Consider the following 283,077-nt stretch of genomic DNA (forward strand, 5'->3'; position numbering starts at 1 on the left):
TTAAAGAATTCACAAGATCCAAACATTATAAACAAGTTAAGCAATTTTAAATATTATGGTCATATAGGCATGTTCAATAATCACAAATCAATATGTATGAAAATCACAAAATCATTTCAATCATGCCAAAATCATCAAGAATAGGTAACTAAATTCAAATTCTTTTCAAATAAAGTTTAGAGGTTACCCATCTCTCCATTGTGTGTCTAGAGTTTCAATCTTCAATCTCACATTGTAGCTTCTTGTTCTAGCACACGTACAAGAGACAATCTCATTTGATTTTTTATACCCAAATTGCTTTGGGTCTTTTAGAGTTAGTGACCAAGTCTGTTGTTCCTCCTGAAACCCATACTTGCCTAATTCTAAATGGGACTTTTCTTCTAATAGGACAAATATGTATAGTATGACCATAAAAATTATAAAAATTGCATTTAATCATTTTAGCACTTAAACTTTTATCTAAAAGCTCTTGTTTTTCATTCATCAAAGCATCAAATTTCTTTTTCAAATCAAAATTTTCTTTTTCTAAAATTTCATACCTAATTTGAAAGGTTTTTAAATATATTTTCAACTTCTCATTTTGTTTTTCCAAATCACTCTTTGTACTCATTAAAAATTCATTTTCAACTTTTAATTTTGAAATCATTTTCTTATGTTTCAAATGTATATTTTTAAATTCAATTACTAAATCATTGTAAGCATCTTGTAACTCATCAAAAGTATAAGAATTTGAATCACAAGAGTTAGAGGCTACTTTTGATTCCTCAATGGCCATGAGACATGATGGATGTTGGTTGAAAATTTATCATTCATGTAGCTCATCCAACTTTCTCCATATCTTATTTGAGGTTGAGCATTTTGAGACCAAGTTAAAGTTGTAATCATCTAAAGCTCCATAGAAAATGCACTTGGCCTTTGCATCATCTATTATTTATCTCATGTAATTTGCATCATTTGAAAGAATTTCAAGCCCTTTTTCAACCATATTACAAGGTAAACTTACCATGAACTTATTCAATAAAAAGAATTAGTGAAAAAATTCTAAATTTAAATAAAACAATAATGTTATTATATAAAAAAAATTATCTCATATATTATTAGGGGGTTGTTTAAATTCCATGTTTTATGGTTTTAAAAGTATAACAGCATATTAGTAAATCAATGATAAGTTCATAAAAAAATGATAATTTATTAGTTAATTATTAATAACTTAATAAAAAATCAATTTTAACTTAATAATAAATTAGTGATAACTTAATAATAAGTAAATTTCAATTTAGTAGTAATTAATTGATAAAGTTAGTAGTAAATTATAAATAATTTAATAGCAAATCAATGATAATTTAGTAGTTTATTATGAAAATTTAAAAGTAAATCAATATGACTTATTAGTAATTAATCATCAGTAACTTAATAGTTAAATAACTTAATAGTAAATTATGAATAATTTAATATAAATTAGTGATAACGTAATAATAAATCATAGCTAATTTTGTAATAAACCTATGATTATTTTGTAGTAAATAATCTAAAACTAAATAATAAATTAATGATAACAAAATAATAAATGCATAATAACATAATAGTAAATCATTGATAATTTAATAGTAAATTAGTGATAATTTAATTGTAAATTAATTAATTATTGATATCTTTCTAGTAAATTAATTATAACTTTATTACACATTATCCATAATTTAGTAATAAATCATTAACAATTTAATAGTAAATTATTCATAACTTAGTAATAAATCATTCATAAGTTAATAGTAAATCAATGTTAATTTAGTAGTAAATCATTGATAATTTAATAATATATCATGAATAGCTTAGTGGTAAATTACTGATAATATAATAATAAATTAATAATAAATTAATTGTCAATCATTAATAAATATTTTGAACTTAAAGTGGTTAGAAATTGAATCTTGATTATTAGTGGAAATGAAGCTTGAAATTTTCTCTCGGGAAACTTGAATAAACCTACCATGAACCTATGCAATAAAAAATTTAGTGAAAAAAATTTTAAATTTGAATGAAACAATATTGTTATTATATAAATAATTATCATATACTAAAATTGAATCTAAGCTTTCTTACAGGAATCCATTATTGAATATATGATAACTCAAATTTTATCAATGATCACTAAAAGTATATCATAAATTACTAGAAGGTTAATTATTAAAATTACATCAAGAGGTTACTAAAATTTTATCAATAATTACCAAAATTTTATTAAAAGTTATCAAAATCAAAATTATATCAAAAGTTATCAAATTTTACTTATATTATGTCAAAATCAAAATTAAATTAATATTATTTATCATTGTTATCATAATATCAAAAAAAAAATTATTGATATGAATTTTTAAAAATAAAAATTACACGTGCGTCATGCTAGTATTAAAAACTAGTGTGTGTATATATATATTGCATTTAGGATGATAACCATTTATTAGCAGTTGCAATCTAGATGCACACATGAATCAATAAGACTGTAAACGAACAAATATAAATGAATATATATATATATAATTTGTTCATTTACTTTTAAAGGTGTTAGAGTTCAGTTCATATTTTATATGAAAATTATTTTGTTAATTCAAACTCAATTCGTTTAAATGATAGAATATTCACGTTCGATTTATATTCGATTTAATTAAATTAAATGAATTAGTTCAAGAATATATTAAGTGGATATATTCACAAACGCATATAAACGAATATATTCATAAATAATAAATTAAATATAATTAAATAAATTTAAATAAATCAAACATAAATAAATATAAACGAATCAAATAAATTTTTACTTATATTCAATTCATTTAATAAACAAACATAAAAATATTATTCAAAATTATTTGTTAAACAAATAAAAATTAAATATATTTTCAAACAATTCATCAAAATCTCTGTTCGCTTACACTCTTCTACATACTAACTTATCTCGACTAAATACTATTATTATGATGTGACTACTTGTACATAGCATGGTTTTTGAAACTAAAAAAAAAAACATATTTTCTACGCAAAATTCAAGTTACATGCCTTGAGATTAGAACATAACAAATATTACAGTGAGAATTTTTTTTCTTATTATTAAAGCAAAGGAAGCAATAAAAAATGGGATTTAAAAAAAAAAAAAAAAACTAGGAATACGGTGGGAAAATGAAAGGACTTTTCTTGGATCCAGAGAGAGACATTTGCTACTGTTGGAGAAAATTATGAAATTGTTAGCCAAAGATAAAGGATACAAGGAATGATGAAAAGTGGCAGCAAAAGAAAAGAAAAAGAAATCCAAGAAAACCCAAAGTATAGATGGATAGCAGACAAAGCAAAAATACTGAAAAAGAAAGAGAAAGAGATTGCAAATAAAGAGGAATAGCAGTAGCAGGGTCAGAGGATTATACAAGGAAGTTGTATAGTAGTTAGTTTCTTTCTCTTTCTTTCCCGTTAGCCTTTACCCACCAAGAAAAGAAAAGAAAAAAAAAAAAACCACTGAAACAAAAAATAAGCTTAATGATGAAACACCCTCTGAACCCAGCACTCTCAAGAAGCATCTCTCTCCAGCAAACCCTCCCTTCCCTTAAATTTACCTCTGTAAAGACCAAGCTTCTCTCAACCGGATTCCCCACTTCCCCATAACCATGAAACCTCCTTTTCTTCTCTTTCTCGCATTCTCCTTCTATCTACTAAAATCATCTGTCTTAGTCTTCTCTGCTTCTGCAGCTTCGCTCTCTCTGATCTCTCTTCTTTCCTTAAAATCCTCCCTCAAAGACCCTCTTTCCACATTCAAAGATTGGGAACCTACTCCAACGTTTTCCAAGCCTAAAGACGCGGTTTGGTGTGCATGGTCAGGTATCAAATGCAATCGTAAAACAGCTCAGGTCACATCTCTTGATCTCTCTCGTCACAATCTCTCTGGTATTATTCCAGCGGAAATTAGATATTTGACACACTTAGTCAACTTGAATTTGAGTGGAAATTACTTTGATGGGCCTCTCCAACCAACCATTTTTGAACTAAGACAGCTTAGAATTCTTGATATAAGCCACAACTCCTTCAATTCAACATTCCCGCCGGGGGTTTCCAAGCTCAAGTTTTTGAAAATCTTTAATGCATACAGCAACAATTTCAGGGGGCCATTACCGCAAGAGTTTATACGCTTACGGTTCTTGGAGCAGCTCAATCTTGGGGGAAGTTACTTTGAAGGTGAAATACCAGTTGGTTATGGAAGCTTTACCAGATTAAAGTTGCTTGACTTGGCAGGTAATGAACTGGAAGGCGCTTTACCACCTCAACTAGGATTCTTGACCCAGCTTGAGCGCATAGAGATTGGCTACAATGCTTTCTCAGGCACAGTACCAGTAGAATTTGCACTGTTATCCAATCTCAAGTACTTGGACATCTCAAATTGTACTCTTTCAGGTCTACTTCCGGAAGAACTTGGCAACTTAACCAAGCTAGAAGCTTTGTACTTTTTCAAGAACAGCTTTACAGGTGAAATCCCGGTCACTTACTCAAAGTTGAAAGCTCTCAAGGTTCTTGATTTATCCGATAACCTACTCAGTGGCACAATCCCAGAAGGGTTAACTTCATTAACAGAGCTAACTTGGTTGAGCTTAATTGGCAACAACCTTTCTGGTACAATCCCAGAAGGCATCGGTGAGTTGCCAAATCTCAGCACTTTACTTCTCTGGAACAACAACCTTAGCGGCATTCTCCCACAGAAACTAGGTTCAAATGGGAAGTTACTGTCTCTTGATGTCTCATCAAACTCTCTCACTGGTCCAATCCCTCCAAATCTTTGCGATGGAAACAGGCTTTTCAAACTCATCCTTTTTAACAACATGTTCACGCATGAGCTTCCAGGAAGCCTTGTAAACTGCACATCTCTTTCAAGATTCCGAATCCAAAACAATCTTCTAAATGGTACCATCCCAAGTGGCTTCGGACTTCTAACAAACTTAACATTTGTGGACGTGAGTAGGAACAATTTCACAGGCGAGATTCCTCACGATCTTGGCTATGGACCAACCTTACAGTTCCTTAACATCTCGGAGAACTCTTTCAACACCGCATTGCCAAGCAATATTTGGGGCGCACCAAGGCTGCAAATTTTCTCAGCGAGTTCGGCCAAGCTCAATGGCAAAATCCCAGATTTCATCGGCTGTAAAAACGTGTACAAAATCGAACTCCAAGGTAATTTTCTAAACGGAAGCATCCCTTGGGACATTGATCATTGTGAAAAGCTCTTGTCTTTGAATTTAAGCAGCAATTTGTTTACTGGAATAATTCCATGGGAAATATCGACGCTTCCTTCAATAACTGCCGTTGATCTTTCCCATAATATGCTCACTGGAACCATACCTTCAAACTTCGAAAATTGTAGCACTTTGGAAAATTTCAATGTTTCCTACAATTTACTAACCGGGCCAATCCCATCGTCCGGTCCAATGTTTCCTAATTTACATCCTTCCTCATTTTCTGGAAACGACGGACTTTGCAGCAGAATTTTAGGGAAACCGTGCCCGGCTGAGGCGTTAGCTACAGGTGACATGGAAGTTGGTAAGCAGCAGCAGCCAAACAAAACGCCTGGGGCTATCGTTTGGATTATGGCAGCTGCTTTTGGTATTGGTTTGTTTGTTCTCGTGGCTGGGACCCGTTGTTTCCACGCGAATTACAGCCGTAGGTTCAGTGATGATCGTGCGATCGGACCGTGGAAATTGACAGCCTTCCAGCGGTTGAATTTCACGGCTGATGATGTGCTAGAATGCCTGTCGATGACGGATAAGATTATAGGGATGGGGTCCGCGGGGACAGTGTACAAAGCTGAGATGCCAGGTGGCGAGATCATAGCGGTGAAGAAGTTGTGGGGTAAGCATAAAGAGAACATCAGACGGAGAAGAGGGGTGTTGGCGGAGGTGGACGTGTTGGGGAACGTCAGGCATCGTAACATAGTGAGATTGTTAGGATGTTGCTGCAACAGGGAGTGCACGATGCTGCTTTACGAGTACATGCCAAACGGGAACTTGGATGACTTGTTGCATGGCAAGAACAAGGGGGAGAATTTGGTGGCTGATTGGGTGACTAGATACAAAATTGCTCTTGGCGTGGCTCAAGGCATTTGTTATCTTCACCATGACTGTGATCCAGTTATCGTCCACCGTGACCTCAAGCCCAGTAATATTCTATTGGATGGTGAGATGGAGGCCAGAGTGGCGGATTTTGGGGTAGCAAAGTTGATCCAGAGTGATGAGTCCATGTCGGTCATTGCTGGGTCCTATGGCTACATTGCTCCAGGTGCGTTTTCCAAACCAAACTAACGTTAGCAAGGTTTATAATCCCACTGGTTGGTATATATGAATTTTGTTTGTTAGTTTGGTAAACTTTTGATTGTGTGTGCATTAAAAATCTGGAACAAATTTGATTTGTTTAAGCCTCCTCAAGGACAATGCCAACTTTTTAGCTAGGCTGGTGAATCTATTATATTCTTCCCTTTTGTCTATTTACCACAAAAATGGGTCCATCCATCACAAATAACAATGTATAATTTACTTCTTGATCAACCATAATCAAAGTTTTAATCTAAAGAAGATTAATTAAGATCTGTTAATGCCTTTAAAAGATTATGAATTTATCATTGACCTCTGGATGATTTGACAACTTATAGTTTAGTGATTCCATTAGTCACATGACTAGGGTTAAAATTGACATTGACACACTTGTCATGTTAGCACTTAGTACTATTTTATTTTCGGTCCTAAAGGGCAGGATTAATCTCACTTTTCTTTCTCTGATATCTTCAGTGCATCTCCCCTTTGATTTGCTTTCCTTTTTTTCTTTTTTTTTTGTGAACACTCGACAACACACTTTTGCCGTCCAAGAACAAACACAGATGTTTTATGCTTTCCTGGAAAAATGATTGATTGCTAGTTTTCCATTTAAGACGTAAATTTACATTAGGTTTAGATTTCATTGTAATTTTTAATACGATATTATTGAATTTATCGTATCATTAATTGAATTTAAATATCAATTTAAATAAAATTTATGCATAATAAAATTTTATTATTTTTTATTATAATTTTTTTTTTTCAATCATTACTACAATAATTTTTTTTCTGTTTTTAATTGCTCTTAAACCAATTTCAAGCCTTAATTAATAGTAGACTCCACTGGCACATCTGTGGTTCGCGGTGCGCACAGCAACCAACCCAAAGTCCTTTTCGGTTTTGCTTCTTTTGGCAACGCGCGGTTTTTTGTAACTGTTGAACGGCTGGTGGCGCACTATTGCGCGTGACGAGTCTTTGCTTTTTCTGCAGTTCACCTTTTTCGTTTTTTTTTTTTCCAAACAGTTTCTCTTTGATTTTAAATCCTTGTAATTTATATAATAATGGGTCCCAGAGCGAATTTTGTCAAAGCCTTTGATTGCATCACATGTTTGACTTTTAGTGCTCAGTTATGGCCATGTTTGTTTATGGGTTGCAGTAATCATTTTAACGCTATGTATTTGGTTTTTGCAGAATATGCATATACTCTACAAGTTGATGAAAAGAGTGATATCTATAGCTTTGGGGTAGTTTTAATGGAGATTTTAAGTGGAAAAAGATCCGTGGATTCGGAATTTGGTGATGGGAACAGCATTGTGGATTGGGTAAGGTCTAAAATTAAGAGTAAAGACGGTATTATTGACATTTTGGATAAAAATGCCGGGGCATCATGTGCACCAGTGAGGGAAGAAATGATGCAAATGCTTAGAATCGCATTGTTATGCACCAGCAGGAACCCGGCGGACCGGCCGTCGATGAGGGATGTTGTGTTGATGCTGCAAGAAGCCAAGCCCAAGAGGAAATTAGCCGAGAGTGTTGTGAACGAAGGCAATGGGGTTCGTGTTGGTGTTGATGGTACTTTCGATGATATGGCACAAAAGGCTACAGTGGAATGTTAATATATATGATTAATTTTACGAGTTTGTTTTTTGTTATATTTAAAACGGTGGGGGGGATTGGTATAGGAGAAGTGATTTTCTTCCTTTTTTTACCTTTCAATGGAATTTTCAAGTGTTCTTGCTCTAATTTCTTTGATGTTATATTTGAATTATTATATGACATTGATATTGCTACTTATGTTTGAAGAGTGTTAATGATATCAAGGACCCATACATAAAATGAATTCAAAATGAACTCAAAATTTGGCCCATGCTTATGATTCCAGGATATTAGATTGGAAAACGGCAAATTCCAACGTCAAAATGTGAAACAAGTAAGCGTCTACGTCTTTGCCTTTCGATTATTTTCTTTTACAAAAACGACAATTTCAGTCAGTTTGACCTCTCCATGACTCCTTAGCTGCTTGTATGAGATGTGCACGTAGACTCTGCTCAGACACCTGATTAGGAAAGATTTGCAAATACATAAATCAAATGTTAGGAATGAATCAATATATATATTCAATGATAAGAATCAAAGTTGCACAAGTTTGGATCTCAATTTTTTTATTTTCAAACTTTCCAGGGCTTAATCCTTTCTCCTTAGCAATTTGAATGGACTGCCAGACTTGGGTTATGCGTTATTAATCTGGTGCCTCCAACTCCAACAAGGCCCATTATATGTCGGCTACCTAGTTCAAAATTGATACAGACATGGGTTGAGGCCCATTTGTTTGCAACCATTAAGCTAACGTGCATATAGTCCAACTTCCTATTAGCAACTAAGGGCTGAAATTGAAAAGCTCTTCTAACTTGTCAAACTCTATTTTCTCTTTTGAATAGGGATCACCACATAACACCGTAGCTATGATAATTAGTATATTTATATTATATAAAATATAAAAAATTTGTATATTTAGATTATATTTTATATGAAAATTATGTATTATTGTTTTTATCAACATGAAAATATAAATTTTATTTTTTATTTTATTAAATATATTTATAATTTTTATTAAAATTTTAAATTATATTATTTTCATGTTTTTTATTTGTATATATTTTTTATCATATCACTATATCTTGTTTGAAATTATCAAATCTAATCATAGGTCTAAACCTCTCTCCAAATGCATCATAAAAATAAATATATTTGTTTCTATATTTTTATCTACTTTTGCTTTAATCATCATTTGGTAATTTTGAATGTAAATAATTATCAAATCGAGGGTAATGAGTTGGTAATTTATTAGCTCACCAGTACTTGTGAAGGAACCAAAGCGATAACTTTCTCCATTTCTTCCAAACACTCCTTTTCTTGTTCCACCATGCTTATGAGTTTAGTAACCAGACAAAGCATTTTCTCCGCCGGCTACTGACATAAGTACAACAGAACAAATTAAAGATGGAAATGTAAATACATAAAACTGCCAATTAGTACCCTACAGTTTTATAAGCGAACCTGTGAGAAGATCTTTATAATTGTCGCTTCTATGCCATCCATTACTGCAATGGCTGCACCTATGGCTTCATAGATAGACTCCACATCTGCCTGTCAAGTGTTGTAAAACCATTTTCCTTCTCATCATTAAGCTTGCAATCCAATTTTTCCATAAATCGAAATTTTGTTTATTAGAGTTGTATGGCTATATATTAGATAGGTGAGAATGGATAATTAATTAAGGAATAATTTCTTATTGTTGGCTAAAGTTAAATGATTGAAAAAGGAACAATGGCATCTAATTAATAAGATGTATGTATATATATACCTTAGCATCATGGATCAAAGGGACTCTAACCAGTATTGCTGAGAGTTTTCTAATCACCCTGCTAACTGCTTCATAATTTTTCCCCTCCAACTTCACCCATTCATTGAGTAGACAAAATTGTGGGCCTACAATTTGATGTAGTTTGATCTCATGTATGAGCTTTTGAAGTAGTATTTTCTTTTCTACAGTGGAGTTTCTTATTTTTAAGATTCTTAGCCACACACCAAACAATTTATCCTGAAAAGCAAATAGTGGAAACAATTAACATTTAAGAACATATATAGTCAATAATTGTTAGCATATAAAGCAAATCCTTAAGAATTTGCTCTAAGCCAGCCTAGCCGGGGTGAATTGTACAGTTCATACCTGCGCATCTATCTTCACAGCGGCCATGGCAATCTCAGCTCTAGCGTTCACAAACCTCCACTGCAACATTCTATTATAAAAAAGTCTAAATCGATGATATTCTTCTTCTTGAACAGGTGACACCTTCTTCTGCCTAAAATACTTTAAAACCCTACTTACACCACCATCTTTGGACTTAGACCTCACCCCAGTCCCAAATGATCCTTGTGGCTCCGGTGCCACCATTAACGGAGAAGACCTACCCGGAGACAATGCCCATGCTGATGGAGAACTCGTGATGGGTTTAGACCCCTTTGTTGCACTAGAATTGCTTGGACTGCCACGCTGCAAGAACCTAACAAACTCATCTCTACTCTCTTGATGATTAGGCTTCTTTTGCATGCTTGCAATGAAGGTTGCGGGGTTGACATTCTCTTCATTTCTTAGGGTTCTTGACCTCGTGGTCGACTTTGACCTTTTAGCCAATCTTTGGCTCGAGTTGATCACCGACGATGCCCTGTTCTCTGGTAGAGTAAGGGCTGAGGTTCCACTTCTACTCCGAAGTAGCTGTGGCGATGGGGTTCTTGCCTCAAAGTGATGCCGGCTTGTCAAAGGGGTTTCCATGTTATTTTTCTGTTAAACTCTTATCCAGATGAGATGACATTGGAGATCAAGAATAGGGTTTTATAAAGAAAATGGAAACGCAAGGTTTAAAGGATCAGTTTACGTGTAGTTAGAAGCATAAGTTGAGAGCACGTTGATGAGGAATAAACAAAAGTATAAATAATATTGATGAAGTGCATGTCAGTAGTGCAGTAAGGTAGGTGAAGAGCATGACTATTTTCCATCACGTCAAGGCTTCCACGAAGAAGGAATGTTTATGACCTTTTCCCATTGAACTTATTATCTATAATATTCAATAATCAACCTACTAATAATATAATAATATAATTAATATTTTTAAGAAAATAATATAATTAATGTTAAACAAAAATAACAAGCTTATTGAATCGAACTCCGAAAATAAAGATTTTGAGTTTAAATTTTAATTGTAACTCATAAAACAAAAAAATATTATTGAATTGAATTAAATAATACTAGCTACTTGGCTATTTGAATCAATTTTATTAGCATTATGTATACAATCCAATTTTTTTAATTTTTTATTACACATACTTCAAATTTGATTGAAGCCTGGAGAATTGTTTTCAACGTCCAATTTTTGAATGAATTTAATGAGATTAATTAATTTCTTTAATTTGAAGGAGGAATAAATATGAATGAGGGTTACAAGTTAATTCAAATTAAACGCATCGCATGGTGAAGAAACACTAATTTTGAAGAAACCCAATTCTGGCCATATCCATTGTACATCGTGTTTAATGTTCTTTCTTCATAGCCTTTCACTACAAAACAAAATTTAATATCTAGTGAAAAACCAGAGGTTTTTTACTTACAAGTTTTGGATTATCTTCAATGCACTCAGTTTGGCAAGTTTTAGATTATATATCTACGAGCTATTTAATAAAACTCTCTAAGGGTTAAAAATGAGTTAAACTTTTATATATACATATACATACATACATACATACATACATACATATATATATATATATATTCAACCATTAGCAATGGAGAAGAATCCTTCATTTTTAGACAAGTTTGGCAAGAAATCTTATAGTCATTAATGTAAGATTTGAAGGTAAAAGAGAGAAATATCGATCATGTTTGATGTATAAGATTATTGATAAAATAAGATGATAATCAATTTATATTATAGTTAGTTTGTATCTAAAAAAGTGGATAAGATTGTAAAGAGAAGTAATCATCCTTTTGGCATAAGATGATTCAATCATCTCAAAATAAAAAGAATTATTTTTAATCCTTGAGATTGAACTTACATGTCCTACTATACCATTAAAAGTTACATTAATAATTTAAATTATATAAACTTTAAGAAAAATTTTAATCAATAAATAAATTATTTTATCATAATCTTTGCATATATCAAATACGAGATAGTATAATATTATTTAATCTAATGCTAATCATAATATCATCTTATCATATCTTATCATAATTTTATACACCAAATACACCCATAACATCTAGGAAAATACATATTCAATGACTTTATGTGTTTTTATTGACCAATCAATTTTAGTTTAGAGTTTGGATGATATTAAGGTTATAAAAAGGTTTTTGACATAAAAAATTTGCTTTTAGCTCAATTGTTTCATATGATCATTTTTTAATTCTTTCTTTAAGGCTAAAAAGGTTTTTAACGTTTTCAAATTTAATATTGTTTTTGAAACCAACATTTTTTTGGCTAAATTAATAAAAAAAATTTGAACTTTATCACTTTATTTAGATAAAATTTTATTTCTTTATTACACTAAAGTAAATTTTTAATTTTTAATTTATATTTAAATAAGTTTTTAATCTTTAATTTATATCTAAATAAGCCCTTAACATAAATCAATTTTTTCTTTGAACTAAGGATTTACTTGAATATTATTCAAAAGATAAGAACTTATTTAGGTATAATAAAAATATAAAAAATTATTTTTAAAAAATAAAATAATTCAGATACTTCTTTTAATATTTTAGCCACATTTTTATAAAATGGTGGACAGTATGTGGTGCGTACTTGAACTATCAAGAATATTCAAACTAAGGTAACCAAAGGAACATGTATAATTAGTAAGAATTGAAGAGTTGATTTTTGCATGATGATAAAAAATTTTGGTTTAACTTTGAAAAATAAGGTAGTCAATTAGAATTTTTTTTATTTAACATTATCAATATTTGAACGATATTCATTGAAATTAAGAATCTACCACTTACTAATAATCCACATGATAAAATTCTTTTATTTTTCAAAATGACTTTAAATTTAAGAAAAAAAAATTTTTATCCACACACACACATATATATAATCAAGGGGCACTTACAAAAATTTATATTCTTACTTTAAAATCAACAAATTCCCTTGGAATCAAACTTAGATGTAAAATCTAGAATTATGTTTTGAATCCCGAAATAAGAATATTGAGAGTAAAAGCGTGAAGCTTATGATTAAGCAATACGCATTGTCCTTAGCACGCAGAAGATGAATCAAGCTGATGAAAATATAAAGACTACAAAAAAATTATTCAAGTGTCAAACTCACATCCTCAATTAGCGAACATAACCCAAAATTTTTTGATTAAGTAGCTGAATTATAGCATAGTACACACACACACACACATATATATATACACATATTTATATGTATTTATATTTTAACTTTAAATTACTTGAAATTGGTAGATTTAAATTACGCAACTTTGAACGAACCTATAAATTGGTGGATTTAATTTTGATCCAAATATTCAAAAGAAATGAAATAAACTAATGTAAATAAATCGATACTCTACATAAGTAAAATTCCACTTATATCAATGTAAATGTTAATTTTTTTTTTTACCCTTAAATCAAAATTAAATATATAACACTTACGTTTAGTTTTCTTTATCCAAATGTTAAAAAATATATATATGATAAACCTGTAAACATTTTTTTTCTTACTAGAATTAAGTGGTCCTAATAACATTACAAATTCATGAATGTCATTCACTTTCAACCACACTAACAAGAAAAATAAAGAAAAACACTGTAGAAATTAAATAAAGTTACCTAAAGGACTTCAAATAAATTATCCACTGTTTCTTAAAAAGATTTTTAAGTACCCAAACAGCATTAGTATTTATAAAAAAAAAATTTATATTTGATATATTATCAACATATAAATTTTATACATTATCAATTAATCATATGATATTACTTTATTTATGAACAAATATTAACCTTAAAATAAATATATAAAAAATTAATATTTTTTAAAAAAATTTATTTAAGTGACATTATCAAATTCACTAATAGTGTATAGATTTCATTAATAATATATAAAATTTATATACCGATAATTATAAAAAAGTATTAAAAAATTCACTTACGAACAATATTTTCATAACTTTTGATCTTAACTATTCTTAATTAATTGCTGGTTCAAAAAACAAAAATATTTTTAATTACCATATATCCATCAGAGCATACTTGGAAGAGATCACATTTCTCCATTGTTCGATGCTGTCGAATTCTCAACCAGCCTAACTTCATCATCATCATCATCATCACCTTCTCCAGAAGCTGGTAAATTAAGATCGACCAATTGAATAGTAAACGACGTTGTCTTACTATGAGCGACAGGTAAGTTAGAAAAATGAACTTTTTGATGCCCACCCAGTGCTTGACCCGACTGAAACATCTTGTCACAAAACGGGCACTTAAATATTCTTTTTTGATGAATCTGATGATAACCACCAGCACTCACTTCTCTTTCATCAGCCTTAGCTCTTATAACTTGCTTGTTTTTGTGACTAGCTCTATGCCCACCCAAAGCTTGATGAGATTTAAAACTTTTGTTACATGTTTGACACTTATACTTTGGGTGAGTTGAGTGAGATTTGATATTAGTGACGCAAAACAACTCATCATTCTTCTCTTCTTCATCCAAATTCTCACCATCATTATCATCACCATAATATTCATAATCCAATTCTTTTTTGTATTGTTTTGAAGTTCTCTTATCTCTAGAAAGCATTAAAAGACACATTGCAGCATCTTCGTCGGATAAAGTTTCATCAGGAAGTGCAGAGAGGATAATGGAACTTGATGAACCCGCCTTGTTCAAGAACCGTTTGGATCTTCTCCCAAATGGATTTCTGGAAAATTCAACTTCGCTAAAAACTTCGTGGTTTACAGATCTATAGGAGTGATTAATCTCGCTGGAAGGACAACTAAGTGCAGAAGAAGAATTGGATTCTGGTGGATTTGAGAAAGAAAATGGGAGAGTGAGTTTAGGAGGAATTGGGTGTTTAGCAAAGTGAGATCTCATGTGACCACCCAGGGCTTTGCCATTGGCGAACCTTCTGTTGCAGATCTTACATATTGTATGCCTTTTTTCCATGACCAACAGCAGCCGAGACGACGACTAACAACGACAAAATAGTAAGCGAAAGAAGGAGAAACTCTCACAAGAAGAAACAGGGAAGGGTCAATGTATAATAGGGGAACCGCGGAGAGAGTAAGTCAGTGAGGGCACTTAAAAAAAGGGGAGTAGGTAACAAGCCTTCCTTTGGCAAATGTGAACAAAAGCATAAGGTCCACAGCGACTTTGATCTCGCCCAACTTGTAAGTTATCTCGACATATTTTTCCAATTTATATTTAATTTTTTAAATACTAATTGTTATCGTATATAATGTTATAGTGTGGCAATTATGAGAAACGTAAAAAGTTTCTTTGAACATAAAAAGAAAGGGAAAAAAAATTTATAATTGAATACAACCAAACAACGAACATTTGTTATTTAGAAATTTACATAAAAGAAAATTAATTATAAAAAATAAATATGTGAATTAACTAACTAAAAGAAATTAATTCACTAACTTTTGGATGATATGAATATGTCAATGGTTAATTTCTTATTGAAGACCTTATAAAACAGCGTGAGATTGATTGACCATCAAAGTCTTGAGCTAGCTTCGTCTGAATCAAACCAACAGGGACTGTGCGATTCTTTTGTTTTATTGCTCGATCTCACATGAAAGCAATGATGATGCATGTTCTTGTTTTCTCTCTGAACATTTGTTGAGTCTAAAAATCTTGTTTTCTCTATGATTTCGATCGCTTCATATACCCTCTAGAATCAACGTGAATGAAGAATATGCAATTGTACCTTCAGATTGAAAGCATGTAGGAGGATATCATAAACAAATCGATTTGAGTTGAGTTATACAATTACATATTCATCCAAATATTAAAACCCTCTCTACTCTTGTCTACATGTATAGCAACTAAAATTTCCAAAATCTCAAATAAAAACAAAAAGCGATAACCAAAGCGCCACAAAAAGAAATATAAAATGAAGGAAAAAAAAAGGTTAATTTCTGTTGCAATGACGAGAGTCTGGCTATTAATTTTGAAATGAAAAAAGCTAACATGATTGTGAAGTTGTTGTAGTACTACGTTAAATGCAAAGTGCAGGTGTGCAAATAGATACAGATTGGCTTGTTTGGCTGGAATGGATACAAGCAATTATGAGTTCTATCTACTTTAATTTGCCTTTTTTTTATTATTTATTAATGATTATGAATTTCCACCTACTAAATCATGTACCTCGGGTAAATATGCTGTTTATACTCACAATTTTGCAGGCTAACTAATTATTGAAATGTGTTGGTCAGATTCTTGTCAGAAGTGTGTTATCATAATGTTTGCTAGGTAGCAATATTATGAGCATCTATTAATTTACAATCGCGTGGAAAAATATAATTAATGTCAACTAACCAATATATCGTTTTTGATTGAAAATGATCTAACAGTCATTTATTTTCTCACAGGAGAAGGGTGAAGTTCTTATTTATCTTTAGGAGGATGGTCAAGGTTCTTGAAAATCTTATAGCGGTATATATCACAGCTACGAAATAGGAATGCTTGATTGCATGATGTCGACTGTAATGCAAATCTTTTGAAATATTTGTCTAAGTACGAATTTAACTTTGACATGTTAGTTTACCTTCCCTGTATAATTTATAAAAAAATAAAAAAAAAATAAAAAAACTTGACTTTTTTGTAAAGAAAATAAAATTTTCTTGAAAAGTTGCTAGTGTTACGTAAATACTAAATGTCATTACGTTCAAAATTCAAAGATTTTTAAAACAGTTTTTCTACACTAATTTCAATGGGGATCGAAACTAATGCACGTTCTCAGTTATCACAAGAAACTAGTAGACAGGATTCTGAATCCACTTGCTTAGATTGAAATTGTTTTGACCATTTTCTCTATCTCTGGCGAACACTTGATGAAAGCATGACTCCAAAAGTTGTACTGAGGATTCTGCAAGAATCAAAATGAGCACCTATCCAATAAAATAAATGTGCACTGCATATTCCAATTCATTATATCAATTTTTCCATATATATATATATATATATATATGTATATATATCTACATGCTTGACGAGAATAGGGTGGAAAGGTAGGCAGTGGCTCTCAAATACCTTGATGAGCTCAAGAAACGTGATCTTAACACCCCAAGGATGAGGTTTATTAACCATCAAGCGTTCAACCAACACTCTTGTTATCTGCTCCTTAATGGTTTCCTGCATGCAACAATATTATATTATATATCATCAAAGTTAGAGGCAACAGAGCTTGTGTTCATTGAAGCGAATATTCGTGGGCTTTTTGGGCAAATATTTCTTGGATGCTATTAAAACTTGTGTTACAACCAATACCTTGCAATCAAAGACTGAAAATTAATCTTCAAAGTACCTGTTTTGCTTCATTGAATAAGTATAGCATGGCATAGGAATATAGATGAGTGTGGCTGCTTGGGTGGCGTAGCTGATTTGCGATCGCATTAAGGACAAGATAGCAGCCCTCAGCATCCAGCTCCACAATTAACGTTTGGAAAAGGGCTAACAGAGGACCCATTATATATGATTCCATGGGACCATTACAAGTCATCTGCTGCGCAAGGGCAGGAGTGTTCTTTTTCAGTAATTGCTGGATGGTCTGTAAATAAACACAAATCTTGAATGAAATTATAGGTAACAAAAGATTTAGAAAAAAGAGAAGGAAATTCAATCACATAATGTATGCTACCAAAAGAACTAAGACACATAAAATGGTCCCACATAACTCCAACCAATCTATCCATAATAAACCTTCAGTTGAAAGGCCACAATCTACATCACCTGCATTCCAACATACAGGATGAGGGAGTTTATTAACGGCACATTGTATCGGGTTCCAGCTTGTGCTGCAGCCTCATTTTGGGGCAGTAGTAATTTCTTCTTCAGCTCAGATAAGAATGGAAATGCCTGCCGTGTTGTCTGTAGAATAATCAAAACGCTTGATTGTTTTAGAAATAAAAAAGGAATGCAAAATTTCAAGAGAACCTGTCAAGCAGCATGGAGGAGGGTGGGTGGGCAAAGGGGTACAAGAAAGCAAAAGAATAAGAAAAGACATTTTAAATTTCAGGGTAAATTTCTCTCGTAACAGTAAATGGAATTTCCCTCAAAATTCAATCCAGGGAAAGTGAAAGGAAATGGTTTTACTCTCCTATTATATTAATTAAACAGGATTTTCGAAATAAAGGTAGAATGAACACTCTCCACATCCACATCACCTTAAGATACTCATCTACATCATATTTCATCTGCTTAGCTCCTAGAGCAGCATCAACCTCAGAGAATACATGTGGTGCTATGTGCACATCTGGCAATAAATCAATCTGCAAAGAGATATAGCCAAGTTTATCAAGTCAATGTAATGAGGAATCTAATTATTAAGCAAGAAAATAGACAAACAAATACCTTTAAGTTTGGTGTAGAAGGGTCAGGCAGCTGCATGTTACTTGGATGGGCACTAAGGATAATATTTCGCATCTGAATGCAGCTGGATGGAATTACATCACAGAAGCTGAAGTGATAATTACACAGAAACTCTGGGAAATCATGCATTAACACAAGCAGCAACCTCAAAGTGCCTTTATATAGAAGACGAATCTGCATGGATCACACAAAACATGAAGCAAGAAGACAGAAACTAAAGTGTAAAATCTCCCGAATTGAGAATTGCACAAAGTTAAAAGAAGCAAACCGGCACTTCAAGTTTAGCATTCCTCAAATAAGGTTCCATGAATTTGAGCAAATCAACCAGTAGAAGCTGAGCACAAACCCAACCGCTTGGAGCATTGACTGTGAGCAATTTTGGCATGAAGCTCTTATGACTGATCAACTCAAGCCAAGCGAAGCTGTAATAGCTTCATATTGTTAGCTATAAAAGTAGAATAATAGTATACTTTGAAATGAAATTATGGGGAAAATTGGAATATTTTAGTTAAAAATTCAGTACAAAAATATACTTTCCATCTTTTGGTGGAATGATAATACTCTTTCTAGGTAATCTCTACTCTTTCACAATTCTCGGTACCTAACTATGAATGATGTCTCTTCATAAAAATATAACAAAATAAAAATTGAAATGATATAGCTGCTTGATGCAGTATACCGATAAATTAGTTTTCCCTAATATTTCAGGACAAAGGGAAACCCATTATTTACAATGCACAAAATCCAGATAAATATGAACAGTTCAGATAAAACTATCCTCATCACTGCTAAAAGTAAAGGTGATTCAGAGGTGAAACCATGTATTCCCATCTTAATCTATAAGGAACAAAAATTTCGCTTTTTTGCACCACAAATGTAACGGAACACAATGCTTGGCATGCTAACCTGAAAGCAGGAACTTTAAGAGGCTGCAATGCATGGAAAGTGTCTGCAAAAGCAATCAAAACCTAAAAGTATCTTATGTCAGTCTGTGTAAAGAAGCAAGAATAGATCACTAAGACAAATAAAGAAAAACATTAGACCTGAAATTTGGCACCATCTAAGACAGCATGTGGTGAAACAAGGTCCAATAGCCAGTTAACAAACAGCCTGAAATATGGCCTTGGGTTAAAAGATGCTTTCTTCTCCTCAGCTTTCCTCTGAATCACTCTAACAGTCAATTGAAAAATCTGCCACATTGTCATAAAACAATTCATTTAATAGCTGCCCCCACAAAACAGAACAAAAAACACAGGAAAATCCAAGGCAAACCTTTGATAAAAGATGATCTGTTGCAAGATACTGCTGTAGGAAAACAAACACTTAGAATAGGTTGGTGGATGGATGACACAAAGTAACAAGATAAACCACAAAAAAAAAATTTCTTAAAAGATGACTATACCTTCAGAATCACAACAACAAGCTTTGCATACACATCAACCAATAGAAATGAGAGGTCCTGTGCAGTCTGAGGTGACTGGAATGTCAAACTAGAACCAATTCTCTCAGAAGAAAGGCAATGGGCAACTGAGTGTTCCTGAAGATAGAAAGAAACTAATTAATACATAACCTCCATTAACAATTTCTAAAATTCTGTTTTTTTTTTTTTTTGGTATAAGGCTTCCACAGATAAAGAGATATTACCATGAGAAAACGAAAAAATTTATCTGATGTATCATCACCATTCAGAAATCCACTTTGCTGCAATTTTGAGACAAAATATGCACAAGGTGCATCATTTGCACCATGAAGTATGTATGTGTGGTACCATTCAGAGAACAACACAGAAACCTGTCGCATATTAACATAAGAGAATAAGCACAAAGATTTTACCTTCTGTTTTTTCTGGGGTGGCCAACTTACAACACGGACATAGTGCTGCCCATTTGTGGCACACCCTCAGAATGGCATTGATTTCTCTAGACATGTCCCAAACAGGGACTGGGGTAAATGAGGTTTGATGGATGTTGAGTTCAGATATTACAGAAAAGATCAAGCACAGAATGTAACACTAACAAAAACAATCTAAAATATAAAGATAGCTAAAGAATGAAGAGCAAAATAAATGGGTATAGCAGGTATTATAAAAATTTCTGAAGATCCAGTCTACAGGACTCTTTGCACAAAATGGAGAACTTAAGTGAACAGATTTGTGAATGTCAATCATTGTATTTGTTTTCTGTGTTGCTCCTATTGCAGCCTGTTGAGCTTAAAACAGGTTTTCCTATTTTTCCTTTGGTAAAAAAATTTCAATTATCCAAAAAAAGACTAAAATAAATAATGTTAAATATATTATGTGAGTTTTCAAGGTCATCTTCATATCAGTCTCACATTTCAGGATTATCATCCCAACAATATTTAGATGCATTGACAAATAAATTATAGGATTTTTCACTGTGGTCTTTGAAATTATTTAGTCTATTGCATCCTCTTTGTCATTCTCCTATATTTATTAACTCTAAGATGTACTTTGCAAAGGTCCTACTTGCTAAGCTTGCAATCAATTCAGTAAACTTGAAAGGGGGTTTCGTGCCCCGTGGGGGGGGGGGGGGGGGGTGAAGGATGCAGTGAAGATTAGAGGTCAAGCAGTTTTCAAGAGTGGTTTTCTTTTCAGTATTTATGATTGATTATTCATAAAGATGAGGAAACTAAGAGGATGAAATTTACAGGATTTAAGCATCTTGAATGAGATGGCGAATTAAAAGTGGGGTTATGTAATTGAATGCCAATAGACATGAAAATGCTCAATTGGAGTAAAGAGAAGACAATGGAAGGAACACATAAAAAAAGAGGTATATCCATCTAAAATAACATAAAACAACATTAGAAAGATAGTAAGTCTACAATAGCATAAAAGTAAGCAAAAAGAAAAGAATATCAGGTAAATATATCTCAAGGCAAGTACCTAGTAGATTACAGCTACACTAACATATAAAATCACTAGCTGAGGTGGTGAAAACACTTAGCTACATATTTACAAAAAAACTAGAATTAATTAAAAAAAGGAAAGGAATTTATTAAATTATCAACATATCAGTTGAACTCATAATCATAATCCTCAACTCTTGCTTCTACTTTTTTTGTATTAAAAAATAAAGAAAATGCAACTTTCCAATCACTTCTAAATTTATCTTCTTATTCTTAGATACTCTTAAAAAGTGTGCAGGGTGCTGAAGTTCATGACTTTATGGAGGTAAATGAAGCAGATAGGCAGTTAATAAGACATTATAGAATAAAAGATTGAATCTTCAGATACTTCCGAATTTCTTTCATATGACCAGAACAGAAAAAGACACAAGCAGGAAAACTCTGCATCAGGCAAAAAAATTTATCCATGGTTCACATATAAATTTATACCAAATTCATATACCTGGTCATAGAATCCAGCAAGGTCTACTCCTGTAGATTCAGCATTGACATTGCCATCCATAATTGTCACAGAATGATCAGAGCTCTGTTTTACAGTATATTCATTAATTAAAAGGTGGGAATATCCCAAAAGAAAGCTCATGACTCTTTCAATGAATAAACTGCCAATATCTCCAGCTACCTTTTTATCTCTAGCATTCTTGCCAACAATATTACCAGAAGGACTTGCAGCATTTTCTGGAGGATTCTTGGCAATCTCAACCAACTTTTGTAATGATTCAGGAGCTCCAGGTCTTGCTGCAAGCTACAGTTTGGTATGAATGCTTACTGACATGCATGATAAAAAACAGAAAAAAAAAAAAAAAAAAAAAACCAAATTCAAACCTTTGCCAAGGAATCAATAAGATTGGGAAGTTCTGACAAAGTTAGACTTGATTCCTGAACCAATAAGGTTTCAAGGAGCGATATTGCAAATTCTGTTGCAGTTTCTGCGGTTCATTTGCAATTAGTAAGATTAATCAAAGAATGACAAGGAACCAGGACACAACTTTGTTCAAAGACCAATATCTCTAACACATACTATTCTTTCCAGAATCAATAAGCTTTGCCATATGCTTGTTGTATTCAGCAAGATTAAGCAAACCCTTGCGCATAAGGCCAAAAGTTATATTTGTATTGAACTTCCTATCCTCATCCGAATAAATCACCTTTAAAAAAATAATCATGAAAAGATAGAAATTAGATAAAAGTTCAAAACACAATTGAGTTTCATTAGATAGCAATAATAGCTCAGCAAAATATCATAAGCCTTTCAACCGACAGGCAAACCATACTGAAAGTACGATATGCTTCTGTATTAAGATATATATATATATATGAGAAATTTTTAACCCTTGATTTTAATAGATCTAAGGGATGAGATTATACCATTTTTTCCCTTTTTCACTTATCTCTCTCATCCTTAGGATCCATTGAAATCAATGGATAAAAAAGATGTAAAATTTTTTAGTTTTACACTAGAGTAAGTTGATTTCCCTCCATATATATATATATATATATATATATATATATATATGTATATCCCTTTCCCACAACCTTGTCGGGATAGGCATGGATCTTATACATATCACATCACAGTAAGCACAACACAACGATATAGAACCTTTCCCAGGTGTTAGACATTGAATGTGTCATAGCAAAAACATGTACACAGTATTTTCATGGATATAATCAATAATACAACTCCTCTGTTGTTACCTTTTTGACTAAGCAGACTTTTCACTTTTATGGGAAAAAGAAAGAAAAGGGTACAGCAAGGGTACACAAGAAGTAAATATTCCAAAAGAAGCAAGAAAAGAACAGCTGTGAAAAGATCAAAAGAAAATAACGGGAGAGGTCAACACTGTAATGTATTATTGAGGACCCAAACAGTCTTAAGAACTGCAACAGGAAATCAACTCATTTAAACATTGGAAGAAACAATCTGGCCAAAAAATAAAAATAGAAGAAGTAGTTCTCCATCCAAAAAAGTACCATAACTTGCTTAATGAAATCTCAATATCCAGAAGATCTTTCTCATAGTGAAAGTGCTACATAAGAAATCTTAGTTGAGACCATAGCTGCTAAACAGTCTTCAGCAGAAAGTTTGCACTGCAAGTCATAAGATTTATTGCAATCATTCATCCTTCCATCAGAACAAGTCTCACAGAGCATTGCTCGCAAACATATAATGGAGGCAAGTTCCACATCCCAAAGAGCTCATCATAACCAAATCTTAAAACAAGTTCCCTGTTTAACCCACCATATTAAGTTACTTTGACTGTCTACCATCAAGAAAAAGATCAGAGCCATAATAACATCCCAAAAGAGAACTCTGATTTTGTACCCTGAATACTTAATTTGTTGTCAAATCATCCCAGATAACACTTCATACGGCATCGATAAACTAACTCCATACTGTTCAGCTATTAAAGATCGATCATCCATCAACCAGGACACTTGTAAATTTTACTACCATTAAATTCCAGCCGGAGCACTCTTTTCAAGTGCAGACCTACATAACTGCTTACCTAAAAACCCCAAATCAAGAGTCCCTTCCTTTGATGCCCTTAACTTTAACATGAAGAAGTAATCTATTTTCAATAAAGAAAGGCCAAAACTATGAATCATAAGAAGAAGTGCATCATTTATGGTAGAAACTAAGTCAAAGCAATCAAGCAAAAACAAGAACAACAAAATAGTACATAATATATCAATACCAGGCATGATACATGGAAATCTGAACAATGACCTGGGAAAATATTCTATAGCAACATACCCAACTTGTAACCTCCTTGACAACAAGCTTGCAAACATCGCGAATAGCAGCAATAATTGAAATATGTGAACCAACATGTGAACTGTTTGAAGCATTCTCGTATAAGCTTTTGAAAACCTGTCACAAGAATATATCATGGAATGAGACAGGACGAGTAACTAAAAATTTTCCAAAATACAAATACACACCTTCTGAGCAATTGCAAGGGCAGCCTCATCTTGGCTAACACATTTAAGTATGATCTTTGGAATCTGAAAAACAACTCTCTGAACATGCATATCCATCCAGATTAGATGAAATAGGAAACAATCCTATAAAGGTTATTCTTTTGCAACACGTTCAAATAAAAGTGGGAAGATTAGAAAAACTAACATGAATCTCTGCCTCCCCAGACTCTTTACTCACCAACATATCCAACTGAAACACACAAGCATCATATAATTATTTAAATTCTTACCGAATAAAGAACCAAGCAAGAAGAAATAAAGGAACCATCAAATGAAGCCCAAAAAAAACAGCGTGAAGAGGCAAAATAATGCATGTTAAGAATAAGAAGCAAGTCAGTATCGATGAATAAAACTTCAAACTTTAGATGGAAGATAAATTACTCAAAAATGCAGATGCTTAGTTTGATGCAATACATTGGGGCTCATACAATATTGAAGAGTAACAATGGAGGTAAATGTAATTTGTAAAGACATTAATTACCTTCTGGGAAATAATTTGATACTTTTCCAGTACATCTGACATAGATAATAAGGGTTCCGAGATTCCACTTCCCAGTTGATCAATGGGAGCTGTAGGCAATGATTCTGCAGTAGGTCTCAATTCCTTTAACAACCAAGAATATATATCACTGTTAACAGTCATTAGTAAAAAGGGCTAGTACATATCTAAGTAATAACAAATAGTTCTAACTTTTCTGGCATAAGGCACCTCCTCAGAATGCACTTCTGGGGCAGCAGCAATTGGACACAAAGAACTGACAGAACTTTGATTAGCAGCAAGCAGATTGATGTCATCAGTTGCTCCAATACTAGTGGAAGAACTGCTGTGACATAAAATAGATAAGAAAGTGAATCTTCAAAAACAACATAAGAGGCAGAAGAAATGACAGAAAAGACATGATAACTATGTTTAGGCTCCATTTGATTGGTGCTTTTGCTATTAGATTTTTTTCAATAGAAAGTGTAAAGAAAAAAATAAAATATTAACTGAAAATGAAGGAAAAATAGCTAAACGTAAAAGCGACAACCAAACAAAGCCTTAGCAATCACCTAAGAAATTGGTTAGAGTCAATCTCCACAGAAATGAGATCCAAAGGATAATTAACACCGTCCAAGCCAGCAGGTTCATTCCCAGATAAGTATGGTCCATGGTTAAGCTGCCCTGCAGAGGGAAATTGAGGACAAGATAATGTAGAACTGACAGAAGCACCAGATGAAGCAGGCAGACTGGCAGGGACAACATTTGAGTTCTGACCAACTTGATTTCTCCAGGAAAAATGAACAAAATCCTACAGGAATAGAAAGAATAAAATAATGCAAATCAGAGATGATTTAACATAATCCAAACCGCTCATCATCCACAAATCCAGAAATTATTACCTCATATACTTGCTGTTGTGAGTGAGAACTCTGCCCGGGTCTGGGGAGTTGGGACTCTGATATAACAGTCTTAGGACCTTGAGCATTAATGTTTGCATCGTAATATGAACGATCAATACCCTCTCTATTTTTCCTTCTTAGAGAAAGTTGCCGAGTAATTTCACAGTCGATGGATTGTACTGCCTGATTTGGCACCATATACAGAATAAGAAATCAGCAATGCTATATGCTATTTATTTCCTTTTGCAATGCCCATCCAAATGAAACATCAATATTTCCCCAACCTGTTGCTTAGCAACATATTCAGAAAAGAACCATTATACTTATTTTTGGGTGGAAGTGAAAATCAAGGAGGTACAAAAATTAAATTGAAAGTAAAGAGCCAAACCAAGAATAATCCCTAGGTGCATACGAAGCATATGGAGAAACCTAAAAACAGAAGTGTAGGAACAATGCAATAATGACAATATTTAAGAAGAGCTTGAAAAACTAAATACTCAAGAAGCTGCAGGAATAACACCTTCAAAACTTCAAGAATCCCCTTCTAATAATTTCCGCCAAAGGGCTTGTTGTCACTCATCACCCACTACAAGAGGCAAAAAAAGAACGAAATCGAGATTCTTCACTTTCTCATAATCTAATCTACAATCAATTTGTAGAGTTCCCCCCATATATTTTGCTACTTGCTTAATACTTCAAGCAGACATTCCATGTCTTTCATACTCCACAATCTTTGATTTCTCATCAAGGAAATCCATAATAATAATAAATCAAACATACCTTCACAGATGCAGCATGTTGAATTACTGCACACCCAAAATCAAGGTTATCATTGATAACAAGAGCAACAGCTTGTTCAAGATGTTCATTGGGAACATTCAACCCCTGAAATGAATTCCTTAGTTGACATGATAGTGAGGTATGAAGAGTTTCCTGGCAAAAAGAACCACAGTTAGATCATTAAGGCTTGGGCATTCAAATAAACTACAACAAATTTGCTTATTAACAGCAAGATAGTAATGCATAAAGTGCATGCTAAAGAAGCCAAGAAATTTGATAATCAAATATGAAACCTTGCATGTGACGTGAGCTAGACTTCCAGCCAAACTAGCTACCATTGAATGGGCAGCATCATATATGAGGGTTTCATCTGACTCTGTAGCATAGTCCTTAGGTTTATAGCATAAAAAGAGCAAAAAATTACTATAAAATAGTAGCCAGATGATAAGCCACTCCATAAAAAGAAAAAAAAATAACAATCCTAACCTTTAGAACAAGTTCCTTTGTTGTCTGGATTGCTATGGGAACACAGCGTTGAACAACTGGAGAGAGGAGCTTTTTGATAGCCCTCTCCACAATGATGGAGACAACTCTAAAAATAAATATATGGAGTTAAGCAAACTGGATACTTTGATTAGAATATAGATAAGAAAATGTTGACAGACATGAACCTTTTCAAATGATGTAAGCCCAAACTGCTGAGTTTGTTATTGAAAATAAATTGAGTTTCAATCTTAGAAATTCCTGAAACCAACTGCACAAACCATTGTTTGTTCTTAGTAAAGCAAGCTGAGCATAAAGTTTTCAAATATATTATATTGAGTGCAACAATATAAAATCGGGAGACTGAGATGAAACAACTTGGGAAAGGTCTAGGCTAGAAGGAAGCTGATCACAGTAGTAATGCCAAAAAACAAGTACAATATCAAATGCTAAAGCCACCTTTTTTCTTCTGCTAATTGACCAAATGGAAAATGAAAGCCCAGAAGGATACTAACGTCAAAAGACAAGTGCAATATCAAACACTAGAGAAGAACATTACAAATCATGAGTAATCAGAAAATAATAAAGTGTTAAACCTTAGAAAAGGGGCAATACCTTTAACTGGCCATCAGAATGAGATGTATTGATTATTTCAGGCTCTAAATCAACTTTGTTCAGTATAGACTTGATCCCAGAGTTAATTTGGGTAACCACTGGTGGCTGAGATGCCCCAACATCTCTGTTGGAAAAATCAGGATTTCCTTCTATTTTGCGGAGACAGTTTTTTAGAAGAGATGTTGGGTTAACTTTCTTCATATCTACACCAAGGTTCTTAAATAAAACCTAAAAATGGGAGGATACGATGAGAAAGAGTTAAAAAAAATCAAATTTACAAGTTCAGACTCAGTAAATATATCAAGGAGCATCAAAGTAGACCTCAATGTCAAATTTGAGATTCATTTTAAGATTTGGCAATGCATAGATCTCTGCAAGTAAACCAAGAATTGCCATAGTCCAAGGATTTGGAGGCTTGTAAGCAAGACTATATTGGCATGGTTCCAAAATCTGCAGCAAAACCAAGCTATTAAAACATCAAAGTAGCAAAGAAAGATAGTAGAAATCACATTACATAACTGAAATTTTAATACCTTTGAGGTAAATGGTATCACAGCTATCATCAGGCCCCTCTCATATGCCTGGACAAAGCAAAGCAAGATAATGATGAAATTGAAGGGGAAAAAGGGATTCATTAGAATGGTTACCTCTATGATTAAAGATTTGGGATCTATTTCTCGGGCCCTTAGCACTTGATTTCTGCCAATAGTAAACTTCCCAAGCCAACTACCTAAATTTTTCAGCAAGGAACGTTCTTCTGAGCTTGACTTTATAAGCTCAGATCTCAAAATAACCTGAAATATACTACTTTGTATTACTATTAGAACTACTCAAGATCACAACTAAATCAAAAAATAAAGATTTCTAGCACATAAACCTTGCAATTCTCATAAGCATCCTTGACAATCTCTTCATTCAGTCTTTTTGAATTGACTTTCTTCAGAAAAGTCAAGTACAAGTCATGAAAATTTGGCTCAATGCTTGCTCTGACAAGTGTTTTATGACAGGAAGTTAATAAATCATTAATTATTTAGTGAAAACTCATCATGAGTTGATCATCCACACAGATAGCTACATAGAATATAGATAAATTATAACGTTCCAGGAGCTCTCAAGCAGAACTCAGTCTTACCTTTTCATCACCATGTATTGTGCAAACCATGAATAATGTTCCTCATTAAGAATCTCAGTAAATTCCTTCACTTTAGCATCAACATTTGATGATGAAATATTATTAATCAAGAAAAATATCTTATCCTGAACATCGGATGCAGGAGTCTGTCAAAAACAAAATAAATAAAATATTAAAGCTTTCAAAATCCATGGAACCTATAGATTGATTTGTAAGAGGAAAACTAATAAAAGTGGCATTTTCTTATTTCACATGAAAATGACACCAGTAAAGCAAGAGGGTAGATCAAAATATCCAATAATGTAAAATTTAAAATATACAAAATAATTTTTTTAAAAGAGTGCCATAGTTTGCAATCTGATAAAAAGGTCCCTTTTAGTTCCTTATGGTACCAGTAAACAAAAATCATTCTCTTGTTGCCCCTCAAAAGAAAAAAAAAGATCATGTATGCATAGATGGAGATGTACATTGACATTCACTGTGAATGTAGGTGTAAATGAACATTTACATGTATAAAGAGAATAAGATACCTCAACAAGAGTATTCCTCTTCTCGGCTGCTGCAACAAGTGTTCCAATATTTAGAGCCGAACCAAACCCTGCATCATATGAATTTTGTTTAAAGAAACCCAACAGATATGTAATGGTTTGAAAAGATAAAGTGGCTTAAGGGATTTTGGATTCATCCAGGAACTACATGCAATCAGATGTTAGAAAAGGCATATAAATACTTACTAGTTGAAGTAACTCCCCTAGAATGAGGAAAATCAGGAGCAGTGGATGGAACTGCCATTATTGTATTTTGTGACAGGACAGTCTGCATGGACTAAAAGATATCAGCCACAGCAAAGAACAATTATAAGGTAATTTGAATATTGATGCAAGAGACGGAAATTATATCAATATACAAACTAGTAGATTGATTTTGGAAAAGCAAATACCTTCTGACTGCTAGCAACGTCATTCAGGAAGCCATTTGAAGGGTGGGCAGACTGAGGTAAAAGTGGTTTCATGCATATGCTTGAAGTCATAGATGCCTTGATTCTATCACCAATAACTTCTTCAAGTCTCTGTTCCATCTGCTGTGAAGGGGAGAGTTGATGGCTTGGCTGTCTGGTCATAACTCCAGGTAACTGCTATGGGGAATCAGGCCATTAGGGTAACTTACTTGACAAGTTATAGTAATCTAAACACCAGAAATAAATAGAAAATATCATCATGTTCTCAATACCTTCAAAAGAAAACTATATAAATAAAAAATTCCATTCAAAATAGGAACTATTGATTCAAATATACCATTAGAACCTAAAAGGCTAAAACCATAATTCAATGGCCACAGACATACTGAAGCAAGCATACATTATAGTTATGGTAAACTAATCCAACAAGACAAATAATGAGAAATCCTAAAGAATTTAGTTCTCTAACCTAGTTTTCTATTACTTTACTGATGGAATTGGTCAATTAACACATATGTTTCCATTAATAGGCTATAGTAACCCATACTTTTGAGCAATTTCAAAAACAAATTAATAATATCAACGGTACAACGAGAGATCTAATGTGATAAAAAGATATCAAGACATGTAGATGATAATTTGGTTGTTTATCAAAATTCATATATGTTAACATCAACTAACTTTGGGGTTTGTCATGTACTTAACGTTCACAAGTTAGGCCTTTCTATCTCTACCTAAAGCCAATTGGTGTTTCTCCACCTAGTTCCAATTCGTTTTAGCCTGGATACTTAATGATTTACACTCAAGAGATTAATATAATCACCATCAACAAAATGCATGAGGATACCTTGTTCAGAAGACTAGAAAGAAAGCCCGGCCTCCTTCAAAAAGTGAATAACAGGAAAATGTGATTTTTTTAAATTTTCTAGAAAGGTATACCTAATAATAAGGATAGTTTGAATCGGGCAGTTATTTTACAACTTTGATTTTGCACTCATAACCAACCCTCTTGATAACATGGAGAAGGGAGGCAGGGTTGGTGGTGGTTGTTAACCTCAGTAAATAAATTAATCCAGCAATGCAATAACTTGAGTTGCACTAAGGACAAAAATAAATGGTTTCAAGTCCAAAAGTGTTTCTCTGAAAGAAGCAAAACGTATTGAGACATGTGCATGCCACTTAACATAGTATCTTCATATTATTCCTATATTTGATTGAACATGTTATAAGGTTTAGTTTTAGGAGTGCATTGAAGCAAATCATCCCAAAATGGGGAAAAACACACATACACAAAAACAAAGACAATAACTTTGTGTGAATTTGGAAAGCTCACATTCTTTAAGGTAAATGGTATAAAGTGCAGCTAGTGTTTGACAAAACTGAAAGATAAAACAAGTTACAAAAAGAAAAACTTAATAGAACCAAACTCACCTTCAAATTTTTTGAAGCAGCTGCAGTAGAATCATCCTGGGGATAAATAACGTAGGTGTTATCTTCATCTTTTTCCAAGCAACTTGATGAAATCCAAGCAAGCGCACTTTCAGCAAAATCAACAAGCTCTGGATGCATTCCACGCAAATGGGATATTTGCAAAATAAGACTGCAATATTGTGGCAACTCAACCAAACGGTCCACAAACTGCTCTAAAGCTTTGGTTCCAAACACAAATAGCTACAAGCCAAATCCAATTATGATGTCAAACCACAGAAAAACTACATTGCAGATGAAACACAATAGAAGAAAATACTACTAACCTTTGAGTCTGTGGGCTTACGCAATGCATCTAGCACACTACGCAAAGCAATACCAAGATTCAGATTGTTTACAAGCCGATGTTTGATTAGAGAGCCTGCAACAAAGTAGATAAGCTCTTAATATATGAAACTAAACTACAAGCTTTTGTGAACAAACTGAATGTTCCTGCCTGTAGGATGATATTCAAGAGTCTGCTTAAAGACACAAAGGGGTAAAGGAGCCAGAGACACAAATTTGTCAGAATTTAAGCACTCTGCAGTGTGTCTATTGGCAGGATAATTCCGTGGAATAATTCCATGGTAATAAAAATTTCAAAAATCCTAACCAACTGATATGTTCTATGATTGTGTCTTCACATGCAAACATGTTATTTCCTAGTGTCAACAATTGTGCAGCAAATGTAAACACTGAGGCAACATTCAACCTATTCCACTATGTTACTTAATACAGCAACAGCCTCTTACCATTTGACCTTTAGGCTCTTGCCAAGAAGTGCACCATGTGTCTAATAGCAAAAGGAACCGACTTTACTGATAACCAACTACTTCCCTGCCAATCTAAAATTTCTAAAGGGAAAGAGACCATATTATATGCTCAAAAAGACACTTCCAGATACAACAACCATTTATAATTTGTTTCAGGCTGTCAATATCACCCTAAAGAGCTCATAACATAGATATGTTAAACCAACTTATATCTGGCCATATTTACAAGGCAGCTCAGGCTACACTATGAAGTTCAATTATATCAACGAATCAAATTGGCCTCAACTTTATAAGAACACAACATTTTGCATAGAAACAAAAAGGCAATGGAGTTAGATACCCTTTTGAGGAATTAGCACAAATATCCAAGCTACCCACGATAAGCAGCTTAGAAGAGGTAATAGGGCATAAAACCCCAAAGACTGTAAAATTGAAATGAGAAAAAAATGTAGGCTTACCAAACAGGATAGCAACAATCTTGAGCTGCTTTTCTGGATACCTAGGGAAGAACCTGTACTCATCCAACAAATTCTGTATCACATGATCAAAAATTAATTGTTCCCTGTTAAATGAAACAAGAGCTAGTCAGAATATTATTTTCAAATTAAAAAGTAATCTTAAAAATAATGCAAAATGCACAATAACATAACTAAGGTCATTATCTTTCCCATTTAGGTATATGAAATGAACAATAACATAATTACCTATATGAAATTCCCCGTAGAATCATGCCAAGTTAGGCACACCTAGCACTAATACTGAAACAGCTCAGACTAGCATAATGCAACAAGAGACAACTTTTTAGTCCGTTCTTGAAACACTTTTATATCAGCAAAGCAAAAGCATAAGTTTTAACATTAAATAGATTCATTAGTTCAAATTTGCTGGGATATCCAGACAAGGAATATAAAGCACATTGCAAGAAGTTCTAGAAAACATTAAATTCGACTGAATAACTCCAAGAATCTGGCATTAAACCGTGCAAAAGCAGATTTAGATGCTCGACAAATAATGAGAAAGCAGACTCTCAAAACCATTTCCAAACAATCCAGCAACTATGAGACATAACAGATGCTAAATGTCAAAAAGGAGTACTGAATAATGGCATTATGAAAAAAAAAAAATGCTAAAACACATATCCACTCATACAGAAAGGGAAAAAGATGAACAAACCATTGCAAACACATCAGGATAAGCTATAGACCACTATTGCAGCCAATGTAAACTATCAGCACCGACAACAAGTACACAGAAAGCTAAAACATACTCAATATGACAGTACCATTCAGTTTCTAGTGCTTAAGTTAATAATCAACCTTTTCTCTGAAGATTCCTTTAATTTTGAAAGCATGTGAATCATAACATTAATAGGCATCTGACTGTAAAATATCTGAGACAAATAAGAATCTGCTTCAGCCTCTATATCATCAGCATATCCATATAAATTTGACGAATCTGAAGTGCCAACATTCTGAAGTCGAGGCTTGACATGCATAGAAGCCCTATTCATTCTTTCCAATTCTTCAGCAATGTGGTCAGAAGTGATGTGTTCAGTGTTAGCTCGAAAAACCTGCAACATAGAGAACATTACAAGGTGAAGTAAACAAACATAATAGAGGAATATTATTTTGAGGCAGTAGAACCTTTATAAATGTTGAACTTGTCTTGAAATATATATTCTCAACAACGCCAGGAGATTGAAACAAATCATGGGACATATCTTCTGCTGCATCTAAAGAAATCTCCTTAAAAAATTTTAGACATTCCTGAAATAAGCAATATGAAAATTAGGAGCATTTTGTTCTTTGCATTTCAATTGAATCGGCAGAGATGGTTTTCACTTTCATCATCACCATGAAGAAAAAGAAAGGAAGAAAACTAACCTCAGCAAAGATGTCTTTATAATCATTCAGATTATCATTCAACCACTTCTCCAGACATAAGTATTCTTCTTGGGAAGCCAATACAGCTAGTCGAATACTACAAGAAAATGGAATTTGCTCCAAGAAACTGGATAAAATCTGCATTGCATAACAACAAAATCACTAGAAATTGATAAACCATATAATAGCAAAGCAGACTGAGCACCAGTACCATAAAGAAGAAATACAACTATAATTTTGATCCTAATGAAAATAAGATTTGCTCCAAGAAACCAGATAAAATCTGCATTGCATAACAACAAATTCACTAGAAATTGATAAACCATATAATAGCAAAGCAGACTGAGTGCCAGTACCATAAAGAAGAAATACAACTATAATTTTGATCCTAATGAAAATAAGATTTCACATCCTAAAATCACACAGACAAGTCATGGATTCTTTAAAAGCAGTGAAATTTCTCTTGTTTTAGCAACTTAGCTAATAAACAATTAGTAAGCTTAAAATTGAAAAGAGAAATTAAATGAAAAGCTATAGAAGTTAATTCTCCATCTTAAAGCTTAAACAAAACCAGTTTTTAATCTACCCTGTTGGACTTTCCTTTTATTATGGCTGAACCTTTTACAAAGTACTCATTGTTTTATCTTTAGTTCTGAGGTTTCAATGCCCTTCGCATCCCCGTGGATAAGAGGATTTGTCCCTTCGCTTTAATTTAATAGGTTGTTGCAGACCACAATGAAGAAAGGCTCCTTCTGAGAGATTCAAAAAATCCTTCGATGCATACAACTTTGTGCACACAAAGACTTATTGCATGATCACCCCGTGGATTTTAATAAAACAGTAATCAAAACTATTCACAAAAGAGAAATGATATTACAAGAAAATAAAAGTACATACTAAGAGACTAGAAAGAGAAAACAATGAAGAAGATAGTAAAAGCTCCATAAAAGAGAGGACATACAAACATATTAATTCTATACCATAGATGAAACAAAAAGTACAGCAAAAGTTGCATTACTGACAGCAATTGATCCCTCAACAGATTGAGTTTTTATTACCTTCTGTTCATAACAAATGCCTAACATTCTAATTATGCTGCTTTGGTCAGCTTTAATCATGTGCACTAAACCATGTGCCACAAACTTGGAATTAGAATGCCAAAGATAAAGAATCAAGCTTCCCACGGAATTTTCAACAACCATGGGGAAAATGGCAGAAGAGACATCATGTTGGAGAAGGTTATAAGCAGTCTACAAGAATAACATAAAGTATAAAATCAGCACTATGGTCAGAAATTGCTACTCTGAAAAAAAATTTTGTGTAACTTTAGTTCGATAAGTACAAGAACCATACACAAATTTGAGAAATTCCAAGCAGCAATAGTTCAGGGCAGTGTTTGAGAGGGTAGTCAAGCATTGCTCGTACAGAATTGGCATAGCCCCTCTCAGCTAATTGACACAACACATCAATAAGGTCAAGGGATAACCAAGCGTGATTTCCTTGTATGGACAAAAGCTCATGGCGATTACACGCTTCAACATATGCCTTTAGGTAAAAGAATATACATTTAAGGCAAATTGGAAAAAGAAAAAGTAAGAGGGACAAGAGAAAGAAAAAAGATTAGACATTAATGAGCAATGTGCCATACTAGCTTCCTGACAGAATGTTCAAAGGTAAATATCTCAACCGGGGCTGATACAGCGTATCTTAGAAAAGATAATTGACCATCAACATTCTTCCAAACAGAGTTGCATACAGCATGAAGAGGGAAAGGATCCTGAAATTTTATTTGCAATGATTAAGTGTAACTTTAAAACATTATATAAACTTAAATTGAACATCTGTGCTAAACTATAGTACCTGACATGCACGGGCATAAATTGACATGAAAAAGGAAAATGCCTGGCTGTTAGGAATGTAAAATCCCTCATGATCCAGATATTCCATGACAATTTTCCAATGAATTCCAGGAGCCTGAAGATCAAAATATTACTCTCCAAATCAATAATATTTTCACTTTTTAATCAATTTTGGAACAAGGTAAAGAAAATGAATCAAGATTAATGGGGCCTACAAGTTGGTACTCTCCAAATCAATAATAATTTCACTTTTTAATCAATTTTGGAACAAGGTAGAGAAGATGAATCAAGATTAATGGGACTTACAAGCTGGTTAACTGAATCCACCAAAATGTCCACATTCCAAGAGCCTGGGCATGATATATCAAATGCTGCACTGCTACCAATTGCAGAGCAGAATAATGAATGTGAAAGTTGACTGTCCTCAAGGCCAGAATAGCTTTGGGCAACAGTGCTAAGTATTCTAGACAGAGTAACTTCATTCAAAGGTAAGAAATTTGACAACACCTCTTTGCAATGTGTAGAATTAACTGTACATCTATATCCCACTTCTCTCATAATATCAGACACGCTAGTCTCACTCTCCATCTCCACCAGAAGGGAGTCAAATTCATTTTCATTGAAATTGTGGAACATATCCAAATTCCTTCAAAGAAAAAACAAGAAAGAAAGTAGGACAAGGAAATTGATTCCTTAATTTTATATTAGCGGGCATAAAATCAGTTACATTATAAAAACTAAAGCAAAACTCAAGGAGTTACAAACACCTTAGAAATCTAGCCTCCTTTACATCATCTTTGAGCAGTGGAGCTAATATAAGAGACGTCCTCTCTTTTGGTTCCATCAAAGCCAACATTTGCATAAAGGAGTCCACATACTTTGTTAGACCCTCAGACTGATAGAAAAACAAAATTATATTCTGAATCTCCTCAACAGAATCAACAGAGGCTGGATTTCTACATAACTCCTGTATCAAACCTATGTTAAAGTCCTGACCTGAAAAAAAAATAAATGAATCATGTACTAAAAGCGCCATTCTTGGAAGAATATTTTGAGCAGATATTTAGAAAAGGGATGAACTTACCAATTGTTCTGAACTCATCATTCTCCGAGTCTGCCAAAGCAAGACCAAGGGCAACTTTTTCAGAGACTGACAATTGCAATTCATTGGAAAACTCCTGAAGGAACTTTTTGCTGATAATTACGTTTCTGAATGCTTCACAACACACAGTACCAAAATTTGGTTGGTCTAATAGATAACTGAAAACTTCAGAAAATAGGCCTGACATATATTGCTTTCTTTGCATATCTTCCCCCAGAAGATTCATGTGATACAAAATTGTCTGTAGAAGCAAGATGCTTCCCTCGATCCCATATTCAAGAGTCTTCCCAGAAGATAAAGTCCATTTAAGTAACCAATAAAGAAATGCAATAAACACGTAATAAAATTCTAAACAACTATAAATTATTGATAAAAAATTCCATCATTCTGCAAATAGAAAATAGGGATCACATAATTGACAGAATCAACAGTACAATTATAAAGATATAAAACCTGGTATTCATAACTTAAAGTAGCAGAGTGCAGACACATACAATCACCACCCCACCACCCACCCCTCCCAAGCTAAGAAAATTAAGTAATTATTTTTTCCCTCTTTTCAGATGCTAATCTTGTACTACAAATGCAAATATTTTTTTTCTCTTTTTCATTTGTTTTTTGTAGGATGCTTGGATATTTTACGGAAACTAGATATAAACCAATTAGCTTTGTTTTAAATTTAAAAAAAAAAAAAGACCTCTAATAGATTGCATTTGGAAACCAATAAAGATCTATATGACACTGCATGCACATATGAAATTTCACGATCAATCCTTTTCTCTCCTTTCTTGCTCAATCTCTCTTCAAGCCTTACATTTTCTATGCCATCCAAATCTTCATTCTAACCAGTCAACAATTAGTCACCCTTTTGGCAGTATTTAAGAGAATTCATATAGAGAATCAGAAAAAGGATAAAAGCTATTTAGATAAAGATCAATGACTTAAAAGATGACGCACTGTCTCACCATTGCATTCGCACACCAACTGGCAACATTGTTGCATAAGAGACAAAACTATCCAGATGTTTAAATTTCTTTCATTGCTCTTTACTTTCTTTCATTTTCTCAACCAAACAGAGGCACATGCATGTAAACAAAAGGAAACTTAGGATTAATCACTAGATCAAAATCTTAGGACAAATCATATTTGTATCAACCCCTAACTAAAACCCTAAATGAAACCCGAAAAGGAAAGAAACATAAAATTATAGCGAGAAAAAACACGATCTGAACGAAACCTGGTTTTATGTAGAACATAACATGTATAATACATTGACTCTACACCTCATTTTTTTTACATTCTCTCATCAACCAAATAAAGCCGGTAACAACATAAGTATACGATAAAAAAGAAACGAAAACAAAGCATTCATCATGAGACCAAAAACTTTTACGATTTCAGACTCAAACATTGTCACATTCGAATCAAGCCAAAACAAATCGCTCAAGAAGAAACGCGAAAAAAGGAAAAAAAAAAAAAAGAAAAAGAAAAAGAAAAGAGAATTGTAGAAGAATTTTTTGAGTACCTGACAAAGATCACGAAGAACAGAAACGAAATTGGAGTCGGTGAGACTCTGTAGCAAGAATCGAATATGGCTAGAAAGCAGCGATGAGAACTGTAACATTTTCCTTTTGAAAACTCTTCTCTGCTGAAAAACACAGGAACTAGGCTTTTTTTTTTTTGAAGAATTGGAAAGTAAGGTGGTGAGTGGTTTAGGAGAAGAAGAATTGCAGGAGGGAGTAGAACGAGAGTGGGGTTGTTGAATCGCGCTGGGTTTCTTGGGACTCAAGAGTCGAGAGCTATACATAGAATGGGACTCCAAGACTCAATCGGATTGGTTAGGTTGCTTGATATTGACGGAATCAAAGTACGTTCGGTTTAACTTTTTTTTATGACCGTCAGGCATTTTAGTGCGTATTGGTTCTATTTTTTTTTTTATATTATTAGGCTTTATGAAATTATTAATTGTTAATAAAAAGTTATAATCAAAATATTATTTATATTAAAAATTAAAAAATTAATATCAATATATAATTAAATAAATCTAAAACTAAATTAAATCAATCTAAGAAATTATTGAATTTATAAGACATCAAAACAACTTAAAAAAAAACATTAAGATTAGAATTCAAACCCCAATAAAGCTCTACCCCTTGAATAACAAAAAAAAAAAAACTCAAAAAAATATTTCCTATAATAAAAAATAAATAGTGTTAAACAACATTTAATCATGTATGTAATAAAATTTTTACTATTATCTATTTGTTGCTCAGGATATTAATAAAGATAATCTTAGCATTTTACCAACATTAAACTATAATAATGAATTTTACATTCGGTATTATTAATATGTAATTTTACGTAATGTAAGATAAAACAATATTGATTATCTTTAAATCAATTGACATATCATTGGAATTGACATTTAAAAATTATGAAATTGAAAAAACATAAATTGTAACTCTCAAATATCAATTCTAATAACATATCAATAAATTTAATTTAATACCACTCTTGTCACTTTTTAATTATAGCCGTATTTATTTTCAACAATAAAACATAAATTCTTATATTAGATGGAGTTGGGTTGTTGGAATTAACTTTTAATTCAAAATTTTAAGTTCTTTACACTTTTTTTTTACTTATTTTACGTGATAGATGATAATGATAATTGTATATCTTAACTGGACAGACTTATCTCATGCGGATGACAATGGAGAAAAGCTGTGGTTTTTTTTTTTTTTCGGAAGCAAGAAATAAAAAACTGCTTGAGGATTGAAAAATATTGTTGCTGGCTCTGTAAATAAAGACTATATTGTAATGCCTGGGACTAAACACTTTCATGTTTAGTTATTAGATGCTTGCAAACAGAAGCGGCCATTGATGGCCATTTACCTTTGCAGCAATGAGCTAACCGGACCTTGATGATATCCACAAGATCAAAATCCTTTAAAACAATATTTTCGTTGCGGTGAAACCATTTATACCATAAAAAACAGTAAAGAAAAATATGTAACAAACACCTTCCTTTTGTATAATTATTAGGAATCAAAGGCCGGCAAGATAGAAAAACAATGAGGCTTCATTTGGTGATAACTATCCAAACTCTCCAAGAGAAAAATAAAAAAGTTGAAACAAAATGATTAATAGTTTCAATTTCCTTGTTACAATGAGGATCCAAAATCCCCCCTTTCAACAGCCCAACTTTAAAGGTCACCTTACCATTAATAGCTTGCCAAAAGACCAGACCAGATTACCAGACTGCTTCCCAATATTTGGGGAGTGAGCAGAAAGACGGTAATAAGAACCACAGAAAGACTTGGCAGAGTAACTACCGCTGGAGCAACACTTCCAAATAAATTCGTCAAGATCAAAGAAATGAGGGCAAAAGGACAGAAACTCTTCCTATTGCAATTCCCAGAGACTCCTATGAAGACAAATATTCCAGGACCATTCTTATTAATGGCAAAAGCAGTAATGTACGAAAAATGAGTAGAAACTAAAAAGTATTACACCTTCATTCCATTCTTCAGACCAGACTTTAATGTTGGATCTACAACCAAGAGAAAAACCAATATTTGCAGAAACAAGAGACTGAAACAGATTAGAAATATGAGACCAAATCAAAGATAATTTGTTTGAACAACGATGAGGTAGTAAGGAGGTGGGTTGAATTCATTTTTTTCCAGAAATAACTTTGTGCCATTGCCAAATCCATTTTTTAAGGGGTGACCTGTTTTTGAGTTTGAGATCAATGATAACAAGACCCCCAAAATCCTTGCCAATACATAACAGCATCCCACTTGATCACTTGAAGTTTATTCTTTTCAGTGCAACATGACCAAAGAAAGTTCCATTTGTATTTTATCAATTTCATTCTTTTAACTAGCAGGAATCTGAAGCAGAGACATATAGTATAGAGGAAGACTTTCAACGACAGATTTTATGAGGGTGAGCCTGCCACCAATTGAAAAATACAAATTCTTACCATGAAGCTAACCTGTTTCTGCACTTGTCAATGACAGATTGCCAAGTAGCTAAAGAGTTGGGTTTAGCTAGCTCCAAGAGGAAGACCAAGGTACTTGAAAAGGAGTTACTATGCCCGACACTTTGACAGATGCAGCAACATCTCAATATTTACTTCCATCCATAATTATCGGAGTCGGACTGAATTTTAAATTAATAAAGGTTTTAGATAATTGGATTAATAGTTCAATTGGATTTAATCAAAAATATTATAAAAAAATAAATATTTTAAAAATTTATAATTCAAACTTTTAACTTAAGTTATAGTTTAATAATTTAATCATAAACCTATAAATTTTAAAGTATATCATAAATTACAAATTTAAAATACAAAATTCATAGAACAATTAATTACTAATTAGAAACGAAATTATTTAACATTTTATTAAAGTCATATTTTATATTTTAATAGTTATAAATATTATTTATATTTTAATAAATAATAACTAATAAATTATTATTTATATTTATTAAAATATAAATATTATTTATTAATATATAATAATTAACCTGTATGTAATAAAAAGGAAATATCTATATATAAAATTAATAAAAAGGAAATATTTATATTTACATAAAAATTAGTACAAAGGAAATTGAAATCATTTTTATATTTTTTATATGAATGTAGATTTTTTTTTATTAATTTTACATATATGCATTTTTTATTAATTATTTTCAATCATAGTCAAATAATTAATCATTTTTATTAATTTTATATATTATAATATTTTTAATTTTTTTAATTATGGTATTAATTAATAAAAATTTTTATTAGATCATTTTTTTTAAAATGTTTATTTTTAGATATGTATAATTTTTTTGCAATATCATTATCCACATATCTTAAAATATGCCAACATATCATTAATATAAGAATATAAAAACTTTGATAGTAAAAAATAATAGTTAAACAGCTTATTTAGATGAAATAGTAATATAAAGGCTTAATTAGATTATTTTGAATATTTGAAAGGTTTTTTTTATGTTTTGTCTAAATTTATTAGTTGATAAAAAATCATTTAATTTATTGATTGATTTAAAGCAATTTAATTATAAAATTATTTAATTAATCAATTTCAAAACTAATTCAGTTGATCTAATCAGTGGTTCAATTCTATTTTATTAACTATACTTTCATCAAACAATTTGTAAACAAATCTTAAGATCATGATATGAAAACCCTTCAAAATTCTCTTGAAAATATCAAATTTATAGAGCAAGATTGTATCCTTTACGAATTGAAGATGAGATATATTTTCCAAAACAAGTGGACTGTACATACCAACCCATTTTCGTTAAATTATTTTTTTCATTTTCTTCTTTATTTTCTTGTTATAAAATGGAGTGTAACTATTATAAAAAAATAAAATAAAATAAAGTAAAGTGCTTTTTTAAAAGAATTTAAATATTTATTTTTTATCAAACAGTTTAAGTTCCTTTTAGATTTTTTATTCAAAAGATAATTATAATATCTGATATTCAAGTCTTTGTTTACATTTCTCATCTCTTTTTTTTTTTTCTCTATTTAAGAGGAGTCAATTTCACTAATGTTTCAATCATAATTTATATTTGATTTTATCATAACATATAATTTTATGTATATTATATTTTATATAAATTACAAAAATTTTATTAAGTAAAATAACATATGATAAATTGATTAGGGTGTATAAAATACCTTCCCACCAAGATTTATACACCTCTAATTTAGAACATGATCACAACATCTAATAGTACACAACAAATTTTAACAACAAAAACTTCTGATGAGCTTGATTATTGGAGGTGTATATCTAATTTCTACAATGCCACACGCAACTGAACCAACAAGGTAGATGTTGAAGCAGAGGGGTCCGGAAATGTAGAAAGGAAGCGGAAGCTCCCCATATTTTCTTCACTCCATACTACAGATTTTATTTAACCAACACAAAATGACACCTTAATTCATATGAATTCAGCAGCAAGAAGGTTATGTGTGCGGGGGAGGCACAGAATAACCGTGGTTCCAAGGAATATCATTATTAATGAGCTCCCTTGCAGCTTTCTCATCTGTAAGATCAGCAACAATGATTAATAAAATGTCAATTAATTCTATATATATATATATATATATAACCTAATTTTAGTTTACAACTCCTTATATATTTCTTTTTACGTAAGAGATCGAAAGGTTTTAAAAAATTTAGAAAAATGTTAGAGTTCGAATTTCAACCTTGTTAAAAATTATTTTGTGAAAAAATGGGAGAATTGTTTGAGTTAAATCTCAAATTTTACAATTTTATATACTTATAGATTAATTTTTGAAATTTTTTTTTAAAAATAAAAGGCTAAAATAATCAAAACTCTATTTTGGATCCAGAGGTGAAAAAAAAATCGAATTGAATTATATTTTTTAATTTTTATATATATTATAAATTTTTAATTTTATATCAAAATTTATTTAAATATATTAAAATAATAAAAAAATTAAAAATTAATAAATCAAACTAATAAAATCCAATTCGATTCAATTTAATTTTAAATTAAATTTTAAATTTTTATAATATTATATAATATTTAAAAAATCAAATCAAATTTGATTCAAATCAAATTTTACCAACTTAACTTAGTACATGCAATCAAACACCTGCCATTAACAAAACTATAGGCCTAAAATGAACTAATGAAAAAGCTAGGCCAGTATGCTTACGAGTCTTGGCAGTCCTTACAACGTTCCTTGACGCCGTTGCAGAGCCTAGAAGGAGAATACTAAGAATCAAGAGAACCTGGAAGAGTAATAAAATCTTCTTCGGAGCCATTTTCTTGGTAGAGGAATGAATGATTAACCGCAATATATGTAGGCGCAAACATCCACCCCATCCCGAGCAAGCTTTTCTCTCATTTTCCTACCAAATTTAATGAGGGGGCCTGCACAAGAAGACTTGGAAAGCTAATTAAACTAGACGACAATTCACAAGTCCAAAATATAATTAGGTGACTTGCAAATTGCAATGCCTCTTCTGATGGGTTAGAATAATGAAAATCAACTTGCTTTCTAGTTTATCTGTATTTACCTATTAAAAAATATTTTTAATTATTTCATTTTTTTTAAAAAAATTTATATATTTTTATTATATCTAAATAAATCATTATCTTCTATTTGTATCCAAATGTACCTATGTAAATGGTTTTAACCACTCAAAAAAAAAAAAGCCATTATTTCAAGGAAAATTAGTTTATGTTAAAAATTTATTTAGGTATAAATTAAAAATTAAATACTTATTTTGGTGCAAATTAAAGATTAATAAAAGTACATAAATAATAAAGTTCAAAATTTTTTTATTATTTTAAATTAATTTTTTATATTTGACATCTACTATTCAATAATATTTGAAATTAGCGTAGAATTTAAAAAAAAATACCGATATAATATCAATTCTATATAAAATAATTATTTTATATATAAGTAGGATCATAAATTTTGTCATCATTTACCTTTTAATTTAATGGCTAATTGGCAAAATGGGATTAACACCTTACTATGATCAAATTATAACATTAATTTTCTAATATATACATAATGCATAGTTACAATACTCAAATCATTGTAAGTTATAACCAAATTTCATGGGGTTGTCAATAAATATTTTCTAACCTTGAAAAGAATTCTTCATCACAAATCAACCTCTTTGAAATGTAAAAGTAAAGTTATTTCTATCATTTTCCTTCTCTTTTCCCTCTCTACCCTTTAATTTTTCCACAACGTTTCTTTTAAATGGAACATTGCGGTTGTGGTATTTCACTGAGTCACATCCAACCTTATAGATAAACACTTGCCCACTATTATTATACTTTCCAGCCTTCCAACAAAATGCAACAAAAGAAAATACGCCCACCAACTTGGAATTTTTCCTTCTTTTTTTTTTTTTTTTTCTCTTCCCTTTCAATTTAGTAAAGCAATTTGGTGAGGCTTAATTTATGTTTTATGTGCAAATTAGATTTTTTTTTATAAAATCGAAGATGCCGCTGTCAGTCACGTTATCACTGGATTTATTGTTTACCAATATCATCTAGCAGTGGCTAGCTAACTGGAGAAGTCAGTGAGAGGCTGGGAGCCATGTGCCATTATCTTCAATTGCTAAATTTTTCTCCCTCGTTAACAAAAATCAGAAATCAAGACCGCTAAAACTCACTGCAGATGGAGACGGTCGAACAATTTGAACTTTTGGCACGTTGCCATTAATATTTTATATTAATAAATTTAATATTTACATTTAATTTTAATCCGATCTAATATCGAAATAATATTTTTTATCCAACTCATATATTTATAAATTACATTCAAAATTAATTTAATATAATATTTAAAAAATATTATTTTTTAATATAAATTATATTTTAATTACAAATATAATATTTGTACTAAATTAATATTTTAAATTAAAATATTAAATAATAATTTTATTAATATAATATATAAAATTAAATAAATAATAAAATATATTTTTTATATATACTTAGATTATAATCGTATCAATAAAATGTCATTCAAAACTCAACTCCAACCCAAACTCAACCCACCTTCGATCCAACTTTCAACCTAAAAAAAAAAAAAATCTAATTTTATTGGATCCAAACAATCAAAACCTACCAAATGCAAATTATTTTGCTATTCTTAAATAAGACTAAACCGATGAAAGCTTGATGCAAGCCACCCTTAACAGTTTGCACCCACTCCAAGACAATGGCTCAGTTGAGAATCACACTCGAATATGATCAGTTTCGCACTAGCAATTTACCATACAATAATATATCAATCAAACGTGAATTGAGAAGCATGTGGTCTACAAAGCTACAAATTGCACTAGATACAAAGTACTGCATCTTAAATATAAGAAACTATCCTGGTCAAGGATTTCTAGCCCCTCACCTGCACACTAACTCCATAATTTACACAACTAAGGCATAGCATACGAACACTACGGAACAGGGTTTCTAGTTCATAGAATTTTCGTTGTTAGCTTCAGTTGTCGTAATTGGTTGAAGAGTTAACTGGAATGTGCTCACCACTACCATCTGGAAAGTGGTTTCACTTGTTCTATTTGTGGATGGACATATTGGCAATCACCTGCTAGGCTTAGACGCGACAGTCCTCTGGACCGTGGAAACACCATCCACGAATTTTGTCCGGAAAAGAACATTAGCATTGTTAAACATGCCCTCTTTCAGTGAAACAACAATAAACTGCAAGATGCAAACACAAACACAAAATTCAAGATGAGATCATAGCAAATTAGGCCACAATAGATGATAATTGGTGCGAGATTTATATATTTTGAACTTCTCTATAACTCAATGCAAACTAAGCACATAATATACATCCACAAAATCATGCATTGCAGAGCTGTATTGCAACTCTCTACTGACTTATGAAGTTTATGTATCCAATGGTCCCTAATGAAAACCTCTAAGCATCTTTCATCAGGCACCCATGTTGATATAGTTTGATAAATAAATTAAAATCTAATTACTATCGGCTACTAGATTTATTATGCAGGTTTCTGCAGTCAAGGCTACACTACATCAGGGAAACATAGTAACTCTCAGCCAATGCCTTGAACAATGATTGCCTTTCAGAGAGAAAGTTAATTATCAATGAAACATACTGTTAAAACATAAATATATCCCATGTTTTAATGGAACTTTTTCAGAGTTAATACCAAATAAAACCAACTGTTGATATATTTGAAGGCACCAGATGTGTTGACATGCTGTGTTAATTCCTTGGCTAAGCAACCATAACGTTTTCATTGCGGTTTTAAATGTGGTAGTTATTCCAATATTATCTGCAATATTCCTGAGACCATTCCTTGAAAATATTGATATTCTTTTGGTGCAACGTATGATTCCACAAACTGGAATTTTCAGGGAGGGATGGGGAAATAACAAAGAATCATCAAACCTGAGAGTGTGGAAAGTGAGCTTTAATCATTCTCCCTATATTCTGAGTGTGGCTTAGGTCGAGAGCTGCATCAACCTGTTGCAATCATCTCATAAGAAGTTAATTACTTTGACTGTCACTTCATGAAAATAATTTACTCAAAACAATAAAAGTACAACATGAAAAAGTAAAACCACAAGTATAATTTCGAAGAAAACTCAGGCCTGGAAGAATACCATGATTGTGCATGCAAGTTTGCATATTTGCAAGTGTCTTTAGATTTATAAACATTCAATAATTAAGATCCTTTGATCAAACATAAAATATTTAGAAATTACTTTGAAATCCAGATTTTTGTCTAAACAATCTTTCAATATCAGGCCACGATTGCCTATTCTCTTGCTTCACGCTATTACCATGCTATTTGTAAGTATCTAAAGTATAGCATAATGACCAAAAACCTTCTACAGATTTATAGAGGGTTAATTATGTAGATGCCACTTCGAAATCTCAGCAAGATCAATTAAAAGTAGGAACAGAAAAATTATAACTTTTAAACTATATATATAAGAAGCAATCAAATTCAAGTACGTCAATGGATTCACTTTCATCAAACAATGAACCTTTCTGGCCTGAAAAGAAAATCAAACAAGGAAATCTACTGATTTGGGATGCAGGCAGATGGTTGTATGGGCAGTTGAGCCAATTGGGAAGAAAGAAACAAGCATACCTCATCAAGTATATAAAGAGGAGCAGGCTTAAACAGCAGCAGAGCCAAGATTAGAGAAAGTGCAAGTAGAGACCTTTGACCTCCACTTAGTTCAGACAGGGACTGTTTCCATACACCTCCAAATGCAACACGGACCTCAAGACCATCTAAGAAGCTGCAACCTTCTGGTGGTTCTAGCTTTGCCATGGTTCCCGGCAACAGGGTAGAAAAGATGGACCCAAAGTCACTGAAGAAAAGTGCATGACGAAGACCCAGCAAAATCAACTTTAGAAACCTCAAAACCAAAAATACGATTGTAGAGATGGAACTAACATCTAAAAAATGAGATTGAAATACCAAGTAAAATGCAGAAAAACCAAAGAACATAACGTAAAGCAATGCTTACTTGTTAACTTTGACCCAAGTGACCTTCAGTGTTTCTTTTTTCTTCTCATCTAGCTCTTCAATTGTCTTCTTAATTTTAGACTTGTCATTCTAGGCAGAGAAACTACAGGATAAGGAAGAGTCAAACGCAAAAAAAAATGTTAAGACAGATTGAGAGTAGCCAACCTCCACAGTGTTTTTCTTGGACATCAAATCATTATACTCATCTTCTGCTTTCTCGAACATTGCCATCACTTTCTTATTCACCCTTTTTTCAAGGCTTCAGGAGAAGAGGAGCCCAAAAAAGAAAATCAAATCAAACCAAGTGAGCAATCACCTCTCATGTTAATCGATGATAAGCATGACAATGTTCTTGACCATATGAATGTGAAATATTTGCGAAAAGAATTTATTTAACTCTGCATACCTTGATTGTTCAGCTTGAAGCTTGTCAAGTTCTTCCCTTGCTTTACGAGGATTACGGGATGTAAAATCATAATCTGTCCCACCTCTGCCAAAAAGTTGCCTTTCAGTAGCAATCCAGGCATGCTTCTCAATCAGTTTGTCTACTTTTGTGGAGCAATCTTTCTGCTCCATCTCCATTTGCTTGACCTAAAAAGACAAAATTAAAAGTTATATTTCACTGCCTCAAGTTATAGGATGTCCTACACAGCTGAATAAATAAAATTACCTCATTTTCCAACTTTTTCCTCTCAAGCTTTATGTCACTAAGCTTATTCTGAAGTTTTTGCTGCTCCTTAAGAATGGTGCTAATTTGGGAATCACACTTCTTCATCTTTAAACGAAAAGAATCTAACTCAGATTGCAATTTGTCACGATTTATTTTTAGGGAATCAACCTGCGCCACGGAGCATGAGGAAATGAATCTTATACCGTAGAATTAAACAAGACAGGAAATCCGCCTTTACCTTGGCCACTTGTTCATCTACTTCGAAATTGAGATTGGTAATTTGTGTTCTCAAAGTAGCCAATTGGCTCTCTAAAGATGATTGTTCTTGTATGACTGCTTCCCTTTCCATAACAAGTCTCTCTCTTTCATTTTCATGGCCCTAAAATTATGCAATTGCAAGTCCCAAGAAATGAATGAGCCAAATAAATTTTTTCTACCTCTCGATACAAAAGTAAACCAAAAAATTGAAGCCTTACAGAGGAAAAACATTTATCAATCACAAAAAGTACACTAAGGTGTACTTTGGGCCTTCAAAATCCACACACAACCAAAAAAAAGGGGGGGGGGGGGGAGATTTCGGGTACTAGAAATAAATGATCACTGGAAATTGAGAAAAGAAAGTTGGTAGTGTCAATAACTGTAACCACATTAACTAGAATCCAAAAATATCTACAAACACAATTCACCATACCTCTTTCTATCTCAGATACGAAGCTAAAATATAGCAACATTGCATAATAAGTTCAAATAACTTTACTCTTTGTTTCCTCAAAATCGTTAAAGGCATTACCAAAAACAATATCAGAATTTACCTTGAGATCCTTTAAAGCTGACTTCATTTGACCTTTTGTATCCTTAATCTTTCTCTCCAAGTCCTTAAGTCTGCCCTCTCTATTATTATCATGATCCTTAATTGATTTCTCAAGTTCCGAAACTTTACTAACATGCTTTTCATACAAAATCTGCTTTTCTTTAACAGCTGATTTTGCTAGTTCAAGTTCTTGCTCAATGCTCTTTACCATTTCTGCAAGCTAGTTGCATCCAAAAATAAGAAAAATGGGAAATCAAACAGAATATTTTAGTGCCAAAAGAGGCAGCATGATAACTTAAATGAGCTAAATTGATTGGTTAAATACAAAATCAAAAAGTAAGTGCAAAACCTTATGATGCTCATTTTTCTCTGCCCTGTTCTGAAACAAGGAAAGGTCATGCATTTTAAGTTCTAACTGTGCTTTAAGGTCCATGAAGTTTTTCTGAAGAGGCAGAAGGTCCGCAATCTACAAGACCAGAAGAGTGAAGACAAATAAAAAATGGAAAACAGTGGAAAATTGATTTATTGCATGCGCCTGGCTTTTCACAAAATAATGCAAAAACAAAAATTATTGCTCACATAATAGAATTATTATGTATGCAAACACAAAAATGAAATATTTTCTTATTAAAATTAAAATCAGATTTAACTGAGATAGCAGTGACTATATCCATACATCAAGAACAATTTAGATAACTCATGCTTGAATCTGACGGACACATAATGCACCATTAATGTACCAGAAACAAAAAATATTTCATTCAATAAACAAATTTTCTCATTTAGCCCTCACAATCATATTTGGGAAAGAGAAGAGGATGCTAAATGATTACCTTGGCTTCAATTTCACATAACCTTTTCTGATGCACTGCAAGTTTTGATTCAGCCTCTGCCAAATCATGAAGTTGCCTTAGCAGATCACCACCACCCCTGTGGAAAAAGATAGCAATTTTCAAACATCTCTAAAAAAAAAAAAAAAAGCTACTCGAGAACCATTTGTTTGAGAAAGATACAAGTTATAAGGAGAAAAATAATCACTCTGTTAAATTTGTTTAAGAGACCAAGAGCAAAAAAAAATTGCTTCCCACCAACCCCATCCCAAAGCTAAATAAAACCTAATGTTCGAAGAAGAAGAAGGAAGGATAAAACAAATACAATCTATGAGAATGAACATCTGTGGAATGCCAATAGCATAGTGATTTACCAGCGGCTTCCACCGGTCAAACAACCACTAGATTGAAATATATCACCTAGAATCTGTGAGAATAAACAACTGTGGAATGCTAATAGCATAGTGGTTTACCTGCGGCTTCCACCAGTCAAAAGACCACTAGGTTGAAATATATCACCTTCAAGGGTGACACTAGGAGTGCGAATTTCCCGATTAAAAGCAACCTATAAAACATTTGTCAAGTTGAAAAGAAAGTAAACCATACATGAATTTATGGTACATGCAGTTTGCAGGTGGCAGAAGATAAAGGCAAATTTTTGGCATGAGCTGCAGCCAAAAGAAGAAAAAGAAGAGAACAGTGAAGTGTTTCACATTTGTCAAAGAACGCACAGATGAATGCATTCAGATGGACATACCTCCTTTGCAGCATCAGTAGTTTTACAAACAAAAGTAGCACCAAATACATATTCCATAGCCCTCTGCAATCATTCAAAACTTTTAGAAAAAGACAGCAGCAAATAAATAAAAATTACCAATATTTGAATTCTGACTGCCTCAAGAGGTTCAAAGGTATATAGCTGAACTCATATCTAACTTCTATGACTATAATCTCCCCAAACAGATAGCAAATAGGCATACACCTGACATCGCCAACAGGCATCATGCTGCATGAGGTTTAAGATAATAGAATAGCCTAATAAAAGCATACCTCTAATTCCTCATCATAACCAACCAATGAAATTGCTAGCTTTGCATTCTCCTTGCCAAACTATAAGTATAATGATGAAATCAAAACTCAGAAAAGGACAGGGATTCAACAAAATAAACAACAATAATAATAGATTTAAAAAAAAAAAAAGAATAAAAGCAAATGCAACAACTAACCAATCTGATAGCAGCCTGCTGAGCCCTTGGGGGAACAGTATTAGGTTGGATTTTGTTTAAAGGTATAATTGTTACTCTTCTTCGTAGATCACTATTTTGAAGTAGTTGCTTTCCAGTATTTTCACTGTCAACAACCACATTAAATAGCTTTCCACCTGCAGTAACCTGCAAATTGATTTAAAGCGTTACCATATAAATATGACGGTGGGCTACAAATAACATCCTTTAGATCTTGCCAACCTCTAAGGCTGTCATTGTCGAGCTATCCTTCACTTTTATTAGTTTTGCAACCACTCCTTTCACCTTTGACCTATCAAAGTTTTTCACAGGATCACGATAAGTGAACTGAACATTTGCTAACTGTGCTGAAAGATCCCGTACTCCATCTTTCAACTTTTGGATTAGTTCCAACTCGGATGCACGACCCTAGAAAAGTTTGTCTGTTAAAAATGATTTAGCAAAAGAAAATTCGTAGAGTCCACATTGGACAAGAAACATAGAAGGGAGAGAACTGGAACCTTTTGCAATGCTTCCATCTGGCCTTCTTTGTACGGGAGAGATTCCAATTCGATTTTAACTTTTTCCACACCTTTTTTCCTAGAATTAAGCTCATTCTCCACATCAACTGCTTCTTCACGCTTTGACATTAATTGACGTGTTTTCTCTCCCAGCTCCTTTTTGCAATGGCTAATTTTTGTTTTCAGCTGTTTCAATTCTGTTTCAGCAGCCCCAACAGCAACCTTTGCATCACCTAGTTGATCCTCTAGGCATTTCTCCTCATTGCCACTGCTCTTGCCAGCTAGGACAGCCTGCCACGTTAATCACTGAAACTTCCTCAAAACACTTGGTTTACAAATGAATGCAAGAAATATAATGTTTACGATTAACAGAATGAAATATGCCAGTGTTTACCTGGTATTCCTTTTCTTGCTCTTCCAAACTCTTAGAAAGATCCTCAGCTCTCTTCTTCAGCTCGGTTGCTCCTTCTTCAGACTTTTGCACTGCAATCGCCTTCTCTTCTATAGACTGCCTCAAATCTTCAATATTATGAATAATCTGGAATACCAAATGTGAAATCTAAATCTTCTACATGACAATAGGAAGAGCAAAAGACTAGAAAGCAGAGGAGGATAAATATGAAAAAAACCAAAGAGAAGATAAGCATATTCTGTGTAGCATATAAATAAAATGCTTGAGCTGATGCTAAAGAAATAGCAGAGCTTGAGGCAATAAACCAATAACCTTCTCAGCATTCTCTTTCTCGCCCTTGAGAGTATCCTCTTTACTATTCAGCACAGACACTTCCTGCACAAGATTTTTAGATAGTGAATCTACTTCATCTGACAAAGTCTTGACTTCCCCACCCATAGTAGCTTCTTTTTCAGCAGTCAACTTCGATATGTTTGTCTCCATATCCTGAATTTCCACCTTTGTCTTTTCTGCATCATTGTCAATTTCGGTAATCTTTGCCTTCACTCTTTCTACTTCACCAACAGCACTATCTCTAATCCTCTCTGCTTGAACATACTCGTAAGCAACACAAAACCTTTTAAGTTTATCCAGCTCAGCATTCCCATTAGCCCATTGCATATACTGTGTTCGTTCTTTTCTTAACTTATCCAAAGCAGGCAGTATTTCCTGATCAAGAAGCTTATTAATCTCGTCAACCTTACTCTGTTTCTTCTCAAGTGTTTTCAATGCAAACTCTTTCTTTGTTTCGTACATTCTTGTCCCGGCAGCCTCTTCAAGCATAGATAAAATCTCGGGTGGTTTCATGTTTAAAACCTTGGTAATCCGACCTTGCATTATGAGGAAATGAGGATTGTTAACATTAAGTTGAACCGAATGGAAAAGGTTCTGTACTTGACTCGGCTGTGCGAGTTTTCCATTGATCAAATATTTGTTCCTTCCACCAACCACAATCTGCAGAGGTTTCAAATACATTTTCAATTTAAAAAGATAGTGTTCCAAGAAAGAACATAAATTAAAATTAAACAAAACATGACATTTTGCAACAATAATTCAAATTGAAACAAAATCATAACTGAAATAAAGAAAAAAGACAATTATTTATCACATACTTGTCGAGTTACAGTGATCTCTGAGTGGTCCTCGTAACCGAGTGGACTCCGGGATCTATCAGAATTATCGAAGATAATGGACACTGTGGCCTTGGTAATTCCAGCTTGGCCTTGCTTGTAAACGAGCTCTTGGAGGTTGGCAGCGCGAACTTGTTGCAAATTGGTGATTCCTAAAACAAAGCAAATCGAGTCCAGAATGTTCGATTTGCCCGACCCGTTTAAACCCGTTATGGCATTGAAGAAGGGATCGAAACCAGGGACCACCGTCCTCGTGGCATAGGATTTAAACCCTTCCAAACATATCTCCTTGATGTACATCGCGCTTTAATAGCAGAACTCAGAGAAGAAAAATCTTAGAATTTGAAAGAACCAACGGTACAATTAGCTTTACCTTAATTGCCGAATAGAGAAAACCCTAGAAATGGAGAGAAATCGCACGGAATTGTGGAAAAAAAGTAACTTTAGAGAGTGCAATTAGCTTTACCTTGGCTTCCAAATAGAGTTTCGTTTGGAGCTATTGAGGCGTTGGGTGAGAGATTAGAAGCTAGCAATTTAGAGGAAAAGCGAGTGAGTGAATTAAAAGGAGGGTTTGGTGAGTTTGGAGTCACCGGACTCAGATAACAGGAAACGGTGTCGGAGGTCGAAACCGTGGATCCCAAAAATGTAAGAATTTTGGAGGTTTTTCTGTTTTTTGGAAGTCTGAAAATCAGAGCGTTTTGAGAGACGCTACTGGCGGTGATGATGAAAAAGGAAAAACCCAAGAGCGGGAAATGGATGTTCGAATTATTTTTGAAATCTTGGGGGCTAGGAACTCATAGGTCCTTCTGGTCAATGCTTTGGGCCCAAAACATGTCCCATCCTAAGGCCTAAGCATTGGGCCTAGTTATTAGTTTGTGTTTACAATTTACAGTCCAACAGTAAGGCGTAAGCGTTGGGCAGTTGAGTCTAATGGCGATGCCGCGATGGAGGAGTCGTGGGTCGTATTAAATGCTGGCACAAATCTGATAGTAAATTTGGTTCTTTATGTATTTTTATTATATAAAATATTAATTATTTATATATTTATATTTTATTTTATATAAAAATTATATATCATAATTTTTATTAATATAAAAATATAAAATATTTATTTATTTAATTTTATTAAATTTATTTATAATTTTTATTAAAATTTTAAATTATATTATTTTTATATATCGTGTTCATATTATTTTTATATTTTATTATATCATATTTAAAATTAACAAATCTTACTCGGTAGATTCCATCCCACCACACATTTACAGGACCTTTCTTGACAAATTTCAAAATGAGGTCCATTACGTCCGTACAACCAGCAAAATAAAGGTGTCGGCATTACTAATTCAAAAACACGTTGAAAAAAAAAAAAGAACAATGTGAATCTGTTAATCTGTCAACATAATACTAAATTAATTAGTTAGTAGCAATCGGAAGTCCTGTTAGTCTCCCTACTACTAAATCTTAAAACGAATTACACGTGCTAACGTAGAAACAACAAAACAAATTTAGTACAGGAGCAAAACAGTTAAACACCAGTTCCCTCTGAATTCCCTCTTCCTGACGCTTGACCGGCGAACACAACATTGTCATAGAGAAGTCCAGCAACTCCAGCACCAATCAGGGGTCCAACCCAGTAAACTGCTTGGTTCTTTAAGCGACCAGCAATGACAGCAGACCCAAAGGCCAATGCAGGGTTCATTGACCCTCCTGAGAATGGCCCTGCGGCTAGGACCATTGCTCCTGCCATCAATCCAATAACCAAGGGTCCAATGGTCCCCAGTGGACCGGTTCTAGGATCACCAGCAGCATAAACAGTGTACACCAAAGCGAATACAAGCACACCTTCCAACATGGATGCTCCGAATCCAGTCATTTCATTTGCAATTGTATAAGTTGGGACATGCTGCAAAAATTACAGGCAACATTACATAAAATTTTCTTTCTCTCATAGTCAGAAGTATCTGACCTGCCAAAAACCTTTAGCACTAACCTTTGAATTTGATTTATTTATCTGTACCAAATATCATAAAAAACTTCCCTATATATATTCATTCCCTTTCTCTCCCACCAAACATAGTGTTAAATAAATTAAACAAAATTGTACATTTGTATTGCAGTTTTCTTACTGCAAATGGGTAATGAAAAACAGAACAAGAGAATAACCTGTGCTCGTAAATGAAGTTATGATCATGATAAAAATGCATAAATGTTAGTAGTAACTAGAAACACTTTCTTTAACCTTCATAAATTGAAGTATATCTGCAACAGATGAAACAAAGTCGTTTCTTACCTGCGAAACAGTAGTGACCTTCAAGAAAAGGCAAGCCATGACAGAGGCCAACATTTGAGAAACCCAGTAAAACAATGCCGTTGTGACACTAATATGGCCTCCAACTGCCAAGCCAAAGGTGACGGCAGGGTTCACATGCCCACCAGAGACATTTGCTGCAATGTAAACAGACGAGGACAGCGCAAAGGTATTTGCAATGGCAACTAACACCAGGCTAGACGGATCTGTTGCCGAGTCTGACATCAATTTCCCTGGTAAAAAACAAGTTGGCAATCATGTTTTATAACGTTTTGGAAAAACCCCAGAAAAGTAAAAGAAACAATTAAAAGCACCAACGTGAAGCCATGGCAGAACCAACAACGGCAAACACATAGAAGAATGTGGAAATGAACTCAGCAAGATATGCTCTGAGGGAATTGGGAGTAACAGATTGGTGGAAACGGGCAGTGAACGATGCAGGAGCCATTTTTGTGGTGGAAAAGATAGTTTATGAGTAGAAATTAGACTTTTGGATTGGTTTGCTTTTGAATCTTTACAAAGAAGAGAACAAGAAAGGCAAGGGAAGTTTATAACAAGCAAAAAAGGTCGCAACTTTTCGTGGTGCTTGAAGTTCAAAAATTAACCGCCCACTAGCCACGTGGAGGCGCTGGGTTGCGATTTTCTGGGTATATGGCGGTTTATACCGTTACGTCGAATCTAATTTGATGTACGTCTGAAAAACATCCGTGGAAATAACCCGTTGTACATTTGATGTCCATAACGACAGTTTTTTAGTAATACGGGTTGGGTTACCTGTTAGGTTTGTGGGCTTTTGTCTTGGTTTAGGCCCGGTTCGGTCCAAGATATTATTATAAAAGTAAATAACTATTTTTTTAATTATAATTTTAAAATATTTTTATTTTAATGATAATATAATTTAAATAAGTGTATCTAGGTTAAATTTAAATGAGTACATTTCACCCATAATATTTTTTTTTATAATACTATAATTGTCCAATGTTATAAAAAAATTAGTATATAAAATTTATATAATTATAATCGTGATTAATTAGTTATAATACAATAATTATAGGTGACTTAAACAGCCTAACTAAATTTTAAAAGTATTTTTATTAAAAATGAAACAATTAAAAATTTAATCTTTAAAGTAAGAGATAGAATCATCGAATCAAAATGCTTGAAATGCTGTAGTAAAATGCTGAATAAGACAAAATTCTTGAGGAGTTGGGGAAGCCACATAAAGTAAAACATCCTTTTTTTTTTTTTCTTTTTACAATGAAATCAAAGATCAAACTGGAAGAAAATTTGAATTTTCTTTCTCTACCGAAAACATTAGGCATTACTGATTTTTAATCTAAGCGATGTATGAGGTTTAACAACCGGATGTACCTCCGTCTTGAAGAGAAGAAAACAGAGCTTGTCAACTGAGAAATACAAGAATCCTCCACTCGCGTGCGTTACAAACGACCCAAAACTCTTCCCCACAATGCAATGCCATGCCGGTCCATACAATGTATCGAATTCCTGTGTCATATTTTTTCAAACCTCCATGGTAAACAGAAAAAACAAAAGCTTTAAGAACCAAAGAGGCAACGTTTTGGGTACCTTCTTAAGGCACATAGCGAGCTGCGTAGGATTAGGTCGTATGTTTTTATCTGGGTTGGCGTCAATTAGAGCTCTGGCTCGCCGGATAGCTCGCTCTTGCATTGCCGATGGCATGTCAGCAGATCTCAGCTGAACTTTCAAATCGATAGCTATTGCTGCTAGTTTCAGCTCATCTGCAGGAGGAGCTGGAGCTCTTGCAACCGGAGGCAGAGATGAAGCACGCTGGAGTCTGCATTGCGAAAAATTTTTGGCTCTTTCCTCTCTATTTCTTCTTCCATTATATGAACGTTGTCTCTCCATTCACTGAACTAAAATTTGAGGGAAAAAGCACACAAACAAAAAGAAATTGCTTTTTCTGTAATAAGAGAGTGGGAAGTTGGTAGCAGAAAAGGCTTTGAACTTTGAGCTAACTTTGACTGGCACTGTTTACCTTTGCTTCATTTGACTTAAAAAGAGACAATTTTTTAATTTTTATTTGAATTTTGAAGCAAAATTATTGGAAAACCAGAGAATAATAGAAAGATTGAAATGGTGGGGAAAAGATACGCGCAGACTACGGATATAGTAATAATAATAATAATAGGGAGTAGGCCCGTAGGTATCATAAGTTTCAGGCTTTTGGTACTTTGAGAAGAAAGACAGACCATTATTGGAACAATTATTTTTTCTTGGTGCCCTTTTGCACGAAGAATGGCGGATCATACAAAGGCTGCATCTCCAGGTTGGCGCTACTTTCAGAGCCAGAGAGTGATGTTGAATCCTGGTTTTCACTTGCAAAGCTCATCTCTTGAACAGGTGGAGGGTTGACAATAGCCATTGGCATGACGAAGTTATCTGATATACGTCCCTTCATCTATATATGCACCTGGCATAAGGCACACCAGTGCATGCAGCAGTGCACCATGCACGGAAACGGGTCCGGCTGTCGTTCGTTGGTCTTGACTAGGGGTCGAGACGGGAGGGCTTGGTTGGGGGGCGGAGGACGGTAGCGGCTTCTGAGTTTTGGAGGTTGGGGGTAGGGTTTGAGGGAGAAATAAAGAAGAAATAAGAAGAAAAAAAAGTCTGCGGCTGCCACATGATTAAAAAATGACGTGTCAGCAGTTTGACGTGGATTAAAAAAATCACATTAGTAATTTAATGTAGATTATGTAACATGTTAGATTTTAGATTTATATTTTACAATCCGAAAAAAAAAACAAAACTAATTTTTGAATAAATAATAAATTCTCATTCTTGCAAACATTAGCTAATTCATCTCTTAGGAAGCTCAAACAATCTGATCATAATTTCATCATTTGTGTTTGATGTATAAGTAACTATCACATTATAGTTTCATTTTTATATTAAAGAAGGTTTCAATTCAAGTTTTCATCGTTGATTTACTTATATTTTTACTAATAAAGGAAACATACGAGTTTGGAGGGAAGTAAATGATGGATAAAGTCTTGTTCACCCCTTTGAAGATATTCACTAGGCAATTTGAGAGAAAATTTTCTCTAAATCCCTATGTTGGTTGGCAAATATCACTGAAGATATCATTCATACTTAGCCCTTTTGTTCTTATTCCTTGCTTCATTAATTTCACGTGAAACTATGCAGGAAATACAGCAAGGAAATTGGAGCAAAGAAAAAGGAATAGCTAAAAACTCTTGTTCTCTCCTATCCTAGTATAGAACAAAACAAACATATTTGCAAAATCGATACCTCAGCGTGAAATCCTCACTATTTTGGAGATAGTTACTGCAAGATTTGGAAAGAGTGTCCATCGAATATTGAATAAGACTTTGTTCATCAATTTTCCTTATAAATATTCTTTTATGAGGGCCAATTTCTGTACCAACCAGCCCATGCAGAGACCAGGCCACTGATTCCAAGAGTCACAGCATGGTTGCAGAATGGGTTGGGTTCGATATCTGCAATTGCAATAATTAAATCAGCAATATTTGCTGCCACTGCCATCAACCTCATCACCCTATCAGCTATTATCTTCCGTATCTTCTCTTTTGCATCTTTTGAATCTTCTTCTGTTAAAGCAATGAGCTTCTTCTCTGCCTCTAGCCCCTCTTTCATGATAATGAAATCTGAAACAATGAAGAAAATATAACCAAAAGACTCACCAAATGCGGATATGAAGCTCATCCTCCTTGCCAACTTCGCATCTAAAGTCCCAATTCTTGATAGCCATAGAAAGTGGTCAAAAAAGAAATAGACCATCTCTCCTGCATTAGCAAGAACAGCTAGGAACTTGAAAGTTGGACTGGAACCAGGGTTTCTTCTCAAAGCATTGAAACCAGTAAGGAACCTGCCAGTTCTAAAGGCTTTTCTGCTAAGACCCGAGGCAACCTCCCATTGCTTGAACCTCTTTGCAATTTCTGGGTGAGTGGTTTCCACTTGCCAGTGAACAAGCTTGGTGATATATTGGAAAGTCTTGACAAGCTTGTCAATGCCATCTCTCTTTGCTAGAAAGATGACCAGCTTGTCTACTCTGTCATTCATTGTTGAAGTAAGGTTAAAGATTTGGTTGTTGTTGATTATGAACTTACGGGAGAGCTCATTTGATTTCTTGACATGTTTTGGATATCCATTAAAAATTAAAGGAGAGCCACAGAAATCTGGTTTTGGGGATAATTCTGTGAGGGAGTGCTTTGTGGTTTAGCTCCTTACAGCCAGTAGTTTTTTCTGTCTTATTATATATTTTCCAACATGAGTTTTCAAGGGAAGCCTTCATCATCAGCAATTGGACTGCCATGTGGACAAATTTCTTCTTCATATATGACCACTTCTTATCTATCAGTACTTTATCATTAATGATAATATGTGCATACTTACATACATACATACATATATATATATATATGTAGATAAGCTATTTGTATTACCCAAAGAAAGCTGTCAAATACTGCTACAATGTACAATAAACTGCCAGCAGCGATCAGACTATACCAACATTAGATTGTTTAGGCCCCAAGCAGTAAATAAATCTCTATTTACAAGATCATTAGAAATGCTTTGCAAACCTTGAAGACGCAGTCTGACAGCATATCCTTAATGTAACATAGAATCAGTGAGTTCGGAGCTGAAGCTTGCTGATAATTAAAATCTCCTGTTCCAATCCCTCCAACCTGATAGATGAAAACACTCCAAGCAATGCACAAAATGATTGAAATCAAGGCAGCACAACTCAGCATTCCAATCCAACTTCCCTTGTCAGTATTTTACAAAAGCAGGACATGTTTCCAAATGTGATTAGAATAATCACTCACAAATGAAAAACAAATGATCCCTGGTCTGATCTAACTCATGTTGGCAGAGCATCCCCTTCAATAGAAATTTCCCAAGAAATCAAACTGTCTTTAGTTGGGAGCTAATTAATTGAGAAGAGCCATCCAAACAATTAATGCATGTTTGGGAACATGAAATGGTTTCATATGCTTACTCCTTATTTCATTCCAAACATAGGCAGTAGAGTAGCTTCCATCCAAGGCTTGTGTATCCTCAAGCTTCTCTGGTCTGTTTTTCAACAATCATGGACACAGGCATATGTGCATAATGGGAGAAGTTTTGTGGCAGATATTCCTATTCTTCAAGGGTGTAGCTGCAGTTGGAGAATTTTGCTTAAGCATGTCATCAATAGGGAAAAAAATTAACATGGTTTGACCTATATATTGAGCATAACCTAATTTAAGCAAGACATTCATAAAAAAATAAAAAAATAAATAAATTATGAGAAGAAATGACTGATATATAATTACATAAGAAAAGAAGAAAATCTCCTTCACAGTTCAAAGTATGCTCAACTTTTATACGCACAAAAAACTATTTTTATAAATAATAAAATGAAGACACAATGCTTATATAATTTAGTTTCCGATTTAATGGGTTATATTACATGAAACTATAAAAAGGCTTTTATAATTTTATAAAAGTTAAAAAAACATTTTAACTTTTGCCAATTTCCCATCTCATTTATCAAGCTCTTATTCACTTTATCTATGTCCATCCCAATGTCGTTTTATGGAAGAGGTGACGCCGTTTTACTCTCCCTCTTCATTTTTCCCAACTATAAACACCAAACCGCGGATAGCAGTCCTCACAGTTGCCTTAAAAATTAAAAACAACTGCACCTCTCCTTCCTTCCTCAAGAACCCTAAACCTCTTTCCCATTGATTTATTTCAACTAATTTTCGATTTTTATTTTTTATTAAAAAATTAGGATTTCAATTTACGGAAAGATCCTCAAAATTCTTTAATCTCTCTCGCTATTTCAAATCTAAGCCATGGATGCACAACGAGCTCTGCTTGACGAACTCATGGGAACAGGTATTTGGAAATACCTTATTTATTTATCGTTGAGACTAGTTTAATTTTGATTTTTTTTTTGACGATTTTTGAAAATTTATAGCTCGTAATTTGACGGAGGAACAGAAAAAGGGATACAGGGAAATTCGTTGGGATGATAAAGAGGTTTGTGCATTCTATATGGTTCGCTTTTGTCCTCACGACCTCTTTGTCAACACTCGTAGTGATCTCGGTGCGTTTTCAAATTTTCTATTTATTTTTCGCTGTCTGTTTGGTTGCTGAGAAAATTAAGCGAAAGAAAATTTTTTAGGTTTGAGAAAATTGATTGCTGAAGTCGATTTAAGTTTATTTTATTTCTCATAGTAGCTGAGATGGTTAGGTTTTTCTAGTTTTTTTGGTTATGAACATTAATTCTCTTTAGCTACATTATTTCTCAGCACAAACTAAAACATCAAGATGCTTCTAGAGAATGTGGAAGTTTAATAACTGTTTTTTGTGCATCAGGACCATGCCCTAGAGTTCATGATCAAAAGTTGAAAGACAGGTGTGATTGAATAGGCATTCTTTTTGGAGTTTTATGCTATGGGATTTTCTTTTTGTACCATTGCATCACATTGAGCTGTTCAAATGCCTTTGCTTATATTCTGTTGGTTTTTTTAACCTTGATTAGCCATTGTGGTTAATAGTAAACTTTTAATCAAAATGATCTTTTTTCACAAGAATATTATTGATTTTGTATTTACCTTATTAAGTTAGCTGCTTCATATGTCCGTGTAGGATGGAACTTAAATATGCATTACAAGAGGTATGCTAAGGTGTCGCTGGTTTTTCTTTTTGAGGTAACTGATCTAAACATTTTGATCAGATCCTTGCAAGGGGTAGGGAGAGATAATTGAACCCTGATCAACATAGAATGTTTACTAGGGAGCTAAATTTATTGACTCTTGCCCGATGCATGTGGCATCTGGGACATTTTATGTCATGTCCTTTCTAGACCTATGACATTTCTTACAAAGAAATGCTTAAGAAATCAACTTTATTGTACAAGGGGGAACGGGAAAAAAATACTATATGATCTATGTAATTTGGAGTGGTAATAGCCATGAAAAATTCTAATTGTATAAGTTGATATAATAGTAGTTGAGTGTTTTTCATACCATTGATGCTTAGTCCTTGACACCTTGTTATTGGATTTTCCTCGTACTAGTATCCCCTCTCAAAGACATTCCCATCATGATAGGCACCATCGGAGATAATTGGGGCTTGTTTACTTGCAATAAAATTTTCTGTCTGTTTTTTTATCTTTATGAACATAAGGATATTGGCGATATCCTGGATCTAACTATGTAACTTTATGTCTCTTCCTGTTTTATTAATGGTATCGTTCCTGGATAATGTAACTGCATGGTTGATGCACATAGAAGAGTAACTTCTCCTTTTTGTCGACTCTGGTATCTTTTCCTGTTTGACCTGTCTCAAACGTTGTCCATTTTGAAACATTTGTTGGGTATATTTGACCTTCTGAGTTAATTGTCCTTACCTTATCTGATATGTTAAAAGCTGAGATGGTATTATTGTAAGAATGAAGCTAATACTAGGCAAACACATTGGTTAAAATTGCCATAAAGTTTTGATGTTTCCATAGGGGATAATCTTTGGGGAGACAAGAAACCCTATGGTAATCTGGGGTAATCTCAGTTCAGTTGAGAAGAAATTATGGTAATTCATTTTTCTGTAATTATATTTTAGATGCAATATAGCTTTTAAAACTCGTAACAACTGCCTCACACTTATAAGCTATAACTTACCATGTTTAGAGAAATAATGTTCCTCGTTGTGGTAAATTCACGGAAGGAATTTTTAAATTAGTGCTTATGGCTATGAGTTGCCAAAAGATTAGATTGAATAATATGGATGGTAATTGGTAAATCATTTTAATTAATTAGTCTGCAGTTCTTTGTAATAAATTGGTGAGATGATCCTTTCTTTCATAGGTTTTGAAGACAATAGCTTTTCTTTAATTTTAATTATGTGCTACGTTTAATACTTGTAGTTTGCTAAGATTATAGGCATTCGAACAATGAGCAAAGTGGGTAAAATATAACTTTAAGGTTTTCAGATATTGTCTGTCTGTTTTGTCTTCAATAGGTTTTGTGGTTGATTTTTCTTACTTCTATTGTCATGAAGGTGTAAACACTTGTGACTCTAAAAGGCCCCGTGGTTTAGGTTATATTCTTTCTGTTGCTTTGGCATCCAATACCGCTGCATTTGTTTATCCCATTTGCTTTCTTGCTACTTATTATTTTCCCATGTAAATTGCAGACTGTATCTTGCCTCGTTTACAAAAATAGCTTACCTGAGTTATTTTGCAACCTCTGATTTGTCGATTGAGTTGTCAGAACCTTTTATGCTTTTCCTGGTCAACATATATTTTTCATGATTGTGCTGTGGGATTCATATTTTAAGCTGCTGTTTGAAATTTGTGACTTTAGTTTTGAGAAGTCCCCAAGACACGATGCTTATGTGCCCAAATTTGAAGCTGAACTGGCTCAGTTTTGTGAGAAATTGGTGGGTGCCATTGCCCTTTCTTTTTAGCCGAATATCCCTTTTAATTTCTTGTGACAACAATTGTAATTTTCATGTGTTACATAACATGCCTATTCTGCTTTAGGTGATGGACCTTGACAGAAGGGTTAGGCGTGGACAAGAACGCCTTGCCCAAGAGGTGGAAACAGCACCACTTACTCCACTATCTGCTGAAAAGTCTGAACAGCTATTTGTCTTGGAGGAAAAAATAAAAAACCTGCTGGAACAAGTTGAGACCCTTGGTGAAGCTGGAAAGGTGGATGAAGCTGAGGCGCTTATGAGAAAGGTGGTATTAAGAGTTTCCATTCTCTATTAGTAATTGATCCAAAAAATTTTGTGAGATATTGGTCATTCAATGTTGCCTCATCCTGGACAGACAGCATCTGACCACCTTGGAAATTAGGTTTCTGTTGATTGCCTCTTCAATTATTATTGTTTAATTCATTTCGTTCCTGATTTGTAAATTTGTCTCAATGGGCAGTTCAGATTTTGACGTTTGACCGTCTGTGACATTTGTTTATAGGTGGAGACGCTCAGTGCTGAGAAGACAGCTTTGACTCAACAACCTCAAAATGATAAATTATTGATGCTTGTGCAGGAGAAAAAAATGGCTTTATGTGAGGTTTGTGGATCTTTTCTAGCAGCTAATGATGCTGCTGAGAGGACACAATCCCATGTTACAGGAAAGCAACATATTGGTTATGGCATGGTTCGGGATTTCTTCTCTGAGTTCAAGGTAAGTGTTTCTGCCTAGAATGAATTGTGGGCTCTTCAGTTCATTTAACCTTTTGCTGTGAATGAAGAACCTGAATGAACTTTTCAGGAAGCTAAGGCGAAAGCAAAGGAAGAGGAAATATTAGCAAGAGAGGAAGAAGTCGAAGAACAGAGAAAGCAGAGGGAGAAGGAATATGAGAATAGGAGGAGGAGAAGTGGTTCAGGTGATAGGGACAAATATCGTGATCGAGACAAGGGTAGGGACAGATATTGGGAACGTGATTTGGATCGTGAAAGGTCTCGAGAGTGGAATGGGAGAGGTAGTAGGGATGGAGAGAGGGATTGGAGGTACAAGAATGGCGGAGATGGGGGAAGGGATAGGCACCAGAACCGCAGAAGATCCCGTTCCCCTGGTAGACATAGTCACAGGAGATCCTCAAGAAGTCCAGTTCACCGATATTAGTGCATTCTATACATAAATGTTTTGGCTTTGAAAGCAAATGAGGTAGACCTCTAATTTATTTATTTATTTTTTTCAAGTTTATAAACGTGTGCTTTTGGAGTAATGCTAAATTTTGTCATCATGGGTGAAACTTTTTTCTTGGTATCTCACAGCTTTGTAGCAACTCCCTTTCATCAAAATTACTAGAAAAGAAAAGGGTTGAGGTAGGTATAACAATATTATTGTAACTTCTTTTATCTTGTTTTGACTAAATTTATATTATGCATCTGTGGACGTTGTTTTGAATCTCTATAGTCAAAGCTGCTGAGAAAGACGATGTCTTTCCAATTTTGAGGTAACAGATTAAATTGCATTTATATATATGTATATATTTTTATTATCTCCTTTTTTTCTGGATGCATATTTGGCTTTATATTATTATTATTATTATTATTATTATTTGCAAAGGCTTGCTGTAAATAGTACAGGGAAAAAAAGGAGACAAATTGAGAAAGTACCTTTAACCACATGTGCTTTGGAGTTTGTTTTAACTTCTTCCTAAGCTGACACGTTTATTGTGCTCATGTTAATCAATGCAATAGGTTTAGATATTCTTTCCTTTTTGTTTTGTAAATGGCTAGATTCCTTTACGTGGTTTCTTGCTTTTTGTTCTTTGCGATGGATTTTTACTGATCACAAATTTACAATTTGTAGTTTGAAGCCCCCCTCCCCGTTACCGTCACTCCTTTCTTGCTTCCTGATTTTGAAGTTCGGTAATTACATACATTTTGCTCTAAGAGCTTATGGTTTGATCCAGAAACACGGCATTTAATTTTTCTTTAATTGTTATTCAAAGCTTACAAGCGACATAAATTTTCCAAATGCTAAACCAATGCCATTTGTTAAAATTTCATTTCAACATGATTTAGTCCAAGATGAACTTTTTTCTCCTTCTTTACTTAATAGTAGGAAAGCGAAGCAACGCCATTTGTTAAATCCATTTTTTATGTTACGGGTTTAGGTAAGACTAACTCAAATAATACTGGCTTGAATGTAAATTTTTTGATAGAGCTAAACTGGATGAATGCTTTGGTTCTAAAACTTTAGAATCACCAGAGCTGATGATTTCGATTTTATTGCGTTTACGTTGGGCTTGTAAAAACATTCAACAAGAAGGGTTCCATTGCACATTTGTCAAGGTTAGGGAATTGAGACTAGTATCAGTAAACAGGTGAAACTTAGAACGGTGAGGCCCAACAACCCACTTATGGTATCAATTACAAAATAAGAAAATCATTAATCTGAGGCAAAATTTTTACTGATCCAAATTCAAACGCCGTGTTTTACAAACAAGGTTTGCAGTTGGGAGATCAAGTTGGTTCGCAGAATCCGATTTCAATAGGTCTTTTAACTGATCTCTAGGGCTCCCAAGGCAGGTTTGAAAGGTTGCCAGAACTCGATGGATTGGCATGGAAAAAGCAGAAAGCACATTACTCAAGTACTCGATATCAACCGACAGCTGTTGTGCTTTACGATCTGTTATGTTCTGGATGCCACGGAGCTGCTCCATGTACAGGCCAGTAGCACCTTCAGCAACCTTTCCAACGCATAATCTTATGTTAGTTATACTCTACGCAAAAAACAAAAACTCAGTCTAAAATATATTTAAACATCTTTCATCTATAAATTGATCAACTTTGCATACTCAGCCCTACCACTCAATTCCCAACAATAAATCACGGAAGACAACAAAAAATATATACTACAGCTCAAACTGGTATGTTCATGAATTTACTGATAATTATTTAGAACTTCCAAACGGGATATATATATATAGGGTTAACCCATGCCATAATTTTTTGATAATTTTGCAAATTCCAACATTGCACATGAAATGCTCAATTGGCAGGGATTCAAATAGCCTTCAATCTCAAAACGCCCCTTTCTCTCTTCCCCTCCCTCACCCCCATTCTAAAAATAAATTTCTAGCTAGGCATTCAAACACTATCATGGTTAGCTCTCACATTAATAATTTACAGTTAAGGTGACGCTACCTTGAACATCCATTCCGTTGCCTAGAACTGAGATTCATCATTGTTGGAGTCATCGCTAGAAATACCCTCAGCAAGTGGCTCCAATTGTTGGGGCAAAGTAAGAAGATATTCACCAGCCCTGGTCACATATGATTGAGGGTATGCGCCGAAGGTTGGGAGAGAGGGAAAGCACTTTGTTCCTCTACTGCAGACCAGATTGGCAAACAAGACACATTGTTGAGACGTTGTCGTACTTTAGATATGAGGACGTCATAAACAAGCTCATTCACTGTTTCAGCAAATGCTGCTACCCTTTGGGATGCAAGCGGAAGTGCATGAAATCGGGTGTCTTTTGACTGCACAACAACACATTATCATTATCATCATTTAAAGTTAGTCGACTTGCGGTGGTAAATAAACTAGTCTTCTAAATGGGGGAGAACTAGCACCACAACAAATGAGAAGGCATTAAAAGTTTTAGTCTTTTGCAATTTAAACAACAGTGGATTTCATATACCTGATCTAAAAGGTTAAACAGTTTCCGGGCCTTCTCAGGAACATCAACAAGCCGCACAGTCGCCACATCCAAGGAAGCCCTTCCACCCAATGGTGGTTCTGCATTTCCATCATTATTCGTGACATGTAACTGGTTTTGATCTAAACTTGAACCAAATACTGAAACTGACAAACTTGTGCTCAATCTAGCCAAGGTAGCTCTCAAGGATGCCTCAAAGACCTACAGCAAATCCTATTTATAGCATTAGAACATAGCGAAATATAAGCGTTAAATTACTGAAATCAGTTGACTTTTTAGGTTATTTCTGTATTTAAGAGGAATTGAATCTCAATTGAGCTTTTATGATTTTGGCTTTCAATCAACGAGGAACATTTCAAGTTTCGGCATTTTCTCGAGATCGAAAGCAACATTGAATTGAGATAAGATCTGAAAGGAAAAGATTAGACCTTCTTGAGCTTGTCAAGGATGCCAGCGACAGAATTGCGGAGAGAAACAGCGTCGTCTCGAAGTCGGAGGACGTCACGGGTGGCGCGAGGAACACGGAGGAAAGCAGCAGCGCTTTGCTCCTCTAGCGAAGCGGCGATCTCTTCGGAGACCATTTGGAGCTTCATTTCGAGATCCACCATGTGGTTGTCGAGGGAGTCCTGAGTGTGCCGAGTCTTGCACGCCGAGTTTATCCATTTCCTCGGATCGAATTTCTCGTCCGAAAATGGGCCTACCTCCAGCATCATGGTTTCTTTTCTGCTGATTTCTAAGGCTTACGAGTCATGAGGGGACCATTTTTTTTGTTCCGATGGAGTATTCGTTGCGGTTGCTCAGCGGTGACAAACTGACGATTTCATAGTCGCCTTCCGGTATTAGCAAATAGCTGGTGCGCGTGAAGAGGCAATACAACCACAGCGACGTCGTTTCAATGATTCTTTAAAAATTAAAATGAAAAATAAACAAATTTGATTAAAATTTTACATTTGAGGAACGCTGTCTCTTGTAAATAACCAAACTCAATTAAACTTTCACCATATATTTTGTTTTAATTTTAATTATGTACTGGATTATTGATTGGTTTGTTTATTTAATTAATTAAATATTTTGTTATATGAATATAATATTCAATTATAATTATAAATTTTTTTATATCTGTAATTTTATAAAAATAAATAAAATATTTGTAAAAAAAAAGTGAAGATATTCAAATTAAATTGACTTCATTATCATTGAATATATGATTATTGCTTATAATATAAGATTTGATTGCCACAAGGATCATACTCCTATCCTATCGTATGGTAATATTAACATTAAGCAAAATTGTTAAAGAAATCGATCCTTTTCCTCTATTTTTTCTTCACCATTTCAATTCATATCATCTGAACTACGCTTTTCTTGTTAGTGTGAATTTCGATAGAGTTTACTCAATTTCAGTTTCTCTTCTAAAAATCAAAGTGGAAACACTCTTCAAATTCACCAAGAAAATTTAAAGCCTAATTTCAAACCGGATATTGGTCGATGGGGTTGATTACCTTTGAAAATATTCAGTTCTGATGGTGTGCTGCAGAATTTCGTTCTTGTTCAATTCCATAGCTAAGCCAGACGAGTGTTTTTAAACATCAAAGTCAGTTCCAATCCTTCGCAAAAACTTATTGGCAACTGTGGATTAATCTTTTGATCAAAGATAAGACCATTTGGTTCCTTTCTGCATACTTTCTCCGGTTCCGCTGCTATTGCGGGTTTTACACAATCGATCGGAACATATAAATATTCTTTCAATACAATATAGGTTGTGGGAATGATTTTTAAGACTCACCAAAGCAAGAAAATCAAGATTTTTCCAAAAATTAATTCTTATTCGAAAAGTGTATAACTGCATGGACAAGCTTACACTAACCCGTTTATTTGGGATCTAATTCGAGATTTTCATTGGGGGTATCAATAAGGAATTGAAATGTAGATCCTAGTTGTGTGAGTAAAACTCCATTAAAAAAAATCCAGTTTGTTTAGATATGATCAGGTATTTTTCTAATTAGTTTAGATCTTGATCAGAAAGATAGAATTAGGCTAAGCACTATACATGCATACATACATATATATATATATATATATATGATCAATTGTGAGGTATATATCATTGGATACTATGATTCTTAAGGGATCAAGTTAAATACTCATGATCAAATCTCTTAGGAAAATTATTCAGTTCTACTCTCAGCTATTAGGGGAGCTTGATGGTAATGTGGGTTGTTGTACTGTTGAAGAGCTGAGAGATTTGTTCCAAACATCTTTTTCAGATGAAACTAGGACGTTGATGACTGCATATTAGTATAATATCAATGAACTATAATTGAACCAAACATTTCAAGAGACTCCAACTCTGACTGAAATATCCAGAGGCATGCTCAAATTAATCAATTAATGCAAAAATCCAAAGCGCCCCACCCTTTTGTGACGAGACAGAAGAAGTCCAGAAGACGAAATTTCTCCGTGCTTTCTTCAAAGTTCCATTCCAGGAGGAAAAAAAAAATGAAAAAGCTTCCCCATATACTGAAAAGTCCAAAGAAAACAGTCCCCAGGAAGCCAAGAATGATAATTGCTCTTTGATTATTGCATCATCCAATAATGATTCCGTGTTCAGCTGTCAATATATTTCTTTGGTGCTTCAAAATCTCTAGTCTCGGCTCAATCTAATTGTTTTCCTAACAAGTGTTCTGGAAGAAAATAATTGATGCGTTTACATATATATAGAACAATCGAATAGCTAGGATTGGACTTCCAGCGGATTTCCTTGCTATATGTTCCTTATCCACTTTCCAAGGTTCCCCCCTCCTTCAATCTATGCATCATGTATGCAAGTGTCGCTGTAAATCGAATACATATCTATTTATCAACATTATCCTAATTTCTAATTTACTAACAAAAAGTTCATTTCATAATAATTGTTTAGGTTCCATAAGATTTAAATAATCAAGGCTTGTATGAGTGTCTTGGGCTGAGAGCAATCGAGCAATGACACGTGCAAAATGTTTTCCTATTCGACACATTTTGATGATACGATGCTGAGCATTATAATTTATACAAGATTACGGGAGGAAACGCAGACGGCAAGCTCAGTTTGAACGGCTTGCTTTAATATCTTCTGATCTTTAAGCCGGATATAGCTCTCTGTTCTGGACAAAATTTACATAAAATTATTTAAATAAAATTTATGAATTTTTTTATAAAAATAATTTAATAAAAATTTTAATAAAAAATCTAAATCAATAAATTGATAAAGTTTAATGTGAATATCAATAATATATAAAAAAATTATTAAAAATATTATTTATAATTCAAATTTGATAAATATTTATTTAATGATAAAATTTTGTTAATATTTTTTTATTAAAAATATATATTTAAAAATATATATTAAAATATTTTTAAATTTTACACATTTAATTTATATAAAAAATTTTTTAATTTATCGATTTTAATTTTTATTTAATCATTTTAAATAAAAAATTTCACAAATTTATTTTAAAAAATTTTATACAAATCTTTTCTCTCACAGGCAAATTAATAAACCAAACTTTATTAATTACGTCAGTTAGTGTAAAACTGAAAATTCAAGAGATAAGTGGTAGAATGGGACTGCCCTCCAATTGTGACCCACATGTAATAACATAATCATAAAACTAACCATTCAATATTTGCTAAATCCAAAGTGACATTACATAAAGCCAGGCAAAAGCCCCCCCCACGCTGTATGATTCAAAATCGGAAAAATGCCAGACAACGAAAATTCTATGCGCTTTCGTTTCACCCAACAATTGTTTTTCAATCAGATTCAGGACAGTCTCAACCCTGACACGGACAGCCAGCCCATAGAAGGCCATGCATCTCCAACTCCAGGTGTCCTAAGCTTCTGCCTTAAATTGCTCTGATCCAATTGTCATGCCACGTCATTTGTCCCTATTGCCACGTGGCAATTGCGGGTCCCTTGCTGCGGTTTCTCAATTCTTGGATATGCGAATATTCTTTTCCAACTACTAATAAACTCACAGCCGGCAAGTGGATTGACCGAAATATCCCCCCTATTTTGGTAAAATTACGCCTGCGCCACAAAGAACTTGGTTGTCTTTTTTGAACAGTTTGACCGAAATGACCTTTTCGATCATGTGTCCTGCTTAATTAGCCTGAAATTTAAGTTGGGACGTCGATCTTTTGAGATGGTGGATCCAATGGTATAAATTTATAGATAACATTATTTTGAGATAATTACCAGTGTGGGGATCAATACCTCATTTTTTTAAATTTTATATTCAAATTGAATTCATCCTTTTATAATTAATTGATTTTAAATTAAATATTTAATATGATATTAATATCAAAAAATTTATTATTTGAAAATTTTTTTTATCTTCATGCACATGTGATAGGATTATATTAATATAATATTATTTTAAATATAATAAATATATAATTTTTTATAATTTTATATTTAATTAAATTCCTCTATTTACAACCAACTAAATTAACGTGGTTAAGAGTTGGTCATGCTGTCAATTATTTTTTCTCAATATGGGAGACTTGCACTTGAAGGCTTCATCACATTTGTTTTTATATTATTATTGTTGTCCTCAAGTTTCTTTTATAAGGGGACTGATTAATAAAAAAATTGGCATATATTTTTCTGGAAAAAGTAAAAACAAAGAGAAGTGGTGCATATAAATCAACAAAATTCAACTAATAATAATTTATGTATTTTTTACATTTTATAAATAAATATAAATATAAATATATTTTATTTTATTTATTTAATTAATAAATTTTGAAATATTATTTATAATTATTTGTTAAAGCTTCCCAAATAATGAAGCTTCCGCAGCACGTGCTCTTGAGGGGTAATCAAGTCAACTCACTAAAATCGAGCACAAACCATGCACGATTAAGGAAAATAGGGACAGGATTGGCAATTCGTATCTTTGGATTATTATTTAGGCACAGTGGAAAGATCCTCCCGCTGGAAGCTTAAAGCCGTCGAGCGTTTTCGTTCGTTCAGCTGAAAAACCAGAGAGAACAGAGAGAGAAGAGTTTTACAGGGAAAAGAAAATAATTTTGAGGAAAGAAACGCAGAAACCAAAGCAAAGCAATTAGTGAGCTCAGCTAAACGAGAGGTAATGATCTTTTTGTTGCTGTTTTTCTGCTAATGTCTCTGTCTCGTCAAAGTTTTAATTCTTGTAAATTGTTTTTTTGATTTTTTTTTTTACTATTTTTTTGAGTTTTCTGTTTTGACTCTTTGGCCGGTAATATTGATTTTATTAAGGAATGGTCTGATAAAGTCTTCAGTCTGTCTCTGTTTTCTGGCGATTCTCTGTTTTTTTCATGTGGAATATGTATTCAGACCTGCTCTTTAAAAAACAGTATTTAACGTTCGATCGTGTTTTGTTTGCGTTTTAAGTGCCGTTTCTGAAATATTTTGCAGTCCTTTTTTAGATTCCATTGAATCGCCTTCTATGTAGCATCGTTAACTATGGTTCTATTAGGAATTTGGGTACAATCTATCAAGGATTCAGTTAATTTCTATGTTAAATTTGAGACTGTTACATGTTTGAAAGAAATAAATTTTGGGTCTTTTCTTTAGTGAGAACATGGTGTATATATATATATATTTTTAAGGAGATTCTAAAGGACTGGTTTCCTTTTGTCACCTTTGAAATTGTATCGACTACTTTAATGCAATATACTGTGCTATTTTTGACTGATGTTAAATCAAGTACTCTCTCTTTGTTTAATTTAGTATGAATGAACTTTAAGTTGATTCTGTGATTATAGTATCTTTCATAATCTAGAATTGTGTTTGTTATTTGCTGTTTTGCTTCATTAGATTCTTTTGTTGATTGAATAAGAATTAGTTTGGAATTGCATATGAATTACAGTCTCACGTTGCTTATTGATTTTTTAATTGTCCAGCTTGCTGTCTTTGGTCTATAAGGGGAAGTTGGAGCTCTTCTTCCTCTTTATTTTTTTCTGAGAGAATCAAAATACATGGGCTCTCTATGTGATTTGCCAGCTGAGCCAAGTTATAGCAAGCCTCGTGGAATTCGATTCTTAGAATACACTAAGAAAGCGAAGCTTTCCTATAAAACTCATCAAGCTATTGTCTTGATTGTAACATTTTTGGCTTACACTAGCTACCATGCGACAAGGAAAACCACCAGCATTGTCAAGAGTGCCCTTGATCCCCAATCTTCTGATGTAGGCTTGAAGTTTCCGTGGAGGATAACATACCTTAGCGCACCTGCTGAAAGCAATAGGCTTTCGTGGGTTATAGGAGATGGTTGGGCCCCATTTAATGGATCTGATGGGACGGCCTTGCTTGGTGAACTCGATGTGGCCTTTCTCGCAGTATATGCTTTTGGAATGTACTTCTCTGGGCACTTGGGTGATAGAATGAATTTAAGGATCTTTCTGATGGTCGGAATGGTTGGGACTGGCTTGTTTACTTCACTATTCGGTGCTGGGTACTGGGCTAAAATGCATAGTTTTTACTACTTCCTGATAGTACAAATGATTGCTGGTTTATTTCAATCAACAGGATGGCCTTCGGTTGTTGCAGTAGTTGGTAACTGGTTTGGGAAGAAAAAGAGAGGGCTTATTATGGGTATCTGGAATGCTCACACATCCGTTGGGAACATTACTGGTTCTTTGATTGCTTCAGCACTGTTGAGCTATGGATGGGGTTGGTCCTTTGTTGTACCAGGTCTGCTTATTGCTTTCATTGGCATAGTGGTTTTCCTTTTTCTGCCTGTTAGTCCTGAATCAGTTGGAGCTGATAGAGAAGAAGACGAAGTGGATTTTCCTGGGAAGATCGGAAAGGGAATAACAGAGCCTTTATTGGCCTCAGATACTGAGCTTAAGGAAAAAGCTGTGGGGTTCATAGAAGCATGGAAAATCCCTGGGGTTACTCCTTTTGCTTTTTGCCTCTTCTTTGCCAAATTGGTCGCTTACACATTTCTCTATTGGCTTCCCTACTACATTAGCCATACAGGTATTCTAATTTATTTTCTTTTTCCATACACATTTCTGCGCCAATGTATAATCGTAAGGGACTGACTTTGGGAGCTTGACCGTAGAAAGAACAGGAGACGAAGATACATATGACCTTTTTTTAACCAACAAGGAATACCGGTTGTGTTATCATAATAACTTTTGAATCGCATGCATCATTTGAGATATGATTGTCATAGATCATGTATTTTGTCCTGAACTATCTCCATTGGATTTCTGCTCGTCCTTTGATGTAAATTCAATTACTACATATGGGGTCTTTAGACATGCTTAATTACTTGATTCTGACATGTTCTTGGCTGAGTATAGATGATTCATTACTAATTCTCTCTTCTATTCGTTAATCTTGCAGCCATTGAGGGAAAATATTTATCCAATGAGACAGCCGGAAAATTTTCAACAATTTTTGATGTTGGAGGGGTGCTCGGAGGAATCTTAGCTGGATACATTTCTGATCGCTTAGATGCCAGAGCCATAACAGCAGCAACTTTTATGTATTGCACTATTCCTGCTCTCTATTTCTATCGTAGTTACGGGCATATTTCCTTGGCAATGAACATAGTTCTTATGCTCATCTGTGGCATGTTTGTAAATGGCCCCTATGCTCTTATAACAACTGCTGTGTCAGCCGACCTAGGAACACACAGTTCATTAAAGGGAAACTCAAAGGCATTGGCAACTGTGACAGCAATCATAGATGGAACAGGTTCTGTTGGTGCTGCAATTGGACCATTATTAACTGGTTACATTTCTGCCAAGAGCTGGAGCGCGGTTTTTACCTTGCTCATGGCAGCAGCTCTCGTTGCAGGGCTGCTGTTGACAAGGCTTGTAGTGGCCGAGGTGGCTGCAAGGATTTCTAAACCAAGGTCACAAGAAGGATGCCAACCAAGATCTCAAGCTGCGGAACTGGGTGTATGATTTGTTTATAGGGGCAACAAAAGCTTCATTTTTATAGCGTGTGCGATTTTCCATTTTTCTTAGTTCTAGTTATAAAATGAAGAGGGAAAGTCCTTCTATTATGACTTGGGCAAGGAGAAGATTTTTGTAACCTTCTCTATGATGTTAGTTTGATTATCATGGAGTTTTTATTAACTGTTTTTCCTTCAAGTTGGAGAAGCAGAAATGAGGAGAAAGGGCAGGGTGAGAGGATTTCCCAGGTCTATCTGTATGTAAATTTTGTATGCTACATTATTTTCAGCAGGCATCATTCAGTAATATTGCTTATTCAGAATTTCACAGCTTTATTTTTTATTCGGAAGAGAAAAGTCCAGACAAATAAGAATACGATTACTTATAGGCAGAATCTGCTCTAAGATGAAACATAAAAGCTAAATGGTGTTGCGCTTACTGTTAAAACAAAAGGGTTGTCTATGTTTCTCTGTAACAGGATTCCGGGAAAGGAAATCTGAAATATCCATGAAAACAAGTTTGGAAGTGGAGTCTCGTTTAGGATTGTTCAGGTTGCAGGTATTCAGCGTAAGACAGCTTTCGGCTGAAAAAAGGTGATGTCCAGATTCGAAAACTGGTCCAGACTCCAGAGCGGTGCCCATATAGATGTCTGAAAGCTGAAAAGGTACAAAATGCGCATATGTACGGAGATGGAGTCGGAGAAAATTGGTCCACACGAAGGAAATAGCTCCACTGTCCATGCATTTCTCGACCAAACGCTGGACCACCCCTCTTGAATTTGACAAATCTAAGCATCTAAAATGGTTGCTATCAGATTTGCAAAAAAAAATAAAAATGATGGTCCTCTTTCGTTTGCAAAGCAGGCTGGTCTAGTTGTAATTTATGGGAAAATGAAGCTATTTGCCACAAATAACATACGGAACAAGGCTATACTGAGACAAATGAAGAGATCTTATTCGATGCCCCGACCATAGAAATGAATAAAAGAGAACACTTCAAAGTTCAAATGAAATTGTTCTCCCTCCCTTTCATTTGCTGAGCATGAATTTACAAATTCCTATTATTTATTAATAGGAATTTGTTGGTGTTATTAGCCCCAGAGGTACACTTGTTCATCATTTATTAATATTGTGTTTGGAAAAAGAAAAAAAAAATAGAACGAAAGAAAGAAAAATAGTAGAAAGAAAATAAGAAAAGAGAAGGAAAATAAATGAACTTGCACATTCCCGTTTTCCAAATCTGTTCCTTTCAAATATATAAGTATAATATTCATTCAACTTAAATTGATAATTTTATTTACAATTTTACTTCAGCTCTTTTTTTTTTTTTTTTTTTTTTTTTCATCGTTCATACCAAATCTAATGAAAGAAAAAAAGTTATGAATTGAAAGCCAGTTGGCAGCACTTGATTTCCAGCAAATAGTTTTTTTTTTTTTTCTTTGGGCAATATTTTCAGCAAATAGTTTGGGCAGCCGGATGAAGAGAGTAGACTAGTACAAATTTGATCAATCATTTCATTAAAACCTTTTAATTTCTGCGTTCTTCATTAAAAACAGATTAAGAAGAGTATGACCAAAATCTGACTTGAGATATATAAGAAAGATTCAAGTAGCAATCAAATTGCCCAGTCTATCTGCAAATTGTGACTATAGCTGGAAGAAGGCTTGGAAGCTATACTTAACCTAGGGACAATGCCGGCACTGGATAATATAAATTCTTCTTCCCTAAAACATATGACCACTACAACTTGGAGCTATACATGACCTTCATGGCACAGAACTTAAGACTAGGACAGTCTGGAGTGAGCAACGCACCAAAAAGGCCTCAAAATGCATTCCAAACCAATTCCACACCATAATTCACTTGAATCAGGATAAGCAATTTGCTAAATCTAAAAATTTCCAAAACAAAAATTCTAAGCCATATTAAGGCACAGGATTAACCACCAAGCTGCAGGTGTAGGAAACACACACCATTAACATCAAACAAAGTTAAGAAGGTAAGTATCTTCCTTTCATTAAAGCAAGGCCTAAAAGGGAAACCCATCTCAGAATCACAAGGGGCTAATGTTAAGTCAAAAGGGTTAACCTAGCTTACAGCTGATTTTAAATGTCATACACTCCGAATTCATAATCATTGAAAAACTCACCAGAGTATTATCACTGACTATGGACTAAAATCTAACTGATATAACAGTGTACTAAGACTTGCATAAATTCCATATGCAAACTCAAGATACATCCATCATTCAACAAAATAGTGAACTGTGCAAAGCGTGCCATTATTTTGAAGCCAAGTTAATGGTATATTTTCATTTCTCAAGATGTGAAAAGAACAAAAGCCCTTGTGAATAACCAAATAAGGGCGGCCTCGAGGCTTTTTTGAGGACTGTTGCATTCATTCCCACAACAATGAACAACCCAAATTCACACTGAACATAAGATTCCAACTGCAAAAAATAACTGTAACATTTTAAACAAAACCAACAATTTTTAACGCTAGACATCTCCAATTGAGTGAAAGAGCAGTAACTTATAAATATGCACCAAATTTGTCACTAATTTATCTTTGTTTATCTTATACCAAATCCTAATATCGTATTTGATCCAACAAAACTACCTCTTTTTTCTTTCCCACAATTAAGAAGAGTAACAAAATTGAACCTGTTGATTCTATTGGTTCCTCAAAAGGCGGAGTATAGGAGCTAATCGTCATCCCTGTTCTTGGGCTTTCGGTACTTCTCTTCGACATGCTTGGCCATGAAGAAGGCGGTGTCAGTCAGCTTCTTGATGTTGGGAACGTTGTAGTTTTGGGCAATGTAAATCCCACAAACTGTGCCTACGATGAACGAAAAACTGCTTTTTATTATGCCCATGATTTACTTTAATTGCACTGAAAGTTGGGATGGAGAGAGATTGTATGTTACCGATTTAGGGCCTGAGATCGGGGTTTTTTGGGGTTGAATTTTGGGATCGGCTTTTTTAGGGATTTAGGGTTTTGTGAAGAATTGAAATGAGGCTGTCGAATAAATATTGTCGGAAAATAAGTGGGCACACAGAGGGCATAATAGTCCTTTTCAAACTGCCAAAGAAAATATATGATTTTTTTTTCTTTTCTAATAAAATTTTCTTATTCCAGCAAAACACTGTGAAGAAAAAAGAAATTCATTAATTAATTAATTTGACCAAATTACTACTCATTAATTAATTTCTTAATTCCAACGAAATTTCCTGCTATCACACTGTTATTACCTATTATAAGATTGTTAAGCATATTTTATGTGAATGAAATAAATAATATAATAAAATAACATATATAAAACATAATATAAATAGTACTATTTTATTATTATTATTATTATTATTATTATTATTTTTTGTTTTAGGATCCTGCGGTGCCTGTCTCTTTTTCATCCAAATTTTATATCATCTCAAAAAATTGCAATTGCCGGTGAATATTTGCGGGGACCTCCAACGACTCGTCACAGCTTTTTCTTCCTCTTCTTAGATCCAATCAGGTTTTCGCTTCTTTCCATTGTTTATCTTATATCAATAATTATTTACTTTTAGCATGAGGATTCCATGAATTTTTATCTCCAATTCGCTAATTGTTATTACTCTACGTATCCTTTCAATTTCCCAATTTATTTATTCTTTGATTCTTTCGCTTTTGAATTTTTTTCCAAGGGTTTCACTTCTATTCTTATTTGTGCCAATCTGGAAAAGTTTATTTATGGTTGTTGAGTTGTTCAAAATTCTGCTTTAATTCTAATATAAAATTGTCCTTCAATATAATTTTGCATTTTTTGGCCAATCCATATAATTATGCTTTATTAATTGTGAATTTCGTTGGATTTTTACGATTTAAACGGTGGCTCTTTGTTTCGTATTCCGTATCTGTCTGTCTTATTTCAAAGGAACCAATTAATGAGATAAGAAAAGCACATGATCTTTTAGAATCTTTTAAAACATCAATAAATTAGAAAAACTGCTACTATTTGCTCTTTTTTTCTGATGATGTTTATTATTTCTGGGTATGTTTTTCAGGTTCTTATGGTTTCAAAGTAACCTCAGTAGTTGAATTCATTAACATTGAATGTGCCGATTTTCAAGTCCGTTGGCTCCTTGATTATTATGTGAAAATTTGTCATAAGTGCCCGTGATTAGTGATGTTCACTTGGTTCTAATGAAAATCTGGAAGTTTGTTTTTGGCGGAAAAGTTGTGTTTGTCACCAATGGGTGTGAGCTACTTGGTGATCTCAGCATTCTCTACAGCTTTAAGCTTCGTAGGTCTTCAATTTTGGACAGAATTTTCACTCGATAGACTTCAAACTGATGGGTTAATTAGTGAGAATTTTATTCATACGGAAAATGTCAACCGTGCACTTGAGCTTATTTTGGGTTCTTATGCCACTGTGGCTCTGCTGGCAAATTTTCTGCTCAATGTATTTATTCTACTCATCCTTTCTCTAAAGGTTAGTTTAGTCTTTGTCCATGAGCTTTAAGGTATTAGTGATTTGAGATTTTGATTTAATGGTGAGAGATGAACTCCATATAATTGTTATTTGTGTTAAAAAATGGATTTAGCTATGGTTTGCTATCTAACTTTCTGCAGACATGATTCTGATTTGAAGCAGTGGTATGCTGCATTGAGCAATGTACATGACAAGTTAATTTTACAAGATAAATAAGCTTATGAAAATTGGTTAGTACTTTGGAAGAATCATTTGAAAGACTAAACAGTTTGAAACCAGATTGAGACTGTGATTCCCAGTCCTGACTTTAAACAAAAGCTGTGGAAATGTTAGGCAAATATGTGTCTTTCTAAGAATGTTCGAAGATCTCGTGAATGGATGTGCAACAGCACCACATCTGAAATTATGAAGATGAACTTTTAGCTTATGTTCTTGCTAAATAGTGGGTTTAGGGTTATTCATCTCCAAGGTGTTGTTTCTCTGCTTAGACCAAATAGGTTTGGATAGTTATTAATAACTATTTATTGTTAAAAGTGAATTTATTCTATTTTTATTTTTATTGAACCTTGTCTCATTATTTTTATGGTTTCTTCTTCTATGTGCAGACTGCGTTCTTTGGTGAGTTATATCCTTCAGAAACTCGGAAATTAGTAGAACGTCTTATCAACTATGTTATATACAAGGTAAATGTTTTAACTGATTTAAACAATATCAAACTGTAATGGACAGTATCCTGGATTTATGATAATTTAGTGTGTATCATTGTTGAGGCATATAAACGCTCTACTTTCTTCTTTATTTTCGATGATAACTGTAACGGACAGTGTCCTGGATTTGTGATATTTTAGCGTGTATCATCGTTGAGGCATATAATAACTCTACTTTCTTCTTTATTCTTAAGTGACTATGGTTGTGGAGAGTAAAATTTGATGATGCAGCTTGAATGCTGACAAAGAGATGACAGTGTTTAAGGCAGAGTTAAATTAGGAAGTTCTTGGTGCTCTTGGTAAAAGGTCTAATTGAGGATTTTATTGTGTGGATGGTTACATTTTACTGGACGTGCAAAAGCTTTCTTAAGTTATTTTAGGGTCTTGACACTGCTGCTAAAACTTCTAATGAGAAATAGATGCTTTTTGAGTTGATGAGTAGTGGTGTCTTGTATCGGAATTTCATCAGATTTGAGCTTCTTGATGGCTGGAAACCACCAGGTGAGAATTATTTTTCGGATGGGTCAACATTTTAATTCATGGGACTCTCTTCAGGACAAGATCCTCTGGTCAATTGGATTTGACTGGGTTGGTTTTCTGAAGAAGTCTATTATGCTGCTGAAGTTATGGCCTGTACAATGCATGATGACCAGCTTTGATCTCCATTTCTTTCCTCATTAAATAAGGAGAGTATCTTTCCCCTTGGTTGTGGCTCATCTTGAGGGCTACTTTATTGTCAAATTTTAATGGGCTGATGGTTTTGCCATATGATGGATGCACCAAACGATGGTTGGATTAGAGAGTTGATTAGTTGTGTGAAGATGTAATAGAACCCTTTATTTTTGTTTTAAAGCTAAGGATTAGATGGAAGATACATATGGATAAATAAGGATATGCATGGTTCTCAGAGAATGGCAACCCAGTCAGTAGAAAAAAAGAGAAAGGAATGAGAGGAGAGCCCCTAGAGGAGGAAGAAGATCAATATACCCTTCTATGGTCAATTATCAGTCTGTTTGCTTCTAGAAACCTCCTGGTTCCTTCTGGATATTCCAGGAAGTCAGAATACTATCCGCAATTTTTTTTTAAGGACTAGTTCTGTATCTGTAGTGTATAACAATAGATACTGCTGTACTGGCAGAACTGAACTTATGATGAAACTAAGTCAGGATTGAAGTTGCTATATATTTGGGATTATTTTGATCTTAAGTTATCTTGACATATTTCCAAGGTTTTTTTTTTTTTTTTTGATGAGATTTATGTTTCAATTTTTTCTTTTTCACTAATGCTGGAAGGTGTATTGATGAATTTTGTACAGGGGATCTTTCTACCATTAGTTATTCCACCAACGGTATTCCAAGCAGGTCTTTGGTCAGTCTGGTTGATTGTCATATGTTGTCTAAAGGTATATGGTTTGTGATGGAGATCTTGTTTTTAGCTCACAATGGAAGAGATTGAATTGCTTGCAATGCATCCTAACGTTTTGTTGAGCACATGCTACAGATGTTTCAAGCTTTGGCCAGGGATCGACTTGAGCGTTTGAATGCGTCTCCTTCTGCTACAACATGGGCATACTTTCGTGTCTTTTTAGTGTTTCTCTTTATCATCTCTTTCAATTTCTTCTGGTATTGCTCTGTCTTATGCTTATGTGAATTCAGAAATATATTCATAAATGCCAGTTCTTTTTTTTTTTTTTTTTTAAATTCTACTACAGAATTGCTAGTAAGAAAATAGCATTATCATTTTTTTAGAATGCATAGCAGTCATTAGAACGCTGACGTAAGTTATTTTTGAATAGAAATATGAATTCTGATTTTGACTTCTCAACCATCTAGCAAAGTTTGCAAACGAGCTAATATGGCCTAAAAGTTCTGCCTCTAGTTTGCTGGCCTGGGTTTAGTGCCACTCTGAACACCAAAAGAAGAATAGAAGGATGGGGGATGGAAAATATGATGGAGTCTGTACAATATTGTGAAGTCATCTTACACAAGTAACCTTGTTTATTGGATAGGTCATCACTCTAAAGGGCTTCAACCCTAGTGAAGAATAGCTTCAGAATTGAACTGCTTTGTTTCAATCTGTCTAAACTAAATACTGCCAATTGAGTGCAATTCTGTGATGTAAATTTTGGTAAATCTAAATTTGAGGCAAACAATATACTTCAAAAACTTTTTTCTGAGTTGCCTACCTGGCCTCTAGTAATGAATATATGACCTATTGATTTTGTTCCTTTCTGGATATCCTTGCAAATGTAATGACTGAGGGTAGCCGAGTTCCTGCTTTTTATAATCCCACTTTAGCATTTCCTCATTAGAAGTAGGCAGTTCGGCTTTGCACAAATTCATAAAAATCTGAAATATCCATGTTTTTTTGTGGGTGCATTCAGGATATGGCTGAGCTTTGTGTTGCACAAAACACTGAATTCATCTATGTTTCTGCTGTTGTTTTTTGAGCCTCTCAGTATTGCTTTTGAGACCATGCAGGTATCTTTGTTGAATACTTTTTTTGCAGTTTTTATGATAAATATTCTATAATACTATTATTCTGTGAAAAATATTGGATCCTGGTTTGATGAGGCGGCTTTATTATATCTACTATTCTCTGCAGGCTATTTTGGTTCATGGGTTTCAGCTGCTTGAAATATCACTCCCTTCCATGGCGAACACTGCAGATTGCCAAAGAGCAAAACTTTTTGATTTATCAGCTGCAGGTATTTTTACTTTTTCTGTAATGATGCATGGATGTGATTATTTTGTTTGTTGATAGGTTGGCTGGGTGTTCTCAAACCTAATGGTTCTCTAAATTCAAAGGTCATGGCGTATAAAGTCTTGTTTCCTGAGATTGCTAATCCACCTGAGCTGCAAATCAAAGGGATTTTATTATATTGTTGTCATTATTATCATTATCTGCATAGTTTTTCTTATATAGTAGGTAGGGCCATATGAATAAATGGAAAAGGAAAATTCTTTCTTGCATGTTTGAGTGTGACCGAATTATCAATATCTGTACCTATATCTGACTTGGTACTATTATGTTTAAGTCATTCAGATTGGAATGTTTATAACTTTTGGTTAATTGCAATGTAGTTCATGCTTCTTGTTAAAATTTTCTAGGCTGTGCATGATTGCAGGTTCATTTTGGGAATGGAAAGTCATTCTTATTCGCAATCTAGGTTTCTTCCTTGACTTGGCAACACTGTTAATGGCACTTGGACATTATGTGCTTATTTGGTGGCTCCATGGCATGGCATTCCATCTTGTGGATGCAGTTCTTTTCTTGAATATACGTGTAAATATTCCATTGTTCTTTGGAGCATTTTTGAGCCCAATATATCGATTTTTAATTTGACATCTCGATGCGCGATCCTTCCATTTACCAATTCAATCTCTTTGAGCAGGCTTTGCTAAGTGCAATTGTGAAGCGTATAAAGGGATTTATTAAATTGAGAATGGCATTAGGGGCTCTTCATGCGGCACTTCCTGATGCAACATCTGAAGAGATACGTGCTTATGATGATGAATGTGCCATATGTAGGGTATGCTTTGTTTTTTTATGTTGCCTTTTCGGTTTTCCACTGATTTCTGAAGGTCTAACTAACTTTGCAAAGCTCAGGAACCTATGGCCAAGGCTAAAAAGCTTCATTGTAATCACCTTTTTCATCTTGCTTGCTTGAGGTCTTGGTATGGTTATATTAGATTATCAAATTTGGTTTGTGTATTTGCTAGTGTGTGCTGCCGAACCTAATGCTGGATATTAACATACCATGCCAGGTTGGACCAACGCTTAAATGAAGTTTACTCGTGTCCCACATGTAGAAAGCCACTTTTCCTGGGCAGAACTGAAAATGAGGTGATTTCTCGCACAGGAGAAGCTTTAAGTGATGAGCAGTTGGCTCGTCAGATAAATTCTGGACTTGATCAGCAAAATATGCCTGGTCACACCCTACCTGCAGGATTATTCCCAAATCAAATGCAGAACCCAGTGGAAGGCAGACCTTGGAGGTTTGGTTCCTTTAAATTAGTCTCCCTAGCTTGCCTTGAAATAACAGTCTGTTGTACCCTCTATTTGAACAATCAGTTATTTGAGAAGTTAGTATTAAAGTATGAAACATTTATACTTAATGTCCTGATTATCACTAAAATTCTTTTCTTTTGTTGTGCCATAAGTAGTTCATAGATTGTTAGTGAGGGTGAAAGGTGGTGCCGTAGCTTGTCTTGAAATAACTTTGTGTTACACCTTCTATTTGAACAATCATGTATATAAGAAGTTTGTTTTGAGATGGGAAACATTTACACTTGATCCTGATTACATAGGAATTCTTTTGTTTTGTTGGGTAATAAGTAGTTCATTCATGTCCTTAAAGAGAAAAGTTTCTCCGGTTTGTAGAAAGAAGTAAATTGCATTGCGTGCATTATTTCTTCTGTTGATGTAGGGTTTAGGGTTAAAAATTGATTATGAAGTTTATTGCAAACCAAAACACTCCATTCAACTATTCAGAAACCAGTTTTTGGAAGTGAGTTGCAAATTCTCGTTCTCTTTATTATTCTTCAGGTTTCTTATTGTCATATATTATTTACACTTCGTAGGAGTGCAGGACTGGATTCGGCATGGTTGCATTCTTGGCCAAACCAGAATGTTGATGGAGCTGGTCCTTCTACCGGTATCAGATCTGTTGGACTTGGGAGAGTTCATATGATGATGAGGCACCTTGCATCTGTTGGAGAAACTTATGCCCAGACTGCTCTTGAAGACACTGCTTGGAGCCTTTGGCCCATGAATCCATCTCAGGCAGCTGCATCTGCTTCATCAGTTCCTCCAAATGTTGGTGGGAGATACCCTGGAAATGGTGGTAGTTTACATATGAGGACTGCCTCACGTACAGTAGATGACAACATAGCAAATATACTTGCTATGGCTGAGACTGTACGAGAGGTTTTGCCACATGTCCCAGATGAGATGATTTTTCAGGTATTGTTGAGTAGGTTATCACCTTTTTAAAAAAAAAAAAAAAATTATTCCAGCAAAGGAAAAGCTTGGTGTATTGAATTTATTGTTATTATATTTCTTACATTTTATCTATTTCATCATACAATGCACGGAATTTGCAGGACTTACAGAGAACAAATTCTGTTACTGTTACTGTGAACAATCTTCTCCAAATGTGATGATGATGCACTGTGTTTCTTTGGACGCATGCTTCCAATTAATGAACAGATCCTTGGTCTTGTATTGGGGATAGGCAGAACACAGATTTCCTCTTATATGAGATTTATTTTCCTACAAAGATTCTGATGGTTCGTTCTCTGTATATATGCAAGTTTGTTCAATCAGATGTTATAATGGAAAAAGATGAGGTGGAAATTATAATAGTTTTTGTTGTTTTCCTGTGAAAAATAAAGTTGCTACATATTGGTGGTCATCGATCGTGCTGGTGTTGGCACTTTGGTTTTGTTCCTGCTTTTGAAGATGCATAAAAGGAGAGAAAGGTGGCAATGATGCAGCTGGCCCTCCTCTTAAGTTGTAAAACTTTTTGTTGTATTATTAATTTATTATTATATAACCATCCACAAATTTAAGATAACTTTCTATTTTGCGATAACTGAAATTTCATATCCAATTTTACTTCTTATGCGCTCATGCCAAGCGTTGAGCTGTCTGATTTTTTTTTTAAAAAAAAACATAATTGGATTGTAAAATATGCATTGATTTATCAAATTATGTTAATTAAAGAGCATTTTCATAAGAAGAACGTCCAAAATATTATGATATGATGTATTATGTTGTAGTCAATTGTATTTTGGACCATCTATTTTCAACAGATAGATTATACTTACTAGTATAGATCATTCTTTTTAGTAATTTATATTGGATGCTAGGCTAGGCTACAAAATTGAAGACGACAAACTAGCATGTTGTTGTTGAGTAGGGCAAGGCTAGTTTTATTGACCCAGGCCAAGATCCTGGGATTGTTATGGTTAGAAAACATTGTAGTAGCTTTGTATAAAATAATATTTCGTAAGTTGTTGTCAATGTTATAAGGTGAGCGACGAGCAACAAACACGGAGTCGCAAAGCATGAAATCAGGTATTGGAATGATTCCCTGGGAAAATGTAAACAAGGCTGCCTCTTTCGTTGTTTTGCTCTTTTTAACTGTGGCCTTTCTAACTGCAATTTTGCATCACAAATCACTAAGCTGCTGTTTAATTGTAGTTTTTTTTTAAATAATTGTAGTTAATTATGTTAACATGAGTTGGACAAAAAAAAACTAATTTATAACATGCATTACATAGAAAGTTGTAAAGAGATATATATTATATATTCACACATCTGAAAATATTTACACTTAGAATAAAAGTTTGCTGATGCTGTTCTCTCTCTCCTTTGAAACGGTAAAGGGTCGATATTTTTAGGGGGTGGCCCATGCGAATGATCCTATGTAAGGGAGACAAAGGAGGCCAGCTTTACTTCATTTTGCTCTTGCATAAGTCCCCTCTCTCACTATACATCTTGCATGTTCCTAGGCAGCCTCTTTTGCCCCTCAACAGGACCTGCTTTTAACGCAAAAGTTTGCCATTTTTAATCGCAGATTAATATTTATATATATCTACTCTCTACAATATACTTCCCAACCCTCCAACATTCATTCATCCAATCTTGTCTTTTCTTTTTCTTATTTTCTCCTCTCTTAATCCTTATAAAGATTTAGTTAGTGAGTCATGTCCGCAATCATATCTTCTCTACTCATCTTCTTCTTCTTCTTCTTGTGCCTGTCCACCCATACATGCAATGCACGGCATCTAGGAGCGCTCATGGACGACAATAATGCTTCCCACAAAAAACATCTTTTTTCTACCATTGTAAACCTTTGCTCCTCTCAATGTTCTATATGTTTTCTTTTCTTAATTTATTTCTTTTGCTAAGGACTAGCAAACATATATAATCTCCAAATTAGTAAAAGTTCTGTGGTAATTTCTATCTTATATGTAGGTTTTGGAAAGTGCTAGGCAGCTCAACAAGGACGGCGATCCAATATCAGTTCATGAGGAAACGAGTAGCGGAGATGCCATTATTTTCCATGAGAGTCATGCCGTGAAGCCCAAAGACTCAGACAGACTCCTCAGGCAAATGAAACAAAAAACGGATATCTCAGCTCTTCCTGTTCCGGTCAAGCCTCTTGTATCAGTTTCTGGACGTGTGCCTCGCAAGAATAACTTGGATGAAGGTACTGGGTTTTTCTCTGATTATTCTACACTTAGAACACGCCCACCTTCTCATATTTGAAGTGCTCATTAGTACTCTTAGAAAAACTTTTATTAATGGTTTTAAACTTGAAGCTGCCAGCTTTATTCTTATATAACTAAAAAATGAGACCAATTATAAATAGCTTTTTTTTTTTTTTAAACATAAGATGGGCATAGCCCATGGGAAAAGGGGAGGGGATTTTGTTCGAAACCAAGAGTCCTCCTAAAAGCTGGTTTAGGAGCTGAGGACAATTATTGGTAGCTTTGCTCTCTGTATATTATTTGCTTGTTCTTCTACCTCATCTATACAAGCCGGAGAAACCGCTTGCTCAGCGTATTTATCTCTATAAAATTATTGTTCTCGCACAAATTAATATTACTACTATTTTATCATGATGTTTTTTTTTTTTTTCTTTATTCTTCTTTTTTATCTTAATTAATTATTCCTCCGAATTGGGGTGAAGCTACTATTTATTATTGAGTACTACTCATTATATATAGGGATGGAACATGCAGGAACTGCGATTTTTAAGCCCTCTACTGACGTGGGTACGCTTAGGGAAACAAGCATAGAGGTAAATAATATTGCTTGTATGTTTTCAATATATAGTCAATGGTTTGGGGTTCAAAATGGGCAGAGGAATAGAAACTCACTTCCAAGAGTAATGACTCTCTTCTCACCATGATAGTGATATATATATATATATATAATTAATTAAAAGAGCCTGCTAATGGTCTTATTATATGTGAACGTAGGTCCATATATCCATGGAGATCATTGATGGGAAAAAGAAGAAAGTAACTTAATTAGTTTTCCCTTTCCATTATCGTTTTTGGATTATTTGGTATTTTGGGGATTGAATATCCATATGTTGATTATATGTATATGTAGGGCTCAAGGAGACGAGTTGTAGAGCATGAGCATGGTTCTCAATCTCAGGTTAAACAAGACAGAGATCCTTACAAAGCTCATCATTATCAGCTGGAAGATGCATCAGTGACGGATTATGATTCACCCCATCAGAAAACACCTGTTCACAATAGATAATAAATTACCTGAATATATAATATAGAATATCTAATATCAGTCACCAAGCTAATAATAATTACTTCATATTAATTTTCTCAGTGGATTTTATTTGTTATCCCTCTCATTTGAGCAGGTTTTCACATGCTGTAAGCCTTTAGAGGCGTAGAGCTAGCTAGGTCATGGTCGCTAATGAAAAATAAGTTGCAAGTTTACTGATCCCATACTTTCAGGTACTGATATATATATTGAGCAGTTTTTGGCTTTAATTATTTGCCTATATCATGTGTATATAATGAAAATATACAACTCTTTCTTTTCAAGCCTATCCACAACTTATTCAAGCTTTTCATTTAAAAAGGAAAAAACGGAATGCTCTCATGAAATAGCAATAAAGCCTAAAAATATTGTTTTGTGATGCATGGCAATTACTTTCATCACTTTCAGGAAATGGAACTAAAGCATCTTAAACTATATATGTATGACCAACAATCATGGTTAAAATTAAGTACTGAAACCAGGTTGTAAGCCAATGTTGATTTCCATGGAAACAGAAGCAACAAATCAACATTAATATATACCTGTTTTGACCTAAATAATATCATAAATCTCTTAAAACAAAGCAGTTCATATAGTATGTTTCATCCGAAGAAGATTTCAAATTTATTTAATCAGCTAGCTCTATCATCCGGTATTCCAAGTTCCAGTAGATTGATTTATTGAAAACAGAAAAAACGATGCAACATATTCAATTATTCCTGACAATAAGACATATATATATATATATATATATCCTTGTCAAGGAATTATTAGGAATGTTTAAGTGTAGTGACAATCCCTGTCAAGTACTAAAAATTAATCCTAGAGCTTAATGGGAACGATATTGCATTTCTTTTTATTGACTGCCCCTGTAACAAGCTTTGTCTACCCAGAACTAGAAGCGGGGAAATTTTATCCATAGGTCATGTGCAGTGATTAAGTGCTTGACTTAAGATCCTCTAATTGATCTCCATTAATCTAGCCAGGAATTGTTTTGATTTACACAGATTCAAAGGTTAACTAGGTAGCAGGTAAAATTGTAGCTAGGGTTTAGCTTAGGCTGGCCTTTTAGGAGACGAAGACAAAGGGTTGCTACCATTTCAAGAATGTCATGTCCCCCGATGGAATTTGAAAAATGTAACATGCTGAGAACATCGTATAACAAAAATCAAGGGGAGTGGACAAACGGCCATGCTTTTGAAATTAATTAAGTTTAGATCAGCAATTTGTATAATTAAATACCAATTGCCCACAGCCCCAAAGAAAATTCAATGGAAGATCAAACAAAAACTAATCAAAGTAGAAGATCTCAGTTCAAACTGCAATGGGACCAGTTACTTTTAGCGTGCCGCAATCTCCTCCAATCCGATTGAACAAAAATACTTGCCTAAATAAAATTTGGAAAGAAAATTTATGATGAACATTAAAATCTTAATTACAATCTCTTGTGACTCATGCAAAAAGAAAACGTCTATGAAAATTTTCTTACAAACCTTAATCCTATTTTAGTAGTATATATTTTGACTGTCGAAACCATAATTAAAGTATTGCCTAATTAAATTTCACCATTAAGATAGCAGATTAAGATACCAAATTGGCGAATAAATTCAAGATATCCTTTATTGATCTTTTCTGTTATCATCTGACATACTCCTCTAGGCTTTAGACATATATATAAACAATAGTTTGACATTGATCTAGAAATTAGTCAAGCCAGCAAACTCTACAAAAGAAAACACTAAGTACGTACCTAGTTCTGAAAAGCAAGAATCTGCATCTATATAATTTCATTCATATATAAAGTTTCAACTTTTTTGACTCTTGTAAGCCATCACCAATCAGCATAACATAAATAAGTACTATTTTTTTAGCTTTATCATGTATTAATTGAAAACTCACTTCACATAATTTCCGCTTAATTTCACGTAGCCAATCACTTTATTCAAAGGATTTTTTGGTAACCGTAGCCGCCTCCAAGATTCTAACTTCTCATCCACGTAAACACCACGTTCCATGAACACCAAAATATAACTACTCGAAACCATCGATCCTCTGTGTTTCTCGCAAGAATACCAAAAAAGCAGAGGCCAAATAAACATGACGAAGAGATGCTCAATTTTGCAGAAGAAAATGAAAGAACTGGAATCCGAACTCAACCAAGTGTTTTCTATTCCACCAGATACTACGTGCCAACAGCGTTTCTCCCAAGACATCCAACAACGGTTCCTGTTCTTGAAAAATCTCTTGTCTGCCGAAATCGTTTCTTGCCCAAGAAAGCCTTACCACTTGCAACATCTCGCTCAAAGGTTGTTAGAACTGGAGGCCGCTTTTCAGGAATGGGATAGTTTTCACACTTCTGACACTGACCAAGTTGAAAAGGGTTCAACGTGTTCTTGTTCTGAGTCCTTGCTCAATAATGATGGCGAGGCAGCCGAGGGTTCTTCTGAGTTGATGAGCTTGGCTGATTTGGAACAATTAGCCGAGGCTTCTGTAGAGTTGAGTTTGGCTGGTCTCGATTTGGAAGGCTTTAGTGACGAACATGGGTTGGGGCCTGTGCCTGTGTCAGTGGAGAAAACTGAGCACACTAGTGTTAATGATAAGGCTGAGACAGAAAACAGAAAAGAAGATGAGGAAAGAGTTTGGGTTGAGGCAGAAAGAAACATGATGAGAAAAGAAAAGACTAATGGGATTTGGTTTGGAAAGTGTCTGGGGAGTTTGGTGAGCGGGGTAGTCCTTGGTATGCTTTTGATGGCCTTTTTCATGGTAAGATATTCTGGCTGCTGTCAATATTGTTATGCCAGTAGCAGAGATAATACTTTTTGCCAGCTCAGTCCTACTTAGATATTGTGGTCTCCATCTTAAAGTAGTTTTTGTGATGATTATGCAAACTGATTGGTAGTATCGTTTATGACTTGATTTCTACATGTTTTTGTGAAATTCTTTCAGACATTAACAGCTTGTATAAGTTTAATTTGCCATTAGTCAGAAGGATTATTTCTATTATTTGTGTATTAAGACCCAGGAATTAATGAACGAGGAAGCTGTCTTTTTTAATTTACAGCCGATCCAACTACATATCATTCCTTTAAATATTATTAGTTTAGTTTGGTGTTTAGAACTCTTGACCCTACTTCTATTTTATATACTTCTAAGACTTTGTTTTGTGATTCAAAATGACTTCAAAATTCATTAGAATTATGAACAAAAACTACTACCATATATCACAGTATAATGTTTGATGCAAAATAGACTGATTTTATTTTTGGCCAATAAAACAAAGGAGATAAAGGCTAAAAAATCTGTTAAAAAAAGCTTTATAATATGATTTTAATTGGTGTTTAATTATTACTTGTATGAAATCTTAAATTCAAATTTATTATGCTAACTCTCCAATCATATGATAAATATGGATTAATCAGAATCGAAAGTTCCTAACTATATATACTCTCTCAACAAATGGACTATTAAGAGGGCCACGTTTGCGGTTAAATTTGGGCTAAACCAACTGCTGAGGTGAAAATCCAAAGCCCAAACCAAAGCACAAAATGACTCAGACTAAACCCACTTGCCCTGCACTACTGTGGACTTTTAACTTGTAATCGCGCTATCTAATTCTCATATCCCCCTAATTCTTCACAACCTTCATGCCCATTTCCGTCCATTCCCGCCCCTCAAATATGGGAACTGGGTTCTTTGCCAGTCTGATTTTTGGAAGATGCAGCTTAGTTTATGATCAATGAACATGAATTTCTGTTGCCTCTCGTTCATTGTTTGCATTTATGTTCTGCATGAGCTTCTTCAACTTATTTTCTATCTTTTAAAAGGTGGTACTTGTTTTATGCAAGAGCTTCGTTTCCTTTTTTACTCTACTACTAAACCCTCTTCCTTGTTCCTCTACTACGAATCCCCTCCTCTTCAGCTAGAAATGGGCAATGGCCTGCCATATTGACAGAACTGCTTAGTGGCTTTAATCAGCCTATTTGGGTTTGAATCCTTTCATAAAAGGAAATATAATTTTTGGGCCCAAAAAGAAGAAAAGAGTGTTAGGCTTTCCATTCCATGTGATGCCTGCGCCCTGACTACTGATAAACAAGAAGAAGTACGGATATAGCTTCAAATTCTGGTCAATGTAAAGCGCACTTCTGATAAATGAAAATGGACTAGGGAACAGGGAGTAGAAAGCAGAGGTCGGTTGGCACAAAGTTATTTGTTTTTATTACCATATCACTAAACAATCGTTTATAGCCCGGTTAGCTCTTCTTGGTCGCTTAAGCACTTTACAATAACAAAAAATTTGGGCCCTCGCTACTATTTAGAAACACAAGTTGCCCATGCAATGATCAAGAGGGGATAAGAATAGATCATCTCCTTTTTGCTTACAAATTTAACATGGCAGAAGGTCTCGCAGACTTCACGTGTACATGAAAGCCGTTGCTGGCAGTTAACTGAATTAGCACGAGGCATTAGAGAAAAACCAAGTAGCTTGGCAAATATTGCTGCCAAACCGCGATGAACAAAAGCTAAAAATTGAAAGCTGGTGCTTAGCTTATGACCCTTACATTTTTCATAATTCGACGAACTTGAGACATCGGAAATGAAATCTTAAGTTACAATCCAGGATGTTCTTTCTAATTAGGACATTGTTCCAAACAATTTGTATCGTTATAATGAGTTATACCCAGTTTTTTTTTTTTTTATGGATAAATTTACTCACTTATTTTATAAGTTTTAATTTAACTTAATCATTGGATTAAATAAATTTTCTTCCACCTCTCCAATTCATATATTAAAAAAGAAAAAAAAAAAAAAAAACATAGCAAGATCTGCTGTAGATGAGCGGTCGTAGGGAACCCACGAGGTGAAAATTGCATGAGTGTCGCTCATGGTCCTAGGCATCCACAGTTCTTTGGGCTTGCCAAGGCATAAGACCTTCCTAGGACAGAACTTCTTAAATGAATCTAGATCAATCGATCAACTTTACCCCACTTGTCCATGGAATAAATTTGTAACGTTAATGGTTTTTATTTGGTTATGACCAATTCAACACTAATCAACCTTTTAAAAACCGAGTACAGGGACCTTTTAAATAGAGAATATTCTAAACCATTGCGACACAATGACTCAACCGTGAAGTTTGAAAAAGAAAATTTTCCACACCTAGGAAAGTTCCCCGGAAGGAAAAAAACACTGGCCCTCCTATTAATTTACTACTAGTTGTAACTTTTCCAAGTCAACACTTGGTTTGAAAGATTCCGTTCAGACTCCAGACTAACGTGGCGGCAATAAACAACGTATGTCTAAGTCAAACAAAGACCGAAGATTACTTGGAAATTAAGATTTCAGCTATGGAAACAAAATTTTAATCAAGTTCCTTAATCATCATTTTATTATTAATTAAGATTTGGTTTTGGCACAGTCATAGGCTAATTAGTGCGCTATTAACCCTTGGGATTTTAAAGCAGTTATGTCTAAGTCAAACAAAGACCGAAGATTACTTGGAAATTAAGATTTCAGCTATGGAAACAAAATTTTAATCAAGTTCCTTAATCATCATTTTATTATTAATTAAGATTTGGTTTTGGCACAGTCATAGGCTAATTAGTGCGCTATTAACCCTTGGGATTTTAAAGCAGTTGGCTTTGGATCATTCTTATTACATACAAATACGAGAGTCAACTGTCGGAAAACATTATTGTACTGTTATAATGCGGTGACGGTTACTTTGATATATACCCAGCATAAATCTAAGGCGATTATTGGTTAACATGAAAGAACAACTGTGGTTTTTGTTATAAATGCAAAATAAACAAGTGAATATAATGGTGATATTGGTGGTGACGACAATGACGAATATGACAGACAAAATAAATAAATAAATGCTAAATGGAAAAGGAACTACCATCCCATGATTATGATATATAGGTTTAATTTCTACACACCTATTGAAAACATTTGAGGAAAAAACATAGATTTAAAAAAAAAAAAAATGAAAAAGAAAGAATTCAAACATTTGCTTTTTCTTAAACAATAAATCATGCTTCAAACGTTTAAATTAAATGTTTGAATATCAACGTTTTTTTTTTTATAGCAAGGAAAAATTCAAAATTGTTCCATGTGGAAATGCATGATTTTCTTCAATTTTCTTGCCTCTGATTGCTAAAAGTAACAGTACAGCAGCAGAGGCCGATGGAGTAAGTTGAATTTAGTGTAGTCTATTTGTAGCAGCAGTCGGTTTGTTGAGCTGTAACTCCGACATGTAGAAACTTCTTCACGACTTCCCTCATTTATTTTTTTAATTAGAAAAATTAAAATTTTAAGTTTGCGTGGAAAATGTGGCGATGCCTGTAATGATCGCTCCAGGGAATGGGTTGCAACGTCAATCTTACTAAAATATGAAAATTTTATTAATAGAAAAATATTATCGCGGAGAATATAGTACGTCCATTTATTTATATTAATTTAATGTTGGAGTACACTTTCCAAGAAACCTGTAGCCCATAAGAATTGGCATTTGTTATGTTGACTTGGAAAATCTAGAACATCAAATCAAATCAAATCTTTGCTAAAAATATAAAATTAATCTGCTATATTAAAGGCAATTGGGTGGGCAAACTGACCTCAAACAACGCCGTGGAAAAGGAAGATTCCATTTTGGAGTTCCGATTTCCAAAAATAAACATTAAACAATTTTAACCTTCCCCGCCGGCGTTCGCTGCCCCGCCACCGTACCATGAAAGCCCAATCCTCTCCTTAACCTGTTATTCTACTTTGGTATTTCTATTCTACTTTTCTTTTTTTTTATTATTATTATTATTTATTATAGTTTCCTTTGCTTTCCTTTTTGGTTTTTCTTGGCAGGATATTTGACCAAGCAATAAACAATTAAAAACTAAATTGCCAGCTCCATGGAAACATTTGGTAGTTACAATTATTCACAATTTTTAATTACTTATGTACGTTTTCTTTTTCATTCGTCAAAAGCATTGATAATTCTTTTAATGGGACTGTTGTTTTCAAATTTGATGCACTCTCTTTGCAACTCGAAGGTAAATTTTTTCTCTGCCCGTGCGAAATTGTAATTTAGCGTGGCAAAATCAATACCCCATGTGAAATCAATTTGTCAAGATTTCCATATAAATACTAATCAGTGTAGTAAGATGAATCGTCTTAATAATAATAATAATATTCAAATCAGTCGAATTATAATATGGTCTTATAAAATCACTTTTTAAATTTAAATTTCAGATTAAATTTTTGTAAAATAAAATTAAAATTGAATCAAATTCATATATTTATTCAATAAAATTAGATTAAAATTTAAAAATTGCCTCTTTCTTTATTGTTGATGTTCTAGAGAAATGCAACCTTTCACGTATCAATCACGGACATGTTGTATTGGCTAATATCTTGTTATATTATCAGATTATTTTTGGCTTTAAAAGTTTTTCGTGCGTTGATATATAAGTGGGTATGTGATTTTTATTGCAAAAATTATAATATAAATACAAATATATTTAACAACTTTAATTGAATAATTTTTAACAGAGTTAATTTAAAATGTGTTTGTAATAGAATAACTGTAATGGAGTTTTTTTCTCAAACAAAGGTATTTTGATATCTTATTTCTTTAAGTGAGGTACTTTTAAATTTTATTCTTAAAAACATATAGTATTATACAATTCAATTCTATGTCAGCATGCAATCTCACGTCACTTTCTTTTTTGATTTTTTCTCCCTTTCTTCATTATAACTATTTATCTCTTAAAAAATACAGAAAGCTTATTAGATAGAAGACAATCATTGCATCATTGTAATATGCCCTAACAACAAGTATAAACTTCCCTTGCTATTTGATAATATTTATCAAAACCAAAAACCATTACTTGAAAAAGGTGCGGGACTTTGAGGCCAAGCATAAATTGTTCTTGGATTCTTGAGAGCACCAAATAATTTTGAGCATCTTCTAGAGTAGATATAAAGAATATTGGAGTTTCAATTTGCATCCAAATAATCTCTTTTTTTTTGCGCCAACAAAAACCTATTCCTCTATTTTTTTTAAAAATAATTATTCATCTTTTTAAAAATTTTTATTTTTTTGTACAAGAGTTAGTATTTCCTTCACGAAATTTTTTGAATGATTCTAAAAATATAAAACCATCACACCATGATAATTCACTTCCCACCAAATAAATGCTCTTCAAAATTTATTTTATAATTTTTTAAAAATATTTTTTATTTCTTCCTTGTTATACATCTTTTGGTTTTAATCTTAGATTTTTCCCTTCTCTCTTTCTCTCTCAACGTAATTTGCAATAGTATTAGTCTATATTTCATGGAGTCTCTCCTTTTTATTTTTTCATCTGCTTTCTTTATAGCTTTGTTGCTAAATTCAATTTCAATTTTAGAGAGTTAAAATCCTGAAATACTGTCAGGATAATGTTATATTTTCATTGGATTCCTCATTAACAAAATTCGTAAACAAGAAATTTTCTTTTAGAAATTTCATTGAACACCCTTTAAACATCAATAGTTTGTTTTTAGTAAATAATAATGCGTGAATATTTTAATTCAAATGAAAAGAAGATAAAGAGATGACGATTTGACGAAGGAAAAAAGAAGAGAAGATGAAACTTTTTCAATATATATGTATTTTAAAATTTTTTGATTGAGTTAAAATTAATTAAATAATTTATCATTTATTTTATTTTTATATAATTTATCATATATATATCTGATGTAGATTTCAAGTGTATAAAATATTTTATTTTAAAAATTAAATTTAAAATTATTCTAATTTGATAAATAAAATTATAAGGTATTTTATCATAAGAAATTTACTCGACTGTAATGTGTAAAAATTGACCGCAAATAGAATCAAAATTTCTTAAATGAAGTGGGTTCCATGGAGAAGCCATCCTCCCACGTGGGACCACCTGTTTGGCCATAATTCAAGCAACGACCATCACCGACGACAACCACCCAGCAGTGACTGAAAGCGACGACACGTTCACAACACGTCTAGCAATTGCGTGCTGGGTCCCGCTCTCAAACGTGACCACGTCAGAACTGACTGGATCACAGGTGTCCCGCGCATTGGTTGCAAAGTCTTCTCGCCACGAGTCCCCCGGTTTCCTCAAGATCCCCAGTGGCCCCCACCCATTCGTTTAGCCTCAAAACCATAAATGTAACTTCCAAACTACCATATTATATTAACTAATAAATAAAAATTTCTGGTTCTTCAGTTATATGGCTAAATAATTTAACTCACGCGCTCCCATCTACTCGCTCGTGAATTCTACATACAAAGAAGGAGAGTGGGGAAAATCCAGTCAGAAGGCATTTTCTAGTATTTTTTTTCAGTTATGTTTCCTGATTAAACTACGTTTGCTTTTTTATTTCTTTTATTGAGATTGAGATTGCAGGAGCTTCTATAAACTTCCCAGCGGTTGGCAACCGAGAGTTTGCTTTATAAATCACGTTCTCGTCGAAACCATAACTCTATAAATACCCAAACGTTATTGAAAGCGTTTTCTTTCTTTTTCTTTCTTATATCTATCTCTTCTCTGAGTTAAGCATCGATTTGGTATCATACGATTTTTAGCTTGATCCTCGTTCTAGTTCTCTGCGATATCTTCTCCAGTTCAGGTGATTATAATCTTCTCCTTCTCTTCCTCCCCCTACCATGTCAACTCACATTTTCTTGCCTTCTTTTTTGGCCGCCGAGAAGGTAGAATCAAGCTAGTGGTTTACTTCAATACGGCATCGCCACATTTTCTTTACATATTTTTCTCATTTCTTAAACAAGGAAATGGTGCGTTAACCATTTTGTTTATTGGTTTTCTCCCTTTTAAAGTTTTCTCTTTTGAGGCTTTTGCCCTCCAAGTTATCTTTGTTTGGTTTCGCTTCTTCATTGCTGTTTCATTTCGAGCTTTCTAAACTAGGTGCGATTTTATGATTCTTTCCAATATCTGTTTTGCTTTTGTACATAATGCCGTTTCGTTGACTAACTCTTCTTCAAAGCTCTTCTAATTTCTTGCGCTTTCTAATCTGATGAATATGCAAATCTCTGCTTTTCAGAAGATTTCTTTTTCCAATTATAGCAGTTGTTTATTTAAAGATTTTATGTGGATGTGATCATTTTCAAATTAAGTTCCTTTTAAAAAAAAAAAATTGAGTTGCTTTGTGCTCTGTTTTCTTCAAGATGTTTTTTTACTTGTTTTCTGGTTGGTTCCGTTGTTTTTTTTTTAATAAAAATAAACAAGAATTAGACAGATGGTTACACGATTGGTTAGTTCAGTTTTTTCAGTTTTTTTTTCCTAACAGCATGACGGATGCTGTCAATCTCTATTCCAATTTGTCAGCCCCAAGTCTTTGCTTAGGCGGATATGAGATTCCCTTTGTTTCATCTCTGATTTTTCTCTTCTTTTTCTTATAAAATAAAATTGTAGCTGCATTGGCAACCTCTCTACCTATTATATGACTGATTTTATACCGTCTTGTTTGAAGTTTAATCAAATCCACCTCCTCAAAGTCATATTTTTCAATAGTTAAATCTTCAAATTAAAAAAAAAAAAAAGAAACTGCTTATTTTGGTTCTCCGGTAGTATTCTTGACCTTACTGATTAAGCGATGATATGAAATTACTGATCTTCGATATACTTGAATGCTTTTTGTTGTAATTTTGATGCTGATGGATGGAACGTTTGATAGCAACATAAGTATGGTGGAGCCTGAAATTTCAATTTTGGTTTTCCAACAATGGTTTAACTCAATCAATGAATCTTTTTTATGTGCTTGGGGTCCATTTTTTTTTTAATGCTCTTTCCCATTCTTCATTGTTGGTCCGTTATTTGTGGTTGCACTTAATGTGGTTTCCCCATCCACCATATGGGGCTTTTTTATTGAGACAACTACCATTTACTTTTTTTTTTCTCTACCAGATATCGGCCCTTTTTTGCGGGCCAGTTTTATTTATGAATGAATGCTGCTGTTTCAATTACTCTTTTCATATACATTGAGGTTTTGCTGCCTTTTGCATGCTTAGTTTAAGTATGAAGTAGGTGACTGTTAATATTTTTCTCCAACAGTTACAGCTGTTTGGTTTCGAGTCATTTCATGGTGTTGGTATTATTGCTTACTTTTTTAGTTCATGATGTCAGTGATTTCAAATCTTGTATGCTTATATTTTCATTTCAGCTGTATGAAATCTCTGTGCTATTAGCATAGTAATGCTGGTTTATTTAGTTGTGCTTTTGCAAACTGAGTCATAGGAAGACTGTAAGCAACAATTCATGTATCAAATATTGAATCCTGTGATGGATGTTAGTGGTTCAGTTTTTGTTGGCCATAATTCATTCTCAGTCTTAATGGATGTTATTCTGGATCAGTGCATTGATTTTTCTTCTTAAATCTATTACCTGCAGATATTGTTTACTCACATCGGTTTTAAGCAGAGTAACTAAGGGGGATGAACAGGTTCAGTTCAGATATCTGTCTCTTTTGAAAAATATTATAACCTTGAGATTCATTGTGTCCATTTTAACACTTTCTTATGATGTCAGTTTTCAGGGCCCTTATGCTTGATGGACTGCTTGCCGAACAGCAGTGACAAGAAAACTTTAAAGAGGAGGTTCTTCATTGATAAAAGGGTTGGCTTATTTGAGATTGAACATTAAGATTTGTTTCTTTGCACTTGAGTGGATACTTTGTTAAAGGAATCTATTAGCTTTTACATTATAAGTAGTGATACAAAGCTGGATTCAATGGACCTGAAACCCAATCACACTGCTTCTGTTATTGCTGATCCTGTACCGCTAAGCAAGTCAAGACTAGGAGTACCTTCCAGTCTGTTGCCATACTCATCTGCAGCGTTTTCTCCAAGTCTATTTTTAACTGTTCCTTGGAAAACTGGAATTCTTGATGATGTTCGTACCAGCAGCTGGCTTGATGCTATGAAATCCTCATCACCTTCTTATAAGAAAACTAGGTGTTTCAACAATGAGCTCATATCAGCTGATACAGATGTTGCATATCACACATGGATGGTAGTTATTTCTCTTTTGCTTATCTGAGTTTAATTTTGATACAGCTAGATCTGCTATTGATGTGTTCTATGTACTTTTACCCTCTGGTTTTACAGGTTAAATATCCCTCTGCCCTCACGTCTTTTGAACAAATAACAAGTTTTGCAAAAGGCAAGAGAATAGCATTGTTTTTGGATTATGATGGGACTCTTTCACCAATTGTGGACAACCCGGATTGTGCCTTTATGTCTAATGATGTAAGAATGACTTGTCTGAAGAATGATTTGTGAAAAATTTTTAGTCAAAATTGTCATTTTTTTTTCTTTCTTCTCTACTGATGATATGCTAACCAAAGCTTTTTATTTAGATGCGAGCTGCTGTAGCAAAAGTGGCAAAACACTTCCCAACAGCAATAATTACTGGAAGAAGCCGTGACAAGGTGATTTGAGGACCAAGCTTTTTAATAATTTTGACATCTTCCTTGGCTCTGTTTTACTTATATTCACATCAGATTGGTTCCTTGACAATATTTAGTTTATTTATGTGTTTGATTGCCGCTTGATTGGATTTTAATTTCGACTGTCTCTTGTTAATTCAGGTATATGAGTTTGTAGGATTAACGGATCTCTATTATGCGGGAAGTCATGGAATGGACATCATGGGTCCTGTTAGGCAATCTTCCAATGATCATTCTAACTGCATTACATCTACTGATAAGCAGGTTTCTATTTTTTTACACCATTCCTTGTGTTTCTCTCCACTTATCCTTTCTTAAGTTATTTTTTAATCTTGTTTTTATTTAATGCACAGCGCAAGGAAGTTAATTTATTCCAGCCTGCTAGTGAATTCTTACCTATGATTGATGAGGTATGTACATGTCTTTAAAATTCCATACTTCAAGCCCTTGACCTTTTCCTCTCTGTTCTAATGTAGAATTCTCAATCATCACAGGTTTTTAACTCACTTGTAAACAGCACCAAAGAAATTAAAGGAACAAAAGTTGAAAACAATAAGTTCTGCGTCTCTGTCCATTACCGTAACGTAGATGAGAAGGTGTAGTATTTTCCCTCAGTATTTGATACCTTCATTTATCTTTTGGTAATTCTCAATAGCGTGTACATTTTCCTTACATAATATATTGACTTTGGGCACTTTCTTAAATTTATTTTCAGGACTGGACAACAGTTGCAAAATGTGTCCGTGATGTGATCAGAAACTACCCTCGCCTACAATTGACTCACGGGCGGAAGGTGATCTTTAAAGACAACATGATTCTCTTGTCATTATTTTTCACTGATTTTCTGCTTGTGGCTTGTACTTTATGGCATGGATGTTATAGTTTTTGTTTCTGTTATTTTATATTATTATTAAGTATTTTTTAAAATTTGTGTAATCAGGTTTTAGAGGTTCGGCCTGTGATCAACTGGGATAAGGGGCGAGCTGTTACATTTCTACTTGAATCACTTGGTAAGTATTTTTTCTAACCTGTCTTTTTTGTTTTCTGTCATGAGCATGTGTTGCTTTCTTAGCGTGATATAAATTAATAATGTGACAAAAACAAATGATTTAGGGCTTAGCAATTGTGATGACGTGCTTCCCATTTATGTTGGAGATGACCGGACAGATGAAGATGCATTTAAGGTAAGATATAAATCACCATAAAATTGATATATTCTTGAGAGTCCTGTATGAGTTTAAAAAAAATATATTAACAGAACCCATTTCATTGGCTATAACAGGTTCTGAGAGAGGGAAATCGCGGATATGGCATTTTGGTATCATCCGTGCCCAAGGAGGAGAGTAATGCAGATTTCTCCCTGAGGGATCCACAAGAGGTACAATTTATTTTTTTCTTTCTAAGATCAGAGATGCTTGATGCTGTGATAGATACACACAAAACGAAGATGTCAATTTCTTCTTTTGAGAAAACGTCAAAGGACATTTGGCCACAGAGTGGGAAATAAAATGGCATTTGAGAAAACTTGCTTATTGATCTACCGACTTCGTTTTCTGTTTTCATGCTTGTGCTACTTGTCATAGTCAAACGAGTGTATGGAGTTTTGTTTATTCAAAATGGATTACTAGCCTTTTCTACCTTTAATTTCTTGATTCGGTTGGATTTTGAAATTGATTATGCTGCTGCCTGTGAATGGTCCAGGTGATGGAGTTTCTTAAATCTCTGGTGATTTGGAAGAAGAAAAGTGCTCTCTGAAATCTGAATACAACAAATAAATATAGAGAAGAATAAAAACTCTGATGCAAACGTGGAGCCTATATGTTTTCACACGGAGGCTTTGGAGTGGAACTGCACAGAGGAGCTCCAGTAGTCTCCAGGACCGGTGCCTTACTCTTGCTACTGCTCAATTCTTCTTAACTGTATATTCCTGCTTTAATTATCTTTCTGACTGGTGCACAAAGGATGCTTCACTTATGAGATCAACCATTTATGTTTCCTCTTCTTCACCTTCAGTTTTGGTCAGCAGCTCTCTTCCAATGGAACACACTAAATATTTTTTCATTCTTTTAAAGTATAGAAATGCTTGTATGTATAAACCCCTCTTAGCTATACATATTTTCAAGCATTCTTCTCTATTATTTTTTCCTTAAGTGTTTTTTTGAAGTGGTCCACTTGGGCTGGCTGAGGGCTTAACTAGAAGTTGATGTGTTTCTAGCAAATCAAAAGTTGAGTGAAACAGCTAGATTATCGGCTGGCTGAGTGTAATCTAGGCATCTTCTGAACAGGATTAATGGAATCAATATTATTTTGAGTAAAAGACAACGTCCCACCCGCCATCGGAGTCACTCAATTACGGGGTTTATTTGTAGAATCCTAAGATTTTGCGAAAGAAAAAAGTTTCGAAGTACTCGGGTCAAGAGCATGGATTAGTAAATGAACAAGATTCCTGGAAAATTGGTTCACTGAAATTATCTTTCAGAGTATGTATAAATACATGGACACAAAACATACACGTTAATTTAACTAATGTTAAACTTACTGAATGACATTGCGCTGTAGTCCACTAAATTGAACCCAAGTGACAAGTTCCAAGTTTTCACTACACCTAGATGTGTCCTATTTTCGTCCGTCTTTCAATCTTTCTCCCTCCCTTACTTGTTCTTGGATAAGTACATTCAATGAACTACTGTTTTCCAACTTCAAGTGGCTGTTTCCTTGATTGTGGAGAAAGGCGAGTAAGAGACAAAGAGGACAGCCGGTGTGGGTTGGTGGCAATCCAGGTCATACCACACCCCGTCTTCATGAACTTGATGAGCAATAACGTTGATATGGATGTGGTGGTTCCCTTCAATTACTCTACTCGTCTTTTCTCGCATGATGTCTCCATTTATTCTGAAAGACAATGGACCATGACATAAACATGGATCCATCTTCGCTGAATGCTGGTTGTTAAAATAAGATCTTCGGGATGCACGTGGCCCTGGTTGGTGGCAAATTCAATTTTATCAAGTTTTTTAACAGCGAAAATTATATATAATATTTAATGCAAATATAAATAATAGAATTGAAATCTCAATTTTTCGGTTTCCCTAGAAAAGGATGTGACTAGTGACTAGTAGCTACTTCATTATTTGGTTGTCCTAATAGCTGAGTAATCACTGCTGAGAGATCCAAGAGCTAGAATTTTGGCAGGATCCATCATTTCGGAAGTGATACAGTAGAAATTTCATTCAAAGTAGATTAACACTGTTTATTCCTTCGGGAAGTGAAAAAGAGATTTCCATGCCTTCCCAAAATGATGTCTAGCTAATGTTTACTTAATAACAGACAAAACACTATTCAAGATTTGGAAGTTTTCAGGTCTCATGGAAGTAACCAAGTCTGTAAGTCATAAAGTTTAAAGGTCATCCGCACCAAACATTCTTCTTCAAGGCTTCATTTGCCTATTTCAAATCGCCAGTGCGCTCGCAAAACAAGCTTGTACATGATAAGACTAGAATCTAACTAGTCTAAGAAGTCAGAAACCAGACAGAATCAGGATTGCATTAAACTGAGTCAAAGAAGTCTTCTATAGTATATTTAGTTGATTTGACTGGTAGATTCCATATTTAGTTGCTCTTATTAATTCAAATATTAAAGTTTAAACTAATATATAATCAGGCTTGATGTGAAATACATCCTCTAGATATTGTTTCTTTAACCTTCAGCTTCTGTAGGGACAGAGCTGCATTTGACAGCAAGTAACAGCAACAAAAAAAAAAAAAAAAGAATAAATAAATAAATAACCTAGCTAATAAAAGCTTCTGCAATTAACACTAGCTGGTTCATCCAATGAGCTCGGGAAGTGCTTACGTAATGGTTGCTATATATTCTGATTCTGGAAGTTAGCTAGGCAAACTAGTTCATGCATGGTTGATGATTCTGATATGATTCTCCTGAAGAAGGGCCTGGATATAGTGTGATGGTAGTAACTTCTTGTTGTTATAATTGTAATTTTATTAAATAAAAAAAAGCAGCAGCAATTTAATTTTGTTGTTTGCCAAGAATGGACAAAACAAAAGACACTGATTTTAAACATCGCAAGATCCTATGAGCCTTACAGTGATGGTGTACTCTCAAATCCTAACAACCATTCCATCCTAAAAGCAGCACAAAGATTTCAAAAAGAAAACAACAAGCCTCCGAACTAAAAGACGAGTGATATTTACTCACAGCTGAAGAAGCACATGATACTTGTTTCAAATCAGAATAGTGGTAAGACAATTAATTCTGGATTCTAGGCTTTGTTTACTCAAGCATGTCACATGATGTTCCAAAATATATGTTTTTGAGATTTTAAGGTTCCATGTGAATCTGATAACTACCATTCCATTGAAAATTACCAAAGTCCAAGTACTGATTGAAGCGGAAAACACCATATACACATATATAGGAGAATTGCCTATTCTAATTTGTAATTTTAGAGGTTTTTGAATTGAAATTACACATATAAGAAAAGCTGGAATTTCCATGTAAGATATAGTTATCATTTCAATGTCAATTTTCCCCGACTTATGTGAATGTAACAATTGCTTTCATATAGCAACCAACAAGTAAATTATTTGTTCTTGAGTTATAAATTTAAGTCCTAGTTTTCGTGTCCTTTTTTCTGAAAAGGAGAAAGTTTCACAAAAATAAATAAAATAAAATTTCTATATTTTAAAACAAAATTCCTCTTTCTTTTGAGAAAGATAATGCTATTTTTTATTTTTTATTTTTTTTATTAATTCAGAGAGGATAAAAAATAATCTCATGTTTATTACTAATTAAAACTTGAAATTAGATCAATTCATATAACTGAAAAATTATTTAATTTTTCTAATTTATGATAATGGAAAACTAGTTATTTTGATGCCAACTATTTTTGATAGACAAAATCAGAATCCACAAAAATGGGAAATTAGTACTATAACTTTATTAAATAAGATCACATGTTGTTTCAAAAGAAGGAAGGTTGTAGAAAGTAGAAAGCCTTAGCCTTAGTAAGAGACAAAGGATGGAGCAAAAATCACTTTCCCATGACAGCATCATCACGATTCATAACCTTGGCCTAATTCTGACCACTATCAATTTTTTGAAGTCATTTTTAATCTCAGAACTCAAATTCAATACTGGTTGATTGTATTATTTCCTTCAACATTAATGCCAACCACCCAACTTCTTTGGGCTATCCAGAAAATTAACCATGTGATGATGGAATTGCCAAATGTCCTGTTTCATTTCATTGAGGTCCCCTCTCTCGTGATCCTTTTGGTTGTTCTATTAACTCCTTCGCCTGCTCTGTTTCAGCTATGCATTAGCTTCTCTTGCTTTATTTATTTATTTATTTATATGATCATCAAGTTGAAGATCAATTGCATTTATAGGTGAAGGCAGACAATGCCGGATTAATTAAGAAAATTAACTCTCCAATCTCCCAGACCAAAAACCAAGTGATTAAATACGATCATTAATAAATATTATGCAACAGATTCCTAACCCCAAGAGCTTCATCTTAGTTTGTCTACCTTTTCACCTGTCCTTCTTTGTTTCGCCGCAGAAAACACGAGATCTCTCTCTCTCTCTCTCTCTTCAACTACATTGGACAACCACCAAACCAAACTTAGCTATATTTACCCCACGATATACCAACCCTCTGCTGAGACATATAAAGCTCCCTCTGTTCCCTCTATCTCGCTTTCTCGTTGCTCTATTTTAAACCCTCCGTTACCCTTTTCTCCTTTTATCATTGCTCATTGTACTTGTAACATCTCTTCAACAAGTAACCATCCACAAGCTAGCTCTCTTAAAATGGAGGCCAGCACCTCCCATGACGCTGAAGAAAACTCCGGAGCATTCTATGCTCCCTTGCTAGACCACCGCGAAGCGCTAGCGACTCGGGGGAAACCCGTTAACGGTTTTGCAGTTATCTCTGCCTCCGTCATTTTCCTACTTTCGTTGGTTACATTAATTATTAACCAAAGCCAAGAACCATTACCAACGCCCAACAAGGGACCGTCACCTCTGCCCACGTCAAAACCTGCTTCGTTTTCAAAGGCGCTGCCAAGAGGGGTCGCTGAAGGTGTCTCATCCAAGTCAAATCCATCTCTTTTGGACGAGGTTTCGTTTAATTGGACAAACGCTATGTTTGCTTGGCAAAGAACTGCCTACCACTTTCAGCCTGAAAAGAATTGGATGAATGGTAGGTAACGTAACATTTTTTTTATTTTTATTTTGCTAACTAAAGTTCTAGATCACTTTCAAACTGTACTATATTGAGGTTTCTGAGTACGGAAGTTAATTAGATTGTGGAGTTAGCGCTTTTTGTCCTCCTTCCCATAGTTGAAAATCAGACATTTCATTTTAGTTTAGTGTTTTAAATGATGATTACTTTCTGTCTTGTTTTTTGTTTGCTTTCTAATGATCAGTCTTTTCTTATTATTGCGCGTTGGTTGGGGGAATTTGGATATCCTGCTTCAGATCCTGACGGTGAGTTTCTCATTATCTCATAACAAAACTACTTTAATTTTTTTTTTCGCTTCCCTACCACAATTTGAGCCCAAATTTTTTGTTTTTTGATAAGCTAACAATCCTAGGGAGGCGCATCATTAGCCCTTTATGATTACTATTTAATCATTGGCACTCTTTTAGAAGCACGTGAACTAAATTTGGATACAAAGCCTGCAAGTGTTATACTATACATATTTAGAGATTATAAAGAATCACTCTATAACTTATATTAAAAAATTAATTAATCTAAAAGTTTTAAAATCATAGACGAAATTAAATTCTATAAAATTAAAAATAATGATAAAAAAAAATTTAACTACTATAACAATGATACTGTATTATCCAACCGTTCATGCCATTGTGCTAAGATTTTGGTTTTTTTAGGATTGATTGAAGAGAAATACTTCCACATTTACCAATTACAAATACTCTCATCTTTGTTTTTTTTTAATAGTGGTCACCTTCACATGGCTCCCTAATTATAGCATTTGTCAGTAGATTCTTTTAATGTATAGATACGGTCCGTACGGATAGTTGACCATCAAATAATGTTAAGCTAAGAGAAATTGTTCCTTGACCGTTTGGTTTGCAGTCCAACTAGTTTTACAAACTAACCCAAAAAAAAAGGAAGTTTGGTAGCATGTGATTTTATGGAGGAAAGATATGGTGGCTGCAGGTCCATTGTATCACAAGGGATGGTACCATCTTTTCTATCAATACAACCCTGATTCAGCTATATGGGGCAACATAACATGGGGCCACGCTGTGTCGAGGGATCTCATTCATTGGCTCTATCTCCCACTCGCCATGGTTCCCGACCGCTGGTATGATATCAACGGTGTGTGGACGGGGTCCGCCACTCTCCTGCTAGATGGCCAAATCGTCGTGCTTTACACCGGCAGCACCAATGAGTCGGTGCAGGTGCAAAACCTTGCATACCCCGCCAACCTATCTGATCCCCTCCTCATTGATTGGTTAAAATACCCTGGTAACCCGGTCATTGTTCACCCAACCGGGATTGAATACGATGAGTTCCGGGACCCGACAACAGCTTGGCTTGGACCCGATGGTACCTGGCGGATCACGATCGGGTCAAGATTTAATTCCACCATAGGAATCTCTCTAGTATATCAAACAACAAATTTTACGGATTATGAATTATTAGACGGGGTTTTACATGCGGTTCCGGGTACAGGTATGTGGGAATGCGTAGATTTTTACCCTGTTGCAATAAACGGGTCGGTGGGGTTGGACACGTCCGCATTTGGACCGGGAATTAAGCATGTGTTGAAGGCTAGTTTGGATGATACAAAGGTGGACCATTATGCACTTGGGACTTATGACCCTGTAACGGATAAGTGGACACCCGACAACCCGAAAGAGGATGTGGGTATCGGGTTGAAGGTGGATTACGGGAGATACTATGCCTCAAAGACATTTTTTGATCAACATAAACAAAGGAGGGTTCTTTGGGGTTGGATTAATGAAACTGATAGTGAAACAGATGATCTCGAAAAAGGTTGGGCTTCCGTTCAGGTACACACATTCATACTTGATACTACTCATTAATATAGTTAGGATTTATTAGTTAATTAAGTTTATATTTGATGGCATAAAGTTAATTAACTTGAATTTTAACTTGAAACCGAAATGATTCCCCACATTTGTTTCTGTATTTTACAGACAATTCCCAGGACGGTTCTGTTTGACAGCAAGACTGGAACCCGTTTGCTTCAGTGGCCAGTGGAAGAAGTAGAGAGCTTGAGATTGAACAGTACAGTGTTTAAGGAAGTGCTTGTTGAACCAGGATCAGTTGTGCCTCTTGACATAGGCACCGCCACTCAGGTTTTGTTTTTTTTTTTTAGCACCCCATAAAAATGAAGTCCTTTAAGTACTTCTATGTTACTGCTTGCAGTAACTCTCAATTATCTCAACTCTCAACTCACCAGTATTTTTCTTGAAAACATTACAGCTAGATATATTAGCAGAGTTTGACATAGAGTCATTGGTATCTAACACCACGGACGAAGATAGTGATTGCGGTGATGGTGCGGTTGACAGGAGCACTTTTGGGCCATTTGGAGTCCTGGTTATTGCTGATGATTCACTTTCTGAGCTCACTCCTGTATATTTCCGTCCCGTTAATACTTCTGATGGCAGTCTCAAGACTTATTTTTGCGCTGACGAAACAAGGTTTGCTTTTTTTTTTTTTCAGCTTTCGCCTAACAAGAAAAATGTGAGCCAAATAAATTGTTTGATGCAGGTCTTCTAAAGCTTCCGATGTCTTGAAAGAAGTGTATGGAGGCAAAGTTCCAGTGCTTGACGATGAAAACTACAAGATGAGGGTATTGGTAAGGGAGAAATATTCTGTCAGATTGATAGACCTTTTACCTTCTACTAGGTTGGAAGACATGTGTTTAAAAATAAATTGAGTTATAAAATGTGTATTCAGGTGGATCATTCAATCGTGGAAAGCTTTGCTCAAGGAGGTAGGACGGTGATCACATCAAGAATTTATCCAACGGAAGCCATCTATGGAGCAGCAAGGGTATTCTTGTTCAATAATGCAACGGGAGTAAATGTGAAGGCTACACTCGAAATATGGGAAGTGAATTCAGCCTTTATTCGTCCTTATTCTTTTGAGGAAACCTTGTAGAAATGAATGCTTCCTTTGCCAATCCCACGTGATGCTGCAACATCAATATTCTTTCCAGAAATTTTCTGGCAGGGAAAATCCTAGTATTATGTTGTTTCAAATTTTATTGCTCGGGGTTGCCATGTAGTTCATTTTGTACTTGCGGGTTTATTAATATATTTTGGTTTTATTTCGGAAAACAAATTAATAAAATTTGAGATTCTTCATAATTAATTTACCTAGGGTTATCGCAGTCAACCTATAAATTTGTTTCCTTTATTTTATCTATCGCCTACACCTTTAAGGTGAGGGTATGAGGCTACCGCCCAAAGCTGTCACTAGTATTAAATTCTAAAAATGGAAGAGTTATTGTAGAACAGAGTGTGTTTATTTTGTTTCAAGGAAAAAGCTCTTTGACCACATTGGTGTTTGGTAAGGCAACCAATAACCAAATGTTAATGCAAAAATCTGTCAAACCAAAATAATAATAATAAAGAAAAAAATAAATCTGCCGAGCAAGTATCAGCCAGGCCCTAAATAGACCGCACATATAGATTCTATGGCAGAGCTACTAGAAAGTTGAACAAAGGTTTCCAAAAATTTCCAATATGTTTCCTAGAGCCTTACTCCTATCCTATCCTATCCTTGAATATGGGTTCGGCTGTTAGCTAATATTAAATCTTATGATTACAATATAATTTTAAAGAGAAATTTCAAATGCTTAATGAGATGGCAGGATCTCCAACTGTGTCTAACACGATTAATTTTCTGGCCTATCTTCTGGTAAAGCTAGATATAAATGTCTTTTGTTTTTGTTGGGAAATATCACAATACTCACGCTCAACAATCACATACAAAATAACAAGTTCAAATCAAGAATAAAAACACACAAATATATTTAGTTTGACCCAACTTAAAATGACCTACTCCAAACACAATCCACTAACAAATAAATCTTTACAACTGTGAGACTTTTAGAATGAGAAAAGTCTCCTAAAACTCTTTACTCAAAACTTAACACAAAACTTAATTACACCCTTTAATAGCTTACTTACTTAGCTATTCTCTTGGTGTCTAACTCTCTGGGGTTACTAAACTAAAATCAAAACATCTTATTTATAAGGGTGGAACCTTTTATACTTTTACTAAACTCCTGATGTGGAATACAAGATAAACTCAAACTCACTTAACTTTCGATGTGAGATTCTGAGATTCAAAGCAAATCTCAACAGTTTTTATCTTGTATATAAAACCAATGATTAATGATTAAATAATGTTTTCATGTTTTAATTTGATACATAAGGTTTTAGTTAAACGTGTATTAAAAGAATCTTCTCTAATTAAAATGAACTTGTTAATTGTTTAATTTAATTGGTTCATTATCAATTGGTTCACGTAGAACTCTTAACTTTTTTGCTGTATTTTAAACAACTTTGTGGGTGTTTGATGCAGAATGGACTTTGGTCAGTGGATTGAAAGCAGTGGACACAATAATGATAATATTAATAATAATTAAAAAAATAATAATAAAAAAAATGGGATGCGATTTCTCGCTGCACAACAGAGGATCGTTTTTCTAACAAAAACACTTTTACCTTGCACACCACAAAGGCAAGTGCTTAATTGTCTTTGGTGGTCACAATTTTAGCCTCAATTTTCACTTTAAGATCATTGTCGGGAGTTGATAATTCATAAGCTTTCTGTATGTTGTCGAAGGGGTTTGTAACTATTCACCGTTATTTGTGTTTCAAAATTTGATAGTTAGATTAGGTGTGCGAGTTAAGTCACTAGACATTATTTTTGGTGTTAAAAAGTTTTGTCTTTAGACATTTTTGCAAGTGAAGTCTATCCTATTGTCATTTAGGTCACTGGGGATCCATCATTAATCTTATGTACTTCCAACTCACATACCCATTCTCAATGCCATTGGACTCTATACTTAAATTTATCGAATATATCTTCTTTGTTAAAATATTTTGCTTTCTGTGCTTCCTAAGTTGCTTTATTGGTTTAGGCGGCCCATTGAAGTTTTGTTAATTTTCGAACAGAGCAATTATTTGATTTAATAAATGATTAATATTATGCTATACCTTAACCTACGTCAGTATTACTTGTCTTGATCTTGTAAGCAGATATATATCCGTATAAAGGGGACTTTTTTTAGGAATAACAAAAAAATTAAAGGTAAACTGTGTTCAAATTGATTCCTTGAACATTTTAATTTTCTTGATTCTGTAACATGACATTAATAATGAAGTGATGGTATCATAATCTTGATTCAAATTTTCACAAAATGGATTAATCATCGACTTTTAGTGTGTGCCTGGCCAAGGTAGCTTTTACATGGATTTGGGATTTTGATCAGTTTAATTAGCTTGTAAGGAAAATGAGGATTAAGAATATTCTTTCAAACACAAGAATTAATAATATTCTGCGAGCAAAGAGGTAGAGCCTTAAGAGCAAAATCTAGCTAGCTAGGCAGATTGCTGGTATTGAGAAGAGAGTACCCAACTGTAATCGGGTCAGCAAATATATAGCATGCATAAGCTATATATCATTCTATAAGTTACTGGTTTATTCTTAGTCTCACTCTGCATGAAATGACTTCTATACATATGCATCTGCTCTATATCCTTCTTCCTCATCATCCAATTTTAATTAAGATGCTGCTCATATGTTGCCTTTTAAACACCTTCCTGGTAGCATAACAAGAAAATTTTGGGGCTTTTGAATTCTTTTAAGGACGAGTTCGGTGTTCATATATAATTAGCTTATAATTCTCTGGAGGTCTGACAACTTGCTTTTCATACTCATGTTCATGCATTCCTAGCTAGCCGCTTTAATTTGGCCTCTATGTTTTGCTAGCTAGCTAAGTTGTGTTAATTCAAGTGATGTATATCTCTTTAATTATATATATATATATATATATATGGGAAATTAAGAAGAAGTAATTACTACTTACTTAATCTTTATGGTGTCTTTGGACTAAATATTAGCAGAAACCTATACTATATAGCCACCACTAGAAACTTAACTTCCAGCAATATTTTAGGCTGATTGAACTATTTGAGTGCCTTCTACGCTTGAAAACAACTATATTTGAGTGCGTATCTCATTTGCCAAACTTTCCAGCAAAGCTAACCTTCAAGTAATCAGTTAGTTCGCATTCTCGTGATTGCATAGTGCAAAAGTCTTTTCAGTTTATTATTGTTTCCTACAAGTTTGGATGATATTTTATAAAAGCCGAGACATTGATTGTGCATGGTCCCATAAGATGTTTGTCTGATATATGAATATTAATTAGAAGCATTGCCAAAAACTTTTTGGAAATATATATTTTTTATTTTCTTATGTGAAATTGTACTGAATTAAGCACTTAAATTTGCTTTTCTTATAATCTTCTCTAGCAATCAATAATCCACTAGAAACTATTTTAAAAACAAACATTGATCTAGGTAGAAATTTAAAAGCCTAACGCCAAGAAAGAGTCAAAGCAAAGTTACCCTAAACACTACTATTTCATTAACTTAAACATATACATATCTGATCAACTGCCGGGTTGATCAATAAGTAGTAATGCCTCTGGCTGTTATACATATATAAACCGTAGGGGCATAATAAAAAGCCTTTACTTGCAAACAACAATGCTGCAATTAACTCAATTCCTTACAGCAACACTCCACCTAGCTACCTATACCAATATTTCTTCTTGGTAGAAACAAGTTTTCTTTCACTGACTACTATTTCATACTACTAGGGAAAAGCTTGGAGCTCAACAGTTGAAGTTAAGCTTTTTTATACAGTTTAATTACGTACAGAAAATTTAACTCGTAACTTCCCTTTTTTTTCTTCTTTGAAAGTGAATACCCTATGATCAGTACTATATACTGTCGAAATAAGTTAAACAAAGGACCGGTCACTTCCACAGGTCAATCTGACAACTGCATGTTGATGATGGTGCATTTTCCGGTACCATTTCTTGTCTGTTCAAGTGTCTGATGAGCAAATTTGTCTGCTCCGATGAATGGAAAACATTATTGGCATAAGCACTTGAGTAGTTATTTTCCTTGGCAACTTCTTCTTGACTGAGCTGAGAAGCCACAAACTTGTCGAGGACGCGCCAATCAGTCACTTGATCCTCCGCTTGCTCATTGCTGCTGTTACCATAGAGTGCATGCAAACGTTGCCCATGAGTTTGTTGAATATGATCTTCGTGTGTCATGGATGAAGACTGTAGAGTGTTCGCATTGTTCATGTCTAGGCCAAATGCAACCATAAAATTGCAGTTTACGGCACCCGGTCCCTGGTGTAGTTTCGGGCTTTCTAGAAGTGGTAGCTGGAGGCGATTCTCATGCGGAACTTGGTACTGCAAATCAAGCTCTTTCTTGCGGGAAATGGGAAGGTGGTAAGCCATATTAGACTGGGATGTTTGCTTTGGTGAATCTAGATCTGGAATGAAAGAGACTTCATCATCATACCAACATGGAGATTCATGCTCACTGACTTTGCGCATAGTCGTTATTCTCTTCTTGAATACCCTACACACAACCCATCCTTCTTCCTGCTTCATTGATCAGGAAAAAAACCCAAATTAATAATTTTGCATATAATTTCATCTCATTAAAGTACAAATATAGGTGAATAGGTACAATTATATGAACTTAATACATAATTAACACTATTTCAATAACCAGAAGTGCAATTACTAATCTCTCTAAATATTTTTAGTTTTTACATAATCTCAGTGTAATTAAGAGTAAATAAGAAAACAAGCATATATGTATAGGCAAATCCTTTCAGGAAAAAGCCAAAGCATGCGTCACTACATATTCCTCTCAAGTAAATTTAAGTAGTAATTGAAAAGACTTGCCTGTGGAGTTCCATTTTCATCTGTTTCAAGCCGATACTCATGCATAATCCAGTCTGACTTCTGTCCATTCGGGGCTCGACCTTTATAAAAGACTAAGGTCTTCCTCATCCCAATCAAGTCATGCTTAGAATAAATAGCCTTGTCTCTACCCGTTGCTTTCCAAAACCCAGCTGCAGTGGCTCTGTTTGTGCGAGTTCCAGTTGGATACTTCTTATCCTTATGGCTGAAGAAATACCATTCATTTTGCTCTTCTGTCCCTATTCTGCATAAATCTGTTCAAAATTCATGACAAACTATATTTAGTTTCATTTACCTTAACTTTGTATTCTATATAGGTTTAGAAAAATTATGAAGTCTTAGATACCTTGAAGATCCCATGGCTCAATTTTATAGAGATCGACATCTTTAATTACATCTAGGTCAATCCTTCTTGAAGTAATTTTCTTCTTAAGGTAATAGTCGACAAGTTCTTCATCTGTGGGATGGAAGCGAAAGCCTGGGGGAACTTGTGAAAATATATCCATCTTCTCCTGCTTAGGACTGCAAATCCATGCAAGAGAATACTTCTTATCAGCACAGTAAAAATTTAATACATGATACATTAATAATTTTGTTTTTTCCATTAACAATGACTAATCATCTTGAAATATTAATTAATCTTTTGCACAGATTCAGAATGTGTATACAAATGGTATTCCTCTTTTTGCTAGACGCAGCAGCTTTAGTTAGCGCTAGGTCATTCAACTTGGGACATGAAGTTGGCTTTGATGAACAAGAAAAAAAAAAAAAAACTGTTTTCCATGTTTGATAACTTTCTGCAGTTCCGACAACAAATCAACTATAAACCAGCATTCTAAGTAAAGGGGAGAATGATTAATTCGAGGATAAGGAAGTTGCTATGAGCAAAACCTAGCTTTTAGTACTTTTGTGGTAATCAGAAGTTCCATCAATAAGAAGGGAAAATTCCACTATATATTTTATTCTCAATCAGCAAGACATGATGAGTATATATGAAAATATAAACAAATCATCATATAAATCGTAAAATTCATTTTAAAATCACGTATCAAATTTCATGTCTAAGAATCTTTCATGCATTGATGAAAACAACAGTTTCTAATTTGGAGTTGCCTACATTAATTTCATGTGTGTAAGAAATAGAATATGACCATAAGACATCTTTATGAGAAGAAACTGATCGTTTAAGGATTAATCATAGTTTGAAACTATCCTTGGAATCGATCAATGTGGAAAGAAAATATATGGTACTTTTTATCATTTTTTATCTCTTTTAAAATAGACAATAGAGCAATACGACTATGATCGCATTGGACTAAATGAAGAAATGTAAAAAAAAAAAAAAATTCTTAAATACAGGAACAAAAACAGTTCATGAAACTTGCAAGATAAGTCTAGTTTCCAAGAATTAAATGAGCATATGGTAACTTATTTTTGTTTTGTTTTTCTTTTCTTTGTGATAATTTCCGATACTAGAATGCAAATTAAATTTAAAGGCTTGTTCTAGCAGATTGAATGGCTTACATTATCATTGAAATAGGAATATTTGATGCAGGTCAATAAGACAATAACATAATGAAGACAAGTGAACAAAATCGTGTTTGTAACATTATATATGCATATGTAACAGTCCTTTTGTTTCCTTTCGCTTTATTTATTTATTTTTTTAAGGAAATATGATGAACATGGATGTGTTCCTTTTTCTCAAGGCCAAATGAGTGTAGCTCAAACTTTGTCTGTTGGACAGTGTGAATAGTTTAGGTAAGATGAGAAGAAAATTTTTAAATCCGATGCACTTAATTAAATGTTAATGCAAATTACATTTTTAAGCCAAAGACTGTGAGGGCAAGATATCTTATAAGCAAAAGATATTTGAGTCATCAGTTTTTCTAAAGTTTTCATTTAACTAGAATGTAAGGAAAGCTATCAATTGTCAACTTAATAATGCAAAAGTTGCATATAATCATGATAGATTCAAGTAGTTGAAGCTTAAAAGCAAGAAAATTAGGTTGGCTTTTTTTCTTTTTTTCAGCTTCCTTTGGGAAAAAAAAAAGAAAGGTAAAATCATCTAACGTAGTTTCTCATCATTCTTCTCTTGTTATTACCGCAATATGTTACATAAACAGAACAAGGTTGAATATAGATGAACGATGATGCAGGCCCACATGCAGTGAAATTGAAATTACACAGGCAAATTCTCATAATTTTGAATTTGGATTTGTCATGGAGTAATAAATTCTCTATGCCATGATCATTATGCATGTGATAAAACCTTTATCGTTATTGCTGTTGTAAAATCATGACATTGTTGACCTCACAATTAAAAACGAAAGTTATTTAAGAATTAAAAATGTTCATTGCGGCTCTCTCCCCAAGAGATAGTGTTTAATTTGGGATGATGAAACTTAATGGAATCAGCATGCATGCTTTCGCAGTCTAAAAAAGTCTAGAAGAACATATTAAGGGCAGAAAAAGAAGCATATGAGAAGTACAAATGTTTATTTTTGCTGAATGAAGTATGATAATCATGGGATTATGCAAGTTTTAATTTTCCGAAAGTGGTATAAGTATGCAGTCATGATGAAATGGATTAAAGATCCACTTTTCATCAGCAAAGAAAAACTTGTAGATCCGCGCTCAAAGAAGGTTTTCGCCAAATTAAATTCATCCCTTAACGTAAAACCAAACACACAATATTTTATACATTCTAAAGAAAAGTATATAATTGTCAAAGAGAGAGAGAGAGAGCTCACGGATCAAGCAACCAAAGATCTCTAGCTCTTTATAACCCACTGTTCTGGGTTGGTTGAATCTTCCAGCAAGAATCAAGAAACCCTTTTTTTTTCTCCCAAAATATATTGATCAGGAGACTCCAAATTTGGACAAGAAGACAAAGACAAAGAAACAAACAAGTACCAATAAATTAGTAGCACTAGGTATTTTGTGGCCTCGGGAATTGAACCAAACTGTCTTTCGTACTCTCCGACAAAGCGTGTACCTGAAAGAGTCGCTCAGGATCGAATCCCGAAGAAGAAAGAGAGAAAAGAAATGAGTACAAAAGGGGAGGGTTTGGAGGATGGAAGAATGGAGGAGTAGGGTTAAATAGGAAGCAAAAGAAAAAAAAAAGTAATAGAGAGAGAGAAACCCTAATGATCAAGACTTGGTATGATATATCTTAGTAAGCCAAGTGTTTTCGTTATCATAAGCTTTCATTTTCTCTCACTGTCGGTTTGGAGCTAAATTGGTGCAAAAGCTTTGGGTGGAAAAAAGGTGGCGCAAGATTGGCTGAGACAAAGAGAGAGATACTGCCACCACCTGATCCACCCGCAAATGATAGAGACCCAAAAGAGAGAACGTTTTTCTGTTTCAAATTAAGGTGTCTATAGCTCCAGTTCTTGAATAAGACCCTGGGAGAGAGAAAGAGAGAGGAGACGTTGAAGTCAGGAAGTAACGGCACAGACCAATCAGAAAATGCACTGAAAAGGATCCAGAAGACCCCGATAAGAGAAAAATAAAAGTCACACACACACATATATATATATACATATATAATAGCGGTGAATCGTGATATTGGTGGGTGACGTAATGGAACAGCTACCAGCCAAAATAAGCTCCAAAGGCAAAAGGTCTACCTGGGTCTGAATGTGGCATGGTGGCCCCTCTGTTAGCCCAAACTCCATTCCTAGTCCCTACCATTTCCTCCCTTTCTTTCGAGTGTTAAACTTTGATAAAATCACAATGATGATGTTGGAGTCACCCTTTCCCCATGGCCATATTTTGTGGTCTGCTAGCTAACTCTAACATCCTCCCATGGAGTTTACCCTTGATTTAGTTAGACATTCGATCAATGAGTGCAAAAGTCGCTACCTTCACCTACTTAGTTGGTTAGTTGGCATTGAGAAATAACAATAATAAGAATAATAATAATAATAATAATAATAATAATAATAATAATAATAAGAAGAAGAAGAAGAAGAAGAAGAAGAAGAAGAAGATGATGATGATGATGATGATGATGATGTGGCTCACCGGCTAAGCTAATGCTAAGCATAAAGTAAAATCTATTTATAGACAGACTCATCTCCTTAATGAATGTAATTTCCAGTAAAGCAATAATTAACCAAGTGGAATTTACTCGTTCGATTACAACTGGACTGTTCTCTGTATCAAAACGGTAAACAAAGGAGCTTTGCTAATATATGAGGATCGATCAAAGAGTGAATGAAAATATGAAAGGATAGAATCTAAAATTTAATCTAATTTATTTGTTATTATAATAATTTTAAAATTTAAATCTTAAAAGCCGTAATTTTAATTAAAAGAAAAAAAAAAAAGAAATGAGGGCTCCTGAATTTCTGCACGTGGCGGCTTGCGGTCTGGCGTGGGCTACCCACTATCATTAAGCTCGCAACTTGACGGGTGTTGCTAGAGATGTACCATGGGCCGCGGGTCCCTATAAGTGGTCCCTTTTCCTGGGTCCTACCTCCTAACTCCTAACCCCACGTCCGACTCTTTTTGTCCCAAATTTTAGTCCCACGTGAAATTTAGCAAAGCTGCTAGGTAGTTTTTTTGGCCAGAAAGTTGCTTGTATTGATTGCCAACCCTCTAGGCTGCTACTAATTAATTCCTATATGTGAAGGCACCGACAAGATATCAGATAAGCAAATGTGGTAGCACGCAATATTGCTAAAATTATTGTAATTTATATTTCTTAATTTTTATTAATGCAAAGTTTATATTTTTCATAAAGAAAAAGAAAACTTGATTGTCAATCATCGAACATTTTTACTTCTTAGCATTGATGCAATAATCCTAACATTGCACTGACATTCAAAATATGGTTTTCTTAAAATGAGTATCCAAACTTTTTTCTTCTTCTTATGTATTGTTAATTTCAAGAAAAATAAACCTATATATGCACATATTCTCTACATTAATTTACTAATTCCAATTGAAATAACATCAATAATTCCCTTCATTATAAATTTGAAGATCTCTTTGGTTAATGAAACGCACCGGTTTGGATGATAGGATACTAAGTCACTATTTTATTTAATCTTATTTCAATAATGAATATCACATAATTAAGATACAGTTTTAATAACATTAGCAAAATCAAGATATATATCTTTTTAAAGGGCTTTCGAGATGTTCAATGAATTATTAGTTGAATAATATTAGATTTGTTTTCAAATAAAAAATATCGAGTTTAAATCTTAGATGCTGACGTGGAACCGTTTGGATCGCAGAACTTGGCCGCAACAAGGGGGAAGCGGGTTCTCTAATTCAACTTGGGTCGCACTTAGATGTCGCAAAATATTTTCCTCACCATGGCTAATCCCTCGGGAGATTCTATGCTTACCTTTTCCCAGTCTCTGAAATTGGGCCACGTGGCCCGTCTCTGTACGTAAAATACTCCAGAGTGGTGGGTTGGGCAGCATTTTTATATCAATGGGATATGTAGGGCCCAAGTTACTTTGGGCCAATCGTTTCCCTGACTTCAACTTCAATGGCTATAGGGCTATGGATTGGAAATAAAAAGAAAAATTCAAAGGACGCATGGGGACTTGAAACTTGAAGAGATTAGGATGGAGTATGTAAACAGAAAAAAGAAGGGTTAAACTTTTGGTATCAAAGTAACTTAAGGTAAGCGGCAAGCGAGATATTATTGAAGCAGAAAGGCAACGTTGCTTTTGCTTTTCCATTTAAAAGGTTGTTTAATTTAATTAATCCAATTAATTACCTTTCCTGGTTGGCAAAATCGCTGGATGCTTAATTTAATCCCACATATTCAAATTACAGACGTCATGTATATCTACTAATGCTTATATTGTTTTTTTTTTCAAAAATACCTTTTTGTTCTATTTATCTTGGCTTGGAAAAAATAATAAAACCCAAACATTATGTGATGAAAATCATCATTTTATTAAAAATGCATCTCAATTTTTTGATTACTGATCCAACAAACATATCTACTAGAATTTACAAAACCAAAATAGGAAAAGAAAAATAAACTATATTAGAAATATAGTTTATGTGCGAGTCTTACTGACAAAAGCAAGTTCCAAATACACTGAAACCAGCGCTCACCACCGTGCACGTGGCCTCCGCTTTCTGTATTCTTTTGTTTGAACAGATCACAGAATCAATCTGCCTTTCAGGGAATAAAGCAAATGCATGCTTCATTACAAAGCGATTTGGTCAGCCGTCATCTCTCCATTCATAATTGGATTCGGATACATTCATCTTTGAAATTCAACCCGTGCTTATATATTTCTTCCTAATCGGACATGTTCAAGTGGAGAGAGAGTACAAGGATTATTAATTTTAAACAACACAAACGTTTAAATATCATGAGTGTAATACAAAAGGTTATTAATGTTAGGAGTGGCGGCAATGGCGATGGGGTTGGTGGCAAGGATAGCTTCGCATGAATATGGTGACGCATTAACAAAGAGTATTTTGTTCTATGAAGGCCAGTGGTCCGGGAAGTTGCCTCCTACTCAAAGGGTGACCTGGAGGAAGCATTCTGCTCTTCGCGACGACTTTGAGATTGGCGTTAAGTCTTTCTATATCTCCCATACTAGCAAAGATTGTAATTTCCAAAGCCATTATTGGTTACACTTTGTTATTAATTCCTTTTACCGAGTTTGTAAAAAATAAAAAAATAAAAAATTTAGAATAAAACCAAACATTAATGGATTTTATTGTCCAAAGCAGCAGGAAAAACCTGCTATAAAGTAACAGCAGAGTAGAATACTTATGGTTCTCTTACATACATATATACATACATATTTTATATATCTCATTTGGAAATGTAGTTTATATGCATGTGAATATCAAGCAAATTAGCCCTAAAAGTTAAAATAAAAGGATTCCAAGTCTAATGATGATAACTTAGACTTACATTAGCAAGAGTTAAAAGTGTCCAGCTGAATGGCGAAATGAGTGGTGAGATAAAGAGCAGGTGATATCCATTTGTAATTACAAATGCTTGATTCAAGCACGCATGACGTAAAGCTAACTTTTAAATAAGTTATGTTGGACTAATTGAAAAGAAAAAAAAAAAAGAAAAAGAAAAACATAGCCATGGTGTGCTAGCATGTGCGTGAGACAAGTTCTTATATTTCATGAGATTCATGCCTGACTGATACAAGTATAAGAGAATTTCTTTGTTTCCTTTTTGTTTCTCTTTTATCTTCTCAAATGAAAATTTTAAACAACAATTGCAGTTTGGAATATACATAGCAGGATTTGATTTTTTTTCCCACTTCAAAATCTTTATATGGATCAACTGAAATTATGTAAAATAGACCATAAAAACTGCAGAAATAAATAATTTTTGTTTTGGTATCACATTACATGCTTTTTCATTCTCAGGTTGATTTGGTGGGAGGTTACTCTGACGCTGGTGATAATATTAAATTCAATTTTCCAATGGCTTTCTCCATAACTATGCTAGCTTGGACTGTACTACAGTTTGGCCAATCCATGGGCTCAGATTTGCAACATGCATTGGAGGCAATCCAGTGGGGAACCGATTACTTGCTTAAAGCCACAAGCATCCCTGGCTTTGTTTTTGCTCAAGTTGGCGATCCTTATCGTGATCACAACTGCTGGGAGAGGCCTGAAGACATGGACACTCCTAGAACCCCATATGCAGTCAATAAACAGTTTCCAGGGTCAGAAGTTTCGGCTGAGATAGCTGCCGCGCTTGCAGCCTTTTCAATGGTGTTTAGACCTATTAATCATGGATATTCGGAAAGGCTCCTCAAAAGAGCAAGAATGGTAAAAGGTAGTATTAATTTCTTCAGAATATCCAATTATAGCTAGGAACATGTTCAATGAGTAACAATTGTGCTCGGATTAGGTTTTTAAATTTGCAGATAAGAACAGAGGATCATACAATGATAGTCTTGGACCATGGGTGTGCCCATTTTACTGTGATTATAGTGTATGTCAGGTTAGTGTTCTGTTCGGGGAAACAATAAGCACTCAAATTATCAGTATAATAGATGACTTACCTTGGTCGCAAATTTCGATTTAAAGCCTAGAGCTTCTAAGTGGAACTGGAAATGCTTTACAGGATGAATTAATTTGGGGAGCAGCATGGTTACTCAGGGCAACGAAGGCTCCCTATTACTGGAATTATTTTTGGCCAACATTCAAAACTTGGAGAAGCTGGGTAGCTTAGCGGAATTCGGATGGGATACCAAGAACGCTGGCATCAACGTACTTGTTCATGTGTTTACTGACTTTTTGTTATTGTAAGAAAGTCTGAAAACTTTGAAATCAATGTAATAATTTTCTGATCTGCTGGCAGTTGATTAACAGTTCCAACTCCATATCTTGAACCTTTCGTTACCAACGCAGACAAGTTTGTTTGCTCTGTGTTGCCTGAATCACCAACTGTGTCAGTCTCCTACTCACCAGGTAATCCCAAAGCCAATTGAAAATTCTTTATTAAACTCACCAAGTGGCCAAGATTTGCCTGAAATTAGAAGTTTCAACTGAGGATGCATAACAGAAGGGATTTTTTAAAATTAAAAATGAGGGTAAAACGTATATCCAACTTCTTTATACTTGATCACATGGTTTAAGATAACAATTACTTCCTCTTTTAGTTTCAAATGTTTTTAAATGTTCTTACCCTTTAAAATAGTTTGCTAATTAAACATTTAAAATTAATTAATAATATTTAAAAATAAAAATATTTGACTTAAAAAAATCAAAGTTGAACGAACAAGATGAAGTTATGGATTAAACAAATCCAAGACTTTCTTGCTTATTACTTTATTTATTTATTTGAGTCCAATGACTGGAATATAGAATAGGGTAGCTCCCTTTCTATAAACCTTCTTATTTTTGGTGAAGGCAGAATTTAATTCCAAATTCTTATATAAGTTTTACCGGTTAAGATTGTTAATATAATTTGAAATTATTTATTCATTAAACATGTATCAATTCTAGCTTATTTTGAAATGTATGACTTTGGTCGCAATAGAATAAATGCCAAAATTTTACGTTAATTGTTAATTAGTTTTATAAATTTACTAGTATAAGGAGATATTATAATTATAGTCAAATACTATATTTCATACAAAAAATCAATGAATCAAATCACAAATTAACAGACGAAATAACATCTACTTAAATAAATCCAATATAAAATTAAATTAAATCTATACAGTGAGACTAAAACTTGAGATTTCAAGATTTTAGAATCTCTTTTTTACCACTAAAATAAAATCTCCCTGACTAATTGTTATTTGGTTTTCTTGCAAAGGCATGTATATCTTCCCAGGTGGGCTCCTTATTAAACCTGGAGGAACCAATTTGTAACATGCAACTGCTTTGTCCTTCCTTCTTCTTGTCTACAGTCGCCCTCTGTGTAAAGCCAATCGGGCGATCCGTTGTGGAAATATTGTTGCATGCCCTGCCAGGCTCATAAAAGTTGCAGGAAGCCAGGTACCAAATTAATGTCCATTTATATGCCTGTCTTGCTATTTAAATTCATATAAGAACCAATTAAAACACCTTCTAAATATAAAATAAATCTCACATAATATGCCATATTAGTCCAGAAGTTATCAGTTTTGTTTTTGGAATCATATTGGTGCAAGTGGATTACATTTTAGGAAGCAGTCCATCGAATAATTCATACATGGTGGGATATGGCAAGAAGTTCCCACAAATGATACATCATCGGGGCTCGTCTTTACCTTCCATTACTCAACATCCTCAACTCATTGATGTTGGAGGTGGAGACATCTATTTTTCAAGCAACAATCCTAACCCTAATTTGCTAACAAGAGCCATTATCGGAGGACCTGATAGCAAGGATTCTAATGCTGATTCCAGAGCCGATTTTGCGCACTCAGAGCCAACCACATACATTATGCACCTCGCGTTGGGCTTTCGGCTTACCTCAAATCACATCAACCTTGTTCGAATTTCTTGCAACTCATTTTGATTAATAGAAACATATGTTGATTTTCAGTAAGATATCAAATCACACGGTATATATGAAATGAATTAATTTCCAAGGAATTTGTTAAATTTTATAAGACAGGGCTGCAATTTAATTAGTTTTAAATGAGTTAGAATGGTTCTGAGATCCTACCAATGAAAAAAGGGAATGCATTTGGGAACTGGATAAATTAAGAAATCAAATACTATACAAAAAGAGGTGTTGCTTCCAACATAAACCTCTACTGCAAGAGAGGCTTCATCAATTTGATTAATCCTCCACTAGTAGTTTATGATTTTACAGAAAGCAAATTTACTGTAGTACAATCTGTACAGATTACGGACAATTAAGAAATCTCAATACTAGAATCACTCCCACACTATCTTAAAGATCAGGCGCCACATGAATTTTACTATGTGAGAACAAGATCACATATATCCGTACTTTAAAACCACATATAGGCATGCTTATATTTTACATTTGACAGGAAATTAATACTTAGTTTCTAAAATCAATATATACATATATATATATATATATATTTGCTTTCCCCTGTTCATGGTAATCTAACCATGAAGAGAAGCATAATTGTTGACCAAAGCCAAGGCATTGCTTGTCAAATGAGCGATTGTTACAATCTTGGTTCTGACAGCAGCCTTCACATTTCCGTTCAAATTATTCCCTTGAAATCCATCACTGCAGGTGCTCTCGTCTGTTAGAGCAGCGCTAACCCAAGTCTGGATATCGTTTATCATTAGTCCAAAATTGGAGCCTTTTATATGACCCATCTCTCTAATTGAGTTTCGGAGCTCATCTATCGTGTCGCTCAGTTCCTCCACACAATCTTGCATGGCTTCCATCTCTCTAGGCTTCAATCCTTGGCTATTGGAAAGTGCTACCATCATGGTGGAGGTTGATTTGGCGGTTGAAAGGGTCACATTGAGGGCTGCATAGGCGAGGAGCTGAGGGCTTGTCTGGATCAAGCTAGCGTGGGTTGAGAGAGAATCAAAACAAAGTTTTGGGTAAGTTGTCGAACTACAAGATGTTTTGATAAACTCAGTGCCGGTTTGTGGGGCAATTTGCCTACCAGCTGAACTAAAATATATGTAGGAATTAAGGGCAAGAAGAACGAGAAGGGATTTAAAAGAACGATTAGAGAATGTGCCTTCCATATCTCTAGTATTTTTTTTTCTTTTTTTTTCTCTTACCTAATGACTAAGGAGAGCTACTGGAATGTAATGAAAATTAGAAGGAAAATGCCTCCAATTTATAGGGGGAAATCGTTACTCCATGTGGGTTATTCTTGCATTCGTGATGTATATAATTGTTGAGGTAAATCGATCGCATTCATCAAATTCCGTTACAATTAAAAAAATGGTTTCAGCAATGACCATAACATAATATGGCCGTTTACTGTACTGTTGGTCTTGACTCTTTTCAAGCCTAAACTGTTGACGATATCTTTTGCTGACACTATCAGAAAAATATCTGCACGAAATACGTTGTTAGCACCCATTAACGTAACATCTCATCTCTAAAATAATTTTAAGTGGCTCAGTTTCCTTGTCAGTGCAAGTGGGAGGTACTGAAAAGGCTGTATTCTCACAGACAACGCAAAATGTGACTTTAATTCAACTGTATTTGAAATGGAAAGATTGAAACCGCTTGCCTACTCGATGTACGTGTGTGGGGTCTTCAAAGCCAAAGGAACAGGCTTCAGCCGCCGGGTTCAGACCACCCATTTGGTCATTTGTGACTCATCAAGTCGGCTTCCTCAAAGAGAGAATTAGAATCATTTTCCACAGTAGACCATCATGGTAGTCTAATTGGTTAAACTTTATCTTTCCATTTGCAGTTTTACCTGTTTTAAAAATTAGCATCATCACTTTAGTCAAAAGGATTTCCCAGTTTCTTGGATTGGATTGTTAGAATAGGTAAATCTTTGTCTATTTGACAATTACGGAGGAGCAGGGTTAGATTTATAATATATCCTATTTTTAGTATGACGTTTGATTGAAAATTGAATCAAGACGGTCGTTTATGCTCTTTAATTGTTTAAATTAGGGATTGTTTCCATCCGAACGCTAATCTTTCTATCAGGAATAAATAAATATATATGCACAAAATTTTGTTGGTAGGAAATACTAGTCATCTACTTTACACCATTAGAAGTCGCTTTCAGTAGAGGTTGATTTTGAAGATTTCAGATTGTGTGGATAAAATCTTGGATCGAAGACGCTGTTGCCATTACAGATTGTGTGGAGACTCAGTGGATGAGCTCCACCAATCAATGGCAGCAATGAAGTAACATCGGCAGAGTTGCTGAATTAACCAGCAATGGATTGGCCTTAATCAATAGACTCCCTTATTATTCTCCTAATTTTCTTTGCTTGTGTGAATTGGACTGTAACGTAGGAAAAAAGGGAATATCAAAGTGCGGAGGAAAGCAGTTGTCATGCTTGTAATTGTCTATCTCCACCTTTTAAAAAAAAAAGTACTGTCTCATCTCCACTTAAGTCTAAAAAACATGTAAATTCCAATATTCCATCGGGATCATGAGTCGTTTGTAAATTGAAATTAATTAACTAATTATATCAATTTATATTCATATTGTTCAATAAGGAAAGTTGTTTCTAATTAAATGATTCACGTCTTATAGTTTGCAATATTAAATATGTTTGTTCCTTGTTGGATATGGATACCTTTCAATATTTTGTATTATTAAAAAATGTTAGTATTAATAATATTATTAATCTAAATTGTTGCTTTGGGTTGGTTGAGCAGCCTCTTGATTTAAGCTGCAGTCTTGGCTTATCACTTATGCATAAAGTAGAGATTTTTTTTTTTTTTTTTAAATTTCTTGTCGGCTGCTGTTTTGTTTTGCTTTGCTCTGTAACAAAGCTTTAGGTAACGTTTTGTTTAAAAAAATAGCCATTTTTGGTATTTATTTTAAAAAAAAATTAAAAAAATATGAATGAAAATGTATTTGATAATTAAAAATGAAAATAAATTTTCAAAAAATAACAATAAAAATAGATTAAAATATGAAAACAAAAAAAAATATTTTTAATTGTGAAAATAAAAGATGTATATTATTTTTTTTCTTTTCATTTTACAAGTTATCATATTTAAACACTTTTTAATGTCATTAATTAATAAATATATTTTATATTTTTAATTAAATGACATTAATAATATTATTGAATATTTTATTTATTTCTTTATTTTTGCATTTTAGAAAATAATTTTTATTTTCATTTATCAAATATATTTTTAAAAAAATAAAAAAACTATTTTTTAAATATGCAAATAAAAAATATTATCTCAAACCAGCCTTTTTTTTTTTTTTTTGTTTATTTAAATAGATGGCAAAATCTTTATCCAAGAAAATGACATATCTTATTTCATCAAAATCTTTTATGAGATCAGTAATTAAAATATGTACGAGGCGAGGGAAGTGATGTATTGATTATATTAAGAACCAATGAAAGGTCCGCTAACTTTTCAACCATATTATTAAATGGCCCAAAATGTTTGTACCCAGAAAATTAAAATATATGGCCAAGCAGCTTTGAGAAATTGATCCTCTTTGATTTTGAGACAGGTTCTTATATAAACAAACATCAATGAATTAAGGGAGAAGTGACTTGAAATATATGTAGGTAATTCGTCAATTAATTAATTAAGGAATGGTAGCCCACTTCACTCGTTAGTGTGTGTGTATATGCCATTGCTTCTGCTCCTTTTCACGCATCCTGTAATCCAAAGACACTTGTACCATCTTCAAGGGGAGTTTGACTTTGTTAAATTGCGTTTCGATTGTATCTGATTGGCGCATCACATGGCTTTCCCTACGCCTTCACATGAACAATTCCTTCACCTTTATCTTTCATCTTAAGAGGATGCATGTATCAAACAAAAACCTCTTTAATATCAGTGTTCAGTTTATACTTTTCATTTCTTCTTTCCCATACAAATTTTAGATAATTATATGAACAAACATCGGATTTGACTATAATGACCATTCTTGAATCTGATTTAAGAGGTTTGATAAATTAAAATAAAATTTTTTTTAATCATCAAATATCTTATAAGACATACGTAACCATGAAATATAAATTGAATTTTAATTTAAATTTTCAATCAGATAAAATATTCTTGTACCATACAATATATTTACCATTTTATCTAAATTCAAAATTATTAGATCAACATATTGTGACAATAAATATTCAACCACTAATTAATTTACATAAGCTACCATTGTTAATTTTTGCATAGAAACCAACACATTTACAACAATGAGAATCTTTAACAAACACTTCACCCATGGATTTACTAATACTGTAATTTACCCTGTTTTATTCAAGTAATTAAAACTTATAGTTATTCGGTAATTTAGCTTCACGTATGTATAGGTATGTACAAGCTTCCTGCTACCATTTTCACATCCAGTGAGAACACATGCTTTTGCCTTTATTTTTTTTATTCTGCTGAATAAGTGCAGAATAAGTTAATCAGCTGCAGGTTGCTGCATAGATGCTGTTTCACTATTGTTTCCATTAGACAGGGAAATGCATGTGTTTACACTTAATTTCCAACCAAGCAGAGGTGACTGTGCCTGTGCTCTGCAACATCTCTAATTTGCAAATTTAACTGGACCGATCATAGATCATTATTGGCCATCTCATATTGTTTCAAATTATTTAAAAAAAAAAAAAAACAGTACTGAGTACTGACCTCAGATCTAGTTGACGGTAAACTGTTAAGAGTTTGAGAAGAAGATCTTCATTACATTTTTTCCAATTCTTCATATTTTCCCTTGCCATTGTTCTCTTTCTCCTGTTAAACATTACGACCGTCTCTGCAGCCAACAAATCTAGTACCGAGGCCTACAAAAGTTACATCAAAACAGCCTGCGATTCGGCCGCATATCCCAAAGATTGCTATAAATCTCTCTCCGCGTATGCATCCACCATTAAAACCGATCCAGAGAAACTCTACAGATTATCCTTATTCATCACTATAAAAACAGCTTGAGAAACTTCCTCCTCCATATCATTGCTGTGGAGACTGAACGGTTTAAGTCTTACTGAGCATGAGATCATCCGTGATTGTGCCGATACCGTAAGTAATGCCCTCGACGAGCTGCAGCAATCCTTGACGGTAATGGCCAATTTACAAGGCGCAGACTGTAAGTTTCAAATGGAAAATATAAGGGCCTAGGTTAGCACCACGTTAACCGATGAAGGCCCATGCACGGATGAGTTTGATGGGCAGAAAGTGAGCAACGCACTGAATCAGAATATCAAGAAGACTGTGTTCGATCTTTTTAAGATGATTGGCAATTGTTTGGCTCTTCTTGATCCTCTCTCAATTATGTACTAGCTAAACCACTACCAGTGTTTTCCCTTCTGCCATTTCATATATAATTTTTTTTTTCCATACATCTTTGGCAGTTAATTCAAATGAAATGTTCAAACAGAGATTTGAAAAGAAAAATTTTCTATCTTTTTATATGTTAATTTTTTTCTCTACTGTTTCCTTATTGTATGCACCAATTAATATTGTGAATACTAAAGAAAGAGCTTACTATTTCTTTTTATCGGCCTACGTATGCAAGCATGCAACATTTTCTTGCATTACTTTGATACAATAAGATGAAGTATTGCTAGGAAGACCAAAGAAAGAGCGTTCAAGTCTAATCATTAAGTACTATTAATTATTTAATGAAGATAACAAGTTTTCGTCATGTAATCAACCTTGTTTTCATCATTATTTTTCAAATACGAACACTGCCCACTATTTGGTTTCGATCCCATATGCGAACAATTTTTTTTTTTTTTTTTTGGTTTTTCAAGAACAAGAAGGATCAGTCTGTTTTAAGTAGATTAATCAGATTCCTTGTGCCAACTATAATAAATATCAATGATTCTAGATTTCTAAAGCAAAATTACACACATACACACCTATATATATACATTAATATGTATATAAAACTCCCCAATATACGAGAAAGTAGCATGCTATTATTGAATCATAACTTGTAATTAATTACCTCATCAAAATTGTTCAAAATAATTACTAATTAATGTTATTGGTAAGGTGGTAGAGCTATATATATAATTCATTGAGTGTGCATAAATTAATTCTACTATATGCATTGATGCTATATCGCTTGATTATTATACTATATTCTATATACATACATCATATGCAGTCTAGTTTTAGAACTTCAAGCGTACCGCTTATGTGCCATAACATGTTTATATTTAAGGAAAGAGAGAAAAGAGCAAAGCCTAGGTCATTGTTTCAAATATATTTAGTATTCTGCAAAGAGACACTACATATATAGCAAAGTTATAAGTTAGAACCTCGTACAGGAATGCCAAAAGGTAAAAAAAATAGAAAACTATATATGAGAGGACCAGCAATACGAAAATATATTGTTATGTTGAAGTCAGAAAGGGATAAAATAGCTTTTTTCTCGTCACCAGAAGTGAACGAAATCCATTTTTTACATTGCAACAGGTCGGACTGCAGGTTGGTTGCTGTCCCTTGCATTACACATCTAATTGAAGGATCAAAATATAAAAATACATAATAATCCGCCCCGAGATTGTGTGCATGATATGTTGCCAAGCTGAGCATCTAAGTAAATCTATTGATTAATTAATTTAATCACGTATCATCTTCTGCCATCTCATTTAACATGTCGTATCCTATTCCATTGTTTTTCCCCCAAGAATTAAAGCATTGCTCACATGACAGTTTTTTCCTATAAATTGTGACCCTAACATCTTATCGACGCACCCGCCATAGTACCGCATAGAAACACAAAAAGAAAGTGGAAGCTAGAATTAGTTTGACAATGTCAAGCTCGAGCTCCTCTTTGCATTGTTCCAATTAGTCTTCATATTTTCTTTTTCCATTCTTCTTCTCATGTCAACCATGCAAACAATCTTAGCCGCCACTACCAACACAACTTCTACCAAAACTTACCAAAATTTCATCAAATCAGCCTGCAATTCAACCAGATACCCCAAAGATTGCAACAAAGCTCTTTTCCCCTATGCATCCACCATCAAAACCGATCCCCAGAAGCTTAGCGACACTGCCTTGTCTGTAACCCTAAACGCCGCATACAATGCATCTTCATCAATAGGATCGCTGTCAAAAATGAAGGGATTAAGTCCTTCGGAGAAAGAAATAATCCGTGATTGTGCTGAAACTACCAGTGATGCAATAGACGAGCTCAAGAACTCCTTGAAGGCAGTGGCCAATTTACAAGGGTCGGATCGTAAGGCTCAAATGGATAATATAAGGACTTGGGTTAGCGCCGCTTTGACGAATGAGTACACATGCACGGATGAATTTGAAGGCCAGAAGGTAAGCAAAGCTGTGAAGATCACAATCAAGAAGAGTGTGTTGTATATTGCCAAATTGACTAGCAATTGTTTATCTCTTTTTAATCTTCTTGATCGCTGAAGCTTTACCATTCATTAGCAATAGCTTTGTTTTTTTAATACAAATGTATGATGTATGTTTATTGTCTAAGTTAATTCTATTCGTAGGGTGCCATTTGGTCTGAAAATTATATCTCTAATGTTTTCGATGCATGAATATTGGTGCAATTAAAATGGTACATCTTGTTGCTATATTGCATATATTATGATCTCGTAGGTTTTTTTTTTTCTTTTTTTTGCTAAATCACAAATACAATTTACAATTTACAATTATAATTAAATATTACTTCCATATATAAAAAAATCACTAGATAATCAAACAAATAAATTCTAATATTACTAAATAATTCTAATATAAAATTGAATCAAATTCATACACTGTGATACTTGAACCTAAAACCTCAAAAGTTATAGGAATTCCTCTTTACTACTAATTAGCCAAAGCTTACTTCTTGCTAAATCCAATTTTAGCGTCCACCTTTACCCTACATTCTCTGATCTTTGACTCACATTTAATGTAGATATAATTTTAATTTTGATATTTGTCACATTTAATATATCATTATTTAACTTAACAGTTGACAGACAATTTTATAAAAAAAGATATTTGGTTTAAGAGTTTTTAGATTAATAATTGGTAAATTTCAATAGTATTTATGTTTAATAGCAATAAGTAGTATTTTTTTTAAAAAAAAAAAATAGTAATAAATAGAAATTTTTAGTGAAATGAATCATTTAAAGAAGGGGAGCAACTAAGCAAGGTTTACCCTACAATATTTATATAACCTTGATTCACAATTATTTTTCAATATTATATACGGTGGATGGCCTTCGTTTTGTCCGACTCAAATGTAAAATTGATCCCATGTGCTAATTACATGACCCTAATCTCATCAGCTAAATAAGAAATTAAGAATTAATATTATAATCTTGTAACACGTGATCTGTACTCCCCAAGAATATTAGTATTAAAATGTTATTTAGAAAATTAATATTAAAACATTGGTGACTTGGTTTAGCTAATTCCATATTTCATGTATTTTCAAGTATTAGATTAAAAAAAAAAAAACTCGAAAAAAAGAAGAAGAAAAACTGAAAGAGTACAGCATGAAAATATTAAAATCAGAGAGTCATATGGACAAATTATGAATCAAAACAACTTATGAACAAAATGAATGTGAATCGCACGGATGCATATGAAACTTAGCATGCATGTCCTACGTGTATGTATATATGACTTATATATATATATAATATATTACTAAATATTATATAGATTGATGAGAAACAATTAATGCAGCATTCCTTACTTTTTATTTTTTTATCTACTTAATTATTCCATTGTTTTATTTAATTTATGAATATGATCATTCTGTATAAATTTATTCGTATGATCATAAACATTCTTGTATTTATAAAAGTATTAATTGGTGAAAAGTAAACCCAACGGGAAGGATTTTTTATTTTTATTTTATTCGTTTATTCCATGATTTTACTTTAATTTATATAGTAACTATAGTCCACCTCTAAACGTATCCAACGTGCATTCATTTAACATTGGAGGGGGCGAAAACATAAGGCATCTTTTCTTAAAAAGCCTGCAAGTTGTAACGCCCAATGTCATATTGGAGGGCGTTATAATGAAAATGTAGACATAGATAGGCATAGCCGCATCAATTCAATAATTGAGCTTTGAAGAAACAACTTTAAAAAAAAATAATAATAAAGAGAGGAAAGCAAATGAAATTGAAAATAATATATATATTTTTAAATCTAATTAATAATTAATAATTACACAACATAAAATTATGTTTGTCAATTTGAATGTATCCCTCCACATGCAAGATGATTGCAACATCATATACCGAATTTGAAAAGAAAACGTCAATAATCATATTTTTTTAAATATAAATTTGATAATTTTATTGAAAATGAACCTAAAGTACTTTTTATAATTTTTAATATATTATTAAATAATAAATTAAATCATTAAAAAATATTGATATATCTTTACTTACGTGATTTTGATCAATTATTGAATACAATATTAAAAAAATGAAAAAAATAATTGCTGTAGAAAAAATAAAAAGTAGTATACTTTGGACCAACAGTTACAAATTGGGAAAGAAAAGAATGAATACTTCTACTTGACTCGTGACGGTCAAGTGTCAATGATGGGTGCCCATCCCATTCGACTTTGGCTGCAAAAGAAAAAACAAAAGTTTAATTTTTTTTTTCATTGGGTTGGAAAATTTAGCAATAGCTGACGAACTCACGTGGCCTACGTCAGAGAGTGACCCCATTCACCAGCCACCTAGCCCCACCTCGACAGGTCGTCTGCTGCATGCTCTTTACCATCCTTTCGGCTTTCACCCCCAACCACGATCACCGTCTTTATATATACTAAACTATTATCTAAAGGGAAAAAAAAGGGGTGAAATTTATAAGTTTTTTTTTTTCTCTCTCAATAAAAAGTAACCATATTTAGAATGCTAATTTAACTATAGAATTTATCATCCTATATCTCACATGTGATTTTACCAAGCAGGTTTGGCAACAAGTTTTACAACTTTGTGGCATAATTTATAGGCAGTGATCAGGAGATATAGTTCAGTGAGTTTTTATGTATTTTCACTGAGAAAAACGGAGCAAATAAGCAAATCAAGTTGTCCATGTTGTACTAGTAGTTAACTTTGAAGAGAAGAAATTATTTGATGGTGGAGTCAGTCGTCAATGGTCCAAGACAGAATTTGGAGCATCCAATTAATGCTTTGGGTGACGAATAGCTGCTTTGATTCTCTTGTCTGAATTGCTTCCATTAAAAAGGAAAAACGTAGCCAAAGAGCTTTAAGAATCAACCTAAACTACTACAGAAATTTGGGAACTTTCTATTGAGAAGATGAGAGAAACCTAATCTAGAAAACTTTAATTACCTCCCCTGGAATGCACTAATCACGTCAATAGAATGGAGTTGGCGAAGACACTCATCAGATTTGATCTAATTAAGAAATACTAGTTAGTATGTTATTAAGGTGTTGGTTTTTAAAATGTTTTAATAAATACTACTAGTGTAGAAAACTATTTAATTCCTCAATCTATTCGTAAATCACATTAGCGTGAATAATCCATTAATTCAAGGACTCCAACTTTATTATTTAGTGTTTATCAAAACCAAAACAAAAACAAAATGAGAAAAGTAACTAGCTCCATGTCTGAGCAGTGACCACCATCATATATTCATTTACATATACACACATCAGAACCAAACCAAAGGACAAAACTGACCAAAAGCTAGCCTCTAAAGAAAATTACGACTAGTCCACCACTACTTTTTTCAACTTTTCTGCAAGTGCCAGTGAGCAAACAACAGTTGGTTAATCACTGCTTTGAAGCAAATTGGTTAACCAATGACAAAGCAATGCTGGTGACCTGAGCAACATTGATGACACGAGCTCTAATCGAATCTTTCACCTTACCATCCATGCTCGGCCCTGCGAACCCATCAACGCAAGTGTTCTCATCGGTTAGTGCAGCACTAACCCAGGTCTCCACATTTCTAACGTGCCACAACAAGTCTTGACCCTTGGCTTGACCCATGTTCTTGAGCTCTTTCACTGATTTGCTGAGCCTGTCCACGCTATCAGTCATTTCCTCGATGCAATCTTTGATTGCTTCGTATTCCCTCTTCTTAAGTCCCGTGAAGCTTTTCATTTTGGACACGAATGCCTGGGTGGACTTAGCCCTGTCTAGGCTAACCGACAGGGCAGTCTGAGCCAACTGGCGTGGGCTCTGCTGGATTGAAGGGGCATATGCTGCGAGAGATTGGACACAAAGTGCTGGATATTGGGTGGCACTACATGAAGCCTTGATGAAATTCGAGGCAGGAGAGCTTGCAGCAGTTGGAGATCTGGCCTGGCAAGCAATGTAGAGAAGGGAAAGCAGGAGGAAAATAAGGGAGGTTCTGGCCATCTTTTTTGGAGAGCTAAAAGCTTATTAGAAACTTGAGACTTAGGAGTAAGATCAGCTTGTATAAGAACATGCTGATAGGGTTCTAATTTATAGTGTTTAAGTTGACAATCTTGACATGGGCAGTTGGGCTTGGGCACTTTGCTTTAGGTCTAACGCGCGCAATCAGGGTTGGATAATGGGGACAGAGCAGCCTCTATTAAGATTTAAGCATGTTATAAAGTAAAGTCTTTCGGCCAATAAGATCCAAGCCCTGATTGTCTCAGTCCTCACATTGGCTTTGTGAAATTTTTTTAAACAAAAGAGATTTATTTTGAAAGGATTGTAAGTGTTGAAATATGAGTTTTAATTTTGTTAAATATTAATTTTTTAGAGTGATTTATAAATCAAATAAATTTTTAGGGAAAAAAAAATGGAAATGGTGAATGAGTGGGGTTTCTGCTATTGAATTTATGTTGGGGGGTCTAAAAATGATATTGGACTTGTAATTAATTAATAATTCAGAATTTCTATCTCAAGCTTTAGCAATTCTCTAGACCAAATGAAAAGGGAAGTTAAACATAGGCCAAATGAAAAGCAGCCAATAAAGAGATATTTGAAAGGTCAAAACAGAGTTGGCAAAAAGTCAAAAATTAATATGAAAGGCTAATTAAATAATTAGGTAAAAGGAGACCCAAGCCAAGAAGCTGCTGTAGACTTAGACGATGCATATGCAGCTGTTACATTCCCTTCTTTTGGGAGCCTAGTTAGGTATCCATTTATTAATGGATGCGAAAATTGATAGAGCGGGCGGTCCACCTATGACTTGGATACATGGAATAATGCATTGTTTTGGCAGCTTGAATGGTGAAAACCCCCTAAAGTCTATGATATAAAATTGCTTCAAAAAAAAAAAAAAAAAGGGTTTATGATATAAAATATTGAGGCTCAAGTAAGGGCAAAACGTATCTGTTGCAAGGAATTAAATAAAAAATAAGTGTTTGCTGATGATGCAAAGAAAGAATACTTTACTTGTAGTCTTTTAAATAAGACAAAGGAAACAAATATTTGAAACATATGCTGTGAGACATGAGCACATGGTTCCTTATGTTAAGGGCAGAGATATTATATAATATTAACATAAAAATAATTATTGCTTGCACGATTATAATCTTACAAGAAGTCATTCCATATTTTTAAATCCATTAATTAATAGTAATTAGATAATTGAGATGGCGGTTGCCACATAAAAACACAATTGCGTTGATTCATGTTGTGTTTCTATCAACTAAGCCTTCATTTTATTGGGATTTAATGATTTATTGTGCTGCTTCTTTCTCGGATTCATCTCATAATTTTCATCAAACATGAAGTCGTCAACGTTTTAATTTTTGGAGAAAGAAGAGTGGAGCACTGAATCTGAGGAATTCTGAATACTAAAGTTTTTTAATGGGCCGCAGGAAGTCAAGAACTACCATTGGACGCTACATGGTCAATGAAACCTAAAGGATCCAATTAATATTATCATGAAAAAAAAAAATGCCTATCCAAATTACCTTTACCGCCAACCAAGGCTTTACCAGCTTCAACTTTACTCAACAGTCCACAACTATCCCAACAAAACATTTACTTTGAATAGCAGGATATTTATTATGAACTTGAACGCTAGAATTCAGCCTCATATATCTTGCATGTTATTTTGAGTAAAAACTTAAAAAGGTAAGGAAAACTGAATAGCAGTCCTTAGTCAATATAAATTGTCAGATTATTTTGTTTTCTTATGCAGTTACGTTGAGCTAATAGACTGCTGAGCTGCAACACTCCACTACTTTCTCGCAGTTGAGCTAATGTACATGCATCATCAAATTCACCTCAACCATATTACCAATCTTCTTTTTCTCTAATTTCCTCATCTTACTGGAAACTTTTTAAGTTCAACTGACCTCCAAAACAAGGTAAAAAGGATCTTCATGTTCCTCTGATGAGCTTGTTTCATAAGAACATCATCCAACGACCTGCTGCAGACACAAAAAAAAAAAAACAAATCACTCTAAAACTCTTACCTACTAGTATATTGGTACAGACATTACAATGGCAGGAGGAACTAATGTTTCTCCAGCCTCTATTCTCTCTCCTTTAGTTCATATCAACCCACTAGGGCAAAGATGTTCCACTGCGTATTTAAAGGGATGGACTTTTCTATTCTTACAAGTAATAATATATTCAAAAAAGATCACAAGAATAATAACCCTACTAGTTCTAGCCAAAAGTTAGTTACTAAAATGAATGCTAGATTTCAAAATCAATGCAGGCACTGTGTTTTCTGATTCAAAAATGAAATCAACACAGCTGGATAGAGAGGATCATTGTGCTCACAGAATATACCTCAAAGGCACGAAAGACCGGATGAACTTGTTCAAATATTTCATCTACTGTTCCTACTGCATTGATCTGCATGTATTTGCCTCAGTTACTATAACAAATACAGAATTTTGAATATGTATGCCATGTAAGCAATCATTGATTAGAAAGGGATAACATAAAGCCCCAGAAGCAGCTGATAGTATATATATACCTTATAGAGCTTTCCTCTCTGAGAGTAGTAGTTAATAACCGGAAGATTCAATGCCTCAAAAACTTTAAGGCGTTTTCTGATTGTTTCTAAGTTGTCATCAACTCGACCCTGCATAAGAAAACATCACATTTCAAATAATGGTTTTCACATGATTCAACTTAAGGCAGAAAATTATCTATATGTACCTGATTACGATTCAGCACACGTTTCACCATTTCTTCTTCTGGGCAATCAAAGAAAAGTACAACATTTGGCTCTACTCCAATCTGCATATGCCATAAAGAAAGTTAAGTTAATAATAAAAAAAACACTTCTTCAAATAATTCCACATATCTCATCATTTTTTCTAGTAAGTTTCTTGAACCCAACAATCAAATAACTTTAGGTGACCCATAATTAACAGCAAAGTTTGGAAGGCAAATAGTTAAACTGTATACAGTTCTCACACAAGAAACCATTAGAAAGAAAAAAACTAAGAAGCTCACAATTTGTTCGAATGCTATTCGGTTCTCCTCAGTACGTGGGAAACCATCAATGAGAAATTTGTGATTTTCACTTAATTCCATCTCCTTTTGTATCAGTTTGACTGTCACCTCTGAAGGGACAATTTTTCCTTCTTTAATCGTGTTAAGAATCATGGCACTGAAATCAAAGTTATATCATCAGAGGGCATGGATTACTATAGAAATTAATATGATTTGTCAACAATGAAGAACAATTATTACCCATCTGCACTGTTAGAAGCTATTTCCCTCCTTAACAAGTCTCCTGCACTCAAATGTCTGAACCCAAAGGTCTCAACAATCTTTATACACTGAGTACCTTTTCCACTACCAGGACCACCTGAAAATGGAAAGGCAGAGTGAAAAATCTGACTAAATGTAAGCTCCAGAAGAAAATTTACAAATCAAACAATGTTTAGTTAAACACATGACAGCATCACACATAGTGCATCAAAGGCTGGTGCCACAAATATCTTCCATATGAAAGTAGGGAGCAAATAGTGCATCCAAGGCTGGTGTCACAAACATCTTCCATATGAAAGTAGGGAGCAAAAAAAGGTCCAAACAAGCAAACAGGATATAGTTTTTGATATCACTATTTCTTTAATGTAACAACAGAAAAATGTTTGATCTATCAAAAGGTTTATAACACTCGTATATCATTGAATAACCTCAAGTATCATTTGCATATTAACCATACAATAAAATGCCAAGTGACATCTACGATAGATAACCTATTCATATTATGATTTTGTGGATCATGTAACCTATGATGTTTTATGGCACTTAAAAAGGAAAAGATTCAAGCTAGGTCAGAATGCAACCCCTCCTTTTGTTAAGCAAAGAATAAAGTATAACAGATGTGCGGTTTGCAGCTTGAATTCTGTTTTCTTCTCCAAAAGAACATTTAAAAGATAAATATATTAAAACAAGGAAAAAGAAATAAACTTAAGGAGACAATAAGGTTTAAGTTTGTCCAAAACTTCCCAAGCTCAAAAAATAAGAGTTTCAAAACCACAACATAATGCATAGCACATAAATGTATTTTGCATGCTAGGAAATAAAGTAAGCAAGGGCCTTTATTTACTCACGCCAGCAATGCACAAATTTTACCTAGGACAAAAGTTATGAATGGAGTTTTCTCTTTGGGGACTATTACACCTTTTGCCTGCATGCAGATAATGAACCAACAACAAGAACTCATTTTTATGAATATATCACGGAAAACAGACTGTTGCTGTAAGTTAGAGGAATGCATTGCAAAATTAACAAAACATACAAAAGTAAAAAGGAATTAAATTTGAAAAAAGATGAAATTTATCTAACAAACAATCTAAGGTAGCAACATGGATTCGCATGAAATAAGTGAATACGTTGAAATCCTGGGGAAAAGTGATTGGTATGCTAAATTCTTCTTATTTACTGTCTAACTCAGAAGAACTCAGATTCAAACTATTCATATCAAACAAAAGCTCATCATTTTGATACATGACTAATGACAGAAAAAATTTTAGATGTTTTGGAGAACATCTAACACACGTCTGTCGAATCTGTTCAACTCAAAGAAGGTCCCTCAAAGTCAGTTTCAAATTAACAAGAATCTATATTTTTCCTCCTAACACGCTCCCCCAAGCAGCAAAACCCACAGCAAAACAAAATAACAGCATATCCTTCACTCAACGCATAAACAATGGCGTTTTTGTAACTTCTATCCAACTTTTTTTGTCGCAAATCAGTTACTTTCAAAGTTTCAACCTATCCAAGTCTAACACGAGCTCAATTACAACAAGAAATGTTCATCACTTTGGCAATCGAAACAATACCTGTTGCGCGATCCCTGTCGTTAATGATTCCCAAATGTTCAATCTGCATGCTGCCTATAAAACAGCAATAAAAAACTACTGTCAGAAGTCATGAGTAAACAAGCTAGAAAGAGAAGAACAACAAAATATGATAAATCAAAATTGAGGTTTTTTTTTCTTTGAATTGTAATAGAGCAGAGGTGAAAGAGAATCGGAACCTGCGCAAGAAAGGAAGAGTTGGAGGATGAGATGAAGGAAGAAAGCGAAGCCACGCGCCTCCACATCTCTGTCGGACTTGTCTAATCGTTAGCTTTTTGCTCTCAATCTCAAAATATTTCCTTTTTTTATTTTTAGTTTTCTGTTCGAGGAATGAAGCTGGGTTGGCTTGGCTTAGTTTTCGTTGTTACTGTTACTGAGACATTACGTCGAACAAGTAACGCGCTCCATGTGTGATGTGTCGTGTCCGTTAGTTGATGCAGGAGAAACGCTGACCCGCAAGAGTAGTGACGTCGACTGTGCTGTGCTGCAGTGGGGCCAATCAACTTCCCTAGTTTGTTAATGGCTTGATTGATGCCTTGCCGATGTGAAAGGATTTTAAAACTAACAAGTTTGCAAAAATACAAAATGCATTTTCAATATGATTTTTTAAATTATTACACATTTTAAAACTCAAATCGCAATCACAATCGCAATCCAAAATCAAATTAAGTAGAGAATAATAAAGAAAGTTTAGCGATTTTCTAACCTAGTAGTATATAATTAGAAAGAGAAAATATGGAAATAAGACATTATTAGTAGACAATTTCTTTTGTGTAAGACAAGACAACCATGTTAATCACGAAATTAATTTCACAACCTAGCCCACGTTGAACAAACAACAGTTTCATCTAAAACTATGCTTCAATTGGGGCATTACTAGGAGTTTTAGACCCAAAGCTTAGTGCATTCTACCTCTAAATTCCAGGCCTGGTTCAACACTAGATTCCTCATTTTGGAAGTGGGAGAAATTTTACAGAAATGCATTAAAATGAAAATTATGTTGCCTCTTCTCAATTTTGAAATTGACAAGTACCGGATTAGGCCATTGGCAAATTCCCCCCCACGTTGCTTACAAGTTAACAAGGACTTTGTCCATCTTATATAATTCATAATGATTCATTTCACATCAGCCTGCTGCTTGTTGCTTAGCACTGGCAAAACCATTACAAGCATTAAGTTAAAATTTCCAGTTTCTTATTAATTCCTTACTGCTATCTTCCCTTTGTTACATCCTGCCACTCACGACTATGTTCAAAAGAGCTAACTAGTTTACTCGACTCCACACACCCCTTCCCAGGCCTCTTCCACCATGTCCATATCCCCTTCCATATCTAGAACCCCGTGACCAGCCACCACGCCCTACTCCCCGATCACCATGTCCACCATGATTAATTCGGAAACCACCGAATGTCTGAAACATCCATCATCATTAAAAAGTCAACAATTCAATATCCAAATATAAATCTAATAGAGGAATAGACCATGAGAGTAAACTACCTCTACATCTAATTTCTTCTGCTCAGAAAACTTAGACCGTCCTTGCTTTGGCTCCCGATCAAATGTATTGCAAGAAAGAGAATCAAAAAACTCATCCTTAACATACACAGGCTGTGAAATAGAAGGGAAAAAATAAGGCATTACCATAACCAAATAGAAACCAGATTAAAAGTTGCTTCAACATACATAGCCAAAAAACAAAGGAACACCTCAACCTAGCAATCTCACCTTTATGTCAACTTTTAGCAGTCCATATCCATCATCATGTTGTCTATCGTCTTTCTGACTGTCATCTGCATCTCCATTGTCTTCTGATATACCTTCGATACTTTTTCCAAGTTGTCCCCATACCTCATCTTTGTTGAATTTCTTGTTCATTGCCTCAAAATCAAAATCCTCAGTAAACTTGGTAACAAAGTGTGAAATCTACATAGCAAACACTTAGCAATTATTATAGCTACACTTAAATTTGAGAATGATCTTTAGGCATCTCTGGAGAATATAAGAGGAGAGAGAACCGGAAAAATGAAGTGATCTTATCTACAATAATCTGAGCCTCTTTAACAGTTCAATTAAATGTCTATTTCTCCAAAACTCTCAACTTTCTTTCTTTTCTAAATTCATGATCTTGATGTGCAGTCTAATATATGTGGAATGTGGCAACAGTTTGTAAGGTAAGGTGTGCAATGTGGAAGTGAGTATGCCTGTGTCACTGGAATTTAATCTGTGTGTATGCCAACATGAAAGCACCAAAGTAAAAGAATCAGGACATCCAGCATTAGATTATCAAAAGTAATTTTTTTTTTCCACAGCTATTCTTCAAGTACTATGTTAAGAAGTTTGATTATTTCAAACTACAGATTGTGAAAAAGCAATATTGCGTCTGAAATTATCCCAAAAATATTGCCATATAGCATAGATTAATCACATGCATAATTCATATTTAATGCTGAACGAGATGCATGGCATATACTATCAATTTAATGGGAAATCTTTCTAACTAATCAATTGGTTTTCAATTGATCATTTCTTCAATAGTTTGATTCGATTACAAGCTTCATTATCAATGGTGCAAGTAGATTATCATATTAATTAGCAGGCTAAAGTTCCACATCCAACTACACGTACAAGTTTAAGTTTCTAAATTCTTCTAAGTTACTAAATAAAAAAAGGAAAAGAAATCACAAAAACCACATTTCTTACCATGTTTGTTCTTCCATGTGCACGGCCCCAGCTACCATAATAAGGGTGTGGAGCAGTTCCATTCATCTAGGAGATTGAGAAAGTAACACAAGAACATATGCTTTAAAATCCACATAAAATTTTATGAAAATACAGAAATTGATTCCAAGAAAATAAACTTAGGAAATTCTGAGAGTTGAGGGGAATACAAAGGGAGTACCACTTTTTCTAGTCTCCATGAGGGGCTTATGTTACTGGGATGAGAGTGTGACGCAGTTCCATACAACTGAAAGGAAAAAAGAAGCAGCACAAACACATATAATGGAGTTCACATGATATATAAGTCCATTATAAGTAAATTGAACTTCTGCAACTCAAAGAAGCTAAAATATTTACCCCATTTCTTCTCCCCCTAGCATGAACCTTATTGGCGGGGTGAGACTGCAACGTAACTCCATTGGACTGGATGAATATAAACAATTCCAAACAAATATGTGTAAATACCAAGATTCGTAGAATATAAACTGTAATTCCTCTTTACCTTGTTTTCTCTTTCCTCCACAGGGCCGCTAATACTTCGGGGAGTATGTAAGGCACTGCCATATGGCTGTAAGGAAACAGCAGAGAGCAAATATTAAACCCCGTATCATGAACTTAATATAACAAAAGCTAAATTGAAAGACAGTAAATATTGAATATACCTAATGAAAAAAAATGAAAAGTTGGAAATCAGTAAAAACAGAAAAATTGCAGTTAATAGACTACAAAGATTTTGAACATTCAGATCAGTGAAAGATTTTGGAAGAAAAACTAAAGTAATCTAGATGAGATGGAAATTGAAAAAAAAAGATTAACCAGCAAACTCTAAATAATTAACCAAATTAACCAAAATCAATGATAAAAAGGAGTAAAAGCATGGCAATTAATTAACAAAAAGAAAATCCATACAAAAAATAAATATGATAACACACGTTTATCCAGAAAATATGAAACATAATTACGTAAAATGGATTAACCCAAATCCTCTAACTTGAGCATCTACAAATAGTAATACAGAACACTAAATACAAGGGACAAATTCACATAAATATCCCTAAGAAAGATTAAATGGAAAAGAAAAAGAAATATACACCCAAAAGGACATAAGGAAGAATTGCTAAACATTAGGCAATTTAACAGGACAACGTGAAATCCCTCAATAATTCTGTGGATTTAAGGATATTTATCAAAGGACCTGTCATGTAATTGAAACATATAAACTTTTCTTTATACCAATTAGTCCCTTGGGAAATTGAAGACTCAGATTTTTTTTTTTTTTTTAATTTTGCCCAAGGGAGACTCAGAGTTTCAAAATTATATTATTCCCCACCCACAAGCGAAAAGTAAATGAATTAAGAAAACATGCTAGAAACCCCATGTATGTGGTGCTGAAATTTGATTTAAAATCCACAGTCAAAATAGCTGCCTCAAAACTGATAGATATTCATGGAATATTTAACAGATCAGTACACATTCAGTTAAAAACAAAAACTTAACTTATCAAGTTAAGAAAAGCAACATCCGCTGTGCCTAAATGCAGCATTAAAGATTAAAGAAGATTAATATTCTTACCCTATTCCTTCTTCCTTGTTCACGCCCCTTGTCATGGTGTTGAGAATCCAAAGAAGCTCCATTCATCTGGGAAAAACAAATGCATCAGGAAAGGCCATGCATCAGAATTCCACATGACAGTTAATTCACAGAATTAAATACCATAATATATAAATAAGCAGTATGCATTATTTGTAGCCAAAAGTGGAGAACAAGAAAAATATCTGCATATGTAGATATTAAGAGAAAAACCCCAGAGGAGTATCTAAGGTAGCTAGAATGCAAGCATGCACATGCACAGAGATGCATCCTTGACTTTCCAAATTAACAGATCACCACTCAAAACAATATCTATCTTACTGATCTTGACATCAAGAAAGACACAGAAGAAATACCTCCCCAGATGGTGCATGAGCCTCATTTGCATCTGCTGAAAGTGGTTCTAATGTTGATGTTTGAACCACCTCAATATCTTTCTGAGCAGTTTGGAGGGGAAGAAGTGAAAAAAGTATGGTGTCTGGACTTGTGGGTGCAGACTGTAAAAGCTGGCCCGGTGTCACTAGAGAAGGAGTTGGTACCTCAGGATGATTGGAGACAGATGTCCCAACAATAGAAGGTGTATGTGTAGACATATTTGTATAGGGAGAAGTGGAGCCAAGAGTTGATTTAGATTTCTCACCAAATTGAAGTGCAATTTTAATTGTATCCACAGCAGAAGTCAAAGCAGATGCTAAAGGCAAGCAAGAACTCAATTTTAAACCAGGAGCATTAGAAACTGATGCTTCCTTAGAAACTGATGAAGCAGCATAACCTAATGGAAGGTTAGAGGGCAAAGCTGAGGAAGAGATTGATGTCAACGTAGAGTTCAGGGAACTACCACTTGAAGGTGGCAGCATTGTGGATCTCTGGGAGCTATAACTTGAAGGTGGCAGCATTGTGGAGCTCTGGGAGCTATAACTTGAAGGTGGCAGGGTTGTGGTGTTCTGAGAGCTAGCACTTGAAGATGGCAGCAGTGTCGAGATCAGGGAGCTAGCACTTGAAGATGGAAGCAGTGTTGAGTCGAGGGAGCTAGCACTAGAAGATGGCAGCAATCTAGAGTTCAGGGAGCTAGAACTTGAAGGTGGAAATAAAGGATGGGGAATTTTAGAAAAGTTTGGTACAGCACTTGGAATAGATGCATCCATGATGGAATGTTGCACCTGCTGCAGCCCAGGAGACGTTAACAAGCCAGGTGGTGGTCGAAGCAAAGACTGCTGTTGTAAAAAAGAATAACCTCCTAAGGGCCCATTCAACCCTTGCCAATACGTTGGCATATTATGCTCATTGCTTTTTACAGTTGTAGAAATTGAAGAATCCAATGATAACACATGTCCCACAGGCTGATATTGAGGCACGCTGTCTTGGAAAGCTGAACTTGGAAGTCCTAGCTGTGAATTTGAAGTAAAACTTGTCATAGAACTAGAAGCAGAATGTGGCATGATTGAAGATGCAGCAGGATGGTGATAATGAGACTGCAAAAGGAGTTACATCAATTATTCTTTCATCTATAGTATAATTGGTACAAAACTTTCTTGTTTAAATTTCATGCCTGAATGATAGCAGGATCATCAGGTATAGCCGATTTACTCTGCACGGATAGTGAAGACAAAACTTGCAAATCCTGATAGGGCATGGAGAAAAGGTAAAACTCAGAATCCATTAATGGTGTAACTTTGTTCGTAAAACAAAATAAGACATATAGATTTAGGTAAAATTATTATTCCCAGAAAAAGAAAAAAGAGAAAGAATTAAAAACATATCATATGTATTACAATATCAATGCCACAATTTCTAATAAAAAATGCTACCAGAGTATTACTAGAGAGACAAGGTTACAAATTTTGACTTAATGTTAGCAACAGCTTACAGCTACAAAATAAACTACTATGACTCTAGACTCAGTACATTGCGAGTAGAATGCAGACCATAGACAAAAGACAACCTAGTTGAGAAGCTTGTCACCATAAAACATAGGGTCCATGCTGTGAACTTAATGCTTGCACTAACCCTTAAAAACAAAATCCGCTAATTTCAAATAGGACATAACCGACAAAGATATTCTTAGTTTCCAAGTTCAAACCCGTCCAACTTGTTTTAACATTGGGGAGTAATAGAATAGAATGTCTCAAAAATAATTTCCATTTTCCAAAACCCAAAGTGTAAAATAATTATTACCAAACGTGCAACAAAACTATTGTAATACTATTTACAAAAGTGAAAAATCATTTGACAGAAAATACATGTATATATAAAAAAAATGGCAGAGGTATTATGATTATTATTATTATTATTATTATTATTATTAAACCTTAATGTCGCTTCCTCGGAAGTATATGTAATCATAAACTTTGTCACTTGGAACAACCTGCGGCCCATCCTTGTTTCGACCTTCCGTACCGAAACTTCTTACTGCAGCAATAAATAAAATTAAAAATAAAAATTCAATGATGATTTCTTTCATTAAATTCCATTTATTAGTAGTATTTCTTTTCCTGCCTTTGCAATTTGACGCAAAAAAATAAAAGGTGATTGATTTTATTTTGTTACATAGAATAATTTTGTTGAATTATTTCTTCTTTTTTTCTCAAGGAATTTTTAAAAAGAAAAAATCGAACAAATTAATCATAGAGTGGAAGAAAAAAAAAAGAAAGGAAGGGAAGGGAAGAAGAAAGGTACCGTTTTTGAGGCCAATGGAGGATTGGAGAGGGTTGATATGGAAGATAACGCCTTCGTATCGGATATCAGACTTTGAAATAAGGCTTATGAAGCTTCCAATGTAGGAATCCGCTGATTGGGAATGGGAAGTTTCTGTTGTTGCCATTTTCTCTCCTTTTTAACGGAAAAAATATTAATTTAAAAGATTTAAGAGGGATTGAAGGAAACAAATTACAATTTCTTTCTTTGATTCTTTCTCTATCTTCTGCAAATAAAAAAAAAAAGTAAAGTAGAAGAGAGAAAAGGAGAAGAAAATTCTTGTAAATGCGTTTCCTTTTTCTGTTTTTTTTCATTTTGTAGTAAAGTAAAAAAGATGAAAGAGAAGAGGGGATGCGGATGTTACTCGTGCTGGGGAAGTCGAAGAAAAGAAGCGCACTGTTTCAGGGACTGGGCTGGGCCCTCAATCCATTTCTTTTTATTTGTTTAAGCCCCACCAGATTTTGTTTGTGCTGGTAGCCCAATCGCTAATCCACAACGTCTTTCAAGTTTTTAACTTTCAGAATTCAGACCACATAGCAATAACTACGTTTGTTATTCAATGTAATTTGCATTTCGGTTAGCCAAATTGAATTATAACCATACCCCAAAACCCTCTCTCTCTCTCTCACCAATCCATAAGAGCCAAACTTTCAGCAACAAGCACATTTCTTCAACAGGGTTAAAGAGGCATAAACTCAGAACTGTAAAAGCTGATAAATCATAATGAATCATAGAGCTATACCATCAAAACAGGGATACTCAACTTCTCCATGCTACACCACCAACTCATCCTTGATATTAGTTAACATAACATCCAATTTCCAACAATTTTCCAGTCTTTTCCAGTTGATGCAAAGCCACAAACATCTTCATCCATAAACTAACTTCAAGCATTGTATGATTACAAATGCCATAACTGGTTCCATGTAAAATAAATTTTCACTTCTTTAACTAAAACCAATGCTTTCTAGTAAAACCCAGCACCTTTCATTTCTGCAGAAGTTGGTCATCGGAAATTATCGACATTTCTCAAAAACATAATCCGACCTGAAATTTTCACAGCAAACATTAAGATAAAAATCAAGGAGAAACTCATTGTGGTACAAAACTATGAAGTTAATTTGTCAACTTGCCTTCACCCAAAAAAAAAAACCCATTGTAAATCTCCTATTGTTACATGATCCATGAACTAGTAAGCCAAGCGCAGAAAAAAGAAAAGATAAGAATACCAAGGAAAAAAAAAAGAAGGATTACACCAATAAGCCACAAGATAACCTAAGGTCAGATTCATTCATTCATGGGACAAGGCCCAATCATGAAATACAAATATTTAATTATCAGCACCAAAAAAAAAATAAAAATTCATGCAAGATAACACAGATATTGTTCTTATAAGCACCAATGTAACCATTTTGTATCTTATAATGTACGATCTAGACTAACTTTTACTAGAGGTTCAAATTAAATAACCCACAAGGCTACTAAGGATTTTTCTGGATGCCTATGTAGAAAAGTAATACTACTAATTTTTTTTTTCAAGGAAAGTAATATAAGTAAATTTGACATGCCAAAAAACAGAACAAAAGTCAAAAAGCATTCATGGGTTCAATATCCATCCCAAGACAGCAAACCAAAAAATTAATGTCTAACCATCAAAACCACTCACTTATTTCAATTTAGTGACACATTTGATAGTTTGGTTTAGCCACATTGGGAATAAAAAGTGGCATGATATACTAATCAGAAAGACATTGTCATCGCTCATGTTAAAATCCATATCAAAGCACTAAGAACCTATAAGAAGAAAAGTATTGAGAGAGAAAGTATAGTATTTTCATTTTTTTTTTTGTTGTCAATGGCACAAGTAAAATATTAAAACAGGTCATTAGATAGTAGAGATAATTTCCTGTCCTTTATTGAGCATTTCAAAACACAGAATGGAAGAAAGTAATGTACATACCATTTTGATGGATGGAACCATCTTCCAATACTCCAGAGTTTTGGTGCTCACCTTCTGACAAAGTGCAAAGTCCTTTAACGATACAGTGCATTGCATTTTTTATTTTCTAGGTCATAAAGCTGTGCTGGAAAAGGAGGATATTTTTGCAATCGACAACCTTACTATGCAATAGAGGTCACATTGTTAAAATCTTATATCATAAACCTTCAAGCTTCTAGTATCTTCAATGTTAACTTAATCCACACTCTTGCACTCACCCTTCTCATGCATTTCACGTCCATTACAGATGGCTTATCCTGCAACAGTTTCAATGAAGGGACTACCCAATTCTTAGTTGTAGAAAGAATTTTATAAGAGCATCCTTAATAAAATGCTAATAATTTCAATGATTTAGTCATGTCAGAGCATTCAAGCTTAATTTTTTACAGCATGCTTGTGTTTCTACATCAAAGGCAATCACATTAATTGACCCTTATGATACCTTTTGCAAATAACAAGGGTCAATATTAGAAATGGCAGTAAGGAATGAAATTCAAAGGAAAAGAAAATGTACATCATCTAAATACCACAAGAAGCATTTCTGCATATTAAGTACAATGAATGATGCTTAGAATAAAATCTTACCCAGGTACAGCGTGCTTCAGGATAAAACCTCCCAACCACTCTTGGTAAACACTAACTTGATGCCACTGAACAGCTCTAAGACTAGCATACTCCACTGGTTCCTCATTCTCATACAGCCTCCTGTTGTTGCGAAACCCACCTGTCAACACTGAAAACATTGTAACGACATCCCACTTTTAAGTGGCTTCTGCACTGGGGTCTGCCTTACCTGTCCAACCAAAATTGCCTACAAACAGAAAAACCAAACAAAACCCAAAGAACCACTTTGAGTTAACTTTCAAAATACAGCTCCAAAACTAAATATTTCTACCCCTAATAAAAGCCTATGCAGTCTTTTTTTTTTTTTTTCTTTAAAGTTAGCTACAGCCCAAAATCCTCGAAACAGAAATTTTTTAAGTTGAAGAATTTAAAAAAGAAAAGATGCAAAACCATTAGGGTGAAACTGAATGCACCTTATAAATGCCCATATCGAGGCCATTCTCAAGCCGGCGATTGTACAAGCGTCTGAGTGATGGAGTCCTTGGCAGATTCTGAGGGCGTTGAGGATTGCGATGGAGGTGAGTCGGGAGTTGAGTCAATGTCGGAGTGGGGACCTTCAGCAGAGGAAGAAAGGGTGGTGGTGCAAAAGGGCATCGAAAATTGAGGGGTTTTGGGTTTGGAGAGAAGAGATCGATAAAGCCTTCTTGATAAAGTTGCCATTGACTTCGCCATTCTTTCTTTCTATTTTGGGAGAAAGAATATCATAAGGAAATGGAAATTGGATAGCGATTTTACAGTGGCTTAACCCTAGTAGTAGCGGCTTAAAAAAAAAAGTAATATGTTTTTACTTTTTTTTTCTATACAAATATTTGTAAGTTCTTTTTTTTATTTTTTATTTGAGGATAATAGAAATTGAATCTTCTTTATTGTATCACGGGACCGTTAGTTTGAACAAAAATAATCGATTTTATTTTATGTATTTAAAAAAATAGCATCAATTCCTCTAAAAAAATAAGGAAAAAAAGGAGTTCAGAAAAATTATAGAAATATAGCTAAAAATTAATAGTAGTAATTTTTATTAAGAAATTTAAAATTAGTTATTTCTAAACACTAAAAACAGCATAGATTTTGTTATGGTTAAAAACTATCAAATGACTTTCATCTTTAATTTTTTTTTTCTTTTTGTTTTCCTGCCTTATAAATTTAAAAAAAAATCCTGAAATCAGGACCTTATGTTCAAAGTGATGATCCACAGCAGGGTCAACAATATTGGTCACCATAAAAAAAATATGGCATTTCTGAGGCACTTGGATGTTTTTTTGGATGGATTGACTCAGCATTTTTCTTATCCACAAACTACTTACCTAAGAGATCGTATCAAACAGAGTTTTTCAGCAGCAGAACTCTCTTGACTCGAGGCAGTGAAGGCAGAATCCTCCTCGCTTCCCACCTCCAAGCAAAGCAGTGAAATAAACAGAGAAATGTTACTGCAGAACCCAAAATTCTCACAGTCACCCCCACAATTACTTCGCGCTCCAACTGCAGCACAACTCCATAACATTCCTGCTTCCCCTTGTTTTCCCATCCCGAAACAGTTCAAATTGCCCCGGCGACAACTTACAATTTGTGGCAACTCTTCGTTGCTTCTTCTGTTAGGTTCTCAGGCCCTGGGACCACGGTATCCGTCCAAGGCACAGGCGGAAGAAAATCCACCAGATAATAATCCACGGGAAGAGAATGTTGGTACTCCTACTCCTAATTGCAGCAACAAAGTTCCTAACAAACGAGCTTTTCTTGATATGGCCATTGACGGAGAGCCCGTTGGTCGCATTGTTATTGGACTATACGGAGATGATGTTCCAGCTGGGGCCGGCATGTTTAGTCGTATAGTTAGTGGAACTACTGGAATTAGCTACAGAAGAAAAGAGTTCATTAAGATCATGCCAAACTACGTGCAACATGGTGGATTGAGATCTTATGGTGTTGATGCTGAGCTTGCGAATAAAAGTGGAAGCAATCTGGCAGTTGAAAAACTGCGGGAGGAATGGGAGAGAGTATATGACAAGTGTCCAGGAGTTAAGAACTTGGCTGGAACAGTGAGCATCATTGTCAGGGATCCCTCTAAACCGCCTCCTAAACTGAAGCTGGTTGCACGAGAGGGGAAGCTGGAGATTGATCAAGAAGAGATTGGAAAAGACCCGAATGGTACAGAGTTTGTAATTGCTATCAAGGATTCCCCAGAACTGGATGCTTCAGCTCTTGTGGTTGGGGAAGTCTTGGAAGGAATGGAGGTTGCAAAGAGAATTGGACAGGTCAAGACTGTGCAAGAGAACACAAGTTCTCCTTACTTCAGGTATGCTTTTCAATCATGGCAATTTTGTTTTAAATTGGAGTTTAATTTGCTATTCGTCTTAGCAAAATCATAAAATAACTCAGATTTGTTGGAGATAAGAAGCCAATGAATGCTACCTCCATCCAGACTTTTGTTTCCCCCACAAACCCACTTTTCATCCTAAAGAAACTAGTATTTCGACTCTATTCTTGTTCTGAACCTAGAAGAACCAGGCAAAGACCATCTTTCCAGTTTCTTTCCCGGAATGAAAATCACAATTAGAAAGCTAGAAAAGGAGGCAATGCCAACTGCTGCTCAAAAAAATTGTATCTCTGCCTGAAACCTTGCCGAAAGCTCGATTCCTTTACATAGGGTGATTTGTATTTCTACACATCTTAACTGATGATAACTGACAATTCCAAGTTCTATAATCTCAAGGAAAGAAATAATAACAACATAAAACTTTTGTTTGGTGGGCAGGGTGGCCAAGCTAATAGGCGATAAAAGAGCTGTCGTGGCAGAAAGAGGCTTCAACCGGCCTTACTCAAAGGTGGTCGTCATAAATTGTGGCTTGATGGACTGAACCTAAATCAAATCCCATTTGCATGCTTTCTTATATTGTTTCATTTTTTAATGAAGAGTTACCAGTTCAAATGAAGTATTTCTATTTTTCATAGACCTCATCGAAATCTTAGCATGCCAATTGCCGAAAGTTTGATAAACTCATAAGCTTTAGTGTGGCTGTAAATGGAATTTCAGCTTTGCTCTCGGGAGTAATTTGGCTGTAAATGAGGGACTGCAATACTATTGCCCAAAGCCTAAAAATGGATGCAACATATTTGTATGTTTGAAAAGGGTAGAAACCGACATACATGATCGTCACATACAGAATAAGGAAGTTCAATCTTCCATCTCTTTGGAGATGCATTGATACACCATAATAATACTAGTAAGTAACAAACATTAATTTAGGTTGATTCTCGGGTGATCTTCATTCTTTTGGCCATAGGAGACATGAAAAGCTTTCTAACTGAAGCAATGGGATCATCAACCTGCAGAATAAAATCTAGGAAGATTATAACCCTCTAGAGATGATAAAGCAAAGGATATAAATCCAGTGCAAAACAACCCAGAATTTCTTAATCACCATTGATAAGCAACAGTTATTCTAATGAACTGCTTTGTGGGTCTTGAAACCTAAATTTTTTTATCAACAGATTCCAAAATTAGAGTAGGATAGTAAAAGTGGGGATGAGCAGGATAAATCCGTTTAAAAAAAAAAAAAACAGATGAAAACCTAACAGCAAACACACCATATTAATATCAAATACTTACATTTCAGCACTAAAAATATTGTAACACCTCCATTACTTGAATAAGTAAAATTTTAACTTACCTTAATCACAGAGGCAGATGAAGGAGAACATGTAGGTGAAGAATTAGGAAAATCTTTCCCGCATAGCAAAGCAGATAACGTTTGTTGCCATCCAGGTGCCCCACTACCCGTTGATGAAATCCATGGACAAAAATGTCTGTGCTGCCTGATCGGATCAAACTCTGCCATTTTAATCATGTGCAGTTGTTTTAGATCCTTTCCTGGAAAATGGAGGTCTCATAGTTGATCACCCTTGTGATTAAAATAAAATCTCATGGATTCAGAGAAAGATAGGAATGAAACAATTGCAAATGCCATAAACACATAACCCAGCCACACACTATACACCATGTAGGTAATATTTTCATTATTAACCAGCTACATGCAAGGTTCTTTATAAGGGGGAAATGGAAAAAGAAAAAAAATGACCATGCAGCTAATTGATCAAATTTTCCAAGTAGCACTGAAACTGAGAAAGATCTGAAAGATTCTAGCTACTCCAACAAAAGGTTTCCAGTGTAACATATTTGTTTATGAAAGCAAAACAATACTCAAATTTCAGCTCGTGGCCATGTGACACAACAGAATACCATTGCAGGTTAAAACATTCCAGAGATAGTATTGTCAATGAATATCAGCATGCCATCCCAGTGGCTATGAAGTGTTTGAGCACAATCAGAGTTAATTATTGGCTTGTGATCCTTGGAGCACTGCCCTCTATTAGTCCAGGAAGAACTTAAAAATGCTTTATAGCAAATCACTAGATGAAAAAACATCAATAGAAATGATAGTAAAGTCCATCACCTTAAAATTGAAAGCAACTCATGAAGATAGCCTCGACCACCAAGATTACTGTAACCTCAATTTCAATTAAATCAAGTGCCCTTTTTCAATCATCATATCTAAAGAAATGTATATGTTGATGGCTATGTTTCTTTCAATTCATCAAGGTGCAGTTCTAGGAAGATTCTTCTAAATGAAAACCCTAGCACGCAGTCTACCCATCCAACAACGGATCTACCTCTCATTCTCTACCTGAAGAACTAGCACAAGGTCTATGCAAAATATTTTTGCACGAGGAAGAGCTCAAATCAATAAAACCTCGGACATACCTTCCATGTAACAAATGCTGAAAGTGTTATTAATAAAGGCATTAATTTTTAACAAGGTTCTTGGTTGATCAAAAGAAATTACAGAACCATTTTGGAATCTATAAGAAAAGTGAAAACTACAGACTATAAGTGTTTAAACAACTAGGTTTACAAGCAGCATGAATAAGTTTATTCTTGATAAGAAAAGTCAGAATCAAATCAAATTTGACTTCCCATACATTTCACATTTAATTCATTTCACAGGGGACAGATTCTCAACAACACATCAGATAAAAATGTGGGACATCAGAGCACTAAAAAATCTTATGTTAATCCCTTTGAAATTATCTATGAATTGGGTTGAAACTGATAGACTGATGGGAAGTTATTCCTTCCATGTAGGAAGGCAAAAGTTGGTCTCTTTGGCCTTTACTGTACTAGGAAAGTGGAGCATTCTGCCCAATTGTAAACATAAGGCCCATATTTTTCAAACATCTTCTAGGGAAAACTAGAAGGCTCCAATTCTTACAGATTTCACTACATTTAAACAGGAAAATATAGAACAACTCAAATGTCCAACTTGGCGCATAGAAGCACAATTCCAATCCCTCTTAGGTGTGAAAGCCAGAAAAAGAATAACGTCTAATGAATATGCTAGAAAAGAATCACACTAATAGAAAAAGAGAGTTTAGCAAATTAGATTACGACTTCACTACACATAGATCAGTTGATAATTAGAGAAGTCAAAAATAAATCGCATGCCCTAAGGAGTAGACCGTTAAAAGAAATTGAAGGGTGAACTTGAGATGCCATAGGTATAAAAAATAGAATTTTCATAGAAAATAAGTATGTAGTTTAACTTCATAATCAATAAGCAGGAATCAGTTAAAAGCATAGCAAGGCACCAAACAAAGGGTATTAAATAACAACAGAGAAAAAAAAGCATATTGATAGTTAAACTTTTATTTTATTAAAGATCATTTCTAAAGAGAACTGATTACAAATAATAATGCTTACCTTTAGGATAGGCTAAGACCTTATTGTTCGATGCAGTCTGCTCTCCAGCAATCATCCCTTCCTTTCCGTTGGAACAAGTTTTGTTTTCTCTGGAATTCATCTTGTGTGTGCCATCAACACATGTAGACTCTTGATGGCTAGGCAAACAAATTTCTTTATCACAAGCCTTATCTCTTTTTGGAATTTGTTCTGGATGGCACTTTTCAGATGTAATCATAACTGATGAATCATTATTCCTAGTTTCCGCATTTCTAGGGGAAACATTAGCACCTTGGGTAGTAGGAGAAGACTCTCCAACATGCAATGTATCAGAATCCTTTACTGCAAAATTGCCAGATCTATCATCGTCTTCCTTTCCAGGAAAGTTATTACTTTGGCAAGAATCTTGAACTACATTCTGAAAACTCTCTATTTTACCCCCCACATTAGAATCATATGTACCAATGCAAGGAGATATTTCTTCTGCAGTGAAGTCAGTTCCTTCCAATGGCGTGAGGTTTCTAAAAATATCATCTCTTGCACTAACATCATGATTTGAACAAGGAGACTGATCATTCCTTGTAGAATTACAATTCACTTGATCATCCTTTTTGCTATCTAAAGTTCTCACGACCTCCAAAGGAACAACTTCCCCACTAATACTATTGTTGAAACAATCTATTTCTTGCTCAATCCTATTGCAATTGGATTCTGCTTGAGTATCTTCTTGATTATTATGCATCTGATCTTTAAACTCTGGATGATATGAAAGCCTAGCCCTTAAACTCTGGCCAATAACAGGTAACGAGATTGTTGCTTTAAAGTTTTGTCGTGTTGGTGGTGGACCCCCTGCTATTGTCAATTTTAAATTTGAAGATTGCCCCATAGATGATGACCCACCATTTGAAGGAACAGCGACAATCCCATCATCGACTTTACTTTCATGGCCTGAATCAAGGACTCCAGGATTGACTTCTGCACATCCAACTAATCTGAAGAACTCTACAGGCCTTCGAACAGTGGAGAAAGCCCATAATCCAACACTAGCTCCACAAAGCCCACAATCTAAAACAACAGACTTGGGATCATACTGCAATCTAAAAGAATTCTCAAAGTCTTTATTTGCACCCAAATTTTCACTTTCATCAGTAGCACTGAAGCTGAGACTCAAATTTCGTCCATAATCAACTCCCTTGGATGAATTTAAAATATCAGCATCATTGACAAATTGATTCTGACCATCCTCGCAGTCAACTACATAAGGTAATGAACGCAGTTCCCAACCAAAAAGACTTATAAGCTTTTGAGCCTGCAACATTTTCAAAATGATCAGTCTTCAACACCAACAAAAATTCAGGAATACATAAATGATAAAACCACAATCAATAAATGCAGGACATGTTGTACTTCTACAGTCAGAAATTGGAGAAACCATTAGATTTTTTTACTGGAAAGCAGAAGGTGGAATGGTATGAAAATGTAGTACATGAAAGTTTCAGAGAGAAACACAACTACACAAGCATGTTTACATGTACATCTATACTATACAACCAAATGAATGCAACTAAAACTGGCAAAAGTTTTCAGCCTAAATGCACCTATAATTGCAAACCAAAATGAGAAACAAGTGTCATACCTGGTAATACAAGTTAGCAGAATCCACATCAGATCCATCTTCAACACTTTCTAATTGAGAAAATTCTGTGTTCCCTGTCTGAGAATCCACCATTAAGGGTTGTCTTAGAAATTCTTGGAGCTGAGGGCTTCTCATAAATTCAATGGCCGAAGATGAAATCACTGGAAGAGCTAAAAGTTGAAAGAGTGAATTGGATCTCTCCCTGAATTTATCAACTAAATCAGCAGGGATAGTGGGAGGAAATTCGGCCAGACTTTCATCACAGGCATTGTCAATCCAAGGGCAAAGCAATTTGTGTCCACTATCCAGCTTTAAGCCAAACACCAAGGCAGCCTTCTCAACTGAAGAGCATAGAAAAAATTTATGTAATTAAGCCTAGCGAATGCCAGAAATTTCAAAAGTACTTGCTCAAAGTGAAGTAAATTAGATGCATGACATGCCTTGTTGCTGTGTCCAAGAAGGTGGAGTAGAAAAAAGGAGACGCGCTCCACATGATTCACAGGCTATAATATCCATATCCACATTGACCCAACCTCTCCTAGCACAGTTTACAGCATTTACTACCTAAAAACAATGAAAAAGATAATCATCTCTATTAAATGACAAACTTAGAAAAAAAGTATAGTCAGAACATAGTAAAATTAGAAAGAAAGAAACATGAATTGGTAGGTGAACGAACCTTGGGCTTAGCAAACCAAGTCATAGATTTGAAAGTTGATAACCTCCTCAGAAGATCTCCTCTATCCCAGGGTCTACACATTGGAGCTTCACCCGCAACTAAGGAATGCTGCTTCTCTTCTAATGCTAAAGAAAACGATGGATTAGGCCGTTTCTTGCCTCGTAATAGTTGTTCTTGTCCCCTCGCTCCCGGCACCGGTGAACTACCAATTTATTACAAATATATACATACATAAATAAACGAACAAATAGCAGTACTAATACTTAAATAGAATTTTCAAGTTTTATCAACTAAATGAAAAAAAAATCAATAATTAAAAGCAAATAAACAGAGAAAAGAAAACCTAGAGGAAGCGGTGGATTTAGAAGAGTGGAAGAGCTTGTCCATGATCGAATGAAACCTCTTCTCTGGATCCTGCGCCATTGTTTCTTTCTTTCTTTTTTCTTTATCATAGGAATTCCAGCACCTGCAGTCCCAGCAAAGGCTCCTTTTGTTAAAAAAAAAAAGGCGATAAGAGCTTGGTCTGGTCCTCTCCAGTTAAGCCACGCTCGATCGGTCGCTGTTCCTTGTAAATTCTGATAATCGGCAGCTACATGATGTAAGCTACCGGGCCAGGCCGGGAAATAATAAAAAACTTTAGAGAAGGGTAGATCCAACTCAAGGTAGCCTGAGCCTTGAAGCGGGCCAATCTTGTAGGCTCCAGAGGGCAGCTTCACCTTTGGATACCTGAACTGCTTGGGAATGCAGGCCTATGCGTTAGAAAGAAAGCCACCTTCGGTCCTTATTCCCTATTCCTTCTCCTTTCCTTTTATACCTTCTATCTTTCCTTTCTTTTTTTCTCCTCTCTTTTTTTTTTATTTTTCTCTTCCCCACCGAAGAGAAAAAAAAAAAAACCAGCCACGTGTTGCCATGAAAATTAGTTTAGATATGTGTAATCTTCACCTTTGGATACCTAAACTAATTAAATTGATATTAAAATAAAAATTTTTGAGCACTATCCATTCATACGAGAAATTATGAAATTTTTAAATATTCATTTAGTTATTAGGTTAATTTATTTTTTTGTTATAATATAATAAACATGCAATGATAATCTCTATATCATCAATATCTTGATATTTAAATTATCTTGATAAACTTTTTTTTTAATTGAATACGATGTTTCCTCTCCTTTCCTCTAAATGGTAGAGAAGTAGACATTTCAAAGCCCCAAAAGAGAAGCAATTAAACCAGAGTAAATTACGTAAATAATCATTAAAGCTCACATAATTTCTATTTTAATTATTGAGCATCAATTAATCTTAATTAAGTATTGAAGTTTGCCGGCTATACTAAATCTGATCATCTTAACATATTTAAGTTAATTAAGTGATCGAAAAATAACATGATTATCAGATATACTATCACATATATCTACGATAGGTTATACCTCACAAGGTCGTTCGCAAGTATTCAAAAACTCGTTAAGAAACTCAATAAGGGAGGACACTCGCTCCTATCATTTAACCAGTAATTAGTTGTCGAGAGGCCTCGAGCACTCATCTAATGTTAGCCTTACACACCAATCAACTAGGGACTCGTATGAGCCGTGCAAACTCATTTCTCTTATGATATGTCTTACTCCTGCATGGTAAGAACCCGACTAGGCTCAAGGCTAGAGACTACAATCCACATGCCCAAAGGGAATAACGTCCTCTCTGTTTCAACTTCCAATGAAAATTTTTCGTATGCTATTACAACTTTACAAGTAATAGGCTGGTTGTCAAATGACCTACAAAAGCAATAAAATAAAAAAAAGAAAGAAATATTTACCCATTTCTCCAATACTGTCCGTTTATATTTTAAATAGCTAGCATTAAAATTCAACGAATAAAATTATTGACCAACATTTGAAATTTTAATTGATAAGATTCGCATACTTCATAGGCAGTTGGTAACACTATAATGACGATATTGTATTAGTAATTGAACCCAATCTCATAAGAGTTAAGACAGCATAGACATTTCAGTGCTGCTGAACACCGGAGAGCAGCAAAGGAAGTGAATCAAAGAACTTTGTCCCCCCCTACCATTCCGAAACAAGATAACAAAACCCATCCCGGTCCCACCCTTCGCTCTCGCCATCTCTGACCCCCAAGGCAAAGGCCAAAACCCCCCCAATCCCCCTCCCTCTATGACTACACTCTCTCCGAATAAAAAAAACAAAAATGGCAATTTCATCAACAGCAGCTGCGGCAGCTACTTCTGCAAATCTTAGATACCCTTACGCCTCCCCTATCTCAACTCACTCTCACTCCGCAACCACCACCTCCAACTTCTCCTCAAAACCCACAAAACTAACCCCTACCCACCTCTCCTCTTCCTTCACCCCACCTTTCCTCACCACCATTGCCACCACTACCGTCATCTGCCGCCGTGGAGGAGCTCTTACTGTCAAAGCCGCCCGTGGCAAATTCGAACGCAAGAAACCCCACGTCAACATCGGCACCATTGGCCATGTCGACCACGGCAAAACCACCTTAACCGCCGCTCTAACGATGGCCTTAGCTTCCATGGGTAATAGTGCCCCTAAAAAGTATGACGAAATCGACGCCGCTCCAGAAGAGCGAGCCCGTGGTATCACCATTAACACCGCCACCGTTGAATATGAAACCGAGAACCGCCATTACGCCCACGTTGACTGCCCGGGGCACGCTGATTATGTCAAAAACATGATTACCGGAGCTGCCCAAATGGACGGTGCCATTTTGGTCGTTTCCGGAGCTGATGGACCCATGCCCCAGACAAAAGAACATATCTTGTTGGCTAAACAAGTGGGTGTTCCAAACATGGTTGTGTTTTTGAATAAACAAGACCAGGTTGATGATGAAGAGCTTTTGCAATTGGTCGAATTGGAGGTTCGTGAATTGCTTTCAAGTTATGAATATCCTGGTGATGATGTCCCTATTGTTTCTGGGTCTGCCCTTTTAGCTTTAGAAGCTTTGATGGCTAATCCAAGTGTTAAGAGAGGTGAAAACCAATGGGTTGATAAGATTTATGAACTTATGGATTCTGTTGATAGTTATATTCCTATTCCTCAAAGACAAACTGATTTGCCTTTCTTGTTAGCTGTTGAGGATGTGTTTTCCATCACGGGTCGTGGTACTGTTGCCACTGGTCGTATTGAGAGAGGTATTGTTAGGGTAGGAGAGACTGTTGATATTGTTGGATTGAAAGAAACGAGGAACACCACAGTTACTGGTGTGGAAATGTTTCAGAAGACATTAGATGACGCTATGGCTGGTGATAACGTTGGGTTGTTGCTTAGGGGTGTTCAAAAGGCTGATATTCAGAGAGGGATGGTTTTGTCTAAACCAGGAACGATTACTCCACATGCTAAGTTCACCGCCATTGTTTATGTGTTGAAGAAGGAAGAGGGTGGTAGGCATTCTCCCTTTTTCGCAGGTTATAGGCCTCAGTTTTACATGAGGACCACTGATGTGACTGGAAGGGTGGCTTCAATTATGAATGATAAGGATGAGAAGTCTAAGATGGTTATGCCTGGTGACCGTGTAAAGATGGTTGTTGAGCTTATTATGCCGGTGGCTTGTGAGCAAGGGATGAGGTTTGCTATCAGAGAAGGAGGGAAGACGGTTGGAGCTGGTGTTATTCAGTCTATCATTGAGTGATTTTAGTAAACTTTGGCATTGCAGGAAATTTTATTTGCTTTTTGAGTGATGTCAAAAACTTTTTATGTCAAGGATATGCAATTAGTTTCGCCATTTTTAGAACCTCGTTGATTCCGATGTCATATATGTTGCAGTTTTTCACTTCTTTTGCTTCAGACTCATTCCAATCTAGTTGGGTAAATTTCATGTCATAATTTGATGTGGTCTTATTTTTCCCTGTTGCTTCTGCTGTTATTGCTAATTCTTAGAGCTTTTGCTTGCTTTAGAAAATGTGACGATCCTAAGGTAGTTAACACACACTAATCTTCTCAAGGAATTCATTGTTCTTCAAGGCTGTTTTTGTCTGTGGCAATGAAACTTTAATACAGCATTGTCGATCTAGTCTGACGGTTGTTTTGCTCTATTTAAACAGTAGTCACTGTGGCTATTCGTGGTGACTACAATTGTTTGTGATTCTAGGTAACCATCTTATCTCTCCTGCTAAACCTTTGCATTAATGGATTGGGGAATACATATTATTCCTGTTATCCGAAACATGGGCTTTGCGGCACATATCACTACACTACACCCCGTAATACTTGTGAAAATTTCATTGTTTCTTAGTTTCTGTTTTTCTTTTTGGTGGCCAAGTTTCTTTTGTTATTGAAAATCTAATTCCAAATAAATATATTTTTTAAGTTTGTCGCTGCTAGTTTCACCGACCAGTTTGTAGTTTTAGGAGTTAATTTGATGTGCAAAGAACACATGGCTTACGGTAGGAGAATTTTGTTTGACCGCAAAAGAAGGCTGGAGATTAGAGAAAAAGAAACGACTCAGGAGACAAAACAAGACATAAGCACATGCTTTAAAATTTAAATAGAGCTTGTCTTTACATTCCTTATAAGCTGTGGCCGTTAAATGCCCTATTATATACATAATAAATAGGAAAAAGAACCGACTTACATAATGTAAAACTAAAAAGGTTTTATGCATACATGCATACATTGCCTTTTGGTGAATATATCACGTTGCATTCACGAGCTGTGCCCCCCCAAATAGTATTGATTACAATGACCGACTTCATAGAACCATCACCGGTGCTAAAAACCCAGTGTTGATTATAACATAGCCAGGTGAGCTGCATGCCAGCAACTGATCAAGAAAGCCTTGCTCCTCCTGTTTAATATTTTGAAATGCATAGGACTAGATGAGAACCTTAGAAAATGGTTTATATGACCACCTTAGAAGATGGTTGATATGACCAACTGTTGGACGAATGCGGCTCTTTGCCTTATCTCTTCTGTCTTCTGTTCATGATATTTGTCTGGCAAAGGCGGTTCAATTCTGCACAGAAAGAAAGCAATCAGTGACATTCATTTGCACGTGTCTCAACCAGATCCCTGCACTAGAGCTAGCAAATTCCACTAAATCACAAAATCATAGGACGGGAATTGCAGTAAACTGAAATGGAAACAGAACGAAATGCATGTATATATTGCTCTTTCACATTTTTGAGACAGCATTGTTCAGAACATGTGGGTTGATTAGTATTTATTTACTTCAAAATACATGTACATGTAGACACTCATTTTTCGGTAAGCTTCAAAATAAATAATAAAAAAAGAAGATAAATAATAGATAAATAGAAGCAGAGTTTCAATCCTAGTAAAATGGTAGGATTAGGACTTTAAATTTTGAAATTGGGATGGTTTTTTGAAAAAGAGGGGATAAACAGATGAGAGGATGGGAATATTCTAATTTTTGAATCCTCAAACTGACCCTATTTAAACCATCAACCGCACAGCAAAAAGGGGGGGCAGTTACACAGAGAAATCAAGCAAGCTCAACTGCCAAGTTCTCCAAATCTGAACGTCTCTTCTACCACCACCAAACACCATCTGCACCATTCCACACTGCCATCTCTACATCAATGCCACTTCTTCGTTGACAGCCTACTCTCATCACCACCAGGCCACCACCCTCAAGAGCCAAGAACCCGACCTTGTTCCTTTTAGTCACTACCATCAATTGTCCATGCCAAAGCCACGAGATTAAACCACTTCATCATAGTTGCCATCACACCATTATTACAAATCTATGCAATCTCACTAAACATTACCACCGTCCAAAATACCATGAATTTAGTTTAAACCCAACTTCCAAACCGTTATACACCGTATCAAGGAAAAGTTTAATCCAAAACCCACTATCCTTCAAACAGTTCCAGTAGCTTTTACCCAACAAACACATAGGCAATATTAGGAGGAAATCCATTCAAGTTCGACAGAATCCAGTTCCTTGCCCAAACCATCCACGACCAGGTAGATGTTCTGTTAATTTTTGGGCTTTTTGAGCCCTTGACTAACTGGAAAGGAAGAGAAAAATAGAGAAGAAAAAGGAAAGCTGGTGGCCAGAAGGTAGCGGCAACTGGCAACTTGCGGCAATGAAATGAAGGTCCAGTGAATGATTTCTGGGCGGTAAATTTTTTAGTCTTGGTTGGTTATTGAAACGAAGAAAAACTACCAAATAGAAAAGGTGAGATGACAAATATTTTTTGGGTGTTTCAAGTTGACTAAGGATATGGAGATCAATAATAATTTTCGGTGGCTTTGTTGTACTCTGCTTGGGCTTGATTTTCTTAGAGCTTGTTTTTTTGGAGGATCATTCGGTTAGTAGAGAATAGGTGATTTACGGTAGATTTTCTGGTAAAATAAACTGCGGTGGCTGTGACCTAAATTGTTCCAGCGAGCGACGGCAAGGACAGTGGCGTTTTGCTGGAATCTGTAAGCTTGTTGAGTTTCCCGACCAACTTTCGTTTCTTTCCTAGAAAGAGAAAGAAAGAGAGCGGAAATTGGAAAGAACCTGTGAAATGAATAGGAAGGCTTAAAAGATTGCCTTTATAGCACTAACAAATCGATGTCGTTTTAGCTTAAGAAATTGAGTTCCCTTGCTCATTTCAAGGATCCGTGCGCCAACTATTGGGTGACCCGACCCAATCCAACTCCGCGCCATTTGAGCTATAAGCCGAGCTGCTTCCTGTGCGAAGCTAAGCCGTGACAAATTTTTTGAGCCAAGTCACGAGTCGTTTTGATATACATTTTTTTTTTCTCGTTATTCATTTATTATTATTATTATTTGAGTGAATAGAAAAAGGCAAATAAATAAAAATTTTAAAATTTAAAAAAAATATATTTTTGAAGAAAAAATGAAAGTATTAATTTTTTTTAAAAATAAAAATTTTAAAAAATATATTTTTAAAGAAAAGTTAAAAGTATCAATTTTTTTCGAGAATAAAAATTTCAAAAAAAACTTTTTTTGAGAGAAAGTTGAAAGTATCAATTTTTCTTGAAAATAAAAATTTTCAAAAAAAAACATTTAAGGAAAAGTTGAAAGTATCAATTTTTTTCGAAAATAAAATTTTTCAAAAAACATTTTAAGGAAAAATTAAAAAAATCAATTTTTCTTGAAAATAAAATTTTCAATAAAAATATTTTTAAGGAAAAATTAAAAATATCAATTTTTCTTGAAAATAAAACCTCAAAAAAACATTTTAAGGAAAAATTAAAAGTACCAATTTTCTTTGAAAATAAGATTTTCAAGAAAAACATTTTTGAGAAAAAGTTGAAAGTATTAATTTTTCTTGTATAAAACCATGAGTTTTTTTTTATATATAACAACAAAATAAAAAGAAACTTTTATCAAAAGCTTAAAGCATTATTCTTTTTTTTTTTTCTTATTTTAAAATATCAAATAATCCAACGACGAAACTTTTGCAAGAGAAACAGTAATTTTTTGCATACTCTTAAGATGAGAAAATTTTCTTAATTTTTTGCTAAAAATATTGGAGTCAATTAAGAATAATTTTCAATAATTAACTGCTTGGTAAAGTTTTTAAAGCTAGTTAATAACACGAAATCGAGCTAGTATCATCTTTCGATGAACATTGTGGAGGTGCTATAACCTTCATCACGTGTAACCACACTCCCGAACCTAATTATGGTTTCGCAGACATTGAATATACTTTACAAAGATACGTAAGTCAAACTTAGGATTTCTCTTTAAAAAAGGACAGATTCAGTCAGATGACCAACCGCACATAAACAAAAAAAATTGGTGGCGACTCCTCAAGTCAATGTCTAGCGATAGGTCCACGAATCTAGATGTTATGATAATTTGACAACTCCACTGGGAATAAGCTGAGAGTCAAGCCAGCAAATAAATTTGTGTTATTCAAAAAGCCTAATAAAACTAGATTCTTTGCAAGGATTTTTCTTTTTTTTCATTCATTTTATTTATTTATGTGGCTAACTATGTCATTCATATGCATATGCATAATATGGGTTCTATACTCGGGCTCTATCCCTTTAGGATGGAGTAAAGTACCTATGTTTTCGTGAGGTTTTAATGCCTCCGTAGTGGCTAGTAAAATACTCTCACTCAAATTAAACCTTTTTCACTTACAACCCATAATGGATGAGGATTAGGGTGCCTTACTAGTCTATAATGGATAATGATATAAAGAGTAATTTAAAAACTTTTAAACTATCAACTTTAAACCACATATAGTGAGCATGAGAAACCTAACCCATAGTTAGAGCCTTACCTTCTCCTTCCGTAGAAAAATCCAACAACTAAGTTACGTTTTTGCAATGACTGATTTTTCCTGAGTGAAAATTAATTATTGTTGTCATGTTGTATGAATTGTCATGATAAGATGTATGTTAGTTGATTTTTTTCTTCTTTCATCTATTTTTATTTCACTTAAAGTAGGATAACATTGGACTGCATATATTTTTGGCATTCATTTTGTATATGTTAGCTTGAAATCATATTAAGATTATTTTTATAGTCTTTTTTTCATGACATGAGCATGTAGCAATACAAGCATCTTAATTTGTGGTAATAAAAGGTTTAAGGATAGCTCGACCATTGATAAATTCAGGTCAACCTGTGCGTCACTCGTATAATACTTAATCACGAGCAAGGCAAATGGAACAGGAACAAAATACCCATATGGACAAGATTGAAAAGGCTCAAGAAGAGATAAAAGAAGAGTTGACCAAGATAATGAAAATGTTGAAAAAACTAGATAAAAGTAAAACAATAGAAAAGACCCCTAATCCGAATGAAAGATAAGATATTGTGGATCCTTTATACCCTCATAGGTTTGGTCCAAACCAAGGTCAATCTTCTTAAGAGACACAGGCCTTGCATATACCATTTTCTGGGGCATATGCTTACACTTATCTTGAAGCGCCATATCGCAGTTACACTAACCCCACCTTTGGGGTAAAGATAGCATACCCAATTGAGGTCCCTGATTTTAATGATCTTAAAAAGAAAGAAAGGTTGAAGTTGAAGACTTTTAAGGTGATGGAAGATCTAAGCATACAACAAATGAACCTTTTAAAAGAGAAGGTACGAGCTATCTAAGGAATGGATTATTTTGGCTCTATAGATGTAGTTGAACTATGCTTAATTCCAAATGTGGTTATTCCACCAAAATTTAAAGTCTTCGAATTTGAAAAAATGATAGAACAAAATGCCTGGTAACTCATGTTATCATGTATTGTCGCAAAATGAATGCTCATGCTCATAATGAGAAATTACTGATGTATGTGTTTCAAGATAATCTTACTGACTCAGTCGCGAGGTGGTATGTCCAATTAGACCAAACTCGTATCTAGTCTTGGAACAATTTGACAAAGGCATTCATCGTCCAATATCGACACATTATAGACTTAGCTTCAGATCGCTTATCTCTACAAAGTATGAAAAAGAAACCTTTTGAAAGCTTTAAAGAGTATGCACAGACGTGGAAAGATGTAGCTGCTTAAGTTTAACCACCTCTTATTGAAAAAAATGACCATCCTATTTGTAAGTGCTCTGAAGCCTTCATATTATGAGAAAATGATTGAAAATGCCATAAAAAAATTTACCGATATGATGATCTCTGAAAAAATGATAGAGAATATCATTAAGAGTGACAAGCTTGAAGAGGGAGAGACTTCAAATACAAAGAAGGGTGAGAGGTCCAAAAGAAAAGAAAGTGAGGCTCAAATTGTGAGTTTTGAAGGACAAGAGTTCAAAAGTTATGCCTCATACCCATAACCAATATATCTTGCCTATTATTCGCCTATTAATCATGTTGCACAGTCTCTTACCATCATGTTTCATACCCAATCTTTCGACCAACTTTTCAAACACCCACGTATAGGCCCAGTCATATTACTGCACCAGATTCAATGCCTAATAACCAAGCAGGTGGCTTAAAGAGATCTCAAAATAATCAAAAAAAAGGCACACATTGACCCTATCCCCATGACTTACACCTAGTTATTTTCAAAATTGATTAAAAATAACTTAGTATCTCCTGTTATTTTAGAACCATTAAAGCCACTATATCCCCAATGGTATTATGCTAATGTCACATGCGATTACCATAATAAAAATGTGAGTCATTCTATAAAAACCTGTTATGCTTTCAAGCACAAGGTGTAAAATTTAATCCAAAAAAGCTTGGTAAGCTTCGATGAATCAAAAAAATTAGATGATAGTGAAAATCCTTTACTTGATCATACAGAGGCATAGTCTTGAGGGAGACAAAGATGTTGGTACTAGCTAAAAGTTGTTTGAATTTCTTTTAAAGAAATGCTAAAATTTCTTTTATGTAATAAAATTTCACTTTTTATCATTTTAATAAAAGGCAAGTTGATGCATTTAATTACATTTTCTCTTACATCCAAGTCATTATTTTTGTTACCTTTCATTCCCATTTTATCCTCGTTCTCAAATTTTAAATGGTGAATGTTTGGACAATGATAAACAATAATTCTAAGATTTAATTTTGAAAACTCATTCATATTTATCTATAGAAATTATTTGAGTAAGAAAGGTAATTTGTGAGCAAATATCATTCATGAAAAATATACATGTTTTGAAGGCATCTAATCAGTTTGTCTTTGTTCAAAATATGATATTCAAAGAAGGCATTCACATTTGAAATGAAAAATGATCATCTTTCTTTTATCATTTGAAAAAGCATTCATTGTTACTCCTTTGAACCTAATATGATTTTTTTTTCTAAAGAACCCTGACTAAAGCTCACCCTCCACATTGGGGGTAAAAATTGTAAAAGGTCTCAAATAGAAAGAAAAAAAGAAAAGCAAAATAAAAGAAATAAAAGAAAAAAAATGAATGCCACACATGATTTGGGGCAAAGTAATGAGAGTTATTTTGTAAGAGATCAGGTGAAAAAACAAAAAAGTAATGAAATGATGTGAAATGGGGCAAAATGCCAAATTACATCAAATGATGAAAAATAATCCTTTGGTTTAAACGCTTTAAACACATGTTTTGAGCCTATTTTATCCATTTCTTTCATAACCCATCACCATTGCCTACATTATAACTTTTAAAAGTCCATTTGAATCAAATGTGAATGCTCAAATTGAATGATCATATGTTAAACTAAGGCATGCTCGTAATGAAACTACAAAATCATGCTTTATTACTCTAGAGATTGATGTGAAAGAGATATCAATAATGGGTAAAAGAAAAATGAAAGAGAAAAAAAAGAAAAGAGAAAAAAAGAAAAGAAAAAGAAAAAAAAAGGAAAAGAAAAAAAAGAAAAAAAATGAAATAATAAGAAAAATGAAAAAAAATAAAAAAATGAAAGATGAAAATGGAGACTCAAATTGAAAACCTGAAAAAACGATTTGGGTAGAAAGACATATGAGCTAAAAACCAGAATAACAACTCAATATATGAACGATCATTGTTATCTGAAGATCCTTTGAAACTGGGATAAAATGTGATAGCTTAAAAGTCAATGAAATGAGTTTTTGAAAAATAATCTTGGATTAATGTTAGAAATTATCTAAATATTCATTATTTGGATATTATTATACCATTCAAACACTTACCCTAGTGACATGCTTTAAATTTATTTCTTGATCTATTTATTTTTATACTAGATTTGTTCTTGTATTGATTTTTTTTCTTTCAATTCATTTTACCTTCACTCATCCCCAAAATAAATCAAGAAAATATATGATTGCGTTGTGCTTGTCATAAATTGAAATGATAATCAATGAATGACAATATTCATAAAAAATTCATGCATTGCTTTGAAAAGAAATCCAAGATGACAGGGGGCAAAAAGTGAAAAAAATGATTTGAAAAGGCAAATGTGGTACCCTAAGTGGTGAATATGGTGATGGATCAACCAAGATAATATGTGAGTTGTGATCAAATACTGGAAATAACATGGATCAGTTAGTAAAATTGGTGAATTACTTCTGAAAATGTTACTACTAGAAAGTTAATGTGAAATTGTGGAGTCTTATGAACCTTATTACCACAATCAATTAGAATGTCATAGTGTTGATTTTAGGGACATTTGCATTACATTGCATTTGCATCATGGTTTAATCACGCATTTGCATCATGTAGTGAACATGTGAATCATAGTTTAGAGTATGGCATCTGCATTGTTGTGAAAATCTGAGTTGTTGCATTGGCATCATTAAGAAAGCATTCGCATTATTATCATACAAAATTTTGACTTTGGTAGGAGAATTTTAAACTTTGAAACTTCAAAAATTTTTCATGATAAGATTTTTAACAAGGAAAATATCCCAACTTTTAAAGTTATGAAACCTTTTGAAGAAACTTTTTCAATGATGATGATGATTTGTAAAACCTATAAAAATAATCTTTAATAATTCAAATGAGAATTTTTTAGTTTTAAATTTTTTGATGTGAATACCTAGAGTTTTTAAATCAGAATCTTAGAAATTTTGGATGAAATTCTAAAATTTTTAAATGAGAACCTTTGAAATTCTAGTAGTAAATCTCTAAAAGTTTTTTCAAATGTGAATCTGAAAGCTTTATGAATCTTCAATTCTTACGAATCTGAGAACTTTATGAATCTTCAATTCTTGCGAATCTGAAAACTTTATGAATCTTCAATTCTTGTGAAATTGAAAACTTTATGAATTTTCAATTCTTGCGAATCTAAAAGCCTTGAGAATCTTTAATTCTCGCGAATCTGAAAGTTTTACGAATCTTTAATTCTTACAAATCTGAAAACTTTGTGAATCTCCAATTCTTACGAATCTAAAAGCCTTGCAAATCTTCAATTCTTGCGAATCTGAAAATTTTGTGAACCTCTAATTCTCGCGAATCTCCAATTCTTGTGAATCTCCAAAACTTGCAAATCTGAAATTCTTACAAATTTTTGAATCCTATGAATCTTTGAATTGCAAACCTTTGAATTTCAAATTTGTGATTTTTTTTTTAACTTAATTGTGAATCTTTAAGTTTCAACTTGCATGGTGAATCTTTTATTATGAAATTTTTGAATGCTTCAAATCGTGAACCTTTGAAACTTTGAAATTTCATAAATGAAATCAGACTTCGGCTTAGTCCAATTCATTTTGTTTTGGATTTCAACCTATGCCAAATCCTTCTTCCACTCAATGCAAGTTAATTAAGTCAGACTTCGATTCAGTCTAGGTCATTTCATTTTGAATTTCAACTTCTATCAAATCTTTCTTTGGCTTAATCTAAGTTGTTCATTTCAGACTTCAGTTCGATCCAAGTCATCATTTTTGGATTTTGACTTTTTTTTTACTAAGTCCAAGTTGTTCATCTTGAGTTCCAGTTCAATCTAATTTTTTTTCCTTCAGACATCATATTTGTCCAGTTTGTTCTTTTTTTGAAAAAGGGCATGATAAGTGTCAATGTCTTTACATAATTCTTGTTTTATAGAAAATATGCAAAAATGGACAATTGTAAACACTCATTTTTCGGTAAACTTCAAAATAAATAATAAAAAAAGATAAATAATAGATAAATAGAAGCAGAGTTTCAATCCTAGTAAAATGGTAGGATTAGGACTTTAAATTTTGAAACTGGGATGGTTTTTTGAAAAAGAGGGGATAAACAGATGAGAGGATGGAAAGAGTCTAATTTTTGAATCCTCAAACTGACCCTATTTAAACCATTAACCGCACAGCAAAAAGGGGGGCAGTTACACAGAAAAATCAAGCAAGCTCAACTGCCTAGTTCTCCAAATCTGAACATCTCTTCTACCACCACCAAACACCATCTGCACCATACCACACTACCATCTCTACATCAATGCCAATTCTTCGTTGATAGCCTACTCTCATCACCACCAGGCCACCACCCTCAAAAGCTAAGAACCCGACCTTGTTCCCTTTAGTCACTACCATCAATTGTCCATGCCAAAGCCATGAGATTAATCCACTTCATCATAGTTGCCATCACACTATTATTACAAATCTATGCAATCTCACTAAACATTACCATCGTCTAAAAAACCGTGAATTTAGTTGAAACCAAACTTCCAAATCGTTATCCACCGTATCAAGGAAAAGTTTAATCCAAAACCCACCATCCTTCAAACAATTCCAGTAACTTTTACCCAACAAACACATAGGTAATATTAGGAGGAAATCCATTCAAATTCGACAGAATCTAGCACCTTACCCAAACCATCCACGACCAGGGAGATGTTTTGTTAATTTTTGGGCTTTTTGAGCCCTTAACTAACTAGAAAGAAAGAGAATAATAGAGAAGAAAAAGGAAAGCTGGTGGCCAGAAGGTAGCAGCAATGAAATGAAGGCTAGTGAATGATTTCTGGGCGGTAAATTTTTTACTCTTGGTTGGTTATTGAAACGAAGAAAAACTACCAAATAGAAAATGTGGGATGACAAATATTTTTTGGGTGTTTCAAGTTGACTAAGGATATGGAGATAAATAATAATTTTCGGTGGCTTTGTTGTACTCTGCTTGGGCTTGATTTTCTTAGAGCTTGTTTTTTTGGAGGATCATTCAGTTAGTAGAGAATAGGTGATTTACGATAGGTTTTCTGGTAAAATAAACAACGGTGGCTGTGACCTAAATTGTTCCAGCGAGCGACGGCAACGACAGTGGCATTTTGCCATAATTTGTAAACTTGTTGGGTTTTCGACCAACTTTCGTTTCTCTTTTAGAAAGAGAAAAAAAGAGAGCAAAAATTGTAGAGAGAAAGAAAGAACCTGTGAAATGAATAGGAAGGCTTAAAAGATTGCCTTTATAGCACTAACAAAACGATGTCATTTTAGCTTAAGAAATTGAGTTCCCTTTGCTCGTTTTAAGGATCCGCGACCCAACCCAATCCAATTTCGCGCCATTTGAGCTACAAGCCGAGCTGCTTCCTGTACGAAGCTGAGCCGTGACAAATTTTCTAAGCCAAGCCACGAGTCGTTTGGTATTCTCTTTCCTTTTATTTTGCTCATTATTCATTTATTATTATTATTTTAAGTGAATAGAGAAAGGTAAATAAATAAAAAATTAAAACTTCAAGAAAAAATATTTTTAAAAAAAATTGAAAGTATCAATTTTTTTTTAAAATAAAAATTTCAAAAAAATATTTTTTGAGAAAAAGTTGAAAGTATTAATTTTTCTCAAGAATAAAAATTTCAAAAAAAATTATTTTCGAGGAAAAGTTGAAAATATCAATTTTCCTATAAAATAAAAATTTTCAAAAAAAAATATTTTAAGAAAAAATTGAAAGTATTAATATTTATTGGAAATAAAATTTTCGAAAAAAAAATATTTTTAAGAAAAAATTGAAAGTATCAATTTTTTTTAAAAATAAAACCTTCAAAAAGCATTTTAAGAAAAAATTGAAAGTATCAATTTTCTTCGTATAAAAGAATGAGGTTTTTTTTTTTATATAAAACAACAAAATAAAAAGAGACTTCTATAAAAAACTTGAAGCATTATTCTTTTTTTTTTTTAAATGTCAAATAATCCGACGACATAACTTTTATAACAGAAACAATAGTTTTCTTACATACTTTTGAGGTGTGAGGATTTTTTTAATTTTCTATCAAAAGTATTAGAGTCAATTAAGAATAATTTTTAATAATTAATTACTTGATAAATTTTTAAGGCTAATGGATAACACGAGCTGGTATCATCTTTCGATGAACGTTGTGAGGGTGCTATAACCTTCTTCACGTGTAACCGTACTCTCGGACTTAGTTCTAGTTTCACAGACATTAAATCTACCTTACAAAGATAACTAAGTCAAACTTAATATTTCTCTTTAAAAAAGGACAAATTCAGTCAGATGAGCAATCACAGCTAAACAAAAAAAATTGATGATAACTCTTCAAGTCAATGTCTAGCGATAGGTCCATGAATCTAAACATTATGACAGGACATAGATTATCTTTGCTTCCTGAATTCCAGAACAAGAAGCAAAGCATAATAGTAAGGCATGATATCCTTGAAAACTTTGGAAATTGAATATAAGACTGACGCAAAAGATTAATACCGGAGGACTGAGGTTTCCAGAAGCATGCTTCTCTGGATCACTTCCGTAAGTTTCTAAAGCAGGGAGAAGAGGAAGAATAAGATTATGCAACTTCTGCTTAAGGCCGAGCTACAGTACAATAGAATCTTCCTATGCAGCTTATTAATGACTTCTAGATAGCAACATAAATGTGGTCATCACAATTTAAGAATTTTAAAATGCAGTTCCCTTCAAAATAAATCGTCTTTGATTAAAAAGTTAGTAGTTATATAAGGTGTAATCACACCATGTAAAAGTTCCATTCAATGGGTATACCTTTTCAAATTAGAAGTAACAGTCCCTTCATCATCAGAGAATTTATCTCGCTGGACATCCTTAGTGTTTGAAACAGGAGCATTACAAAGAAAAGGTGAAAGGAATGGATCAGGTGCAGATTCATGTGCTTTACCCCTACCACCAGTTGAGGACCCAATAAATGTGCTCGGTTCCCTGCCAAGTGTAGCAGGACTACCAGGCCAGACGCCAGACTTTTGGGATTTTCTCCTTCGCCGCAAAGCATTAAGATATTTCCAGGTAAGCTCAAAGCACAAAAACATGCTCAAAGCCTCGAGCATATTACAAACTACATTTACCAAATGAAGATCCAAAACGGGGAACAACCTTTAATGAACTAGCATGTTGCGCTATGAAATGTCCAATCACATCTTTACCAAGATTTGCTGCACATAGAGGACAAACCTGAAATAATCATCAACTTAGAATTTTAGTTGTAAGCAGCATTTGCAGAACCATAAAGCATTATCTATAAATCAGTGTACTTTGAACATTCAACTTCAAATTAATCATTGCCAGCAATTGGAATGAGATGGAAAAATGCAGTTTTGCATTCTTAGACAATTTATTATTAGTAATTTAAAAGCCAAATTATTTACAACGCCAGTCAATCAGCGGCAAGTGCAGCTAATCAGCAACAAGTTACTAATTATCTACAGAGTAGTCAAGATAAAAAATCAGAGATGGAAAAGAAAATACCGCATTTTTCAAGTCAAAGCAGTGTTCTTCCTGCAAATGGTTGCAGAGAGCATGAATCTCAATTTCCACATAACAGAAGGGACATGGAAAGCATGCTCTTGCATCTTCATCTCCCTCAAAATCATCATAATGTCCATCTGCCTCACAGATTAAACAATAAAGATTAGAAATACATTCTCAGGAATCTAAAAAGAAAAGATGAGCAGTGAAACAAAAAGGGCATACTTTAATACAAAGTCATAAATGCACAAATTGAATAGTAGAAAGAAAGGATGGTAAGAAAGGCAAAGGATGGAAGAAACAAAAAGGAATCAATTATGCTTTTAAAAATTTCTCTTCTTAAACATCTTTAGAGTTTATCCAGACACCAAGCATTAAGTGATCTTATTTATAAAAAGTGACAATACAGACCAGATAGTGCCAATAATACCAAATCCCAAGAGAAGGCAAATTTAGGTTTAAAGAACCTATCTTATTATAGATAACAAGGGCATCGCAACCATATGAGTACAAAAGAATTGAGATGTCCCTTGTCATCGTTAAACAAGAGAAGATTGAAATAACCAGCATAGTAGGCAAGAACCCTCATAAACACTTATTTCTGAGATTTTTCAACATCTCCTTGATAAGCTCATCAATTACCTCTTACCTTCATCCGAATTACTCTCATAATCCAATTCCCCATCTTCATCTTCATCTTCACACCCATCTTCATAGGTTTCATATGAGACACCACAACCAGATTCCTTCTTACTCTCTGGCTGATTATAAAGAGGAAGAAAGGGAATTTGCCTTCAACCTCAATGCCTTAAGCTTATCCAAAGCCCTTTGAAAATCCAAGATTTTCTTCTGAATCTTTTCCAATAGTTGATTATGGTTAGAGCATTTATCTTCGGTGAAATTAGCCATATTTGTTAAAGCCTCCAAAATACTTTTTTTTTTTTTTTTGGTCTTCTCTTTAATCTCCGTTATTATATCTGGACTCTGTAGAAACGCTAAGAGCGGCTTCGTTGGGGCAACATTCTAGAGATTCCCATTTCCCAGCGGCCAGTTCTCTAGAATAAGTATTTAAGGACTCCCCAAATGTATAGGATTGATTCCTAATTATGGAAGGAAACCTAAAGAAGTAATGTTCCATAAAATAAAACATGAAATTCATTCATCAACACCTAAAATCGCACTTTTTTTTTTCTATACTTACTAGAAATAACAAAGGAGAAATTTTCATACTTTGAAGAACAAAATAAATGAAACCCATAATTCAGCAGTAGCGAGAGAATCCTAGGATCCTAAAATCAAGTACAAATATAAGTACAACCAACCCCAACAAAATCTACTCAAAATCTTGAAAACCCAGTTCCTGAAAACTCTCACAAAAACTCTTACTAGCAAGAAATAACCAAACAAGCAAAGCCATATGGAAGTACCAGAAAGAAAAAAAACTGTTTTTGTATGGCAAAAAAGTACAGCACAGAAAAAGAAAAAAAAACTGAAGAAAGTAGTATGATTAATCAAAATTAAGTACCAGAGTTGTGACAAGCAGCACGAAATACAGAGAGATGACTGGAAGAGTGGACAACTGTTTTTGTATGACAAAAAAGTACAGCACAGAAAAAGAAAAAAAAAACTGAAGAAAGTAGTATGATTAATCAAAATTAAGTAACAGAGTTGAGACAAGCAGCACGAAATACAGAGAGATGACTGGAAGAGTGGACTTTAGATGGCCAGAAGTCAACGCCCATTGTCTTAAGTCAGCTTTCTGGTAGCTTAATTCCAGCAACTAGAAAGAAGAAGAGTGGAAAGAAAAGGAAGTATCTTTTGTTTCTTTTCTATGCCTATGCAAGTTTTCTCTGATGATGGGTTGTGACAGACAGACTTATGATGACGATGGTCGTGGATGTGCTTCTTCTCTTCTGCTTTGTTCTTCAGTCTCTGAAAGCTGTCTATAATCCAAAAGCTACTTAGACGATGGCAGACACGTAGCATTCTCATTAAATTCCCCCCATCTTTTGTGTCATTGCATACTTGTGAACTACTGCTGCTGATAATGTTATTTTTGCCTGCCGGCTTACCAGTCTTATAGCTAGGGACTACATTACATATGTATTTGTCACATTTTTCTTCTTGTATATTAGTGAGGGAGGATATTGTCAAATGACAACTTTTATTTATGAGCATGCTTTGATCATTATTAATCAATAAACAACTTTTCCATTTTTTTTATAGAAACAACTACTTTTAGTTATTAATAATATATTAGAAAATAAGAAAAAAAAAAGAAAAAAGAGATGCATAATCAGTTTTGAATGTGCATATAGCACAAAGTTACTAAAAGAAGCAAGAGAAATTAACTCAAGTATATTTTAGTTGTAGTTTTTAAGCTCAAAGTTTCAACTTAATTCTCCAACTGATCAGAAGTAGATATTTTAACAATTTTAAGGATTCTCCAACTTAATTCTCCAACAGTTTGAATCTGTTGTTCGTAAATTGTAGCTTATGATTGAGTATGGTCAATCAACTGATTTCCATGAAGCTTCACAAAAACATAACTTGTGAGCATAGAGAAGCATAGTAAAAGGTGGGATGAGGCAGCATGGCGCACGTGGAAGTTGGAATTGGAGTTGGAGCAGCGTTGGACATGACACAAATTAAAGTTGCTTGACATGAAGAATGTAATATGAAGTAGGGACAGGGGATGAGACATAGAAAAAAGGGCAGACAACAAAAGCTAAAAAGATTACGATGGGACGTACATTCACCTCTTAATAGGATTAATAACAGGTCAAATAGGATAAATTTTTATTAATTTTAAATTTGATTTGATTTTATAATCATAAAATTTAAATTTAATTTGAAAAAACAAAAATATATTTAAATTTGATTCGATATTATATAAATTATATCTGATCTGATTTAATCGAAATTAATAAAATATTTTTTTAAAATATAAAATATTATTTTTTTAATATATAAATAAATAATTTAAAAATAATTTTTTATATAATATCGAATCAGATTTAATTTACCTAAAACTTGAATTCGATCTAACCTCGATTTTTTTTTAATAATACTCAATTCGATATATCCAAAAACTTAATTTAAAAAAAAATTTAATCATATAAAATTGAATCGAGTCGGAATCGCCAGTTATGAGTTAGGCTGCCAACCTTACATACAAAAAATATGCTTGAAGTATATAAAAAGACTTTTTGGTTGCGTCATACAAAATGGTTTAAACATTTACTAATAAAAGATTTAAGGGCGACGTTTAAACAAATGAACTCACACTGCCTTCCACCCAAGTTAGCTATTTTCTCTTTATTATATTATATATTATATATATATGGTAAATAATGGGGAAGGCTAAAGAGCAAGTTTGTTTGGCCAAATTAACTTTGGATGTAGCAGCTGATAGTTCCCAATAATCCCACGGAAGGAAGGAAATTCATTAAAAATAGATAGTTTTACTTATTATTAAATCATAGGGCTTCAACAATTCTTGCTCTGATATAATATTCAAACACAACATGCTTTAAGCTCATTCAAGTTCAAGCTTTATAAATAGTCAGAAGATTGCTTTATCTTTCTTTTCTAAATCTAATAAATAAATAATAATTAAGTTATATATAGAAGAATCTGAATTATTCTTCTTCGATCCATCTATTGCTTAATTTCTTAACTTTCAATAAAGTACAAATAAATTACTCCAAATCCTTAATCATTGCATTAATATAACACCAAAAAAAAAAAAAAAAAAAAACTAAGCAAATTAACGAGCTTCACACTTTTTTGTATACATATATACCTCTACTCTAGCTTTTACCTTTTGAGTGCACGGATGTTTAACTGGATATGTGCCATAATTAATAATATATTAACAATATAATAAATGAAACTTCCTAGTGTAAGTACATATTTGTTTACGTGACGGAGAAGTTGGGCAACTAGCATTACTAGTTTGCTAGCTGAGGCCCCAGATTAAAAGGAGTGATTTTGGCAAAAAAAAAGGGTTATAGGAGAATTATACTGAAAACTGACTATGAAATATTGAGTAAAGGAAATGGTAAGTGGTAACTGGTAAACTGGTAATGGAACAGACAGTGGAAAATTATGCCGGTTATGAAGGATTTAAAGTTAGCTGTGTAAGTAGAAAAGCAACTGAAGCCAAGAAAGGGATGTGCATGGAAAATTGGGTTGAACTACCCCCATCCTCATTGTTCTATATAAATTTTGAATAAAAAATATCGGTTGCCTGCTCTTCCTTGAAGTTTCATGTTCGTTGCCTTAAGGTTTCTGAGTTTCTTGTTAAAGATCTCATATATTCGGTTCGTTAAGGCTTTACTGGTTTTTTTTTTGCTGTACTTTCTCATAATTGGTATTAACAAGTTTACAAGTGTTTATTGGCCAAAAAAAATGGCATTACTATTATTCTAAGTGAAAAAAGAGTTACATGCAAATGTAAGAGCAAGAGTTCTTTTTTACCTATTTGCTTGCTTTTAAAGTTTCAACCTCTATTTCTCTCTCTATTTATATATATATATATATATATATATATAAAATATATATGTGCACGTTGTTCTTTAGTGAAACATAAACAGTTGGGGGGCATTAATGCATTGATATTCCCATCCACACCACAAAAAGAGATGGAAGAAAGGGGACAGAGACTGAATTACTTTAGGTCATGGGGATTGATTGATTGTTTTTACTGTAATTTGTAAAGGCAAATTAGGCATGGGCTATTTATATGCATATGGCAAAGGCCTAAAAGGGGACATTTCATGCTTTGAATTTTTGGCCTCTTAATTTGCTCCTCATGGTTTTCATCATGTTTTGGTCAGTTCTTAAATCTCTTTACTTTCCAAAATGTCTTTCTTACTGAAGATCTATCTACTTTTTGAATGCTTAGTTTAGGGGACATTTATGCTTTCTCCTCCTCAAAATGAGTCCATCCCATGTTGGTGATGTTGATATATTTAGCTACTCATACTGTTTAAGTAAAAAATAAAAAATAAAGAAACCCAAAGATATTAAATTTTTACAAATTTTACCAAAATCAAAATCAAACTTGCACAAACTACTAGAGAAAGAATAATCTACCAGATTTACCATAAATATAGAAAATACATATAAAAGAAAAGATAAATTGTGGGAAAACAAAAAGAAGCTTTGCTTGCAAGATATATAAGAAAGAATTAAGTAAAACAAATTAACTCCCAATCCCCCTATAATTTAAACTGATTAAATTTTTTTACTTTAGTAGATAAACCCATAATTATGCAATCTTTAGTGTACTACAAAATCCAATTGTTAGTGTTATTTTTTTGTTAAATGTACATTTCCTAAATCAACTGTAAAAATTATACATATATCTTTATTAGTTGAAGCCGACTTAAATCCCAACTTATTACAATCTAAGCATTTATACACTCTAATATAAAAAGAGTCCCGTGAGGTTTCTTAAAAATACATGTGCTTATATATATATATATATATATTATTGAAGTGTCTTTTTAGAGAGAGGAGAAGGATTGTAAAAATTTTTTTTGTTTCTTCCATCTATTTGTTTTTGTTCTTACAAGTATCTTTTGTATTCATTTTTCTTTGACAATTGTTTCTGACTTAAAGAGATATGTTGTTTAAACTTTCATTTGGGAGGTTTTTTAAATGGATTTTCATTGTTGTGTCAAAAATTTTAAAAGAGAGTAGTCTGTTAATTTTTTTTTTATTTCTTTTTAAATTTTTTATTGATTTTTCTGCTATAATTTATCTTTCTTTTTTGGTTGTTTAATTGAGCCTATATATATTTTTTGGGGCTTTCTTTAGGAGCATGTTCTGATTTTTTTATGAAAAATAGATTGTTTAATATTTCAAATCCTCATTCGGTATTTTTTGATTAAATCTGTTGTTTTTTTTTTCTTTAATTGAATGTGTTTATTTTGTGTTTTGTTGATTTAGTTTTTTTGTTGTATATTCTTATATTGAATTGGATTTAGGTTTTGTGATTTTTAACATAAAGGATATGTTACTGTTCATCATCTGTTATTAAAGGAACTACACAGATTTATTTTATGGAGTTCTTACTGTCTATTGTATGCTATTAAAGTTTTCTTTTAGATACAAATTTGGTTTGTGAAATTTTTATTGCTAATGCTTTGCAATTAAAGTTTTCTTGATAATCTTTTGTTTTTTTTAGTATCTTTTTGTTTTACATTTTGTTTGTATAATAAGGTTGTCAAGTTTTTTTTATTCATTTTTTCCCTCTCTTTCTTTGTCTTAAGGTTTTGTTAAATTTTGTGGATATTAAATTTAAAGGTTAGTGTTGTTGGTTTTTTTTTTTTTTAAGCTATCTCTCCATTGATCAACATATACAAAATAGGTTTGAAAATAGATTTCTAGACATTCAAGTATAGAACTTCTACATATTTTTATGCACTGATATAATCCTGTAATAATAAAGTATTGATTATAATCAAAGTTAATGTCTATTATGATCATGAAATTCACATTTTAGTATAGATATTCGTCCAATGACCTTAGGTTTCACATTCATTTTTAGGGAAAAAAATTGATAACACCAATTAAAGTATATTAGTTAGCTATTTTACCTATTATATTTAAACATTGTTGACAATATTTAATTTTATTAGTTGCTTTGTTTAAGCTTGAAAGTTGTTCATTTAAATATATGGTTGTATGTATATCCATTTTACATTTTCTTTTATAGATTTAGGATGAGATTTTGCTATTTTTATAGTTAAAAGTTAAAAGGTTTTTTGATTTTGATTTAGGTAAAGTATTTAACTTTATATCTATCCAAATTTCGTTATCTCATTTACTGTGGTGTATTTTCCTTTTTTATTTCTTTCGTTTGTGGTAAGTTTAACAATATATGTTTTTTTTTCCTCGTCAGTAACTGTTAAATTGTGTTGTTGATTGATTACTCACTTTATTTGTTTGTGTCTAGGTTATGGTTGTTAGTAAAGCTTGTTATTTAGGTTCTTTACGTGCATGATAATTGTTAAGTATGGATTTTGTTTCTCAACTTGCTTGCTTTTCTCTTATTCTACTTTTTCCTTTTCTTTTGTCTTTTTAGCATTTATTTGTTTCATTTGTGCCTTATGTTGTTTTATTTGTGTTATTTGATTACAAATATAGTATAACATTATATTTTGCTATTTTTTTAATGTCTTTCTTTTTTTGGTTTGAGATTTTATTAGTTAATTATGTTGTATACATATATTTGTTCTTAATTGTTTGTAAAAAATTATTGTCTTTACTTATAGATTTTGTTATTACGACTAGAAACGTTTATAATTATAAGATTATATTAACGTATAAAGAATGTGTAAAAGACGTGTATTTGGATGTTTCTATTTTTTATAACTAATTATCTAAAGTATTAGTTTATCATAATATAAAATAAAAGAGGTATCTTTTAGCTAGAAGAGTTTCTTTATAACATGCAAAGGTATTTTTTGATATTTTGTTACTAGACCATGCATTTTGGCTTTGGTTTGAACATTAGTGGACTGTTATTATTTGACAAATCTGTCAGAATATGATAGTTTATAAAATGTTCACGCTTTTGTGTACAAAATAGATTTTAATGTTTTAGTACAGATATTGTTCCGATGCCTTCAAATTTTGCATTCATTTTTAGGGATGGAAATTGACAACAACAATTACGTCAATAATAAAATTTGTTCAATTACAAATTCAAAATGAGATAAAGAAGATCATGAAGTGTAAAATATTAATTAACATAGAATTTAAGATCTAATAAAAAGACATATGCTAGCATAGGTAATTCTTAGTTGGACAGAAACATATTATGTCAAATAACATGTGAATTTGTGATTAAGGTATTATAAGAGATTTTGTTCACCATAATGTAAGATTTTCGGACGTTAGTTTCACTCATTGTTCATTGAAAAAGTGGCAGATCAATTTCTGAGTCAGAATTTGAGCTTGTATCTTCAATTTTGATGACTTGAAGAGGTTGCTAATGTTATTTTCTTTTTTTTTTTAACTATAGGAAAAAATAATATGTATTTAATTTTTTATTTCAGATATATTTTATATTAAGAAATAAAGTATTACCTTTCCTAATATGAACATCATCAATTATCATCAAAGTAGCACTTTTATCATAGAAGTAAACATTGAATGTAAGATCATATTTTATCCTGAACATAAGAAAATCTCCAAATTCAGCATTGTGACTATTGAGAAATTGTCGCCGGCTATTGCGAAAGTAGATGTTGTTGTTGTTGATTTGAATCATTTTCACTTTAAAGGGAACTAGGATTAAACTTGTAAGATAGGTTGTTCTGGGCAATTCAACGTCTTTTATGAAATGACTGACAATTTTTGGTGGTAGACACTGAAACTTTGAATTCAATTGATGATGTTAGTAATAAAAAAAAAAATCTCATTAAACAAAATATACAAAAATATTATAATTTTGGTAAATTAAATATAAAGAGAACATAACTTCAAATATAAAAAAAGAATAATTTCAATGTTAATTTCAATTGTAAAAGTAGTTGTTGTCATGAAGTTCAATATTAAAATACTTGAAGTTGATTAGTCTAGTTGTGATTTAATAAGAGAAAATAGGAAAGATTAGAATTATTGAACTGTAGCGTGATATGTAAATTTTAAGTAAAATGTTTTTTTTTTTTTTTGTTTAGTAAAACATTAAAAATTCATAATAGAAATTTGAATTACTTAATAAAAAAAAAAGATATATGACAAATGATATTCCAAAAACAAATGTTTTTTACAATAGCAAGTTATTTTCATTAATTAAAACTAAAAGCTCTCTGCTTTTAAAGAAAAAAGAATGATAAATGTAAAGACTTCTAATTATCTTTTTGTTTTTTCTAAGTGATACTTTTATTATTCAAAACAAATGAGAATGCAGTAATTCCTATATTTTGGTGTACATAATTTTCATCATCAATTGTACAATGTAACTTAAATAGTTTGCATTTACGAGCTCTTAATATTACTCTGTTTAAATTATTTTTTATAAATATAAATAACAAAAAAAAAAAACAAAAATGTAACCTGACAACAACCGTATGACTATAATGAATATCAATTAGTTAATTTAACCAAAGATAAATAAAAACAAAAAGGACAAAGAATATAGAAGAATTGTAGACATTTAAACAATCAGATGAGAGAAGATTTGTTGAAATCTAGATATTTGTCTATTGATGATAAAATTTTTTATAATGTAAAAGGTTAAAAGAGTTTGAATATAAAACTAAATCAAATTCATACAAGCAAAAGAGTCATCATATTTTTTTTATTGGTGGAGTAAAAAACAAAAAAAATAATTAACGAAAAATATGTAAAATAATTAAAATATATATTTAATTAAATTAAGAAAAGAACAATTATGCATAAGATGATTAGAATAGGAAAAGATTTTGAAACTTTTGTGTTTGAAATTTATTTTGAGAAAAAAAATCTTTTTTAGAGTTTAGAGATAAAAATTTTGTAAAAGAAAAAAAAAATCAGATTAAAGAGCAATATTTACAAATAGATACTCAAAATTTTGTTTTGTTTAAAATCCTAAATTTGTTGGAAAATATATGTAAACTTTAATTTCTTAAATGTTTCATGTTTATTAAGATTTTTAATTTACAAAGCAAACAAGCGAACGGATCCAGTCTAAACATATTTGTAAATTAAACCTCTTAAAAAAAAAAAAGTATGTAAAAGGGCCTGAACATTTTACTTGGACAAGGCTTAACCCAAATTATATAGCTTGGCTGGGTTCGACCCACCCAAAACCGGGTTACTCTCCCTGACTCACACTCACAGCCTTGTTGTTGGCACTTCTCCAGCAATAACCTAATATCCCCCTTCGCGATTCCAATCCTTGTCTATGCTGCTGTGCCTCCTAAATCCAAACACCAACTATGAATCGGTCCAAGGCAATCGTCGCCTCTCTCAGATTAGCAAACTCGCTTCTCTCCGCCCGGGTCAACTCAACTGCTTCCTTCTACTCTCAGGTGAGTCTCTTCTCCCGCCTCGCTTCACGTCTCTCATTTCAACTACACTCTTCTCATTTACCAAACACCCATCAAAGGCTTTACTTCTCTACAAAAACCAACTCGTTGCTCCAACTCATACTGAACAACGACTGGTCTGATGAGTTAGAGACCGAGTTAGACAAGTTTAACTCAGCATTGACTCATGAAACTGTCGTCTACCTTCTTAAGAAACTCGATAAAGACCCAAAAAAGGCATCGAATTTCTTCAATTGGGCACGTGATGAAAATGGGTTTAATCCCAATTCTTCTGTTTATAGCTTTATGCTTAGGATTTTGGCTAATAAAGATACAATGAAGGAGTTTTGGATAACTTTAAGGGAAATGAAGGACCAAGGTTTTTATCTTGACGAGGAAACTTATTATACAATCCATTCATGTTTTAAAAAGAATAAGATGGGTAATGATGTTGTGGCTTTAACCCATTTTTATAAAAGAATGCTTGAAGAGAATGCTAAGGATAGCGTTGCACAAAAGGTAGCCGATGTTTTTTTGGGGCCTGAATGGAGGAGTGATGAGACTGAGAAAGAATTGGATGGTATGAAAATCGTTTTATCTGATAATTTTGTGATAAGGGTGTTGAAGGAACTTCGAAGTGACCCTCCGAAAGGCTTAAAGTTTTTCCGTTGGGCAGGTAAGTGTTCAAATTATAAGCATAATACGGTTACTTATAATGCTCTTTTGAGAGTTATTGCAAGGCATGATTCTATTGCATTGTTTTGGAGTGTTGTTGAGGAGATGAATGGCGAAGGATTCGAGATGGATATTGATACTTATACAAAAGTTTCAAGGAATTTTCAGAAGTTCAAGATGTTGGAGGATGCAGTTAAACTTTATGAAATCATGATGAATGGTCCATATAAGCCTTCAGCTCAACATTGCAGCTTACTCTTACGGAGCATTTCTGGTGCTGATACACAAGGTTTAAATTTGGTATTTAGAGTTGTGAACAAATACGAGGCTGCTGGACATACACTTTCTAAGGCTATTTATGACGGGATTCATCGCTCTTTAACCAGGGTGGGTAAATTCGATGAAGCAGCGAATATTATGAAGGCTATGAAAAATGCTGGGTGTGATCCTGATAATATCACGTACAGCCAACTGGTCTTTGGACTTTGTAGAGCAAGAAGACTCGAAGAAGCCTGCAAAGTTTTGGATGAAATGGAAGCACATGGATGTATTCCAGATATCAAGACATGGACTATTTTGATTCAAGGTCATTGTGATGCTAATCAAATTGATAATGCATTGATGTGTTTTGCAAAGATGCAGAAAAACTGTGATGCTGATGCTGACTTGTTGGATGTCTTAATTAATGGTTTTGTTAGTCAGAATAGAATAGATGGTGCATACAAATTGCTCGTGGAGATGGCAAATATAGTTCATTTAAGACCTTGGCAAGCAACATTTAAGATTCTCATCAAGAAGCTTCTGGGGAAAGGAAAACTTGAAGAATCAATGAACCTTCTTAAGTTGATGAAGAAACAAAACTACCCACCTTACCCCGAGCCTTTCATTCAATATATTTCAAAGTTTGGGACTGTCGATGACTCTATGGAATTCTTAAAAGCATTGAGTGTGAAGGAATATCCGACCGTTGGAGCTTACCTTCATGTTCTTGAATCATTTTTGGAGGAAGGGAGACATTCTGAGGCCCAAGATCTACTATATAAGTGCCCTCATCATATTCGTAACCATCCTAAAATCTCTGAACTATTTGGTACCAAATCTACTGCTTGATTATTGTTTTGTTTTGTTTTGATTTTTCTCTAAATACTGAGAAACAGCTCAAACTAGAATCTTACTTGTAGACAGATGGAATGGGCAATTCCATCTTACTAGGAATTTTTTGGGGGGCATTATCTATCTGAAGTAAAATTGTCATGAATCTTATTTGGGGAACTTCAGCTGACAAGTTGTAAGGTTTTGCAGTGTTCATCTTAACTATTGTTGTGGCTGGTTAAATTTGGCTGAGCAGTTCCTTCCAGTGGCTCTATAAAGAGTACGTGCAGTTATTTTAGTTGGTTAAGGATCGCTGGGACAAAATTGTGGTTTTAACATTGTCTTAAAACAGATTTATGAGTCGAAAGGAATACTAAATAATTTTAAAGTGGCAGTAACAAACAAAATTACCATACACCCATGACCCACCCAATAAAATAGACCCACCAATCTCTACCATCTATCCATATCCACATGCCCCTGCTTTAGTCTGCAGCTGATATTTCCTTGAAAAATAAAAAACAAATCCTTTTTCAATTGTAGTACTACTACTATTTAATTCAAGTTATAAGAAACGTAAAAAAGGATATAGATACGAAGGGCTTATGTCTCCTCATGGGCACAGCAACATTAACAATGTAAGGTTCTAATTTACCCGAAGATAAACAGTACTATGGACTATGGCCCCTACGACAACGATCATGAAGAAAATGCTAGAGCTTGAAGATGATCACAGCAAGGACCTTTGAAATTATCAAAGCCGTGGCACAAGCCTGGCACTGTCAGTCCGGCAGCTCTAGGGTAACCAACGAATTCGATGCCTATGGCCGAAATTTCAAAGGTAAGCCTTCCAGGTTCAAGCATGAAGCTGAGCAAGCCATCTGTCAAGGTCAGGAACACTATTGCTACCCCAAATTGGGACTTCGGGCAGTCACTGTGGGATTCATGTGAGATTCTCACCGTGGCCAAAAAGCTTGAGGCTGGCCTGGTCTTGGATGACCCTTTTACAGGGTTGGAAGAAGATACAAGTACAGCTCACAAGAGGCGCAAAGAGAGTAAGAATAGCCTTAGAAATTTGTTCAAACCGATGTTTTCAAGGAGATTCAATGAAGCTGATATTCCTCGTGAAGATAAGAATGGTTTTTGATCGTTTTTTTTTTTTCTTTGCGTGAACTCTGAATTGGATTTGTCAGCTCAACACAACATTTTTCCTCCTGCAATTGTAAACAAAGAGATAGTGGCTCTTTTGGTAATGTGATATCATATGACCAAAACCTGTTTTGACATATTTCATTTTAATATCTGTGCATTTGGGTGTTATGCTGAAACATGTTCTCCGCAAAGCTAGCTGTTACTGGTCGATGCAAGAATTTTGTCAGAAGTATAAAGCTTGCCAATCATCTATAATCTCAATCGATATTGTTAAGCTAACACATTTTTGATGATTTTATTTGCATAAGTCCCGTTTTTTATGTCTTCCTTACATAAAATTTCTTCATTTTGATGTTTTTACTTTACTCCAATTATTAAATCCTTCAGCTTCTTGGCTTCTTTTGCTCTATGGAGTACTGCTTATAGCGACGTATCAATGACATAGCCTTCTTGTTTTCTTTGCAAATTTTCTGATGATCATGAGTAGGAATAACGACCCCAACAAGTGGAAAGCTTTAAAAGTAGGACTCTTGCAAGTTGAATGGATATTGAGTAAGGATATGGAATAAGTCTAATTTACATAAAAATGGCACTGTGTCCCTACTTTGGGATATGCTATGCTACAATCTTAAGGCACTTTACATCTTTACCATAAAATTGTTGCAGGAATGCTAATTAGCTATTTGGACTGAAAGTTAAACGCCATCATGGTCCATAACCATAGACTTCATACACTGAAAAATATTCAGTAATATTTTGGCGAAATGCCTGCTTTTATTCAACATTTAAAGATTGACAATACGCATATTTCAATATAGTTGATATGAACTTCTATTCTGTACCTGACTTGATTTCTAGGTTCGGCTCTGCAATCCTAAGTGAAAAAAGAAATCAAAATATATGAAGAACTAACTGATACATCAAGTAACTTGGTGTCTGGAACCACCTAACTTGTAGGCCTATATGGCTATATCAGAAAAAGGTTTCAGGTAAGATATTTCCAGTGTTGCTACACAAAGCAAAGGAGTTCTAAGTCAAGTGTCACAACTTGAAGGGGTCCAAGGGGATATCAACTACCAAAATTTTGGACCCTAGCCCCTAGGCCTCCATTCACCTTAAGAATATTACTTCAATTGGGTCAATTTAAGTGTTTGATTACTTCAACTGGCACGAGTGCTAGGACTGAGCAATGTGGCAGCTTTGATAAGGCAACTCGATCTTATATCAACTTGATTAGATCTGTGTTACTGGTTCCGCTGAATTACTCCAAGGTAATTTATAGTATACTAAGGTTCATAATTTTCAATAACAACAAAATATATTAGGGCATACCCAAGAGCAATTAATCTGCAACCTAGCAACCACCTTTAAGAGCTTAGTTAAAGAGAAAAGGGGAACAGACAGGTTTTGGTAGCACTCCAATCCAAAGAAAGGCCATTTATTTACGTGTGTCAGCAACGCTATATATTTAGGTTATATGGCCTGTCATATAATCATGATTGACATGCTCCCAAAGTCTAGGGCACTTTGAAGGTGTTCCATTTGCACAGTTCAAACCCCTTGTGCTTCTGCTGGATATAGCCATCAGCTTGGACATCGACAGTAGTTTCTTTATCATTAACCTTGCACTTCTCATCCCTTGTTTCTTCAATGGTTTCTACCTGCTCAACCACCTGAACCTTCTTTTGAGACTTTGGGGATGCGGAGTGCTGCTTGCGGTGATGTTCTTCCTGAAACTCAGCCTCTTTCTCATAGGTGTACTTGTTGTTGAAGACCCTGTGGACATTGGGGTATCGAAGTGCATCAGGGATGGTGTTGGGCATGGAAAGATAAGCATGGTAGTCCTGGGACGTGGTGTCCCATCCAGAATTCTGTCTGGGAGTTTGACCGTAGCTCATTGTTATATCTACTCTCTTCGCTTCACAGCTATAGTAAGCCTGTAATCGAAGGTGCATATTTTATAGACAGAATTTTCCTTTATTCGTGAGTGATAGATTGCATCTGGTTCTTTTTATTATTTTGTCATAACGAACTATATATATATATACATATTCAGGTTCGATTCAATTCAACCACATATAGAGATTGAGGAATAAAATATTGATAAAAAAAGAGCCAACGCCGGAAAGATTCCACTAGAGCTTGATACCGCCTGCTGCATAATTAATGATCTAGGAATAAGAATTTCTTTATGATAGTGAACTTCATAACTTTTTTTGAGGGCTGGATTAAGAAATAAACTTATCAGAGCACAAAAGATACCCTGAAAAGCAGATCCTCTCGAATTTTGCCTTTAAAGATTAGAAATCTATAGTGGGAATCAATATCATTGCGCATCAACCCTCTAATAAAACAGTTGCAGAATCTTTAGCATAAAAAAAAAATTAACCTGCACGCCTGTGTTCTTGGAACTATTTCACTGAAAAATTCTGCATTAAGGTAGCATATTATCAGATTGGAACCCCCCTGCATAGTTGGATCATATTCCTCTTCAACATTTAGGCAATTGAAATATGATGGAAAGGATCAAGTCATCTGGCTAGCTACATGCCAATTAAGCGCAGCATATGCAGAGAAGGAGATAAGGAAGTTGCAATCCCACATCATAGCAAAATGCTTGTCATAGCCTTTGGCCTTGTCAAAACCTTACTCGCAAATTGCAATGACAGTTATTTTGCATTTCAAAGAATATGAGACTGGTAAACGCACTGCCGTAATGCAAGGGTATATAATGAAGAAACTGTTGTTAGGAATTGGAATTGTTATTATGGTTTACATCATTTCAAAAAATGGCTCATGTTCGCTCCACAATGGATAACCCCTTCATCTGGTTCTACACTTACGATGATGGCAAAGAAACCTATAACATCTAATTCTTATCTATATATTTAACGAAGTAGAGAATAGGAAGAATAAGGTGTCCATGCGGCACCCCTTCCTTTCTCCCTTCTCTTTTTTTTTTAACAAAAAAATTCAAATTTGATAAAATTTAATAAGAAAATCAATAACATAAAAAAATTTGATGAAAATATATCATTTATAATTCAGATTAGATTAATACTTATTGAATAGTAAAAATTATACAATCAAAAAATTTAAAACAGTGATTATCTAAAAAATATGTCAAATTTTATTTACCTGATCTATATAATAAAAAATTTTAATCTATCAATTTTAATTTTTGAATCTAATTTTTATTTAATGATTTTTAATAAAAAATTTCATATATCTCACCAAATTCATCAAAGTCTATTTCCTTTCTTTACACCTTGACTGGCGCAGCAAAAGAGGGACAGGAATGGGCTCTGAGTTGCTGGTTTCTTCTTTAATTGATTAACACGTCATTTTAGAAATCATAAACAATTTCTTCCCTCTTACAAGGAACCGGAGTTGAAATTCCTATCTTATCATTAAACAAAGCAATGTGCCCCAACTGACTCATTCCCAAGTTTTTGTCAATGGTGATAAAAACCAATCACTCCAAACTATGGAGTATGGACCATGAGCACTCTAAGGGAATGATAACAATATCAAAAAATTAAAAAGCCAATTACTCCAAACTATGAACTGTGGGCAGTCAGTCCGAGAAAAATGATAACAATATCAAATAGATACTACACTAGCTTTCACCAAATGAATTGGACTTTCACTTTAAAATGTAATTTATTAATCTAAAAAATATATATTGTTAATGTTATCAGAGTGTACTTGTCAGGCAAGCCCTATTGTTTCAGAGCTCTCTTCGGCTTCTTTTGATTCCCACATTGAAAAAGGTTGATTGCCATTTCTTCCGTTGCTAAGAAATTAAAAGCACTGATCAAAGCAGAAGAAGCAACTTCTCCGCTTTTTTTCCATATTTGGTTTGTGGGTTTCCCGAGAGCCATCAAGCACTCCCATCAGGGAGCTTGTACCTGGAGATTCCGGTGGCAATATGGTGTTCTCTGAAGCAAAAATTCGAGGAGGAATAACTGGTTCAGCTGGACAAATACTAGAAAGATAATTTAGGAGCATCTGGATTATTTGACTGAAATTAGGACGAGCATTTGGTTCTTCCTCCCAACATGATGTTAGAATGTTGGCCAATTCCTTCGGCAGGTTTTCAGCACTAGGCCTCACATTCTGTACAGAAAAACATCCCAAAACATCAGCCACATTTTACAATACTAGAAAAGCTTTAGATCACAGCTACTTTAATCAATCAGTACAATAAGTTGGAAATATTAAACCAGATTATTACCTTGAAAGCAGCCGCATATGCTGCCTGGAGATTTGACATGCCTTCAAATGGCAATTTGTTGTGCAAGAGTTCCCACAGCACTATTGCAAAGCTGTAGGCATCCACTTTATGGTTGTAATGCTTCTTTTCTCCCCGCCTTAATGTGACAGTACTGTACAACTGCCATAATTTAGCCACACAACCAAGATTAATCAGTGGTTTGGTCAGAAAGGATTGAGGAACAAACTAAGAGTGAAACGGCAAGTACCTCTGGAGCCATCCAGCGGTATGTTCCTGTTTCAGCAGTCATCATCTCTGTTAATGACTCCTCTCGTGCTAAGCCCAAATCCGCTAGTTTAACTGTTTTATGGTCTGCTGTCAAAAGCAAGTTTTCTGCAGATAGAATATCCAGATACGGTGAAAATTCAAGCTAATATGTAACTATGTATGTTTATATGTCAAATTCATGCCCTCGCAGTGCTATGTTGAATCATTTGTATTGCACACACCAATCAAGATCTCTATTCCCCCCCCCCCCCCCCCTTTTCTGTTTGAGGGGTCAGTAAAAGGTGGATGAGCATAACTTATAGTTAAGCAGGATTAATGCAAGTTGCTACAAATAAAAGAATTCACACAGCTGGTTGTCTCTTAAATCAAATGTTATTATTTTAATTGTAGCCATTGCAAAGCAATAATAAGGAAGACACATATAGCCAGACAAGAAAACCAGAGGCCTTAGTTTCGCAACCTAAACCAATCAATAGTCCAGCTTAATAGCCTAAAAAATAATGATTGAAACCTATTCTAATTAGTAATTATCTTTGACAGAATGAGCGAACACAAGATTAGCAAAAGACTTGATTTGGTAAAATTGGAAGCAAGTCCATAGCATTTTCTTCAATTCCATTGGGTGCAATTGATTTTTATGAATAATATATAGGGGTTTTCAAAGGTGTCCCCTGTCACCAAACAACTGCATCAGAATTATATGCAATAGAAAACTCAGAAGTCCATATGCCCTCCAAACCATCTTGTCATTCTGAATCCTGAACTGCAGTTTAATATTTTCCTCGCATCTTCTTAGTCTTCCTTCCCCCTTTTTCACATGGGTATCCATCATTAAATCACACATCTAACATATCAACACAAACATGTAGCAGTAATTACATAACCTTGCATCCCTTCATAGTTCTTAGAGATGAAGGATTTCAATAAAGTCACCACCAATCAAGAAACTAATTCAATTAATTGATGTTCCCTCCTACTCAAAATGGTGCATGTATCCATATTGCAAAATGCAAACCTTATACATGTAATCAATTTTCAAAACTCAAAAACGAGAATGTGAAATGAGAGGATTACCAGGTTTCAGATCACGGTGTATGATCCCATGAGCATGCAAGCGTTCCATAGCATGGGCAATATCAAGCGCAAAACCAATAGCAGCACACATATCTAAACACCTTGGCCGCATGTTCAGCAAATACTTCCGTAGAGTCCCCCCCAACAAAAGCTCAGTAACTATCACCATTACAGGCTCCTTGCAGGCACCAATAAACTGTTGAACACAAGGGTTCAACATTAACAGTTAGAATTGGACAAAACTATTAATAATTGAAAGTAGTCAAGTATTATGATGTAATGATCTGAAAAGTGACTATACAAAGAGGACTGAATGCAATCCAACCTTCACTAGGTTTTTATGCTGAACTCTAGACAACATTGCAACCTCCCTTACAAACCGTCCTTCCCTCTTGGTTATCTCCTCAGGAGTTTCTCCCTTATGAAGCATTTTAATTGCAACATTCTGGTTCTTATACCTGCAAGGTATCCCATAAAACCCAAAAGGGTGAAACAGAAAGAAAGTTGAGTGAGATATGGCGACATTGCTGCAAACAGAATTGAAAATCTAATTACATATAAAACAGACTCAAATAAGGTTTAGGATCTCAAGCCAGCTTCAACAGTCACAACCAAATATAAGTCAATGAAATTCTAACGATTTACAGGAAGAATTAGGTGTCCCAATCTTCTGTTTGAGAAGCAAATTAAAGTTTCAGACAAAATGAGGAAAGAATATAACACAATTCAGACAAGAATGCGTAGAATAACAGCTAAACTAGAAACCCACAAATAAATCAGAAAGATTAATAATTCCCAATTGGTGAATTTAGAACAAAGAAAGGAAAAATAAAGATGTACCCAAAAAAAGAACAAACTAATGATGAGGTAACTGAATTTGCCAAAGGGAAAGTAAAAAGTTCAGCGAGAAAGTTGCAATCAGAGTGAAGGCCTTGCCCAGAAATATATAAACCAAGTAATCAAAGAAGAAAAAAAAGGATTTTCCAAACTTACTTTCCCTCGTATACTTTGGCATGAGCTCCTTCTCCAATTCTTGGACCAACAAAGAGATGCTTTGGATCAATCAACCATTTAGCATCCAATTTGAACTCATCAGCAGAGTAAAACATACTCCCAGGTTCCATAATTCTAAAATAGGAAAGAGCTCAAACATCTATATCCAGCATGTAATCTTCATAAAGTTTTGCCCTTTTAGTAAAAAGTAAAAAAAGAAAAAAGAAAAACCATACATCACAAACTCGAAAAAAGGACAGCTTTTTCAATGCCAATTCACCACAGACAGAGTAAATGGATAAGCTAGACAATATGAAACAGAGAAAGAAGAAGCTACACAAGACATGCTCTGATCTTGGTGTATTTTTCTTGTATTGTGTAATTGATAAAACCACTCCTCAACAATCAAACTTTCACAAGTTTAATGGGTTAGATGTCCAAAAGGAGGCAAAAGAAATGAACCCCACGTGTAGTGTACTGTAGCAAAAGAGAGGGAAATAGATAGAGAGAGATACCAAACAGGAAACAAAGCAAAGAAAGAAGGGTTGAAAGTCCAAAGAAGTCTCTTGAAATTTCATGGGGACAGGAGAAGGTGAAGAATATCAACTCTACTCGTCATCAAAGGCTCTCTCTCGCTCTCTCTCTCTAGTTTTGCATTAAAACTATAGATAAGAATCATTAGAGTTTTAATTATTAATAAAATAAATGGAGAGATGGGGAATTTGAGTTTATTTAAATCTTTTACGGAAACAGATTTTTAACAGTGTCGATCTAGAGACGGAATCATGGGAGAGGATTGAGTGCGTGCGTGTGTTCAACAAAGAAAACAGAGATAATTGTGAAATGTATATTGATAAAGGGTGGGGGATGAATTCCCTTGTCACCAAAAAAAAATAAAGGGGGTGGGAGCCATAAACTAATCAAAAGCACATGGAAACTGATCTTGTCAATTAAATAACAAAGGCCTCGACTCCACTGCCTATCTGCTTGTATTTCACTCCACTACCCCCCCCCCCCCCCCCCCACCCCAAGAAAAAGGTGTAGCTTATCCGTAGGGATAGGGTCATATTGACTTTGTTGATGGTTAGCTCCTCTCTCCTATTCTTTACGTTAAAACAAATCTTCCTACTGACTAATTGCTAGCACTGTCAGCTTCTTCTAACTTTTTTTCTTTTTACTTTTCTCATCAACTTTTAACTGCTTAAAAAATTACATACTACTACATTATAATTATGAACTAAAAGGATATTATAAAAATTAAGTAAATTGGAGACTTTTATATTTGATTAAAAATAAATTAAAAAAACTTTAAAAAATTGTCAATTCAAATATATTATTGCATTTTATATATTTAAAAATAAAAATAACTAAAAGAGTGAAATTATTGTGAAACATAAAATTAATATATATAAATATATTTTATATATATATATATATTATATGTTGGTAAATGAGCTTTGAAGATATTTTGCATATGATATAGATTATTTACACAAGATTAGAGCTTATGTAAATATAGGATCTTATTATCTTGTGGGGCAGCCTTCTGCTATCGTCCTAATATTAGTCTTTTCACTTTGGAGGGAAAGCAAGCAATAATTATAATGTCATCCAAATGGGTTGATTGGTTGTGTTAGTGTTACTGAGTCACACCATTTTTGGCGGACTGCAGCCGTACGTGGGAGTGGTCTACAAGCATTTCTGCGAACAAACTGGGAAATGGACAAGTGTATCAAAATCTCATTCGCAAAAATCTTTTATTACTAACTACTCTTAATTTTTGCTTTGCTTTGCTGAGGCAGAGAAGACCATCTGGGAGAGAGTTTTATGGTTCTAGCGTCACCCAGAGACGTGCTACCATGAACGAACAACACCCATATGTATAATGCGATATTTTTATATACAAAAAAAATTTCCACTACTTAAAACATACGATAAACATGTTTTGTAGGCAAAAATATATTATAAATGCAAAGAATCCAAAATTTAACACTACTATTTAGGGGTACCATATTATTTTTTACAAGCTAAAGTTGAGTACCTATTGGCTCACTAGATACTAAAGATGATAATGATGATGAGTTTATTTCATACTCAACGTGAGGTGGTTATATTTAAGAGCAATAAACCAAAAAAGATTACAACAATAATAATAGCAAGGTTATTCCCATATTTTCCTACAAAACTCACATTCGAGAATCATAACAATAACAAAATTTGTTAGCTTTTCAACACTAAAGATGGAATTGAAGCTTAAGGAAAAATAAGAAAAACTTCAATACTTGAAGTTGGCAGCAAACTGAAAGTGACAGTGGACTATGAAATCATCGCTGCTCATCAAGATAAGGGTCCCTAGGAGATCCTCCAGAAGCTCCAAGGTAACCTGAAACACTCCCACCAACAACTGAAACATAGTTCTTCAACCAAGAGGTACTGCGTGTCAACCACCCAGTCTGTGCCTGTTCATTTACTTCTAGCATGCACTTTCTTTCTTCCTCAACAAGTATGTCAAGCCACCTCTTAGCCATGAAAGCCTTGACAGCATCAACCCCTTGGTTTACTACTTCCAAAGGCGGAATGATAAGAGGATTTTGTTCCAAATTGAGTTTTGTCAGCTTGTCAAGCCGACCAAATGTATCAGGAAGAGCTTGAATTTGGTTGTTACTTAGATCAAGCTCTTTAAGGTTGGTCAATTCACCGAGCGTGTCTGGAAGTTCCCTCAAATCAGTGAAATTACTGCTCAGATTGAGAATTTCAAGATTTGTTAATCTCCCAATTTCATCGGGAAGGCCACAAAGTTCATTGAAATGAGCATCCAGAAAGTGCAATGAACTCATTTCACCAATAGAAGTGGGGAGGCATCGGATCTTGTTCAAATGAATTGAAAGCCTTTGCAGATTTCTTAATTCAGTCCCAAGATTAGTCGGCAAGTATGACAGTAAGTTGAAGCTCACATTCAACTCTATCAAAGACCTGAATTGATGAAAATCAAATTTCAGATAAGGTTAATGACCAAAAACAATGTTTGATTTTACGATAAACTAAAATTACCTGCAATGACAAATGGTGTCAGTTAAGGCATTCAGTTTATTTCCTGAGACATCCAAGATTTTCAAGTTCTGAAGCAACCCAATCGAGTCTGGTAGTGATTCCAGAAGATTCGAAGAAATATTAAGCTCCTCAAGTTTTTCCAACCCAGCAATTGAGTCAGGAATAACCTGTTTCCTCATACAAGTTAGTCAAATGCAAGAGAAATTTATAAAAGAGTCAAGACCGAGAAATTAATACCACTTGCCTATACAAGAACCAGTCAATTGCTTAACTAAACAGTTTTAACTACACCAACATGAAAGCAGAGACAGTCTTATGCATCGGTAAAGGAAATCTTTATCTGACAAAAAACATGCAACCTGGATTAGGTTACAAGTTTCATCTCTGATGCCTACAGACCTATTGTAAATCATAATAATGTAGGATTCTTTCATAAGAATATTGAATCCACGAGTCCAGTTGATCATTTACAAGTGGACATGAACTAAAGCATATACCATAAGATAACTATCAAGAGGTTAAGGGAGTTGGTATCACTGCTGCCAAGATGCAATCTATGTTACAGAATCAATATATGTATAATATAACAGGAAAACTAAAAAAGGGAAACTATTTCACACCATTCTAATTCAAAGTACTGATCACTAAATAAGTCCTTCGATGTTGAAGGATTCCAGATCCAGCAGTTCCAAGTAGCTTATCCTTTGTACTTTGTAAGTATTGCCATTTGCCCACATTTAACTAAGAAATGCCGAAAAGTCCAAATGGCATGTAAACTCTCCAATTCTAGTCCAAATATAAGGTTGCTACAACTCTTCATTTTCCTTGAAGCACCCAAGTCTGAACCCTCCAAAATATAAGGAAAATCTTAGAAGAAAAGTTGAATGTATCCACGTGAGACACGTACCATCACCCAGGACTCACTCTGAATCTGAGGTAACAATAACATAGTTGATCATTTTAATGTGTTTCTGGCGCCTTCAGAAATAAACTAAAACCATAACAACTTCACTAAATACAGCAGGAGTTAACTTGTTATTGTCATTCCTTTAAGGTTTCAACTTTCTTTGCTTTAAATGAAAACAAATATTTCATCATTGCATATTTATTCGGATTCAATCTTCATCCACAGCCTTATCAAGTTCCAAATTCAACAATCACAGAAAGACAAAGAAATTCAATGTCATCTCCAAAAACAAGAAATGGAAGAAAAAAACAGACCTCAAGCTGATTATTGGAAAGATTAAGCAAAACCAAGCCGCTAATCTTCCCAAAGGCTTCGGGCAAAAACCTGAGCTTCCTTCCAGACAAATCCACTCTTTCCAATTCTCTCCCTTGCGCTTCCTCCAGTATCCCAACAACCTCCACATTAGCCTCCTCAACTTCCCCCGAATTTTCAGCCACTTTTCCCGCCTTCTCATAAATCTTAACCAGCCTCTCCTCTGCCTCCTTCAGAAGCTTCCCGTAAGCCTCGTGCATTTCGTGCAATTGCAAAATCGATTTGTAAATAGATTTCTCTTTCTCAGCTTGCTGTCGAATCTGTTGCTCTTTGTCGGCCAAGTGGGCCCGCCACTCGAGTCTATCCAACTCGACAGGTCGAGGAGAGAGGACGAGTTCTTCTAGGGATTTGGAAAGGCTGGACTCGATCTCGGCGAGTTTGGAGCGGGCCATGTCGACGGACTCTAGGTCGGGTCGTGGGCCCAGGGTTTTGAGAACGGAGCGGGTGTGGGCGACGTCGGAGACTGCATGGGTCATTGAGGCGAGAACTTTGGGATGAGACATGTAGGGCATTTGGTCCACCATTTGGGGAGGGTTGGTGGAGGATGATGAGGCTGAGGGGTCGTGGATTGGCGGAGGTTGTTCGAGGTCGAATGGAGGATCAGAGTTGGGTGTGGAAGGGAGTTTGGAGGGTCCAAAGGATGGGAGGCGGGAGAAAACGTAGGAGAGTAGCGGGTAGCTTTTCGGGTTGGGATCCATGTTTAGGGCGGTGGTTCTGGAGAAAGGGAAAATAGGACTTCGTATTTTGGTAGCTTTTAGGAGTCGCACAGTTTGAATGATTTCCAAAGTTTTCGCTTTTCTTTTAGGCTAAAAAGGCTTTTAGAAGTTGCACAGTTTGAATTAAAATCAGTTATTCCTTTTATTATTTATTTGCATTTTTAATGAAAAATTAATTTTTTTATCTATTAAAATAAAATTTTATATGATATCAATTAAATAAAAAAATTTTACCACATAAGTCAATTTTATATAAAAAATTAAATGAAATAAAAAAATCTTCTCTGTTTTTTCTTTCTTCTCTCTAAAATCTTTTAAGGATTTAATTAATTATAATTTGAAGATTAATTAATTAAATTTTATCTAATTAAAAATTCAGTTGAATCAAATCCAAATTTAAGAATTTAAGTTATTATAATAAAATGTTAAATACTTAAATTATTATTAAATTATAATGCAAGAGTTTTTTTTTTTTTTTTTTTTACCTTGTAGCCTTTCTTCTGTTCGAGTTATCATGTTAACAGCACTCCGACGCTGGAGGCTGGCTTGTTTGTTGGAGAGATTTTTTTTTTTTTCAATTTTCAAGAGTTATTATTATTATTATTATTATTTCACAATTCTCAATTAAATTAGAGTACAAAAATATATCTATCATAGTAATTCAATGTTCGTTACATACGTTTCATTTTTTAATGACACGGAGTGTGAATTTAAAAATTAAAAGAAATTTTTTAGGGAAAATAAAGGAAAAATAAAAAATTGTGCCACTAAAATTCAACATTTTATTTCTTCATGGTATTGCTAAGACAAAAAAATAAAAAATAAAAATTTGAAGTCACAAAATATAGAAGGCTTGTCAAAAATAAAAGTCATTTTCCTTTCGGAAAATCTAGAAAATAGAAGCACCGATTCTATGGTTTCAATGTTATGTTAGAAGGACTAATCCTTTTCAAGTTGGAAGAGAGAATATCTTTATTGGAGTCTGAGTAGGTGTTTCCCGGAAGAAAGTGTTAACAAATCCTAGTCTCTTTATCAAAATTCAATTGCACTAGAAAAATGTTGCTAAGGGTAAAATTTTTTTTTTTCCACTCTTGCATTTTTTTTATAAAATTTATTTAATTAAAAATAAAAAAAATAAAAGATCAAAAAACAAACGAGAATAACATGTGAATATGTCAATTGATTTTTTTTTTATAAAATTTATAAAAAATTAAAAAAAAAACTCATAAAGAATGGCACATTGATACTCATATTTAGTTTAAAATATTAATTTTTTAAATTAACATAAAAACTTTATTAATACAATATACATGTATAAAATTAAATAAATAATAAAATATATATTTTTATATATACCTCAAAATAAATACAAATCACCTTAAATACGCTTTCAATCCTAATTCATTTTTATTTAAAGAACTCAACCCATCTCAAGTTAATTTTGATTTTAAAAAATTATATATTTATTATATCAAAATGGATTGAAACTCATTAAATATCGATTGTTTTGACATCTTTATCAATTTACACATTTTATTTTAAAATTTATTTAATTAAAAAAAACAAAAAAAAATGCTAAAGGAAAAAGAACCAAATTGGATGCCACATTAACATCTTCGATAGTTTTTTTTCATAAAATTTATTTAATAAAAAAGATAAAAACACAAAAAAATAAAAAAAATAAAAAAAATTCATTGAGATACTACACGAACATTCCAATTGAGTAGAGATTTATCAAAAACAATTTATTTTGTCATTCTTATTATTTGTTCCTTTTGTTATAAATTTATTTAATTAAAAAAATAAAAAATGAAAAGAAAAAATAAACAAAATTAGGTGCCACGTGGATGCCTAGATTATTTTTTTACAAATTTATCTAAATAACAAAAATAACATGTTAAAACCTTAAACGAGAGTTAAACAAAAATAAAAATGAATCAAATTTATATAATGAATGAATGATTATATTATAATTATAAATATAGTGTTTTTATTAAATTAAAAAAATAAAATGATATCTTTATTAATGTAATACATATATAAATAATTAAAAATATAATTTAATATATATAATTAAGACAATACAAAACACCAGTAATCCACCTCCAACTTGATATTGATTTTCGAAAAAAATAATCTTGATTTCATTTTAAATAAAAAAGTATATCAATCAGATCCAAACAAACCTAAATTCAATATATACCGATTATTTTATTATCTATACCTCCATTAATATTTTTCTTAAAAATTTTATTTATTAATATCTTTTGTTGTAAATTATACACTTAAAAAATTAACAGCAATAAAAAAAAAAAACGAAATAAAATTGTCGATTGTGTACATTCATCAATTTTTTTTCAATGAAATAATCTAACTAAAAAAATAGAAAAATAAAAAAAACAAAAAAAAAAATCAAATTGTCATTTCAAAATTAGTAATAATAAGTTTTTTCTAATATCTTTTTTAAATTATCAAACAAACAAAAGTAAAATAACGAAAAAAAGAAAAATAAATTTTTTAATCAATAATAATATCAAATATATCTCAAATTAAAAAAGTTAAAATATTATAAAAGTATTTATAAAAATTTAGAAAGAAAGAATAGTAAATAAAAAGTAAAAAAATTGACAAATGGTATACCTTTCATTTTAAGTTGACGAGATCAAATTTTTTTTTAAAATATTTATTAAATATATAAAAATAAAAAAAGCGACACTGCCTTAAAAAAAGATTTTTAAACTAAAAAAAGAAAAAAAAAGTGAATCACATAAAAAAACTTAAAATCTAAAAAATATTTACTAAATATATAAATAATAAAATAATAAAATAAGAAGAATATAAACACGAAACATATTATTTATGTTGAATCACTCTCACACAAATTAAAATCTAAAAAAAAAAATTTGAAAATTAAATCTAAAAAGCAAAAGAAAAACTTATATAAAATAAGTCATACCTTAAAAAAATTTAAACCCTAAAGAAATATTTATTAAATGACAAGAAATCTCAAAAAATATACAAAAAAAAAATAAAAGGAAAAAGGAGAAATGAGAGAGTACCACTTGTCACAATCATAAAAAGCCATACATGAGTAAAATTAACTATATAGTTCAAAAAAAAAAGAAAAGAAAAGCGTGCATTGGCAATTACCAATCTTCTTAGTTTCAGTTTGTATTTATTTAGCCTACTCCTTGAGACATCTTTCAGATTCCTTTGCTTGCAAGCATAGTTAAAAAGCGATTAAAATTACAAAAACAAAAACAAAAACAAAAATCTCTTCCCTCTTCTCTTTTTTTTTCCTCTCTACTCCCTTTTATTTTCCCCTTTTTTTAAACAAGGGAGAAAAGGTGCTGGGCAGGGGCAGATGGCTAAGTAGGGTTCTGGGGGTTTTATGTTATGCTAAGCCTCTTCGAGTTTCATTCATTCGCACACAAGTGGGATGACATCACACAACTTCAAACTACCATATAAGTAGACTTCTGAGATTCAAAAGGTTGCTTTCTGCCTTTCACCACCATCTTCATGATCAACCTGATGAAAAGCAGTTACAATAGAAATGACATCTCTTAGTACCCATATTCTGTAAACAAGTGGTATAACATCTCCAATGATAGTAAATATGCAAAACCTAACACATCTTTTAGTATCAGGGGAAGTCCAGAAAAAGGATACACTAAACGATTTACAAAACAGGGGGCGGAGATATGATGTAATTAGATGCTAAAAATGTAACAAGTATCTCAAAGAAACAAAAGCTGTCAACCGAGTGTAATTGAAGTTAAAACTTAGTGGAGCTCAAGCACCATTTCAAATAATGGAATCCAATGGTAATTTGATAACTAACACCGTGAATGCCCACTAGCCATGAACCAAAATATTTAGACTGCATTTGTATATGGCTGATTCCCAAGAGCACCAGAAACCAAATATAAGCATCAAAGTATTGGTGCTTGCATATGTTTGCAGTTCCTTTGACAAAACCACGCTATTCAAATCTTTTTTTCCCAATGCTAATAAGACAGTTCCCAAACTACATGTAGATGTACAACCACCAACTTAACAAACCCAGGGCCAAATTTCACCTAATAGATGTATTACTGCTGAAAACTATTACACTAATAAAACATTGTTTGAATAACAGGAATGTTACATGTAAAAAATATAAGAATACCTACATGATTGCAGCAAAAAAAGTTTGATATTGATCAGGAATCTTACCTCAACATGAATCCTAGATTTCTTTTTCAACTTTGTACCAGTTTCATCTTTCTCAGACTTTTCATGGGAAGACTTAGACCATCTTCTCACTCGCTTTTCTTTAACTGCATTTACTTCTTCATCATCATCATCGTCAACTGCATTATCTGCATAAAAATTTCAACTTTATTTGAGCAGAACTGAATATGCAGAATCTATATTATTCAGGTATATGGCAGGCAAATGGGAGTGATGAGAAACCATATTTCTCAGAATAATGGAACCAGCTGAAACATGCTCACATAAAAATAACTTCACACAATTTCGAAAGACAATAGATGACATAGGAAAAAAAGAAACAAACAGGGAGTCACATATATGCATTTGTAACCTTATGCATGCACATCGCAAGTAATATCACATCACAAAATAGTACCGTGAACACAGATAAAAGTCATACCATTACTGATGTGATAATCCTTCATACCCAAATCTTCTATATCATCTTCCTCTTCAAGTTCAAAGTTGGCCTCGACATATTCAACTTCAGATTCCTGCTTATTCCAAGAAAATAAGCGGTAAGAGAAAAGGACAAAAAAAACAAAAAAGCTCAGATTATATACATCAATATGTTGCATAACAAAAACCTCTTCATTTTCATCCTCAGCCTTCAGTTCATCTGTGTCAAGAGTTTCGATGAATTTATTGAAGGGAAGGTTGTATATGCCATCATAAATTCCATTTTCGAGCCTAGCAAGCAACTCTTTCTCAATTGCCTGCAAAGGAATTAGTTAAAACCAATTTGGAGATACCATAATTCAGGACAAGCAATTAAGCAGATTATAACCTTATCCAGAACTGCAGCTTTTTCTGCCTTTTCCTCCCTTCTAGCCTCTCTCTTCTTCTCCTTTCTGGGTGTAGTCATTATCTTCTCCCTGTGGACAAAAAAAAAATAATAAACATAAAAAATGACAAAAGGAAAATCCAGCACTAACTAATCAATGCCATTAAAAATAATTTTTGGGATTAAGGCCAAATTTGCCACTATTGACTAACATGGGTCAATGTTGATTTTGGCCGCCATATCAATGCCATTAACTTTTGTCACTATATTTTTCATTTTGTTGATTTTTTAACAAAAAGTTATGGAATTGATGAAAATTTACCATTTGCATTAACGGAAAATTCCAATTCCATTACTATTTTTGTCCAAGAACCAACAAAATTGAAAGTATAGTGGTAAATTTTCAATATCGAGTCATAGTTTGGTGGTAAATTTGACCTTAAATCCCTTTTTTTTTTAAAAAAAAGGGATAACTTGAAGAATTACATACCCATTTTTTTTTAAATGCTCACCAATAAGTCCAATGCCGAGTATATCAAACATATAAACAACACATGAGGAATGAAAATGAAGTTTATGAAGGAAACTTTTAGCAAGTACCGTTGTAAAATTCTGAAGCATAAAGTTCTTTCTGTGATTTTCATCCACTAAATTGCCACATAAACATCAAAATCAAATAAATAAAAGCGAAAGCAAAAGGGAACCTTGTTTTCAAGGCAAGTTTCCTCATGCGGATACGCATCTGGGTCATTTTTGTCAGACGCTGCTTTATTTTGTGCACAAGGAGCTTCGGCCAATACATCTTATTGACAAAAAAAAAAAAAGAAAAAAGAAGGCAGGTGCTCAACAGGAAGCATTCAGCCAAAGTTAAGGAAAAAAAAAAAAGGCATTAGTAAAGTATGAGAAGAGATGGAATACCAGATGCTTGTCAATAACTTCAAGTGCCTTCTCATAATTTTTGGGTAATTTTACTCTTTCCCATAAATCATTGGGCTTATGAGCTCTTTCTATAGTTTTCATATATAAATAAAAGACCCCTGCACAAGACCATGACCGTAAAACCCAATAAGCCAAAATACATGCTAATCATTGGATAACAATCACTCAAATATAAACACAAAACACTCAGAACACCCAGTTGCTCTCATTTTATAGAAATCAAGTATTAACCCAATTTACAAAAACAAGATGCATCATTTGATTTTCATAACTAATGCAATATATGTTTTAATTGAATTTAACAAATGCATCCGGTGGAATTGAGTTTAACGCAGGCAAACAAACATTAACATTATAATTTTATAGCCTAAGCCAGTAATCCTCTTCTGTTTTCTCTAATTTTCTCAACAAGCAAAGTCACAGATAAAATTAAATAAAGAAGGAAGAGTAGATTGAGTTACCATCGTGGTCGCGGATAGTGGCGTAGCGACTATTGGCAAGAGGGCAGGAACTACGATTGCAGATCCCAGTAACGCTATAAGGGTTCCTACAGAAAATCCCAGTAGAGATTCTGCATAAAGGAAAAAAAAATTAGAAAAGTTGATACCCGGAAGCTAATCTAAGTAAAAAAAAAAAAAGAAAAAAGTAAAGTGAATGCTTTGAAAGAGAACTATACTTGGACATGAAACTGCAGTGTTTGTGCCTAATGACTTGCCATATCACCTCGTCGTGCTGCATCTCTCTTCCTTGATTTGCTAACTCAGGTCAAAAAGAACGATAGCGGATATCTTGATATTCAGTTTTCAAAAATCCTCAGTTTAGAGCCAGAAATTCGACGAAAAAAAAAACCTAACGAAACGAAGAAAAGTTTAGAGATTTTGGGGTTTAGGGTTTTAAGTTCTAATGTTTTATGTTAGAGGGAGGGAGTGGTATTTTTGTAATACCCGGTTTGTTTTCGGCTATAATTTTCTTTTTATCTTAAAAAAAATTCCACCCAAAGCCAAAGGATAAATATTAATTACTAATACGTTATGAGTGCATCTAAACGCACGTCCTTTTTTTTAATTCCCATTTTTTGAAATAATTTTTAAATAAAATTATTCAATTATTTTTTTTCCAACTCTTTTTTACTTTTAAACTTGTGAATTTGCAAATCTTAAAGTTTTTAAAAATTTTCAGAAAATTTTAAAAGTTTTTGAATTGTTATACCTTGTATGTTATAATTAGGGTTTTGAAAACAAATCAATTGAGGAAAAAAATCTGTATCCTAAAAAAATTTTCATACTAAAAAAGTATGATTTATTTCAAATAATTATATTTATTTCAAATAATTATAAATTCATTTACAAATTGATAGGAACAATATATTATAGGTCTTCAGAAAATTATGTATATTCTATAAATTATAAAATTTATAAGAGATGCATATTTAAAAACTTAAAATTGAAAAGAAAAAGAGTAATTAAATAATTTTAAGTAAAAAAAATAAAAAAAAAAAAGATGTGGAGAGAAAAATAAAAGTATGTTTAGAAGTACCCAGTAGTTATAACTCATGTAAATTGTGCAATTAGGTCCTTATGTTTTTACTAAAAACCCCTTCAGCCCTTTTAAGTTTTAGCAATCTTTTAAAAGTCCAAAAGGCTAAAAAAAAAAAAAAAATAATAATAATAAAAATGGTTAGTTTCTTGAATGATTTTTACAAATATCTAATATGAACTTCACCTTTTAAACTTAGTTTTAATTCCAAAATTTGTTTTAAGCTTTCCTAAAATTTGATTTCTCATTTCCTTAGTTAAATATCATATTTAACTAATTATTTTTTACTATTTTACAAATATTTCCAACAATCCGTACAGGAAATTGTCTTGGTTGCTACTTACTAACAAACCAAACTACCTTCTTGAAACTTGTAAGTGCAAAAGAACCCGAAAAGGGCAGATCTCTTCTACATATCATCAAGTTCATCTTTACAATTTATCCCAAAAAAAAAAAGAAACAAGTTTATTTTACATCTCTTTATTTCCAAAGGGCTCCAAATTCTTATTTAAGAAAGCTGAAGAGCATCCATTAGCAACTAATTCATATCGACCAATCTATACAAGGATCATTTATGGGTGAAATACAATAAATGTGACTCGATAGCTGTATTTATGGTGAAATTAGAGTGTAAAGGTGAGGGCATGGAAACGCAAGTATGGTTTCCTTTTCTTGTCTCCAATCTTAAAGCATCGAGACTTCTGCTGGCACAATGATGCAACAACCTCTTTCATTGTTTCTGGTCCGCACACCAAGACTCCAATATCAGATCCATCAGTTTCATTTAGGAACTTGGAGAATACATCTGATGAGATTCCATTATTTCAATGTGTTACAACTTAGAACAGATGCTGATAAGACAAATACACCATTATAGGTTCTATAAGAACGAAGGGATTATATGAGAATACCTTCCAAATTAGGCCTTCCCCCAAAATGGACTTCATGTTCCTCAACCACACCTTTTGTTTCGATTGAACTTAGTTCCTTCATCTTTTCTTCCTTTAAGGAGACAAGTGGTATTTCTTTCTTCAGCCTTCTCCATCTCAAAATAACTGCTACCAAGGTGCTGCATGCTAAAGATATGAAGAAAGAGGATAAGATTAGTATATCAGCAACCCAAGAGGGGCTCTTTTCTTTAGGGGCCTTATTTTTGGAGGAAACCGCCAATTTTAAAGAGTGAACACTTTTCTTTTCAGAGGGAAGAAATATGTGGTTGAAACAGATAAGAAAAACAAGGAACACAATCGAAGCAATTCCAGCCAATCCAGCAATCCAAAACAAGCTTTCTGGCCCATGTATTGCATAAATTGGACGTTTTGTGCCAAAGTGAACTGTTTGCACTTGAGATGTCTCGTCAAGTATTTCTGCTACAGTTACGCCAGATTGCTTTTCCTGGGTCACAAAAACTTTTAGTTTCAGATGCCATTTCTGTGAGGGTTGGTTCTCCAGTAGGGAAGAAACTGATTTTAACAGGCCAATGTCTTGGGACTTCTTGACAACGTATATCAGTTGAATTCTGGATGGGAATCTATATCTGCGGCTGCCTTGAGCTGCAGCAATTTCATGCAGTATGCTCAGAAATGGTGTTATCCCAATTCCACCGGCAACCAAGAGTAGACTGTCATATCTGCAAAGAATTTTTGTCTATGACAGTGGTAATCTAAAATTTTGTAATGAAGAGTATATCAACAGGTGAATTCTAGATTTCACCAAAAAATTCAAAACATAATTCAGGAATATAAGCGATCACTATACATTTTCTAGATATGAAAATCTCATGCTATATGATTCTTTCGCGCACCTCAGAAAGGTCATGGTAGAAGGACCATAGGGGCCTTCTATTGCAACAGGTATGGATTTCATCTTATCAGCATCAGTGTCTAGCTCAGCCTGTATATTGTCATATAGAGAACTTGTCCACCATCCATCACATTTAACTATAACCGACATCCTGTGATTATCATCAGTTGAACTAGAAGTTATACTGAAGGAATGCCACTGAAATTTGGATATGCTCGGTATCTTCATAAATATTATGCTTGTGGGGGTATACTTCAATCCTGAAATGAGTGCAGAAACAGCGTAAACTTTTCAAATGTTTTCACGTCCCATTTCAGTAAAAAGAAGTGACTAAGAATTTACCCGTGTCTTTTGGCAGAATAAGTTCTACAGCTTTACAGGGGTATAATCGTGCTGAAAGAATGTAAGTTTCAGGCCTTGACTGTAGGATGCGAAGTAGTTTGTCAAGGCCAAAGAGAAAAACTCCAGGGAAGATCATATAGAAGTGCCGATCTCCAGCATGAAGCAAGAAAAATACTAGGAAGATTATGTACAGGTGGTGCATGTAATAGAAGATTTCAAATCTTTTCCTCCTTATTTGAGGAAGTGATGTGATCCACATAACCAACCCTGTAACCAAAGTAATCTCTCCAGCAAGGTATATCCGGCCTGTTCTCTGCCATTTTGTGATCTGGACAGCAAGGAGGAGGGAAGGAATGTGCAAACAAGTGTCAGATGTGGTAAAACCTAACAAGTATTAATCAGATTCATGATAAATAGAGATTGAAGAGACTACTATAACCTCATCCTGAATGTAGTGGCTAACACCCCAGAGGAATAAGGTGCTTGCACCATGAAAAGTAGCAAAACATATCATTGAAGTCCCTAGCCATATATGATATCTCACTGAAGCTTCAAACTGGATGCCAAGTATTCTAAATACAGCCAATCCCCTCAAGATCGGTAGAAGAAGCAAAGCCAAGCAGGCCTCTGCTAGCAAACCAAATCGGGTTGCCACTCTTAGATACTTGAGTTGCCATCTAAAACAAAGGTCACACTCACACATAAGTAACGGTGATATTGTTGATTCTCAGCATCTGTCATATTTTGAATTTCAGTAAGAGATTTTAAGAACTCACAAATCCAACTTCAACGATTCAACAGGTGTCAACTTCTTAAAATCCTGAGATATGCGTGTATAAAATGTCCATGCTAAGAAGAGGGTAAAGAGAAATACTGACAGAATCTCTACACTGGATAAAATGCCGATGAGACTACTTATGACTAGCGGATTTGAGAAAGCTGCCGCCGAACTCCTTATTCGTCGACTGTCACAAAAAATTAAAATGTTAAGCACAAAAAAAAAAAAAAAAAAAAAAAAACACTCACTTTCATAGGCCGAAATTTAATGGCATTCTTAGAACACCTGCTTGTTTGCCCCCAAGATTGCAAATTCAAGTAGACAATTCCAATTATAGCCAGAGCAATTACAGGAAATGTATACAGGGCAAAGTCAAGACCTGTAAGATATCCATTATTGGATTAATGTTTACAACATAATTTTCAGTTAATTCTTCCTGGGGAAAGAGGCGAATGGTATAATCATGTTAGAGAAAGAGATTTAAAAACAAAACTATATGGAAAAGGTGGGTTTTGCAATATCTTAATTATTTACCATAATAACCAAACACTGTATTTCGAGCACGCTCTTCTGCTCCTTTCCATTTTCTTGTCCATAAGTTCGTTGGTTTCAGCAGCCACAGAGATATCCAGGCAGTGAATATTACAATCATCAATACTTCGAGAACAACAAGAATACTGGCTTTCCCCATCTCTTTCTTCTAAAATGGTTGCAGGAAGGAGGTTTCCGAGTTGCAGTTATTATTAAAAAGGATCTCTATATAAAGAGCTTCGGAGAAAAGATGCGGCACCACTAGGTGATAAAAAGATTTTACTTAGCCCCACTGGCTTTAAGGAGTGCCCACCACTTGCAGAGTCACTTCCTTGTGGTTGGCAATGAAATAAGGAGTCTTCTGCATTATCTAAACTGTTTGATATTCTAATTCTTCATTATTTACCTTCCATGATAAGAATTAAGAAGTTGACATTTTTCTTTGAGGAGATGAAAGTGGCCACAAAAAATCTTATTGCATATGACATAGTCTACCAAAGATGGTTTTCATTTTCAGATTATTGTAAGAAATCGTATACTGGCTGATTGGCATTTATAGGTTAGATTTCCTATCAGTCTGATGAATTATTTTACATAGTGGATATATGGTCCATCTTGTTTCCTTTTCTTTTTCTCTTTCCTTCTTTTTCATCCTACAGTCACTCCTTTCAAGAAGATTGAATTGCAACTCACCACACAGCAACAATCTTAAAATGAATGTGGTTTAAGTTTCAGTATTTTGTGATCTCTTTTTTCATGGTATTCAATCATAGTCATCAGATGCTAACAGATCTGTTCATATATTTTCGTTTAAAAAAAAGATCTGTCCATATGGCTTTGGGATTAAATTCGTTTTCTCCTTTAGCATTTCACTCTTAATCATATTCCTATCCAGTTTCCTCCACAAAGCAAGTGATCCGTTAATTGGACAAGCCATGTGGGGCAACCTGGAATTCAATCCACCGAAAGTGGCTACAACTAGTGTTTTCTCTCCGTGACTTGATGAGATTTGTTCCAATTATAATTTTGTTTTGCAATGCAAGAGGGATAAATCAAAACTAGAAAAGAAAATGAAGGTCTAATTGCCCTTCTGGAAAGCAAAATAACGAAAACTACGGGATGATTAGATGAAGTCTAGACCTACCTTACCTTGCAAGGTGTGGCCTTCCAAAAACTACTAAGCTATGACTAGAAGCGACTGGATTCAGATTTGATGATAGAAAAATAAGTGAAAATATCAAGGAGACGCTGCATCGTGGTCCTTGAAAGAATTACTATACTCTATGGTGTACCTTTTGAATGCACTTAATATTCTTAGCTACAAGGGAAATAAAACCAGAGAGTGAGATACGGGTGGTTGGCTAAGGAAACCGGTGTTCATTTTTTTTTAAGTTCGCTTTAAGGACAGATAATTTCAATATGGGACCTCTATGTTTAGGATAAGGTATACGGCTACATTAGGCTTTGCCTAGGGCAGGTCAGTTTAAAAGTACCTTAAAGTCAAGACAAAGATGTTCATCAAAATCCTTTGATTGTAATGCCTACGGTTTAGAATGCTATTTAACGATGATAATTATCCTTGTTTCTAGACTACACGTGTCTGAGAAGAAGTTCAACGTCTGTGTAAACAGATGATATGGTGTACCACGTTATGGTGTACCAAATTCTATCTAATCAAATAACTTCTAAGTGACATTCATTTGGGATAACAGGACCCAGGGGTACAGTTTAGCCAATTAGATTGTATATGTTGCTATGACATCCCCAAATGATTATTCTCATTGGAAATTTGTGAAGAGCACTATTTTCTTTTACTTTCTCAATCAAAGTGAACCCTTTGTTTAAGCATAAGTCTAGTAACTAATGGCATTAGTGATTCTTGATGCAGGCTTACACGGAAAGCATTAGACAAGAACTGAAGAACATGATAGTTGATAAAATAAAACAATTTGGCAATCTAATGAGAAACAGTTCTGTCTAATCAAATCAAGTATAAACTGAATCAAGAGTTGTTTTTGGAATTTACCCACAAATTGTGAAGTGATGAAGTGTCAGGTTCTCATCACAAAGAAAAAGAAAAAAAAAGATAATTTCTGGTCTGGCATTTGACTTGTAAGAGGGGAAGAGAATGCATTTTTCAAGCAACTCCTGTTTCCCTGTAAGCACGCTGTTGATCCAAAATTTTTGTCTGCTGAATTCTCTCTTGACTTTGGTTATTTGGTAATGAAAAATCCTTGTATCCAAACTGGGGTTAACTGGATCATCCCACAAATGGTAGTGGTAAGTTTTGGTTAAATTAGTTATCATTTTCACCACTATGTAAAACCTAGTGGAAATGGAAGTGGAAATTTATCTTAACAAGAACAGTTATGGTCAAACTTGTTCACAATGAAATTACGATTTCCGTGAAAATTTGAGGTTTATTTGTGTCATGAATTTAACTGTTGCGCACAATGCCAAGACAATGATGGGAGCTGATTCACCAGGGAATGAGGCATATGAGGGAGTTGACCACAAAAATGGTACTGGGAAGCTTAATGGAACAGATTCTAGAAGAAAGGACAGGTAGATAGCTAGCAGACTGTTGAGAATATTGCTCTTTTACTATTGGTCCCTAGTATTTATCAATTTCTTCTCTTTCTAAAATTCAATCTCCCTGTTCTCTATTTTCTCTCTGTTCATTCACTCTCTCTTATTCTCATCCTTTATCATCTCTGTCCTTCTTATTCCCTCTTATTCTCAACCTTTATGGCTTTATCAATTAAAACTGTGACAATTTGGTGAAGGGAAAAGGGGTAGAAACAATATTCAAGGCCTTGCATAGCAATGCGATCCTCTTTGAAGGAGGACTCTGACCACTCAGTTTGGAAAACATATATAACAATGCAATCATTTCTTTTATCATCCCTTTTGCTTTCCGTGATTGAAAGTTAAGGCCCATTTCTGTTGTTGAAGCAGTGATTTAACACCGAATAAAGTAATAGTAAGAAAAAAGCAGTAATAGGGGCATTCAAGACCCCGGTTTGGCTTCAGATTTGATGAGGATAATAGACATTTAAGATGCTACCTCCCCGGCCCAAATACAAGATCAAAGGTCTAAAAACTAGACAGACGGAGGAGAAGAAAAGGAAGCAGTAGCAGTAGTTTACTCTTTTCTTTAAAAAGGCATTTAAAAAAAGAAAAATAAAAAAAGACAGGTCCTTTTTTTGGTTGTGAGTTGTGACATATATGCATAGCCAAATCAAATTCGGCTGCAAACATCCCTGACAAAAGAGAATCTGTCCTTTTTTTCCCTTTTCCTTTTGTGGCATTGAGAGCAACGACAATATATATAATCTTATAAAATTTTCCAAACCGCTACCATCAAAATCTTGTTATCTTCGCTCTCTTCCACCCTCCTCAACCTTTTTGTTCTTTATGTCTTTTTTTGTAAGAGCCTAGAGACTAGAGTTTAGAAAGATGGAAGAAGAAAACTATGTACCGGCAGACTCTATGCAATATCATACAGCACGGATGATGATGTCTCCGGAAATAGTAGAGATCGGAGAAGAGAGCAAGAGCTTTGCAGGAAGCAAAGATGGAAGTGCCAGCGATGTTTATGTTGCCGTTGGCAAAGATGACTTGGGTGTTTTGAAATGGGCACTTGACCATGCTGTTTCTCCTGGAGCTCGGGTTTTTCTTGTTCATGTTTTTGCTCCCATAACTTTTGTACGTACCCCAGGTAATAAACGCAAACATCTTTCTTTCTTGATTTCCTGATGAGCTTTTTTATGTTCTTAACTAAATAAACAACCCTGATCCTTTGCTAGTACTTTTCTGCACTGCTAAGATTTTTATTTAAGTATACTTTTTCTGCATGTTGGAAATGTTTGTTGATAGTTGGGAAGTTATCAAAGAACCAATTGAACCAAGAACAGCTGAGAGTTTATGTTAATGAAGAGAAAAACAGGAGAAGCAACCACTTGCAAAAATACATTCGCCAGTGCGTTGACTCCAAGGTGGAACATCGACTACTTTCATGTTCCCAGTTGCCAATCAAATTCAGCCCATAAATCTTGCTCCAAAAGAATTTAACTGACAATATATTTCTATCTCCATGCGGCAGGTGATAGTGGACACGATGCTGATTGAAAGCGATTCCACGTCCAAAGCAATTCTTGAACTCATTCCTGTTCTCAACATTACCACCCTTGTCATCGGAACAAAACATCCACCTAGCTCAAGGTTCGAATCGTTTACCCATTTCAATACATCATTGAATATTGTTTCATAAAACTACTGGAAGAACCAATTAATTAAGAAGCCTAAACACTTTAAGCTTAATTAGCACCCCTGGTGTTGGGGCTACTGCTAAACCATATTGATTATTAACTGTAATTTCTGTTGTCAAAGGCTTATGGAATGAGATGTTGATGATGTTCTTCAGGCAGACAAGGTGGAAACAGGGGATAGGAGAATTGATCAAGAAGAATGCTCCGGACTATTGTGAGGTTACCATTGTTCATGGTGACAAGAAGGTTCAAGATTGTCAACAGGAATCGGAGCTAGTCCATCCATCCCAAGAATACAGTCCCCCGAGAACAGGAGTCAACTCTGAAAGGAATTTCTTCCAGTGTGTATGCTTTACAAGCAAGTCCAATTGAGCCTGTTTGCGTTCCTCCGCATCAATGTGATAATCTAGCAGAAATTATATTCTCTCATTTTACTATTTTATAAGCTTCAACGACAAAGTACTGCTTAATTGATATACTCTTGATGCTGAATGTAAATTGGAATACCCCGCTAATAATAAAGAGATTAAGGCCTAGACAAGGTTTTAACATGTCTGAAAGAAATCAAGAATTACAATATGAAAATGCTTCAATTGGCATTGCAAAACTGGCAATGCACCCTATTAGTTGCCAGTCCTATTGTCATACACTAATTAGAGGCCCTTGCCTACCTTAAGCTTTTTCCTGTGTTGAAACAGACAAGTAATTCGTAAATTGTAATGAATCATAAACACTACCAAGAAAGTTTTTTCTCGCATTATAGATGAGAGTATATATTTTTTAAACGTTTCTGTATCTCTCAAATCCAGCGTGTGAGACCGGAGTTAGGACTCGTATAATTTGAAGAGCTTAAAAAAAATGGGGTTCACCTCTTCCATTCCACGTGAAAGTGAAAACCAAGTGGCTTAGGAATGGAAGGTCAACAACTCCCAATTCCAAATGATGTCAAAGAGATGGCGGCGTGTGGGCAAGACATTAACATAACGCACTACCTCAATCAAATTGGAGTATTTCTTTTTTTTTCAGGCCACGTTTAACCATTGCACAGAAAAGCAATATGAAATGAGAAGTGATTCAATTTTCACACTTGAATGCGTACAGCATAGTAGCTAAAATTTTGTAGATAAGCAAACAATTAATTAGAGCTTAGAAGGGGGTTAATAGGAAGAAAGAACATGGACATCAAACTTATATATGATTCTTTCTGAGGAGGAGATGGACCAATTATATCTCTCTTTAATTCTTCAGCAAGCAGCAATAATTGCGAAAAAAAATCCTTCAGTTTGTAATTTTCACTCACTCTCCAAGCATTAGCAACCTCTACGCTATGTACTCCTTACCTTTTTATTCTACCCAAAATATAGTAACCAATCCGTTACCATTCATGCCTTTTTTTTATTTTATATTTGAATTGATGACTACTTCTATTAAAAAAAAAAAAAAAGCTAATACTATATCTAACCATATATGTTTGCTCATTTTGCTTAAGTAAACAATTTGAAAACTAAGCAAAAAGGCCGCACTATCACAAAGAAAGAGATCTCCGCCATGAAGCACCGAATTAACCCTTAATCCTAAATATTAACTCCATAAATATATATACACATATATATATATATATATAAACAAAAAAGGTTAAATTCTGAATTTAATTCTTATTATCATGTGAAAATATTGGATTTAATCCCTCTATTATTATTATTATTATTGAATTTTGTACTTTCAAAAATTGCTAATCCTGATCTAATTGTTCACACTGTTAATAATTTTTTTCTTGAAGTATTTTTACATGACATTAATCATATTTGTTAAAATTGGAGAAAAAAAGGTAGGGGCAGGGTATATATGCATTATACATAATTGAGCCGAAGTTGATTTGCAAGAGGTAGACAATTAATAATTAACCTTGTTATGTAAATGAATTTAGTTTAAGACTCAAATTTTCATACACTCGTTTAGCGATTTAATCGAATCAAATCAAATCAATAATTAAAGTGCTCAAGTTCAAGCTCGATTTAAAAATCAAAACTCAAAATTCGATTCGAATTCGCTTAAATTTTTTTTTTTTTCAAATTCAAGCTCAAGTTCACTTGGTTCGAATTATAATAAAAAATTTGTAAATTTATTAATTTTACACAAAACAAAAATCAAAATAATAAAACAAAAATTACAAAATCTTATGTGAATCATTCCAAATATATGAAAAAAAACATAAAATTTCAAAACAATAAAAATAATTTAAATAAAAAAAATAAAAAAAATCAAATCATATGTCATCATTTTAAATAACCATCTACTTGCAAGATGATATCCACAATTTAACAATTTTATTAGCATATTTTGTCACAAAAATAGATTCAAATACTACAAATGCTAAACAAAAAAAATACAAATACCCAGAAAAAGATTAAAAAAGCTAAAAATAAATAGCAAAGAGTAGAGATACTGAAAAATGTTAAGCATTTAACTCACTATCAATTAGCAATAAGTAAAGAAGTCTAACTTAAATATAAAATTACAATATATTTAATATTCATTAGATGTAGGATAACCCACTTTAACAAAACCTCATCCCGTGTAGACGAATATGAAAAAAACCTTTAATGTGACAAATTAAGAAAGGGTAACGAAAATAGAGTCTCGACTCTATACTATTTTAAGCATTCAATTCACTACAAATTGATAGTAAATAGAAGAGTTTAACATGAATATAAGATTATAAAATATTAGATATTTATTCACTGTGAAATAACTTATTTTAATAAAAAGAATGATTATTTCTGTGGACATAAGATTTTGATCGTAACACATGCGATTGATTTGTGTCTTCGCTTCTTGCAAGTTATCACTAACTTTTCGAGCATAGTTTGTGATAAGCCTTTCTATTTGGAGAAGGGTAGCGAGTGAAGGAGATAGCACTGTTTGGGAGGGAGGGGGAGAGTGTGAGAGTGAAAGAGGAAAAGAATAGATATAGGGCTTTAGTTTTAGGTTTTTTATATTTTAAGAGTAAAATTATAATTAAATTAATAAAATATAAATTAAAATAAAATAATTTAAATAAATTTGAGAGCATTCAAATCAAATATTAAAATATTTAAATTTAATTCATTCGATAAAATCAAATTACTCAAATTTAAATTTAACTTAATAATAATTAAAGTAAATTTAAATTTTTTTCAAATCATATTCAAATATTTATAAAAATAAATATATTATTTACACTCTTACACCCGTGTCCACAAAACAAAATTAAAAAAAAATACATGTCTCAACTCTTTTTTAACATGACAACAAAACTCGACTTGTAAAAACTGAGCAAATTGAGGTAAGCGGATGTGACCAAAATCAGCTGAGCTGCGCAGGTAGTGTTGGGCTAAAACTAAAACTGAAAAGTGAATGTCACCCAAACTGGACCACTGCCAGACCACGAATTCCCAAATCTAAACCCAATACTATGTATAAATTCTAATATTTTTCCATCCCAGCAATCAACATGGAAGCATTGACATGGCCCAGTCCCAGGCCCTATATTTCCATCCCTATTCAACATTCCCAATTGCTCCCATCTCTCCGAAACCAGTATTACCAATTTCAGAATAAAGACGTTGCCTTTTTTGCCTTTGAAATCTCTTTTTCTTGAAGCTTTGTTTCCGCCCCCATGACTCCTTACGACCGAAGATACGGCGACCCCCAATCTTACCGTCAGCGTAGCAGGTACTTCCTCCCGTCACTCAGATCAATTCCTCCCGCAAAGATTTATTATTTTATTAAATTTTTGTTTTATGATTTGATGATTGAAAATTTTGCCTTTTTTTCTTAAAATATTATTTGCAGTGATTTTATGGGCCAACCACCTCCGGTAGGCCCACCACCTATGGGTCCGGGAATGGTCCTATCTGCTGGTGCTACCTCTTATCCCCGCGGTGGACACATTTCTTACGGTGGCCCTCCAACGGTGCAGCCGCCGACTTTTCAGGGAAGAGTGCCCGTAGCCATCCCAGATCAAGGGAATTTCGATACGTACTCGAGCATCCAACCACCTGCAGGAAGATTCGAGATGGGCCGCGGTGGGGGTATAGGTAATGCTCATGTTGGAGACAGGAGAAGTAATGGGGCAAGAGGTCGTGAAGCTGCTCGTGGTGTTGGCGGCAGAGGTGGTGGTGGTCGTGGTGGCCGTGGTGATGGCGGGAGGGGTTATGGAGGGAGGCAAGGAGGGTGGTCTAGAGGAGATTTAGATCATGTTTCGCTTTCGAGGCAAAATTTTGGAAATTTGGTTCCTTTTGAGAAGAACTTTTATATGGAGAGTGCTGCAGTTAGAGGAATGACAGAGCAAGAAGCTATGGTTTACCGTAGAACACGGGAAATTACAGTTCAAGGACATGATGTTCCAAAACCGATAAGGATGTTCCATGAAGCCAATTTCCCTGGTATTTCTATTTTGGTTGGTTTTCAATTTTTTTTAAAGCCTAAATTTGAGTTAATATGATTTATGTGATTTTTTATTGTGTGTTAGATTACTGCCTTGAGGTGATTGCTAAATTGGGTTTTGTTGAGCCTACGCCAATCCAGGCTCAAGGGTGGCCTATGGCTTTAAAGGGTAGGGATCTAATTGGTATTGCTGAGACTGGTTCTGGTAAAACGCTGGCATATTTACTGCCAGCATTGGTGCATATTAATGCGCAGCCACGATTAGGTTAGTACCATTAATCAGTTTCTTTTGGGTTGTTGCGGACTTGCAGTGTTCATTTGAATACAGTCACTCATTTTTTGTTTCTATGATCGAGTAGCGTATGGTGAGGGTCCTATTGTATTAATATTAGCACCTACAAGAGAGTTGGCTGTTCAAATTCAAGAAGAAGCTGCAAAGTTTGCAACTCGTGCTAATATTAGAAGTACTTGTATCTATGGTGGTGCCCCCAAAGGACCACAAATTCGGGATCTTAAAAGAGGTATTCCTTGTTGTCTCTGTGAAATATGAATACCTTTATGGCACTTAGGTTACACCTGTATTGAATTTAAGGTTTTCCTATGCTAGGTGTTGAGATTGTAATTGCTACACCTGGTCGACTGATAGATATGCTAGAAGCTCAACACACAAACTTGCAAAGAGTGACTTACCTTGTTCTGGATGAGGCTGATCGAATGTTGGATATGGGGTTTGAGCCTCAAATAAGAAAAATTGTTGCTCAGGTAGCTTTATTTGTCACTAAGTTGTCTTCTTTTGGATTATTGTCTGTTGCCCATTTGTACATCATTTCTTTTAAGTTTGAAGCTATAACTTTATTCTGGATTTAGCAATGTAGAAATTAGCAAAGTTTTGTTTATTGCTACATGATCATTGTATATTGGAGAAAAAATACAAATAAGCATTGAAGTCTGAAAATATGTTAGAGACTGCATAGTTCAGCAATATAGATGTAGAAAAGGTAGTTTAAACCTATGAAGCAAAGACATTACTTAACAACAACAACAACAACAAAAAACTAAGCCTTATATCTCATAACTCTGGGGTCGGCTATATGAAAGGCCAAAAAAAGGAATCATGTTGGGTAGTAGTTTTGAATCTTCTTGTGCCATTCATTTCTATCAAAAACAACATTTTCATTTACTTTTTAACCCTCATTTCATTTCCTATTATTTGCATCTACATTTTTCGTGGTCTATCTCTAGAAGTTTTGGTCTCTCCCAAATCTAGAAGCTCATTTCTCTTAATTGGTGCACAAACAGGCTTACGTTTCAAATGTTCAAACCATTTCAAATGGCCTTCTCTTATCTTTTCCTCAATTTGGACTACCCCTAAATTTTCTTGAATTGAGACATTGCTCACATAATAATGGCAATGTTGTTAGCCACATTTTCATGCGTTAATGTTTCCATTGTTCAGTTCAGAACAAAGGTGTATATTTTAAATTAATTGTGATTCTTGATGTTTAGACTTTAGACCAAATGGCATCTTTTGTTTCTAAGGTTGTTGCATTTTAGTCAATTTCATCTCGTCATCTTGTTTTATTAGACTGCTAATCTCATTTTGTAATGTTTGGCATTACAATCCTGTCAAAAGAAAATGGTTTGGATCTTTATATGACAATTTTGGTTTTATCCATAATCAGATTCGGCCTGATAGACAAACGTTGTATTGGAGTGCAACATGGCCAAGGGAGGTTGAATCTTTAGCGAGGCAGTTTTTACGCAACTCATATAAGGTTTTGTAATGAAGTTGTTGTGGCTTCATTGTTTACACACACGTTTTTTATGCTTCTCTCTCGCTTTTATTTTTATTTTTATTTTTTTTTGAGGTGCCTAGATGATTAGTCAGTGTTACCAAAATTCCTATGATGTTTAGGTTATCATTGGATCACCTGATCTGAAAGCAAACCAGTCTATTAACCAAGTTGTTGAAGTCATAACAGAGCTGGAAAAGTACAACAGGTTTGTTTCTGCAACTTGTTTGGGGGGAAAGTTTTATTTGGTATTGTGATGTTAAATATTGACCTCTCTTTGGTATTGTGATATTAAATATTTGACCTCTCTATGCGCAGGCTAATCAAATTGCTGAAGGAAGAGATGGATGGGAATCGAATACTCATATTCATGGAGACAAAGAAGGGATGTGACCAAGTTACTAGGCAGCTGAGAATGGATGGATGGCCTGCCCTGTCTATCCATGGTGATAAAAACCAGACTGAAAGGGATTGGGTCCTGGCTGAATTTAAGAGTGGCAGAAGTCCTATAATGACTGCCACTGATGTGGCTGCACGAGGTCTTGGTAGGATCACTGTGTGTTAGGAGTCTTAGTATATTCATGTAGGTCTTGAATGGTGAAGATAAGCGAGTCTGCCGGCTGCTTTCCAGTTTCCTGATGGCTTGGGTGCAAAGGAGGTGTCATGATGTGCATTACAAATCTGTGAACATATATTTTCTAACTGATAAGCATGATCCTCCACTTCAAGGGAATTATGAGTTGGATTGAGAGGCATACTGGTTTCTCATATTCACTAGATGTCCCCTAAGATAGTAGATAATTGGCTACTATCTTATGCTTACAGCTCATGTTACAGGGACACAAGGAGCATAGTTTGCTTAGACAGCTAAGGTGGTGATCTATAATTTGGAGGGTTGTACCATGCAAAACTCATGCTTCTCTGTTCCTTTGTTTGAAAAGTTAGATTTATTTATTTTAGGTTGGGGGAAAAGAAAAATTAGAAAGCTCTCTTATGTGTAGTTGTATTTACCTGCTTGAATTGCCTGAATTGGCATGGCCCCTTTAGTCAAGTGTCTAAGTAACATGGTTGAACTTGAAGTTAGTTTTGCCCATCCACGGTTATGGAGCTGGTTTATTGTGGCGGCCTGGTTGACTCACATTTGCTTAGATTCCTTGATTGGATTCGGAAATGGTGGTGGTAAAGCAGCTCCTTATCCCTGCAAGGTTAAGGTGGGCACATTTATCTGATGAATGTGTTGTCTTAATATTGATCATTTGGATCTTAGGGTGCAGGGATAAGGGAGTTTTTGAAATTTTTTAGGGTTCTTAATATACTGAGTTTCTTAGCAAAAGAATGTTGCATGCAATTTAAAGGTTTTTAGTAACCTTCAATATTCATTTAATCTAGAGTTAAGACAATGTCAAACCGAGTAGCTGGCTCTTCATTTTTGGCCTGTCTATATAGCAAATTATTTCAAGCAAACCTGCTTACATGGCCAGCTTGCAAAAGTCACTTGGCTTTTATTAGAGCCCTAAATTTATCACAGCTTTTATCTTTGTCTTAAAACTAAGCACACCTTTTGTTCTAATTTTCCTTTGTTTGCTGTAGATGTGAAGGACATAAAGTGTGTGATCAACTATGATTTTCCTTCCAGCCTGGAGGATTATGTACATAGGATTGGTAGAACTGGTCGTGCAGGGGCTAAGGGAACTGCTTTTTCCTTCTTCACGCAGGCAAATGCAAAGTATGCTAGGGACCTTATCAAGCTCCTGCAAGACGCAGGGCAGGTTGTCTCTCCTGCATTATCTACATTGGCACGCTCTTCCAGTTTTGGAGGTAATACTTTGTGTTTAAACACCTGCTGGCAAAAGTAAATGAATGTGTGAATAAGAGTTTCTGGGTATATTCTTGGATGATCTGGACTGCTCCTTTGGTTTTTAGGTTCAGGGGGAAACTTCCGCTCCAGGGGACGTGGAGGTTATGGTAACCGCTCTTTGATATCAGGATCTAATACTGTGCCCCTTGGTGTAAAGAGGCCTTGGTAGTTAGGAGTTTGTTTTTATTGAAGGAACTTTTCTCGGTGTTGTGGTTTAGGATGTTTCAGGATTCAGATTGTTTTTCGATTTTATTTCACTTTATATACATGTATAATAGCAGGGTACATTGTTGAGCGTTAAAAATCAGTATTTTACAGATTCATATGGAAGCGAATGAAAAAAATTTTAGTCTGGCATATTAATTGTAGCGTTCTCACTAGGGCTGTGCAGATACCAACAGGATCATTTTGAGAATACAATTGCATCTGAACTTGCAAAATATGTGCTCTTTTTTTAGCAGGATGCTCATCATTAATAAATCCTTATCATAGCTTCATAGGTGTTTTGACAATCCATCCTTTCCCTCTTAGCTGTGCTGCCTGATTCTGAATATAATATTTTATATTACAATTTTTTTCTATAAAATTAATGTTTCATGAAGTTTAGTGTCAAAAAGTAAATAAATAAGTTATATATATATATATATATATATATATATATAAAATAAGAGTATTAAGAGCCATTCAGAGTAAAAGAAAAAGGATAAGATAATTTCGAAACTTCGAGAAAAGAAAAGAAGAGACGATAACTAATTTCAAATGAAAACTGTACACTGTTGGATTCACAAGTTCCTCGAGAAACTTTTGTCCCTAACGGCCCAAAGCCGAAAGGAGCTGTAGAATCAGAAAGAATGAAGCCCATCCCCATCCTGGAGAAACCAGGCGGTGGATTTGTTTATATATTTTACAAGGACAGGCCAGTAAATTCTCATAGATTTACTCGTCTATATATTCTACAAAAACCCTAATTCCTACCTGTTGTGCAACTCCTCTGATTGTACTTCTTGCTGGCGAAGAGGCTAGCGAGGGCCCTTATTCCCAGAAGCAGAAATGACCACCCGTTTCAAGAAGAACATGAAGAAGAGAGGGCACGTGAGCGCAGGGCATGGCCGTATCGGGAAGCACAGGAAGCACCCTGGAGGTCGCGGTAATGCCGGAGGTATGCACCATCACCGAATCCTCTTCGACAAGTATCATCCTGGTTATTTTGGAAAGGTCGGTATGCGTTACTTCCACAAGCTTCGCAACAAGTTCTACTGCCCCATCGTCAACATCGACAGGCTCTGGTCTTTGGTCCCTCAAGATGTTAAAGACAAGTCTAATGTTTCCAAGGACTCTGCTCCTTTGATTGATGTTACTCAGTTTGGTTACTTTAAGGTTTTGGGCACGGGTGTTTTGCCTCAGAATCAGCCTATTGTTGTTAAAGCTAAGCTTGTTTCCAAGAATGCTGAGAAGAAGATAAAGGACGCTGGTGGGGCCGTGCTTCTTACCGCTTAGGCTTTTTCAGTAATTATTGAAGGTCTTTTTTTATTTTTTTAATGTTATTATTGGTAGTACCTAAATTTTCAGTTTCGATTTGGCATGTACTTGTTTACTGATTTCGTTTCTATTGTTATTATTCAGCATAACGTTCGTTAGAAATGAAATGGAGTTGTCTTTTTCCTTTGTTATACTACGCATTGTATTTGGCTGGCTGGTGGGATTATTTTGCTTTTGTTGATTTGTTTCATTTCTGATGGGAAGTTGTGTCATGTGTGAGGTAGTTATGATTAATTTTGAAAGGCTAATACTATCTGTTTAATCTGTTCTTATATCCATGTCTTGGTGGAAAATGATGTGGAATTGGTCTAACAATAGTATTGATAGTTTATTTTTTTGTTGATTTGGGCGTCTGAATTTTTGTGTTTTATAAGTTGGGATATTTAATGTCCTTATATTTTGGCGCATTACCTCATTTTCACTGCAAGATTGTTTATTATGTCAGATATGATACGCTGATGCTGATACAGTTAGAACTTGAACAATTATTTAGGACCAACAGTGCGGCTATTTTTCCATAGGAATGATAGAAGACATAAATGAATTCTCAATGACAACCCCTGTGGCTAAATATTGGACGCAGCTTGATAATTGTTTCCAGATTTAGTTCCATGGTCTAGAATTACTTCCGTTGACTGTTTCGAGCATTTGCTTTTCCTTGTGACTTTAGATAGGTGTTGTTATACTTTGATAATGAGATTGTATTTTTGTTGAGTTCATGGGTAAACCCATTCTGAGCCATGAATAATCCTATTAGTTACATCCCTTTTCTTAAATAACATATCTTAGCTTTGATTGTAAAAGAAATGCACGTTTGTCAAGTGTCTCGTTAATGATTACTGGTAGTTTATTTTTAATGGAGCAAGATTAATAAAGTAGTATCTCTTTTACGTAGTCTTGGTTCGGCTGGTATATTGATGATTTATGTGCTATATTTTACTTGTTCCATGTTTATGAGAAATCATATATGGTGAGGAGGAAAGATTTATGCTAACCCGATTATTTGATAAACCTTTTCTGCTGTACAGAAGAGAAGACGCAGATGAATTATATGAATGCTTCCACTCGACACTCGGTAATGAATATTGTCAAACTGGCTGATTCTATTCACCGTGGACACTGGCACATGCATCATGCATGTTTATTGAGTCTTATCCACAAACTACATTTTTCTGCCTTCTGAGTTGAACATATTTAAAGTGTCGTGCTGCCAACTACAATTACTAACCCAGTAGGAAGAAATCACTAAAATTGCGAAGTATTGCGTTAACCTTCATGCAAGATGGAAGACAAGTGTGGTTGAATTCAGTTGATACATATTGCACTGTCAGTACATGGAATGAAATTAGACACAATGATTGGCATAGGGTTATTTGGTTTAAATACCATTATCCCATACATTCTCTTATTTCATTCATGATCATTCTCGACAAACTGCCTGCTAAACAAAGACTATGCAATTGAGGCATCCGTGTTAATCTTGTTTTATCTTCAGAAAGTTGAATCCAGATGCCATCTATTCTTCATATGTATATTCACTTGTGTTACATTTGTGTGGGATTCAAAGGCAAGTGATTAACTGGTATGAATTTTTTTTGAATCAAAACTAGTTTAAAAAATTAATCTTTTTTGACTACTATTCTTAAACTTGCTTGGAATGCCCTCATTTTTTGAGTTTGGATGGATAGAAATAGAAGAGTATTGGGAAAGCAAACTGACAGTACTAAAACCGTCTTTTCATTCATCAATGATATTGTTTGCTGCAGGCTTCACGAAATTCAACACTTAATTTATAATCCTGTTAATCAATCTCTTTGTAGTAATTGAAATCTTGATGAGTCATGTTTAATTAACTTATTTCATCTTTATTTTATTTTAGAAATTATGATTGTATAAACCAAATTTTTTATACTGTTTTTGGATGAATAAAATCACACATTCATTAATAAAAAAATACAAATAAAATACAAATAGTTACTCAAACGGTCAAGTCTCCTAGACATAATTAGACCTAAATTTGAATAATAAGAGTTTTTCCACCACCTTAAATAGAACTTTTACCTTTGCTTGAAAAAAAAAAAAAATTGAACTTTTAACTTAAACACAGTGACAGTGAAGGTCCACTTTTACCTTAAAGGGAGGTCCCATTGTGCTAAACCCAACAAGCCGAATGAGTCAACCCATGGTTGCGTTACTGGACAACCTAATGATTCAATGATTGTGGGCTTGTCGAAAATCTTGAATTCAAAACTCATCTCATCTGTGCCCAAATGTAAAGAATCGAGCACCAGTCCGCCCATAAAAAGAATGATATTAGTGAAATTTATTTCAATAGATTTATATACTTACATAAAAATTACAAAAAATGATATTTAATAAATTTTAAAATTTAAATTATAACATTTATAATTTTTTTAATCCTTAAATTGTAAAGTACTTTGTATAAAAATTTGTACAAAAAGAATAAAGGAAATGATACTTTGAAACCTGATAGCACCATTCCATTTTGTGGAATTATGGATTTAGGTTCATTTTATTTACCATTCTAAGGATTGCGATTTGTGAGATATGTTACTTCCTTAACAACCTACTACAGACATCGGGAGTCCCTTTTTCTATATTCATTTTGTTTAACAATAAGAGAGTGGTAATTATTATGTATATATCTACCCAAATTCTCATCCTCCAACAACTTTACTTCTGCCAAAATTGCCGAGTAGTTCTTTCCATTTATCTCATCAAACCAATAGAGATCCTTGGCTTCAGTCTCTGAGAAAAAAATGCAAGAACTTGGAAGATGTAAAATACCTTGTAAAAGACTAACTAGACATCTCTTTTTTTTTTTTTTTTAAACATAAATAAGCTGCTGTGAATTTGGCAGATGTATCTTCTATATATTATGGGCGGATGCTACAGGGCCTGAATGTAGTTTTGTACCACTAAAAACGATTTCAGAATTAATATTTGATTATTTATACAGCTTGAGCTTGTTTCAAGCTCTAGAATTCAGATTTGAGATTCTTCTTTTACAGAAAGTTATGCTAGCCTACTAGCTATCACCTGCTGTTAATGCTAGAGAAAGAGACAATTTTCATTTCGGAATTTTCAGTTACAAGCAAGCTGGGAACGGAAAGATTGTTATCTAAAAAATATATATAGTAATATGAAAATTTGAGTTCCAACCAACTAATTTGTCAAACTAACATACGTGGTTGGAAAGCGATTTGGAATCCATCTTAATACTAAACAGACAATCATGAAACATACTCTCAGAAGTCTTTTGGTAACTTCAATCACCAAAGGGGCAGCCGATGGAGACATCAATTAATGAAAGCACCTTTTTCATGCTCGTCATTAAAAGCACCTTTTTCATTCTTGGTAACTTATCTTTGATGAGACGCTAGCTAGCTATATATATCATTCAAAGCTTTAAAACTAAGAAAGCAATACTTAAATGTTCATTTCTTTTATGTAATCCCTCCTTCCCTTTTCATGTTTTATATATGTTAATTTATGCATGAGTATGGTTACTGTTACTTAATCCATTGAGGAATCTTATTTACTATTACCAGTAGTACTCATTATAAGTTGCAGGCTCTATCTGATGAAAGTCAATAGCTGATTTAAATGCCCTTCTCAAGATTGTGATATCTACAATGTTAACAACAATTTCTAGCTTGTAATTTTTACCTTTCAATTTCCACCTCGCCTAACATTTTTGCTAGCAAATCACAAATCATCTACAGGAAAGGTTATGTACCTAGCTTGCTAGCTAATTATATAGTTATGTTTCTTATAAGATAAGTGATTAGCTTATTCAATATAAAATTAAAAAAATTTATACATTTTTTTAACAATTGATTTTAATAGATCAAATGAAAGAGACAAATAAAAATAAAAAATAATTTAATCTTATTCTTTTGATCTGTTGAAATCAATTATTAGAAAAATATGTAAATTTCATTTTAGTTTTATACTGCACAAATTGATCATTTCTTGTCTTGCAGTGTGTATATATATATATATATATATGTATGTATGTATTTATTATTTATTTTTAATTCTTTAAATTTATTGAAATCAATTGTTACAAAAATATATAAATTTTTTTTAATTTTATACTGTATAAATTGATCTCTTATCTTAATTTTATTTAAAAAAATTGACATCACTGGTTTAATTTATGTGGACCCTTCTAGTTGTAGGAAAAGCTCCAAGAATTTACTAGTTACTCCTAACAGTTGTTCAAAGAATGTGTTAATGTGATTGAAATGCTTGAACTTCACGGTTTTAGTGCATTTGTGAGTGGATGTATCTCTATATATCATGGCTTTTACAATTAGGTTTGGTGAACACTTCACATCTTGTATATATATTTCTATTATTGATATATATATATATATATATATTTTATATGATCAGTTTGACCAACAATTTCTCTCGTCGGTGCAGTTATACTTACATATGCAACTGGGTACATATTTGAAACTTATGATTAGGTCAAGCATTGCAATGACATTTGTCGGACAGGGTTACTTTGAGCAGTGAGCATATATATATATAGTACCTCAAACTCTCTTTTTCCTTTCTAAATCTTTTCCCCCCTCCTATATGGTAAAAAAACCACAAAAATGAACTTTTTCCTTTCTTTGTTTGCAGTGATCATTTCCCCTTTTTTGAATTCAAAAGGCTAATCTCTTTGGATCTCGGCATACATGGATTCTGAAATATTTTGTCAATTAATACCTTTTACTTTTGCAATATCAAGTTGTAAATGCTTCTTCCGTCCTATTATATTTATTTATTTTTATTATTTTTATTAAACGAATCCTAGTTTAACTATTATTTTTAATAAATTCATTAAACTAAAAAATCTCTTAAATTAAGATTTATAAAATTTAAGTTTCAAATTTTTTAAAACATATTTTATAAAATTTTAATTCAATATAATATTTTTAAAAATAATAACTAAAATTGAGTTGGTTTGAAAAAAAAAAATCAAATATATAAACACAAAATGGGACAAAAGGGAGTATGACATTTGTATGATATTGAATATAGATGCTTACTCCAAGTCACTTTCAGCTGATGCATATGCAATTATGCATATGAAAGAAAGACAATTGATAGAAGCTAGCAAAAGTTCAAAATTAATTAGAGAAACTTGTATGCTAATTTCTATATTCGAAGAATGTAGCTTGTAGAACAACCTTTTTGGTCAGGCAGGCAAGCTTGTGATTCAGATTTGAGACAGTAACATTAATTATTAATCAGAAAAACAAAAGGTTGTTTAACCGGGATGGGATATATTTGTTTAGGACCTATTTGAATCCATGTAATTTCCACTAAAAGGTTTTATTAGTATGAATATATAATATATAAAAATATATATAGAATAATATTCCACTTATTTAACTTTAAGAGTTTAAAAAATTATGTAATTTGTAAGTTGATCTTTCCTCATATGTATATATATTATATGTTCACTAGATGTTTGGTAAAGATCATGATCAGATTCTTGAGACGGCCGGCCAGCATTAATTATTAATTAATGGAGTTAGCCTTCGTTCTAATGGTTGCAATTGCATTAGGATACACCCCTGGAATGTTATGAATTTTGTTTATAATTATCGGTCGTTGCAATCTTTCACATCCAAATTTGAGCTGCACAAACTTCCTGGTCGATTCTTTCGGTGGGTCATCTCAAACAACAGTATTTGATGAAGTAAAGGGATGTCGGTGGAAAAAATGTAAAAGATATACCATACTACAGATAAGGTCATTCAACAAAGCATTTCTGTAGTCTCATGGCCATGCAAGAAAAACAATTATGTGGGCAGCTTCAAAAATATATTATTATATATTTACATATTTGAAATGAACCCATAATGAATTTGTCATGGTTTAGAATTTTTTTTTAATTTCTTTTTGTGGTTTGGGGACCATCGACAGAGTTTTCTGTTTCTCATTGCATTAAAATTGAAAGATTGCTTTCAAATTATAGAATGGTGAACTTATTTAATGGGTGCGATTGTCGGCCCTGATCAATGTAAATTTCCGATCAAGCTTGGCGGAATAAAAGATAGATTGACTGTATATTTTCAGTATCTTAGGCGTAAATCAAGTCAGATCCTTGATTTGCAACGTCCCACTAGTTGTTATGTCAAATTAGGTACCAACAACATCTGATGTAAAACCGTTAATTTGGTTCATTAGTCTTGAAAAAACAAAAGAAAAGCAATAGAATTCTGTTTCTTTTCTCCCTTCAAGCCTCTTCAGTTTCAACCTCAAGGAAGGTCGAAGGGCAAAAAAGCGTATTGCTGAAGGAAGGAGGAGATTTAGTTTTATTCATCCATCGGTACTACATAATATATATCTCTCTTCGAATCTATTTTTATAAGATCAATGCTGTAATTACTGCAACATTTAGCTTTAGATGGAGTTAACAGCAATCCTTGTATAGCAGCATGAACAAATATTCCGAAAGCTTTGGAACCATAGATGATAGAAAAATTTTGGACCATCTATTATATATTCCAAAAGGTGTCCTGCATAACCATGGCGGCTGGGGCTCTTAATTCTCTCTCTCTCTCTCTCTCTAATAATAGAGAGGCCAGCGAGCCAATTCCTGCTTTTGGAGGGAATCACAGTCGCAGTGCATGGGGGCCTATCTGGAGAGCCTGCAGCTGGATCAAATTCATATACGCTAGCTAGGAAATCAGCATCTCAGATACGAATGTATAGGCCAAGATAATCTAATTATATAAATTATTTTCTGCCAAAGCATCCAAATGTCGCAATCTAAACATACCCCACCTATCTAATTATATACACATTCTATATCTCATGCTATTTTAAAAATAATGATAAAACGAAACATAATTTGTTCTGATGTTAAATTTAGATCAGAAAAGACTACTGGATGTATTTGGTATATATGGATTGTGGGTTCGGATCAAATTTGTCTGCTCTTAGAGAGGGTTTAGCTTAAGCAAGAAAAAGACAGGCATGAAAATAGCGCCATAACTGCATATAATAATGATAATTAGTTAGACACCATGTAAAGCTTAGGACCAGAAATTAAAATTTGTTCGCTCTTGTTAAGAACATTATTGCAACTGTTCTCAAAACAAATACAGGAGGAAAAAGGGGAAAAAAAAAAACAAAGAATAATGCACAATAGAAGAAGAATACAGATAAAAAATTCTCCCGATCGAGAGAGAAGAGCTAAATCATTTACCCGGTTATTAAAAAAATACCCAAAGGAAAATAAAAAAAAAAGGGTAAAGACTCATCTCCAAACCATTTCAGTTCAAGTCGTCCTGTACTATCAACATCTGTGTGTATTGGTTTAAAGAGGTGAAAAAAATGAATTTACAGTTCTGTTCATATCTGCTGGAAGACATCAAAATTTTCTGCTGTTAGATCTTCTGACAGCGACGTTAACGGATAGGTACTGAAATCTACCGAATTGTGGTTGTGAAGATGCCCTTCTTGCCATGAACTTGGTTTCAATTCCTCGGACTTGATACCGTTGACCTGAAACTGAAACATGGAGTCCAACTTGTATTCAGTATCCCACGAGAAAACTCCATTTTCCACCATATTGTTCATCTGGAACCCTGTGTAACTGCTGATATTTGAGCTGTTGCTAGAACTTTCCTTTGCCTCATTCAGGAGGAAAGAAGTACTTATTCTCGAAGCTGAATTATCAGAAAAGTAGTCTGTTCCGGACTTGTTTCCGTGATCAAAATTAGTTAAACTTGGCATTGAAGTAAAGGTGAAACTGGAATTTGTCTCAAAATGCTTCTGATCAAAAGGCCTAACACTTGGGTGAAATTGTGGCATAAGATTGGAATTATAACCACTTGGACCAGTCCCCGCCTGCAAATCAATATAAGACAAAGGATCATAGACTTGCTTGTTAATAAACTGCTCTCTTGAAGCTTCTGTCAATCCATTGCCATAGTAACTTGAATCACTGACAAGAAATGTTGGCTCATGAGCTGCGAAGGATGATACAGTACTAGAGAGTCCTTTAGACTGTGGTATCTGTAATGCTACCGTATCTGTACACTTGTTTTCTTCTTTCACTTCAACATTGCTTAGCGGCTTGTGGGTGGTCGGGTCAATCCCTTGCTTCATTAGTTTCTTCTTCAAACAGGAGTTCCAGAAATTCTTGATCTCATTATCTGTTCTTCCTGGTAACTGTGCTGCAATTTGAGCCCACCTGCAATCCGGACCATACACAAAATCATTCGAATAAAAAGCAATCAGAGCCCATTTCCACCCGTTAGTTTGTTTATCAGATAAAAACTTAATTCCTGTTCTGGCCAATAAATATTAGTAGTAGTAGTAGTTACCTGTTGCCTAGAACTTCATGAAGACTGATTATGAGATCTTCCTCTTGTTGTGAAAACATTCCTCTTTTAAGGTCAGGTCTCAAGTAGTTTATCCATCTCAATCTACAACTCTTTCCACACCTCTGCAAACCTGCATAACAAAAACCAAAAACCTTTGAATTTTTGTTTTCTTTTTTTAAATCCCCTGGAATATTGAAAATTCAAGAAATGAAGTAGAGATATAAAATGTGCATGCGTGAGTGATAATGAAACTAAAACGCACCAGCGAGCTTAGGCACTGAACTCCAGCAACCAACCCCGAATCTTGTTATGTAATTAAACAATTTCTCATCTTCTTCAGGGGACCATAAACCTTTCCTTAACTTTTGCTTGAGACAACAAGAATGGCGTCTCATTTCAGACAAACACACAGTGGAAGCCAGAGGACTTACGACACGGTAGCCCACAGGAAAAAGGTTAAAGTAAGCCGCTAGCTAGCGTGATCCTCAGCAGAATGATTCGGGCATGATAAGGTGTGAGGGAGAAAGAGTCTCTTCAATTCCCTATGTAATTGTATGATTGGAAAAAATGAAGAATAAAATTTGATCATTTAAAGGGATGAGGACTAAATAATACTTAGAATTCAAGTTATGGAGAGAGAAAGAAAGAAAGAGAGCTTGAGGAAGGTGAAGCAATCAAGTGGATTTTACGCAAATCTGATGCTGCTTTTGCATTGGACTGGATTGGTTTTTAAGAAACTACATATATTTGGCGTAGAAATTGAAAAAAAAAAAAGGGATTATAAAGTGAATTAAATGACAACAAATCTATAAACGTGCACTAGCTATGGACGAGAAAGAATACATATACAGTTAAACGTTTTTGATGTTCCACATCATATATATATAATACTAATACTAATACAATGTATGTATTGCAAACTTAATTAATTATAAGTATATAGTATGACTGCATATGTTTTAAATATACTCATGTTAGATATTTACCAACATCTCATTCTCACCCTTAGCAATTTATAATTTATTTAATTAATCTAGAGAAGTACATTAATATATGTACCAACCAACCATATAATTACTGCAATGCGTTTAAGTGTCATATTTATGGATCGTATGTTACTAGAAACGTTTTCTAATTGGTTACAAGTTTGATATATAAGTGTCATATTTATATATGTTTAATATTTCAAACTTTATATATATTGGAAATGAAGTTATAACTCAAGATAAATAAATTATAGAGTTAATGAATTAAGTACCATGCCAATTTTAGCTTTCCGTTGTGTTACTATAAAAGCACTACATGAAAAAATAATCATATATAATTAGTTAAAGCAAATTATTAAATTTGTTAATTAATTATATATTTTCTTTTTAATTTATTATCATACAAGTCTGTCTGTCTAGATCCTTTGAAAAAATCTCTTTAAAATAATTTGTTGTTTCTGTACCCCAGCCCAGTGCAATGCATTTGGGATCATGTTGAATGTTGTACACACTCTATATTTTTCAATGAATTTTGTGAGAAAAAAATTAAACAGGAAAAGTCAGCCGACATCAATGACCAATGCATAAAAAACCATGAGGTCCATGCAAATATACAAATATGGGCCCTCCAAATAAGGTTTACCCTAAGATTATTTAAGCGAAATTAATTAACTCTAAAAATAAAAATATATCTGCTAGTAACTTTTACTAGATATAAATTAAATTAACTATTTGAAAGGAAATTTTAGTTGTTTTTACCTTTTTGGACAGCCTATATTTCGTACGCACCACGATTCACGACTAAGGAAGAAAGCCTTTTGGCTCAATTGACTAAAAATGTTTAAAATTAATTAATTTAACAATTAAAAGTTTAATTAATCTTTTAAACTCACATGTGTGCTAACTGAAAAGAAAAGCTTATGTTTTAATTAGTTTATTTACTGCAAATTGGTACCGTTGGCCTATAATAATAATAATAATTATTATTATTATTATCATTATTATTTTTTTATTATATTCTTGAAAATTATTCACCACCTCATAACTGTTCTTGTTAAGATATAGAGCCCAGCACCATTCACTTCATAGTTATTAAACCCTACAACCATAATATTTTCTCATGGAAACACTAGCAATCTGATCAAATACAATAAGGCTCAATTTATTTATTTTAATAAATTAAAGATATAATGAAAAGAAAAAAAAATTGTACATCGATCTGACCTGAATACTAAAATTTTCCTTGTACTAAAAAAAAAAAAAAACTAAAATTTTCCTAGTAAGGATATATAATATTGGGAATTCCAGAACCGATAAGGAAAGGCAAGGTATTGCCAAATTTTTGTTATATTTATTTGCTTTATAAACCTAAAATTATCTTTTTAATTTATTTAATTTAATATTATGATAATTATTTCAATTTTATTACTATAAAATAATAGAATTATTTTATTATATACTAATTTGAGTGAGAATCACCTGTGTATAGCAGGCACCAAGAAAACTAGCATATTAATGAGTCCTTGATGTTAGAAGAAAGTTGAAACGAGAAAAACGCCTTAAAATTATTAGGTTAAAACTCGTCCGTCCAAATTAAAGTTATCTATATATAGTGTCATAATGATTTTATGTTCGGGAGAACTCAATCACTAAACTTGATAAAAATTTTCAGAATTGTTATCAATATCTTTATAAGGTGTGATTAGTCATCCAAAATATCATCTTTTAGTAAAAATTTTAAAATTAATTAAAATTAATTAAAAAAATTTAGGTCTACGAAATTAAAATTAGGTTCGGGAATACGATTACAAGTGAGGAAGGTATTAGTACTCATATATTGCCCATTTGAAGAATGGTACCATTTAAACATACGTAATCCTATACTTTTGATAATGTAGTCTTTTTTTTTTATTTAAGTTTAATTTTTTAAAATTTATTTTAAAACATTTTTCTCTGTTACAAAATTAACATTATTATTATTATTTCGTATTCTATAAATTCTCCAATGCTTTGGTGGAATTATAAAAAATTGTTATTCAGAAAATATTTCAAGAAAATTGACCATTCACAAAATTTTCGAAACTTCGTTATAAGATTTTAATTATTTATTTAAAAAAAAAATTTAGGAACATCCCCACTCTTTGGTGAGTTTCCAAAATTTATTAAACAAATTTTAAAATTATTTCGACTCTTTGGTAAAATCTTAAAAAATTTTAAACAAGTTTTAAGATTATCTCAATTTTGGCAAGATCCTAAATAAAATCATTTTTTTTTATAGTGAAAGGAATTAATTAATTAATCTTTATTATGATTATTTGTAAAAAATTTATTATTTATTCTTTAATTATATTTTTTTTATAAAAAAAATTTAGATTATCCCCACTCACCGGTGAAATCTAAATATTAATTTCTTGTTTAAAGAAAATCGAACTCTTTCAATTTTCTATATATATATATATATATTTTAAAAAATTCAAGATATCAATTATTATTAATTTTTTTTATTTTTTTATTTTTTTACATTGTTTAAATTAATCTTTATTTTAGTGAAAATAATTTTGGATTATCACAACTCTATGATAAAATTTGAAAAAATTATTTTTACTTGCAATAATTAAAGAAAACTAAACTCTTTTAGCTTTCTCTAAAAATTACATTTAAAAGATTTATTTAAACAATTTATTTTTTTATTTATCAATTTTTATTTATTTTTTAGTAAAAATTAATTTTTTAAATTAACCCAACACTTTGATGAAATTTAAATAATATTTTTGCTTGTAATAAAATTTATTTCCTTTAAGTAGTTATGATTATTAAATTTTTTTATTTATATTTTTTAGGTCTTTTATTTTATTTTAGTTTTATTTTTTATTCTATTTATTTATTTATTTTTAAAAAATTATTACCAATAATAATATAAAATAACAATAATAATAATAATAATAATAATAATAATAACATCATAAAAAAATAACATAAAAAATCAAAATCAAAATCAAAACAAAAAATAAAAAGAAAAAAAAGAAAAAATATGCGAAACGGGTTGGGTTGGCGCGCAGATCCTGCGCGGGTTGGGTTCGGTCCATACGCCTAAAATGATGTCGTTTTAGGGTGCCTATAAAAGGCCTATTTCAGCTTTTTTCTTTCTCCTCTCTCTGTTTACCCTAGATCCTCTCTCTTTAAAATCCTAACATCTATCGCCGGTCGTCGTAAAACCCAATTTTTGGTCGATCGCCGCTGTGCATTGGTGGTCAAAAACTTCAACCGTCGTCGAAAAATTCAAAAAATTTCAGATTTCAATGATGAACCCAGATTTCAATGGCTGAAAAATTCAAACGGTCCCTGAAAAATTTCAAACGGTTGTCGAAAAATTTAAATTTTCCCATATTCTGGCGACCCAAAAAAAATCCAAAAAAATTTTAAAAAATTTCCCAGTTATCCTTTTCGCTTTCTAAACACCTTTTCAAGCTTAGATTTTTCAAAAAAAAATCTACAACTTCCTAGATCGAGAATTTCATTCTCGAAAATTTTTTTTATGTGTTTGCTGTTGATTTTTTTTTTTGATAGTGGGTGTTCCATCTTATTGTTCTTATTATTCTCCATTTCTACAGAACTTAGCTCTATTTATAGAGCTTTTGGGATTTCAAATCTCAAATCTCTTTGGATATTTTTTATGGAAAATTTGGAGGTCTATCCAGTGACTTTTGTTCACTGAATTTTATGCTGCCAAGTTAGGCAGTGTCAGGGAGAAATTTGGATCACTCTGGCAGCTTGATTTCGGTTGCCAGAGTTGAAATCAAAGATTTTTTTTTTACTTTTTTTTTCCTTTTTTTTAAAGATTAATAATAATAATAATATAAACAAAATTATATTTAAATAATAATAAAAAAGAAAAACAAAATTGGTGCCTACAGCTGCCCCTCTTTGCTTGTTTCTGAGAATAAAAAATAAAGCAAAGATAAAAAGACATTAATTTTATTCAGGTAAACACATATGAAAAATGAAATATTGAATATAAAATTTTTGTTTTTGATAGAAAATTTGAAAGGCTCCTTTAAACAGAGGCTATAAAACTTTAAATTCAAAAAACTTATCTCACCAGAGGCAACGAACTTTTAAATTCAAAAGCCCCTTTAACCAAAGGCAACGAACTTTAAATTCAAAAGGCTCATCTCACCAAAGGCAACAAACTTTAAATCTAAAAAGTTCCTTTAACTAAAGGCAACAAACTGTAAATTTAAAAAGCTCATCTCACTAGAGGCAACAAACTTTAAATTCAAAAGGCTCCCCTCACCAGAGGCAACAAACTTTAAATGTTAAAAAGCTGCTCTCACCAGAAGTAACAAACTTTAAATCTAAAAACCTAATTTAACCAAAGGCAACAAACTTTAAATTCAAAAAGCTCTTTTAACCAAAGGCAACATACTTTAAATTTCAAAAGCTCCTTTAACGAAAGGCAACAAACTTTAAATTAAAAAAGGCTCATCTGACCAGAGGCAACAAACTTTAAATGGCTCATTTAACTAAAGGCAACAAACTTTAAATTAAAAATTTGAGAGGACTTATAGATTATGCCATTTGGTCTTACAAATCATGCCTAATTTGATAGAATCCTCTGATCAGAGGCTCTTAAAATTAAAAAGCTCATCTGATAAGAGGCAACGGACTTTAAATTCAAAAATCTGAGAGGCAATGATATTTGAAAGATTTTTCTAAACAGAGGGTCACATCTTTCTTGCTTTTGACTTTTCTTTTATTCGTTTTGGATTGTCCTAGACCCTTACATCTGTTGTGTCATATGTGTGCGTGAATAACATTTTCATATTTTTGCAATGCCATGCAATTAATGATGATCATGATGCGAATGCACTTATTATGAAAATGAAAAGACCATTTTTTTCTCTCTTTTTTTGTCATTTTCTTTTAATCCTCGAAATTTTTCAAGGTTTGTTTCCTTTTTTTTTTCTTGAATTCGATGCATTCCAGTAATTGATTAAGTTCTGATGAAAAAGATTTCTCTTCATATCCTATATTCCATGTCGACCACTTTATGACTTATAGGCCATTTTTCCCATTAACCTTTGTTCCTTACTATTTTGCTTATCATTTTAAATCTTCTTCAAAATAATGTGTGTATTTTATGGTCATTGTTATTCTTTCATCATATTTTGAATTTCAAACAATTATAACACATTGTATATTTCTCTTTTTAATGAGAGGGATAAAAGGAAAGATAAACAAAGTGGTATTTTATTTTGGTAAAAGGGTGAAGTGTTTCATGCATTATCAAAAATGATATAACAAGGATAATAAGTAATCATATAACAAATATTCAGATCATCATGAACTAATTCATCATGGATTCTTTTCTAAAGATTCTTGATTGGTGCCTTTGACTTTTCGAAAATGCAGTAAATCAAACTAGTCCAAAACCATTGAGATCTTCTGGCACATATTGAGAATGGAGCAACTCCATTCATTATCCCTTTTTTTTTTTTTTTATATAAGCTACTCTTTCAAGTTTTCAACTCAGATATCTTTTCAATTCATTTTACTTTTTTTTTTATTTTTTTAAGCATAATACTTTTTTACTGCATCGACATTGACTGGATTTGGCAGATAATCTCCATCCATTCTTGCCAAGATTAGTGTCCCATCAAAAAAAGCTTTTTTCACCACATATGGGCCTTTCCAACTGTTGGTTATGAAGAATATTCTTCAATACTAATTTTTTCTCTTGAAATTATCGTGGGTGAACTTTCTTGTCATGAGCTTGCATCATTCTTCTTTGATATAGTTTGCCATGGCAAAGTGTAGCTAATCTCTTTTCTTCAATGAGATTCAATTGTTCATATTGAATGTGAACCCACTCAGCTTCTTCTAACTCAACTTTCATGAAAACGTGTAAGGAAGGAATTTCAACTTCAATGGGTAACACTACCTCCATCCCATATACCAATGAAAATGGTGTAGCTCCTGTAGATGTGCAAATTGAAGTTCGATAAGTATGTAATGCAAATGGTAGCTTTTCATGCCAATCTTTATACACATCTATCATCTTTTCAATAATTCTCTTTATGTTTTTATTGGTCACTTCAACTACCCTATTCATCTTTGGATGATAAGGTGCTGATTTATGGTGTTTGATTTTAAACTGAGCATAGACCTCAGTTATCATTTTATTATTCAAATTAAGAGCATTATCCAAAATGATCCTTTCTGAAAGGCCATATCGACATATGATCTCTTTCTTGATGAACTTGTAAACCACTATTCTTGTCACATTGGCATATGAAGCTGCTTATATCCACTTTGTGAAGTAATCAATTATCACTAAAATGAATCGATGTCCATTTGAGGCTTTTGGTGTAATGGGCCATATCAAATCCATTCTTCATATAGAGAAAGGCCAAGGTATTGACATAACATGCAAGGATGTTGGAGGAACTTGAATTTTGTCTGCATAAATTTGACATTTGTGGTATTTTCTAGCATAGTCAATGTAATTTTTTTCCATTGTCAATCAATAGTATCTTGCTCTCATTATTTGTTTAGTCATCATGCGACTATTTATATGAGTTTCACAAACACCTCTATGAATTTCTTCTAGTAACTTTTTGGCTTCAGCAGTATTCACACATCTCAATAGTGTTTGGTCTCAAATTCTTTTATATTAAATTTTTCCATCTAGAAAGAAACTCATTGCCAACCTTCTCAATGTTCTCTTATCATTCTCTGATATGTGCTCTGGGTACTGTTGGTATGTAACATATTGTAATATGTCAAAATACCATGGTTTTTCATCAACTCCTTCCTCAACATTTGAATAATGAGCTCGTTTCTCTCACAAGCTCAATTTGATGGGTTGAATTTCAGCATTTTCATTTAATTTGAACATTGCTGCCAATGTAGCCAAAGCATCAGCCATCTAATTCTCTTCTTAAGGTAAATGATGAAACCAAATATTCTCAAATTCTTTGATCAATTTTGATATATACTTTAGGTATAAAATCAATTTTGAGTCTCTGGTTTCTCATTCTTCTAGCAATTGGTATATGGCTAAGGTAGAGTCTCCATAAACATTTAAAGCATGGGCATTCCTTTCAATAGCAGCTTGAAGACCCATAACACATGTTTTATATTTTGCCACATTAATATTGCAATTAAAATTTAGTTTTCGCAGTGATTGGGTAGTATCCCTTTTTGGAGATATCAAAATTACTCCACTATCATGCCCCAAAGCATTTGATGCACCATTAAAATACATCTTCCATATATCTTCATTATGCTCTTCTTTATCTATGTGCAGTACAGACATTAAGTCTTTATATGAAAAATCAAATGTCATAGGCACATAATTTTCATGAGCGCGTTCTGTAAGAAATTCAGCAATAGTACTTTCTTTGATTACCTTTTGGGACACATATACAATGTTTATTTAGAAAGTAACACTTGCCATCTTGCTATTCTTTTCGATAATAAAGGTTTTTCAAAGATGTACTTTATTGGGTCTAATTTCATAATGAGCCAAGTAGTATGGTACAACATGTATTGTCTGAGCTGACGAGCTGTCCAAGCTAATGCACAACACATCTTTTCCAACGGTGAATACTTTAACTAGTAATCAGTAAACTTTTTTCTCAGGTAATACATGGCCTGTTCTTTCCTTTCTTTTTCATCATGTTGCCTCAAAACACATCCCATTGATTTTTCATGCACCGTTAAATATAGGATAAGAGGTCTTCCAAGGACAGACGACATTAATACTAGTGGGTTTGATAAGTATTCTTTAATTTTTTCAAACACCATTTGACAATCTTCATCCCATTCTCCTAATCTATGTTTTCGAAGAATCTTAAATATGAGATTGCATTTGGCTGTAAGTTAAAAAATGAAACGAGCAATATAATTCATCTCCCTAAAAATCTCTTTACTTCTTTTTATGTGCGTGGGGGTGGTAGCTCTTGGATGGCACGTATCTTATCTGGATCCACCTTTATTCCTCTTTTACTGACAATAAATCCCAGTAATTTTCTTGAGGTTACACCAAAAGTGCATTTAGCTGGATTGAGCTTGAGCTGAAACTTTTTTAATCTCTTAAATAGCTTTATGAGATTAGTTACATATTTTTTTCTTCACGGGATTTGACAATCATGTCATCCACATACACCTGTATTTCTTTGTGTATCATATCATGGAATAGAGTTACCATGGCTCTTTGATAGGTTACCCCAGTATTTTTCAAACCAAAGGGCATGACTTTATAGCAAAATATTTCCCATACTGTTACAAAAGTAGTCTTTTCTTTATCTTCTTGTGTCATCTTAATTTGATTATAGCTTGAAAATCCATCCATGAATGAAAACAGAGAATGCCTATCAGTATTGTCCACTAAAGTGTTAATATGAGGCAATGGAAAATTATCTTTTGGACTTGCTCCATTCAAATCTCGATAATCAACACACATTTTTACTTTGCCATCTTTCTTGGGTACTGGGACTATATTCGTCACCCATTCGGGATATTTGGCCATTTCTAAGAATCTCGCATCAAATTACTTTTTCACTTCTTCATTTATTTTCAACAACATTTCAAGTTTTATCCTTTCAACTTCTGTTTAATTGGTTTGCACTCAGGCTTCAGTGGTAGTTTATGCACTACAATTTTAGTATCCAGCCTCAGTATATCTTGATACGATCAAGTAAATACATCTACATATTCATGTATTAACTTTATCAATTCCTGTTTTATTGGTGATGACATTGAAGTACCAATTTTAACCTCTTTTTTAGTTTTTTCATCCCTTAAATTAATAACTTTAGTGGCTTCTTGATGAAGCATGATTTGCTTTTCTTCTTGTTCCACTAATCTCAATAATTTTGGGGTTATTGCATGGTCTTCCACATTCTCTTCATTATCGAGTTCACCAATATAAATAGAATTTTCAAAATTAAATCTTGAAATATTGTCATGATGATCTTCATATTCATTATTCAGATACTTAAAAATAAATGAAATGGATAAAATGTAGAAGGATGTATAGTAATGCAAGGAATTGAAATGAAAGAGCCAAAAGAAATAGACATATGTGCTACACTTGTCATTTATTCAATTGAAAATGAGGAAACAAACACACATAAGACATTTAATGCTTTTAACAAAAGCATTTAGATTAGATTCAACACATTACTTTAGAGAAAATTTAAAAACAACAGGTAGCTACTCAACATGCCAATTTTTTAGTTCTATACTAAAAGGAGTAAGATAAACTTATGGACAGCTTGGATCTTCATTCTTCTTTTCTTCACCCACTATTTGTATAAAAAATTCAACGAAGATATTTTTCAACAATGGTGTGAACTCTTTTTCTATGTTACCTACTATATCTGAATAGATATAACTAGCTGAGATGAAAATCTCATAAAAGGGAAGAAAAGATAGGCTTTCAATTTCTACTTTTTATCCCAGAAAATAAGCCAACCTTTTTCTCTTTTTTTCTCTATAAACTTCATTCTTCATTTTCAAGTTGGCTTGTACCCTAACCCAAACTAATCATCTTTTTTAAGCATCATCCATGGTCGTTGTATCCCCTACAAGTCAACCCACACTTGTTGTCTTTTCCCTATCACTTCTTTAAATGCCATCTTGGAAGCTTTAGATAGACATGGAATAATCACTTTTGATTCTTCACTCACATAGGTTGTATTAACGAATTCAAAGGATCTGAAAAAACATTTTGAAACTTTTTTAACTGCTTCTATATATAATGCGGTAGAGGGTTTAGTCACCAACATGTCTTCTTCACTAGCAATAATGACCACCTTTTCATCAATTATGAATTTTACCTTTTAATGCAGAGTGGAAGGAACAGCTCCTGTTATGTGAATCTATGATTTTTTCAAAAGATAAATATAGGAAGGAACGATATCCATGACTTGAAAGACTATATCAAAAGTACATGGTACAATTTAGATTGGTAGCTCAATATCACCTATCACTTCATAACGAGTCATATCAAAAGCCCTCACTATCATATGACTCATTTTTATGTAAGCATGTCAACTAGCAATCTAGATAGTGTAATTATAGGCACGACATTCAAAGAAGATCCATTATCAATAAGTACTTTTGCTAGTGTATAATCCTTGTATCTTGTGGAGATATGTAAGGCCTTAGCATCAGCTCTACTACCAAGTGGAATTTCATCATCACAAAATGATATATAATTTCCCACTATGATATTTTTCACTATGCGATTAAGTTTCTCCACAGATATATTATGAGCTACATAAGCTTTATTAAGTACTTTGAGTAAAGCATTTCTATGAGGCTCAAAATTTAACAATATCGAGAGCATAGAAATTCAAGCTATTAAACGATTTAATTGCTCTACCACACTATATTTACTATGCTTAATAAGCTTCAAAAACTCACAAGCCTCTTTTTCTGTAACTAAAATTTTACATTCTCGATCTAAGAGTAAGGTTGGGTGAGTCTCTTGATCGTTGGGTGATTTATCTTTTTTTTCTAAGCTCATTTCCTTTTCATTTACTTTTTCTTTTCATGCTCTTTAAAGTGCTTCTTGGGTATAGCATCGCCCATTTTGAGTTATGCCCCCAGTGCCAGTTATATTTGTTATACTTGCATCACATGAGTCATATTAAAGAGAACCATTATCCAAGCCTTGTGATATGATATTAAAATCATATTTCCAAGGGACTGCCTTATCTGATTTGTACGGGAATGAGCTAGGGACTTCAATTGTCACCTTTGGCATAGTTGTACAAACTAGTTCATCAATTTTAGCATTCCATTTTTCATCATAAAAGATCGTGACAAGCTCAAAATTCATATGAACTGGCTTATTAACCTTAACACTTGGTTTCTCTTCATAGAAGATGGTAATAAGCTCAAAATTCATTTAGTAAGACCTATTTTTGGACGAGTCTTCCATCACAACATTTACTGAACTTTCTTCATGTTTTTCATAAAATTCAACCAAGAAAGAATTCATAATTCTCTGCAACTTCTGTCAAAATGCTTTACATTCTTGAAGTGAATGACCAACCGTCCCCATATGGAATTCACAAGTGTGATCTGAATTATATGATAAATTTTCATCATATGAGTTTTCAAGTATTGGATAAATCATATTTGCTTTCATAAGAGTAGCAAATATTTCATCCATACGGGCTTTTTCTTGATGGCCTAACTATCTTTGCACCTGATTGAGTCAAAAGAAACTCTTTGAGATTTGTTATTTTGAGGTTTCTTTCTTTTAGTCACGATGTATTTTTTTTAAATGAAACACACATATGATGTATGAATACATAAATGTAAAATATGTGCTTATTATATATCCAATATTTGTAAAAGATTTTAAGTCTGAACTTGAACCACCATATCATAACTTCACATTATCCTTATAAATACTTCTTTCATTACAATATTAAAATTTTCAAAAAAGTGCCATACATGTTTATATTGCTCATAAGCAATCTCTAGAAAATTGGTCAAGCGTTGGCTATGCTGTCTTAGTTAAACGTTTTTTTTTTTTTCATTTTTTTAGCTTCTTAGGCCATGTCTTTTACTTTGAAACTGACTTTTCTTATTTGTTTTACTAGGCGAGTGGCTTGAAATTCTTTCAACTGATATTCTTCCTTCCAATACTATGCTCTATGTTCAAATTAATCTTGTTCCTCTCTCAAAACTTGAATGACTTCACGTCGATAATGCATTTGCTATTTCAAGTCATTTACGAGACCTTGTAGCACCTTTTTTTCTTCCACAGATTGACTAAGCTCTTTTTTCTTAGATAATAAATTGGATCGGAGCTATTTTGCCTTCTTTCTGGATTTTTCAAGCTCTATAGTCATTGTGGCAATGGACTTATGGTAGTTTTCAGAGATATTTTTTTGTTCTCTTTCAAGCTTTCGAGATTTTGCTTCACTCTTATCAGTCTTGTCTTTTCACTCATTAATCTCATACTGAAGCTTCTTCTTTTTAAGCTCTTATATATTTTTTTCTTCAAATTTATGCTTCATAATCTTTATATCCTCAAGAATCTTTTCACAATGAGTGTCTTTTTGGTGGCATGGTTTGTTTTCTTTAGGACCAACTTTACTTGTGACCCGTCAACTTTTCAATATCAGATATTCAGGTGTGGCTTCTGTATATCCCCCATGATCTACTCTCTGAGTCTGCTTCCACTCTCGATAATCTTTTTTATCTTTCATAGAAATCTTGATTCCTCAAAAGAGAATTTCAATTTTTGAAACCCATGAGTCATTAAGATAAATTGCTCTGACCCTAATTGTTGATGAACCAGTGTCGAAGCATAGCTTATACCTCTCACAGTCTTAAGAGTGGAACCCATGTCTTGTCACCACACCTATATAACATGGCTTATTGTGGCATTTATGGAGCTCTCCATATAATCTGAGCACTAGTGAGATCTTGCAAAATCAATACCCACTCTTCCTTGGTCTTTGATTCTGGCCACTCAACATAGCAGCATTCTTCAATTGGCCTACTTTTATTACTATAAGTAGGATGAAATTTACCCATAAGATGTTGAAGATGACTTTTTACCCAAAATATAGAGTAACTGTGCACACTCTATGAAGCATCATCCTCTTCTTCGACAATGATTCAATGATCTAAAGGTCTTTGCCAGTATAGAAAGAATAGGATTGATTTTATTGTCCACCTGCTTGAGAAAGTCAATCACTGATACCTTAACAAGCCCCAGGACCTTTAGAAAGATGACCAAGCCATAAATTGCTAAAACTATCATTCTCATGCCTCGTTATCCTCTAAATGTTTTATGATGTAATCACGTAAGATTTCTCATGAGATGCAATCACTTTTGCCTTTTGTTTGGATACATGAGTTTACATTTTAAGTGAGGACCTCCATCATACAAGTGAGTTTTTTTCGAGATCCAAGTTTTTGACCTCGCCAATAGATTTTATCTGGATTGAAAAGAGGCAACCATAATAATGTAGTATATTCTTCGATTGTATGGGTCATATCTATTTCGTTGATTATGAAACATTTGTATGTAGGATCCCAAAACTGAACTAAAGCTCTTATCAATTGATTTTTCATAGGCACCTCAAGTAGTGAAGCAATATGACCATATTTTTCTTTGAAAGCCATTTTCCTAGAAGTTGTTACACAGCGCTAGATCTCAACCAACTCAAAAATATCATTTTGTTGAAGTCCCAACTTGATTTTTTCAAGCAAAATTTCTTGTTCAGATTCTTTCAAACAATTTCCCATTCTACTTTGTGCTTTTAATGATAGAGTTATTACCATATTGGTCTCTTCATACACGGTGAGCTTTGAGGTTGAGAATATCATGATGGTGTTTTCGAAGTAGGACTAAAAATCTTCTTACCGATATTGGCATATTGAGAAGCACATCCCATATACAAGTTTTTATGATGATGCATGATCATGAAACAAAAGAAGAGCAAAACAAAATAGGGTTAGTAATCACATTAAAATAAATATTCCCTCATGTGTCCTAATTTAGGGTATAATAAAAAATGGTATGGCCTATCTAAGGTTGGTTTCTTAAGGTTCACTATATGCATGGTTTGGTAATTAACATAGGCTAAAAAGGTTTCTAAATTGATCCTCACTATTGTCCACTCTGGACTAGTAAGGCCCCCGATCTTCACCCATAACAAGCTATCGACAGAAAAGGTTCAACTTGAGTGGAAGTATTTCACTAGCCCAAGAGGAGGCATTATATCCTCATGAAAGCATAGGTACTCTACTCCCTCTTAAAAAGGGATATATTTGGGAGCCTGAGTATAGAGTTCGTGCATGAATGCAAATGTACACGTGTGTGAGGGAATGTAACAAATAAAATTAACAATGTAACTAGCAATAATAAACAATAATAACATATCAAAACCAAATGAAACAAAAAAAAGTTTAATATTCAGAGATAAGAAATTAAAATTAAATATCAAAAAGACCATAAAATCAAAATTTGGATGACACATGTTTATTTTTTTTTTTTGGCTTGACTCTCAGGCGTCTCCAGCGGAGTTGCCAAGCTATCATAATGATTTTTCATCTGGGGGGACTCGATCGCTAGACTTGGTGAAAATTTTTGAAGTCATCACCAATCTTTTTATAGGGTGTGATTGGCCACCCAAAATATCATCTTTTAGTAAAAATCTTAAAATTAATTAAAAATTACTAAAAAAAGTTTAGATCTGTAAAATTAAGACTAGGTTTAGGAGTACGGTTACGAGTGAGGAAGGTATTAACACCCTCACGTCGCCCGTTCGAAGAACGATACCATTTAAACATGCGTAATTCTATAATTTTGATAACGTAGTTTTTTTTTTATTTAAGTTTAATTTTCTAAAATTTATTTTAAAACATTTTTCTTTGTTACAAAATTAACATTATTATTATTATTATTATTTCATATTCTATAAATTCTCCAACGCTTTGGTGGAATTATAGAAAATCATTATTTAGAAAATATTTCAAGAAAATTGACAATTCACAAAATTCTCGAAACGTCGTCATAAGATTTTAATTATTTATTTTTAAAAAAAATTTTAGGAACATCCCCAATCTTTGGTGAGTTCCTAACATTTATTAAACAAATTTTAAGATTATTCCGACTCTTCGGTGAAATCCTAAAAAATTTTGAACAAGTTTTAAGATTATCTCAATTTTGGCAAGATCCTAAATAAAACCATTTTTTATAGTTAAAGGAATTAATTAATTAATCTTTATTATGATTATTTTTAAAAATTTTATTATTTATTCTTTAATTATATTTTTTTTATAAAAAAAATTTAGATTATCCCGACTCACCGGTGAAATCTAAATATTAATCACTTGTTTAAAGAAAATTGAACTCTTTGAATTTTCTATATATATATTTTAAAAAAAATTCAAGATATCAATTATTATTAATTTTATTTTTTATTATTGTTTTACATTGTTTAAATCAATCTTTATTTTAGTGAAATAATTTTGGATTATCCCATCTTTATGGTGAAATCTGAAAAATTATTTTTACTTGCAATAATTAAAGAAAATTAAATTATTTTAGCTTTCTCTAAAAATTACATTTAAAAGATTTATTTAAACAATTTACTTTTTAGCAAAAATTATTTTTTAAAATTATCCCAACATTTTGGTGAAATTTAAATAATATTTTTGCTTGTAATAAAATTTATTTCCTTTAAGTAGTTATTATTAAATTTTTTCATTTATATTTTTTTAGGTCTTTATTTTATTTCAGTTTCATTTTTTATTCTATTTATTTATTTATTTTTAAAAAATTATTACTAGTAAAAATATAAAATAACAATAATAATAATAATAATAATAATAATAATAATAATAATAATAATAATAATAACATAAAAAAATAACATTAAAATCAACATAAAAAATCAAAATCGAAATCAAAACGAAAAATAAAAAGAAAAAGAAATGAAAAAACCTGCGAAACGAGTTGGGTTGACACATGATCTTGTGTGGGTCGGGTTTGGTCTAGACACCCAAAACGACGTCATTTTAGGGCATTTATAAAAGGCATATTTGAGGTTTTTTCTTTATTTTTTTCTTTCTCCTCTTTCTTTACTCTAGAGCCTCTCTCTCTGAAATCCTAGCAGCCCTCACCGGCGGTCGTAAAACCCAGTTTTTGATCGGTCGTTGTCGTGTACCGGTGGTCAAAAACTTCAATCGTTGTCGAGAAATTCAAAAATTTCTAGATTCCGACGATAAATCCAAATTTCAGTCGCTGAAAAATTCAAACGGTCACCAAAAAATTCAAACGGTTGTCGAAAAATTCAAATTTTTTCAGATTTTGGTGACCCAAAAAAAATTCAAAAAAATTTTAAAAAATTCCTTAGTTATCCTTTTCGCTTTCTAAACAGCTTTGTAAGCCCAAAATTTTCAAAAAAAATCTACAACTTCCCAGATCGAGAATTTCATTCTTTGAAATTTTTTTTTTTGTGTTTGTTACTGGTTTTTTTTTTTTTTTTTGGTTGTGTGCGTTCCCCTTATTTTTCTTCTTGTTCTCCCTTTCTGTAAAACTTAGCTCTATTTATAGAGCTTTTGAGATTTCAAATCCCAGATCTCCTTGGATATTTTTTGTGAAAAATTTGGAAGTTTATCCGGTGACTTTTGTTCACCAGATTTTATGCTGCCGAGTTAGGCAGTGTCAGGGAGAAATTTAGACCACTCTAGCAGCTTGATTTTGGCTGCCAGAGTTGTAATCAAAGATTTTTTTTTTTTTACTTTTTTTCTTTTTGTTTTAAAGATTAATAATGATAATAATAATAATAATAATAATGTAAACAAAATTATATTTAAATAATAATAAAAAAGAAAAAGAAAATTGGTGCCTACATATAGCTACTAATACTAATGCTAATTATACTTGGAAAGGATAGATGCTTACGATATAGTTGCTCCTTATCCTTCCTCCCGTCAAGCCCAAGCTGGTTAAAACATATATAGTTGTCAAATATTTAATTTGCTTGGGGTTTAGCTGTAACAGTTGCACATCAGCAAGTGAATCAATGTCCATTAGCTTCTAACTTGTAAGCATGCACAATATATTATAGAATTTTATAAGAATTTTCATTTGAGTAAATAATTCTTTAATTTGATTTAGCAACTATTACTAAGGGGCCTTTTAATTAGGCTTCCATAGATAGATGTGACTACATTGCCTATGTTAACCCCTCCTTTTTATACTATACACTTGTTTATTTATATGTTATCATCTATTAAAATTTGACATAAAAACTTTATTTCTCTTATGTTTAAAACATAATTTAAAAAAATAAAAAATTATTCGGCAACAAAATGAGGGTCTAATTCTAATATATATAAAATTTTGAAATTGATACGAAGGAGAGCTAATGAAAAAAAATTATATATAAATGTAGTTTTTTATTAAATCAAAGTGTTAAATAATATCTTTATTAATATAATATATATAAATATAAATAAGTTAAGTAAATAATAAAATAAATTATTTTATATATTTCGAGAAAGATAAGGGTAAAACATCTCAAACTCAATGCTGACTTAATCTAAATTATTTAAAGAGGAAAAACTTAACTCAATTTTTATTTAAAAAGAAAAAAACATAACAATTGGATTGTAATGAATTGAAATTCATCAGATATAAGTTGTTTAACTATCACTACATTAATTTTTTAAATAAAATTTATCTATAAATAAAAATTTAAAAAAATGAAGAAAATGACTAAAAAACCAAATGGAATGTTACATTAATTTATTAAATTAAAATATTAAATAATATTTTTTATATATACCAAGATTGAGATGTAACACTTAAAATTTTGCTTTGCTCTGAACTTGATTTAAAAAAAATTCCACTCAATTATTTCAAATTAAAAGAAAGCGCACAAATTAGATTGAGAGGAATTAAAACTCATTGGATACGATTTATATTTTTAATTCAATCTTTATTATTTTTTTTTAAAAACACATTTACGTTGAATCAATACGAATTAAAACAAATTGAATATGGATTATTTTATCATCCCTACCTCTATTAACTTTTTCTATAAAATAATAAATAAATAAGTTAAAAAAATAAATTTAATAAGAAATAATAAATAATGGAGGAAAGGAGGAAGGAAGAGGTGCCACAGGCATCCCACCTTAATTCATTCTATACAAAATTAATATTATTGATATATATATATATTTACAAGTTATGTCCATTGTTTATCTTTAAATCAAAATATATATCACTTAAAATTGGGATATCTGAGTTGTATCTGTCATAACGTATAGGTCCGTAGATTTAATCGCTAGACGTAAAATATTAGAAGTTATTACCAATCTTTTTTGTTGACATGTGAGTGGCCACCAAGTTTAAATTACCCCTTTTTAAAGAAATCTTAAGTTTAATTAAGACTCCGTAAAAATGATAAGTTTTGGTCTACGTTGCAGAGCTAAATTTGAGAGTATGATTATGTATGGAAAAGGATTAGCGCTTCCAAAGTACGCATTTGAAGACGATACCAAATAACTTTGTGTTGCACTAAAATGATCTTAATTAAATAGTCTCTTATTTTTTAATTAAATTTAGTTATTTAAAGTATTGAAAAATTTCGTAGGATTTCTATATCATTTTGGTAAATTTCTTAGAAAATTTTTTTCACCTCAAGAGTATTGAAGGAATCCATTCATTTCCTTGAAGAAGCTTTATTGTCGGATTAAAACTTTCAATAATTTTATTTTTAATTTATTTATTATTTTTCTCTTTTTATAATTTGATTAATCTTTTTATTTAATTTAAATTTGTCTAAATTTTTCATCATTTTGGCAAAATTTAGAAATATTTTATTCTTTAAAATTTTTTTCTAATTATCACTCATTCGTAATTTTTAAAATTCTAGAATATAAAGATTTTTTTTAAAGGTTTAAATTTTGATAATGAATTATCCATCTTTTTGGAATAATTTAGATCGAAGCATTTTTATGAATTCTTGAGAAAATTATTTGTTCATAATTTTCTTTTGAATTTTATTATTAATTGAATGGTTATTTTTTTTTTAATTTATTAAAAGTTTAGACAAAAAATGAAATTTAATTGATTAACATTTTTTTTACTTAAGGATAATTGTAAATTGACGGTGAACTATTTCCCTAAATTTTTCGTCATTTTGATAAAGTTTGGATGATTCCTCACATATAGGAACTTTTTATGAAAAATCACTCCTTCGTCGTTTTTGTAGTTTCGGAATCGAGGCAATTTACAATATCCTGAAGCTTTTGTTATTATTATTATTGTTTTTGTACCATTTATTGTGTTATTTTTTTTTTTTTAAATTCTCCTTTATTCTGGTAAAAGTAAAAAATATTCTTCTCTAGAAAATACACTTTCATAATTTTTTGGATTCTATTTTTTTATAATTTGTTTCATTTTATTTTTATTTCAATTTTTTTTATTTTCTTCTAAATTCACCATCATTTTGGTAGAATTTAAAAGATTTTTGTTTACCAATAGCACATTTGCTACTGTTTATTATTTATTTATTTTTGATAAAAAATTTATGAAGATTTTACAAAAGGAAAATAATCTAAGACTTTATTTATTATTTTATATTATTATTTTTTTACTTATATAAATAAATTTAACTTTCAATCATGTATAAATTAAATAAATAAATAAAAAATAAAAACCAAAAAATAGGTGGTCAAAATTTGATCAATGAGCTAGCTTAGATTGGTTTAGGTGATTCAGGGATGGTTCAGGTGGTTTCCCAACGGTCTGTAATGGTTCAAGAGTGGTTCAAGGGCAGTTTGGTAGTTTGGTCCGATTCAAATCTGATTTAGTTGGACCAATCCCAAGTTAGAGGAAGGGGTGGCTAGCAGGTCATGTGCAGATCCTCTTAAACCGAAAATGACATCGTTTTCAATTTTCTTTATATACATATCAACTTTTTTTTTTTCAAATCATTTTCATTCTTTATCATAAAGAAAAACAACAAAAACAAAACTCTCCTAATACTCTTGCCTAAATCACAGTGATCGTTTCACTGCCACTGCTATCAGTTGTCGGTAGCCATAGCCAATGGCTGAGAAATTCCTAAAAAATACCAAAAAATTCCCCTTGGCCTCTCCATTCCCATTCTAGCCTTCATTTTGTGAAAGTTGATCTTAAATGTTCTAGATTGGGGTTGAAAGTTTCAGCTAAACTTTTTTTTTAAGGTTTCTCTCTTTATTTTGCTATTTTTGCTTCCGGGTTTGAGGTTTTTCGTTCCCAGGGGTTGTTGTTGGATTTTTCTTTTTTGCTTTGTGGTTGCGGGATCTTTGGTAGTTTTTTTTTTTTTTTTTAAGGCAAAGTGATCATAGTGGTAGGGAGGGGTTGTAATGAGCTTGGCAGTATGGATATTTCTTTTAGTATCTATCTTTTTCTCTTTTTGTCTATTTATTTTCTTTTTGTCCTCCTTTTGTGCTTAAAATGACTCAATTTATAGAGCCAATGTTTGATTCAAATCCTAGATTTTCTGGGATTTAGTTTTCAGCTTTTCGAAGTTGGTGTTGTTTTTTTCAAAGTCACTAAAAGACTTTAAATGCCTGAATTTTTAAACCCATGATTTTTGTTGCAAGATTAGGTAGTGGTAGGTGCAAGTTGAATTCGGAGCAATAAATGCGTTGAAGACTTTTGAGGAAGAAGAAATGAACTAGATAGGAAAAAGAAAACAAAAAATAGATAATGATGATGATGATGATTATGATGATGATGATGATGATGATGATAATAATAATAATAATAATAATAATAATAATAATAATAATAATAATAATAATAAATAAATAAAAGAAACAAAATTACATTTAGGTTAAAATGAGATCGAACAAAATTGGTGTTTACAGTTGTCCTTCTTTGCCTATTTTTAAGCATCAGGAAAAAGGTAAAGACAAAAAAACAACAATTTTGTTAGGGCAAGCACATACGAAAGACCAAACATTGAACGTAAAGGTTTTTTTTTTTTTTTTGTTTTGACACCTGTAAGTAGAGGCTTGACAATTTTTAAAAAAAAATTTGAAAAGCTCCTCTAAACAGAGGTTTGATAACTTTTTGAAGAATTTAAAAGAAAAAATTTAAAAAGGATCCTTTGAGTAGAGGCTCGATAACTTTTGAAAAATTTAAAAGGTTTCTCTAAGTAGAGGTTTGACAACTTTGAAAATTTAAAAGGCCAGAGGCATTGAGATTCTCATATGAAGGAAATTAAAGATTCATTCCATATAAAAAATTCAAGATTTCCACTGAAAGATTTGAAATTCATATAATAAGTTAAGATTTATATTTTTTATACCAAGTTCTTAATATTCACATTGAGGTTGCATTAAAACTCTTTGAAATTCACATCAAAGGTTCAAAATTCACCTCGAGAGTTAAGGTTCATATAAAAAATCTTCGAAATTCACATCGAAAGTTTAGGGATTCACACCAAAGAGCTCTCGAGGTTTACATCGAGAGTTGAGATTTGCATAAAATTTTTTTGAAATTCACATTAAAGGTTAGGGGCTTACATCAAAAGGCTCCCGAGCTTCACATTGAATTAGTACTCTAAACACACAATTAGAGTTAAAGATTTATAAGTAGAGGGCTCTAGATTTATGACAAAGTAATCAATCATAGTTTGAGGACTCTAGGTTCACAGTAGAGTAAATAATTCACAATGAAAGGACTTTAGATTCACGACAAAGTAATCAATTCATAGTTTGAGGATTCTAGATTCACGACAAAGTAATCAATTCATAGTTTGAGGATTCTAGATTCACGATTCAAAGTTGAAAGACTCTAGATTCATAACAGAGTAAATGGTTCACAATTGAAAAATTTTGGATTCATAATGGAGTAAACAATTTTCAGTTTGAGGACTTTGCATTCACAGCAAAGTTAATAATTAACTTTGGATTCACAATAAAGTAAATGATTCATAGTTGAAAAACTCTAGATTCACAATAAAGTAAATGATTCTTAAGAGAAACAAACTTGTAAATTTCAAAGTTTTGCAAGAGGTGTTAAATTTTCCCAAATTTAAAGCTTCGCAAAAGACCTAGAATTGGTAAGAAAATCGAAGATTCATAAAAGATTCGAAGATCGTAATAGATTCAAGGGTTTGCAAAAGATTTGCAAAATTTTAAAATTTGCAAAGATTCAAAGATTCTCATTTGAAAGATTTGAAGATTCTTATTTAAAACACTTTAGAGATTCTTATCCAACATTCAAAGATTTGCATTTGGAAAGTTCATATCTTAAAATTTTCATGTCTTAAGAATTTACGTATAAGAATTCAAAGATTTTTTTTAGAAAAATCTTATATAAAGGCTCCACTATGCGGATGTTCAACAACTTTAAAATCTTTTTAAAATATCTTTCCTATGCATTAAACTAGAAACTTTTTTCAAGCGAGAGTCCAAATCTCAACAAATTCCATCTAAGGGTTAAAATCTTATCTCGAAAATTTTCTTCATCCTAGGATCAACATTTTTTCAAAAAATTCCTTATCGTTTCTTTGAAAAAATTGTATCCCTTAAATGAATGTAATGAATATAAAGTAAATATCAATCAATATCATGCAATTCCAATTGTGGTAATTCTTAAGCTACCATCTCATACTTTTCTTTTCAATGTCTTAGCGTTAATAACTTCAAATTTAACTCATAAATTCGTTATAATTTTTATCACTTCATCACCACATCTATAGAACATCTTCTCAAGTTTGTTTTATAAGTTTCTTTCATCTTTCTCATTTCATTTTTTCTTGCCCTTATCATTTCATATTTCTTTTCGAAAGAATGGAATTAAGGTTTTTCACCTATCTTGTTTCATTATTTTCTTCTTGCCTTTGTCATTTTGGATTTCTTTTCAAAGGAATGGAAGAGTCTTTTATGAACATTATCATTCATTTATTGATCATCATTCTAATTCATGACAAATATGATTCAATTTCCTTAATTCATTCTAGGGATACTAGGGTAGTAAAGATAAGAAAAATTAAAGAAAATACATATTCATTATTGAAAGGAATAAATCTAGTCAAAAGCACATCATTGTGATTGTTTGAATGAGACATCGGTATCTAGATAATGACTATTCAAAAAATTTTGAACTCTAATTCAGAATTCTTTCAAAAACATATTCTATTGAATATATGAGTTATTCATATATTGATTAAGAATTAAGTTGAGTTATTAATTTGATCAAAATAAAAAGGTCCAACAAAATAATAATGTTGGAGCTTTCTTTATTGTAAGCTTGCATTAGTTCAAATCATAATTCTCCAATTTAAGCATTTACATTTGATCAAAATAGACTTTGAAAGCTCATAAAGTAGGCTAGGGTAAGGGGTTACAAAAGAAACTGATAGGCTCAAAAATGTGTTTAAGGGTAATAAAACCAAAGGATCATTCTTTATTAAATAAGGCATCTTATCATTTTGCTTTAACAATTTTCTTTTTTTTTTCTTTTTTTTGTTCATATTTTCTCTTTCATTTTTAATTTTACACTTTTCATCCTTTTTTAAGAAAGATCCAAGCACAGCAAAATTTTTTTTTTTTTCTAAAACCATTAAAAACTTTCATGTTTTTCTTTGTGAACAAGCTTTTTCAAACTTTTCCACCTAGTGTGAGGGCGATCCTTGGTTAGGTTTTCTTTTTTTTTGAAAGAAAATTTCAATAGGTCCAAATAAGGTAGTAAATGGATAATTTTATTCCTTGTGCAAAAAGTAGAAGAAATATGGTCATTTCTCATTTCAAATATGAATATTCTTAATGAACACATTTATTGACTATGAGCAACCTTGTGAATGAACCATCATAAAAAATCTCATATTGTATCAATTCATCTTTTAATGAGCGAAACTTTTTGCCAAATTTATCTTCTTTTACTTCAATAATTCCAATAGATTAAAAGTCTCAATTTATTAATTCTACTAATATGAATGATGCTTTTAAAATTAAATATTGAATTATTGCCATGATTGTCTAAATATTCATTACTTAGAATCTAAGAGTCGGTATAGGAAAAGATATGACAAGGTAAAAAAGAGGGATTGTCATGAAAGTGCATCTTATTTGCCACTTTCATTAAATTGATAAAAATAAAATGAAATCTTAATACATAAAAAAAATCTTAACACAGCTTCACAAAAATTCTTAAAATGACAATTAGCTCTAGGTAACTCCAACTATTCTTATTATTCCCAAAATTATGCCCTAATGTGATCAGGTAAAGGGTCTTTACCAATATTCGACCTACTTGGCTGTCAAAACTTATCAAGCTTGCTCTAATCAAACTTTGTACCTTATGCGTGAAGGTAGGGTAATTTTCTATAGAATAGCCTACATTCATATTATGATATTCTTATGTGGTATTGACATCATACCATTTAGGATATTGCAGCTTTAGAGGTTCCAGCTCAACAAGTTTTACAAGGTGATTTTAACAAGCTTCGAGTATAGCTCAGTATATGACATAAGGATAGGATCAATACGAGTTTTTTTTTGGTTATTTCGAGGTTTCTTTGAACCATTTACTTGGTTATAAGTTCTTGCAACTGGTGTAGTGGTATGGTTGGGTACATATATAGGTGGCTAAAAAGCTAGTTGATAAGGATTTTAGGGAGATATTGTTTATGGTTGGGTAATAAGGTTGATACATTAGATAAGGGCGATATTGATTGAAGCTTTCAACCTATTACCCCTTATAAATTACAACTTGATCATTATTTTCTTTCTTCTTCAGTATAGCCTCTTTCTCAGCATAACCACCTTTAAGCTTTTTATTTTTTATGGCATTCTTAATTATCTCCCAATAATCATTATATCTGTAAAATTCTTGGTAGCATTGCTAATCATTCTTTCATAGTATAGAGCTTTCAAGGTATTGACGAATAAAACAATAAGTTTTTTCTCTATGAGGGGAGTTTATACTTAAATTATTATATCTCTCCATCTTTAAGCATATTCTTAAAGCTTTCAGTAGCATTTTTTTCCATATTTTGTAGAGATAAGTGATCTTAGGCCATATCTATAATATGCTTAAACTGAATGATGAATGCTTTGGCCAACTCCTTTCAAGAATAGATATGACTTCTATATAATTGAAAATACCATTTAGCTGTATATCTTGTAAGACTATTTTAGAATATATGAATCAGCAACTTGCTATCATGAGCGTGTACATCTATTTTTTACATGAGTCATCGAGCATTTAGTCTCATTATACTTCTTAAAGTCTGAGACATTAAATTTTAGTGAGATTTCTACATCAAGACTAGGCATAAGCTTGTCGCATCCATAGAATTATAAATGTCCATCCCTTCAATAGTCCTTAGCCTCTTTTCCATAAGGTTCATATTGTTTTGAGACTCTAAGTCTTCTTTTACTTTAGATGTGTTTGTTTTTAGCTTTTTCTGTTCTCGATGATCATCTAGATCTACCACGTGAATTAGATTTGAAGACTTCATTCTTGAGGTAGGAATAGCTTATCCTTGAAATTGGGTAGGTCCTACTATCATAGGTATGCTGGGATACATAGATGGATATCTTCCAATGAATATAGTGGTTGTGCCCCTTGAGAAGTCTGAGCTTGATGTGGAGTAAAACTTGATAGTTATAGGGGATCTTCATCATCTTATTGTTGATGGCTTTCTTGAGCAACTTTTTCTCTAACCACTTTTTTTGTCATTTTTTCTCATCACTTGTTTCATCATGTTAAACTGTTCTTTTATCTCATCTTATACTTTTTTTATTTTATCCATCTGATTGACTTTGTCTTTTTCTATGGCTTTAACTTGTAAGTGAGTGTTGTATGAGTGATGGATAAGTTGATTTAAAGTTTTCAAAGGTCGAGCTATCATCGAACCTTTGTTACTATAATTTCAAAATTAGGATGTTGTATTATTATTTTTATGGCATGAAAAAATGCTATATATATATATATTTTTTCTATGTGTAAGAAAAAAAATCATCCCATCATTCTGGAGAAATTTTGAAAATAAACAAAGCATGCTTGCAAAACTAAATGGCTTGCATGAGTGCATAATGAGATACTTGCATCATAGTAAATGTTAACAAAAGGATTTTCCATTATAAATTGTCTTATATAAGACTCAAAATTACATCCATAAAGAGTTTTAACATTTACAGTTTCCAAAGGTAATCCTTGATCTATCAATATTAGTCTTATGCCTTATCCAAAAATTTAGTAGACTCCCTTATTCTCCTATTAGATACATTCTTGATTTTAGTTTTTTTACCATTTCCTTCATTTCTGTTGCTTTGTAGATGGCTTTACTGATTTGTTCAAACAGATGCTTCAAATGTTCTTATTTCGCCAAGAATGCTTGTCTCCATTTTTTTCCCTATCTTAAAGCTGAGCATATATTTGAAGCTGCCTACATTCATCAATCAATTTTTCCATTGGCATCTCTACCACTACAACTTTGATGTGTCCTAAGAATTTAAGAAATATCAACATTTCATAAAAAGTTAAAGCCATCACACTTATGCCTCGATCATTTTTCAAACACTCAATAAGGTGGTCTCACAGAAAATTCCAAGGTCTATAAGTACCTTCATTTTTTTTTACTTCACATGTTTGTCAATCCCTTGCACATTGATGCCCATTATACTGGTGAGCTTTTTATGATAGCTTGACTTTTTATTGTTTCAATAAATTTTATCTGGGTTTGAATGGTTGAGGTGAACCCAAAGCGAATACTTTTCAATTGTTGGTACCATATTCATTTCATTAAACATAAAGCATCTGTATAAGGGATCCCAAAACTATACAATGGCTTAGACCAAAATTCTGTCAACAACTACTAAAATGAGTAATGCCAAATCTTCATATTTCTTGAAGAAAGCTTCTTGTCTTGTTTCACTTCAACGTTCCCAAATGTTGGTCAACTCAGTAAAATCATTTTATTTAAGGTTGAGATGAATATTTTTTAGAAAAGTGGACACATGATATCTTAATAGATAATCTCTCTCTTTGAGTTAGGTGTTCTTGGATCCAACCTTAAATGATTAGAAGTCTCATACTGGATGGGTGTAGTCCTAGCTTGTAGTAAACTCACCATGAATGCAAGTGAAATCGTCTCATTAACAATTGCTATGTAGCAAATACCTCCATATATGAAGATCAATAAATGCAAATGCATGAAAATGGAATGAATCAAATAGAACAATGTAAATCATAATGTCAAATTTTATTGTTGAAAAGTGTTCCTTCATATGTCCTAGTTTGGGTTATAGCTCTAAACAATGGATTGGCATGGCTCTATTTTAAGGCGAGTTTCTTAGGTTTTTTATATGCTGGGCTTGGATATTAGATAGGCTAAAAGGCTCATAGATTGTTTCTCATTGTAGTCCATGCTAGACTAGTAAAACATTTTTACCTATTATAGGTTACAAATGAAAAAAATTCAATCTGAGTGGAAGTATTTCGCTAACCAGTGTAGAGGTTGTCACCTCACGAAGGTAGTAGGTACTCTACTTCCTCTAAAAAAGGACTGAGCTCAAGTAAAAAACTTATGCATGCATATACACGTGTAATGTGTGTGAAGGGACATGTAATCATTTTGTGTGCCACACTAAACATTTTATTTTTTCCATAACAATTTTAAATCCATAAGAAAATAATGACATTAGTAAAATAAGATGACTGAAAAGATTAAATAAAAACAAAAATAATAACAAATCAGTTCATGAAATAAGTCTTAAAACGACATAAAGTTACTCCTTAGCTCAACTCTCTTGGCCTGATTCCTTAGTGGAGTCATCAAATTGTAATAACATATCAATCCAGTGATTCGATCATTAAACATAAAATATTAGAAGTTACTGCCAATCTTTTTTGTTGAAGTGCGATTGGCCACTAAGTTAAAATTCCCATTTTTAAAGAAATCGTAAGTTCAATTAAAACTTCGTAAAAAAGATAAGTTTTAGTCTATGTTATAGAGCTAAGTTCAGCAGTAGGGTTGCACATAGGGAATGATTAGTACCCCCATAGCGTCCGTCCAAAGATGGTACCAAATAACTTTGTGTTGCACTAAAATGATCTTAATCAAATAGTCTCTTTTTTTTTTAAATAAATTTAATTATTTAAAGTTTTGAAAATTTTCATAGGATTTCTCCAACACTCTAGTAAAATTCCTAGAAAATTTTTCTCACCTTAAGAGTATTTAAGAAATCTATTTGTTTCTTTAAAAAGGCTCCATCGTCGAATTATAACTTTTAATAATTTTATTTTTAATTTATTTATTACTTTTTACTCTTTTTATAATTTGATTAATCTTTTATTAAATTTAAATTCATCTAAAATTTTCATCATTCTGGCAAAATTTAGAGATATTTTATTCTTTAAAATTTTCTTTTAATGATCACTCATTCACAATTTTTAGAATTCTAGAATATGAAGATTTTATTTAAAGGTTCAAACTTTGATCATGAATTATTCATCATTCTAGAATAATTTAGACCGAAGCATTTTTATGAATTCTTGAGAAAATTATTCATTCATAATTTTCTTTTGAATTCTATTATTATTTTAATGATTATTCTTCAATTTCTTTAATTTATTAAACTTTTAGATAAAACAGATGCAATTTTAATTGATTAACATTTCTTTACTTGAGGATAATTGTAAATCGACGGTGAATCGTTTCCCTAAAATTTTCATCATTATGATTAAATTTGGATGATTCCTAACATATTGGAACTTTTTATGAAAAATCACTCATTCGTGATAAAAAATTTCATATTGTCGATGGAGAAGAAAAGAAAATTAAAGTACCATGTGATATTTTTTTTTGTGACTAAAATATTTGTTGATATTGTTATTCAATTTTAAGGTTGTTATGGTTATGAATATCTGATGCGAAACAAGTTACATAAATTTTGTGGACATATGATTTTTCTTGTTATGAAACAATGTTATGAAAGTTAATTTGTTATATTAGAGTTTTACTAGAAGAAAATATCAGAGCATGTAGCAGAAGCTTGATTTGGTTTGAATTATAAATTCTTATGCTATTGTTAGTCGAGAAAGTGATAAATCTTTAATAAATAAAAACTAATAGATTTTGGGTAACAATATTTTCTATTCTTTCTATTTTTGGGAGCTTTATCGTTGATTGACATCTTCTAAGAAGTGCTCATGTTATGACTTGAAAAGAAACATTTTTATAACAATAGTCATAAAACAAATATTCAATGATTCATTTTAAGGTTTTGTTTGAAAATAGATCTAAATCTCAAACTTACTAGGATAAGAACAAGTAATAAGAAACTCTTATTTCTTGAATTTATGGATTAAATGGCTGATAAATTTTAGTTCATTAAGGAATGGTTTAAAGTAAATAAAAGAATTTTGCCAGAATTTAGAGATAAGATTTGTAGCTTCAAGTGATTAATTATTTGTACTCAAATGTGTTATCATTAAAAATGTTACAAGAAAGGTTAAGTTTATGATATGTAAGGACATTTAAAGTTTTTGGTAAAGTGGAAGAAGTTCAATAGAAAGAATTTTGCCACCTCAGATATCTAGTGTACATAATGTGTTACAAATCTATGTTAAGAGAATCTATGCTTAATTCAAGCTATAACTTTGGATATGAGTGTAGACACCCAATTTAGTTCAGGCCCAGATCAATTAGGCTTGGTCCAAATAGGACAAGATTGGCCCAATTTTATTTTCATTTTTTTATTTATTATTATTTATTTATTTTTTGGGTTATTTGTTATGAATTGTATTTTGATTGTGTTTTTTTTTTAGTATTTTTTCCTAAAAGGAATCTTTTTGTCGTGAAATCTAGGGCTGGTAGGGTTTGAATTGGGTTCAAATATTGAATCTCAATTACAGAAGGAATTGGGATTGATCAAAAACTCTTCTGATTAAATGCCTATAAATATAGGCTAGATCACAAAAAGAAAACACACGAAACAGAAGAAAACAGAAGTAAAAAAAGGGTTCTGGATAGTAGAAACGGTTTTAGATTTTTTTAAAGAATTTTTTGAATTTTTGGCAATTATTTTTTTGGAAATTTTCTGGAAAATTCTAGAATCCGATCAATTTTTTGGTGAATTTTTCAACTAGATTTTCCAGTTTTCGACATACTTTTCCATTTTTTGGTTAAATATTCAATCAAAAATTAGGTTTTCTTATATAGAAGGTAGAGAAAAGAGGGGAAGAGAGAGAATGAGATAAAAAAATCGATTTCAGCCTTATATACAAGCGTAAAATGACGTCGTTTTGGGCGTTAATAAGTCCTCAGGATCCACACGTTTTTGCTTGGGCTAACCCGACCCTATCGACACCTGCGTCTGACCCGTGTGCCAACCGTCCCCTGGAGCTAAGCCGAGCCAAGCTGAGCCATGCATTCTCGAGCTGTGTTTTTGAGCCGTTTTTCTCCCTCAAGTCGAGCCGAATTTTAGCCGCAAATCAAGCTGTTTCCAATTTTTTTTTTTGTATTTTTAATTTTATTTTTATGTGTTTGTTTATTTTAAGAGTATTTTTGCATGATCTAATTTAATAAAAAATAAAAAAAGTAATAAAATTTTAGGAACAAATATTAATTATCCAATGATAGAATTTATAGAAATTTCAAATGATAAATTTTTATAGAATTCCTAAGTGAGGAATTTTGTCAAAATTTGACCCAAATGCTAGAATAATTTAGATAAAGTTTCAATAACAATAATTAATATTTATTTTCAAACCAAAAAAATAAAAAATATAAAAATATTTGGAATTAAATACAAATTATCTAAGGATGAGATTCTTAGAAATTTCAAATGGTAAGTTCCTAAGAAATCTCTAGGTGAGAAATTTCCTCTAAATTTGGCTAAAATGGTGAAATAATTTAGATGAAATTTCAATACAAGTAATTGTATTTTTTTTTCAAATAAAAAATTTTGGTTGAAAATATGTGATAATTACCCAAGGTTGAGATTCTTAGGAATTTCAAATGGTAAATTCCTAAAAAATATGTAGGTGAGAAATTTTCTCTAAATTTGGCCCAAATGATGGAATAATTTAGATGAAATTGTAATAAAAATAATTGTCATATTATTTTCTTTCTAAGAAAAAAAATTTAAAAAAATTTCTAAATAGGCCCAATGGTGAAAAAATTTAAATATTCAAAACAAGAAAATATTTTTAATTTGGCCCAAATGGTGGAATAATTAGATATATTTTCAACAAAAAAAATTAAATTAACAAAAATTTTTTCGATGACGGAGCCTCTTCAAAAAATGAAATAGGATTTTTGAATACTCTTGAGGTGAGGGAATATTTTAAGAGTTTTACCAGATTGATGAAGAATCTTAAAAATTATTTCCAATATTTAACATAAAATTTGAAACCATTAGAACCAAAACATTAGGATAAATTTAAAATAATATGGTACCATCCTTTGGATGGGCTTGTAGGGGTGCTATAACTTTCTCCACATGTAACTAAACTCTCGAACCCTGTTTTGATTTGTAGACCCGAACTTATTTTTTTAAGGACCCTTAGTCAAGCTTAGGAGTTTCTTAAGAGGATAGATTCCATAGGTGACCAATCACACCTAGATAAAAAAGATTGGTGGTGACTCTATTCATTTGTTAAATCTAGCTATAAATTTACGGATCTATATGTTATGATAGTTTAGCAACTCCACTGGGGATGCCATAGAGAGTCAAGCCATAATTTTTGAATTTATCCTATCTTTTGATCTAATGGTTTTAAATTGTGATTAGTTGTTTACTAACATTTTTTTTGTTTTTTATTTTATTATTGGGGCCGTGAAATCTATATGTTAGTTCACACACACTATCACCTATATTTATATTACATGAGCCTATACCCGGGCTTTGTCACTTTTAAGAGGAAGTAAAGTACCTACGTTCTCGTGAGATGATAAGAAGGTGAAATACTCCCACTCAAATTGAATCATTTCCATTGGTAGCCTATGATGGGTGATGATTGCACTGCCTTACTAGTCTGTGATGGACAATGATGTAAGAAAGAATTTGAGAACCTTTAGCGGTCAAAACCTCCTAACTCTGTATATAGTTCACCTCTAATACGCCGACCTAAGATAGAGCCCTTCTTACCCATAAATAGATATAACCTAAAATTAGGACATAAGAAGGAACGGTTTGCTATCTGACCATTTTGTTTATTTGATTTTGTGCATCACAACATTATCATTCCATTCTATGCATCATTTCCATCATCATGTTTTAAGATTATCATATCATTTCATTCTATGCATCATTTTCATGATCATGTTTAACATTGTCATTTGCATCATTCTTATATAGAAAATATTTGCCACATATTAGTTATTGATAAATCAGATCTCACACTTACATCTATGGAAAGTCAAATGCAATCAAAGTCTACATCTATCTATTATGAGTCTGCTCATCAATTAAAAATCAAGTCAGAAGAAGGTAAAAAAAAATAAGAGAATTGCTTGCTTGAAGGTTTTACCTCATCATTACCCGAGAGAGTTCATCTTAAGTTACAACAAAATGATCTAACCGACTTAAGCAGTGTCTGAAGATGCATGAGTAGAACAAGGCGTGAGGCATTTGAAAACATATATGGAAATATAGCTTCCCTACTCTAAGTAAATATGGACAATAATTTGATTAGAGCCATCATTTAATTATGAGATCCTTTTTATAGATGTTTTATCTTTAATAAAGCAAATATGGTGCCCATAATTGAAGAGTATATGGTTTTACTTCATTTTGACTTGCCAAACCTAGGCAAAATCTACTGGTTAAATAAAGTGGGCTATCGTAAGAAGCTAATGCAAATGCTTGGACTTAGCTTGCCTCAAGTTGATGCATGTGTCAAGACAAAAGGTGAAAGTAAGGTTATCTCGTGGAGTTTTTTACGAGATTTCATCTAGGAGCATATAGATGATGATCAAGGGTTAGTGACTATCGCTATAGCTCTATATGGGCCAGTGATCTTCCCAAAAGCCGTCGGGTATGTCGATGTCACAGTTATAAACTTTGTTAATCAGTTAGCATACCAGGTCAATGCAGTACCAACCATTTTGGTAGAAACCATTCGTTCTCTAAACTTTTGTTGTAAAAGTGGTAAAAGTCGATTCAATGGATGCCTACAGTTACTTTATGTATGGATGAAGAGTTACATTGAATGCAAAGAAAGTCAACTTTGAAAACCATAACTTTATTCCAGCATCCCGATCTAGGAGTTTGGTTGTAGTATATGGCCTCAAGCAAAGTCAAAAGAAGAATGGGTTTCTTATTTTCGAGCCTTTGATAGTCAAAGGATAGTTTGGAAAGCACCTTTGATGCGTCATGATACAGTGTTATACAGTTGTGGAGATTAACCGTAAGTGTTCTTATTAGGCTTATAGGGTGCTATTACTTATGTCCTAACTTTGGTAAGAAGACAATCAAGATGTGAACAATTCATTCTAAAAACTTATTAACTTAACCAGTGGGAATTCTCTTTAACTGATAAAGGGGCATAATGAATGGTCAAAAAAATTAAAAAGGCATAGAAGTAAACCACCAGGGTTAATCAAGGGAGGTTTACTTACCATGTCACCCTAGAATATAGTGTGTGGCATACGATGAGGGGTAAGGACATTGTGCTTCCTAGTGAACAAATAGGTCATTCCCCAAAGCCCATTCTTCAAGATCTTTTGCTTAAAGTGAAAACAACTAAGAGAAAACTCTAATCTGAGAAAGACGAGTTGGAATAAAAAAATAAGCGATTGAAGTTAGAAATGAAAGATAGTTCAAGGCTTCAAGAACTAAAAATCCAGAGCCTCACAGAGCAAAAAGGTAAGTGGAGAGCCTTATTTAATGATTTAGATATGATACATTCATCAGTCACACTCGAGCTTGCCTGATTCTTCTAGAAAAATAAATTACTAAAAGCAAGGGTGGAGAAAGAACAAAAGGCCACTGCTAGGGCACATAGACATAGCCAGATGCTACAAAAGATAGTGAATCGATTCACAGGTCAAGTAGAAGCCTCGTCTGATAAATGCAAGAGACAAGCTTAACAGAGTGAGCTATGAAAATACATGTGCATAGAAAAACAAAGACATAAAAGGCATATGTTCAATAAGATATGCATTATTGTAGATAAAGCATAAAAAATAGAAGAAAAAGTAGAAGTTTTAAAGGCTATGGTACAATCAATAGGTCATAGACGATAATTGCTTGATTTTCTAGATGAGGCACAAAATCATTACTAGCAAGCTAGGAATTTTATAAAGAGATATTAGAAATAAGAGATGATGTTTAAGACTTTAGAATATTGCTTTGACTTTATTAGGATGTAATTTTGAAGTTTTATTAAATAAAGTTTCAAATAGAGATTTCTTTTATCAATAATGGTGATGTGGCAAATATTAGTATATTTCATGCATACATTTGCACATAGAACAATAATTTCTAATAATCATATAATTATGGTACTTAAGGTTTAAGGATAGCTCCATTTAGTAGAAACCTCACTCATCGATATAACACAAGAGCCAGAGCAAGATAAATGAAGCAAGAAAACTCTCATTGACTTGAAAAGATAGAAAAGACACAAGAAAAGCTTAGAAATGAGTTGAGTAAGATTCTGGATACTTTTAACAAGTTAAAGAAAAGAAAGAGGATAGAAGAGAACATAAGCCAACAGGGCCCTCTATCACAAAAAGTGATTGACCCCTTATATCCACCTGGTTTTGGTCTACCTTAAGCTCAGTCTACACAAGAGGTTCTACCATAACAATTCATATATCCTATATATCCTGAATTACCATCAGCCTTTAATCGAGGGCATTATCACAGCTATGTGAATCTTATCTTTACTGAAAAAGTGGTAGAACTGATTCAAGTTCTTGATTTGGATGAACTAAAAGAAAAAGAAAAGGAAAAGGCAAAAGTGGAATCTCAAGAAGACTCAAAGATTAGTATACTAGAACAAAGGTTACGGGCTGTAGAAGGAATTAGTTTTTATGGTTCTATCGATATTGCTGGACTTTGTCTGGTCCCAGATGTGGTTATTTCTCCAAAGTTCAAAGTATCAAAGTTTGAGAAATACGATGGTACAAAGTATTCGAAGATTCATATTACCATGTACTATCAGAATATGGTAGCCTATGCTCATAATGAAAAGCTACTAATGCATGTTTTTTAAGATAGCCTTACAGGTTCCTCTGCTAGGTGGTTTGTTTAGCTGGACAGAACTCGCATATGTTCTTGGAGCGATATGGCCCATGATTTTTTCAGTCAATATCGGCATATCATGAATTTGGCTCCTGATCATTTATCTTTATAGAATATAGAGAAAAAGGCAAATGAGTCCTTTAAAGAATATGCCTAGATATGGATGGATGTAGCCTCTCAAGTACAACCTTCTCTAACTGAAAAAAAGAACTATAGTGTTATTTTTCAATACTCTAAAATCTCCCTATTACAAAAATATGATAGGGAATACAACAAAGAATTTCATTGACATTGTGATCTCTAAAGAAATTATTGAGAGTGCCATAAAAAATGGCAAGTTAGAAGGAAGTGAGACATCCACTAAAAGAGCCCTAAAGAAAAAAGAGACTGAAACTCAAACTGTGAGCTTTAATAGAAAACAGCTCAAGGGTTATTGGCCTTACACACCACAGGGTTACGCCCTAAATTATTCCATTATGAATAATGCTTCTCCGTACTTATACCAACCAAATTCACAGCCATCATACCCTCAGACTTATCAACCCTATTTCAGGCCTTTGGTTGCCACATACAATTCTAATGTTCAACCTCCTTCGAAACCTCAAACTCATCATGCTAATCCAATGGGTGGTTTACCAGAGTACTTGTGAAAAATTCGTATTTGATCCAATCCCCATGATTTTTATGGAGTTATACCGTGAGCTTTACAATAATCATCTAATTGCTCCTAATCAAGTAAAACCACCTAAGCCACCATACCCCAAATGGTATGATCCTACAGCCTATTGTGATTATCACTATAAGATTATTGGTCATTCCAAAGAGAATTGTACTGTCCTGAAACACAAAGTGCAATGAGTGATCAAGGATGGAATGATCAATTTTGATACAGGAGGGGTAACTACACCAAACGTTAGTGGCAATCTTTTACAAATCACAATGTGAATGCTCTGAGTGAAGAGTGAGATCGTCAACTGAAAAAGAAAATGGCAAAAATTAAGACCTCTCTCAGCCAGCTATTTGATGCTTTATGAAAAGTTGATATGATACAACCAGTTAGTTCATATACTTATCATGGAGTATATGTAGCAAGTGAAAGCTGTAAATACCAAAGTGGGACATCTGATCACTCTATTGAAACCTATGAAAAATTTGGCCAACAAGTATAAAAGCTCATGGATTCATACCAGATTGAATTTTATGAAAAAATGAAAGATTTAAAGAATATTGAAATATCTATGATCGACCAACCATCCAAACTATTTCCAAAGTTGTTAACAATTTACTGTGGGGATAGGCCAAAGTCGATCATAGACAAGTTCACGTTCAGGCCAGTAACTTTTAAAGTCTCTATTTTATTCCCTTACAAGAGCAATAAGGTTGTACCATAGAAATACAATTTTGACACAATAGTCCAGGGGTAGGAAGAGAATGTCTCTAATTTTAATGCTGTCAATATAACTGGTGTGAGGGGCATCACTCGAAGTGAAAGATGCTATACTTCAAAAATGCTAGAGAGGGCTAAAAAAAAAAGCCAAGGAAGGTGAAGAAAGGAATAACCCAGAAGTGGTACCTGAAAAAGATTGCCTGAAGTCAGTGTCAGAAAAAGAGACTTGTGAATTCTTAAAATTAATAAAACATAATGAATATTCAATGATGGAATAATTAAATAAGATACTGACATGAATCTCATTGTTATCACTATTATTGAATTCAAAATCACACCAGAATGTCTTGTTGAAATTGCTAAATTAGGCATATGTGGCACATAATGTGTTTATTGAATATGTGAACACATTTAGTTGAAAATCTAGTCATGTCGAACTACATATCCTTTAGTGATGATTAGATTTTTTTAGAGGAAAGGGGAAACACTAAGGCTTTGCATATCACTGTCAAATGCAAGAGCCATATTATAGCTAAAGTTCTCATTGACAAGGGTTCTGCTATTAACGTTATGCCTATGTCAACTTTGGCAAGGCTACCTATTGATTACTCGCATATAAAGATAGCCAAATGCTTGTCTAAGCATTTAATGAGACCAGATGAGAAATTTTGAGAGACATAGAGATGCCCTTGCAAATTGGGCCATGCACTTTCAATGTAAAATTTCAAAAAATAGATATCTCTCCATCTTATAATTGTTTGTTGAGAAGGCCATGGATTCACATGGTAAGGGCTGTTCCTTCTACCATGCATTAAAGGATTAAGTTTAATGTAGAAGGTCAGTTGGTGGTAGTGTTTGGAGAAAAAGACATGTTGGTAACTCAGCCTTTGAATGCTCTATATGTGAAAGCTACTGAAAAAGCAATGAAATGCTCTTATCGATCCTTTGAGTTAGTCAACTCTATAGGTGAAGGACCTAAAAGCCAATAATGTTCAAAGATAGTGATGTGTCAAGTCATTAATAAAGGTTGGTTTTATGTAGTAAGACTGGGTAAAAATTTAAAGAAGATAAGGGAACCTCTTACAATGATGGACAACAGGGAGAGACTGGGTCTTGGTTATGAAACAGAAGACTGGGCAATTAAGGAAGACAAGCCAACAAGACAACAATGATCATCCCACATTTATATGAGATCTTTAATCCTGGAGGATTCATGTACTCAGATACGGAGGAAGATTTAGAACAAAGCATAAAAAAGACATTTGCTGAGTTGTCCATCTATGTGTTTGAAGACGAAAGTGGGTATGAGAAGGAAACATGGGTTCGTCCTTGTCCACCAAATTTGAGCTAAACAATTAGAGCATTATCGAGATGCCTGCCATCCTTGATACCGATTCAATGTAATTGAACATCCCAATAGCTTATGCCTAAGGCCTTGAGGTGGTTTTTCTTGTTTGGGCCATTTATCTAATATTATTTTAATAAAATTAGAAGGGATGCATTTTCATTCATTTCTTCTAGTATTTTCATTTTTTATTTTTCCATTTTTTTATACATTTCACCAACATATCCTATTTCATTCAATTTCAGGTCCTTAAATGAATAGAAAAATAATCATGATAACGATCAAATGGTTAATTTTGAAAAATCAATTAACATTGATGCACTTGATAATGAAAATGATTCTGAAGAATATGTTATTCCTCTAGACCTAATGAGATTGATTGAGCAAGAAAGTAAATCGATTGAGCCTCATCATGAGACAATTGCATTGGTGAATTTGAAAGATAAGGAGAATAAGAAAGAGGTTAAAATTGGCACTTCACTATCATTTGTAGATAGGCAACGATTGAAAAATCTACTTCAAGAATTTGTAGATGTGTTTGTCTGGTCTTAATAGGATATGCCTGGGCTCAGTACAGAAATAATAGAGCATAGACTGCCTTTGAAGCCAAATTGTAAGCCAATCCAACAAAAATTAAGGCAAATGAAACCTGAAATGTTACTCAAGATCAAAGAAGAGTTGAAAAAGTAGTTTGATGAAAGTTTCTTACAAGTGGCCATGTATCTAGAATGGGTAGCCGATATTGTACCAATTTTTAAAAAGGGTGAAAAGATATGCATGTGTGTAGATTATCGTGATTTGAATAAGACTAGCCTAAAAGATAATTTTCTTTTGCCTTATATTGATACGCTGGTAGACAATACGGCCAAGCTTTCAATGTTCTCTTTTATAGATGAGTTCTCAAGATATAACCAAATAAAGATGGTTGAAGATGATGTGGAAAAAACCACTTTCGTGATCATGTGGGGAACATTTTGTTATAAAGTCATGCCCTTTGGTCTAAAGAATGCTGGGGCAACATACCAAAGGGCCATGATGACACTCTTTCATGATATAATGCATAAAGAGATTGAGGTTTACGTAGATGATATGATTATAAAATCTCGAGAAGGTGAAGATCATGTCACCAACCTCAAAAAACTATTTGAAAAGTTAAAAAAATTCTAACTCAAGTTGAACCCAAGTAAGTGCACTTTTGGGGTAAGATCAAGAAAGTTGCTAGGCTTTGTGGTCAGTGAAAGAGGGATTGAGGTCGATCCAGATAAAATATGGGCCATTCAAAATTTGTCACCTCGAAGCACATCAAAAAAAGTTTGAGGTTTTTTGGGTAGATTGAACTAGATTTCGCGGTTCATCTCTCAACTTACCTACAAATGTAATCCCATATTTAAGCTTCTTCGTAAGAATAACCTTGGAGAATGAAATGAGGAATGCCAAATGGTTTTTTGATAAAATTAAATAATATTTATCAAATCTTTCAGTATTTGTCAATGGGATGTGTGCTAGGGCAGCAAGATGAGTCTAACTGAAAAGAAAGAGCTATTTACTATCTAAGTAAAAAATTCATAAAATATGAATCCATGTATTCCTCTTTGGAGAAAATATGTTGTGCATTAGCTTGGATCGCCAAAAGACTCAAACAATACTTGCTCTATCATACCACCTAGCTCATAGCAAAACTAGATCCAATTAAATACATCTTTAAAAAACCCTCTCTATTTGAAAAAATTGCTAGATGACAAGTAATGCTCTCAGAATATGATATCATATATATGAGCCAGAAAGTAATAAAAGAAAGTGTCATAGTTGAGTTTTTCATAGATCGTGCTGCTAAAGATTATGAGTTGATGAGATTAGAATTTTTTGATGAAGATTTGATGACTATTTTTCAACTACAAAAGAAAGGGCATGAAGAGAACCAATGGAAGATGTATTTTGATGAAGCTACCAATGCCTTGGGACATGAAATTGGGGCAATCTTGATTTTTTCAAAAGAGCAATACTATCCTATAACAATGAGGTTGAATTTCAATTGCACAAATAACATTGTTGAATATGAGGCACGTGTCATGGGTTTGCAAACTACTATATAAAGAAAAGTTAAAGCATTAAAAGTGTTTAAAGATTCAGCTCTAGTTATATATCAGTTGAAAGGAGAATATGAGATGAGAGATTTGAAACTCATTCTATACCGTAAGTATATCCTAGAGTTGATCAAGTAGTTTGAAGATATTTAATTTGATCATTTACCTTAAAAGGAGAATTTGATTACTGATGCCTTAGCTACTTTAGCAGCAATTATTTGAATTAATGATAGTGATGACATTTAACCCATCAGATTAGATATTAAGGACATGTCAGCTCACTGCTCTAATATAAAAGAGGAAGAGGATGGGAAGCCTTGGTATTATGATATCTTGCAGTACATTAAAAATTGGCAATACCCTATCCAAGCAATTGAAAATGATAAAAGGGTCATCTAAAGACTAGCTATGAGTTTCTTTTTGGATGGAGATGTTTTTTATAAAAGAAGTCATGTCCAAGTATTGTTGAGGTGTGTAAATAAGGCTGAGACTAAAAAACTTATTGATAAGGTGCATGATGGAATATGTAAGACACATGCTAATGGACATATGATGGCAAGATAGATTATGAGAGTAAGGTACTATTAGTTGACCATAAAGAGCGACTGTATTGACTATGCTAAAAAATGTCATAAGTTTCAAATTTATGCTGACAAGATTCATGCTCTGTCATCTGCTTTACATGTTTTGATACCACATTAGCCATTCTCTATGTGGGGCATGGATGTCATTAGTCCTATTACTCTAAAAGCTTCTAATGGGCATAGGTTCATTTTCGTAATGATAGATTACTTCACGAAATGGGTGAAAGTAGCATTATTTGAAAGTGTGACATGATCTATAGTTTGTAAGTTTATAAAAAGTGAAATCATTTACAGATACGAACTTTCAGAAAGAATCATTTCAGACAATGCCAAGAATTTAAATAGCAAGATGATGTAAGAAATATATGTCTAGTACAAGATCAAGCATCATAATTCGATGCCATACCATCTGAAAATGAATGGAGCAGTTGAGGTAGCTAATAGGAATATAAAAAGAATTCTTGAGAAGATGCTGAGACTTATAAGGATTGGCATGAAAAGTTATTATTTGCACTGCAAGCATATCGAACATTAGTGAGCACCTCTACTGGAGCAACTCCATTTTCTTTGGTTTATAGGATGAAAGCTATATTGCCAGTAGAAGTAAAGATTTCATCTTTAAGGATTCTAAAAAAAGTTAAACTAAAAGAGGCTGAATGGATTCGAGAGTGCTATGAACAGTTGAATCTCATTAAAAAAAAAAGATTAATAACATTATGCCATGGTCAGCTATATCAAAAAAGAATGGTGAGGTCTCATGATAAAAAGGTTCGACCTCGTTGTTTTTGGGAAGAAGAGTTGGTCTTGAAAAGAATTCTCTCAAGTCAACATGATGATAGAGGAAAATGGACTTCGAATTAGGAAGGGCCATATATCGTGAAACGAGCTTTCTCTAATGAAGCATTGATATTAGCTGAGATGGATGAAAATGATCTACCTTATCCTATAAATTTTGATGTTGTGAAAAAGTACTATGCTTGAAAAAAAATTGAAAAACTAAAAAAAATAAAAAATAAAAAATAAAAAAGAATGAAGATTTAAGGCGAAAACCCCAAAAAGGTGGTTTGAATCAAAAGAAGGTTTATCTAAGTTGAAAACCTAAAAAGGCAACTTAGATAAGGAGATTACAACATCAAATTTGAAAGTCCATTAGCAAAAGGGTTAGCATGATTTTATGAGCTCTAAGTTATTGAGTGCATTGGGTGGTTGATTTTTTTGAAAAGAACTTTAAGATATGTTATCATGATTGTCTGATTGTTTATTTTTGGGCTTTAACCCCATACCTATTTTTGTAATTCTTTCTCAGCCAACTAGCCAAAGTTTGCTATAATTCTTCTAATAAAAGACATTCCATTTCATTCTTTGTATGTCTCTCCTATTGATTATTTCTTAGCCATTCTTATTCCTTTCTCTGCAATACCTTACAATGGAGGAAATGTGTGAATGCATTCTTGCTTTTTAAGATTGAAATAATGATTGATAAATGAATAATAGCATGAAAGATTTTTACATTACATTGGAAATGTTGCGAGTGATAAAGGCAAATTTGAAATGTTTGGAAAGAGATTTCTTGAAAAAGAGAAGATAAGAATTAAATGAGAAAAATGATTGAGAGTTACATTGATGTGGCCCTAGTACTTGAAGATTGAGGGGTTTGGGGCCCAAGAAAAGAGCTTGAGAAACTTGAGTACCACAATTGAATGAGAATAAATTAACCAACATTTACATAGCATGCATTGCATTTCTAAATGTCTAGTGCATAGCATACACTGCATTTGAAAAGGTCTGGTGTAGGGATAGATACCACGTGAAGAAGGCCAATTTCAAAACTTTTTGATGAAAAAGTTTCTAATCCTCAAAAAGCTTGTGAGGTAAGATTTTAATCCTTGAAAGAGGATACTTTTCAATATTAAGAATGATTTGTAAGACCTTCGGGCATAATCTTTTAAAATTTCTTTAGACACGATCTATAACTCTTTTGGACATGATTATCAAGGGGCATTTATTTTTTCAAAATTATGTTGCCTCTATTTAAATGAGTAATTTATTTTCCTAAAATTCTGTTGCCTCTATTTAGAGGAGTAATTTATTTTTTTTAAAGTTCTGTTGCCTTTATTTAGAAGAGCAATTTATTTTTCTCAAAGTTGTTGAGCCTCTATTTAGAGGAGCTTTGTTTACTTTTTCAAAAAAAAAAAAAGCATGAATTTGTTGGGATGGTCACGTGCAAGGTGTTTATGTCTTTGCATAATTCCTGTTGCACAAAAAACGTGTAAAGAGGGGCAACTATAGACACTCAATTTGATCTAGGCTCAGATCAATTAGGCCTAGTCCAAATAGGGCAAGATTGGCCCATTTTTTATTTTTTTTTATTTTTTGGGTTATTTCTTATGAATTGTATTTTGATTATTTTATTTTTTTTAGTATTTTTTTTCTAGAAGGAATTTTTTTGCTGTGAAATCTAGGGCTAGTAGGGTTTGAATTGGATTCAAAGATTGAATCCCAATCACAGAAGGAATTGAGATTGATCAAAAATTCTTTTGATTAAATACCTATAAATATAGGCTGGACCACAGAAAGAAAACACATAAAACAAAAGAAAACAGAAGCAAAAAAAGGGTTCTGGAAAGTAGAAATAGTTTTAGATTTTTTTGAGAAATTTTTTGAATTTTTGGCAATTATTTTTTTTGAGAATTTTTTGGAAAATTCCAGAATTCGATCAAATGTTTGGTAAATTTTTCGGCTAAACTTGAATTTTCTGGCTAGATTTTTCAGTTTTTGACATACTTTTCTAGTTTTTGGTTAAATATTCAATTAAAAATTGGGTTTTCTTAGAGTGAGGGGAGAGAAAAGAGGGGAAAAGAGAGAAAGAGAAGAGAATTATGATAAAAAGAACTGATTTCAGCCTTATATACCAGTGTAAAATGACGTTGTTTTGGGCATTAATAAGTCTTCAGGATCCATGCGTTTTTGTTTGGGGCAACCTGACCCGATCATGACCCATGTTTGACCCGCATGCTAGTCATCCCTTGGAGCTGAGCCAAGCAGAGCTGCACATTCTTGAGCCGTGTTTTCGAGCCGTTTTTCTCCCTCAAGCCAAGCCGTTTCCAATTTTTTTGGTTTTTTTAATTTAATTTTTTTAATTTTAATTTTATTTGTTTGCTTATTTTAAGAGTATTTTTGCATGATCTAATTTAATAAAAATAATAAAATAATAATAAAATTTTGGGAATAAATATTAATTATCCAATAATGAAATTTATAAAAATTTTAAATAGTAAATTTTTATAGAATTCCTAGGTGAGAAATTTGTCTAAATTTGGCCAAAATGGTTAAATAATTTAGATAAGTTTCAATAACAATAATTAATATTTATTTTCAAACCAAAAAAATTAAAAATATAAAAATCTTTGTAATTAAATACAAATTATCCAAAGATGAGATTCTTAGATATTTCAAATGGTAAGTTCCTAAGAAATCTTTAGGTGAGAAATTTTCTCTAAATTTGACTTAAATTGTAGAATAATTTAGATGAAATTTCAATACAAGTAATTGTATTTTTTTCCAAATAAAAAATTTTGGTTGAAAATATGTGATAATTACCCAAGGATGAGATTCTTAGGAATTTCAAATGGTAAATTCCTAAGAAATCTCTAGGTGAGAAATTTTTTCTAAATTTGACCAAAATGATGGAATAATTTAGTTGAAATTTCAATAAAAATAATTGTCATATTATTTTCTTTCCAAGAAAAAAAATTAAAAAGAATTTCTAAATAGGCCCAAATGGTGGAAAAATTTAGAAATTCAAAACAAGAAAATATTTCTAATTTGGCCCAAATGGTGGAATAATTAGACACATTTTCAACAAAAAAAATAAAATTAACAAAATTTTTTTCGACGACGAAGCCTCTTCAAGAAATCAAATAGGATTCTTGAATTCTTTTGTGGGAAGAAATATTTTTAAGAAATTTACCAGATTGATAGAGAATCTTAAGAATTATTTTCAATATTTAACATAAAATTTGAAACCATTAAAACCAAAACATTAGGATAAATTTAAAATAATATGGTACCATCCTTTGGATGGGCATGTGGGGGTGCTATAACCTTCCCTAAATGTAACCGAACTTTCAAACCTTGTTCTAGTTTGTAGACTCGAACCTATTTTTTTAGGGACCGTTAGTCAAGCTTAGGAGTCCTTAAGTGGATAGATTCCATAGGTGACCAATCACACCTAGATAAAAAAGATTGGTGGCTACTCTATTCATTAATGAAATCTAGCTATAGATTTATGGATCTATATGTTATGACAATGAGTATTTAGAAATTAAGGATGATATAAGTTTTAACATATTGAAACTATCTTATTCAAATGGTTATTTGGAAAAAACAAGCTTATTGTTACTTTTGTAAAAGTTTAATGAAACAATCATGTGGTAAAAAGAGTGATTTTAGAAATGGAGGAATAAGATGTAGATGTAAATCAAGTTTTGAGTACAAAACTTTTTATAAAGAGGGGAGAATTAGTGATATTTTGATTAAGTTCGAGTCGATACAGTATTAAGCTTGAGCTCAAGCTTGACTTGAAATTTGAGGCTCGAAACTTAGCTCGAACTCGATCAAAATTTTTTTAGCTCAAGCTCGACTCAAAATAAAAATTGAGCTACTTAAGCTCACTCGATTAAGCTCGATTAATATGTAAAAATAAGCTCAATTCTTATATTTGATAAAAATTTAATTATTTATGCTTGACCTCGAATTTGAATTTGAGATATTTTATTAATTAAAATAATTAAAATATAAAAGTTCAATTAGGTTCGCGAGCTATTCGAGCTAGATACAAGAATGCTCGAACTCGACTCGATCGATAAGTCTAGCTACTTGAGCTTGAGCTCAACTCGATAATAACCGATCTGAATTCGAGTTTTATTTAAGTCAAACCCAAGTAGCTTACGAGTACTAATATATCATTTACACTTTTAGGGAGAATGTAATACCCTAGCCTAAATGATAATTGGGCTAGACTATTACTAAAGCCCTTTAATTTAATTAAGAGGTTAAATATTAGAGAAAAAGTGGCTGAGTTGTTTTACTAGAGAAAACCTAGCTATTATGAAACAAAAATGAAAATGGGAGTTTTTCTTTTCATTTTCCTTAGGGTTAGAGAGTATAAAAAATCAAGTTAAGGATCCAAAAATTGAAGGCTACAATCAAATTAATCTCCTAAAGGTGAGTGTATGCCATTATTTTATTTAAGAAAAATACCATGTTGATTTTTATTATTTAGAGTTAAAGTTTTGAGAGAAAAACCAAGAAAATTATGAAATCTTTAATTAATCTTCATGATCGATTTGGATAAATCAATTTGGATAAATTATTAGGTTTTATATACCTCATGTTATTAAAATTTAATAATGATTATTGAATGGATTTTAAAGGTTAAAATAAGAGATTTAAGCTTTTAAAAATTGAAGCAAAATTTTTGTTTTTGAATAAGATATTATGATTTATAATAGTGAATTAAAATGGAATTCTGTATTAATGGGTAGATTATTACTATAAGTATTATATATCGTTGGAAAGTTTATTAAATCTACTTTTTAACAAATAGACATCGATTTTGAATTTTCTATATAGAGTTGTCTAATTTTTATTTAAGGTTGTACATGTTGCATGGTAACAACATCAGTGATAAATTATGAAAATTGTCTTAAATTCTATAGAAGGAATTATAAATTGAGCCTTAAATGTTTGAAAAGATTATTGAGTCTACTTTCCAAAGAAATAAGTGTAATTGAATTTGAAGCCTTTTATGAATAAATATGTAATTTTTATTAGAAGGTATATATGCTGTCTGGCAGTAGCATATGATGTGGATTGCAAAAATTGTTACAATTAATCTATAGGGAATTAAGAGATAGGCATATGTGGTTAGAAAGCTTATGAAGTCTAGTTTTAATGTACTATAAAGATCTTAATTTTGAGTTGTATATCTTAAGATATAATCATTTTAGTGAAAGTAGCGCATGCTACCAGAAATAGTTAGTTGAGTTAATGCTTAAATAACTTAGTTGTTTTTAGTATAAATGGTCTAAAAAAGAGTTGATTAATTTTTGATATGTTAAAATAACCTTGAATCGGTCGTGAATTATTTTGAAGAAAAAATTTTGTAGTGGAATTGAAAGAAGGAAAGTAGAATCTTACACATTTTGCTTGTTTTTAAGCTTATATATGTATATTTTTAAATGAGTAAATGCTTTATTTCATTATTTTTTATATATGAAAATAGGACCAAGCATATGATTATTTTGTGTTTTTACTATATAAATGATGGATCATGCTTATGAATGAAATGAGAAATTGATTTATGTTTAAATAACGATTTTATGATAATTACATTTTATATCCCTGAGAAGTGGGACCATCGACACCAGAACTATATCTATAGCCCTAGCTAATGGTTTATAGTAGTTAATATAGTCATGATCATACGGCCCTACTAACGGATTATAATAGTTAGCGTAAGGGCCTAGCTAGAGGGTTATAATAGTTAGTAATGATTTTAAGGATGAAATTGTCGATACGGCTAATATCACAAGTTATAGCAGTGACTGTAGCTAACAATAAACTAATGATAATGATGATTTATAATTATTTTGAATATTGATCCATGATTTGTATATCAAGATGATTTATGGTGATTTCTAAATATTGATTAATGGTTTGGTTTGATTACGATATTCAAATGACATCATATGTTGTAATAATTTTTGAATTGATATGTTTTGATGTTGATTTATGATTTACGAAATATTAAACATAATGATGATTTTTGAAATATTTTGACATATGATTTAATGAATATTTTGAACAATCTATATAATATCTAAGAAAATGATACTTGATCCAATAAAGTGTGTGAGACTATACTTTCTAAGTTATGGTTTACTCATTCTACTTTTTTTTTCTTTACAGATAAGTAAATAATAAGTTTGCTTAGTTTTGTGAAAAGTTAGAAGATCAAATGGAAAAGATTATTTAGTTGTTGAAGGCAATGTTGACCAATAAGATCTTACAAAAAGTTTTGTATTTGTTTATTAGTTTATATTTGGATATATAAAGATTTATCATTAGTTAGATTAAAGATATGAATTTTACTTGGGCATATT

At 33.2% G+C, this 283,077-nt stretch overlaps 30 protein-coding genes, 2 long non-coding RNA genes and 7 pseudogenes across 70 annotated transcripts; 17 read left to right on the forward strand and 22 right to left on the reverse strand.

The window, feature by feature from the left end:
* The first annotated feature begins 3,131 nt into the window (after positions 1-3,131).
* LOC111285675 (uncharacterized) lies at positions 3,132-8,135 on the forward strand. Its single transcript, XM_022875240.2, has 2 exons — positions 3,132-6,309; positions 7,533-8,135. Exons 1-2 carry the CDS (start codon positions 3,654-3,656, stop codon positions 7,955-7,957), a joined length of 3,081 nt encoding a protein of 1,026 aa, XP_022730975.2. The 5' UTR covers positions 3,132-3,653; the 3' UTR covers positions 7,958-8,135.
* Positions 8,136-14,100: 5,965 nt separating this feature from the next.
* Positions 14,101-15,183, reverse strand: LOC111285780 (zinc finger protein ZAT9-like). Its single transcript, XM_022875384.2, has one exon. It carries the CDS (start codon positions 15,059-15,061, stop codon positions 14,159-14,161), a length of 903 nt encoding a protein of 300 aa, XP_022731119.1. The 5' UTR covers positions 15,062-15,183; the 3' UTR covers positions 14,101-14,158.
* A 1,578-nt stretch (positions 15,184-16,761) lies between these two features.
* On the reverse strand, positions 16,762-38,713 carry LOC111285688 (uncharacterized). 17 transcript variants are annotated; one of them, XM_089746753.1, is made up of 51 exons: positions 38,364-38,659; positions 37,804-37,891; positions 36,821-37,121; positions 36,504-36,732; positions 36,043-36,382; positions 35,738-35,851; positions 35,526-35,654; positions 35,231-35,422; positions 34,936-35,127; positions 33,878-34,015; positions 33,638-33,760; positions 33,311-33,564; positions 32,453-32,556; positions 31,509-31,603; positions 31,186-31,425; positions 29,737-29,928; positions 29,531-29,612; positions 29,327-29,394; positions 28,797-28,942; positions 28,542-28,650; positions 28,312-28,458; positions 28,198-28,245; positions 27,986-28,114; positions 27,665-27,892; positions 27,238-27,320; positions 27,053-27,158; positions 26,860-26,955; positions 26,567-26,719; positions 25,787-25,969; positions 25,457-25,695; positions 25,098-25,227; positions 24,888-25,010; positions 24,552-24,596; positions 24,368-24,445; positions 24,180-24,296; positions 22,443-22,569; positions 22,247-22,350; positions 22,044-22,166; positions 21,864-21,947; positions 20,138-20,284; positions 19,896-20,030; positions 19,766-19,795; positions 19,537-19,683; positions 19,400-19,461; positions 18,762-18,915; positions 18,476-18,667; positions 18,289-18,393; positions 17,855-17,992; positions 17,430-17,672; positions 17,156-17,257; positions 16,762-16,991 (listed from the first exon to the last, which is right to left on the reverse strand). In XM_089746753.1, the coding sequence occupies exons 2-51, from the start codon at positions 37,804-37,806 to the stop codon at positions 16,908-16,910; spliced, it is 6,933 nt and encodes a 2,310-aa protein (XP_089602879.1). In that variant the 5' UTR covers positions 37,807-37,891; positions 38,364-38,659; the 3' UTR covers positions 16,762-16,907. The 17 variants fall into 17 exon arrangements, with proteins under 17 accessions (XP_089602879.1, XP_089602880.1, XP_089602878.1 ...); XM_089746754.1 differs by having other exon boundaries at positions 25,116-25,227; positions 38,364-38,658; XM_089746752.1 differs by having other exon boundaries at positions 19,766-19,798; positions 25,098-25,230; positions 38,364-38,475.
* A 6,890-nt stretch (positions 38,714-45,603) lies between these two features.
* Positions 45,604-54,259, reverse strand: LOC111285789 (structural maintenance of chromosomes protein 2-1-like). The gene is made up of 21 exons (XM_022875402.2): positions 54,004-54,259; positions 53,520-53,871; positions 52,681-53,361; positions 52,351-52,494; positions 51,957-52,247; positions 51,679-51,864; positions 51,439-51,603; positions 51,263-51,322; positions 50,970-51,032; positions 50,686-50,777; positions 50,216-50,312; positions 49,732-49,848; positions 49,384-49,602; positions 48,810-48,950; positions 48,572-48,739; positions 48,308-48,492; positions 48,067-48,160; positions 47,903-47,991; positions 47,518-47,743; positions 46,809-46,883; positions 45,604-46,090 (listed from the first exon to the last, which is right to left on the reverse strand). Exons 2-21 carry the CDS (start codon positions 53,835-53,837, stop codon positions 45,971-45,973), a joined length of 3,531 nt encoding a protein of 1,176 aa, XP_022731137.2. The 5' UTR covers positions 53,838-53,871; positions 54,004-54,259; the 3' UTR covers positions 45,604-45,970.
* Positions 54,260-54,913: 654 nt separating this feature from the next.
* Positions 54,914-56,076, reverse strand: TIP5;1 (tonoplast intrinsic protein 5;1). The gene is made up of 2 exons (XM_022881446.2): positions 55,831-56,076; positions 54,914-55,443 (listed from the first exon to the last, which is right to left on the reverse strand). Exons 1-2 carry the CDS (start codon positions 56,071-56,073, stop codon positions 55,066-55,068), a joined length of 621 nt encoding a protein of 206 aa, XP_022737181.2. The 5' UTR covers positions 56,074-56,076; the 3' UTR covers positions 54,914-55,065.
* Positions 56,077-57,012: 936 nt separating this feature from the next.
* On the reverse strand, positions 57,013-57,859 carry LOC149514165 (uncharacterized). Its single transcript, XM_089746765.1, has 2 exons — positions 57,436-57,859; positions 57,013-57,354 (listed from the first exon to the last, which is right to left on the reverse strand). The coding sequence occupies exons 1-2, from the start codon at positions 57,733-57,735 to the stop codon at positions 57,163-57,165; spliced, it is 492 nt and encodes a 163-aa protein (XP_089602891.1). The 5' UTR covers positions 57,736-57,859; the 3' UTR covers positions 57,013-57,162.
* A 141-nt stretch (positions 57,860-58,000) lies between these two features.
* On the reverse strand, positions 58,001-60,065 carry LOC111290050 (peroxisomal membrane protein 11B-like). Its single transcript, XM_089746764.1, has 2 exons — positions 59,140-60,065; positions 58,001-58,503 (listed from the first exon to the last, which is right to left on the reverse strand). The coding sequence occupies exon 1, from the start codon at positions 59,929-59,931 to the stop codon at positions 59,251-59,253; it is 681 nt and encodes a 226-aa protein (XP_089602890.1). The 5' UTR covers positions 59,932-60,065; the 3' UTR covers positions 58,001-58,503; positions 59,140-59,250.
* Positions 60,066-61,527: 1,462 nt separating this feature from the next.
* Positions 61,528-65,835, forward strand: LOC111285806 (uncharacterized). Of its 7 annotated transcripts, XM_022875427.2 has the most exons (8): positions 61,528-61,755; positions 61,838-61,966; positions 62,239-62,278; positions 64,227-64,302; positions 64,406-64,606; positions 64,844-65,056; positions 65,144-65,539; positions 65,650-65,835. In XM_022875427.2, exons 1-7 carry the CDS (start codon positions 61,713-61,715, stop codon positions 65,495-65,497), a joined length of 1,056 nt encoding a protein of 351 aa, XP_022731162.2. In that variant the 5' UTR covers positions 61,528-61,712; the 3' UTR covers positions 65,498-65,539; positions 65,650-65,835. The 7 variants fall into 7 exon arrangements, with proteins under 7 accessions (XP_022731162.2, XP_089602885.1, XP_089602884.1 ...); XM_089746759.1 differs by having other exon boundaries at positions 64,057-64,302; positions 65,144-65,835; XM_089746758.1 differs by having other exon boundaries at positions 65,144-65,835.
* Positions 65,836-66,578: 743 nt separating this feature from the next.
* LOC111285858 (conserved oligomeric Golgi complex subunit 7-like) lies at positions 66,579-69,077 on the reverse strand (annotated as a pseudogene). Its single transcript, XR_016329419.1, has 4 exons — positions 68,473-69,077; positions 68,027-68,245; positions 67,531-67,865; positions 66,579-67,073 (listed from the first exon to the last, which is right to left on the reverse strand). The product of XR_016329419.1 is annotated as a conserved oligomeric Golgi complex subunit 7-like (transcript).
* Positions 69,078-73,059: 3,982 nt separating this feature from the next.
* LOC111285867 (putative glycerol-3-phosphate transporter 1) lies at positions 73,060-76,301 on the forward strand. Its single transcript, XM_022875505.2, has 3 exons — positions 73,060-73,176; positions 73,973-75,050; positions 75,423-76,301. The coding sequence occupies exons 2-3, from the start codon at positions 74,048-74,050 to the stop codon at positions 75,986-75,988; spliced, it is 1,569 nt and encodes a 522-aa protein (XP_022731240.2). The 5' UTR covers positions 73,060-73,176; positions 73,973-74,047; the 3' UTR covers positions 75,989-76,301.
* A 1,958-nt stretch (positions 76,302-78,259) lies between these two features.
* Positions 78,260-79,008, reverse strand: LOC111285872 (uncharacterized). The gene is made up of 2 exons (XM_022875517.2): positions 78,642-79,008; positions 78,260-78,427 (listed from the first exon to the last, which is right to left on the reverse strand). Exon 1 carries the CDS (start codon positions 78,851-78,853, stop codon positions 78,683-78,685), a length of 171 nt encoding a protein of 56 aa, XP_022731252.1. The 5' UTR covers positions 78,854-79,008; the 3' UTR covers positions 78,260-78,427; positions 78,642-78,682.
* Positions 79,009-79,361: 353 nt separating this feature from the next.
* On the forward strand, positions 79,362-86,737 carry LOC111285880 (E3 ubiquitin protein ligase RIN2-like). Its single transcript, XM_022875530.2, has 13 exons — positions 79,362-79,495; positions 80,025-80,452; positions 81,058-81,135; positions 82,475-82,561; positions 82,660-82,781; positions 83,543-83,639; positions 83,764-83,866; positions 84,287-84,444; positions 84,554-84,691; positions 84,769-84,836; positions 84,927-85,157; positions 85,743-86,124; positions 86,265-86,737. Exons 2-13 carry the CDS (start codon positions 80,213-80,215, stop codon positions 86,319-86,321), a joined length of 1,761 nt encoding a protein of 586 aa, XP_022731265.1. The 5' UTR covers positions 79,362-79,495; positions 80,025-80,212; the 3' UTR covers positions 86,322-86,737.
* A 130-nt stretch (positions 86,738-86,867) lies between these two features.
* Positions 86,868-89,688, forward strand: LOC111290061 (uncharacterized). Of its 2 annotated transcripts, XM_089746766.1 has the most exons (4): positions 86,868-88,378; positions 88,914-88,972; positions 89,154-89,195; positions 89,290-89,688. In XM_089746766.1, the coding sequence occupies exons 1-4, from the start codon at positions 88,282-88,284 to the stop codon at positions 89,443-89,445; spliced, it is 354 nt and encodes a 117-aa protein (XP_089602892.1). In that variant the 5' UTR covers positions 86,868-88,281; the 3' UTR covers positions 89,446-89,688. The 2 variants fall into 2 exon arrangements, with proteins under 2 accessions (XP_089602892.1, XP_089602893.1); XM_089746767.1 differs by lacking the exon at positions 89,154-89,195.
* Positions 89,689-98,867: 9,179 nt separating this feature from the next.
* LOC111285894 (trehalose-phosphate phosphatase A-like) lies at positions 98,868-104,078 on the forward strand. Its single transcript, XM_022875549.2, has 13 exons — positions 98,868-99,108; positions 100,887-100,938; positions 101,025-101,507; positions 101,603-101,743; positions 101,854-101,925; positions 102,085-102,207; positions 102,297-102,353; positions 102,438-102,539; positions 102,659-102,736; positions 102,884-102,953; positions 103,057-103,127; positions 103,226-103,321; positions 103,645-104,078. Exons 3-13 carry the CDS (start codon positions 101,226-101,228, stop codon positions 103,696-103,698), a joined length of 1,146 nt encoding a protein of 381 aa, XP_022731284.2. The 5' UTR covers positions 98,868-99,108; positions 100,887-100,938; positions 101,025-101,225; the 3' UTR covers positions 103,699-104,078.
* A 3,246-nt stretch (positions 104,079-107,324) lies between these two features.
* Positions 107,325-111,342, forward strand: LOC111290068 (acid beta-fructofuranosidase 1, vacuolar-like). The gene is made up of 7 exons (XM_022881469.2): positions 107,325-108,163; positions 108,442-108,450; positions 109,148-110,007; positions 110,155-110,316; positions 110,444-110,664; positions 110,735-110,822; positions 110,924-111,342. The coding sequence occupies exons 1-7, from the start codon at positions 107,773-107,775 to the stop codon at positions 111,125-111,127; spliced, it is 1,935 nt and encodes a 644-aa protein (XP_022737204.2). The 5' UTR covers positions 107,325-107,772; the 3' UTR covers positions 111,128-111,342.
* A 3,215-nt stretch (positions 111,343-114,557) lies between these two features.
* On the reverse strand, positions 114,558-116,509 carry LOC111290078 (NAC domain-containing protein 7-like). Its single transcript, XM_022881476.2, has 3 exons — positions 116,341-116,509; positions 115,977-116,248; positions 114,558-115,667 (listed from the first exon to the last, which is right to left on the reverse strand). Exons 1-3 carry the CDS (start codon positions 116,498-116,500, stop codon positions 115,023-115,025), a joined length of 1,077 nt encoding a protein of 358 aa, XP_022737211.2. The 5' UTR covers positions 116,501-116,509; the 3' UTR covers positions 114,558-115,022.
* Positions 116,510-117,708: 1,199 nt separating this feature from the next.
* LOC111290087 (endoglucanase 4-like) lies at positions 117,709-126,048 on the forward strand (annotated as a pseudogene).
* A 142-nt stretch (positions 126,049-126,190) lies between these two features.
* LOC111290097 (21 kDa protein pseudogene) lies at positions 126,191-127,260 on the reverse strand (annotated as a pseudogene).
* Positions 127,176-131,352, forward strand: LOC149514166 (uncharacterized; annotated as a pseudogene).
* Positions 131,353-132,055: 703 nt separating this feature from the next.
* Positions 132,056-133,452, forward strand: LOC149514167 (21 kDa protein-like). The gene is made up of 4 exons (XM_089745775.1): positions 132,056-132,064; positions 132,185-132,289; positions 132,496-132,507; positions 132,844-133,452. Exons 1-4 carry the CDS (start codon positions 132,056-132,058, stop codon positions 133,450-133,452), a joined length of 735 nt encoding a protein of 244 aa, XP_089601901.1.
* A 3,106-nt stretch (positions 133,453-136,558) lies between these two features.
* Positions 136,559-137,750, reverse strand: LOC111285921 (21 kDa protein pseudogene; annotated as a pseudogene). The gene has a single exon (XR_016329420.1). The product of XR_016329420.1 is annotated as a 21 kDa protein pseudogene (transcript).
* Positions 137,751-139,000: 1,250 nt separating this feature from the next.
* Positions 139,001-142,614, reverse strand: LOC111285910 (P-loop containing nucleoside triphosphate hydrolases superfamily protein). Of its 3 annotated transcripts, none has more exons than XM_022875592.2 (9): positions 142,474-142,614; positions 142,277-142,330; positions 141,567-141,621; positions 140,676-140,793; positions 140,436-140,592; positions 140,136-140,216; positions 139,951-140,058; positions 139,761-139,826; positions 139,001-139,390 (listed from the first exon to the last, which is right to left on the reverse strand). In XM_022875592.2, the coding sequence occupies exons 1-9, from the start codon at positions 142,537-142,539 to the stop codon at positions 139,379-139,381; spliced, it is 717 nt and encodes a 238-aa protein (XP_022731327.2). In that variant the 5' UTR covers positions 142,540-142,614; the 3' UTR covers positions 139,001-139,378. The 3 variants fall into 3 exon arrangements, with proteins under 3 accessions (XP_022731327.2, XP_022731317.2, XP_089602898.1); XM_022875582.2 differs by having other exon boundaries at positions 139,001-139,393; XM_089746772.1 differs by lacking the exon at positions 139,001-139,390 and having other exon boundaries at positions 139,421-139,826.
* A 101-nt stretch (positions 142,615-142,715) lies between these two features.
* LOC111285901 (protein decapping 5-like) lies at positions 142,716-151,541 on the reverse strand. 6 transcript variants are annotated; one of them, XM_089746768.1, is made up of 14 exons: positions 151,257-151,541; positions 149,661-150,343; positions 149,279-149,431; positions 148,911-149,011; positions 148,152-148,223; positions 146,959-148,074; positions 146,585-146,650; positions 145,515-145,580; positions 145,370-145,435; positions 145,194-145,259; positions 144,995-145,060; positions 144,020-144,217; positions 143,792-143,902; positions 143,371-143,705 (listed from the first exon to the last, which is right to left on the reverse strand). In XM_089746768.1, the coding sequence occupies exons 3-14, from the start codon at positions 149,421-149,423 to the stop codon at positions 143,559-143,561; spliced, it is 2,220 nt and encodes a 739-aa protein (XP_089602894.1). In that variant the 5' UTR covers positions 149,424-149,431; positions 149,661-150,343; positions 151,257-151,541; the 3' UTR covers positions 143,371-143,558. The 6 variants fall into 6 exon arrangements, with proteins under 6 accessions (XP_089602896.1, XP_089602894.1, XP_089602895.1 ...); XM_089746770.1 differs by lacking the exons at positions 143,371-143,705; positions 149,661-150,343; positions 151,257-151,541 and adding an exon at positions 142,716-142,855 and having other exon boundaries at positions 149,279-149,639; XM_089746769.1 differs by lacking the exons at positions 149,661-150,343; positions 151,257-151,541 and having other exon boundaries at positions 146,959-147,990; positions 149,279-149,522.
* A 342-nt stretch (positions 151,542-151,883) lies between these two features.
* On the reverse strand, positions 151,884-152,454 carry LOC149514168 (uncharacterized). The gene is made up of 3 exons (XR_016329421.1): positions 152,333-152,454; positions 152,089-152,106; positions 151,884-152,019 (listed from the first exon to the last, which is right to left on the reverse strand). It is a non-coding gene; the product is annotated as an uncharacterized LOC149514168 (long non-coding RNA).
* A 760-nt stretch (positions 152,455-153,214) lies between these two features.
* Positions 153,215-154,872, forward strand: LOC111285938 (Cyclophilin-like peptidyl-prolyl cis-trans isomerase family protein). The gene is made up of 2 exons (XM_022875658.2): positions 153,215-154,212; positions 154,672-154,872. The coding sequence occupies exons 1-2, from the start codon at positions 153,341-153,343 to the stop codon at positions 154,772-154,774; spliced, it is 975 nt and encodes a 324-aa protein (XP_022731393.1). The 5' UTR covers positions 153,215-153,340; the 3' UTR covers positions 154,775-154,872.
* Positions 154,873-155,016: 144 nt separating this feature from the next.
* LOC111285926 (uncharacterized) lies at positions 155,017-160,751 on the reverse strand. Of its 2 annotated transcripts, none has more exons than XM_022875638.2 (7): positions 160,312-160,751; positions 159,969-160,170; positions 159,730-159,853; positions 159,290-159,630; positions 157,675-158,962; positions 155,588-155,748; positions 155,017-155,243 (listed from the first exon to the last, which is right to left on the reverse strand). In XM_022875638.2, the coding sequence occupies exons 1-7, from the start codon at positions 160,389-160,391 to the stop codon at positions 155,160-155,162; spliced, it is 2,280 nt and encodes a 759-aa protein (XP_022731373.2). In that variant the 5' UTR covers positions 160,392-160,751; the 3' UTR covers positions 155,017-155,159. The 2 variants fall into 2 exon arrangements, with proteins under 2 accessions (XP_022731373.2, XP_022731365.2); XM_022875630.2 differs by having other exon boundaries at positions 155,588-155,787.
* Positions 160,752-162,147: 1,396 nt separating this feature from the next.
* LOC149514169 (elongation factor Tu, chloroplastic-like) lies at positions 162,148-163,851 on the forward strand. Its single transcript, XM_089746773.1, has one exon. It carries the CDS (start codon positions 162,176-162,178, stop codon positions 163,634-163,636), a length of 1,461 nt encoding a protein of 486 aa, XP_089602899.1. The 5' UTR covers positions 162,148-162,175; the 3' UTR covers positions 163,637-163,851.
* A 12,327-nt stretch (positions 163,852-176,178) lies between these two features.
* On the reverse strand, positions 176,179-179,077 carry LOC111290119 (uncharacterized). Its single transcript, XR_016328986.1, has 3 exons — positions 178,507-179,077; positions 176,982-177,118; positions 176,179-176,687 (listed from the first exon to the last, which is right to left on the reverse strand). It is a non-coding gene; the product is annotated as an uncharacterized LOC111290119 (long non-coding RNA).
* Positions 179,078-186,779: 7,702 nt separating this feature from the next.
* On the forward strand, positions 186,780-189,025 carry BIR6 (Pentatricopeptide repeat (PPR) superfamily protein). Its single transcript, XM_022875672.2, has one exon. The coding sequence runs from the start codon at positions 186,920-186,922 to the stop codon at positions 188,792-188,794; it is 1,875 nt and encodes a 624-aa protein (XP_022731407.2). The 5' UTR covers positions 186,780-186,919; the 3' UTR covers positions 188,795-189,025.
* Positions 189,026-189,327: 302 nt separating this feature from the next.
* On the forward strand, positions 189,328-190,071 carry LOC111285954 (uncharacterized; annotated as a pseudogene).
* A 1,122-nt stretch (positions 190,072-191,193) lies between these two features.
* Positions 191,194-191,903, reverse strand: LOC149514170 (uncharacterized). The gene has a single exon (XM_089746774.1). It carries the CDS (start codon positions 191,881-191,883, stop codon positions 191,446-191,448), a length of 438 nt encoding a protein of 145 aa, XP_089602900.1. The 5' UTR covers positions 191,884-191,903; the 3' UTR covers positions 191,194-191,445.
* A 1,555-nt stretch (positions 191,904-193,458) lies between these two features.
* On the reverse strand, positions 193,459-197,350 carry LOC111285961 (serine/threonine-protein kinase STY13-like). The gene is made up of 6 exons (XM_022875692.2): positions 196,500-197,350; positions 195,832-195,964; positions 195,507-195,702; positions 194,413-194,537; positions 194,166-194,324; positions 193,459-194,047 (listed from the first exon to the last, which is right to left on the reverse strand). The coding sequence occupies exons 1-6, from the start codon at positions 196,628-196,630 to the stop codon at positions 193,733-193,735; spliced, it is 1,059 nt and encodes a 352-aa protein (XP_022731427.2). The 5' UTR covers positions 196,631-197,350; the 3' UTR covers positions 193,459-193,732.
* A 1,212-nt stretch (positions 197,351-198,562) lies between these two features.
* Positions 198,563-201,660, reverse strand: LOC111285967 (plant intracellular Ras-group-related LRR protein 9-like). The gene is made up of 3 exons (XM_022875702.2): positions 200,772-201,660; positions 199,551-199,717; positions 198,563-199,472 (listed from the first exon to the last, which is right to left on the reverse strand). The coding sequence occupies exons 1-3, from the start codon at positions 201,525-201,527 to the stop codon at positions 198,824-198,826; spliced, it is 1,572 nt and encodes a 523-aa protein (XP_022731437.2). The 5' UTR covers positions 201,528-201,660; the 3' UTR covers positions 198,563-198,823.
* Positions 201,661-204,609: 2,949 nt separating this feature from the next.
* LOC111285973 (MAK16 protein-like protein) lies at positions 204,610-208,449 on the reverse strand. Its single transcript, XM_022875716.2, has 9 exons — positions 208,202-208,449; positions 207,987-208,096; positions 207,505-207,623; positions 207,291-207,388; positions 206,590-206,677; positions 206,390-206,518; positions 206,203-206,296; positions 205,764-205,909; positions 204,610-205,076 (listed from the first exon to the last, which is right to left on the reverse strand). The coding sequence occupies exons 1-9, from the start codon at positions 208,261-208,263 to the stop codon at positions 205,032-205,034; spliced, it is 891 nt and encodes a 296-aa protein (XP_022731451.2). The 5' UTR covers positions 208,264-208,449; the 3' UTR covers positions 204,610-205,031.
* Positions 208,450-209,439: 990 nt separating this feature from the next.
* FRO8 (ferric reduction oxidase 8) lies at positions 209,440-212,717 on the reverse strand. Its single transcript, XM_022881505.2, has 8 exons — positions 212,519-212,717; positions 212,270-212,363; positions 211,983-212,171; positions 211,646-211,883; positions 211,207-211,534; positions 210,866-211,124; positions 209,973-210,691; positions 209,440-209,866 (listed from the first exon to the last, which is right to left on the reverse strand). Exons 1-8 carry the CDS (start codon positions 212,673-212,675, stop codon positions 209,685-209,687), a joined length of 2,166 nt encoding a protein of 721 aa, XP_022737240.2. The 5' UTR covers positions 212,676-212,717; the 3' UTR covers positions 209,440-209,684.
* Positions 212,718-215,784: 3,067 nt separating this feature from the next.
* On the forward strand, positions 215,785-217,337 carry LOC111290146 (U-box domain-containing protein 36-like). Of its 2 annotated transcripts, none has more exons than XM_089745848.1 (4): positions 215,785-216,236; positions 216,395-216,513; positions 216,621-216,739; positions 216,908-217,046. In XM_089745848.1, the coding sequence occupies exons 1-4, from the start codon at positions 215,975-215,977 to the stop codon at positions 216,918-216,920; spliced, it is 513 nt and encodes a 170-aa protein (XP_089601974.1). In that variant the 5' UTR covers positions 215,785-215,974; the 3' UTR covers positions 216,921-217,046. The 2 variants fall into 2 exon arrangements, with proteins under 2 accessions (XP_089601974.1, XP_022737249.2); XM_022881514.2 differs by having other exon boundaries at positions 215,801-216,236; positions 216,942-217,337.
* Positions 217,338-220,344: 3,007 nt separating this feature from the next.
* Positions 220,345-225,222, forward strand: LOC111285987 (P-loop containing nucleoside triphosphate hydrolases superfamily protein). Of its 4 annotated transcripts, none has more exons than XR_002689791.2 (10): positions 220,345-220,500; positions 220,621-221,213; positions 221,300-221,479; positions 221,574-221,735; positions 221,822-221,976; positions 222,897-222,989; positions 223,130-223,215; positions 223,326-224,218; positions 224,598-224,825; positions 224,931-225,222. XR_002689791.2 is itself a non-coding variant. In XM_022875734.2 (10 exons), the coding sequence occupies exons 1-10, from the start codon at positions 220,445-220,447 to the stop codon at positions 225,032-225,034; spliced, it is 1,884 nt and encodes a 627-aa protein (XP_022731469.2). In that variant the 5' UTR covers positions 220,345-220,444; the 3' UTR covers positions 225,035-225,222. The 4 variants fall into 4 exon arrangements, 2 of the variants coding, with proteins under 2 accessions (XP_022731469.2, XP_022731479.2); XR_016329422.1 differs by having other exon boundaries at positions 223,326-223,879; XM_022875734.2 differs by having other exon boundaries at positions 223,326-223,552.
* A 581-nt stretch (positions 225,223-225,803) lies between these two features.
* On the forward strand, positions 225,804-228,037 carry LOC149514171 (large ribosomal subunit protein uL15x pseudogene; annotated as a pseudogene). Its single transcript, XR_016329423.1, has 2 exons — positions 225,804-226,384; positions 227,433-228,037. The product of XR_016329423.1 is annotated as a large ribosomal subunit protein uL15x pseudogene (transcript).
* A 5,436-nt stretch (positions 228,038-233,473) lies between these two features.
* Positions 233,474-235,519, reverse strand: LOC111290165 (transcription factor MYB7-like). Its single transcript, XM_022881524.2, has 3 exons — positions 235,030-235,519; positions 234,768-234,897; positions 233,474-234,634 (listed from the first exon to the last, which is right to left on the reverse strand). The coding sequence occupies exons 1-3, from the start codon at positions 235,160-235,162 to the stop codon at positions 233,791-233,793; spliced, it is 1,107 nt and encodes a 368-aa protein (XP_022737259.1). The 5' UTR covers positions 235,163-235,519; the 3' UTR covers positions 233,474-233,790.
* Between the last annotated feature and the right edge of the window lie 47,558 nt (positions 235,520-283,077).

Source organism: Durio zibethinus, chromosome 17, assembly GCF_047325235.1.
Source record: "Durio zibethinus cultivar Kanyao isolate XHJ-2024 chromosome 17, ASM4732523v1, whole genome shotgun sequence".
NCBI classification, from domain to species: Eukaryota; Viridiplantae; Streptophyta; class Magnoliopsida; order Malvales; family Malvaceae; genus Durio; species Durio zibethinus.

Excerpts from the sequence above, each read along its gene's own strand:
- LOC111285675 (XM_022875240.2), top strand. The coding sequence starts at position 3,654 with ATGAAACCTCCTTTTCTTCTCTTTCTCGCATTCTCCTTCTATCTACTA. Across the intron at positions 6,310-7,532 it reads CTATGGCTACATTGCTCCAG|AATATGCATATACTCTACAA; the intron begins GTGCGTTTTCCA and ends TGGTTTTTGCAG.
- LOC111285780 (XM_022875384.2), bottom strand. The coding sequence starts at position 15,061 with ATGGAAAAAAGGCATACAATATGTAAGATCTGCAACAGAAGGTTCGCC.
- LOC111285688 (XM_022875260.2), bottom strand. The coding sequence starts at position 38,645 with ATGTATAGCTCTCGACTCTTGAGTCCCAAGAAACCCAGCGCGATTCAA. Across the intron at positions 32,557-33,310 it reads AAGGAATCTTCAGAGAAAAG|GGAACAATTAATTTTTGATC; the intron begins GTTGATTATTAA and ends TTCATTTAACAG. Across the intron at positions 25,231-25,456 it reads GACTCTAACCAATTTCTTAG|CAGTTCTTCCACTAGTATTG; the intron begins GTGATTGCTAAG and ends TTTATGTCACAG.
- LOC111285789 (XM_022875402.2), bottom strand. The coding sequence starts at position 53,837 with ATGTACATCAAGGAGATATGTTTGGAAGGGTTTAAATCCTATGCCACG. Across the intron at positions 48,740-48,809 it reads TAGATGAACAAGTGGCCAAG|GTTGATTCCCTAAAAATAAA; the intron begins GTAAAGGCGGAT and ends TCCGTGGCGCAG. Across the intron at positions 48,161-48,307 it reads CTTCAAGCTGAACAATCAAG|CCTTGAAAAAAGGGTGAATA; the intron begins GTATGCAGAGTT and ends CTTCTCCTGAAG.
- LOC149514165 (XM_089746765.1), bottom strand. The coding sequence starts at position 57,735 with ATGGAGAGACAACGTTCATATAATGGAAGAAGAAATAGAGAGGAAAGA. Across the intron at positions 57,355-57,435 it reads TCGCTATGTGCCTTAAGAAG|GAATTCGATACATTGTATGG; the intron begins GTACCCAAAACG and ends AATATGACACAG.
- LOC111290050 (XM_089746764.1), bottom strand. The coding sequence starts at position 59,931 with ATGAATGACAGAGTAGACAAGCTGGTCATCTTTCTAGCAAAGAGAGAT.
- LOC111285806 (XM_089746758.1), top strand. The coding sequence starts at position 61,713 with ATGGATGCACAACGAGCTCTGCTTGACGAACTCATGGGAACAG. Across the intron at positions 62,279-64,226 it reads GATCAAAAGTTGAAAGACAG|TTTTGAGAAGTCCCCAAGAC; the intron begins GTGTGATTGAAT and ends TTGTGACTTTAG. Across the intron at positions 65,057-65,143 it reads ATTTCTTCTCTGAGTTCAAG|GAAGCTAAGGCGAAAGCAAA; the intron begins GTAAGTGTTTCT and ends TGAACTTTTCAG.
- LOC111285867 (XM_022875505.2), top strand. The coding sequence starts at position 74,048 with ATGGGCTCTCTATGTGATTTGCCAGCTGAGCCAAGTTATAGCAAGCCT. Across the intron at positions 75,051-75,422 it reads CTACTACATTAGCCATACAG|CCATTGAGGGAAAATATTTA; the intron begins GTATTCTAATTT and ends TTAATCTTGCAG.
- LOC111285872 (XM_022875517.2), bottom strand. The coding sequence starts at position 78,853 with ATGGGCATAATAAAAAGCAGTTTTTCGTTCATCGTAGGCACAGTTTGT.
- LOC111285880 (XM_022875530.2), top strand. The coding sequence starts at position 80,213 with ATGGGTGTGAGCTACTTGGTGATCTCAGCATTCTCTACAGCTTTAAGC. Across the intron at positions 82,562-82,659 it reads TTGTCATATGTTGTCTAAAG|ATGTTTCAAGCTTTGGCCAG; the intron begins GTATATGGTTTG and ends CACATGCTACAG. Across the intron at positions 82,782-83,542 it reads ATCTCTTTCAATTTCTTCTG|GATATGGCTGAGCTTTGTGT; the intron begins GTATTGCTCTGT and ends GGGTGCATTCAG.
- LOC111290061 (XM_089746766.1), top strand. The coding sequence starts at position 88,282 with ATGAAACAAAAAACGGATATCTCAGCTCTTCCTGTTCCGGTCAAGCCT. Across the intron at positions 88,379-88,913 it reads CAAGAATAACTTGGATGAAG|GAACTGCGATTTTTAAGCCC; the intron begins GTACTGGGTTTT and ends TGGAACATGCAG. Across the intron at positions 89,196-89,289 it reads TTGATGGGAAAAAGAAGAAA|GGCTCAAGGAGACGAGTTGT; the intron begins GTAACTTAATTA and ends ATGTATATGTAG.
- LOC111285894 (XM_022875549.2), top strand. The coding sequence starts at position 101,226 with ATGGACCTGAAACCCAATCACACTGCTTCTGTTATTGCTGATCCTGTA. Across the intron at positions 102,737-102,883 it reads AATTGACTCACGGGCGGAAG|GTTTTAGAGGTTCGGCCTGT; the intron begins GTGATCTTTAAA and ends TTGTGTAATCAG. Across the intron at positions 103,322-103,644 it reads CCCTGAGGGATCCACAAGAG|GTGATGGAGTTTCTTAAATC; the intron begins GTACAATTTATT and ends TGAATGGTCCAG.
- LOC111290068 (XM_022881469.2), top strand. The coding sequence starts at position 107,773 with ATGGAGGCCAGCACCTCCCATGACGCTGAAGAAAACTCCGGAGCATTC. Across the intron at positions 110,008-110,154 it reads AAGGTTGGGCTTCCGTTCAG|ACAATTCCCAGGACGGTTCT; the intron begins GTACACACATTC and ends TGTATTTTACAG. Across the intron at positions 110,665-110,734 it reads TTTTGCGCTGACGAAACAAG|GTCTTCTAAAGCTTCCGATG; the intron begins GTTTGCTTTTTT and ends TGTTTGATGCAG.
- LOC111290078 (XM_022881476.2), bottom strand. The coding sequence starts at position 116,500 with ATGGATATATTTTCACAAGTTCCCCCAGGCTTTCGCTTCCATCCCACA. Across the intron at positions 116,249-116,340 it reads TGAGCCATGGGATCTTCAAG|ATTTATGCAGAATAGGGACA; the intron begins GTATCTAAGACT and ends AATTTTGAACAG. Across the intron at positions 115,668-115,976 it reads ATGAAAATGGAACTCCACAG|GAAGAAGGATGGGTTGTGTG; the intron begins GCAAGTCTTTTC and ends TCAATGAAGCAG.
- LOC111285910 (XM_089746772.1), bottom strand. The coding sequence starts at position 142,539 with ATGTGGAGGCGCGTGGCTTCGCTTTCTTCCTTCATCTCATCCTCCAAC. Across the intron at positions 140,059-140,135 it reads GTGTGCTGAATCGTAATCAG|GGTCGAGTTGATGACAACTT; the intron begins GTACATATAGAT and ends TTTCTTATGCAG. Across the intron at positions 139,827-139,950 it reads AGAGAGGAAAGCTCTATAAG|ATCAATGCAGTAGGAACAGT; the intron begins GTATATATATAC and ends AAATACATGCAG.
- LOC111285901 (XM_089746768.1), bottom strand. The coding sequence starts at position 149,423 with ATGGCAACAACAGAAACTTCCCATTCCCAATCAGCGGATTCCTACATT. Across the intron at positions 148,075-148,151 it reads ATGATCCTGCTATCATTCAG|TCTCATTATCACCATCCTGC; the intron begins GCATGAAATTTA and ends CTCCTTTTGCAG. Across the intron at positions 144,218-144,994 it reads CACATGGAAGAACAAACATG|ATTTCACACTTTGTTACCAA; the intron begins GTAAGAAATGTG and ends TTTGCTATGTAG.
- LOC111285938 (XM_022875658.2), top strand. The coding sequence starts at position 153,341 with ATGTTACTGCAGAACCCAAAATTCTCACAGTCACCCCCACAATTACTT. Across the intron at positions 154,213-154,671 it reads ACAAGTTCTCCTTACTTCAG|GGTGGCCAAGCTAATAGGCG; the intron begins GTATGCTTTTCA and ends TTTGGTGGGCAG.
- LOC111285926 (XM_022875630.2), bottom strand. The coding sequence starts at position 160,391 with ATGGCGCAGGATCCAGAGAAGAGGTTTCATTCGATCATGGACAAGCTC. Across the intron at positions 159,631-159,729 it reads TTCTTGGACACAGCAACAAG|TTGAGAAGGCTGCCTTGGTG; the intron begins GCATGTCATGCA and ends TATGCTCTTCAG. Across the intron at positions 155,788-157,674 it reads GGTCTTAGCCTATCCTAAAG|GAAAGGATCTAAAACAACTG; the intron begins GTAAGCATTATT and ends TCCATTTTCCAG.
- LOC149514169 (XM_089746773.1), top strand. The coding sequence starts at position 162,176 with ATGGCAATTTCATCAACAGCAGCTGCGGCAGCTACTTCTGCAAATCTT.
- BIR6 (XM_022875672.2), top strand. The coding sequence starts at position 186,920 with ATGAATCGGTCCAAGGCAATCGTCGCCTCTCTCAGATTAGCAAACTCG.
- LOC149514170 (XM_089746774.1), bottom strand. The coding sequence starts at position 191,883 with ATGCACCTTCGATTACAGGCTTACTATAGCTGTGAAGCGAAGAGAGTA.
- LOC111285961 (XM_022875692.2), bottom strand. The coding sequence starts at position 196,630 with ATGGAACCTGGGAGTATGTTTTACTCTGCTGATGAGTTCAAATTGGAT. Across the intron at positions 194,538-195,506 it reads ACACCGTGATCTGAAACCTG|AAAACTTGCTTTTGACAGCA; the intron begins GTAATCCTCTCA and ends TTCTATCTGCAG. Across the intron at positions 194,325-194,412 it reads ACCGCTGGATGGCTCCAGAG|TTGTACAGTACTGTCACATT; the intron begins GTACTTGCCGTT and ends AAATTATGGCAG.
- LOC111285967 (XM_022875702.2), bottom strand. The coding sequence starts at position 201,527 with ATGGATCCCAACCCGAAAAGCTACCCGCTACTCTCCTACGTTTTCTCC. Across the intron at positions 199,718-200,771 it reads TTTCCAATAATCAGCTTGAG|GTTATTCCTGACTCAATTGC; the intron begins GTCTGTTTTTTT and ends ATGAGGAAACAG. Across the intron at positions 199,473-199,550 it reads GACACCATTTGTCATTGCAG|GTCTTTGATAGAGTTGAATG; the intron begins GTAATTTTAGTT and ends TCATCAATTCAG.
- LOC111285973 (XM_022875716.2), bottom strand. The coding sequence starts at position 208,263 with ATGCAGCACGACGAGGTGATATGGCAAGTCATTAGGCACAAACACTGC. Across the intron at positions 205,910-206,202 it reads GGATTATCACATCAGTAATG|ATAATGCAGTTGACGATGAT; the intron begins GTATGACTTTTA and ends ATTTTTATGCAG. Across the intron at positions 205,077-205,763 it reads AATCTAGGATTCATGTTGAG|GTTGATCATGAAGATGGTGG; the intron begins GTAAGATTCCTG and ends GCTTTTCATCAG.
- FRO8 (XM_022881505.2), bottom strand. The coding sequence starts at position 212,675 with ATGGGGAAAGCCAGTATTCTTGTTGTTCTCGAAGTATTGATGATTGTA. Across the intron at positions 211,884-211,982 it reads GAATCGTTGAAGTTGGATTT|ATGGCAACTCAAGTATCTAA; the intron begins GTGAGTTCTTAA and ends CCTTTGTTTTAG. Across the intron at positions 211,125-211,206 it reads TATTCTGCCAAAAGACACGG|GATTGAAGTATACCCCCACA; the intron begins GTAAATTCTTAG and ends CACTCATTTCAG.
- LOC111290146 (XM_022881514.2), top strand. The coding sequence starts at position 215,975 with ATGGAAGAAGAAAACTATGTACCGGCAGACTCTATGCAATATCATACA. Across the intron at positions 216,237-216,394 it reads AACTTTTGTACGTACCCCAG|TTGGGAAGTTATCAAAGAAC; the intron begins GTAATAAACGCA and ends GTTTGTTGATAG. Across the intron at positions 216,740-216,941 it reads AAACATCCACCTAGCTCAAG|GCAGACAAGGTGGAAACAGG; the intron begins GTTCGAATCGTT and ends GATGTTCTTCAG.
- LOC111285987 (XM_022875734.2), top strand. The coding sequence starts at position 220,445 with ATGACTCCTTACGACCGAAGATACGGCGACCCCCAATCTTACCGTCAG. Across the intron at positions 221,480-221,573 it reads TAATGCGCAGCCACGATTAG|CGTATGGTGAGGGTCCTATT; the intron begins GTTAGTACCATT and ends ATGATCGAGTAG. Across the intron at positions 224,826-224,930 it reads ACGCTCTTCCAGTTTTGGAG|GTTCAGGGGGAAACTTCCGC; the intron begins GTAATACTTTGT and ends TTTGGTTTTTAG.
- LOC111290165 (XM_022881524.2), bottom strand. The coding sequence starts at position 235,162 with ATGAGACGCCATTCTTGTTGTCTCAAGCAAAAGTTAAGGAAAGGTTTA. Across the intron at positions 234,898-235,029 it reads TTCAGTGCCTAAGCTCGCTG|GTTTGCAGAGGTGTGGAAAG; the intron begins GTGCGTTTTAGT and ends TTTGTTATGCAG. Across the intron at positions 234,635-234,767 it reads CATGAAGTTCTAGGCAACAG|GTGGGCTCAAATTGCAGCAC; the intron begins GTAACTACTACT and ends TCCGGATTGCAG.